At 38.8% G+C, this 288358-nt stretch overlaps 2 protein-coding genes across 2 annotated transcripts; one reads left to right on the forward strand and one right to left on the reverse strand.

The window, feature by feature from the left end:
• The first annotated feature begins 546 nt into the window (after positions 1–546).
• On the forward strand, positions 547–199589 carry SYN2 (synapsin II). The gene is made up of 13 exons (XM_042911021.1): positions 547–1100; positions 148698–148755; positions 150056–150147; positions 152574–152730; positions 156804–156893; positions 167435–167497; positions 167877–168019; positions 175073–175147; positions 175612–175714; positions 177027–177176; positions 191828–191888; positions 195959–196178; positions 198687–199589. Exons 1-13 carry the CDS (start codon positions 715–717, stop codon positions 198820–198822), a joined length of 1734 nt encoding a protein of 577 aa, XP_042766955.1. The 5' UTR covers positions 547–714; the 3' UTR covers positions 198823–199589.
• Positions 158799–164647, reverse strand: TIMP4 (TIMP metallopeptidase inhibitor 4). The gene is made up of 5 exons (XM_042911034.1): positions 164509–164647; positions 163227–163324; positions 162710–162824; positions 159968–160092; positions 158799–159328 (listed from the first exon to the last, which is right to left on the reverse strand). Exons 1-5 carry the CDS (start codon positions 164645–164647, stop codon positions 159131–159133), a joined length of 675 nt encoding a protein of 224 aa, XP_042766968.1. The 3' UTR covers positions 158799–159130.
• Positions 199590–288358: the final 88769 nt, after the last annotated feature.

The raw sequence follows: 288358 nt of genomic DNA on the forward strand, positions 1-288358 counted from the left end.
ATTCCTTCCTCCCTCACCCGGAGGTTGAGTAGATGGCACCTTTCTCCTAGCTTTGGGAAAGGAGGTGGTTCTTTTCTTTCTCACTACAGGGAGTGTGTGTGTGTGTGTGTGTGTGTGTGTGTGTGTACGCGTGCCAGCGTCACGGGACTGGCTTTTTTCCTCAACTAATGGTGGGGAGGCTGACACCTCTCTTCCCTCCAAAGAGCGTGGGGACAGTCTCCTTCGTCTCCATATCAGATGGGACCTGTCTCTTTCATCCCCAGCCAAATAGGTGGTAGGGGTCTCGGTCCCCTTTTCCCTGTTTTCGGGGAGCATGACTGGTTCCCACGCTCTCCCCACAGAGCTCCGCTCAGGTTGCGGGAGACCTGGCGGTCCCTGCGGGTTAGGACCCCAGACCTAGCGGCTTAGGCGCCCGGCGCGCAGGCGGCGAGTCGGGGGCGGTGCCCGCTCTGCGGCGCGGGGCGGGGCGAGCAGTGGCCCCGCCCCAGGCCCCGCCCCAGGCCCCGCCCGCTCCCTGGCGCGGAGCCTCCAGCCGCCCGGCCCGCCCGGCCCAGTGCACCGCGGCTGTCTGCTGGGCTAGCGCGCCGCGGACCCGGCCGCAGCCTCCTCAACCGCCTCAGCCGCCTCAGCGCTCCAGCCGCCGTCGCCGCCTCAGTCTCGCCCTCCGCGCCGCCCGGCCTCGCCGCCTCGCGCGCCCCCAGCCCCTCAAGCCAGATGATGAACTTCCTGAGGCGCCGGCTGTCGGACAGCAGCTTCATCGCCAACCTGCCCAATGGCTACATGACCGACCTGCAGCGGCCCGAGCCCCAGCAGCCGCCGCCGCCGCCCCCCGGTCCGGGCGCGGCCTCGGCCTCGTCGGCGCCCCCGGCCGCCTCGCCGGGCCCCGAGCGGAGGCCGCCGCCGGCCTCGGCTCCCGCGCCGCAACCCGCGCCACAGGCGGCCCCGGCGCCGTCGGTGGGCAGCAGCTTCTTCAGCTCGCTGTCCCAAGCCGTGAAGCAGACGGCCGCCTCGGCCGGCCTGGTGGACGCGCCCGCGCCCGCGCCCGCCGCCGCCAGGAAGGCCAAGGTGCTGCTGGTCGTCGACGAGCCTCACACCGACTGGTAGGTGCCCGGCCGCCGCCGCCGCCGCTCGGGGCTCCCGGGGCCTGCCGGGCAGCTGTGGAGGCCGCGGGGAAGGCGGTCCCGGGGCGCCAAGGAAACGTTTCGGACCCGGGAGAAGGGGGGGGGGGGGGTCTGCATGGTCCCGCAGTGGGGAGATGGCGGGTGAGCGTGCGTATGGGGGGGGGGGCGGTGGAAAGGTGAATCCTGAGGTGAAATATTTCCTCGATTCTCTCAAATCCCTCACGACACATAAAAAGAGCTACTTTCTGCAACAGGGAAGAATCTTAAAAAATAGAGTTTTGTTTGTTTGTTTTCGAAGGGGAGGTGGTGCAGAGGAAGCCGACTTTCAGCCTAGACACATCAAAGCTCAGGTGAAACATTCAAAGCCAACAACAATTCTATATCGTGAGTCACGGAGTGAATTTGCAGTGGAGATCGGTGTTGTGCGGGGAGAGGGTGGTGGGGATAGATTTCACCTGGCTGGATGAGGGCTTGTATCCGTAGTGACATCAACGTTGGTCAAGGCACACATGTGAAAGCCCAGGTGTACAGAGACTTGTTCCCATGGAGCGTGGCTTAAGTCTGTTTAAGAATATCAAAATTCTTGTATTTTGTGCAGCAGGGAGGGGATTTGTGGATTTTTTCATTTGTTTTTGTTTTAGGAAAAAATATGTGTGTGGGAGGGGGTTGTGGAAGTGATGGCCTTTTCCAGCTGGAAAGATGACTGAGGTAAAATATTCTGGATCGTTAAAGGGGCACAAACAAATAGAGATCTACCTTAATGCAGTAGACGGCAACTTCAAGAATTCTCTTTCTTTCTTTCTTTCTTTTTTTTTTTTTTTTAAGGGATATTCAACTTAGAATGGTGAAGGCTGGGGGGAAATGTTACCTCTAGTTGGTAAAAGCTGAATGAGGTTCATTTAAGACACATCAGTTTAAAGAGGTTCTATTTTATGTAGCAGGAAGTTGGCCCAGGGGATGAATGGGGTGGGTGGTGATGGTGGAATTGATTGGTGAAGGGCTTGAAGAAATCAAGAGGCAAGAGCCTGGTTGCCCCCGCCCCAGGAATACGGGGAGGGTTTTATTTTTTTCGTTCTCACAGGGGTTGAGGTTACAGACTGGACCCAAGTGCTTCCTCTCGAGAGTGAGGCACAGAGGGACCACAGAGCTGTTTATCTCCATTTCCTCTTTTGGCTTGCTTCACTGCTTTTCTCTATCATTTTCTCACTGGGAGACTTGGAGGGAGGGAGTACTGGCGTGGGTGTGATGGAAGTGAGATGTAGATGTGGAGATGCACTCCGTCTGGCCCCTAATATGACTACTTTGAATAGTCATTTGGGTGACTTGCGTAGTTGCCTTTTCTCAGAACAGTGGAGTAAAAAATCTTAAGGGACCTTTGTTAGGAAATGACAAAGGTACTTGCAGGAGTGTTTGCAGAAAGTTAAGAGTATATGATGGTACCATAGGGAGCCCCCTGTAATTACTCTTAGTTCAAATCAGCAAGTGCTTATTAAGTGAGAAACGTAGGTAACTAAGCTTTACTGAACATATGTTATATGTCAAACCCTGTACTAGGTGCTCTAATATATAGCTCATTAAATTCTTACCACAAAACTGAGGCTTACAAAAAATGGATAATGTGTTCCAAGTCATAGAGCCAGCAGATAGTAGACCCACGATTTGAACTTAGGCCCGTTTGACTCCAGTAGTGCCACTCCACTATGCTATGTTCCCTTACTATTTTGTTATTATATTATTGGCAATATTAATAATTAGCTCCCTCTATAGGGTAGGCACTATAGGGGCCTTACAGAGAGCTCACATTTGGGGAGACAAAATGGAAACATGAAATGGTTAACAAAAAAGAATCTAGAATTATTTCAGACTAGTGTTTCAGGCATTCAATAAATGAAGTGAATGGGAGAGCCAGAGTTATAGGAGAAAGCTTCACAAAAGATGAGTCTTGAAGAAAGGCCAGGAAAAGGAGGGGAAAAATGGGAATGATATTGGTGCTTCGTTTTTTTACGCAAGAATCTGACACTCCTGTACCTTGTCCTGATCTCCTATCCTGTTGAAGTCATTTGTTTTGGGTTTAATTACCAGTTAGGTACCTGCAGGTAGGAAGACACTCATTTGTACGTGTATGATGTGGCTGCTGTAGATTTGTGTTTATCACTAACTGCTTCAGTGGCTTGAGATTTGAAACTCTTCTTGGGTATTTTATTCTCTAGGAAGACTGCCTGCCCGGCATGAACCAGAGAATTTGCTTTGCCCTGGAGACTAGACTTCTGATGGAAGTAATAGAAGCCATTTTCCTTTGGGCTGACTCCCAGCTGTTTTCGAATTTTCTCTGAAGTAATAACATTGATTTATTAAAACTCATAAACCCAGTTTGAGTTTAGTGCTTGACAGCATTTGATGCTTCTCTGTTTCTGTGCTTAATAGCAATTCTCAGGATTGCAGATTTTGTCTGATATCATGCCTAAATGTGTTAAAAACATCTCAGTTAAATATTGTTGAATGGTTTTATTGGAAGTTCTCTGTAAGTTAAGGAGCAGGTGCCTGCCTATGACAAGCAGAGTGCCTTAACAAGGTGCTTTTTGCTCTAAAGGCAAATTTTAGTAAGTTTGTTTTATTGTTTAAACTGTCTAGATACCAGTGAGCAGGTGTCATATGTGCCTACTATTATTTTCCTGATGCTTGACTAGGAAGTCAGAGTGTAACTTCCCAGTAGAATTTAAGAATGTCAGTCTCATCTGAATTATAGAATGCTAAAATAAAGAGGGTTTTAACAAGCATTTAAATAATTGGAGATTTAAAAGAAGGGCTTTAAATAGGCAGCCTTCAGAGCAACCTTAATATAGATTAAGATTCCTTCTAATGTTTACCAGTGTAATTGTGAACAATGGAATTTGGGGACTTTGCCACTGACTAGGTTGATGGGAAAATTGGAGGATATTTCTGTCTCTTTTGATTGAACTGTGTTTTCATTGGTTGTTAAAGATCTTTAGGTTAATTGTGCAGTGAAGAATTATTGAAAAAATGTATCTGCTTCACTAAAAAATGAAATCAAGATCATTATATCCCTTATTAGTGATTATTGTTAATATTTTAAAAATATATACATATTGCCTGACAATGCATGTTTTCTTTTAAGGTTCATGTCTAAGGTTGAAGTGCAGTTAAGATTGAACTCTAGGAGCACATGGGTGACTCAGTCAGTTGGGCATCTAACTCTTGATTTCAGCACAGGTTATGATCCCAGGGTTGTGGGGTTGAGCCCTGAGTCAGGTTCCACGCTGAGCATGGAGCCTGCTTAAGATATTTTTTCTCTCTCTCTCTCTCTCCCTCCCCCTCCCTCTCCCTGGCCCCTCCCCTGCTCTTGCTCTCTCTCTCTAAAAAAATAAATAAATAAAATAAAATCACTGAACTCTAATGATCTCTGTGTTTAAACAAGGAACAAGCGTCCATTTGGATATGTTGTTTTTTCTGCATATTACACTCTCACTGGTGAAAAGGTAAGTTTTCTCTCAGATTTTCCTGACTCCATTTTCAGTGATTTCAATAACAGTGATGAAGTGAAATTTTTCATCTTAGCATCTCTCAATGTTTGGTTTGAAAATCAGTGTAGCACAGGCATTCTAGAGACTATCTAGATGTTCTAGAAACTGCAGATATGGTAAATCCACAGGTGTTTATGGAGCATCTTCTCTGTATAAGGTATATATTCTAAGAAAAAGGAGACATAGTATCTCTCTTTTAAGATCTTTCTGTCAAGATGGATAGATAAGCATACATTTTTTTTTTTAAATTTACTAAAAACTACCCCTTGTATTCAAAGAATAATAGTCCTTGGATTAACAGCATTGACATCAACCAGGAGCTTATTAAACTACAGATTATCAGGTCCTCATGCCTACTGAATCGTAATTTGCATTTGAATAAAATCTCTAAGTGATTCACCTGCACATTAAATTTAAGATACACTGAACTAAACGGTATGTAATTAGTGCTAAAGGTGTGGCAACAACACCAACTACTGTCATTTATTGGGTAACTGCTATGTGTGAAATGTTGTATTAATAAGCTTTTTACAAATATTATTGAATCTCTACCATAGCAGTGTAGTACTATAGAAGTTTAAAAGAATGAAAAATGGGTGCGGGCTAGAAGTGGGAAGGGAATGCTTCATGGAAATATTGAGATTTGAATTGAACCTTGAAGAATTCGAATAAAAAAAGATAGGTTTGGCTCAGTCCGGAGAATGGATAGTATAAGGAAAGTACAGTGGTAGAAAAGACAAAGGCCGTGAAAAGACTGGATTGATGAATTACTAGGCAGCACCTACTTTCGTTCTTTTATGGTCCAACCTTGGCCATATTATTAAGAATAGGGGAATTCAAAGTATGGTAGTCTGAACCAGTGCTTGTGAGAGGCTCTAGAAAAATATTTGAATTGGAACTTGGGAGGAAGCTCAAATGAGGTTTGAGGTTTCTGTCTGCTAAATATTTTGTCTGTGTGTCCTGTTTCTGACTGGTGAACATAAACACACTGATTCCATAAAATGTCATTGTTCGTAAGAGCAGTAGGCTATAGCTTAGAATTCTAGATGGTTAGAGCTGGAAGATCATCTGGGTACTTTATAAATGGGAGAAATCTTGATCTGAAGAGGGGACAGTGAGTTGTTCAAGGTTATTTAACTAGTTAATGGCAAAACCAGAACTAGAATCTAGAACTTCAGTCTCTCTACTAAGCTATCTCTCCCCACTATACCACAGTACCACTCTATCCCTCTGTTTTGCTATCTTTCTACCTTTCTAACTTTTATCTTTTTCCATCCCTGATTCTTTCAAGGACTGATAGAGACTTTTCCTTTTATAATTATAGCATTTGAACTCGAAAGAACCTGAATGATCATCTAGCTGTGGAGAAATGGAATGATTTGCCCACCAATAAGAAGTTAGAGAATGGAGACTAGAACTTACATCATCTGACTCCAACTCAAATTTCTTTCTACTCTTTTTGTTTTTTTAATAACTGATATAATTTACTGAAAAGATTGATTTAAGCATCTGCAATGGTGACTTCAACCTTCACTCCTGGCTCAATCCTGATGGAGGTAATTTGTTTAACAATCCCAGAAGGACTGAAAATCAGTAAGTCGCTTGTGGATCCTCATCTGAAAATGATTCCAAGTCTTAGAACCTTCACCACAAGGAGATTTTCCTTTAGTGATTCTCAGAGTCTTGGCAACTGAACTGGTCCTTTCACTTTGAGATTCTTTTCCTTTGTACCTCTGGTCAAGTCAGCACATACGTTCTCCAAAGATATCGGGTTGTGGCTGGTTAGAGTTATTCTGAATTGTTGAATTCCTGCCTCTGGTTCCTGAGTGTTTTCCCAGTGCTTTTAAAAGCCATGACTGTGGAGTGGCTTCCTGATCATCTTGTTCCTGGGCAAGAGTGAACACTGGTGAGTCAGGAGCAGGAGCAAGGCATCCAGGGCTCCACTATAGCTGCGACCGCATCTTCCTTAAAGAGGTCTTTCTACTCTTAAGTCACTCTTTAAGCAGATCCCTCAAATTAATCCTTTTTCTCCTTAAAAATACTATTTTTGTCTGTTTTAAAGATTCTTTGTAGAATTCTTTAATGCATACTTTAAAAAGAGCCACACGAGTATCATGCTATATTCACACCAATTTCACTGTCTTATTTGTGTTATTGTTGTTTCAGGAAAGGTTATTGTAAAGTGGTTGAAGGAGATTCTTAGAGGCCTAGTAATCAAAATCCAAAAATATAATAAGGTTAGTTGGACTGTGGTACAATGATGACCTTCCTTTCAGGGACCCATTTTTACCAGTGTCCCTCTCTACTTGAGATTGCTTCCTGTCTTTCTGTACCAAGTTCAGATCTTTAATAACATTAGCCTTTTCAGTATCTTGCTAAGCAAGAAGTAGTGGAGACCCAAACAGTAAGTTTTCCAGAGTTGTATACCTTCCTCTAAAATTGGTAAAACAGTTAACTGGGATATGTTCAGTGCAGCTGAACATCTAACATAAGCCAGATGCTGGAGATATAAGGATAAGTTGGGCATAGGCCTTGTTTATGAGGATCCTCCAGTCCAAGAGGAAAGAAGACAGACATTTAAAAAAAATTTTTTTAACATTTATTTATTTTTGAGAGATACAGAGACAGAGTGTGAGCGGGGGGAAGGGCAGAGAGAGAGACACAGAATCTGAAGCAGCCTCCAGGCTCTGAGCTGTCAACACAGAGCCTGACGCGGGGCTCGAACTCCCTAACCATAAAATGATGACCTGAGCCAAAGTCAGATGCTTAACTGACTGAGCCACCCAGGTGCCCCAAAGAGGACAGATATTTAAATAGGATTTATTATAGTATGGTAATTAGCATGTGTACGATACTATGAGAACACAGAGGTGGGTTGTCCTGGGAAATGAAGATGTGGGTAGAAATGATCAGGCCGTTAAAAATGTGCCATTGTGTATCCTTAGGTAAACTATTTTGCCTCCTTGGTTGATTTTGTAAAATCTGTCAAATGAGAGGATTGAAACAGACATTCTCTAAGATCCTTTACAGCACTATATTATTTCCATGTTACAGTTTTGTGCTATTTTCTTTAAAAAAAAACTTTATAATTTATTCTATGGCATAATGCTTGTAAATCTTTGGAAGAAGAGGCATAGGTCAATAAATGACTAAACATGTCTTTGGATGAAAGGCTCATCTTTGAGTACTCTCCATTCAGTAGCTCTTTCTTACCTCCTCAAAGATGGGAATTGGGGACATGTGGTTGAATTTCTTTCTTCCTGATAGACCTAAGAACTTTTGTATACGTATGTTGAAGTATTGGCTGAAAGCCTTTATTTCTTTATCCCTGCCATATACACTGTGCTGAGCAGTTTATATAACATATGCATACACATTGTCTTACTTTATTCTCACAGTGATCCTGAACAGTAGAAAGAATATTTCATAGATGAGTAAACAAACTCATAAAAGTAATCACTTGTTAATCATAAAGTAATTAACATAAAAGTAATTAAATAGTTAAGCTGTTAAGCTGAAATTTCAGGATCTGAACCCAGATTGCCAGATTCCTACACACACACAAAAGACAAACTTGCCAGCAGAAAAAATTAGATTATTTTTTATTATAAAAATGTTGTTTCTTTTGCAAAATGATTTACCATATGATTCATTAATTTAAAAAATATATATATATATTTAAATTTATACCTGAGTGAGTTAGCATATAGTGCGATAATGATTTCAGGAGTAGAATCCAGTGATTTACTTAAATAGTAAGCACCCCACTGCTTTTGGAGTTACTCAATTTACAAAAATTTTATATATACACAGCTTTTTCAGGATCATATCCTTTTTTTTTTTTTTAATTTTTTTGTAACATTTATTTATTTTTGAGACAGAGACAGAGCATGAACGGGGGAGGGTCAGAGAGAGGGAGACACAGAATCTGAAACAGGCTCCAGGCTCTGAGCTGTCAGCACAGAGCCTGACGTGGGGCTCAAACTCACGGACCGTGAGATCGTGACCTGAGCCGAAGTTGGCCGCTTAACCGACTGAGCCACCCAGGTGCCCCAGGATCATATCCTTAAAGAGAGTGAGGGCATGGTTAAATGTAGTGGCCTCAGGATGTAGAGTTGCATACTGTTTTTAGTGTTTAATGGCACTCATGCTATATGTGCCCCTCTAAATCTTGTAGGACCTTCTGCATACTCATTGGATGGCATTGTCATTCTTTGTTTTAGCTTTCCACATAGATGCAATTGAATACCACAAGGCTACATATAGTTTTCCAGAGAGAGGAGAGGATGATAAAAAAAGTTTCTCTATTCTGCAGACATTACTTCAATGCAGCAGAAGGAAGTAACCTAGAATAGGGCAGGAGACCTATAGAAAGAATAAAGTGAGCAAATACCATAAATCTCTGAACTCTAAAGATGCCCATTCAGCGTGCCTATGAATGGGAGGAAGTATACTGGCCTTGTTTGTTGCTTGACAGCAGGCATTTCTGAAATTGTAATCAGTTCATGTAAAATTACAAAGCAGATTATGATTATATTCAGTCACTCTACACTTCTCTTTTCAGCAACATGAAACAATATGAACATATAGGACTAAGGGTCAGAAGACCTAGGGTTGAGACCTGGCTCCACCATCAACCATGTGACCCTATCAGAGTTACATAACCTCACTGAGCCCCCTTTCCCTCTATTTGACACATTTTTCATTAGACACTTACTATATGCCAGACAGTATTTTGGGTTCTGGAATAATACAGACAAAAATTCCCTTATGTGTAAAATGGAATAATAGCATATATATCTCATAGCGATGTCATGAGAATTGAATAAAACAAGGTTTTGGAAAAGCATTTTGTAAAGGGTAAAGAGCCATACTAGTGATTGTTGCATCCTTCCTTGTTTCCACATGCAGGTACCCAACCTATCTTGGTCCTTTTGTTGAGTTCCCCAGATCTTATTGTGCAGTTTTATGATCTATTTTGCACATTTCAGGGGTGAGAAATATCTTAATTTTTTTAGATTGAAGTCTGTTCATACCCAGAATTTTTGAATGTTTTCTTCGGTATTTTTTGAAAGGAAACATAATTTAGTCTGTTTTTTTGTTTTTTTAAATAAGAAACATTACCCATTTGACTCAGCTATATTAACAATTAGGGACAGGACCACATAAATCCTTATTTTATTTAATAAATGAATTCTAAAATAGCTCTGCTGCAGTTTCACTTGTGACTAATTAAGGAAGGGTGGTTACAGAGGGAGAAATGAAGGAAGAGAGAAACATAGAATGGCTTTAAAAGGTGTTCCTGTATTATTTTCTCCTATTCAATCTATCTTTCATATTGCATTCAGAATATTCTTTAAAAAAATTTTTTTTTTACGTTTACTTATTTTTGAGAGAGCACGAGCAAGGGAGGGGCAGAGAGAGAGGGAGACTCAGAAACTGAAGCAGGCTCTAGGCTCTGAGCTGTCAGCACAGAGCCAGATGCTGGGCTTGAACACATGAATCATGAGATCATGACTTGACCCAAAGCTTAACCAATTTCAGAGTATTCTTAAAACAAAAGCATTCACTGATTTTCTAGAGTTAATTTCCTTTTAAACATTCTTCTCTAACTCATTGTTGCTTGTGAGGATTATTTACAACCTCCAGTTTATCTTTTCAGATTCATTTGTCACTACTCTCTCAATCCTAAACTTTGGCTATATTCTGGATTACACTCTTTCTGAACACGTAACTTGGGTTTCAGTATTCTCTGCTATTATTACACAGTTCCTTTAAAATGCTCTTCTTCTGCTTCTCTCTCTTACCTCAGTGCTCATTTTCTTTATCCCATTTTCAGAGCATGAGGATACTGTCTATTGTTTAAAAAAGCCCCATCTCCTCCAGCCTTCTCCATGTCTTTGCTCTAAATTTCACCCCTTCTATTTCCTTCTTTTCATACTCTCATTTTCTACTGGTTGGTCCATCCTTGTAAAGAAAGGAACAAGCAAAATCTGCTCTTTGCCTTCTTAATCACTCTTCCAGATATGAAAGAGAAATCTCACTCTTGTCCCCACTTCCTTATCCTATATTTGCCCCCTTGCACTGAGAGCTTTTACCTTTTCCATAATACTGAAATTGTTCTTGCTAGGTTACCTCATTGCTAAATCCAAAGGAAGGTGTCAGTCTATACTTTAACTGATTGGCTTGATACTGTTTATCTTCTATTTGGAAGTCCCTTGGTTTCTGAATATGGCAATCTTTTTTTCATACTGTCTTTTTAAAGTTCCTTCTCTTCTTGGTCTTTTCCTTTGCTTACCTCATTAAATGTAGGTGTTCCTCAGGGCCCCATCTTCTGCCCATTTCCTTTTTCACTCTACATATTTTCCCTGGTCCATCCACTCTCAAGATTTCAGTTACTTCCTAAATGCAATCAGTTCTCAAATCTCAACCGTTAGACCAGAACGTTGTCCTGATCTTTACATGTATGTTTAGTTGCCTGCTGGACATCTCCATTTGGGTGGTTAAAGGTGACTCAAGGTCATTTGTTTCAGTATTGAATTCCTTATCTTCCCTTCCTATTCCAGCTCTTCTTATATTCTCTGTCTCAACTGAGGACACCATTAGTTGTCTGTTTCAATTTCTCATTAATTTCACCTAGAACTTTTGCATGCCTCATCATGATTTCCACTTAATAGCTTGAATGAACTATTTAAAATACAAATGTGACTCTTTGACTCCTTTGCTTAATGCGTTTCGTGTCCTATCCCATGTCTGATATGTAAAGTTCATGGCCTCCTGTGATTTGACCCCTGCTTACTTCTTCAATCTCCTAACCATTTCCATCCCTAAACTTCAGTTTACAGGATTATTGAACTATTTGAAGTTCCATATACACATTATGGCATTCCTTCCCTTTGTTTATGCTGTCCACTCCTCCTGCAATTGCTTTTCTTCTACTTTCCTTCCTTTTCTTGACTAAACGCATATTCACCTTTTGAGACTGAGATGAATATTTCCTTTATCAGAAATCCTTCTCTTAGCTCCTGGAATATATCGGGCATCTCTGTCCGCTCCATGCCCTCTTTCAGTCATGTGGATATCTTTATCACTGGACTCAACACAATGATTGGTTTATGTGATAGAGAGTTCTTTGCAGCAGGCTTAGGGTTTTACTCATTTTTATATCCTTAGCATCCAGCAGAGTGTCTGACACATAGTTTGAGTTCAGTAAATCTTTGCCAAATTGAACCTAGGAGAGTGAGATCTAGAGAATGAAAAAAAGGATAGAAGGGAACAATGGTGAGGAAGAAGTATTCTAGGATTAGAGTATATGTTATTATGTTGGAAATCATCTTTACTTACTGCAAATATAACTCTTTTTTTTAAATATATTTTTTAACGTTTTATTTATTTTTGAGACAGGGAGAGACAGAGCATGAACAGGGGAGGGTCAGAGAGAGGGTTGAGGTTCTCCTCCATAGATTATATTGACACTTAGCTCTCAAGAAGCTCATTTTTCTGAAGTTCTTCTCTTCCCTCAGCATGAAATACTCATCTTGGGCCACCCAACATGCTTGTTTCTTTTTCCTTAGTGAAAAAATTCTTTTGGTTTACCCAAAGGATAATTCTGGAGAACTAAACAACATTGTGACTGAAAAATGTTGAAATACACAGTAAGCTTTTCATGATCTGACTTTGCTTACCTCTTCAGTTCTGTCTTTGACCCCCACCCACTTTGATAGCCATGACAAACTACTCAGGTTTAATGGAATGTGCCATGCCCCTATGTTTTACTACTCCTACTACCTGAAAGGCTTCTTCTGTGTTTTTGCCTGAATAATTTTCAAGACTCAGTTCAGTTGTTGACTGTTAATAGAGTCAAGACTAGATTTACTCCTTCCTTAGTTCTTTCAATTTGTGTTAGAAACCATAATATACTTGATTGTCTCATAGCAATTAACTTGTATTATAATCAGGTTTTACTTGTCTCTCTTCTCATCTTCTCACCTTCAACACTGAGATCTCCTTGAAGACAATGACTATAACTTTAATTTTGGTATCCCCAGCATTTGGTATGACAAAGAAGGTTTTCAATAATTATGTGTTGGATCAGTCAATGACTTATGAAAAAATTTCTGAGAGACAGAGAGAGTGTGAGTATATGAGCGGGGGCAGAGCAGAGAGAGGGAGACACAGAATCCAAAGCAGGCTCCAGGCTCTGAGCTGTCAGCACAGAACCCGATGCAGGGCTCGAACTTCACAAACTGCAAGATCATGACCTGAGCCGAAGTTGGACACTTAACCGACTGAACCACCCAGGGGCCCCAAAAATATTTTTATAAATTGTAAAATGGTATAAAAGCATTAATTATTGTTACTAGCCTCCCTTGATGATAAACCTGCTCTTCCACTCTCTAACATACCCTTTTCTGATGGGCATAAACATTCCATGCTTGTTCTTGGGAGAATAGCCATGTACTCTCGATTTCTTCCCCTCTTTCAGCCTAGCCACTAACGTGTCTTTGCTTACTTGAGCCTTTCTCAAATTTTGGAGTCAGTTCTTTCTTTTTTCCTTCTGTCTAGGACCATTCATCCATTCCAGTCCTCCTAATTACAGCTATAATAACTTTCCAGGATATATACCTCTTATTTAGTTCTCTGTTCAAGAGACCTAGCAACTTTATGCAGTAACTTTAGCTTGAGGTAATCCTGCAAAAAGAGGCTTGGACTTTGTAGGAGGCAACTGAAGTCCCTTTTGTTCTGTTGTGGACTCTAATCCTTGAAAGGCCCTAATATTCATAATAAAAACTCAATTGAATACTGTTTCTTTTATACTTCCAGGTTCCAGTAATAATCCAGAGAGGGAGCTGTATGTGGGGGGGACATGCTGGAGTGTCCTATGCCCCAAGTCTCATGGTGCAGGGCTCCAAATTTGAGGGTATGTAGTGGGATGTGGTAGACCCTGTGACACAACTCTAGGGTTACATATGGATATGTTTCCCTCTTCAGCCCCTATTATTCCCTGATGGTGAGAATTTAAATTCTGTTGAGTGCTAATTAATGCTTTACCTATTAGACAAAAGGGCACCAATGAAAGATTGATCTGCTAATCAATCAGCAAACATCTAACTCCAGTGTGTTAGTTGCCATTAAGACCACAAAACCAGCTAAATACTTAGATAATTATAGAATATATGCTTTCAGCCTTGAGAAGTTGTGCAGAATCTCAAGGAAGACAAAAATTAGGAGAGTATGGTAGAAAGAACATTGAACACATTTTAAAATATCCAGATTCAAGTGTCTACTCTGCCAGTTAACTTTTTGTGTCACCAAAGGCAATTTAAGTCTTTAAGCTTCAATTTCTATTTCAAAAATTAGGGATTTGTGTTAAATCATTTATCTTCAGAAATCAAGTGATTTTTAGAAATCAAGTGAGTTCTACAGTTTAGATTGTTTGACAGTATAAAGGGTTTTTCAGATGAAGGAAGAGATTGCTGTGGGCTGAGGAAGTCAGAAAATGTTTCACATAAGGGGTAGATCTGAGCTAGCCTTTCAAGGCTGAGGGAGATTTAGATTAATGAGGAAGGAGAGATGCATTTCACTTAAAAGGAAAAGAAAGCAAAAGCATAACAGTAATGGGTAATGTGTGTGTAGAGAAGATTTAAGCTAGTTAGTGTACAGGTTTCAGGGCAGGGAAAAGAGAAAGTTTGGGTAAGCAGAGTGGGAGAAATGATGATCATAATACATAATCTATTGGGTATATGACAGGCATTGTTCTATGCAGATTTATTAACTTATTTACTAGGTTATTAAATAGGTTATTATTATTAACTTAATTTTACAAGTGAGGAAACTAAAGCTCATAGTGAATCCAGGGTTTGAACCCAGGTAATCTAGTTCTGAGTCCATGCTTTTAATCAATTTGTTGTGTAATCACTAGAGAACAGTGTTCCAAATTGCTTGCCCCTGAACACCTTGATGTTTCTTATCTTCAATGACAGAGACACACATTTGACCTTGGGCAATTTCTTATTCTGTCTGAACTTCAGTTTCTTTATCTGTAAAGAGGAAATAAAATATATCTCAAAGGGTTCTTATGAGAACCTATTGAAATAAACTGAAAACATCTAATCATAGTCTGGGACATAGAGATGTTCAATAAGTGTTCCACCATGATGAGCAGATTTTGACAACAGCATACCATATGAGTATTTGTAGGAGACTTCAAGTCAAGTAAAATTATTTGTAGACAGATTTCCATGACACTAAAAATAATTTAGAAAAAATAGGACAAACCTAGATGAATATTCTTTCATTTTGATTGTAGTAGTTGGTTACATATAGTTTAGAGAACATTGATTACTAGTGTTTTGAAAGTCTTGGGGGAAGATATTTTTGAGATAGCTTTGTTCTTTGAGTGCTATCACATTCATTGTCTCATTTAATCCTCTACATGATAGTATTTGTGGGGCATAATTAATGTTATCCTCATTTTATGCATGAAGGAATTAAGATGGGGAGATGACCCAAGCTCACATAGCCAGGAAGTGATAGAGTCAGGACTAGAACCCAGGACTAAACTTCTTTGACTTTGGATTTTGTATATTTTTCTACTAGCTTCCTAGACAGAGTTGCTGGTGTCATAGAACTAGGTGGATAGCTAATCTAGTTGGAAGCTTATATTAAGTGGACAAGAATATCAGTTCTTTCAGCCATTTAACAGACATCTTTGTTTTCCAAGGATATTAAGCTTAATGATTTCTCTTTAATGCTACCTCGAAATTCTCTTGCAGAAACTTCTGGGTTCTGACACAAAAAGCCAATGAACAGTGCCATGGAAGGTGGTGACAGGAAGGTTGAGACTGATACTTTTTGGAAAGAAGGGAACCAAAAAACCTCAAGAAGCATCATAATGTTCTGGAAAGCATAGGAGATTTGGAGTCAGATGGTCTGGGTGAATTCAGGTATAGCAAGTTGCTATCCTTTTCTGAATCTCAGTTTCTTCATCCTTAAAATTGTAGTAATAATGCCTGCCCCTCTTTCTTCATGGATTGTTGTGAGGTCAAATAGCAAACTGTAACACACAGATTTAAATATATATGGACTGAAGCTATTGCAACAGGTAGGATTGAGAGTTGATATGAAGAAGAATTCTCAATTTCCTCTTAAGTATTGTCATGGGCAGTTTTTCTAGTTATTAGGAGTAGGAATTTAGGGGAGCAAATATATTTTTCCTAGTATCAGGGCTGTTGATTATAGTAAGAACTGTGGAGGTGGTGAATTTTGTTGTGGTTGTTGTTGCTGTTTTACTTTTCTGTGCCTTCTCTCCCTGTTGACACCTTTCATTCTGAGTCCATGGACATATGTCCTGTGACTTGGGTGGCACTCATTCCAGAGGTAAACATATTTTTCTGAAACAATTTGGGATAGGAGGTCTTATTTTTCAGTGCAAGAATTAGTCTGGTGATTTTTAGGAGCTGAAATGAGGAATTTGGAGGAAATTTTAGTGGCTGGACACAGTGGTGGTTGGAACCTCCTCGAAGTCAGGAGGTTCGTGGAAATTGTAGGCCAGATTATTGTCGGTGTCCCTATCTCCTAGCCTTTAATTTTCAGTAGGCTAAATTAATCTTTGCTCAGCTAGAAGTTGTTAATGGTTATTGGCAATTTCTTTTCACAGGTTTTTGCTTTTTCATAGAAGGAGTTGGAAAATAGAACAATTTCTCTAATCCTAAATAACGAATAGTGGAATTCCAGCCCTAAGATTGGGAGCAGAGGAGAGTCCTTCCTTATTGCTACTTGCCCACATGAAAAGTCTTCTCTTTGAAAGAATAAATTGTCAGTTGACTTGGTAAAGTAGGATTAGGCTGATTTTCCTTTAGCTCCTAGATGACTTATGCAGTCATTTTGGTTGAAAAAAATATACTCAACTTAACTTTGACCCTGGAAGGAAATTTAGGATTCTGTAATAAAGTCATACATATAAGTAAAACTTGATAATTTCTTATGTACTTTGACTTGCAGGTGTCATCTCACTCAATTGTCACCTTAACCTTGTGATGTAATTTGGTATAACTTCCTGTTTTGATTATGAAACCAAAGCTCAGGTAGATTGTGATTTGTGTATATAGTTACAACATGAAATAGGTAGAGTGACATCTAAAATCTAGATTCTTCTTTCTCTGTGCTTTTTTCTCCTTACTTCAGTGCCTCTTTTCTCTATGTAGCTAAACTACTTTCTGAGCCATTAGTCAATTAGGACACTTTTGCCTAAAAGCACTAAGGATGGATAAAAAAATTGCTTAAGCTGGAAAGAGCCTGTATGGCCTGTGACAGGTGCTGCGTAGGTTGGTTGAAAAACAACTTAAAGATAATCTCCTTTCCCTATGTGTTTTTGTTAATACTTAGAATATTTTTATGATTTATAATCCTTCTGGTGTTTCTGGTATATTTCAGACTGATTTTAAGTTGTCAGGAAAGGGGATTTTTGACTCCAGAGCTCAATTCCTTTAAAGCTTCTTATTTTCCTTTGTACCTGGAAATTTATTTCTTAGCCAGATTTTAGGATGGTGTCAAATTTAAGTTCCTACTAAAAAGACTGTTCTCTGTGATCTATTTTTTTCTGCCTTCTTTTTTTCAGGTAGCCAGTCCCTCTTGCTACATCCTACCCCTTAATTCCAGCAATAATTATATGCAAAGTTCTGAGAGTCAAAGGGCAGTGGGTTTGGGGGTAGGGCAAGGATATGAAGCTCCTGTCCCTTCTGATTCCATGTGTTCCTCCCAAATCCTGGGAATACCTAGCACCCTCTGTCTTTTTCCACACCTTTTAGGAGCATCTCAGCAGTGGTCTTGAGGAAATAAAGACTTCCCAGAGATTTTTCAATGGTTGGTTTGGTTTTTCCCATCAATAGAGCTTTAAAAAAAAAAAAAAAAGGCACGTACAGATCAGCCTTTTGCTTACTTTTAGTGGTCTCCTTTCCCTCTCCATCTTGAGGGTATTTATTATGAAGTTTCCCATGTTATTTCATTCATTTTTTCATGAATTATTCTGTAGGAACTGGCACTATAATGCTGAGCACAAGAGACATTGTCCCATCTTCACAAAACTTATAGTTTATTTGGAAAGATAGTCAAACAAGCAATGTAATAAAGTAGGATTTATAGGTATATCAGCATGATTAAAGAAAGTTTTAAACAGAACATATTTCTCTCATAATTTTGCCATAGCAATAGAGAAGCTGCTTCTACATTTTTCCACATTCTCTTCCAATATTTGACTATATGCAAACTTATTTTTTACATAATTGTGATTGTTATGTAGCCATAATTTCATATTGTTTTTTCAGTTATAATTTTTACATGTTGTTACTTATATATTTTTTTCATAGCACTTGTACCATGATTTATCCAATTATATTTCTATTAGAGAACTGTATTGACTTCAAATTTTTCATGATTATTGCATAGTAAGACTATAGGCATTCTCAATTTTCAGGTAAGACTATAGGCATTCTCAATTTTCAGGAAAGGAACTACTTGATAAAAAAATTATGAAATATGTAGCTTTTGATATTACTATACTGTTTCCTATAAAAAGTTTTTCCTGTTTGTAGTCCATCAACCATTTCTACCTCACTTTTCAGCACATTATTATTTTTTTTAATATTAATAGGAGTAAAAGCAATATTTGAGTGTTTTTAAAAAATATGTGTATTTATTTGTTTTGAGAGTGGGGGAGGAGCAGAAGAGAGAGGGAGAGTGAGAATCCATGAGGGGCTTGAACTCAGAAACTGTGAGATCATGACCTGAAATCAAGAGTCAGATGCTTAACTGACTGAGCCAGCCAGCCACCCCAAAGCAATATTTGAGTGTTTTAACATGCATTTCTATGAATACAGGTAAAGTTGAATGTTTTCCCTAATGTTTGTTTATAAATATGTGAAACAATTTCTCTGGACTTGGGAAGTTTACTTGTTGATTTGCTTGGGACATTTTGATTTTGAATGGGACATTTATTGTTGATGAGGAGGAATGGATGACAGTGGGTAGAATGTCTTCCTGGGGATTACATCTAACTTGGCAAAAACTTTTGTAATGGTGGAGTCAAGAGTTGGATTCTTTGAGCTAAAATCAGTACTGCACGTGGGGTCTATACTAGGCTGTGAGTTCTTTTAGGGCAAAGGCTATGTTTTATTATTTGCCTCAGCTTTTTAGCATGCTGGCTGATAGTAGGCCTCAAAAAATTATTGAAGGAATATGAATTTCTTGGGAGCACTGGATAAGTTCCTTCTCTAAATATTATTCTCATCTCTTCTTAAATTGCCTAAAATGTCACCATTTAAGATTTGTTCTTTGGATCTTAAAGATTTTCTAGTCTTGGAGTCCTCTAGGAATTTATTAATACCTATAGGAGGATGACTATGGTGGTCTCAGGAATCATATTGGAGATTACAACCACACTGAGAGCAACACTCCGTATGGATGGAATATAGAATAGACACCTGGTGGTGGAGGAGTGGAGATGGGGTGAGAGATGCTCAGAAGAGTAGTAGGAAGTTGTCGAAATAAACCTTATCTATCTCAGAGAATCCCAGGAATATAAGAATTGGAAAGTAATCTTAGTGGTCACCTGAGCCTTGGTGTCATTATGTATAAATGTCAATGAGAATGTCTACTTTCTAGGGTTATCATGAGATTTTATTGAAATTAAGTAGTTTATGACAGTGCTTTGTAAACTCTGAAGTGCTATGTGGAAAAAAAAATCATTGTTATCATCACCATCTCATGTAGGAAACCAAAAATAGGGAGATAAAGTTACTTTTATTTTTTCCCAGGAGCTAGATTTATTTTTTATATTTTGCTGCCAATCTTTATCATATGAAGATGAAATAGAACTTTCTAAAGTATTATTTTCCCCCAAGGGAATAGGGAGGATGGAGGATGGGGGGTAATTTTGAGGGGTGAATAGACTTTCTTAAGCTTTTTACTACTTTTGCAAATGATTAGTTTTTTTCTCAGTCCTTTTCCTAGGGTTGAATGAAAATAACAAGAAGAAGATAAAACAACACAAGTATGGCAGAGTGGGCCATATTCAGATGCAGTCAGTGATTTGATAAGAAGGAATCATGAGCTGATCCTGGAATAGTAGATTGGGATCTGATAAGAAGAACCTTGAATGCAAAGCTCAGAGATGTAGTCAGTGGGGAATAGTGAAGGTTTTGGAGCAAGAGAGTGATTCAATCAGTGCCTTCCTTGGGAAGGTTTATCTGGAGACAGTGTAGAAATGGAGGAGGAAGAACTTGTGTTGGCCTGGAGACTTTAGGAGCATATTTTGGTTGTCCATCTATGAGATACTGGAGGCTTATAGTAGTGGGACCATGACAGTGAAGAAGGGGTTGATACAAGGATGTCAGAGAGTGTAGTCCTTGGCTAAAGGAGCTCTGGGGCCTTATGACCTTCAGTCTATTATCTCTTCCAGAGGCCTGTTTTCCTGGTAAACTTTTTAAACATTGAAGTATTAAAGTGCCAAATAATAAATATATAGTTCATTGGGTTTTTGCAAAGTATAAAGTACAACACAAGTCAAGATACACAACATAACCAATACCTGCTAAGCTTCTATAATGCCCCCTTCTTGATGACCCTGAAAGCCCATACTATACATGGGCCCCCTTCTGAGACTTAGTAATTATTTGTCCCTGCAAACAGCAGCCTCCTAACTAGGTAACCCTCCCTATGCCCTCCCCCGCCCCAGTCCCTCAGTCTCTTCTGCCTCCCCACGGAATCTCTTAGCAGCCAGTCATTAAGACTGTCTCAAGGTAGGTATTATACTGGCATATCTTTTGCTCCAGCTGGCAGGCTGACGGAAGAAGCTCCCATAGCATTTTTAAGGCTAGTTAAACCTCTTATTTCTCTCTCTCATCAGTTTTCTTCGTGTAGCTTTTTACCCCCAAGAGTAGGAAGACAAGAATGACAAGTAATAGGGCTAGCTGACAGGAGACATGGCCCTAGTACTAAATTATTGTATGCCCTTAAATATCACATATCCCTTCTCCTGATTGAAGTTTTATAATTTATAAAAAGAAGGTGTTGGATTGGGGTAACTGGTTCCACAGACCATTCTCGGGGCTTACTGTGGGAAGACTCAAGTGGAGATACTTTGGATCCTCTCTGTATTATTACAACCAGAGCAACTCTGGTTTTATTTGTTGCGTATGTATTGACCTTTCTCCTGAGATTTTAGTTAAAGCAAAGGATTATATAACAAATATATTCTTGAAATCCACTAGACTTAGAAGATCTCTTACAAGTGAAAGTATTGTGAAAACTTTGTGAAAGATTATGAATGGCACAACAAGGATGAGCAAAATTTTTACCTTTAACATTTTCTTTGTATGCACAAGGCCTTCATGCTATCCTCTGACCCTGAGGGAATGGAGGAGGTATACTTAATTTTGTCTAGATTGGGAAGGATTAACCAAAGAGGAGGCATCGGAGCTGAATTTAAAGGAAGAATAGAAATTCACAGGGTGAATTAGGAGATTGAGGGGAATAAGGCATTTCAGGAAGAGGAATGAGGCAGGAAGGCATGAAAAGATACTTATTTTGGAAATATTGTATTCTTGGTGTAGATATGTGTATGATGAAAAGGGGAACAAAGGAATGCTAGATGATATGGGTTGAGAGGTCAATGGGCTCTTTTTTAAAGGGTCTTGAACATTATAGTTATAGTGATGAGGACTAATGAAAAATTGTAAACATCATTTGAATTAGCACTGCTAGATGAATTTGGGGCTCCTTTAGATTCAGGACCCTTGATCCGCACAGCAGTGTTTATAGCTATGGCAATTGTGAAGCTCACACACTAAGAAGTGATTTTGATTAGAGAGAGCCTTGGATCTATCCTAATTTCTTCTTCTTAATTGGCTTAGAGTATCAGATATATGTGTAATGCTTGTATAAAACAAAAGGCTAGGGGAGTAAAAGAGGCTCTGTTGATGGGCAGCCAGTCTCCACACTGTAATGAACTCAGTGGTGTCCTTCCCATTTAAACTCATCATCAGAGGTGGAAGTGGCAAGATTGTAGTTTTACCTCCTGTGTGAAAAATTAGAGTCAGTCTTGTGGCTCAGGCTTTTCAGATCTCCTCATTCTGCCCCTGGAAACATGTGTTTATTTGTAATGCATTGCATTTGTGGTAATTGGAGCAGCGTGCCTTTTGTTTCTTCTGTCAAACACCTGTCTCCCTGCCTAGAGAGCCTCAGAACCTGATGTAATGAGCCTGTGAATTGTATTAGGTTGGGAATCAGGTTCCAAATTAAACACATATGAAGGTGTCCCACCCATTTGCTCCATTTTTTTCATTTGTGCCCTTGAGACGTCCCTAGATATCATGAGTCCCTAGATCCACCGGTTGGGGACACATTTCATGTTGGGGCACAGTATCTGCCCATTTGGGGCCAATGTCAGCTTCATCCATTTTACAAAACTGAGAAGGACTGAACTGACATTGAAAAGTTACTATGACTAGGCACTTAACATATATTATCTCTTTGAATCTTTACACTTTCAGAGAGGTGCTGTTGCCATTTTACATATAAGCAGATGGTTAAGTAACTTCCCCAAAGTTGCATACAGCTAGAAAGTGGTGAGGATTTGAATTTTTGTCTGAGTTGAAAATCCGTGTTTTTTTCTACTTCTTGACTCTGAAGGCAGAATAATTATGCTATTAGAGTCATAGAAATTTCACAGCTGAGTGGGAAAAAGCTTAGGGGAAGGACTTAAGGCATCAAGGTCAGAAAAGAGGTTTTGGAAAATTGACATTTAATCAGAAGTAGAAGGTATACAAAGTAATAAGTTATAAGCAATTCTAGTATTTACCCCACTTTGGGAATGAAGCAGATTATGCTGTGGCTAGTGATGAGTTTAGATAATTTCCAGGTATGAGTCAGAGCAGGAGATTGATATGCTATGTAGCTAGGGCTTTCTTTTAAAAAAATGAGATATAATTTTAATACCATGAAATTCACCTTTGGGACACCTGGGTGGCTCAGTCAGTTGAGTGTTTGACTCTTGATTTCAGCTCAGGTCATGATCCCAGGGTTATAGGATTGATCCCCACTTTAGGCTCCCTGCTGAGCATGGAACCTGCTTGAGATTCTCTCTCCCTTGGTCCTCCCTCCCCCACTCATACTCTCTCGCTCCCTCTCTCTCTCTCTCTCAAAAAATCACCTTTTTAAAGTATACAATTCACTGATTTTAGTATATTCACAAGGTTGTGTAACCATCAGCACTACTTCCAGAACATCTTCATCATTCCAGAAAGAAGCCCTATACCCTTTGGCAGTCGTTCCCCATATCCCCTTTCCCTAGCCCCAGGCTAATCTACTTTTTGTTTATGTGGATTTGCCTATTCTAGACATTTTATGTGTGTGGAATTATATAATATGTGACCCTTTCTTCTATGTTCAGCTTCTTTCACTTAACATAGTGTTTTCAAGGTTTATCCACATTGCAGCTTCTATTAGTGCTTAGTTCCTTTTTTAAAAAAAGTTGATTTATTTATTTTGAGAGAGAGAGAGTAAGCAGGTGAGGTGTGGGGCAGGGGTGCGGGGGGAGAGAAAAAGAATCCCAAGCAGGCTCCAAACTGGCAGTGTGACATGGCTTGAGCTGAAATCAAGAGTTGGACGCTTAACTGACTAAGCCTCCCAGGCAGCCTAGTACTTGGTTCCTTGTTATAGATTTTATTCCTTTTTTCCTTTCTATACAATATTCTATTGTATGGATAACCATATTTTATCCATTTATCAGTTGATGGACATTTGAGTTTTTAACACTTCTGTGCTATTATGAATAAGACTGTTATGAGTGTTTATGTACAAATTGTTACATTAACATATGTTTTCAGTTCTTTTAGGTATTTTTCCAGAGTGGAATTGCTGGGTCATGTAGTAACTCTTTTCAACTTTTTGAGGACCTCCAAACAGTTTTCCAAAGTGGCTGGTACCATTTTACATTCCTACCAGGAATGTCTGATGGTTTCACTTTCTTTACATCCTTGATGATACCTACTGTCCTTTTTTTTTTATGGCTATCTTAGTGTGTGTGATTTTGACTTACGTATCCCTACTGATTAATGATGCTGATCATCTTTTTCATGGGCTTATTGACTATTTGTATGCTTTTTGGAGAAATGTCTATTCAAATCCTTTCCCATTTTTTAATTGGGTTAATTGGGTTGATTTAATTGGGTTTTTGGTTATTAGAGTTCCTCACATGTTATAGATATAAAGGACCTTACCAGAGATATGATTTGCTAATATTTTCTCCCATTCGCTGGGTTGTCTTTTCACTTTTTTTGTCTTCCTTATTTGACGTTGTTGTTTGATATTGTTTTTTAAAGCATGAAGTTTTTAATTTTGATGAAGTCCAATTTATTTTTTATTTCTTGTGTTTTTGACATATATCTAGGAAACCATTTCTTATTTCAAGGTCACAAATATTTACATGATCTATGTTTTCTTCTAGTTTTTAGTTGTATCTCTCACATTTGGGGTTTTGAATCATTTTGCATTAATTTTTACGTGTTGGGTTCTTATACATGTGGATATTTGTTTTTCCCAGCATCATTTGTTGGAAATGCTTGTTTCCCCCATTGAATTGTCTTGACACACTTGTTGAAAATCAATTAATGGTAGAGTTATGGGTTCATTTTTGGATTCTCAGCTCTATTCTATTGATCCAGCAGATTCCAACGGTTCATTCTCTACGTCAATACCAACACCATGCTGTCTTCATTGTGTAATTTTGTAAGTTTTGAAACTGGAAAGTGTAAGTCCTCCAACTTTCTTTTCCAAGATTTTTGTCTATTCTGGGTTCCTTGAATTTCCTGATGGATCTTAGCATCAGTTTGTCAATTTCTGCAAAAAGAGCTGGAATTTTGATACAGATTGCGTTGATCTATAGATTACTTTGAAGATTATTGACATCTAGTAAATCTTACAATTCATGGACATAGTTGTCTTTCCATTTATTTTGATTTTTTAAAATTTCTTTCAAAACTGTTTTGTAGTTTTCATTGTATAAGTCTTCTACTTCCTTTTCAACATTTATTCACAATAATTTTAGTATTTTTGGTGCTATTATAAATGGAGTTCTTTTCTAAATCTTATTTTATTTATTTCATTTTTGAATTATTACTATATATAGAAATACAACTGACTTTTGCATATTGATTACCTCTTGCAACCTTGCTGAACTCACTTATTAATTTAATTATCTAATTGTGTGTGTATATTTCTTAGAATTTTGTATATATTAGATCCTATCATCTGTAAGTAGAAATAGTTTTTCTTCTTTCTTTCCAATTTGGATGCCTTTTATATCTTTTTCTTGCCTAATTGTCTTGGCTGGAATCTCTAGTACAATGCTAAGTAAAAGTAGAGAGAGCAAACATCTTTGTCTTATTGCTGATCTTTGGGGGAAAGCCTTTAGTCTTTCACCATTAGCGTAATGTTAACTGTGTTTTGGGTTTTTTGTTTTTGTTTTTTTAATAGATCCCCTTTATGAGGTTGAGGAAGTTCCCTTTGATTCCTAGATTGCTGACTGTTTTTACGATGAAAGAGTGTTAGATTTTGTCAAATGCTTTTTCTATGCCTATTGAAGTGACCATGTGGTTTTTATCCTTTATTCATATGGTGTATTGCATTAACTGATACTCATATGTTGAACCAACCTTGCATTCCTGGGATAAATTTCATTTAGTCATGGTATATAATCCCTTTTATATATTATTAGGTTTGGTTTGCTAACATTTTGTTTGTAGCTGGGAGATATTTAGTAGATCTTCTGATATTATGCAAGGAGAAATGGAAGGTGCCTCATATTATTCCACTAACTGCTATGTGCCACCACCTTGCTAAAGGCCTTACATATGTTACCTTATTTAAGCTTCTATCTTGCAGATGAGAAAACAAAGGGGCAAAGGTTTTTTTTTGTTGTTGTTGTTTGTTTGTTTGTTTGTTTTGGTTGTTCGGCACTTACCCTGTCTTAAATGATGTTTGATGCTGCAAGGAAAAGAATTGAGATGGAACCAAATAAAACAATGGATTTTTTGAAGGTGTGTTCTGAGTTGTAAAATTAGTTTTATGTATGGAGTAACAGAACTGAACCTGTCATGAGTGTCATCATAGACTAGATATGTTATATCAGGTGAGGCATTGAAGATAGAGAGAAACTAACGTTTTTCTTAATTGTATGGCCACTCTTTTTTTGATATCAGGTAGCGCCTAAATCAAAGCCATCTTTAAGCCTCAGGCTTAAAGAAGACACGTTTCCTGCCCTTGAGTAATTAATAGTCTAGTTGTGGATGACATGCAAGCTGTACAGTGAGATTCTAGGCCTCTAGCAAAGGTGGGCACTGGTGTTGGGAGAGTCTGGAATATTCATTGTATACTTAGATGATGGTGATGATGATGACAACGATAATAATAATAATAATAATAATAATAAAGTATGGAGTGATTAGGTATGAAGTATACTGGTTAGTGATTTGGGAGATTTGTGGTCATGTTTGAGGAGGAGAGGCTCTCTGAGTGCTCAACAGTTTGATCATCATGAATTAGGATTGTATGGGCATTCAGCTTCCCAAAGGTGATTGGAATTTGATGAGAGATGGCAAGTGTGTAGCTGCAGATAGAAATGGCAGTGAAAGTAGACTTTAGAATGGAAAAATAGGAGGTAGGAAGTCTTTGGATTGGCAAATGAATCTAGTTTTGATGAATAGGAGATAAGAATGGTGATTGGTTACTTCTGATGGAAGCCAGGGTAAGGCAGAGGGTGTGGTAGAGAGCTTTAGTGGTGTTGGCAAATTCTATTCCTTAAAGTGAATGGTAGGTCCATGAGAGTTCTTTTTATTAGTAGGCTTTATAACTTATTTATGTTACATTTTAAAATATATCTAATGTTTCAAAAAAGGAGGAGAAGAAAGAAAGAAAAGAAAAGAAAGGAATAGAATTAAGTCCCAGCAAGGAACTAATGTGTTAATAATGGAAATGTCAGGTAGCCTTTGCTTAATGTATGTTTTATTATAGCCATCTTGCCTATTTGGAGTCATTAGAGGAATATGTGCTTCTGTATTCTCTTCCATAATCTATAACTGAAAAGGTAATTTCTTAGGGCTGGGTTTTGGGAAGAGGAAAAAAGATGAAGATTTGAAACAGATTTTGTTTCTCCTTTCCAGAGGAGAAAGTGGTAGGTGTGGGAGTGGGAGCTCATGTGTTCAGGCATCAAACTTGGCAGACAACTCCTTCAGAGCAGATGGAGTGAGGATTTCATCGCCTGACAGACTGACTCAGACCTGCCTCCCTGCAGCCAGCCACTACTGGGCATGGTTTGAATCTCTGTCAAAAGCTGCAGGATCTTGTTATTCCTCCTTCTACTCTAGCAGTGGCTAACTCTAACCTTCCCAGGTGAAGAACTGTCCAGGACTCAAGGGAGCCAAGTGTTTCTTCAAGGATCTGATGATATATTTGACCTTGGTCATTTGCAGAGATAGTGGCTTTGATGAAATGGGCATTTCTTAGGTGGTGTTTAAGCAGAGGCTGTAACTTCCAACAGATGACTCCTCCCATCAGTGTTGCTTTAGGGAGGGTTTTTGCATTGGATTGGATTGGATTGCCTATGTGTCCTCCATGCTTCTTTTCTGCCCTGAGGAGATGAGATGTGAAGTGGAAGCTTCTCTACAATCCAGTGATTGGCTTAGTGAGGTCAGCAGAGGAAAAATCCCTGGGAAAGGCTTGGAGTTACTGCCTGAGAAGTAAGCGGCTTTCCAGAAATTACAGATCTTGCTGCCAGTCACGATTTTAGCAACCAGTGAAGATGAACATGTTCTGGATTAGGGCCACAGCCTTTTAGTTGATATCCTTGCCTTTAGTCTCTCTCCTGCCAATCTAGACTGTAAATGCTGCCAGGCTTTTTTCCCCTAAAACCCTGCTTTCATCATGGCACTCTTCATTCAGGTATCTGTCATAGCTGCTGCTCTGCTTCAAGTCTAAGCATAGTGTCTAGCCTTGAAATTTTTTACATCTGGCCTTCATGTTTTATTTTCTTGCCCAGCATTCATTCTGTTCTTCTTTAGCTAAAACCTACCTGCCCTCTAAGACTTAGCTCAATTTCTTCCTCCTTCATGGTAGCGTTTGTCACTGTCATCTGAATTCTGTGAAACATAGATGGTAACTTCCAGATAATTCAGTGGTAAATTATTTCATAATCTCTATTTATATATGGACCATCGTGTGTAAGATGATGCTTGGTACTTACCAGTATATTTTGTTAAATAATTAAACATTGAAAGTTTTGTAAATAATAACTAGTATTTGTATATTATATTTGTATCTTAATTCTTCCCCCCTTTTTTTTTACATTCCTATTTAAAGATAAAGAAATTGAATCTTTTTTTTTTTAATTTTTTTAATCTTTATTGATTTTTGAGACAGAGAGCATGAACGGGGGAGGTTCAGAGAGAGAGGGAGACACAGAATCTGAAACAGGCTCCAGGCTCTGAGCTGTCAGCACAGAGCCTGATGTGGGGCTCGAACTCACAGACTGTGAGATCATGACCTGAGCCGAAGTCGGATGCTCAACCAACTGAGCCACCCAGGCACCCCAAGAAATTGAATCTTGAAGAGTTGATGTAATTTGCCCAAGGTCTCACAGTTGCTACGGTAGAGAGAGAACGGGAGCCCAGATTTTTGGGTCTGTTGAAAATGTTGACTTGCCTCAGGCCTTCTTAAAATCCCAGTTTTTCTTAAGGTATTTGTTGATAGTGTTATTTAATTCCATGGAAATATTTTGGGAGTGCACTGAAAAGGTAAGGTCTTCCTGTGAACTGGACAGTTACAAAACATGTTGGGAATCTTTCATCTTCAAATGAATCTGAAGAAGGGAAGTTGGGTAGGTTGATTAGGCCACTCAGATTCATGTCCACCCAGCACCTTAGAATGTGACCTTTTTTTGGAAATAGTTTTTGCAGATGTAATTAGTTAGGGATCTTGAGATGAAATCACCCTAGATTTAGGGTGGGCTCTAAATCCAAAGACTGGTGGTACTTATAAGGATAAGAGGGGATACAGAGAGAAACAGAAAGAAGAAGGCCATGTGAAGATGGAGACAGAGATTGCTGATAGCCCCTAGAAGCTGGAAGAAGCAAGGAACCCAGGCTTCCTTATAGCCTTCAGAAGGAACATAACCCTGCCAACACCTTGATTTCAGACTTCTAGCCTCCAAAACTGTGAGAGATGTTTAGATGTTTTAAGCCACTACATTTATGGTGATATGTAATGGCAGCCTTAGGAAATTAAAACAGAAGGTAAGAAGAATTAGTATTTACTAAAAGGTCTGTTATATACCAGACATGTTCTAGGCACTCTAGTATGTTATTTTATGTTGTCTTCCAACAACTTTATGTAGGTAAGGGTTATTTATCCATAATTTACAGGTCAGAAAAACAAGGCTCAGAAAAATAAAATTAAAAATTGTGTTTTAAGACCCTTCAATCATGTTGTTGTCAGCTATGTACTTTTTTTTTCTTCTGTAGATTGCCTGAGGAACTTAATTTTGCAGCCCCCAGAGTGACTGGGCACTGAATTGTGATGGTCCATCCCCACTAGATTAGTTAAAGATGTGAAACATGGATTAGTCAAAAGAGGGCCAGAAGTCTCATATGACCTTTCTTTTGGGATTAACGTCCAACATCTGTCTCCTCCAGCATCCTTACCTATTCCTTACCTCCTACATATTCACACCTTCTTCATGACACTTTCCCAGATTCTCCTCTCCCTGATATTCTTCTTTCTCTTTATCTCTTTCTCATATGAAATTTTATAGCAGTTTATCTGTTTGAACTTTATTGCACTTAAAACAGTCTTTTTTATTATGCAATTTCTGTTTCTTATTTGCCCACGTATATTGTAGGTTTCTTGAAGATGGGAATCTTGTCATTTTTTAATTTTCCATATTACCTGCTAGGAATCCTTACATGTAACATCTGCTAATTAATTATTAGGTGAATTTCTGTTTTCCTCTTCTCACACTTTACCACTTTCCTTTGGAAGGTAAAGTTTGTCTTTGGTCTCTTCTGTCTGTCTTCTCAGTGACATCGTTATGTCTTGTGATGCACCCCACACCATCTCTGAGCCATCTTGTCTGCTGATTCTCACTCAATTCTCTTCTCAAGTGATTGCTGTGCTGTGGAAAAAATCATTTTATATGAGATTTATCATAATTCTTTCACAATGTGTTATAATTATGTTAGATGTCTTCTTCCCAAACTGCAAACTCCTCAAAAGGAAAGGTTTTTCTTGCTTATTCTTATACCCAAAATACCTCCTAGCTTTTTGCTTTACATTCATTAAATGTTGGCTGAGTGGGTAATTTAAAGGTGTTTTTCTTCCTAGAATGTCTGTATTTTTCTAAGAAGACTGGTAGCTCAACAGAACTTCCAAAGCCTGTTGAATTTGGTGGTGGAATTCAAAAAAATATTAATAAGTGAGGTAGAGGTTTGAATTGCGAGCTTTTTGATCCCCCTAATATTCAACATTATAGGTTACCCACTATTTTATATGGCTGATCCTGCCAAGTGTAGATGGGAAGTAGATCATAAGGCCAAGATCATCTTGAAAAGTGATTCTGAAACTCTCCATATGGAACAGAATTATTTCCTGGAGAGTTTTGTGAAGCTGTCTTTTTATGAAAATAGCTTTTAAGAAACAAAGCAAAACATTTTAAGCTTTAGATAATTCAAGACAGAGCTGATTGAGATCCTGTTTTACAGTTTCTTCCTCCTGGAAGAATAGTATAGTATGATAGCATAGTATAATAGAAAGAACACTGAATTAGGAGTCACAGTGCAAGTTCTGGTCCCAGATATGACACTATTTAGTTATATGATTATATTAGACTATTGTTTTTGTTTTTGCTTCCCAGTGTCTATTTCCCCTTCTTTTAGCATCAGTACTCAGATTTTACTCTGAGGAGCCATCTCCTCCCCAGAATTCAGGCTTTGAGATTTGGACAGAGCCCACTTTACCCCTGGCTCCAGGGATGGACGTGTGGTTCATGTTTTGCTAATTAGAGTATTACATTCTTTTGATCATGGATACTGACTTAAGGATGGACACCAATCTCAGTTTAGATCTATGGCTCTGATTTTAGATTAGTTTTTTTGAGAAGATATGTATTCTTTTTATACTGGATGTGAACCTGGGAGTATCTAAGTTTGGGGTCCTCAGGAGAAGTTCTGCCTGGGAGTGAAGCCACAGCAGATGGAGAGCAACCAGGTGTTTTGACGTCCTAAAATCTGTTGAACTCAAAACCTGGACTTTTCAAATATGTGAATTAGTAAATTATATATTTTCCTAGTTTACAGTTGCAAATGTAAGAGTTCTAATTTAAAAAGTGACATTAAGCTTTTCTGAGTACCTTTAAAATAAGTACACTGGGCTCATTAAGAGGTAGATTTACTACTGTCTTGATACATGTTTGAGATAAACTGGATTTTTTTCACCAGAATAATCCAGATATGTGGTATAGATATTCTTGGTACTACTAGATTGTCACTGCATTTCCATATAGTTAAGTCTGATGTTTCAACGGATTTATAAAATCGTAGTATAGTATTTGTAACCTTGGCCAAATCTCAACCTCTGAATTTTAGTTTCTTTTCTTAGGATGCTGATACTGATAACTCTTTTGTTCAACTCACAAAGTCAAATGGTGGAATGAAATCAGAGGGTCAGATAAAAAGTATAATTTCGACCTTAAAGGATGGGTAGGATTCAGATGAGGGGAGGAGAGGTAGGGCATGAACATGAACAGTATGAGCAAAGGCAAAAAAGAATGGGAATTCTTCTGTAAGTCAAACTTTTTTATACTTCTGGTGGAATATTAGGTTTCATTTTGTCTTTTTCACTATCTAAGTAATTAGGATATTGAAAGATTTGAAATAGGATCCTTGTGGAAAAGTAAAGCGTTCCAGAAACGATTTAGTAACTCTCTAAAATTATTTTGCCCTGTGGTCAAAATAATTCTAAGCAACTATTTTCCATACTTTCATAGGAAAGAACTAGGGGAATACATAGGAGATATTTAGAATCTTATAAAGACATTTATTTAAACATTAGAATCCCTCAAAATAGGAGTCTTTTTATCTTGGGTGATGGTTACCTAGTGTGGAGACCCTGAGATCTCGAGACCAGCCATTGGCATCCCTTTTCACTTAACTCTACCTGGTCATGATTTCTTATTGTGAACTACAGCACATTCCTTCTAGTGGGGAATAAGAACAATACCTATAATGTAGGTTTTCTATATTTTATTGTGCTCTTTGGTATAGGGTTTATAGAATTCATAGAACTTCAGCGCTGAAAGAGTAATAATAATAATAATAATAATATAATAATAATATAGTAACTATTGAGTACTAGATGTGTGCTATCTACTGTGCTAATCTCTTTACATATTTAATTCTTACAATTATTCTATCAGATATTGTAGTTATTTCTATTTTATGCATGAAGAGATTGAAGTTTACAAAAGTTAAATGTACTCCAGGTCATTCAGCTAAGAAGTTGCAGAGCTGGAATTATTATAAGTCTGTATGCCTTAAGGATTGTATGATCCAGAGGTTCCCAGCCTGGGCTTTCCAGGTGGTTATTTTGAGTCTTAGTCCCTGAACTTTCAATCCAGTCATTCCACTATGCCACCACCAGGGGGCTGTACCTGTGGTGTAACAAAATCTGTGCTAAAAATGAACTTAAAAGGTGTTTACTGCATTTAGTATTTTAGGGTGTGTTTTTTTAACCTCAGCGACTGCTTAAGATTGAGATATTATTATAAGTTAGAACTATCAGAATTTAATATTTTTCTGATACAATAAAAGAGTGAATAAAAAATACATAAATTAATTTGTCATTTGCTGTAAATAAGGGTTTTGTTAAAATGTAAAATAAGTTAAAACGAGATAACTAACAATGAAGAGAAATGTATTTCAGGTTTTCTTTTCTGGGTTAAATAAATAAATGGCCATACTGTTTTTCTATTTGAATAGATATTTTTATTGTGTTTTTTGTTTTGTCCTTGAAAGATTCTATTGCTTAGACCACTACCGGTATTGCCACCACTAATAACAATCATTTGACTAACCTTTTGTATTTTACATAGTACTTTCTCATATGTTACTGCCCCAGACAAAATTAATTTTTCCATCTTTTCTGTTTCCATAGGCCTCTGCACATAGCCATGCATTGTGTTTTAACTATTTTTTATGTCATTTACCCCCCACAGTTCCCCACACCCCATTCCCAGAACAGTATTCATAGTCAGCTGATTTGTGGTCTTTGTGGGGTTGGAATACTGCCATGTTGAGTGGTGGGGAGCTTAGGACTGCCTCCCAGAAGCACAAGAGAGAATTATGCAGAATTTGAATCTGCTGGAGTCATGAAGAAAAAAGTTAAAGTCAGTTATGGTTAGAAATAAAGTGAAGGTTGAATTTATAGCATAGTGTAGTGGGAAAATAAGATTAGACTTTGGAGTCCAAGGAATTCTTTCCTTTCCCCATTTACCAGACATTTATTCATTGTCAACGCACCCTGTACTTCTTGACAATGGTATTTATTATAACTGAAATTTAATAATTATTTGTGTAATGATTATATTTTCCTCTAGCAAACATATTTAATCAGGAAAGAGACTGTTAGTATTGTTCAGTTGCATTCTCTGCACCTAGCACAGCAACTGATATAGTTTAGGTACTCAGTAAATATTTGTTGAATGAATACATGGATGAATGTCTGGTAAATTGGGGGGAGGGTTAAAATTGGCTTGACCAAATCTGAAGGTTTGGAAAAGGTTTCACTGAGGATATTACATTCCAACTGAGATCTGAAGGATGAATAGGAGTTTGCTAGGCAAATGAGGAGAACCACATTCCGGGAGAAAGAACATTTGTGAAGCTTCTAAAAAGGAAAGAGCATAGTTTGAAGAAATGCATTTCCATGTTACTGGAATGTAGAGAAGGGAGAGAGGTATAAAATGAGAATTAACAAAGTTTAGGTCATGCAGAGGCTTAAAGCTTTGTTAAGTATTTTGTACTTTATTCTAATAGAAATGAGAAACTATAACAGTTTTGATAGATGAGAGCCATGATTAAATATTTTTTTGAAATGACTGCTCTGGCTGCAATCTAGTGGAGACTGAATTGGAGGAGGGGAAATGTGGATGCTGGGAAATGATTAAAAGGCCATTTCAGGAGCCCAGGTGAGAGATGACATTGGCTTGGACCAAAATAGTGGCAGTGGAGATGGAGAGAGGTGGAATAACATAAGAAATATTTAATAGATACAATTATCAGGACGTGATGATTGATAGGAGATGAAGGAGAGGGATGTAGCAAAATATGTCTACTAGATTTCTGGGTGGGCACTTGGGTGGATGCGGGTGATGTTTATCAGATGAGGAGTACTAGAAAGCCTAAAGGAAGAGATTTTAGGGGGAGATAAGGAGAGTTATTTTAGACATGTTACATTGAAGTGCCTATGACACATCCATCTAAAGGATCATTATGAGCAGTTGGGTATATCGGTTTGAACTTCAGGAAGGTGTATTTTTTTCCATATGAGGACAGAAAGAACTACTTTATTCATTTTTTTCATGACTGCATGGCGTTTCATTGTATATACTAAAGTACTGATTATATGCCATAAGTAACTGAAGGAAAAGGTAAATAATGAGAGAGAAGAATAATTGATAATATTATTTTAAAAATATTTTTAGTGTTTATTTATTTTTGAGAGAGACAGAGTGTGAGTGGGGGAGACACAGAGAGGGAAGGAGACACACAACCTGAAGCAGGCTCCATGCTCTGAGCTGTAAGCACAGAGCCAGACATGGGGCTCGAACTCCTGAAGTGTGAGATCATGACCTGAGCCAAAGTTGGATGCTTAACTGACTGAGCCACCCAGGTGCCCCAATAATGTTATTTTTAACAGCAAGAGGGAATTAGGTCCAGCTCACAGGTGGTTTTGGTCTTAGATAAGAGGAGAGCCACTTGATTTATTATTTTAACAGAAGGGATGGAGGAGAATATGGACGAAGACACAGAAAGTTGTGTAGATTGGATGGTGGGAAGTTGAGGATATATCCATCTGGTGGATTCTATTTTCTCTGTTAAGTAGGAGGCTAGGTCATCTACTGAGAACGAGGAAGGAAGGGGTGCTATTTGAAGGGAATAAATAGGATTTAAAATTACCACTGTCTTTTGACCAAACACATGATTTATTGACAGTTAAAAGCCTTGTTGAGGTGCCAGTCTGCCCTGCTTTTCTTTTTTTCATTCCTCAGCAACTTGGGGTATACTTGAAGAAGGTGGATAATTGAGCTTATCAAGGGGTTTTGAGGTTTTATCAAGTGGAGAGGGTGAAAGGTAAAGGAAATTTAGGTTCTTGAAATACTAGGTCATGGAATCCAAGTTGAATAGAGAGGCAAAAGAAGATAGGAGGGGAGTAGGGACAGGGGCAGTGGTTCTCAAACTTTAGTGTGTGCATTCAGAATTATCTGGAGGATTTATTAAGGTGAAGATTGCTTTCGTTTGTAAAATAGGAGGTAAAGTTCTGGTGTCTTTCTCACTTGGTGGTTGTAGATGTTAGGGAGGCATCATGTGAATTTTCTCTTTAATTCGAAGAGAGCTATTAACATACTTTTTGCTCAGCTGTTCAGATTTAAGGTGGTTCAATAAATTATAAATTAGCAAATAACTCTGGAGTGAAAATACTTTAGCTCCCCCCACCCCTTTGGTACCTGATTGGGAGATCCTCTACAAGTTACATACTTTGTGTATTCCAACCTTTTGCTCTGACTTATAGGCAAAGTAGCCATTACTTGTCTTTAGTGGATTGAACATTTTGTGTGACCCCAGTTGAAAGAGTTTTTAAAATGAGGGAATCAAGGGGTGCCTGGGTGGCTCAGTCTGTTAAGTGCCTGACATCGGCTCAGGTCATGATCTCATGGTTCCCGAGTTTGAGTCCCACATTGGGGTCTATTGACAGCTCAGAGTCTGGAGCCTGCTTCAGATGCCGTGTCTTCCTCTCTCTCTGCCCCTCCCCTGCTCATGCACGCACAATCTCTCTCTAAAAAATAAAAAACATGTAAAAATTTAAAATGAGGCAATCACCATTTCCTATGTTTTACTTTCCCAAGGGGATGGTATGAGATTTCATTCTTTTTTTTAACAAAAGTTTTTTTAATTCTTTTGAGGTGGTTTTTAACATACAAAGTCTCCGTTTCACTTATAGAGTTCAGTGATTATTATAAAGATGGTGGCAATAGCTAACTTTTATTGAGCACTAATTGTGTGCCAGGCATTGTTCCAGTTACACAGTGCAATGCTTTAATGCAGTATTTAATTTAATCCTCTCAGTAGGCTTATGAGGGCATATACTATTTTTCCCTTTTTTTATAAATAAGTCACGCGTGACTTAAGAAAGGTAAGTAATATGCCCAAGTAATGGGCATAGTAAGTGCCCATAGGTAAGTAATGTTCCCAAGCGTGACTTAAGGAAGGTAAGTAATATGCCCAAGTAATGGGCATAATAAGTGATAGGGTTCAAATCCAAGTTTGTCCAATTTCAAGCCTCGGTTTACAATTGCTATACAGGAATTGTAGCAGTCAACACAGTAGTGCCTACTTTTAGTCATTGTATCAGCTGCTTTATTAATTTTGCAATCCTGCAGACTTACACTCTGGAAGCTTTATGTGTCAGTCTTTTGAGTTCTGTGTAAGGTGGGATTATCAGAATTTCATGAATATGCAGGTGAGACATGGTGAAACTTGATGTTTGGAGATGCTTATGGTCCCATCTTTGTTTGTTTGTTTATTAGAGAGTGAGTGAGTGAGTGTGTGTGTGTGTGTGTGTGTGTGTGTGTGTGTGTGAGAGAGAGAGAGAGAGAGAGAGAGAGAGAGAGAGAGAGAGAGAAGGGAGGCGCAGAGAGAAAGACACAGAATCTGAAGCAGGTCAGCACAGAGCCTGAAAAGTGGCTCGAACTCAAAAACCTGACCTGAGCTGAAGTCGGACACTTAACCGACTGAGCCACCCAGGGGCCCTGCTTATGGTCTCATCTTTATCATTCATTCAACAAGTATCAGTGAACACTTAGGGGGAGGGTATATCAGTCCATTGTGCTAGGTGTATTATAAAACAGTCTAAATTCTTATCAGCTTAGTATAACTTTGGGAAGTTTAACATTGGGGATCAAAGGAGAAGTAGAGAAGAATTGTGGAAAGAACATTACATTGAAGGTTGAGAGACTTAGGTTCTAGTCTGGTACTGGAATGCTATAGATGACCTGAAGTTTGTAAAGGAAATGGTACAGTACTTCCTGTAAAATGACTAGTACGTGTTGAATGAAAACTGTGGTTTGGAATTCATTTTGTTTTGCAGTCCTGTGTTCTCTGTTATGGCATTCTTCTCTTTTGTTTGTTCATATATCCATTGGGCAGTGCATATATTTGTGTCACACCACACAATCTATGTGTGGTTGATAGATTTGGAAACTTAAGTCCAGAGTAGAAGGCAAATACCAGGCAGAGATTAAATCAGCACCCTGGAGAGCTCCAAGTGAGCGCTGGAGCTGCACATCACAAACCACTCTTAGTAGTTCTTAGGCTATCAATGATTGTAATTCTCTGCAAGAAACTTAGAATGCTTGCGGATCCTTAAGTTACTCTCTTCATTTAGTGTAGATTCTTTGACAGTAATGGTTACAGTTTGGAATGATTTCATACATTTGTAGACTTGAAAAGATCTTCATTTTAAAAAGAGGGAGAGAGAACAGAGACCCAGAGGGAGAATAGCAAAAGGATAAGTGCCTTGCCAAGGGATTTTAGCAAGTCGTTAGAAAAGTCTGGACAAGAATCCAAGTCTTCTGACATGCAGGCCAGTGCTTAGTATGTGATGATAGACCTACCTGTCTTTGACTCTTTAAGTGTCCTCTCAGTAAAAGCAGTTCAGATTATGAGGATAAAAGAAGTAATAAATCCTACAGAATATGTTTAAAAAATTATAGCTTTTCTGGATGAACAGGAATTTAAGATGATTGCATAGGACTGTGGCAAGGGGAAATATTCAGGTTCTATTAGTGGCTTTCAGTGGACAATATTTTTTTTATTAGACTATAAGCAGAGGGCACTACGCTGAGAGATGAATTGCTACATTGTTCTACGTCTCTGACAGAGGGACACAGACTGATAATTTCTCCTCCAAAGCTACTGTTGATCTTCTAGTTTTGGGTAGTGGCGGTCTGTTTCTCAAATTCTGCTGCCCCAATAAGTTTTCTTAGTACAGATGAATCTCCAAATTACAGAACTGAAATGTCTTAGAGCTCCTATGGTCTACCTCCTTTATTTTATGGAATACTTTAAAATGTTTGTTTATTTATTTTGAGAGAGAGAGAGCAGAGGAGGGGCAGAGAGAAAGAGAAACCCAAGCAGGCTCGCACTTTCAGTACAGAGCCCGATGTGGGGCTTGAACTCACGAAACATGAGATCATGACCTGAGCTGAAATCAAGAGTCAGATGCTTAACCGACTGAGCCACCCAGGCATCCCTGGACTACCTTAGTTTTGAGCTACTCTTTAACATTAAGTGAGTCCTAGAGCTCTGAAATGGAATACTTAGACTAGTTCTTGCATCACCCCACTTGGAGATGGCTTACCAAAGACCTTCTCTGGACCAGAGGGTATATTTCTTAAATGGGTTAATTGCAAAGACTGTCTCTTGAATCACACTGTACAAAAGCATCTGCTTCAAGACTTGCATGTACCTGAGGTATTAGGATCTCACCTCTTCAGGCAAAAACTCTCAGATATTCATTCAGCTTCTCCAAGAAAGAAGCTTTTCAGAGGCCAGAAATCTTATTAAATCCACCATATATTTCCCATGGGGCCTCTGCTTCTGAGTTGGCTCCCTGCTAGTTTCCTCTACCATTCTGTTTCTTTATGTTGTGCTTTTTAATGATGATAATTCTTTGGCTTTGACTAGTGTTTTGGTTTTAAAGCATGTTAACACATCCTTATTTAATCCTCAAACCAATCATATGAGATGAATATTATCCACATTTTAGTATCTAGATTCAGCAAACATTTATTGAATGCTACCTACACACTAGACATTTTGCTAGACTGTCTCATATATATGATTTAAAATTTTTGTTTAGTGTTTATTTAATTAGCTGTGTGACTTTTTAAATTTTTTTTTACATTTATTTAATTTTGAGAGACAGAACACAAGTGGGGGAGGGGCAGAGATAGGAGGAGACACAGAATCCAAGCAGGCTTCAGGCTCCAAGCTGTCAGCACAGAGCCTAACGTGAGGCTCGAACCCACAAACTGTGAGATCATGACCTGAGCCAAAGGTGGATGCTTAACCGACTGAGCCACCCAGGCACCCCGCTGTGTGGCTTTTTAAAAATATAATTTATTGTCAAATTGGCTTATATACAACACCCAATGCTCATCCCAACAAGTGCTCTCCTCAATGCCCTTCACCCACTTTCCCCTCTCTCCCACCGGCCCCCCGCCATCAATCCTCAGTTCTCTGTATTTAAGAATCTTTTATGGTTTGCCTTCCTCCCTCTCTGTAACTATTTTTTTCCTCTTCCCTTCCCCCATGGTCTTCTATTAAGTTTCTCAAGATCCACATATGAATTAAAACATGATATCTGTCTTTGACTGACTTCACTTAGCATAATACCCTCCAGTTCCATCCACGTGGCTGCAAATGGCATGATTTTATTCTTTCTCATTGCCAAGTAGTATTCCATTGTATATATGAACCACATCTTTATCCATTTATCAGTTGATGGACATTTACGCTCTTTCCATAATTTGGCTATTGTTGAAAGCACTGCTATAAACATAGGGGTACATGTGCCCCTATGCATCAGGACTCCTGTATTCCTTGGATAAATTTCTAGTAGTGCTATTGCTGGGTCATAGGGTAGTTCTATTTTTAATTTTTTGAGGAACCTCCACACTGTTTTCCAGAGTGGCTGCACCAGTTTGCATTCCCACCAACAGTGCAAGAGGGTTCCCGTTTCTCCACATCTTCACCAGCATCTATAGTCTCCTGATTTGTTCATTTTAGCCACTCTGACCTGTGTGAGGCGGTATCTCAGTGTGGCTTTGATTTGTATTTCCCTGATGATGAGTGGCGTTGAGCATCATTTCATGTGTCAGTTGGCCATCTGGATGTCTTCTTTGGAAAAGTGTCTATTCATGTCTTCTGCCCATTCCTTCACTGGATTATTTGTTTTTTGGGTGTGGAGTTTGGTGAGTTCTTTATAGATTTTGGATACTAACCCTTTATCTGATAGGTCATTTGCAAATATCTTGTCCCATTCCATCTGTTGTCTTTTAGTGTTGTTGATGGTTTCCTTTGCTGTGCAGAAGCTTTTTATCGTGATGAGGTCCCAATAGTTCATTTTTGCTGTTAATTCCCTTGCCTTTGGAATTGTGTTGAGTAAGAAATTGCTGTGGCTGAGGTCAAAGAGGTTGTCACCTGCTTTCTCCTGTAGGGTTTTGATGGTTTCCCGTCTCACATTCAGATGTTTCATCCATTTTGAGCTTATGTTTGTGTATGCTGTAAGCAAGTGGTCTAGTTTCATTCTTCTACATGTTGCTGTCCAGTTCTCCCAGCACCACTTGCTAAAGAGACTGTCTTTTTTTCCATTGGATACTATTTCCTGCTTTGTCAAAGATTAGTTGGCCATACATTTGTAGGTCCTATTCTGGGTTCTCTATTCTATTCCCTTTGTCTATATGTCTGTTTTTGTGCCAATACCATACTGTCTTGTTGATTACAGCTTTATAGTAGAGGCTAAAGTCTGGGATTGTGTTGTCTTCTGCTTTGGTTTTCTACTTCAGTATTACTTTGGCTATTTGGGGTCTTTTGTGGTTCCATTCAAATTTTAGAATTGTTTATTCTAGCTTTGAGAAGAATGCCAGTGCAATTTTGATTGGGATTGCATTGAACGTGTAGATTGCTTTGGGTAGTATTGATATTTTAACAATATTTATTTTTCCAATCCATGAGCATGGAATGTTTTTCCATTCTTTGTGTTGTCTTCAATTTCCTTAATAAGCTTTCTATAGTTTTCAGCATACAGGTCTGTTACATCTTTGGTTAGGTTTATTCCTAGGTATTTTATGGTTCTTGGTGCAGTTGTAAGTGGGATCAGTTTCTTTATTTCTCTTTCTGTTGCTTCATTATTGGTGTATAAAAATGCAACCAATTTCTGTACATTAATTTTGTACCCTGCGACTTTTGCTGAATTCATGTATCAGTTCTAGCAGTCTTTTGGGGGAGTATTTCAGATTTTCCATGTAGAGTTTCATGTCACCTGGGAAAAGTGAAAGTTTGACTTCTTTGCCAGTTTTGATGCCTTTTATTTCATTTTGTTGTCTGATTGCTGATTCCAGGACTTCCAAAACTAATGTTAAATAACAGTGGGGTGACAGTGGACATCTGTCGTGTTCCTGATCTCAGGGGAAAAGCTCTCAGTTTTCCCCCACCCATTGAAGATGATATTAGCTGTGGGATTTTCATGTATGGCTTTTATGATGCTTAAGTATGTTCCTTCTATCCCAACTTTCTTGAAGGTTTTTATTAGGAAAGGATGCTGTATTTTGTAAAATGCTTTTTCTGCATCTATTTACAGGATCATATGGTTCTTATCCTTTCTTTTACTAATGTGATGTATCACATTGATTGATTTGCGAATATTCAACCAGCCCTGCACTGGGCCAGATGGACTTGACAGATATATTTAGGACTTTTCATCCTAAAGCAGAATATACATTCTTCTTTAGTGCACATGGAACATTCTCTAAGATAGATCACAAACTGCGTCATAAAACAGCCCTTAATAAATATAAAAGAATTGAGATCATACTATGCACACTTTCAGATCACAATGCTATGAAACTTGAAATCAACCACAGGAAAAAGTTTGGAAAACCTCCAAATGCATTGAGGTTAAAGAACATCTTACTAAAGAATGAATGGGTCAACTAGGCAATTAAAGAAGAAATTAAAAAGTGTATGGAAACAAATGAAAATGAAAACAAAACAATCCAAACCCTTTGGGATGCGGGGAAGGCAGTTGTAAGAGGAAAATACTTTGCATTTCAGGCCTATCTCAAGAAATAAGAAAAGTTCTCATGTGTATGATTTTTAAAAGTCTCATAGTATCTCAGTAAGGTATTGTTCACATGTACAGAAGAAAAACTAGAAGCTTAAAGAGGTTAAGTAAGGAACTTCTGTTCTACTCATTTCTGGCTTTTTTGTTTGTTTGGTTTGTTTGTTTCTAAATACCTGACACCTGATTAGAACTGTGGTTAGCACTTAGGGAGAAGCAATAGACATGTTTGATATTATCAAATTTATGCAGTGTCTGAGGGAGTCAAGATTTGTAAAGACAAGGTAGAATTTAATCTAATATTAAAAGTTGACTATTGGTTATACTTCCAAGAAAAAAAAATTAAGTTGACTCTTAGAAGGGGAAAAAACCAAATCTGAGTGGACCAGAGAAATTAATACACGCTTATGGAGAGAAGATAGAACCTTAATTGAGGGATCTGGAACCTTTTTGGGTCCCTGATCTGTGGATAACAAGATAAAGAGTTAGGTTAGGAATGGTAAACTAGATAGAGATATTGGTGGGAAGAGAGATTAGAGCCAGGAAAACAAGTTAGGTTATTTTAATCAAAATTACCTGTAGAAGCCAGGTATGATCATATCTTCCTTCTTACTAGGGAAAAGAGTTTTTGGTTGTTTTTTTTTTATTAAAAAAATTTTTTTTAACGTTTATTTATTTTTGAGACAGAGAGAGAGCATGAACGGGGGAGGGTCAGAGAGAGAGGGAGACACAGACTCTGAAACAGGCTCCAGGCTCTGAGCAGTCAGCACAGAGCCCGACGCGGGGCTCGAACTCACGGACCGTGAGATCATGACCTGAGCCGAAGTCGGCCACCTAACCGACTGAGCCACCCAGGTGCCCTGGTTGTTGTTGTTGTTGTTGTTTTTAAATACCAAAGGGTCATAATATTCTTAAAATTCTTAGCTTTGCCCCATTCAGTTTAGCTTTCAAAGAAATGGTAGGTAGGGGATTTGGTTTCATAGCCCACTTTTCTTCCTTTGATCCCAAAATGCTGCTCTGAACTTGCTGCTGTTTTTCATGCCTCTTTCTGTTTTTTCAGTATACTTCCACACGTTTCATTTTGCCTTTACAACAACCCTGCTGCAAAAGGCATGACAGGTATTATTTCCATTTGGCAAGTGAAGAGACTGAGACAAAGGTAAACTAGGCAACTTGTGCAAGATCACACATTGAATTACTTGAGGGCTAAGAATAGGATTCTGATTGTGTAGTCCTTCTTTCTCATTACCTGGTAGAGAGAATTTTAGCTCTCACACTCATCCTCTACTCTCCATCTACCAAATTTAATTACTCCACAGTTTGTACTTATATCAGTGATTAGTGTTTACGTTATTATAATTATGTAAATACAGTTTTCTGCAGAGTTAGATGATATATACCATGATTACAATGCTTACCATACACAATTCCCCCAACACGCTGCACCCTGGAGTTAACAATATTCTGATGTTTTTTCTTGAATAATTTTTACAAACAAATTAAAAACTTACATGGTTTCTCAGAATCCATTATATATTTGTGACTTGCTCCATGTTCCTTAGACAACAGCTTGAAGCAAGCATTAAATGCTAATTCTGGGAGGTGCAATGTCAGGGCAGCAAGAATGATGAAGGTAGAGGGAAGTGAGGCAGGACAAATAGGAAGCAAATGCAAGGTGATGCATTACTTCACTGGCTACTGCTTTGCAACAAGCTATGAAGAGATAACAGCTGGTCGTTTGGCAGATTTCATTACTCACCCACTCAGGACATTTCCTTATGGGCTGTACTGAAAATTGCTAGAATAATCTACCAGAAAGAGGGAAAGGGATTTTATCTTTTAATTTTCCTATGTTTTCTGCTTCCCACTAGTTAAAATTTTCCCCATGAAGAATAAACTCTCTCCCCACCCTTCTTGTATGTACCATCAGATGTGTCTTTGGCAATTTGGGGGAAGCGACATTTTACTATCCATAGTGTGATACTTTATCTGAATCTGGAAGTTGTGGGAGGAGCCAGAGACACCCCGAGTGGAACTCTTTGAGCCCCCACAGAATCACTATGGTGGCAGCTCAAGACAGAGTAAAACCAAGAGAATCTGATGAGGAGCAAGAGATGTGTCTAATACAATCAAGTACTAACAATATCTGAAAAATCTACCAATTGTCCCTTCTTCCATCCCCTCTCTGGAGATCTCCCTCCCAGAAATCTCCATTCTGTTTCAAGCTGTATATTCGCTTTCTAGGCCTGTTGTATTCAGGGGCTTCTTTTTACTGCTGTCTTAGGGAGTAGCTACTGTTTGACAGATCCCACTTTTTCCTTTTTGCTTTACTTTAATTCTTCAGGAGCACAACTTCTAGGAGTTTTTTTTAAAGAAAGGGTACCTAAGAGATGAATCTTCTGAGAAATTGCATGTTCAAAAATTTTGTTATTCTACTCATACATTTGATTTACAGTGTAGTAGAGTATAGAATTGTAGGTTGAAAATAATTCTTCGCCAAAATTTAGAAAATTACTTCTTTCTTCTAGCATCTTGTATTACTGTTGAGAAGTTTAACATTGATAGGTCAAGAAGGCAGAATTAAAAATTAAAAAAATTTTTTTGAACGTTTATTTATTTTTGAGACAGAGAGAGACAGAGCATGTACGGGGGAGGGTCAGAGAGAGAGGGAGACACAGAATCTGAAACAGGCTCCAGGCTGTGAGCTGTCAGCACAGAGCCCGACGCGGGGCTCGAACTCACAGACCACGAGATCATGAGCTAAAGTCGGATGCTTAACCGACCGAGCCACCCAGGCGCCCCAGAATTAAAAATTTTAAAGCATTATGCCTGACCTTTTGGATATACAGATTTTATATCTAGCAATTTAAGAATATACCTTTTCCTCAAGTGTACATGGAACATTTATACAAAAATAATATGAACAAGTCATAGTATAGCAATGAATTTCAAAAATAGATATTACAAAGAATAATCTTTGACTACAACATAATGAAATTAGAAGTAAATACAAAAAGATAAAATTTTTAAATTTTCATGTATTTTGAAAAATTAAAAACAAACTAAGTAGTTAATGCAATTTATTTAAAAAAAAAATTTTTTTTAACGTTTATTCATTTTTGAGACAGAGAGAGACAGAGCATGAATGGGGGAAGGTCAGAGAGAGAGGGAGACACAGAATCTGAAACAGGCTCCAGGCTCTGAGCTGTCAGCACAGAGCCCGACGCGGGGCTCGAACTCATGGACCGCGAGATCATGACCTGAGCCAAAGTTGGACGCCCAACCGACTGAGCCACCCAGGCGCCCCAATAGTTAATGCAATTTAAAAATATCTAGTATTGAATAATAAAACATTACACAGTATTTGAGGGATAAAACAAAAATGAGTATAGAAGAAAATTTATCTTCTAAAATACATATATTAGATAAGAAAGCCTTAATGATTACAGCTTTGTAATAAAGCTTGAAGTTTGGAATTGTGATTCCTCTTACCATGCTTTTCTTTTTCAACATTACTTTGGCTATTTGAGGTGTTTTCTTGTTCCATATAAATTTTAAATAGTTTGTTCTAGCTCTGTGAAAAATGCTGGCATTATTTTGACAGGGATTGCATTGAATGTGTAGATTGCTTTGGGTAGTATAGACATTTTAGCAATATTTGTCTTTCCAATCCATAAGCATGGAATATTTTTCTATTTCTTTCTTTAATCTTCAATTTCTTTCATAAGTGTTCTATAGTTTTCACTATACAGATCTTTTAACCTCTTTGGTTAGGTTTATTCCTAAGTATCTTATGGTTGTTGATACAAGTGTAAATGGGATCGACTTCTTGCTTTCTCTTTCTGCTGTTTCATTATTGGTGTACAGAAATGCAACAGATTTCTATACACTGGTTTTATATTCTGCAACTTTACAGAATTTATGGATCAGTTTTAGTAATTTTTTGGTGGAGTTTTTCAGGTTTTCCACATGGAGTATCATGTTGTCTGCAAAGAATGAAAGTTTGACCTCTTCCTTGCTGGTTTGGATGTCTTTTATTTCTTTTTGTTGTCTGATTGCTGAGGCTAGGACTTCCAGTACTGTGTTGAACAATGGTGAGAGTGGACATCCCTGTCATGTTCCTTACTGTAGAGGAAAAGCTGTCAGTTTTTCCCCAATGAGGATGATACTAGCTGTGGGTCTTTCATATATGGCCTTTATGATGTTGTGGTATGTTCCTTCTATCCCTACTTTCTTGAGTTTTTTTTTTTTTTGTTTTGTTTTTTTTTAATCAAAAACGGATGCTGTATTTTGTCAAATGCTTTTTTGGCATCTATTGAGAGGATCATATGGTTCTTATCCTTTTGTTGATTAATGTGTATCACATTGATTGATTTGTGGATATTGAACCACCCCACAGCCCAGGAATAAATCCCACTTGATCATGGTGAATAATTCTTTTAATGTACTGTTGGATTTGATTTGCCAGTATCTTGTTGAGAATTTCTGCATCCATGTTCATTAGGGATGTTGGTCTGTAATTCTCTTTTTCAGTGGGGTCTTTGTCTGCTTTTCCAGACTTCAAGCTATCCTACAAATCTGTAATCATCAAGACAGTATTGTGCTGGCATAAAAACAGACACATAGATCAATAGAACAGAATAGAGAACCCAGAAATGGATAGAAAACTATTTGGTCAACTCATTTTTGACAAATCAAGAAAGAATGTCCGATGGAAAAAAGACTTTAAACAAATGGTGCTGGAAAAACTGGACAGTAACATGTAGAAGAATGAAACTGGACCAATTTATAACACCATACAGAAAAACAAATATAAAATGGATGAAACACCTAAATGTGAGACAGGAAACCATCAAAATCCTAGAGGATGACACAGGCAGCATCCTTTTTGACTTTAGCCATAGCAACTTCTTACTAGACAGGTCTCTGGAGGCAAGGGAAACAAAAGCAAAAGTGAACTATTGAGACTTCATCAAGATAAAAAGTCTTCTGCACAGTGAAGGAAACAACAAAACTAAAAGACAACTTACAGAATGGGAGAAGATATTTGTAGATGACATATCAGATAAAGGACTAGCATCCAAAATGTATAAAGAACTTACCAAACTTGACACCTAAAAAATAAATAATCCAGTTAAGAAATGGGCAAAAGACATGAACAGATACTTCTCCAAAGAAGACATACCAGTGGCTAACACACACATGAAAAAATGGTCGACATCAGTCATCATCAGGGAAATACAAATCAAAACCACAATGAGATACCACCTCACATCTGTCAGAAAGGCTAAAATTAACAACTCAGGAAACAACAGATGTTGGCGAGGATGCAGAGTAAGGGGAAGCCTCTTATACTGTTGGTGGGAACACAAACTGGTGCAGCCACTCTGGAAAACAGAATGCAGATTCCTCATAAAATTAAAAATAGAACTACCCTATGACACAGCAATTGCTCTACTAGGTATTTATCCAGAGGATACAAGAGTGCTGATTCGAAGGGGCATGTGCACTCCAAAGTTTATAGAAGCACTATGATCAATAGCCAAATATTGAAAGAGCCCAAATGACCATCGACTGATGAATGGATAAAGAAGATGTGGTGTGTGTGTGTGTGTGTGTGTACACACATCTTTGTAATTGTGAATCTTCTAGTTCATAAACATGATGTATCCCACCATTTATTTGATGCTTCTGTAACCTCTCTCAGTTTCATTTTGTTGTTTTTCAGTGTGGAAGTCTTTCACATATTTTGTTGTCTTCACCCATGGGTGCTTGGTGGCTTTTTTTAAATGTTATTATAAATGGTATTACTTTTTGGATTTTATTTTTATTTATTGGTTGCTGGGATATAGAAATAAAATTTTGCATAAAAATGACAAAAATAGAGTATTTCCATTTTTCAGCTCCTAGTGCAAAATGTATCTAAACATTGAACATCAGCAGCAGTTAATATCACACACAAAAAAGAGACAAGCAGACATTATGCACTCCTGATAAAAGAACATAAAGGCATCTAACATGAGTCTGATCAAGCCTCTGGATCCAGCTGACAATTTGTAGGAAGTACATAGGGCTGAGGAACATGTTGATCTTCCCTGTGGAAAACTCTATGTATGGGTCAGTGGCTCCATGTTCTTCAACAGATCCACCACAAGAGGAAGAAACAGATGAAGGAGGGAATCCTGTGGATTAAAAGGGATTTAGAAGACATATACCGTTTTTTTAAATGGGCATCTCTATAATGTCTAAGACTGTACACTGGGGTGCAAACATCAGAAGGTGATTACTAAAAACTCAGGATAGAGGTTACTTTATGGGGAGGGGAGGAGAGGGGAATAGGTTAAGGTTGTGATAGGGTACCAAGGAAGCTGCTGGTAGGCGAAATTCTATTTCTTAACCTGAACGGTGGATATATGGGTGTTTACCTCCTAACAACTCATCAAACTCATTAAGCAATACATTTTTTGGTGTGGCTTTCTGTATCTTCGTTTTATTTTATGACCTAAAGATTAAAAAAAAATATATTTTGTGGTAATGAACAAGAGGATTAGTGGGCAGAGAGGACGAAAGAAGGGAGTTTTATATATTAATTTTGTTGACCACTCTATGCTGATCTTTGTGCTAGGGCATTTCACAGATATTATCTTCATGTTCAAAACCATCCCTGTTTCGTTGAAAATCAGCCTTTGATACAAGGGTTTTTCTTAAGTTTTTATTTATTTTTGAGACAGACACAGAGTGTGAGCAGGGGAGGGGCAGAGAGAGGGAGAGACACAGAATCTGAAGCAGGCTCCAGGCTCTGAGCTGTCAGCATAGAGCCTGACGCGGGGCTCGAACTCATGGAGTGTGAGATGATGACGTGAGCTGAAGTCGGGCGCTTAACCGACTGAGCCACCCAGGCACCCCCTCTGACACAGGGTTTAATAAAAAAAGCCAAAAACTATCCTTGTTTACCAAGTCTCGTAGAGATTAAATAAATTGCTCATGGTAACAAATAGTAGCGGAAAAATTCAAGCCCAAACCTGATCTGGTTCTAAAGTACAGAGTCCTTTTACTTTCCTCATTAGAGTGATATTGGCAAGTAGAAGTGTGGGTGGTTTATTAATTTCTCTCTAAGTGGCAATAGTATTTACCCTCTGGTAGTCACCCTTAAAGTTTTGTACTTTGTGTATATTAAAAATTGTATGGAAGCGTGTGTATTAAATTCTAACAAAAAAAATGATAGTTTTAAGCAGATAATATCAGATGTGAAAATACAGTGATACTTTTAAATCTTCTGTTTTCTAGTGAAACATGAACAAAGATATTTGAAATAAATGTCAAATACAGTCCAGAAGCTGAGCAGTACCAGAACAATCTTAAAAATATAGAAATATAGGGTTCAGGGAGGGACTTTATTTTCAGTATTTTATGTTGCATTGATTTTAGCCCTGTACAATATAAACTTGGATTAGACATGCCTGTAGGCTGAGTAAGAGTAATCTATTACTTCTTTGGTTACAGCTTGATTTCAGAAAGTTGGTTTTATATTTATAACTTTAATTTTGAGTTAGATTCAGTTCTCTCAGCATCTTATCTGTTAATAACTTAATTTTTACTCTTACTTTACAGGGATTGACCTTTTCTACTCTCTCTGGTGTTTTGCTTTATCCACTTCTTTGGCTTGCTTTTCTTGTTACTATAGGACAAACAGGGAAGATTTTATGAAAAAATATAATGCAAATACTTAAAATAAGTATATAAATTGAGTTGGTTCTATAAAAGTGCTAAAACTAAAAAATAACTACATAAATATACTTCAAACACATTCTGTATTTTGATCATTTTAGAATGTAGCTTCTCAAGTGTGTCCTACTACCTACATCAAAATCACCTAGGAAAGTATTTTAAGAACATACTCCATAGGTCCCATCCTGTTTAACAAGTGACTGTGCCTAGAATTTGATCTTTATCTTTTTGTCAGTTTCCCTATTTATTTCTTAACCTGTTTAAATTTCTTTAGACATGTTTTTTTCTTTTTTTTACCTTTAATTCCAGTATAGTTAACATACAGTGTTATAATAGTTTTAGGTATGCAACATAGCAAGTCGATAATTTTAGACTTTTTACTTAGTGTTCCTCATAAGTGCACTCTTTAACCCTCTTCAACTATTTCACCCATCCCCTCACCCTCCTCTCTTCTGATAGCCATCAATCTGTTCTCTATGTTAAGAGCCTGGTTTTTGGTTTGTCTCTTTTTTCTGTTTGTTTTGTTTCTTAAATTCCACATATGAGTGAAATCATGTGGTCTTTATCTTTCTCTGACTGACATATTTCACTTAGCATTGTGCCCTCTAGATCTATCCATGTTGTTGCAAATGGGAAGATTTCATTATTTATATATCTGCTTTATCCATTCATCTATTGATGGATACTTGGGTTGTTTCCATAATTTGGCTGTTATAAATAATGCTGCACTAAACATAGGGATGCATATATCTTTTCAAATTAGTGTTTTCATTTTCTTTGGGTAAATACCCTGTAGTGGAATTACTGGATCATATCATAATTCTATTTTTAACTTTTTGAGTAACCTCCATACTGTTTTTCACAGCAGCTGCGCCAGTTTGCATTTGACTTATTTAAATTTCTTATCTATAATATCCATAAGAACATGTAGATATCAATAGGCCATCTGAAGGTTATTTGATAGACCATTTGCATGTTTTTGAAATAATAGGTTTGATGTAAGTTGGAGATCTTGACAGCATGAATACATTTTCTTTCCAACAAATTAATGATCCCTTTAATAGTAAATGATTTCTGAATGATTCTCAGCTGCATTATCAAAGACATTAAATTAAGATATGCTGTTATGCTGTGTGTATGTGTGTGTGTATGTATGTATATATATATATATATATATATATATATATGTAAAAAAGGAATCAAGACTTAGAATTTTTTTCCCCAGAATGAGTGTCAGTTATTCCAGCCATTAACCTTTGTATGTTTGTGTGGTGTAAGATAACAGTAATTTACTTTTTTTCCTGACAAGCAATTGTTTCTTCTCTCTTTAAATATGCTAGTGGTAGGAAATTTTCTCCTGATGCAAACTGTTCCTTGAAATGATGGACAGGTTGCCTCTATTATTATCTCTTATTCTAGTATTAGCCCTTCTGGTAACAATTAAGCTCTAGCATTTCGAAGTGGGCCCAGTGAATAAATCAAGATAAAAGCATTGAGGAAGGGAATACAAAGGCAGTGTTGAAACAAGGAGAGAGGCATGGGCAGAGAGAAACCCAGAAAGAAGCATGGGGACTGGAAATCTCTTTGATAATTTTGTTTTCCCTGACCTAGTCCAAAGATTCTGTTGGGAGTGTCATAACAGTGCTGAGAATAGTTTCTAAAAAGAACACTTGTGTTTATCATCCCTCTCCCCCACCACATGCCATTCCCAAGAGTTCCTTCTCATTCCAGTTCCATACTAGTTTAAACTACTTTCTCACCTTATAAAACCATCCCCTAATGATATCACTGTGACCCCACATCACCACCAGTTGGAACGAGGGAACCTTAGTATTTGTCCAAGAGCCGAATCCAACACTGAGGCATATCTAAATCTGCCTGCCAAGTTACCTGAATTTCATATAATATGTTGCTCAAGTGATTGTTCAAGAGAGCAACTGATTAAACCATAAGGATGAAAATGTGAGCAGCAGGTATCAGTTTTCACATATAAAGAACTTAGAAATTACCACTTCCACCCTTACACAAGAAACAACAAAATGAAAATCAGTAACTCTTCTTGGACAATAAGAAATCAGTAATAAGTAAGTTTTCTTATCAGAGAACTTGAGATTGCTACCCTAAAATATGGAGAGTTAGGTGAATTTAGAAAATCATAGTTGAGATCTGCTTATTGGAGCAGAAACTGCTGGAGTCATGAACTGTTAGGAGCACCTAATTGATAATTTTGATGAATTGCTGGAAGCTGAGTGTGGACTAGTTTGAGAATGAAAAACTCCTGGGTTTGTAATCTTAGAGAAGACTAAGATTCTTCTTAGAAAAGAAACCCACACTATCATGGGTTTTACATCCAGGATCTCACTGTGAAGAGCCAAGAAGGATCTTGTTTTGATTCTGGCAGGAAGAGAACAAGAGGAACCATTATAAAATATACCTACAGCTTTCATAATAAAGGTCTCCTCTTTAGGGGAAGAGACTTTACCAGAGCTTATCCTACCTGGGAAAAGGACATTTCTTCAACTCTACCCGTCTCCACTCTTACTGTCTCAACTCAAGTGAGGAGAGAGGATAGAAGCTGAGAAATGCTTGTGAAGGACACATGCCCACCATAAGACTGAGATTTAATCATAAGATTATAGAATGCTTCCCCCCCATCTTACTGTTACACCAGTAGGGCTCTGATAGAATAACTGGATTACAGCCAAAGTAGCTTCAACACACAGACTCTATGGGGGAGAGGGCAGGGGGGGCGTAGTTCTCAGGGAAACCATGACAACAGGGGAGATACAAATGGATGCTAGAGGAATTTGAAGTCTCTGGCACCTACTGATATGCCAAATATTATACAGCCAAACTCTTAGCCAGATAACCTAAAACATCACACTAAAGGAGTATTTACCCTAGCTCTGATTCCTGATAAATCACGTCTGGCTTTCAACAAAAAATTACAAGGCATGCTAAAAGGAATAGGAAAACACAGTTTGAAGAGAGAAAGCAAGCATGAAAACAGACTCAAATGGCACAAATTTTGGAATCATCAGACAGGAAATTTAAAGTAACAGTGATTAACAGGTTAAGGAATATATGAAAAATTAGACAATGTGAAAGATAACATAGGCAGAGAGATGAAAACTAAGAAAGAATGAAAAAGAAATGGAAGTGACATCAGCATCATGGTATGAGTCATTCCCTTTTTCTTTTTTATTTACAACTAATTGGATGTTTATAACCAAAAAAACAAAACAAAAAACAAAACCAAAAACCTGTACAGCATTCCAGGACATCCAAGATATCCACCCATCTGTGTACCTGAAAGTGGGTTGATTGGACCTTGGAGGAGGCTGTGGAGCAAGGGAATTGGCAGTGGAACCTGTGGCAGCAGAGGAATCAGTGGCAGGTTCAGCAGTGGGACAGCAGAATCTTTATGACACAGGAGGAGTAAAGTGAAGGCACTTGAAAAACATGGTGTGCTTTCAATTTTAGTGGCCAATCAGCTCTGGTAAGAGAAACCAAAAACTTGTGCTATAGCACCACCTTCTGGAAAGCAAAAGAAAGACTCCTAATCACCAACCTTTTGAACTGTTAGAATTAAAATAAACAATGTCCTCCCTAAATAAGGAAGGTGTTTGCTACTTCAGATGTGGCGGCAGAGGCCCTTATCAACCCCTTGGAAAGTCATGGTAGTACAGTATCACCAAAAGAAAATGACAGTTTTCCAGCACTGAATACAAAGGTGTGGAATATAGTGGTCTAACTGATAAAGAATTCAAAAGAGCTATTATAAAGAAATTCAACAAGTTACAAGAAAAATTACAAAGGCAATGCAGTGATTTCAGGAATAAAATTAATGAAAAGTAGTACTTTACTAAAGAGAATAAATTCTGAAAAAGAACTAAACAAATTCTGGAGTTGAAGAACTCAAAAAATACCATGAAGAATGCATTCGAATGCATTGGAAATAGAACAGATGAAAGAATTAGCAAGCTAAAAGATAGGAATCTAGAAATGATTCAAGGGAGAGAAGACAGAGAAGTAAGATTTTTAAAAAGTGAAGAAAGCCCATGAGAGTTATTACACTCCATTAGAAAAGCCAGCATAAGTATAAAGATTATTCCAGAAGGAGAAGGGAGGGTGAAGGGACAGAGAGTTTATTTAAAGAAATAATAGCTGAGAACTTCCCAAACCTGGAGAAGAAACTGGTTATTCAAGTCCACAAAGCTGATAGAACACCTTATTATCTCAGTGCAAAATGACTATCTCAAATACATATTATATTAAAACTGTTAAAAGTCTATGATAAAGAATTTTTTTTCAATATATGAAATTTATTTTCAAATTGGTTTCCATACAACACCCAGTGCTCATCCCAAAAGGTGCCCTCCTCAATACCCATCACCCACCCTCCCCTCCCTCCCACCCCCCATCAACCCTCAGTTTGTTCTCAGTTTTCAAGAGTCTCTTATGCTTTGGCCCTCTCCCACTCTAACCTCTTTTTTTTTTTTTTCCTTCCCTTCACCCATGGGTTCCTGTTAAGTTTCTCAGGATCCACATAAGAGTGAAAACATATGGTATCTGTCTTTCTCTGTATGGCTATTTCACTTAGTATCACACTCTCCAGTTCCATCCACGTTGCTACAAAGGGCCATATTTCGTTCTTTCTCATTGCCATGTAGTACTCCATTGTGTATATAAACCACAATTTCTTTATCCATTCATCAGTTGATGGACATTTAGGCTCTTTCCACAATTTGGCTATTGTTGAGAGTGCTGCTATAAACATTGGGGTACAAGTGCCCCTATGCATCAGTACTCCTGTATCCCTTGGGTCAATTCCTAGCAGTGCTATTGCTGGGTCATAGGGTAGGTCTATTTTTAATTTTTTGAGGAACCTCCACACTGTTTTCCAGAGTGGCTGCACCAGTTTGCATTCCCACCAACAGTGCAAGAGGGTTCCCGTTTTTCCACAACCTCTCCAGCATCTATAGTCTCCTGATTTGTTCATTTTGGCCACTCTGACTGGCGTGAGGTGGTATCTGAGTGTGGTTTTGATTTGTATTTCCCTGATAAGGAGCGACGTTGAACATCTTTTCATGTGCCTGTTGGCCATCCGGATGTCTTCTTTAGAGAAGTGTCTATTCATGTTTTCTGCCCATTTCTTCACTGGGTTATTTGTTTTTCGGGTGTGGAGTTTGGTGAGCTCTTTATAGATTTTGGATACTAGCCCTTTGTCCGATATGTCATTTGCAAATATCTTTTCCCATTCCGTTGGTTGCCTTTTAGTTTTGTTGGTTGTTTCCTTTGCTGTGCAGAAGCTTTTTATCTTCATAAAGTCCCAGTAATTCATTTTTGCTTTTAATTCCCTTGCCTTGGGGGATGTGTTGAGTAAGAGATTGCTATGGCTGAGGTCAGAGAGGTCTTTTCCTGCTTTCTCCTCTAGGGTTTTGATGGTTTCCTGTCTCACATTCAGGTTCTTTATCCATTTTGAGTTTATTTTTGTGAATGGTGTGAGAAAGTGGTCTAGTTTCAACCTTCTGCATGTTGCTGTCCAGTTCCCCCAGCACCATTTGTTAAAGAGACTGTCTTTTTTCCATTGGATGTTCTTTCCTGCTTTGTCAAAGATGAGTTGGCCATACGTTTGTGGGTCTAGTTCTGGGGTTTCTATTCTATTCCATTGGTCTATGTGTCTGTTTTTGTGCCATATGATAAAGAATTTTAAAGGCAGCCAAGCAAGGAAAAGACAGTAACCTGCAAAGGAACACCTATTAGGCTATCAGCACATTTCTCAGCAGAAACTCTACAAGCCAGTAGAGAGTGGAATGACATGTTTAAAATACTGAAAGTTAAAACATCCAACCACAAAAGGCTACCTAGTGTATAGAAGATATTTGCTGATCAAATCTGATAAGGGTTACTATCCAAAATATATAAATTATATAATTCAACACTAAAATAAAAAAACAATCCAATTAAAAAGTGGGCAGAGACCTGAATAGACGTTTCCAAAGAAGATATACAGATTGCCAATAGACACATGAAAAGATGCTCAACATCTCTACTCATCAAGGAAATGTAAATCAAAATCACAATGAGATAATATATCACAACAGTCAGAATGGTTAGTATCAAAAAGACAAGAAATAAGTGTTGGAGAGGATGTGGAGAAAAAGAACCCTTGTGCATTGCTAGTGGGAATGTAAATTGGTCTAAACACTAAGGAAAACAATATAGAGGTTCCTCAAAAATTTAGAAATAGATCTCCCTTATGATCCTGCAACTTCACTTCTGGGTATATCTTTAAAGGAAATGAGAACAGGATTTCAGTGAGATATATGCACTCCCTTGCTTATCACAGCATTATTTATAAAAGCCAGGATATGGAAACAACCTAAATGTCAACCAGTGGATGAACAGATAAAAAAAAAGATGTATATATACACGATGGAATATTCAACCATAAGAAAGGGGAGGATATTTCTCTATTTGCAACAACATGGATGGCCCTTGAGCACATTATGCTAAGCAAAATAAGTTAGAGAAAGGTAAGTGCTATGTGATACCACTTATATTAGAATCTAAAAAAGTTAAATCTGTATAAAACAGAGTAAAATAGTGGTTACCTAGGGATGGGGGGCGGAATAAGAGTGGTGGTGCTTAAGGGTATAAACCTGTAACAAGTAGGAAATAAACCATAGAGATTTAATGCACAATATAATGAATATAGACTATAATCTTGTGCTGTTAATTATGTAATGTGATAAATATCACTACATCACAACTAAATTACAATGTATAAATCATGCTGTATACCTTAAACTTACACAATATTACATGTCAAAGTTATTCAATTTAAAAAAATGTTAGAAATAACACAAAAGCAATGAAGAATGCTTTTAACACAAAAGCAATGAAAAATGCTTTTGTGGGCTAATCAATAGACTGGACATAGCCAAGGAAGTTATCAGCATACTTGAAGATATGGCAATAGACACTTCTCTGGCAGAAATGCGAAGAGAAGAGTTAAAAAAACAGAACATCCAAGAATCATGGGGCAGTTTCAACAGATTTAACATATGTGTAGTTAGAATATCAAAAGAAAGAATAAATATTTGAATAATAATGACCAAAATTTAATGCTGAAACAGTCTTTGACAAAATAGAAGTGAATTTTCTCAACCTGATAAAGAACATCTTACCAAAAACCTACAGCTAACATCATACTTAATGATGAAAAACTGTGTGCTTTCTCCCTAAGATTGGGAATAAGACAGACATGTCCTTTCTCACCATTCTTTTTCAACACGGTACTGAATGACCTTAGCTGGTGCAATAAGAGAAGAAAAGGAAATCACATGTGTGTAGATTGAAAAAGAAGAGATAAAACTCTTCGTTCACAGATGACATGACTGTCTATGTAGAATGTTACTAAGAATTGACCAAAAAACTCCTGGAACTGGTAAGTGTATAGAGCAAGGTTGCAGGATACAAAGTTAGTATAAAAAGTCAGTTGTTTTCCTATGTACCAGCAATGAACAATTGGAATTTGAAATTGGCTAAATCTACCATTTATAATACCATTACAAAAAACTAAAAAACTGACATATAAATCTAACAAAATATGTGCAGGACATTTATATAGAAAAAAACCCCACCAAAACTAATGAAGGAAATAAAAGATCTAAATAAATGGCGAGTTGTATTATGGTCATAGGTTGGAAAACAATAAGCCCTTCCCAACTTGATCTATGGATTCAATGAAATCCCAATAAAAATTCCAGCAAACTATTTTGTTAAATACCAACAAACTGATTCTAAAGTTTATGTAGAGAGACAAAAGATTTGGAATAGTTAACATCAACAGGAGGAAGAACAAGGTTGGAAGATTCACATTTCCTGGTTGCAAGACTTACTATCAAGCTGCAGTGATCAGGGCAGTATACTACTGGTGCAAGAATAGACAAATGGATCAATGGAACAGAACAGAGAGTTCGGAAATGGACCCACACAAATATAGTCAAGTGACATTTGACAATTACATAGAAAAAGGATAATCTTTTCAAAAAATAATGCTGGCAAAATTGGACATCCCTGTGCAAAAAAATCCTAGACACAGATTTTACATCATTGACAAAAATTAATTCAAAACGAATCTTTTTGGACCACAATCTAAATGCAAGGCTATAAACCTTCTAGAAGAAAACATAGGAGTAAATCCAGGCGACCTTGGTTTTGGCAGAGTTTTCAGCTATAGCACCAGAAGCACAATCCATAGAAGAAAAAATTGGTAAGTTGGATCTTATTAAACTAAAACCTTGCTCTGTGAAAGACACTGTTAAGAGAATAAAAAAAAACAAACAAACCACAGACTGGGGGAAAATATTTGGAAAACACGTATCTGATAAAGGACTTATATCCAAATATACAAAGAACTCCGAGACTCAACAATAAGAAGTGTACACTTTGGAACACAGTTTGGCAGTTTCTTATGGAGCTAAACATAATCTTATAAGATCTAGCATTCATACTTCTAGGTATTTACCCAACCAATTTGAAAACATATGCCTGCACAAAAACTGATGTGCACATGTTTATAGCAATTTTATTTATAGTGGCCAGAAACTAGAAGGAATCACCATGTCCTCCAACAGATGAAGGAATCCACACAATGAATATTACTTAATGATAAAAAGAAATGAGCTATCAAGCCACATGGATGAATCTTAAAAGCATATTGCTAAGTGAAAGAAGCCAAATTGAAAGGGCTACATGCTGTATGATTCCAAATATATGACATTTTGGAAAAGGCAAAACTAGGTAAAAAGATCAGTGGTTACCCAGGAAAGGGGGAGGAGGGAACCTGAATTGGTGAAACATAGGGGATTTTTTGTTGGGCAGTGATACTGTAATTGTGGATATATGACACTATTCATTTGTCAAAATCTTTGGAACTCAGAAGCACAGAGAGTGAACTGTAATGTTTGGAAATTAAAAAAAAAAAATCATCTGGGAGGTTGAGTGATCCCAATATGAATACAGAATGTAACAGACGTAGAAATGTATGAAACATCCTCACTGAAGTGAATGAATTTCTCCTGCTGCTATATTCCTTGACTTAACACCATCAGTAATTTATTTTTTTTCTCTATTGTATGTATGTTGGGAAGCACTCTTAAATCCTTTGTGAAAGGATTTAAATATTAAAATTACTCATGGGTGAGTGGTTAAAGCTGTTATTGGTAAGAACAATAAGTAGGAAGTCAGACGACTAGGGTTCTCATATGAGCTGGATCACTGATTAGTCATTTACTTTTCCTAGTCTCAACATCCCCACTTGCAAAATGAAAGAATTACATAACTTCTAAGGCCATTTCCTGATATAAAGTCAGTATATATGTCATTCTCATCTCACTAACTATGTGAATGTTCTGTAACAGCAGAAATTGTCTCCTTGCTTGCAGAGCATTGTACACAGGGCTGAATTGAACATTTTTCTAGGCTCTTTTTCCTGTACATGGAGTCATTGTTGCTGGTATTTTCAAGTTGAAATCAGACTGTCATTTTTACTAAAATATGGGAAAATACATTCATTTCACATTACTCTCAGAAATGCCGACTTTGCTGCAGACATTGTTAGCTATTTGCACATATCCTAGGGCTTTTTGTAGGGCTTTGACAAATAAGTGGCTATACTTATGCCAAAAGCATTGGTGTTTTGTTTGGTCCCATTTGTCAACTGAGTTACTACAATCTCTGTAGTGTCCATTGATATAGTAATATAGGATTGTCAGGCATTCAGGGATAAGACAGCAAATGTATATCATTGATGTGTTATTGATGAAAGCCAGGTAGGAGGAAATTTAAGAGAACTGAACTTGGAATGCCAAATTCTGGTTTTGGCTGTGCCTCTGATTTTTATGTTTTACTTTCTTTTAAAAATTTAATTCCAGTATAGTTAACATACAGTGTTACATTAGTTTCAGGTATACAGTATAGTGATTCAGCAATTATATACATTACTCAGTGCTCATCATGATGAATGTTTTCTTGTATTTTCACTTTTGAAACAATAAAGTTGTTTTTTTTTTTTTTTTAAACCTTACCCCAACATTATTGATCTGAAATCACTCTACACATAATTTCTGATCTTTTAACCTTAGGAAAATACCATACCTTTTAGGTTTTTAAATTCTTCATCTTCACACTGAGGAGTTGGGCAAGATCATTGCTTCAGTCTTTTCCAGAGCTAACATTCGAGAATTTGTGTGGCTTAAGTATTAGGTTGAAGATGATAGGCTTTGCTTGGAGTTCCTCATGTGTGATAAAAGTATCAAGAATCACACCCAGATTCATAGCTTGAACCTAGAACACTAAGAAAATCAATATTTTCTCCTAGATAATACCTCTGTAATGATTGTATCTTAGGTCTTTAAGCACTATCAGCAGTATTACCTCCAAGATGGTTTCACTTTATAGTCTTTGCAGTTCTATTATAACAGTAAGGTTTAAGTGAAGTCAGACAAATCCAACCTAAGAATTTGCATTGGTGCATTTGACAGAAAATTGTCAAACCTTTAGTGGGTATCTACCCAGCTCTTTGGAAGATTTATGCTGCTATAAATGAAGCTTCATCAAGCATTCCAAGTAGCATCAGTTTCTCCCTCTGTCCTAAATCATTCCCATCAACATATCACAAGCTCTGGCTCACTTAGCTTAAAAAAAAAAAAAATCTCCTTGACTCCCATACTCCCATTGTCCTTGGTTCCTTTCCTGGAAAAACTTCGCAAACACAATCTGTATCCATGTCTTCACTTCTCAAGTTTTCTTTAAATTTTTAAAATTAAAATGTAGATGAACTCAATTATTATAATGTATTTGGCATGAGCTTGATATCTCTTTTTATGGAAACATTTAAAGTTCCACCTTTCATGTCTGAAAATATACTACTTTTGCACTTAATAGTTTGCTAGCTTTAGAATTTTACGTTGGAAATTATTTTCCCTTAGAATGTTGAAGGCATTGCTCAGTTATCTTCTGGATTGTAGTATTGTTCCCAGGAAGTTCAAAGCCACTTTGGTTTCCTAATCTTTTGTATGTTATCTGATACCAACCCTTTTTTCTGAAAGTTTTAGAATTTTCTCTTTGACTTGCTCTTCTGAAATTTACAATGATGAACCTTGGTGAGTGAGAATCAATTTATGCTAAGCTCTATGGAGCCATTTCTTTAAGTCTAGAAAACAAGCCCAATTCTGGGACACTTTCTTATATTTTTTCATTGTTGATTTTAAACTCATATTTTTCTGGTTTGTCTTTCTAGAACTACTGTTATTTGGATGTTAAAACTTCTGAACTAGTCAGGTAATTTTCTTAATTTTTTTGTCTTCTGTTTTCCATCTCTGAGTGTTTCTGTATTTTTAGGAAAATTTCCTCAACTTTTCTTCCAAAGTTCCTATTGAGTTTTCTTTGAGTGATATTATTTGTTTCTCTTAAAAATTTTTCCCATGTAAAGTGTACACTTTAATGGTTTCTATTATATCTAAGAATTGTGCAAGTATCACCACAGTTGATTTTAGAACATTTTCTTCACTCCAGAAATAAACTGTACCCATTAGCAGTCACACTCCAAGGAAATGCCACATTGTTTTTATAAGTTGATGGACATCTCATCAATTGATGGACATTTGGGTTTTTGGCTATTCTAAACAATGCTGCTATGAACATTCATGTATAAATTTTTGTGTGATATGTTTTTCATTTATCTAGGGAACATACCTAGTAGTGGAATTGCTGGGTCAAATGGTGACTGTATGTTTAACCATTTGAGGAACTGCCAAACTGTTATCCACAGCAACTGCAGCATTTTACACTCCCATTAGCTGTGTATGAGGGCTCCAGTTTCTCCACATCCTCACCAACTTTTGTTCTTTTCTTTTTTATCGTAGTCATCCTATTGGGTTATGAATTGGTACCTCATTGTGGTTTTGATTTATGTTTTCCTGATGGTTAATGATATTGGACATTTTTTCATATGATATTTGCTATTTGTATATGTTCTTAGGAGAAATGTCTATTTGGATCTTTTGATAATTTTTTACTTGGGTTATTTTTTTATTGTGTTGTAAAAGTTCTTTATTTATTATGGATACTAGACCCTTATCAGATATATAATTTAAAAATGCTTCTCCTTTTCTGAAGGTTGTCTTTTCACTTTATTTAATGGTATCTTTCGAAGCACAAAGTTTTTGATTTTCATGAAGTTCAATTTATTTTTTCTGTTGGTTTTGCTTTTGAGATCATATCTAAGAAACTATTGTCTAATCCAAGGTCACAAAAATTTACTGTCCTCTTCTTAAGATTTTGCTCTTACATTTAGGCCTTTTATCTATTTTGAGCTAATTTCTGCATATGGTATTAAATAGAAGTCCAAATTCATCCTTTTACACATGTATATACAGTTGTCCCACCACCATTTGTGGAAAATACTCTTCTTTATTGCCTCATCTTTCTACCCTTATCAAAAATCATTGGATCATAAATGTGAGGGTTTATTTCTGTGCTTCTATATATATTTTTAACTTACAAGAACTCATTGTTTTTCTCTGATTATTCTGTTTTCATCCTATGTTTCTACCATAGGGCCATTATCTTTCTGAGGATATTAATGATAGCCTTTAAAGCTTTTACTTCTCTGCAAAGTCTCTGTTTCTGTAGGTTGCTTTTTGATCTGTTCAGGGGTTTGTTTCATTTTGTAATATCTACAAAAATGTGTGTTATTCTCAGTTACCTGCTCAAGTCTAAAGATGGGTACTAAAGGCTGATTGAAAGCTCTGTGGGTTTGGTCGAGCTTATCTACTATGGGTCTCTGTAGGGTGACCCAGCTAGACCTGATCAATGTTTCAGTATGTTAAAATATTTTTCTTTTACATCTTTGGTTAGGTTTATTCCTAGGTATCTTATGGTTTTTCGTACAATTGTAAATGGAATTGATTCTTTGATTTCTCTTTATGCTGCTTCATTATTGGTGTATAGAAATGCAATAGATTCCTGTATGTTTATTTTTTTTTATCCTGAAACTTTACTAAATTCATGTATGAGTTCTAACAATTTTTTGGTGGAGTATTTTGGGTTTTCCAGATAGAGTATCATGTCATATGCAAAAAATGAAAGTTTGACTTCTTCTGTGCTGATTTGGATGCCTTTTATTTCTTTTTATTATCTGACTGCCAGAGCTAGGACTTCCAGGACTATGTTAAATAACAGTGTTGAGAGTGGACATCTCTGTCTTGTTCCTGGCCATAGAGGAAAAGCTCTCAGTTTTCCCCCATTGAAGATGATATTAGCTGTGGGATTTTAATAAATGGCCTTTATTATGTTGAGGTATGTTTCCTCTAACCCTACTTTATGGAGGATTTTTATTATAAATGGATGTTGTATGTTGTCAAGTGTTTTTTCTGCGTCTATTGAAAAGATCATATAGTTATTATCCTGAAAACTATTAAAACACTGATGAAAGAAATTCATGACACAAAGAAATGGAAAAACATTCCATGCTCATGGATTGGAAGAACAAATATTGTTAAAATGTCTATACTACCCAAAGCAATCTACAGATTTAATGCAATCCCTATCAAAATGCCAGCAGCATTTTTCTTTTCTTTCTTTTCTTTCTTTTTTATAATTTTTATTTAAATGCTAGCTAGTTAACATGTAGTGTAATGTTGGTTTCAGGAGTAGAATTTAGTGATTCATCATTTACATATAACACCCAGGGCTCATCATAACAGGTGCCCTCCACAATATCCATCACCCATTTAGCTCATCCTTCACCCACCTCCCTCCATGAACCCTTGGTTTGTTCTCCATCATTAAGAGTCTGTTATGGTTTGTTAATCTCTTTTTTTTCCCTTCCCATATGTTCATCTGTTTTGTTTCCTAAATTCCACATAGGAGTGAAATCATATAGTATTTGTTTTTCTCTGACTTAGTTCACTTAGTATGATACACTCTAGTTCCATCCATATCACTGCAAATGGCAAGATTTCATTCTTTTTGATGGCTGAGTAATATTCTGTTGTGTGTGTGTATGTGTGTATGTATGTATACGTACATATATACACACACACACACACACAGTATCTTCTTTATCCATTCATTAGTCAATGGAAACTTTGGCTCTTTCCATAATTTGGCTATTGTTGATAATGCTGCTATAAACATCGGGGTGCATATACCCCGTTCAATCTCTATTTTTGTATTCTTTGGGTAGACACCTAGTAGTGGAATTCCTGGATCATAGGGTAGTTCTATATTTTAAGTTTTTCAAGAACCTCCATACTGTTTTCCAGAATGGCTACACCAGTTTACATTCCCACCAACAGTGTAAGAGGGTTCCCCATCCCATATCATTTTCCACAGAGTTATAACAAACAATCCTAAAATTTGTATGGAACCACAAAAGACCCCGAATAGCCAAAGCAACCTTGAAAAAGAAAAGCAAAGCTGGAGGCATCACAATTCCAGACTTCAAGTTATATTACAAAGCTCTTGTGATCAAGACAGTATGGTACTGGCACAAAAATAGATATCTAGGTCAATGGAAGAGAATAGAAAACCCAGAAATGAACTCACAGCTCTGTAGTCAATTAATCTTTGACAAAGGAGGCAAGAATATACAATGGGAAAATGTCTCTTCAACAAATGGCATTGGGACAACTGGACAGCAACATGCAAAAGAATGAAACTGGACCACTTTCTTACACCATACACAAAAATCAAAATGGGTGAAAGACCTCAATGTGGACCAGGAACCATTAAAAGCCTGGAGGAGAACACAGGCAGTAACCTCTTTGACATGGGCGATGGCAACTTCTTACTAAATATTTCTCCTGGGGTAAGAAAAACAAAAGCAAAAATAAACTATTGGGACTTCATCAAAATAAAAATCTTATGCAGAGCAAAGGAAACAATCAACAAAACTAAAAGGCAGCCTACAGAGTGGGAGAAGATATTTACAAATGACATCTTATAAAGAAGATAACATCTAAGATATATAAAGAAGTTAAAAACTTCAACACCCAAAAAACAAATAATCCAATTAATAAATGGACAGAACACATGAATAGGCATTTTTCCCAGAAGACATACAGATGCCTGACAGACACATGAAACGATGCTCAACATCACTCATCATCAGGGAAATACAAACCAAAACTACAATGAGATATGACCTCAAACCACTCAAAATGGCTAAGCTTAACAATATTAGAAACAATAGGTGCTGGCGAGGGTGTGGATAAAGGGGAATCCTCTTATACTGTTGGTGGGAATGCAAACTAATGCAGCTACTCTGGAAAACAGTATGGAGGTTCTTTAAAAAGTTAAAAATAGAACCACCCTATGATCCAGCAATTGCACTATAAGTATTTACCCAGAGGATACAAAAATACTAATTTGAAGGGATATGTGCACCCCGATGTTTATAGAAACATTATTGACAGTAGCCAAATTATGGAAACAGCCCAAATGTCCATCAACTGGTGAATGGATAAAGAGGATGTGTTATGTGTACACACACACACAGGAATATTTGCTTTTAAAAAAGGAATGAAATCTTGCCATTTGCAATGATGTAGATGGAGCTAGAGAGTATTATGCTAAGAGAAATAAGTCAGAGAAAGACAAATACCATATGATTTCACTCATATGTGGAATTTAAGAAATAAAACACATGATCATGGGGGGGAAAGGAGGAAAACCAAGAAAGAGACTCTTAACTAGAGAGATCAAACTGATGGTTACCAGAGAGGAACTTGGTGGGGGATGGTTTAGATAGGTGATGGGTATTAAGGGGTGCACTTGTGTTGAGCACTGGTGTTGTATTTGTGTTGAATCACTAAATTGTACACTTGAATATAATATTACACTGTATGTTAACTAACTGGAATTTAAAAACAAAAAAATCTATTTCTTAAACAGTTCAGAAGGGTCTCTCACTCCTCTTCCTAGGAGAGTATAATCATAAATTCCAGAATTCTGGAATTTCATTATGGCATGGGCTGGGGTCTCTCAACAGTGAGAAAGTAAACTCTTAATCTACTCTGTTTTCAACGAAATATCCCTAAACTTTAAACATGCCCAGTGACCCCTATGCCAAAAAATCCTTTTTTTTAATCTCTCCTGAGAATTAACTCTAGTTTTCTGTCTGAATTAAGAGGGGTCAGGAGAAATTTGTTACTGAGCTAAGTGTAGCCATAGAGGATACAGAGGCCTAACTGCTTCTTAATACTTAATTGGTCTGATTGCTTTTACCTGTAATGCCACTTCCAGGCATCTGGGCCTTTGGGGAATTTCATAATATCAACCATGATGCTTCTCTGCTTTCTTAACTCTGCTATCGGTTACTGCTTCTTCCATTTTCCACTGTCCACAATCTTGTGGCTGTCATTCCTTCTATTCTCTTTATACTTGTATGTTTATACCTTAAAAAGAAAAACAAAAATTAGGCAACCCTTTATATTAATTATAGTTGGATTTCTGGAGATAACAGAATTAAATATTTATGTTCATTTTGTCATCTTTAACCAGCAACAGAATATTAAAAAGTATTTTTGTTATTGATTTCTGATTTAGTGCATTGGAGCCAGGGATTGAAACTTTGATATTTGTTGAGGTTTAGAACCTTGAATAAATCAATTTTTATAACTTTTCCATGTGTGCTTAAGAAGAGTATGTGTTAACTATAGAACTTTGGCTGAGTATCTGTGTCGTGATTTTCTTCGTGCTGGTCATGACCTCAAGGAGTTTATTGGCACGTGCTGTATGTCAGGGGTTTTTAACTTGATTGTGCTTGGCCATGAGGTACAGCTTTCCTTCACATGCTGTATGTATCTGTGACCACTCTTGGGCATACTGCAGTCTTTAATCATGCAGTTTAAAACTGTTGTGGCACAAGTATTCTTGTCTAAATAAAATTTATTAGTATGATCTATATAGAGAGATATTTACACTTTTTAAAAAAATGTTCATTTATTTTTGAAAGAGAGGGAAAATGTGTGTGCATGAGGGAGAGAGGGAGGGGCAGAGAGAGGGGGACAGAGTATCCGAAGTCAGTGCGGGTCTTGAACTCATTAACTGTGAGATCATGACTTGAGCCAAAGTCGAATGTTTAACTGAGTCACCCAGGTGCCCTGAGCTATATACACTTTTGATTGTTTTCTACATGTCTGCAAATAAATGCAATTTGTGACCTGTATTAATGATTTAGTATAAAGTGGGAAAACTAGATTAAAGTATTTGTCTTAAAAAATGAGATGGAGGGGCACCTGGGTGGCTCAGTCAGTTAAGCCTCCGACTTCAGCTCAGGTCATGATCTCATAGTTCATGGGTTCAAGCCCCGATTCAGGCTCTGTGCTGACAGCTCAGAGCCTGGAGCCTGCTTCTAATTCTGTGTCTCCCTCTCTGTCCCACCCCCACTTGTGCTCTGTCTCTCTCTGTCTCTCAAAAATAAGTAAATGTTAAAAAAAGAAATTAAATAAGGATGTTCTTTGGCATATAATTCTTGGTATCTAAGCCATTTCTTGGATTAAGTTTGTTAATTTTTATTCACGTATTCATGGACTTAATAATTTACTTCCTGATTTATCAGTTAAAGAGGTTTGATGAAGTCTACCACTTCAGTTGTGAATTTTCAGTTTTTCTTTACTGTCAAAAGTTCTGTCAACTTTTGCTTCATGTATTTGGAAACTGTCACTTAGGGCCATACATGTTTCCAAGTAGTTATATCTTCTTGGTAGATTGCTGCTATTAATTGTATATAATAAGCTTTTATCCCTCTATCAGTGCTTTTTGACTTTGGTTCTGCTTTATATGATATATAAAACTGTGAGATATGTACTCTGATATATTTTTTCCATCTTTCAACTTTCCACATTTATATATTTTTAATGTTTTCTTTTTGAGAGAGAGAGAAAGCATGAGTGGGGGAGGGGCAGAGAGAGAGGGGGAGGTGGGGACAGAGGATCCAAAGCAGGCTCTGCACTGACAGCAGCAAGCCTGGTGCAGCGCTCAAACTCACAAACCATGACCTAAGCTGAAGCTGGACGCTCAACCCACTGAGCCACCCAGGCACCCCTCCACATTTATATATTTTAGATGCATCTCTTGTAAACAGAATATAAATGGATCAAAAATTAATCTGACAATTTTTTCTTAACTTGGAATTTTTCATTTTTTATATTACTGATATATTGAATTAATTTCTGCTGTTTGCATTTTGTTCATTACCCTGCTTTTACTATTCGTTGTTTTCTCCTTCCTACCTATTATCACATTGCTAATATTTTTTCCTCCCTGCTTTCCCCTCTCCACTAGTGTGGAAGTTATACATTCTATTTGTATTCCTTTAGTGAATACTCTTAAAATTATAAAGTTGTAGTTGACCTAAAATCTAAATTAATCAATTTCTTTATTCTCTGGAACAATTCTACAATCTTAATCTGATTATTCTTTTCATCTTATTTGTTATTATTGTCTACCTTTTAGACTTCACTTGCTTTTATTCAAATTAGTCATTATTATTTTGTTTTGTAGCTTGGCTTTATATAGAAATCTCAGTTCCAGCATCTGCCTTGTGCAGGACTGGCCCTCAGTTGGACATCAACATCCAAGTCCATATTATTTGTAATAATGATAGGTTGGGGGGGAAAACCCAGATGTTTATTTATTAAGATACATCCACCCAATGGTATGCAATAGAACCATAAAAAGGAATGAGAACTTATCTTTCAGATATAAGTGAAAAAAGCAAGGTACAGAACAGTATAGTATAATTTTATTTAAGAAGTAAGTGCATGAGTATATTTTTTCAAAAAGAAACACTGAAGGAAACTAATAAAAATTATTAACTGTGGGAGATACGGTCATTGGAGAACTAGATGGACAGGACAGGATTGAAAATAAGACTTCTCAAAATATACATTCTTATTCAGTACCAGGTTCTGAGGAACTCTAAATTTAGGGGCTGGATAAAAGGAAGGGGAAGAGCAAAAGGGACTGAGAATAGGAAGTGAGATAGGAAGAAAGGTACTCTCCTGACTTGGTTAAACAGCCCTGTCTTATACTCTCTATAAGCAATCTCGCATCATCAATGCTTGGCAAAGCTTATTTCCTTCATAGTGCTTATCAGTATCAGTAATTATTTGTATATTTACTTTTTCTCTTTCTCTACTAGAATGTAAAACCCATGAGAGATTGTGTAGTGCCTAGAATAATGTTTGGGACATAGGTATTCAACTAATATTTGTTGAATGAAAAAGTAGAAGCAGCATGTGCAAATCTGTAGGGGCATGAAAACACACACATATTGGAGAACATAAGCCATTCAACAGAAGGGAATATATTTCGTGTGTGTTGGAAGGAGGACAGGTAGCTAGGTAAGGCAAGGCTGGGAATTGCTCAATACTCAGAGCTCTGAGTTTTAAAACTCAATTCATCTCCTCTGGTTCTCAAGATGCACGAGAGTTACATTAGGCTTAAGTTAATTATGTAAGTACTTTCCTTTTAAACATGCTTACATTTCTTCTGCTCCCTGTTACTTTGGTCATAGCATGTGACCTTGAACTTGGAAGAAAAAGGTATATAGGTTCTTGCCCTCAGGGCTTAATATTAAAAATATTTATGGGGTGCCTGGGTGGCTCAGTCATTTAGCATCCGACTTCAGCTCAGGTCATGATCTTACAGTCTGTGAGTTCCAGCCCCACGTCGGGCTCTGTGCTGACAGCTCATAGCCTGGAGCCTGCTTCAGATTCTGTGTCTCCCTCTCTCTCTGCCCCTCCCCTGCTCATGCTCTGTCTCTCTCATCTCAAAAATAAATAAAAACATTAAACAGTATTTATAATTTTCCCACAGGGGGAAAAAATGAGGTATTTGTCCAGCTCATGACGTTCTCCTTTTCTGAGAACTCTTCCTGTCCCCTCTGCTCAGTTGATTGGACCAACGGTGGACAATGGAACCAAGTCAGGTTAATCCCTGGAAACTGGAAATTAGGCCTGAGAGACATTAGTTTGGAAAAGAAGAAAAGCCAGGCATAAGAAAGAGAAACTTTGGTTTCTGATGACTACAGTTTCTTATTCTAGTTCCTCACGAGGCTCAGTTCGCTGAGATCTCTGCGATATCACTTACAATAAATTCTTCTTTTTTGTTAAGGTAATTTACCGTGAGTTTTTTTCTTGTTATCAAAAGAAATGTTAGATGCCACTTTCCTGGGGTACCTGGGTGGCCCATTCAATTAAGTGTCTGACTTCAGCTCAGGTCATGATCTCATGGTTAATGAATTCAAGCCTCTCATCGGGTTCTGTGTTCACAATGTGGAGACTGCTTGGGATTCTCTCTTTCTGACCCTCCTCAACTTGCGCTTTCTCTCTCTCTCAAAATAAATAAACTTAGAAAAAAAAAACATGCCTCTTTCCTTCCCAGCTTTACTAATTTTAAATTACATTGCACATCTGTTTAATACTTTATAGCTTCCTAATACTATCATTATTTCATTTTCCTCACAACAATATGAAGGTTAGACAATATTTTCTCAATTTGATAAATAAGGAAACTGAGGCAAAGACTGATGAAGTGACTTGACTAGGTCCTTATAGATGTGGTGACTCTCTATGTATCATTCCATCTCTAAATTAGCTTGAGGTCATCACACAGGTTGTTTTCACAACATAGAGCTTCATTTTCTCCATTGAAGAAGAATTGAGATAGCAGGAAAAACTTTAACATTAAATAATATAATGAGACATTTATTCTATTTGGAGAAAAATTAGTTGGAGTACTATGGGTTTTTCTCTGCCTAACATAAGTGTAGGCTCTTAAGGAAGGATGTCCTGTATTATAGTAGAAGAGTGAAATGTCATGCAATTCCCTTTTTTTGTGGCTGATGCTGAGTTTCTTTCTTAGCCTTGCAGGTTTTTTTTTTTTTTTTTAATTAAAAATTAAATCTTCTGGGTCATTGTTGGAAAAGATACTCTATTCTTTCTCTTTCCCTGATAACAAATTCCTATGTAGTAAGAATTACTGAGACAATATTTTCTTCTATATTTGGCCAGTGATTTTTTTTTAATGTTTATTTTTGAGAGAGAGACAGAGAGAATGCAAGCAGGGAATCCCGGGGCAGAGAGAGAGAGGAAAACAAAGAATCTGAAGCAGTCTCCAGGCTTTGAACTGTCAGCACAGAGCCCAGCGCAGGGCTCGAACTCGTGAGCCATGAGATCATGATCTGAGCCAAAGTCTGACACTTAATCAACTGAGCCACCTAGGTGCCTCTTGGCCAGTGATTTAAAGATATGCTTTCCATTTCTGAAATCTCATTAGGAGTACATAAATGCTTTTCTTTTAATTTAAGTTTTTATTTAAATTCCAGGTAGTTAACATACAGTGTAACGTTAGTTTTGGGTGTAGAATTTAGTGATTCAACCCTTATATACAACACTGGGTGATCATCACAACTCCCTCCTTAATCCCCAATACCTATTTAATCCATCCTCGTATCAACCTCCCCTCTGGTCCGTCTGTTTTTTTTTTTTTTATAGGTAAGGGTCTTTCTTGGTTTTCCTACCCCCTCCTCATGTTGGTTTGTTTTGTTTCTTAAATTCCACATATGAGTGAGATCGTATGGTGTTTGTCTTTGTCTGCCTGACTTATTTTGCTTAAAACAGTATGGAGAAAGGGGAACCCTCTTACCCCAGGAATGCAAACTGGTACAGCCACTCTGGAAAAGTCAGAGACTTAAAAATAGAACTACCCTACAATCCAGCAGTTGCACTACTTACTAGGTATTTGCTCTGATGTTTATAGCCGCATTATTAATAATAGCCAAATTATGGAAAGAGCCCAAATGTCCATCAACTGATGAATAAAAATGTGGTGTATATATTTTACATATATATGTACATATGTATATATACATATATATACACACACATATATATATATATACACACATATATAATATATATACAATGGAATAATAGCCATAAAAAAATGTAATCTTGCCCTAAATGCCTTTTGAAATTATTTACTTATTAAGAAAAGCATGTGTAATGCCTGTTACTTGCAACACTGGGTCATGTGTGAAAATTTGAAACACTGAGTTAGTTACTGTCTGTGAAGAGCACACAGGTGGTAATAATAGTCAACACTTCTTGAGTAGTTGCTATTTGTCAGGCACTATTCTAAATACTTCAGAATATATATTAATTTAATCCTCACAACAATCTTGTGAGGTAGGTATTATTATTATTACCATTTTATAAATGAGGATTTTTAGGAACAAGCTCAAGTCACACAGCTAGTTAGTTGTAGAGCCAGGACTAGAATACGTACCTGCTTTACTTCAAAGTTTGTGCTTTTCTTATTGTGCCTTTAGAGGCAGAAAAAAGGAGGCTAACGGAGTAATGCCATTGTGTGGTGATAGGACTCAGTTGGGATGAATTCACTCTAAGGAAAACTCATGTAAAAATAAGCCTGGCCACAGATTTCAATTAAACTTTGTAGAATTTTTCAGGGTATTTGCTGCCTTAATAGTGGTGGAAGGAAATGTTCAACTATAAGAATTTGAAGGCTGATAGTTTAGAGGAAAGATAATTTACTTTTTTTTTTTTTTTAATTTTAGAGAGAGACAAAGTGCAAGTGGGGCAGAGAGGATGAGAGGGAGAGGGGGTGAGAAAGAGACAGAGAGAATCCCAAGCACGTTCCATGCCCAGTGCAGAGCCCAAAGTGGGCTGATCCCATGACCCTAGGATCATGACCTGAACTGAAATCAAGAGTCAGATGCTCAACCGACTGAGCCACCCAGGCACCCCTAGAGGAAAGATAATTTAATTGTTAAGTAGTATGATGAAAGTAAATAGCATCATCTGTTAATGTATTTTTACTGATGAGAGAATTTATCACATCTGGATTTAGAATTAGAGCATTTTTAGAGAGCAAACAATGAAGTTTGGTCAAAGGATAATCTACACTGTTATCCTGGTGGTGCTTAGCATATAAATGCTTTATAAGTGCTCATTGAATAAACAAGTAGAAAGCTGCCTTTACTTATGCACACATCATCGTCTTTTCTAATACAGTGGTGTATGTCCATAATATCAAATCACAAAAAGAGCTACTTGAAAGGAAAATGGAATATGTGATACTACTTTCTGCTAGTTTCTGAGGGAATAAGCTATTGTTCCAGATATTTTGCATTTCTACAGTACAAAGGTAGCTGAGAGATGATTTGCTTTTTTTTTGACATTCCTCAGCTTAGTTCATATTATTAGGTTGTTCATTTTAGATATTTGGGCCTTTAGTTTCTTCCCTTCATTTACTTTTTTGTTATTTTTACCAAAGCAAATTGCAAAAGAAAGAACATTTGAGAAGGCAATTCAGATCATGATCAGCATGTTATAATAGACCTGAAGAATGTGTTCTGTACACTTCTGGGATTAGAAAACATTCTGAAATTGGATTGATGATTTCTAACAGTACTTGAAAAATAGAGAATCAGAATCTCAGAGGTATTTTTCTCAATAACCATCCAATCCATATTTCTGCCACCACACATGCCCCCTCCCAGACCAATCTCTAGCTCTGAGTAAATGGATTGATTTGTAATATCTTTTCCCACCTATCCATATGCCACCCTTTCTTCAAGGCCAAGTCAAGTAGTATTTCCTCCAGGGAGCTTTTCTAAAACATCGTTCTTTCTTTGTATGATTATTGGTTTGTCATTAACTTTAGCCTTTTTTCTAAGGTGAACGGAAGGTCCAATGGGTAGAAACTAAGGAAGACAGAATAAGGCTCAGTATGTGTGTCAAAACAGTGTGTCACTGGTTTCTCTAAGATCATCCCTAGATTTGATGTTTCGTTAATTAGGAGAATTCTCAGAACTGTGTACAGTCATACTCAGAGCTATGATTTATTATAGTGAAGAGATACTAAACAAAATCAGCTTAGGGAAAAGATGCATGTGGTGAAGTCTGAAGGAAACCAGGTGCAAGTTTCCAAGAGTCTTCTTTGGTAGAGTCACACAGGACGTATTTAATTCCTGCAGCAGTATTTTGACAAGTGTAAAATGTTGTCTACCAAGGAAGCTTATCAAACACTCAGAGCCTAAAGTTTTTACTGGGGGCTGGTCATGTAGGCACCCTCTACTTACCACATGCCATAATTCCACACCCCTAGAAAGAAAGTAGGTGTTCATCATAAACCACATTGTCTGTATAAATAGTTTAGGCATAGTGAGCTATTCTTATGAGTTCTGGGAATGGTGGTACCCTCCTGAAATCTAAGTTCCTAGCTACTAGCCAGGGATCAACCTTGCTGGAAGGACTTTCTAATAATAGCATTCTTAAGCCTGGTATGTTAACTTTTTATGGTATTGGGAATCTTTTTAATGTGCTTACAGAAGGTGAAATAGACTAACTTAGGAAGTAAATATTACCGTGTTAGAAGACATTTAAAAATAAGTTGGTTAAAAACTTGTATGAAAACTTTTAGAGAAAAAAAAGTTTTAGAGGAGATACATCCATTGCTATTATCCAAATTCTAGGACTTTTTAAATCCCATAAGATATATTATCTTGTAGTTTCTTTTTTCCTTGTGTTAGTCCTTTAATACACAGGAGAATGGCACTGTATTAGAAGAAACCTGAGTTCTTACTTAGTGCTGCCACTCTTTACTTGTCTCCTTCATTTTTCTTATTTGTTTATAAAGTACTTAAACTTAAAAAAAAGTATTTATTTGTTATTTCAGAGCATGCTCTGCACCGTCAGCATGTGAAGCCCGGCATGGGTTTTGATCCCACAAACTGTGAGATCATGACCTGAGCTGAAATCAAGTTGGACCTTAACTGACTGAACCACCCAGGTGCCCCAAGAACTTAAACTTTTTGATCTCAAAGTTTTGTGTAGCTCTCATATTTCTGGTCCTTGAGGGACTCCACTGGATTACTTTGATTAATAAAAAGCTCTTGATGATACTAAGGTAAAAATCTAATTCTCTTTAATGTCTAACCATTCCTTTTGTTCTTAATTATGTCTTTTGGATAGGTCTGCTCCATTTCTCACCTGAATGCCTGTGATTAAGAGTTCTACCATTCTTGGTGTTGATGCTAATGAATCTTAGAGACTAAAGTTTGAGTTTAGCTTCTTACCCTAGGTTGATGGAAACGGGGCAGTAAGGAATGGGGAAACTTGAGGGAGAGCTCAAGACAAGGGAAATGTTTGTGCCTTCCTACCACAGTTCTCCCTTAGACTTGGTAACCCTTCAGGTTTAGGAAAACACTCAGAAAATATTCAAAGTGCTTGAATGTTCCTAAACTCCTGTGTCCCTATAACTTACATCTCTGTGGACTGTAGTGATTCTTCCTAAGCATAAAGAGACTGCTGTTGGCCCTTCATCACCAGTGATCTATGGTGAGGATGGGGCAGAGCTCAGCCATTTGCTAGTTTTAATCTGTCTGGAAACAGGAGTCCACTGGAATTGAAGAAGCCTCACCTCTCCATCTACCTGGCAGAATTATCATGACATCTAAATTTTACTCTCATAAGGTGTCAGTACTCTACCAAGTAGAAAGTGACCACTTCTAGGGAGCAAGAAATCCTTAGAGGCCACATAATGTTTTTCATGGGTTGGAGTGGGAAGAGGAGAATGCGAAGACAGTCTGTTGTCCAGACATGTTTCTCCCACTCATGTAATTCAGAAATCCTATTTTGGCATCTCTGTTAGGTCATCCAGGTTTAAATTAAAACCATTCATTGAGCAGGAGCTTATTTCTGCACCTTAAGATACTCCATGTGATCACTCTGAATATTTTTTATAATGTTAACGTGAAAGCTGCTTCCCTGTAAGATCTAAACATTTTTAATTTTTCTAATTATACTTGTTAGTGTTTTTCAGACTGCTCTGTTTTTTTCTGAGGAGTCCTTCAAAATATTATTGTATTTTACAATAATACAAATTATTGCACTGCATCTGGAAAATACAATTCATTAAATTGATATGCAAATTAGTTATTCAGATTTAGTCAGGACAGTGGATCAGATGAGAATCTAGAAGGAATAATTAACTTTTGAGCAATCCTTGGTAAATAGTGTTATATTAGCCTCTAGGGAACCTAAGGGCATTAGATGTCTAGGGGGAGTCAGGGGAAGATAGTTGGAGATTGGCAGATGGCTCAGAAAGGTAGACAAAGTATCCCAACAGTTCCCTGTTACCTAAGAGTAAATGGAGTACAGGGGGATATCCTGGACTGGATTTAAGAGTCCTGGGTTTTAGGGGCGCCTGGGTGGCTCAGTCAGTTGAGCGTCCGGCTTCGGCTCAGGTCATGATCTCTCAGTCTGTGAATTTGAGCCCCGTGTCGGGCTCTGTGCTGATAGTTCAGAGCCTGGAGCCTGCTTCAGATTCTGTGTCCCCCTCTCTCTCTGCCCCTCCCCTACTCATGCTCTGTCTCTCTCTGTCTCAGAAATAAACATTAAAAAAAAAAAAGAGTCCTGGGTTTTAGTCTTGCCTTTACTCCCAGTGAGCTCTATAATTTTGGGTAGTCACTTCTAGTGCCTAGTTTTCTTATCTGTAATGTAAGAAAATGTAATAGGCACTAGGTAGCCCTTAAAGCACTCTGGGCTATGATTACCAGGAAATAGACTAACTACATTTTAAGACAGTTTCTACCTAGATGTCTAACTTGCCCTCTAGGGACACACATATCTTCAAGACTAGCAAATTTACTTCTAAGCATTTTTTTTTCTTTTGATGGGTTCCTTGGTCCTTGTGAGTTACAAAATCAGTAGCTTCTTAAGAGATTTACATCCAGAGGTGATGAAGAGAGTAAGTCTCTGGCTGTGGCCTTCAGAAAGATTTAAGCTATTTTCCTACAAATGTGTTGTCATTTAAAACATTTTTTTTTTGCTTATAATATACATTTATTATTTTCTTCTCACCAACAGTTTTTTTTTTTGTTTTTATTTAAATTCCAGTTAATATGCAGTGTAATATTAGTTTCAGGTGTACAGTGTAGTGAGTCAACACTTCCATGAAATGTGTTATTGTTTTATAAAAAAAAATTTAATGCTTATTTATTTTTGAGAGAGAGAGTGATAGAATGTGAGTGGGGATCCCAGGGCAGAGAGAGAGAGAGGGAGACAAAGAATCTGAAGCAGGCTCCAGGCTCTGAGCTGTCAGCACAGAGCCTGATGCAGGACTTAAACTCATGAACAGTGAGATCATAACCGGAGCCAAAGTCAGATGCTTAACTGACTGATCCACCCAGATGCCCCTGTGTTTTTATTTTTAAATGACTATGAGGAAAGGCAGGAATGAGTCCAAGATGGTGGGGTAGGAAGATCCTGAACTCATGGATCATTTCCCTCTGAAAAACATCTGAAAACTAGATGAACTGCTTTTTACAACAAAGGATAAAAAGATCATTTTGAGACAGAGGAGTAGGAGATGCAGAGACAAAGTCTCACACAAAACCCCATCCCCAGTCTGGGGACAAACAATAGGGAGGGTCTCACTGGAAGGGCACTTCTTCTGGAGTAGGAGGGGTCGCCCTCACTTTGGGGACCTCAGCCCCTGAGGTCTATACTGAAAAGATGAGCCTCCAGAACCTCTGACTTGGAAAACCAACAGGGCTGATGTTGGGGTTCCTGAAGTGCTATAGAAAAATGACATTCCCTTCTTGGAGGGCTCACATGTGGGCTTACTTGCCTGGAGACCCAGTGAAAAATGGCAGTTTGAGAAGTCCCTAGACTATGTGCAAGAGAGTTTCACTTGATGATCTGGAGCCATCAACTGGAGAGACACAGGACAGCTGAAACTCCCAGAGATGGAGGGATTGGCAGATGCCATTCTTGCACTCTCCAAAGAGTCTGCTACCACAAGCAGGCAAGCTTGGATGTGGCACCTTGTTGGAATGTGTGGGGGTGACCAGTCACAGCACTTGCTGAAGCTGGAGAGTATGGGCAGTTGCAGAATGCCTCCACTCCCTAGCTGGGTTGGGTGAGTACAAGTGGTTATAGAGTTCTCCCACTCCCTACCAAAAGTGTGTGAGGATAGGCAGTTGTGACACTCTCCTTCCCCCTGGCTGGGGCTGGCAACAGATGCATGCAGTTAAGACATTCTCTTCCTACAAATGCCCCTTCCACCCTGCTCTGTTGTTTTTCTGAAGCTGGCAATTGTGCCCCACTCACTGTAATCTACAGCTGTCTTACTAAAGCCATCCCATGCAACCTACACAGGAGACATCCCTTGATTACCTGGTCCTGGTGGCCCAGAGTGCTGGTGTTCCAGAAATCTATGGGACTATAACAATCAGGAAGACAGTTATTGGCACTACACCACTCCCAGGACACTCCGCAGACAGCAGACTGAAACACAACCCCAATTTTCCTGTCAAAGAGGCCTCTTTACTTAGCCTGGAGCTTCAGACTAAGGAATAGGCTTCAGGTTTCCCATACATCTAGAGGCTAAGTAGGCACTCCCAGGGAGACACCATCCTTTTGCATACCCTTGGCCTCACTACAGTTCTATGAGACTTCCCAGGGAGGAGCTTATATATTTGTCTAGAGCCCCAGTTTTTGTAGCTGTGGCCCAGGGGACACCTTCAGATCTCCTAGCTTACAGTTAGCTTGAAACTAGGTGCTAAATGATATTCCTCTGCTTGGATCACTGACTGGTCTTGGCACACCTTCAACAATGAGGACCTACCAGGCAGTTTAGATAATCAAAAAGTTTTGGGGAACAACCAAGAGAGAGGATAAGGTTGAACAAGAAGGATCATCACCTATATAAGGCCACTCCTTCAAGACATAGAGGTAGCTTTTTCACCTGATATACAGATACAAACACAGAGTCAAGCAAAATGAGGAAACAGAAATTTGTTGCAAATAAAGAAATAAGGCAAAACCTCAAAAAAAGGCCTTAGTGATATGGAGATAATCAATCTACCTGATAAAGAATTTGAAGTAATAATCATAAAGATGCTAACCAAAGTCAGGAGAAGAATGGATGAACACAATGAGAACTTCAACAAAGAGAAACCAAAGAGAAGAAAGTACCAAACGGAAGTCATGGAGCTGAAGAATACAATAACTAAACCAAAAAATATAGTACAGTGATTCCACAATATAATGAAGTATAAGAATGGATCCATGAGCTGGAAGATAAAGAATGAAATGCAACCAGACAGAGCAGCACAAAGAAAAAAGAATTTTAAAACAATGAAGATAACCTAAGGAACTTCTGGGACAATATCAAGTGGAATATCATTTGCATTATAGGGGTCCTAGAAGGAGAAAAGAGAGAAAAGCGGGCACAAAACTTATTTGCAGAAATAATGGCTGAAAACTTTCCTAACCTAAGGAAGAAAACAGATATCCAGGTCCAGGAAACCCAGAGATTTCCAGATATGATGAACCCAAAGAGAGCTACACCAAGACATATTGTAAATAAAATGTCAAAAGTTAAAGAGAGAATCATAAAAGTAGCAAGTTTCATACAAGGGAAACCCCATAAGGCTATCAGATTTCTTAGCAGAAACTTTGCAAAGCAGAAGGGAGTGGTATGGCCTATTCAAAGTCCTGAAAGACAAAAAAAAACCCCAAACTTCCAACTAAGAATACTCTATCTGATAAGATTATCATTCAGATTTTAAAAAGAGATAAAGAGTTTTCCAGACAAGCAAAAGATGAAGAGGTCATCACTACTAAAGTGGCCTTACAAGAAATATTAAAGGGTCTTCTTTAAGCTGAAAGAAATGTTACTCATTTTACAAAAGTAAAAATCTCACTGAAAAAGGTAAATCTACAGTAAAGATAGTGCTACTAAGAAAGCTACTAAGATTAAAAACACAAGTAGTAAAATGAACTAAAACTTCTAATTAGCAAAGTGATACATTAAAAGATGCAGAAGTGACATCAAAAACATAAAATGTTGGAGAGGAGTAAAATTTAGAGTTTTGAAATGTGTAAGTTGGCATCAACTTAAAATAGACTGTTATATACACATGATGATGATATATGTGAACCTCACAATAACTACAAAGCAAAAATTTTTGGTACATATACAAAAGAAAATGAGAAAGGAATCTAAACATAACATTAAGGAGTCATCAAATCACAGAGACAAAGGAACAAAGACTGAAAACAGCGAGAAAACAACAAAATAGCAATATGTAACACCTACCACTAATAAGTTTAAATGTAAACGGACTGAATTCCCCAATCAGAGACATGGAGTGGCTGAATGGTTAAAAACAAAAACCAAAAAACAAGACTGCCTCCAAGAGACTGTCTTCAGAAGTAAAGACACACAGAGACTGAAAGTGAAGGAATAGAAAAACATATTCCACGTAAAGGGAAACAAAAAGCTGGTGTAGCTATACTCATATCAGGTAAGATAGACTCTAAAACAAAGATTATAGTAAAAGACAAAAAGGGGCACTGCATAGTGATAAAGGTGTCAACCCAGCAAGAAGATATAACATTTATAAATATCTGCACACACAACATAGGAACACCAAAATATGAAGCAAATGTTAACCTAAAGGGAGAAATTGACAGCAATACAATAATAATAGGGGATTTTTAAACCCCACTTACATTACTGGATAGATAAGCCAGACAGAATATCAATAAGGAGATATTGGCTTTAAACAACACATTAGACCAGATGGACATAATAGATATATACAGAACATTCCAGCCAAAAGCAGCAAAATACACATTCTTCTCAAGTGCACATGTAACATTCTCTGGGTAGATCACATGTTAGGCCACAAAACAAGTCTCAGTAAATTCAAGAAGACTGAAATCATATCAAGCATTTTTTATTGATCCCAATGGTATGAAACTAGAAATAAATTACAAGAAAATGAAAAATTGTAAGTACATGGAGATTAAACATGTTACTGAACAACTGAGTCATGGGAGAAATCAAAGGAGAAATTAAAAAATACCTAGAGACAAATGAAATAAAACCAAAATTTATGAGCTGCAGTAAAAGCAGTTCTAAGAGGGGAGTTTATAGCAAAATTGTTCTACCTCAAGAAATAAAAGAAATCTCAAATAAACTATTAAGCTTTACATCTAAAAGAACAAGCCCAACATTAGCAGAAGGAAAGAAATAGAGCAGAAATAGGTGAAATAGAGACTAAAAAGACAATAGAAAAAAAAATCAATGAAACTAAGGGCTGGTTCTTTGGAAAAAAAAAAAAAAAAAAGTTGACCTGTAGCTAGACTTGCCACAAAAAAGAGAGACAGGGCTCAAATAAATGAAATCAGAAATGATGCCATGAAAATACAAAAGATAAGAAACTGCTATGAACAGATTATGCACCAAAAAATTGGACAATCTAGAAAAAAAAAATTTCTAAAAACATAGTCTTTTGAGACTGAATGAAAATCTAGATAGATGGATTACTAGCAAGGAAATTGAATCAGTAATCAAAAACCTCCCAACAAACAAAGTTCTACTACCAGACTGCTTCACTGATGAATTCTACCAAACATTCAAAGAAGATTTAATACTATTCTTCTCAAACTTTTCCAAAAAATTGAAGAGGAGAGAATGCTTGCAAACTCGACAATACCCTCATACCAAAATCAGACAAAGATACCACCAAAAAAAAAAAAAAAAAAAAAAAAAAAAAAAAAAAAAAAAAAAAAAAAAAAAAAAGAAAGAAAGAAAGAAAGAAAAAAAAGAAACAGGCTAATATCCCTGGTGAACATAGATGCAAAAATCCTCAAGAAAATATTAGCAAACTTGGGGTGCCTGGGTGGCTCAGTTGGTTAAGCTTCCACCTCTTGGTTTTGACTCAGGTCATGATCTCCTGGATCATCAGATCAAGCCCTGCAGTCAGCTCTGCACTGACAATGCAAAGCCTGCTTGGAATTTTCTCTCTGCTCCTCCCCCACTATTGCTCTCCCTCTCTGTTAAAATAAATAAACATTAAAAAGAAGTATTAGCAAACGCCGTTCAACAATACATTAAAAGGATCATACACCATGATCAAGTGGTATTTATTCCACAGATGCAAGGATGTTTCAACATTTGTAAATCACTCAATGTGATACACAACATTAACAAAATGAAAGATAAAAAACATGATTATCTCAATAGATTCAGAAAAAATTGACAAAATTCAACATCCATTTGTGATAAAAACTCTCAACAAAGTGGGTATAGAGGGAACATACCTCAACATAATAAAGGTCATAATAACAAACCCATAGCTGTTATCATACTCAGTATTGAAACACTGAAAGCTTTTTCTCTAAGATCGGAAATAAGGATACCCAGTATCTCCACTTTTATTCAACATAGTATTGGGAGTCCTAGCCTAGCAATTAGGCAAGATAAAGAGATAAAAGACATACAAATTGAAAAAAGTAAAACTGTCACTAATTGAAGGAAACATGATACTATATAGAGAAAACCATAAAGACTCCACCAAAAACCTGTTAGAACTAATAAATGAATTCAGTAAAATTTCAGGATATAAAATTAACATACAAAAATATGAAATCTGTTGCATTTCTGTACGTTAATAATGAACTATTAGAGAAATCAAGAAAACAAACCTACCTACAATTGTAACATAAAGAATAAAATATGTAGGAATAAATTTAACCAAGGAGGTGAAAGATCTGTACGCTGAAAACTATAAAACATTAAGGAAAGAAATAAGACACCAATAAATGGAAAGATATTCTGTGCTCATGGATTAGAAGAATTGTTATTATTAAAATTCCATACTACCCAAAGCAATCTACAGATTCAGTGCAATCCCTGTCAAAGTTCTAATGATATTTCTTACAGAGCTATAACAAATAATTCTAAAATTTGTATGGAACCCCAAAGACCTCAAATAGCCAAAACAGTTTTGAGAAAGAACAAAGTATCATATTCCCTGATTTCAGAATATATTACGCAGCTATAGTAATCAAAGCAGTATAATATTGGTATAGAAACAGACATATAGATCAATGGAACAAAATACAGAGCCCAGAAATAAACCTATGTATATGTGGTCAATTAACTTCTGACAAAGGAGGCAAGAATATAAAATAGGGTAAGGACTCTGTCTTCAACAAATGGTGTTGAAAAACTGGACAACTAAATGCAAAAGAATGAAAATGGACTACAATCTTACACTATATACAAAAGTCAATTCAAAAATGGATTAAAAACTTGATTGTAAGACCTGAAACCATAAGACTCCCAGAAGAAAATAGGTTGTAAGCTCCTTGACATTGGTCTCATTGTGGTGGTGCTGGTGCTGGTGCTGGTGCTGGTGCTGGTGCTGGTAGTGGTTTAGATCTGACTCCAAAGGCAAGGGAAACAAAAACAAAAAAAAAAATTATTAGGACTATATCAAACTAGAAAACTTCTGCACAGTGAAGGAAATCATCTAAAAAATGAAAAGGCAACCTAAAAAATGGGAGAAAATATTTGCAAGTCATATATCAATAAGGGGTTAATATCCAAAAATATAAAGAACTAAACTCAATAGCAAAACAAAAGCTAAACAATCCAATAAGAAAATGGGTAGAGGATCTGAATATACATCTCTCCAAAGAAGATATACAGATGGCCAATGAGCATGTAAAAAGATACACAACATCACTAATCATCAGGGAAATGCAAATCAAAACTACAGTGAGCTATCACCTTTTACCTGTCAGAATGGCTATTATCAAAGAGATAAGAAATAGAAAATGTTGGCAAGGATGTGAAGAAAAGGGAACCCTCCTTAAACTTAAAAAGAAGGGGGGCATCTGGGTGGTTCAGTCGTTTAAGTGTCCAACTCTTGATTTCGAACTCACAATTCATGGTCATGATCTCACAATTCATGAGTTGGAGCCCCGCCTTGGGCTCCACACTGACAGTGCAGAGCCTGCTTGGGATTCTCTCTCTCCCTCTTTCTCTGCCCCTCACACATGCATGTTCTCTCTCTCTGTCTCTGTCTCTCAAATAAACTGGGGTGTCTCTCAAAATGGGATACTGGGTATCCTTGTATTATTTCTGATCTTAGAGAAAAAGCTTTCAGTGTTTCAATACTGAGTATGATAACAGCTATGGGTTTGTTATTATGACCTTTATTATGTTGAGGTATGTTCCCTCTATACCCACTTTGTTGAGAGTTTTTATCACAAATGGATGTTGAATTTTGTCAATTTTTTCTGAATCTATTGAGATAATCATGTTTTTTATCTTGTGGTCTTTTATCGTGTGGCTCAGTTGGTTAAGCATCCAGCTTCAGCTCAGGTCATGATCTCGGATTGTGTTTCGAGCCCTGTGTTGGGCTCTGTGCTGACAGCCTGGAGCCTGCTTCAGGTTCTGTGTCTCCTTCTCTTTCTGTCTGTCTGTCTCTCAAAAATGAATAAACACTAAAAAAAAAAATAATAATAAACTTTAAAAAAAAAGGAATCCTCCTGCACCACTGGTGGGAATGTAAGTTGGTGCAGCTACTTTGGAAAGCAATATGGATGTTTTTCAAAAATTAAAAATAGAGCTATGATCTAACAGTTTCACTACTGGGTATCTATCTGAAGAAAATGAAAACATGAATTTGAAAGGATGTATGCATCCATATGTTCATTGAAGCATTATTTACAACAGCCAAGATATGGAAACAACCAAGGTATCCATCAATGGATGAATGGATAGAGAAGATGTGGTATGTATATATGATGAAATACTATTCAGCCTTAAAAAAGATGAAATCTTGCCTTTGCAGCACCATGGATGGACCTTGAGGGTATTATGCTAATTGAGTAAGTGAGATGGAGACAAATACCATATGGTTTCACCTATATGTGAAATGTGAAAAACCAAGCAAGCCAAGAAACAAAACAAAACCCTCTCCCCGGGGAGAGGACAAAAATGGGTGAATGGGATTAAGAAGTACAAACTTCCAGTTACAAAATAAGTCATGGGGATATAATGTACATCATAAAAAAATATAGTCATAACATTGTGTTAACTTTTAAGATGGCAGATGTAACTAGACTTATTGTGGTAACCATTTTGCAGTGTATACAAATGTTGAATCACTATGCTTTATACCTGAAACGAAAATATGTCAGTCTTACCATGTCTTCCCCCTACCCACAAAAAGATCATGATGAAACTTAGCTTGTCTCTGAATAGCTAGGCAGGACTCAGCAGGTTTTAGATAATCTCTATGACCACGTAAATGAAACAGGACAAATTCAAGGTCCCATGGAAGCACCAAATGCAAACACTGAGTTCATGTAAGTTACAACAGCCCAAAAAGAGAGTTGACATAATAAAGTAGAAAGAATACTAAATAGAGAGTCTGAAGCTCCAGTTTAGGCCTGGCTCTGCCACTTCCTGGCTAGTGAGACCCTGAGCTAGTGAATTTACTTCTCTGTGCCTTAGAATCTTTAGGTGTAAAATAAGAGTGTTAACTTACAAGTAACTGAGTGAGGCCTGACAACTCTGAAGTAAGAGGAATGGAGCTAGAAGCCCCTGAATGGAGAGTCATCTGGGATGACAGGAGGGTTAGCAGGATGTTCCTGGCCAAGAGCCTAGTAACGAAGCTTTACTTCTTACTGTACCTTGGCTTAAGTGAAATTGTGTTTTGTCCTGATTGTGCCACTGAAAGACTGGCTAGGTAGTGCTTTTCTAACTTTCTTCCCACAGATACCCATAATGACAGAGGAAGGTGAACTCTAAGGTTTTGGTGGGAGAGGGGAACAGTATAGCTTTAAACACTTTACTTCAAGTTGAGCAATAGATACATTTAAAATGTTATATTAAGACAATCTCATGTAAACATAAAAAAATTCTATTCTGTAATATATTTTTGTTTTACTATCAACATAGAGCTTTAAATTATTTTTAGGGAAAAGAAAATTTAAAACTATTTCCTCTGTCTCTTCCCCTCATAATCTCAGTAGACAGAAGGCCTAAGTCTGGAATAATGATAAACACTAAACTGTTTATACGAGTTTATTTTCAGAGGAGAAATAGAAAAGGACTTTCATTTAAGTTTTTATTTTTATATTGAATGTATTGCAAGTATATACTCAGAAAAAGTAGAATTTTAAAAATACCCACCTTTGGAGTGCCCAGGTGGCTCAGTTAGTTGAGCGACCAACTTCGGTTCACATCATGATCTCACAGTTGGTGGGTTTAAGCCCCACATTGGGCTCTGTGCTGACAGCTCAGAGCCTGGAGCCTGCTTTGTATTCTGTGTCTCCCTCTCTCTCTGCCCCTCCCTGGCTCACACTCTCTCTCTCTCTCTCAAAAATAAATAAACATTTTTTAAAATGATAAAATAGCATCCACCTAAAAAACCGTTGCATGAAATTGATACTACAGGAAGGGTCTCTGTGCATATTCCATGGAGATATGTGCTTTTTGATACATTGTTCCCATTTAAGGAGCATGGGGCTATAGGAGAAGATAACAACCTTGCCTTAATCTTTTCTTAGAAATAATTTGACATTGTATAGCCTATGTGATAGCTTTTACTGTTAGTGTTTCCCACACTGTTTTAATCTGTGTAGGCAAACCTGGTTATCCCAACTATGGGGAGGAGAGGTGTGATTGTTACAGTCTTTTTGAGAAGCAGCATGATGTAATAGGAAAACGACTTGGCTTTGGAATAAAAAAAAAAAAAGTCATTTATTCTTCTATCAATCTATGTATTTGTGCAAAAAAACCCAAAATTTGCAAAACAAGTTGAGTTCTATTTATGAATTATGAGAACTTGGCAAGATATCTAACTTCTCTGGACTTCCATGACTTTATTCAGAAATTATCCCTACATCCTCTTAGGGTTGTTATGAAAATTAAGTGAGATAATATATGCATAAGTGCCTAACATACCAGTTGGTACATAATAGATACTTAATGAACTTTATTTTCCTTGCTTCTTTCTGCTTGTTGAGGAAACACTTTATTCCTTTCAAAAAGCTTTCATATTCAAGGTCTGTTTTGATCCTCATAGCTCAGATGATATCATCTTTACTTTAAAATAAGGGAAGGTGACTGGGCGGGGGTAGTGACTTATGTGCTGTTACTATATTTTAGTATAAGCAGAAGAGCCAGGACTTGAAGGCAGGTTTTTTGATTTGCCACAGGGCTTTTTTCCATACTTAATTTGGTGGAATTTCTTTTGTCTTTAAATTGGATTGTGTGTATTATTTATGGTAGGTATTCTGTCAAAACAACAAAATCTCAAGACTTAGTGGGAATTCAACAGTGGTCTAGCCTCTGTATCTTGCCCCTTATTCAACATCTCTGCCAGGTATTTATTGGAAGAGAGGATTTGACCATCAAATAAATATAAGACAGCAGGCTATGTAGAAGTGTTTAAGACATTACTTGGAAGTTGTGAGGCATATGTGGTGTAGCAAAATGAATAGCAAGCCTTCTAATTAAAACTTTTGGAATTGAGGTTCAGAACTACTTTGGCCAACTCACAAAATAATTGTACAGAACAGGTATTAACCATCGATAGAGGGAAATGTCACAGTAAAGGTAATTAAGGCAAATTACTACAGATTGTTCTTTATTTTTTGTCCAGGAAAATTTTTATTTTTTTGTTAAAAACATTTTTTTAATGTGTATTTACTTTTGAGAGAGAGAGAGAGGGTGAGCAGGCAAGGGATAGAGAAAGGGAGACACAGAATCTGGAACAGACTTCAGGCTCTCAGCTGTCAGTACAGAGCCCAATGCGGGGCTTGAACTCATGAACCACGAGATCATGACCTGAGCCAAAGTCAGACACTTACTTGACTGAGCCACTCGGGTGCCTCTGGAATTTTTTTTTTTTTATTCTTTTTTTCTTTTTCTTTTTCTTTTTATTTTTTAATGTTTATTCATTTTTGATAGAGACAGAGAGGGAGGGGCAGCAAGAGAGAGGGAGACACAGAATCCAAAGCAGCTCCAGGCTCTGAGCTGTCAGCACAGAGCCCGATGCGGGGCTCAGACCCATGAAGCGCAAGATCATGACCTGAGCTGAAGTTGGATGTTCAGCCAACTGAGCCACCCAGGTGCCCCTGGAAAATTCTTTTTTTTTTTTTTTTTTAAAGGTGGGTTTTTTTTTTTTCCCCCTATGGTCAGGAAAAAGCAAGGAAGTCCGCTCTCACCATTACTATTTAACATAATGGTGGAAGTCCTAGCCTCAGCAGTCAGACAACAGAAAGAAAGAAAAGGATCCAAATTAGCAAGGAAGAAGTCAAACTTTCACTAGTTGCAGATGACATGATACTCTATATAGAAAACCTGAAAGAACCCACCAAAAACTTACTAGAACTAATACATGAAGTCAGCAGTCATAGGATTTAAAATCAGGAATCTTTTGCATTTCTATATACCAATAATGAAGTAACAAAAAAGAAATCAAGAAATTCATCCCATTTACAATTGCATCAGAAACAGTATGATACCTAGGACTAAATCTAACTAAAGTTATAAAAGATCTATACTCTGAAAACTATAGAACACTTATGAAATAGATCACAAAGGACACAAAGAAATGGAAAAGTATTCTATGCTCATGGATTGGAAGAATTGTTAAAATGTCTATACTACCCAAAGCAATCTACAGATTTAATGCAATCCGTATCAAAATACCACCAACATTTTTCACAGAGCTGCAACAATCTTAAAATTTGTGTAGAACCACAAACACTGAATAGCCAAAGCAATCCTGAAAAAGAAAAGCAAAACTGGAGGCATCAGGATTTGGGATTTCAAACTATATTACAAAGGTGTAGTTATCAAGATAGTATGGTACTGGGACAAACACAGACACATAGATCAATGGAACAGAATTGAAAACCCAGAAAAATGGATCCCCAACCATATGGTCAATTAATCTTTGACAAAGCAGGAAAGAATACCCAATGGAAAAAAGTCTCTCCAACAAATGGTATTGGGAAAACTGGACAGCAACATGCAAAATTATAAAATTGGACCACTTTCTTACACCATGCACAAAATAAATTCAAAATGGATAAAAGACCTAAATGTGAACCTGGAAACCATCAAAAGCCTAGAGGAGAATACAAGCAACAACCTCTTCGACTTTGGCCGGAGCGACTTATCAGGCTGGATCAAGGTTGTGAAGATCCTTAAAAACCAGGCAGAGTTTGACTTGAAAACATTTTTTATTTTATTATTATTTTTAAAGTTTATTTATTTTGAAAGAGAGAAAGCTCAAGCGGGGAAGGGGCAGAGAGAGGGAGACACAGAATCGGAAGCAGTCTCCAGGCTGTGAGCTGTCAGCACAGAGCCCTATATGGGGCTCAAACCCACGAACTCTGAGATCATGACCTGAGCCAAAGCTGGATGTTGAACCTACTGAGCCACCCAGGCTCCCCTTGAAGACATTTTTTAAAAATCCAAAGAGTGACATGATCAAATAGACTTTTCAGAAGATCATGTAGTATGGCTACAGTAGTCACATAGTCCTCAATTTTCTGAATCTTCGAATGCCTGGAAAGATAGTACTTCAGGCCTTTAGAATTCGCTGCTGGCTTGGAATTGGAGATTCTTAGAATTGGAGGGGATCTTAAGTATTATTTAGTCTAGCAGTTATCGGTCTTCTTATGCATCAGAAATTCATGTAGAACTTTAAAAAAAAATTAAGATTCCCAATTTCCTCAGATTTCTTTAATCAGATCTGCTGTGTTGAGATCCTTGATTTTTCTTTTAATAAGCTTTCCAGATGATTTTCATAACCAGTCAGAACTGTGGGTCAGTGTTTAAGAACCACAGGTCTAGACCAATCCTTCTGTTTCTTATCCAATTCCCACCACTTCATGAGTGGAAATTTGCTTTCAGCTCTAACATTTTCTTGACTTGGCATTTCCCTTTACATACCTACTTTCAAACAAAAACCAAAGCAGAATTAACGACAACAAAAATACCCAGCCACTTATTGTTTACCTATTATATCTCTCATGCTGTTCTGGGTGTTTATCCATGTTATCTTATAATTCTTAAAATAACTCTGTGCGGAAGGTATTTTTATTCTCATTTTTAAAGAGGTTACAAAACACTCAAAGCCACATAGCTTTGTAGTTGATTGAACTGAATCTTCAAACTGAGGTTAATTCTGTGCTTTATTTAATGTTTGCTGTTGCTTCCAATGTCACCTTTTGTTGTGACTCTGCTAAGTAGATCTCTTCTTCATCAGTGATGAGGATTACGAATTTAGGTCCTCAGATCCAGTCTGGCCTGAAGGCACTCTACCTTGTTCTCTTCTATCCAGATCCTTGTCCTCATCATAACCTGGTTCATTCATGAAGCCTTCTTACTATATTTCTACCTGTTGAGCTCTTTCTAAGCCCATCTGAATTCAGAACACTTAGTAGATATACCATTTACTTGGAATCCCTTCACCACTCAGGTTATTTCATTTCTCATAGATTATTATGTCCTTAGCCAGACAGTAAGTTTCTTGGGATAAGGGACTGCATTTCTTTTTTTTTTTTTTTTATTCTTTCTGTTTTTAAGTTTATTTATTTATTTTGAGATAGACAGACTGAGAGAGTGGGGGAGGAACAGAAAGAGAGAATCCCAAGCAGGCTCCACGCAGTCAGTGCATAACTCAATGTGGGGCTCGATCTCACAAACCATGAGATCATGACCTGAGCTGAAATCTAGAGTCGGATACTCAATTGCCTGAGCTACCCAGGTGCCCCAATCTTTCTAAATATACGCCAAACAAATTAAACTTTTCTAAGGATCATCAAGAAATAAAATGTACAAATGAAGAGTTTTTAATTCCCAACAATTTAATATTAACAGAAATAATGATTTGTTTTTCACCATTTCTTTTAGGCTGAAAACAAAATCACTGAACAAAAAATAATTTTCCAGTATTCAACAAACAGGCGTGACTTACAAAAGTATTAATTTGGAATCTATATTCTGATAATACCTCCCCAGGTGGTTAGTTAACATATACCCAAAGGAAAAGAAACCCTAGATATAGGGTTCTCTCTAAATAAGGGCATGTTTCTTAAAATATCCCTCATGAACACCAACACCCATGGGGAAACTGATTTATTTTTCATTTTTATTTCAAACTTCCCCACTGAAATTTCTTTTTTTTTTTTTTCTTTTTTTTTTTCTTTTTTAATATATGAAATTTACTGTCAAATTGGTTTCCATACAACACCCAGTGCTCATCCCAAAAGGTGCCCTCCTCAATACCCATCACCCACCCTGCCCTCCCTCCCACCCTGCCCTCCCTCCCACCCCCCATCAACCCTCAGTTTGTTCTCAGTTTTTAACAGTCTCTAATGCTTTGGCTCTCTCCCACTCTAACCTCTTTTTTTTTTTTTTTCCTTCCCCTCCCCCATGGGTTTCTGTTATGTTTCTCAGGATCCACATAAGAGTGAAACCATATGGTATCTGTCTTTCTCTGTATGGCTTATTTCACTTAGCATCACACTCTCCAGTTCCATCCATGTTGCTACAAAAGGCCATATTTCATTTTTTCTCATTGCCACGTAGTATTCCATTGTGTATATAAACCACAATTTCTTTATCCATTCATCAGTTGATGGACATTTAGGCTCTTTCCATAATTTGGCTATTGTTGAGAGTGCCGCTATAAACATTGGGGTACAGGTGCCCCTATGCATCAGTACTCCTGTATCCCTTGGATAAATTCCTAGCAGTGCTATTGCTGGGTCATAGGGTAGGTCTATTTTTAATTTTTTGAGGAACCTCCACACTGCTTTCCAGAGCGGCTGCACCAATTTGCATTCCTACCAACAGTGCAAGAGGGTTCCTGTTTCTCCACATCCTCTCCAGCATCTATAGTCTCCTGATTTCTTCATTTTGGCCACTCTGACTGGCGTGAGGTGGTATCTGAGTGTGGTTTTGATTTGTATTTCCCTGATAAGGAGCGACGTTGAACATCTTTTCATGTGCCTGTTGGCCATCCGGATGTCTTCTTTAGAGAAGTGTCTATTCATGTTTTCTGCCCATTTCTTCACTGGGTTATTTGTTTTTCGGGTGTGGAGTTTGATGAGCTCTTTATAGATTTTGGATACTAGCCCTTTGTCCGATGTGTCATTTGCAAATATCTTTTCCCATTCCGTTGGTTGCCTTTTAGTTTTGTTGGTTGTTTCCTTTGCTGTGCAGAAGCTTTTTATCTTCATAAGGTCCCAGTAATTCACTTTTGCTTTTAATTCCCTTGCCTTTGGGGATGTGCCGAGTAAGAGATTGCTACGGCTGAGGTCAGAGAGGTCTTTTCCTGCTTTCTCCTCTAAGGTTTTGATGGTTTCCTGTCTCACATTCAGGTCCTTTATCCATTTTGAGTTTATTTTTGTGAATGGTGTGAGAAAGTGGTCTAGTTTCAACCTTCTGCATGTTGCTGTCCAGTTCTCCCAGCACCATTTGTTAAAGAGACTGTCTTTTTTCCATTGGATGTTCTTTCCTGCTTTGTCAAAGATGAGTTGGCCATACGTTTGTGGGTCTAGTTCTGGGGTTTCTATTCTATTCCATTGGTCTATGTGTCTGTTTTTATGCCAATACCATGCTGTCTTGATGATGACAGCTTTGTAGTAGAGGCTAAAGTCTGGGATTGTGATGCCTCCTGCTTTGGTCTTCTTCTTCAAAATTACTTTGGCTATTCGGGGCCTTTTGTGGTTCCATATGAATTTTAGGATTGCTTGTTCTAGTTTCGAGAAGAATGCTGGTGCAATTTTGATTGGGATTGCATTGAATGTGTAGATAGCTTTGGGTAGTATTGACATTTTGACAATATTTATTCTTCCAATCCATGAGCAGGGAATGTCTTTCCATTTCTTTATATCTTCTTCAATTACCTGCATAAGCTTTCTATAGTTTTCAGCATACAGATCTTTTACATCTTTGGTTAGATTTATTCCTAGGTATTTTATGCTTCTTGGTGCAATTGTGAATGGGATCAGTTTCTTCATTTGTCTTTCTGTTGCTTCATTGTTAGTGTATAAGAATGCAACTGATTTCTGCACATTGATTTTGTATCCTGCAACTTTGCTGAATTCATGTATCAGTTCTAGCAGACTTTTGGTGGAGTCTATCGGATTTTCCATGTATAATATCATGTCATCTGCAAAAAGCGAAAGCTTGACTTCATCTTTGCCAATTTTGATGCCTTTGATTTCCTTTTGTTGTCTGATTGCTGATGCTAGAACTTCCAGCACTATATTAAACAGCAGCGGTGACAGTGGGCATCCCTGTCGTGTTCCTGATCTCAGGGAAAAAGCTCTCAGTTTTTCCCCGTTGAGGATGATGTTAGCTGTGGGCTTTTCATAAATGGCCTTTATGATCTTTAAGTATGTTCCTTCTATCCCGACTTTCTCAAGGGTTTTTATTAAGAAAGGGTGCTGGATTTTGTCAAAGGCCTTTTCTGCATCGATTGACAGGATCATATGGTTCTTCTCTTTTTTTTTGTTAATGTGATGTATCACGTTGATCGATTTGCGAATGTTGAACCAGCCCTGCATCCCAGGAATGAATCCCACTTGATCATGGTGAATAATTCTTTTTATATGCTGTTGAATTCGATTTGCTAGTATCTTATTAAGAATTTTTGCATCCATATTCATCAGGGATATTGGCCTGTAGTTCTCTTTTTTTACTGGGTCTCTGTCTGGTTTAGGAATCAAAGTAATACTGGCTTCATAGAATGAGTCTGGAAGTTTTCCTTCCCTTTCTATTTCTTGGAATAGCTTGAGAAGGATAGGTATTATCTCTGCTTTAAATGTCTGGTAGAACTCCCCTGGGAAGCCATCTGGTCCTGGACTCTTATTTGTTGGGAGATTTTTGATAACCGATTCAATTTCTTCGCTGGTTATGGGTCTGTTCAAGCTTTCTATTTCCTCCTGATTGAGTTTTGGAAGAGTGTGGGTGTTTAGAAATTTGTCCATTTCTTCCAGGTTGTCCAATTTGCTGGCATATAATTTTTCATAGTATTCCCTGATAATTGTTTGTATCTCTGAGGGATTGGTTGTAATCATTCCATTTTCATTCATGATTTTATCTATTTGGGTCATCTAAGGGACTGCATTTCATATATCATTGTGTTCTAAATCCTCTAGTGTTTCAAAATGTTTTACATAGTTGGAACACAATATTTATTGATTGACCACGTGGAACATTTGGGAGATGAGAGAAGAGACTATTGGGCCAGAGTTTGAGGTGATTTTTGAAATCATCTTTTAGATTTCTTGACCAGTATTAAAGAGCTATTGGCGCTCTGAGAATAGCTCTATAATATTTTTCCATTTCCCACATTTTTATCACTTTTCTCAGCAGGGGACCTAATGACTCTCCTTCTCTAGGTTCTGTTGGCCATCCTAATAACCCTTCCTCTCCTGCAGCGTCCCTTTGACCTTGAACTTACCACTTCCCTGCTTTGAGCCTCTGTGCCATCATTAGTAAAATAAGATCAAGGTAACTGTTAAGTTTCTTTCCAGCTCTCATATTCTATGGTGCCATTGTCTAGAAGCTCTGTTGAATGAGGAAGCAAATTATATATCACATTTCCTTGTCATTGTAGAAACCAAATGGGTCTGCTGAACAGGTTCTGGAGAATAAAAATTTCTTCATCCAAGCACCAGACTTAATGGGCATATTAGTATTGGTGGTCTCTGTAGGCTTTTTATCAAAGGAAACTTCAGACACAGGAATGGTGATATTTGTCAGTGTTAGCTGCAACTGAGAGATATAAGCTAAGAAAATGTGATTGATGTCATTAGACCCATTTTGACAGTGTGATATTATTCTCAAAGCACACCCCAGCATCGAATTATTTTTATCTCATGTGGGTCAGAGTCTGGGTCCTGTTCCCCTTCCCTGGGAAGGTGGGTAGACAGTTTAATGATGGTTTTGCCTACCAGGACATTTGGTCTTAATAATGAGCTCAGATGTTTCTTTGTTCCATTGGGAACTTAAACTGTAACAAGGAAGCTTAGTAGTAAAAATACTTCGATGTGGGAAAAAAATAAGCATCTTTCGCTGAAATCAGGTTGCTCACATCACTGACCCTGGGTATGTTATTCTTTCCATCTTAGTATCCTTTTTTTCTGAGTGTCCTGCCCCTCTTCGCTGATATTATCACTAAATATCCTAACTGTACTAATAGGTCTTTTTCAAAAGCCCACTCCTATCCCCATCTCCCTAGTTGCCCTTTCTCTTTTTCTGTAATTCTATTTCAAGAAGTCTCTGGGGCGCCTGGGTGACTCAGTCGGGTAAATGTCTGACTTCTGCTCAAGTCATGATCTCGCAGTCCATGAGTTCCAGCCTTCCGTCGGGCTCTGTGCTGACAGCTTAGTGCCTGGAGCTGCTTTGGATTTTGTGTCTCCCTATCTCTCTATGCCCCTCCTCTGCTTGTGCTCTGTATCTCTCTCAAAAATAAATATTAAAATTTTTTTTTTTAGGGGCGCCTGGGTGGCGCAGTCGGTTGGGCGTCCAACTTCAGCCAGGTCACGATCTCGCGGTCCGTGAGTTCGAGCCCCGCGTCAGGCTCTGGGCTGATGGCTCAGAGCCTGGAGCCTGTTTCCGATTCTGTGTCTCCCTCTCTCTCTGCCCCTCCCCCGTTCATGCTCTGTCTCTCTCTGTCCCAAAAATAAATAAATGTTGAAAAAAAATTTTTTTTTAAAAAAGTCTCTCTGTATGCAATTTAATGCTTAGTTCTCTATTGTCTCATATTGGTATCTCATTATTTTATGTGTGGTCATTTGTCCCCTTAAATTATTTGCTTCTTGAAGGCAAGGAACAATCTATGTTCATCTCTGTAATCCTATCACTGGGATGGCTCCAGAAACAATATAGAGGAGGGAGCGAAGGAGTGTAGGGGACTTAACATTTATTGAATTTATGTCTTATACTAGGGATATATACGTTATTATTTTTAAAACTTTATAATAGCCTAAAGTTAGGAAATATTAGGTCCATTTTACTCCTAAGGAAACTTCACCTCAGAGAGGTGAAGTCGTGGGGAGGGAGGTCAGAAGCAGTGTTGAATCAGTCATGTTTAGTATTATATTTCTCCTTCTCTGCCATTTTCTTTTTGTCTTAGTACAGTAAGTTATTTAATCTCTCTGAGCTTCAGTTTCAAAATAGAGATAATATCTAACCTACTGGGTACTTGTGAACCTTAATAAGAAAGATAACATAAATAAGGAACCTTTGGATGCTTTGCCCATGGACAGTTAATGAGACATGAAGATAGAATGGACAGGACTTGCTATTGGATTGGTTGTAGTACACAAGAGGAGAAAAAAGTGAAGCAGGACTCCCCGTGTCTATATTGAACAACTGAGAAAATCATGATATAATTTACAGAGTCTGGAACACTAGAAGCAAAACAATTGTGAAAGGGAAATGTTGAATAATTTTGAGATGTTGAATATACAGGTCTACAGCTCAAAGGAGTGATCTGAGACAAAGATACAGGAGTTGTTGGCCTACATGTGGTAATCAAAGCCCTCAGGTAGAAGAGTAAGAGTAGAGTGAGATTATCTAAATTCTGAAGAACTTCAGAATTTAAAAGTGAGTAGAGAATAACCCAACAAAGGCAACTTTATTTTTTTGTTGTTTTAAAAAAAATTTTTTTTTATTTAGCCCTCTGGATTATTTTTTTTTAATTTTTTTTCAATATATGAAGTTTATTGTCATATTGGTTTCCATACAACACCCAGTGCTCATCCCAAAAGGTGCCCTCCTCAATACCCATCACCCACCCTCCCCTCCCTCCCACCCCCCATCAACCCTCAGTTTGTTCTCAGTTTTTAAGAACAAAGGCAACTTTAGATAGGTAGCCAGATAGGTTGGAAACCAGGAAAGTGTAGTGTCACAGAGCCCAAGGGAAGAAAACATTTCAAGCAACAATTGCCACACATAATATCTTTTTCATCTTCCATTTACTCTTCAACCCAGTATAGTCTGGCTTCTGAACCATCCCCTCAACTGCACTGAAATGGCTCTTTTCAAAGAACCATTATCCACAGTTGGACAAATTCAGTGGACATTTCTCCATCCTCATTGAACTTACTATGCTAGCAGCATTTAGCACTGTCTACCATTCCCTCCTTCTTTCCCCTACTTCCATGGCTCCTTTTTTTTAGAACCCTGTCATAGCTATTCTCCCTCTACATGATCCCTAAATGTAGGGATTCCTCAGAGCTCAGAACCAAGTTGTTTTCTCTTTCTGAAAATTCTTTTCTTAGGTGTTCTCAACCATTGCCATTGATTTCTGACCATCTTGGTCTTATAACTTCCAAATGTTTATTTCCAATAAGACCTCTCCTGTGAGTTTTAATTTTCTGCATAATATCTCCATTTACATGTTATGTTATATATATCCCCCAAAGCACTGTCTTTAGACTAGCCTATCTACTTTTTCTGCTTTCAGTCTTGTCTTCCTATAATTCTTTCTCCATACTGCAGGGAAAGAGATTTATTAAAAATATAACTTTGGTAGGGCATGTATGAGTTAAAGGTGAAATTAATCACTTTCACATTAAAACAGATTCTTTTTGGTTCCTTCAGAACCCTACAGTAGGCTAGGGGGTGGCTTGGAAAAGAACCCAGGTGTCTGAAGAACCAGTCCAGAGCTCCAGAAGGACACTTTTACTAATATTCCAAGTGACATTTTCTCCAAGTTGAATAAAAAGAAAGCACATGGATTTTCTATTTATTCTGTTAATTATAAGACTCTTGCTATTAGATATGTATTAAAAAATTAATTTGTGATCATCAGCTTCTGCTTATGCCTGAGGGCTCACTGCCTTTGATGAGGTTGGTTCTTACTATCAGCAGGATGATAACTTCTTTATTGAGAATCAGTTAAAAAAAAACATATCCTCGGTTTCTTCTCTGTGTTAAATTTTAGGTATACAAAAATGAGTAACATCTATACCTTCTATTTTATGTCCTCCAAATCCACAGTGTAATAAAGCAGACAGAGTAGATTAAATATTAGCTATAACAGATGCATGTAAAGAGGGTTTTAGGGGAAGATGCAGGAGTGATTGATTTGGCTGTGGAGTAGATGGAGTAAAGAAGACCTAACAGAGGAGTTAATATTTGAACTAGATCAATCAGAATTTGCCATAACAGGGAGAGCATATTTTGCAATAAAACATCACAGGTGTAAAAATACGTCAGAGAATGATGTGGAAATATTTCATAAAATTGTACAGTGACTTTAAATTCTGAGGAAAGAAACTGTGCACCAGAAGATAGAGACTCTGAGGAAACAGAAATAAGGAAAAGTGAAAAGTGTATCAAGTTAAGAATTGCCTAAGTCAAGAAGGAAACAGAGTTAGGTCAGTGAGAATGATGGAATGAGGACTCCTGACAATTCTCTCCATAAAAGCTATGTAATCACCTCTATGAATCAGTAGCAAAAAAAACTCTCAAAAAAGCAATGAGCTTTTGGGCAAAACGTGTCCCAATGTAGGTTGTCGGAACTGTGGAAATTAAGTAAAGGTCTGAAGCAAACCAAAGAGCATTTTCAAGAAAAATGGCTGAGTCTCAATGAGAATGAAGATGGAGCTCTTTCAAAGCCCCATCCCCAAAGAATTCTTGATTTGTTTGATAGTTCCCTGAAATACTCCATTGGCAAGGCTTATTTTTATTAACCTGACTGGAAGCTTGCCTGGTGAGAAAAGTCTTTTCTATGGGGGCATTTTCTAAAAACAATTGGTGGCACTTGTTTAACATCATGACTTCCTTAGGTGGCAGAGACTTAAAAGGAAAAGTTAAGGAATGAGATGTCTAGAGAGGACTTCATATTATTTGAAATTAGAAAGGCATGCACATGTGCAGGGCTCTGTGCATGTGCAGGATTTGTAGGCTACAGCAGAGTTGTAAGCAGCCTGGCTGAGTGTTGAAGTCCTATCCCAACACACACAGATCCTTTAGGAAAGACTATACTTATTGGTTCCAGGCACTTAAGGAAATCTCTGTTCAATCACTAGCAGACCACTAAGCTAACCAAGCAGAGACCTCACTAGCTACACACAAAGAATACAGACTTTTTCTAGCAAAGTCACTAAACAAACAAACAGCAGCAGTAGCTCTTTGACTTATTCCCATGTGATCTCATTTATATGTGGAATTTAAACAATACAAAAACAAAACAAACCAAAATCTTAGATACCAGAGAACAGATTGGTAGTTGCCAGAGTTGAGGGATGGGTGGGAGAAGTGGTTGATGGGAATCAAAAAGTACACACTTCTTATAAATAACTTATGGGGATATAACGTACAGCGTATTGAGTATAATTAACAATATTGTATATTTGAAAGTTGCTTAGAGAGTAGATCTTAAAAGTTCCCATCACAAGAAAAAATTGTAATTATATAAGGTGGTGAATGTTAACTAGACTTACTGCGATTATTCTTTCACAATATATGCAAATGTTGCATCATTGTATACCTGAAACCAATGTAATGTTATATGTCAATTATACCTCAGTTTTAAAAAAGAATTAAAGGAAAATATGAGAATTATGTATCCCCAAATAGAGAATAGCAATAAACAGATAGAAAGTATGTAAGGATATATAAAATAGAACCATAAAAATGTCACACACACACACACATATGTATGTGTGTGTGTGTGTGTATATATATATATAGAGAGAGAGAGAGAGAGAGAGAAAAGACATTCTGCAGTTAAAAGTACAATAAATGAAATGAAAATTTCACTAGAGATGTTCAACAGCAGATTTTAGCAGGCAGAAAACAAGAATCTATGAACTAGAAGATTGGTCTATTGAGATTATATAATCTGTAGAACAGAAGAAAAAAGAAGAAAAATGAACAGAGCCCGAGAGACCTGTAGATCATTGTCAAGCATACTAACATAAACAATGGGAGTCCCAAAAGGAGAGAGAAAAAGCAGAAAGACTATTTGACAAAATAATGGTAGAAAACTTCTCAAATTTGATGAAATACCCAAGAAGCTCAATAAACTCCAAGTCGTACTAATTCAAAAGAGATCTACACTTAAGTCATCATAACCAAATTGTCAAAGCCACACCTGAAGACAATCTTGACAGCATAAAAGAGAATGACTCATCATGTATAGGGGGATCCTTGAAGAGATTAACAATTTATTTTTCACCAGAAATGATGGAGGCCAGAAGGCAGTGAGATGACCTATTCAAAATGCCAAAAAAAAAACAACCCAAAAAAACTTTCAATGAAGAATTCTATATCTAACATTATCATTCAAAAATGTCGGAGAAATTAAGACATTCCCAGATTGAGAGAGAGTGGGAGAGGTAGAGAGAAGGAATTCATTGCTGGCAATGAATAGATTTAAAATAGACTTAAAGTCACAGGTTAAAAGCAAAAGTATGAAAAATATATATCATGCAGATAATCAAAAGAGAGTGGGAGTGGCTACACTAATATTGGGCAAAACAGACTAGACAAAAATTATTACTAGAACAAATGACAGTATATATTGATAAAAGGTCAATCTATCCATTGGCAAGGCTTATCAGGAAGATATAACAGTTACAAACATCTAAATATACAAAGTCACAAAAACGTGCAAAAACTGACATAATTGAAGGAAGAAAGTGACAGTTCAATAATAATAGCTGAAAACTTGAGTACTTCACTTTGAATAATGGAAATATTATGTAAACAGATGATCAGTAAGGAAATAGAAGAATGACATTAGAAGCCTGCTAGACCCAAGAGGCATTTATAGAGCACTTCACCCAACAATGGAGGAATGCTCATTCTTCTCAAATGCACATGGAGCATTCTTCAAAATAGGCCATATATTAATCTATAAAGCAAGTCTTAATAAATTTTAAGGAATTTATCATACAAAGTATATACTCCAAATACAATGAAATGCAATTATAAATCAATAACAAAAGGAAATTTAAGAAATTCACAAATATGTGGAAATTAAACAACACATTCTTAACCAATGAGTTAAAGCAGAAATCACAGGGAAAATTAGAACATACTTTGAGATTAATGAAAACAAAACCACAGCATACCAAAATTTATGGGATGTGATTAAAGCAATGCTTAGATGGAAATTTATACCTATACTATATTAAGAAAAAAGAATGATTTTAAATAGATAACCCTTGACCTTAAAAAAAAAAAAAACTAGAAAAAAGCAAACTAAATCCAAAGAAAGCAGGGGGCGCCTGTGTGGCTCAGTGGGTTAAGCATCCAACTTCAGCTCAGGTCATTATCTCATGGCTCATGAGTTTGAGTCCCACAGTTGGCTCTGTACTGACAGCTCACAGCCTGGAGCATACTTCAGATTCTGTGTCTCTGTCCCTCTCTCTCTGTCCCTCTCCTGCTTGTGATCTGTCTCTCTGTCTCTCAAAAATAAATAAACATTAAAAAAATAATAACTCCAAAGCAAGAAAGAAGACAGTAAAGATTAGAGTGGAAAGAAATAAAATAGAGAATAGAAAAACAATAGAGAAAAATCAATGAAACCAAAAGTTGGTTCTTTGAAAAGCTCAACAAAATTGACAAATCTTTTGCTAGACTGATCAAGAAAAAGATATAAGATTCATATTACTAAAACCAAGAATGAAAGAAAGGAAGTTACTATTGGTCTTAGAGAATTAAAAAGGATTTTAGGGGAACACTATGATTTCTTACTCCAGTAAATTAGATAATCTAGTTAAAATGTCAAATTTCTAGAAAGACACAAAATGCTGAAACTAACTCAAGAAAAAATAGAAAACCTGAAGAGACCCATAAAAGAAATTGAATTAATAATTTTTGAAATAATCCCATACAGAAAAGCTCATGACCAGATGGCTTCACTGGTGATTTCGAGCAGATATTTCAAGAAGAATTAACATTGATCCTTCACAGACTCTTCCAAAAGATGAAAGAGAAGGGAACATTTTTTTTTTCAATATATGAAGTTTATTGTCAAATTGGTTTCCATACAACACCCAATGCTCATCCCAAAAGGTGCCTCCTCAATACCCATCACCCACCCTCCCCTCCTCCCACCCCCCATCAACCCTCAGTTCTCAGTTTTTAAGAGTCTCTTATGCTTTGGCTCTCTCCCACTCTAACCTCCTTTTTTTTTTTTTTTCCCCTTCCCCTCCACCATGGGTTTCTGTTAAGTTTCTCAGGATCCACATAAGAGTGAAAACATATGGTATCTGTCTTTCTCTGTATGGCTTATTTCACTTAGCATAACACTCTCCAGTTCCATCCATGTTGCTACAAAGGGCCATATTTCATTCTTGCTCATTGCCACGTAGTACTCCATTGTGTACATAAACCACAATTTCTTTATCCATTCATCAGTTGATGGACATTTAGGCTCTTTCCACAATTTGGCTATTGTTGAGAGTGCTGCTATAAACATTGGGGTACAAGTGCCCCTATGCATCAGTACTCCTGTATCCCTTGGGTCAATTCCTAGCAGTGCTATTGCTGGGTCATAGGGTAGGTCTATTTTTAATTTTTTGAGGAACCTCCACACTGTTTTCCAGAGTGGCTGCACCAATTTGCATTCCCACCAACAGTGCACGAGGGTTGAGAAGGGAACATTTTCTAACTCATCCTATGAGGCCAGTATTACCCTGATACCAAAACCAGGTAACACATTACAAGAAAAGAAAATTATGGAACAATATTTCTTGAGGCGACTGAGTGGCTCAGTCAGTTAAGCATCTGACTCCCGCTCAGGTCATGATCTCACAGTTTATGAGTTCCAGTCCCACATTGTGTTCTCTGCTGTCAGCACAGAGCCTGCTTTGAATCCTCAGTCTCTCTCTGCCTTTCCCTTTCCCTCCTCTCAAAAATAAATAAACATTAAAAAAAAGAAAATATTCCTTGTGAACATATATGCAAACATTCTCAATAAAATAACAGGGAATTGAATTTGCCCTCATATTAAAAGGATTATGTATCACGACCAAGTGGGATATACCCCAGCAATGTAAAGTTGATTGAACACATGAAAATCAGTATAATACACTATATTAATATAATAAAAACCCATATGATCATCTCAATAAACACAGAGAAAGCATTTGACAAAATCTGGCACCTTTTCATGATAAAAACATTTAATTACCTAGGAATCAAAGGGGACTTCCTCTATCAAAAAAATCCACAACTAATACCATACTAATGGTGAATGAAAACTAAGATTGGAAATGTGATAAGGATGTCCACTGTTACCATTTCTATTCGACTTTCTACTGTAGATTCTAACCAAGGCAATTAGGCAAGATAAAGAAATCAAAGTCTTCTAGGTTGTAAAGGAAAAATTCATTTACATTTCTAGACACTAACAACTAATCATCTGAAAATGAAATTTAGAGAACAATTCCATTTATAATAGTATCAAAAGGAATAAAATACTCAGGAATAAATTTAACAAAAGTGCAAGACTTGTACACTGGGAAGTACAAAATGTTGAAAGAAATTTAAGATCTAAATAGAAATGTGTTCATGGATCAGAAGATGGTATTACTCTCCAAATTGATCTGCAGATTTGAGGCAGTTTATTTCCAAATTCCACCTATTTTTTTTTCTTTGCATGAATTAAGCTGATTTTATTTTATTTTATTTTATTTTATTTTATTTTATTTTATTTTATTTTATTTTATTTTATTTTATTTTATTTTTTAACGTTTATTTTTGAGACAGAGAGAGACACAGCACGAACAGGGGAGGGTCAGAGAGAAAGGGAGACACAGAATCCGAAATAGGCTCTAGGCTCCAAGCTGTCAGCACAGAGCCTGAGGCGGGGCTCGAACTCACGGACCACGAGATCATGACCTGAGCCGAAGTCGGACACGTAACCGACTGAGCCACTCAGGCTCCCCAACAAGCTGATTTTAATATGATGTGGAAATTCGAGGGACCCAGATAGCCAAAACAATCTTTAACTTTTTTTTTTTAATACTTATTTATTTTTGAGACAGAGCTTGAGCAGGGGAGGGGCAGAAAGAGAGACACAGACTCCAAAGCAGGCTCCAGGCTCCAGCCTGTCAGCACAGAGCCTGAAGTGGGGCTCAAACTCACAGACCATGAAATCATGACCTGAGCTGAAGTCAGATCCTTAATTGGCTGAGCTGCCCAGGCGCCCCACCAAAACAATCTTTAAAAGGACAATTGGAGGACTCAAAATTCCTAATTTGAAAAGTTACTACAGAGTATGATTTCAAAGCTATATGCTTCTTGGTCTTTTGGCTAAGATCAAGTGTGATTACAAAACTATTGTAATCAAAACGGTGTGGTACTGGCATATGGGTCAAACATATATAGGTGAATTAAATAGAATTGATTGTCCAGAAATAAACCCATATTTATCTATGGTCAATGATTTTCTTCTTCTTTTTTTAAAATGTATTTATTTTTGAGAGACAGAGAGAGAGAGAGAGAGAATCCCAAGCAGGCTTTGTACTGTCAGAGCAGAGTCTGATGTGGTGCTCAAACTCAATAACTGTGATATCATTACCTGAGCTGAAATCAGGAGTCTGGTGTTTAACCAACTCAGCCACCCAGATGCACCTTTGGTCAATCATTTCCAACAAGGGTGCCAAGACAATTCAATGGGGGCAAAAAGTCTTTTCAATAAATGGTGCTGGAGCAACTGAATATCTACATGCAAAAGAATTAAATTGGATTCCTACCTCACACTATATAAAAAAAAACCTAAGTATAGATCATAGGCTTACATATAAGAGCTGAAACTATAAGATGCTTAGAAGGAACTATGGATGTTAGTCTTTCTGACCTTGGATTAGACAGTGGTTTCTTAGATATGACACCAAAAGCATAAGCAATAAAAATAAAAATGATAAATGTCTTCAAGATTAAAAATGTTTATGCTTCAGATACTGTTTATTAGAAAATAGAAGAGAGGGGCGCCTGGGTGGCTTGGTCGGTTAAGCGTCCGACTTCGGCTCAGGTCATTATCTCACGGTCCGTGAGTTCGAGTCCCGCGTCGGGCTCTGTGCTGACAGCTCAGAGCCTGGAGCCTGTTTCAGATTCCGTGTCTCCCTCTCTCTCTGCCCCTCCCCTGTTCATGCTCTGTCTCTCTCTGTCTCAAAAATAAAAATAACGTTAAAAAAAATTAAAAAAAAAAAAGAAAATAGAAGAGAAAATAATGGCAATAAAGTTCATTCTTGCCCCAAATTCAAACCAATATTTGTTTCTGTCATTTATTACTAATTTTTAGCTCCCAACCTCTATTCCTTTTCCAGATTAGGCCCTGAACCATTGCTTTACCATATCTTAATGCAAAGTCTTGGAAATAATGGGGTATAATTAACTATCATTCCTTAGATGTATTGCCTCTTCTTCCTTGAGTAGATGGCCGAGAATTGTTGTCTTTGAGATTTTTTTTTTTTAATGAGAAAGTCATGGAACTCAGATGGATTTATACTTAATGTGATATTTTCAGAAGTTGAAGTAGAGGCTAGAACATAATGTTTGTCAAGTTTAAACTCAGGATATGGAGTGAGAGCATTGTTAGAAGCTAGTCAGAAACAGAGGCTATACTGAACTACAACAGCTAGAATAGGGGGAAGAAGTGTAATAAAGACATAGTCCTATAGGAATAAAGAGCATTGAGGGATCAGGTAAGATTTCAAATGGCTTATAAAATGGAATAAAATGAAGCCATAAGGAATATGATGAAGCTATTTATATACTGATACAGAACAATTTCTAAGATATCTTTTTAAAAAGATAAAGCACAAAGAGTGTATACAATATGTTACCCTTTGCTTTAAAAGAGGAAAAATTATACATTTTATTACTAACATAAGCATAGAGTATCTCTGGAAAGAGACAAAGAAGTTGAAGACATTTGCTGCCTTTGGGGATGGAAACTGGATGGATTTTACTGTAATAAACTGTCAGCATGGTGGGATAGATATTTTGAAGATTCTTCCCATGATAAATAGATTGTTGATGACCTACAGTAAAAATTTTATCTTTGACCATTTTAGGCTCTCAAAAAGAAGGAAAATCTCCAAATTGCCCTACCCCCCATCCCTCTATGAATATTAAAAAAAGGATAAGGAAAAAAAGTGAGTGCAAACTGAAATGAGAACTGTAAGCAATAAACAAATCCAAAAGCTGAATTATCTTTGGGAAGAAAGCTGACTGATATCAACACTGGGATCCACAGGCCAAGCGTTGTGTCTTCTGAAATGTGGTTCTGACCCTGAAACTTTGCTGCTGACCGCATTAAGATTGTTTCTCAAAGTGGTCTAAAACGGCAAATTTGATAATGTGATACTCCACCCAACCCTCAACTGAAAGCATTTATATGCAAAGATTTTCTGGAGGATAACATCCTTAACTTAGGTATTGAGGATGCCCAAAGATTAAGTTCAACCAAATAGGAGTTGACAAGCAAAGATTACCAAAATTATGAGGAAACAAGACACCCGTGAGTGAGCTACATCAGAAATAACAAACAGCAGATTCAGACTCCCAAGGACTTCAGATATTAGAGGTTTCAAGAAAAGAAAGTAAAATCTTTATGAAAGACATGTTTAAGGAATTATGAAATTATTAGCAAGACTTGAAAAGAACAAATTAGAACTTTTAGAAATAAAAATTATTGAAAAACTCAATAGATTGGATTGAATAGCAGATTCAATTATAGCTGCAGAGAAAATGAACAAATTTGAATATTGACCTAAAGAAATTGCCTAGAATACAGTACAGAGAGACAAGTAGATGGAAAATATGAAAGTGAAGTTGTGATATGGAAAATAGAATTAAAAGGTCTGAAATACATCTACACTGTTGTCCTAGAGATGAAGAAATAAAAGAGAGTCATTATCCAAAAAGATAATGGTAAGAATGTGAGCTGATAAACCTGAATCTCCAGAGGAAGCATACAAGATTTTTTTAAATACAGGGGGCAAAAAAAATCCCACCTTATACTAAATACATTGTAGTGAAACTAGAATACTAAAAAGAGAACATCTTAAAAATAATCAGAATAAAAAGATCACCTTACAGTAGTCAGCAATGCTATTACAAATATTTCATTTTCTTTTTGCCTGTAGTAGGATTGTATTCCTTATTCAGTGAAGTGTGGAATGTGACTTTCTTTGGCCAATGAAATGTGAACAAAATGAATGTCCTTTCCTGGAAGACCTGTATGTGGTTTTATCATTTCCCTTTTTCTTGTCTAAACTGTTATGGAAGCATGTGTCAAGATAGAACCTTTGAAAACCTGAGTCCCTGAGTGCCTGAAGGACAGAAACTTGTGCAACTTGTGTAGAAAATGTAGTGTGAGCAAGAAGTAAACTTCTGTTGGGTTAAACCACAGAGATTTAGGGAATTATTTATTACTGAAGCATAACATAGCTTATTTGATTGATACAGATAACGGATCCTCAGTAATGATAATAGGAGCCAGAGGAACTAAAATTATATTTCCAAAGTGATGAGAGAAAATAAGTGACAACTTACAATTATGTGACTGTAATTACTAATACTTATTTAGAATTTGCAATGTGCCAGATACAGTTATAAGAGCTTTATATTAATCCAGTGAATCCTCACAACAGCTCTCTGAGGTAGGTATTGTTATTATCAGATGAGGAAACTGAGGACCGGAGAAATGATGTGAATTTCATATAGTCTACAGTTAGTAATGGATGGAACAGGGATTCAAAATCAGGCATCTGCTCTACTCCACTAATCTAATACTGTCTTTCAAGAATGAAGGTGAACCATTTAGCAGAGCTTTGTTTAAGGAATATTAGTAATAAGGAAAATAATCCCAGAGGTAAAGTATCAGATGTAAGAAGGAAAGGTGAGGAAAGAAATTAAGAAACTTTTCTCTGTAGGTCTAAATGAACACTGTGTATATAAAATAATGATAATATATAATTATGGAATTTAAAATGACAGAATTAAATTCCCAGACAACAATAGTGTGTCAGTCTAAAGGGAGATGGTTGAAGTATTCTAAGGCCTTGCTTCTCAGGAGCATTGCATCAGTTGGGAGTTTAGAAATGCAAAATACCACACTCAACTCACAATTACTGAATTGGAATTGCTGTTTTAAGCACTCGGCAGGTGATTCATATGAACATTAAAACTGAGAAGCACTCTTCTAAGGTCCTTGAATTGTTTGGGAAGGGGATTATGATACCAATTAACTTCAAATATAATTAAGAGAAACAATATAATTTGAAGAATAACCAATGAAAGAAAAGAAATAACATGTATATAATTTCTAAATTAGCACAGGACTGGGAAAATTAACAAAAGAGAAGGGGGCAGGAAAAGAGAAAAAATACAGGGCAAATGGAAAGCACAGTTGAGTTGAAGCGTAACAGACATTCCAGTAAATGTGAGTGGCCAAAATTTACCAGTTAAAAGAGAGGGGGGAACAAAGTAAAAGTGATTATCAAATAGCATTTTAAAATGCTATTTTTAAAATGCTAAAATTTAAACTTTAGAAACACACCCAAAACATAAGGTCATAAGAGTAAAAATATCAAAAAGGTATACCAGGCAAACACTAAACCTGAGAATGCTGAGGTATCAGTAATACCTCTACAAAACTAGAAAGAAAAACAAAAAAGGTTGGGTGACCAGGTTAATATCAGACAAAATGCATTTTAAGAGGAAAGGTTTAACTCAATTAGAAGATTAAAAAAAAAAGTTGAAATATATAGGGCAAAATTGATAGAACCACAGAGAGAAATTTACAAATGCAGTATGTCACTAGGAGATTTCAATACGTCTTTCTTATTTTAAGGCCAAGCATCAAAAAAAAGCAGTAAAGATGTGCAACATTTGAACAATATAATTAATATGCATGATCTAATAGGCATATGTACAAATCATCCTTCCAAAATTAGAGAATACACATACAATTCCAAGGTAATGTTTTGTTGTATCAGTTCACTGTTGCTACTTAACAACACCCATTTGTTAGCTCACAGTTCTGTAGGTCAGTAGTCTGACATAGTGTGGCTGTGTTCTCTGCTTCAGGTATCATAAGTGTCAGCTGTGCTGCTGGGGATGCAGGAGAAAAATCTGCTTGAAATCTCATTCTTGATGCTGGCAGAATTCAGTTCCTTGTGATTATAGGACTGAGATCCTATTTTTTTGCTAGCTGTCAGCCAGGGGAGAGGTTGCCTGAATTCCTTAATATGTGGCCTTTTCAATCTTTAACCCACCAATGGCACCTCTTTCTTGTGCTTCAAATCTCTAACTTGCCCTTCAACCACCAGCTGGAGAAAAGTCTCAGCTTTAAAAAGGCATCTGTGATTGGGTTAGGGCCCCCTAAATAGTTTCCCTGTATGAAAGTCCAGCTGTGCCTTATAATGGCCTATTCATGTGAGTAAAATCCACCATACTTAACAATCCTGCGGTTAGACTGGGAAATCTGGGTTCACCTTAGAGTTATGCCTACTACATTTGTGTAAATGTTTTATCTGATTTACTGGATCGGACGAGTCTTTAGGGCAGGTTAATGTCTGGCACGTACTAACACTTAGTAAATACTGATGTTATCATTGACTAATAGTGTATTAGAAGTATGAGATTATAATCTTATTCATGTTTATTCCCTAGTATCTAGTATAGTGTATGATTTATACTATAGTTTTAGCAATATTTAGATGAATACATAAAAGAATGAGTAATTATGTAATTCAGGGCAATGGCCACTATTCTATTATATAGCATGATATATTTTTCTAAAATGTGTAATTCAGTTTGAAATTTCTTTGTAGTTTTAATAAAATGACAGTACAGAATGAATCTTCTAGTTTTTTAATTAATGGTTTAAAAGCAAAATTATGAAAATTATTCACATAAATATCTTTTCTATTTTTTACTGGTATAAAGTAATGAGCACTGGAATAGGAAATGAAAGATTCAGATTTTGATTCTGCCATTAACTAAATAGAGGGGTGTGTGTGTGTGTGTGTGTGTGTGTGTGTGTGTTTTCAGGGTGAAGACAATTTGGATTAGATAATCTTTTAATTCCAATGTCCAATGCTACTGTTTCATATACTACTCAAGAGTTCAAACATAATATTTAACATAACAATGTGCCTTATACATTCAGGTACCCAGCAGAAGTATTCCAACTAAAGGAAAAAATACTTGAAGTTAGGCTTCAGAGAGATTAATGGATTCCACCAATAGCTTCCAAGACAAATTTATCTTTGGAATTGCAAGTTTATTACCCTGGGACTATCTAATGCTAATGTTTTCCTTCCTGCTTGAGTAGCTTTTTAACCTGAAGTTTTGAGTGATGGTTATTGTTGCAATTTAATGACATTTGCTCAGCCCTTATTGACTATCTGCTCAAATAATAGATTAGCAGATACTAATCCCATCAGAGGGCTTGTCTGTGTAATGATGTCACTGTAATCATTCTGGGTAATTTAATTCTCTGCTTAGCTCAGTTGCTAATGGTCATCCAGAGAGGTCATTCCCTTTTAAGATGACTCAAGTGGAGGCTTCTGGCATATGGTACTGTATTTTAAAGAATCCTACATAAGGAGGAGCAATATGACTTACCATATCTCATCTTTCAGTGCAGGATGCATTTTCTTTTTATTAAAATACATTTAAAATTATTTATTTATTTTAATTTAAATCCAAGTTAGTTAACATGGAATGTAATAATAATTTCAGGAATAGAATTTAGTGATTCATCACTTACATATAACATCCAGTGCTCATCCCAACAAGTGCTGTCCTCAGTGCCCATCACCCGTTTAGCCCATCCCCCTATCCAACACCCCACAAGCAACCCTCAATTTGTTCTCTTTTTTTGAGTGTCTTATGATTTGTCTCCCTCTCTGTTTTTATATTATTTTTGATTCCCTTCCTTTATATTCATCTGTTTTGTATCTTAAATTCCACATATGAGTGAAATCAGGTTATTTGTCTTTCTCTGACTGACTTATTTCTCTGAGCATAATATACTCTAGTTCCATCCACATTGTTGCAAATGGCAAGATTTCATTCTTTTTGATTGCCGAGTAATACTCATTGTATATGTATGCCACATCTTCTTTATCCATTTATCCATCGATGGACATTTGGGCTCTTTCCATACTTTGGCTGTTGTCGATAGTGCTGCTATAAACATGGGGGTGCATGTGTCCCTTCGAACAGCACACCTGTATCCCGTGGATAAATGCCTAGTAGTGCAATTGCTGGGTCATAGGGTAGTTCTATTTTTAGTTTTTTGAGTAACCTCCATACTATTTTCCAGAGTGGCTGCACCAGCTTGCATTCCCATAGGCCACATACTCTTTATCCATTCATCCGTCGATGGACATTTGGGCTGTTTGCATATTTTAGCTCTTGTCAATAGCACTGCTGTAAACATTGGGGTGCATGTTCCTCTTTGAATCAGCACTGCTGTATCCTTTGGATAAATGCCTAGTGCAATTGCTGGGTCGTAGGGCAGTTCTACTTTTAATTTTTTCAGGAACCTGCATACCATTTTCCAGAGCAGCTGCACCAGTTTGCATTCCCATAAGCAGTGTGAAAGGGTTCAGTGTGGGATGAGTTTTAACCCAACATTTCCTAAAATTATTTGCCTACAGAAGACCTGCCACAGAACCCAATGAATGTCACAGAACACAGTTTTGGAAAGGCTGATTTTTTTTCTAATCTAAGAAACTAAGACTAACTCTTTAGGAACATTATAGAGAACTTTTATTGGAAGTAGCTTTAGACATTATCTGGTTGAACTCTTGAAGAGAGTTGCCCAAATAATGAGTTGGTGACACTGCTTCAGTGAAAGTAATCCAGATGTCTTGTGTCTCACTTCTGTGTTTTTCTTACTATATCGCAGTTCTTAATAAAATGATAAAATCACCTCAGTTCTATGAACCATTAGCCCTTTTTTCTGAAAATGACCAGACATTTAAGATCAACTGGGCTTCAGTTTGAAGATAGGAGTGAAAAGAGGGCTTTGATTTAAAGCATATACTGGTTTTTGTTTAAGGAATGTCACAAGACAGCCATTTTCAACTCCAGTTCAATTTTTTTTGTATACGGAGTCCCTCTTTCTTATCTGCCTTTCCCCCTTCAGAAGTAAAATCTATTATTTTAAGTTATCAGACTCCACTGTAAACTAAATGAGTCACCTTCTTTTCTAACATCTATATTATTAGAATGTGTGTTCCAAGTAGGGACTTGCATCCTTCATAAATTATTTAATATGTTTTTCTTGGTTTGTTTTTTATTTCTTTTTGTTTGGTTAGTGTTTAAGATATAATTGTTCTGTCAGCCAGTTTTTCCAGAGCTTTTCTTGACCCTTCACTTAAGGGTGAGAGGAAAAAAATAGATGGAGAGTTTCAGGAAGGGAAGCTGTATAGAAAAAACTCAAATACCTGTTCCTAATATTGAGCTATCTGATTTTTAAAAAATGTGGTCATAAAGATACAATGAGCTCTTTCCATACTTAAATAAACAGTTTGCAGTTTATTCTTGCTTACAGCTTGTAATTCCATCCCTAAATATCTATTTCTTTACGTGTTGAAGATTTTTTCAAGTTTTGTTTTTTTTTTGTTTTTTTTTAGTAATCCTACACCCATTGTGGAGCTTGAATTTACAATCCCGAAATCAAGAGGATGCTCTTGCAACTGAGCCAACCAAGTGCCCCCATGTTGAAGATGTTTCATTCTTGCTTTCTCTTGCCAGAAAGTGCCATTGTCAGAAATCATTTTTGGGAGAATATTTTCTAGGAAATTGAAATAAGTTGGATTCAGGATAGGAACACAATTGGAGGTCAGGGGACATGGAGAAGTGTAAAGCAAGAAACAGAAAGAAGGCACGGGAGACACAGCTACCAAAGGCACAGTAGTGGAAAGTACTTGGACTCTGAAGTCACGTCTTTCTGATTTTGAGCTCTGTCATTTTGGATTTGGTATTTAATCTTTCTGAGTTCATTATCTGATCTCTAAAATGAGGATACTAATCTTCAGAATTATGAAGAATTACATAAATTAAAAATATGAGTATTTATTATCATATTCATCAACCAATTAGGGCTTGCCTGTGGGAAGATTGAGAAACATTTTTAATTTCTCCTTTTTTTTGAAATATTTATGTAGTATTGAAAAACCAGTAAAGGTATTTTTGCTTTAATATAAAAAAGAAATTTGTGAAGTGCCTGACATTTATTAAGTGCTCTTTCCTTTCCTTCTTTCCCCAGCACACTCTCCATCACCAAAGTTCCTTGATTTTTTTCTTACCTACCACCTGTTTCCTCCATAAGGAAGAAAATAAGACCCAACTAGACAGACATCTCCTCTCCTGGGTTTGGGGTACAGGGGTGAAAGGAGGAAACTCTGCATATCTAGGCTCTCTTACAGAGGCAATAAAGTATATAGATTCAGGACTTAAACTTGGGAGAAATTCAGATATGAATATATCCTGTCTCCTATCATTTACCAGCTGAATAACCAAGACAAGTTATTTCAATACAACTTTTTAAAATGTTGAAAGTAACTAAATTTCAATACAACTTTTTAAAATCCCTTTTAAAATGTCGGTAATTATAGTACTTATCTAGAAGAGTTGTGGTTTATATATATACTTAGCATAGTATCTGGCACACTGTACTGCTCAATGAATGTTAGTTGCCATTGTTGTTGTTATTATCATCATAATCAGTATTATCATCATCTCATCACACCGAGATCCCCTTCAGATCCTTAGACAACCCTAAATAAACTTTCACAGAATTGGCAATTCCTAAACAGTTTGATAGGATGGCTCAGAGAAAGTAGTCTTCATTTTTTAGCAGGTCGTTCTTTATAGATCTTTCTCTTCTTTTGAGACTTCTGACTCAAAAGCTTTGAATTGCCTTTTGGTGTCAGTATATTGCCCACTCTTCCTGCCTACCAGATAGTTCTAGTTAATTGAATTTTATTTAAAGAAGAGAAATCTGGAACTCCTTAGCCATCAGTTCACTGCATTAGGCCATTTATCTCCGGGGATATTGACTACTGTTCCACGTTGAAGAATAAGAGGATCTTTGGTCAGTGTACTATGGTGAATCATTTTGGGATCCCTAGGCAATTAAATGATTTGGAAAAGGACTCTCAGTGCCTGATAAAGTGATATGGAATCTGTGGCATGGCATCATTGTTGTGTCAGCTAGTCTTCTGGAAATGAAAATTTTTAGAAAATACTTAGGACATTGGGAGAAACTCCTAGGTAAGACCCCTGGGTGATTGTTGGTATGGTTTATCTCCATAGAATCTCTGAGAGGAGGACTGTGTTCAATGCTGAAAAACATGAGAGTGGTGTTAACTTAAGGGGAGGTTTGACAGAGGTGCTTTGAGTCTAGATGAGAAGAGACATCAGCATTCTCCTTGGAATCTGAAAGCACAGTACCTGTGTGCAAGCTGCAGGTTGACTATCTGCTATCTCCCTACCCATTGTTCTATTTCTTGGATCAAAGCCACTGTCTTTGAGGGCATTCCTGGCAGCTTCACAGTCAGATTCAATTAATTCATTTTATTCCTATATTCAGATTTGTTTAACTACCTCTGTCAACTGAATTGTGACATGGTTTTAATTCATTTCTCTATTTGGGGATCTCTCTCCTGTGCTCAGACACAGCTTGCACCTATGGAGGATATAGACATATAGGCCATACTTTCAAATTTTTTACAATGAAGTTAGAAGGCTGTTAACCCATTGAATCTCTCACATTTGCATAATATTTAGAAGTTTGCAAAATGTTGAACATAATTCTCTTCAGTTATCACAGTGAGCTGTATAATCCTTGTTAACTATTAGGTAGATTTTGTAGATGAAGACTCTAAAGTGGAGAAGAAGAAATGTGTCCACCAGGGTCATAGCACACCTCTAGTGAATGGTGGACTAAAACATGAACCCATTTCACCTGCCTCCAAGTGAAAGCTCATTGACTATGCCTCCAGTGCCTCCATGGATATCTCGCAATGCACTTAAAAAATTTTATATATAATACTTTAAGAAGTAAGTCATATCAAGTTAGCATTTGGTATGTGCCTGTGGTGGTATAAACAGTAAGTTCTACGGTAGTCTGGAGAGGAATGATCATGGATTGTAATGATTCAGGAAGGCTTTGTAGAGTAGGTAAGATTTGAGTTGGGCCTTAAATGAATGGAGGAACTGTCAAGGGGTTATTTGGTGTCTGTTCTTCTGAGTGACCAAGCTTTCTTGTGCAGAGGACTTTGTGCAAGTTCTAAACTCAGTGCTGGTGATCTTTGTCTATCATCCTAAAAATGCATTTCATCCTCCTGTCTATTCCACTCTCTAGGAATGATTGTGACCCAGATCAGCATCCTAGTTCTGTGTGTTGATATTTTCATGCAGTGTTGTTTTTTTTTTTTTCCACCAAGGCATTCCTGTGGAGAAGAGAGTACGTATTATAACCCAAACAGCTGCTGGCATTAACTTGAAATATATTAAGTCTTGTTTTGATTTTTAAATATATGTAAAATTTTCTTTATACTGCATAATATTTATAATCGTTTAAGGTAAAAACTTTAAAAAAAAAGAGAAAAAATAATTAAGTAAAAATGATGCTTCAAGAAGACAGGCCATATTTACCTTCCCTCTTTTTTAAAAATTGTGGTATAGTGAACATAATATAAATTTCACCATTTTAACTGTTCTGAAGTATGCAATTCTATTCTTAGTATACTAAGTGGCATTTAGTACATTCACAATGTTTTGCAACCGTCACCACTGTCTAATTCCAAAACATTTTCATCACCCAGAAGGAAACCCTGTACTCATTAAGCATTCATGCCCCATTTCCCCATCCCACAGCCCTGACAACTACTATTCTGCTTTCTGTTTCTATGGATTTGCTTTTTCTGGGTATTTACTATAAATGAAATCAAAGAATGTGGTCTTTTGTGTCTGACTTCTTTCACTGAGCATGTTTTTAAGGTTCATTCTTGTTGTATGTGTCAGTACTTTGTTCCTTTTATGGTTAAATTTTGTTTATTCATCAGTTGATAGACATTTAGCACATGAATGTTTCTATCTTTTCCCTATTAGAAATCATGCTGCTATGAACATTCATGTAAAAGATTTGTTTGAACATTTGTTTTCAATTTGGGAGTACATACCAAGGAGTGGAGTTGTTGAGTCATGTTAATTCTATGTTTAACTTTCTGAGGAACCACCAAATTGTTTTCTGCAGTGCTGCACCAATTTACATGACCACAAGCAATGTATGAGAGTTTCCATTTCTCCACAAGCTCACCAACACTTGTTATTATCCATTTTTTAATTACAGCCATCCTAGTGGGTGTGAAGTGGTATCTTATTGTCGTTTTGATATGGTCATTCCCCTAATGACTAATGATGTTGAGCATCTTTTCATGTGCTTGTTGGCTGTTTTTATGTATTCTTAGAAAAATGTCTATTCAGGTCCCTTGCCCATTTTAAAATTGGGTTGTTTGTCTTTTTGTTAAACTGTAAGAGTTCTTTATATATTCTGGATACTATACCTTTATCAGATATATGATTTGCAAATATTTTCTCCCATTCTTTGAGTTGTATTTTCATTTCCTAATGGTGTCCTATGATGCACAAAAGTTCTTTATGAAGTCTAATTTATATTTTCTTTGGATACTTGTGTTTTTGGTGTATATCTTAAAAACATTGCCTAATCCAAAGTCATTAAGATTTATTCCTATGTTTTCTTTTAACAGTTTTATAGTTTTATATCTTATACTTAAGGCTATGATCCATTTTGAGTTAATATTTATATCTAATGTGAGGTAAGTGTCCATCCAAATTCCCACTTTTGCATGTGGATATCCAGTTGTCCCAGCACCATTTATTGAAAAGACTATTCTTTCCCCATTGACTAGTCTTGGCACCATTATTGAAAATCAGTTAGCCATAGATATATGGGTTTATTTCTGGACTCTCCATTCTATCCCATTGATCTGTATGTCTATTCTTAAGCCAGACCACACTATCTTGATTTCTGTGACTTTGTAGTAGTTGGAGTGTGAGTGAGTCCTCCAATCGTGTTCATTTTCAAAATTGTTTTACCTGTTTTCAGTCCCTTGACATTGCATATAAATACTTGTATCAGTGTTTTCATTCCTGCAAAAAGTCTATTAAGCTTTTGGTATGGATTGCATTGAATCTATAAAGCACTTAGGGGAATATGGCCACCTTAACAATATTATTTCTTTCCATTTGTTTAGATCATCTTTAATTACTTTTAGCAATGTTTTGTAGTTTTTATTATACATATCTTTCATTCCCCTGGTTAAATTTATTCCTAAGTATTTTGTTATCTATGTTGCTATTATAAATGGAATTGTTTTCTTAATTTTCTTTTCAGATTGTTAATTGCTAGAATACAATTGATTGTTGCTCGTTGATTTCCTATCATTCAAGTTTGCTGAATTCATTTATTCTAGTGTGTGTGTGTGTGTGTGTGTGTGTGTGTGTGTGTGTGTGTATTCTTTACTTTTATGCATAAGGTGTAAATTCTTCCTTCCCCACTTTTAAAGAAATATTACCCGTTGCATAATACTACTTCACTTTACTGGGAGTACACATATCCCAATGTGAGAAACCATTCTGACTTATTTCTTTTCACTTTACAATTTGCAAAGTGCTTTTACATCTAATTTTATTCTTTTAATAACAAAATGGCCAATAATATCTCATTTTACAGATAAGGACACTGAGGCTGTCAGAGTTTAATGATTTATTGTAGGCTCACACAGCTTCAGTTAGAGCTGAAGTCTTCTCACTAGAAGTCTAGCATTCTTTTGCTTGAACTCTAATTCCTTCATGTATTTGCTGTAGTGAGTAGAACTTGGGCCACAGTAGTTTTTGTGTAAACTTGAGAGGCCAATCCTGTGGCTAGGGTCAGCATGCAGTAAAATAAAAAAATGAAACCAACATATGTTCTCAAAAAGACGCACACGAGAATGTTCATAGCTCTTTATTTGTAATAGCTCCAAACCAGAAATACCCCAGGAATCCATCATGGAGACTAAATAAACAAATTCTTACATTCTATACTGGAATACTACTCAGTAATAAAAGGAACAAATTACTGAGCATAGAGCACATGAATAATCTTTAAAAGATTATGCTGAGTGAAAAAGCCTTACTGTATGATTTCATTTATATGAGCAACTAGAAGAGACAAAACTATTACAGAAAAAGTCATATCAGTGATGGCTTCTGGAGGTGTGGTGGGGATTGATAGGAAAGGGGTATGAGGAAGTAGTCTGGGGTGATAGTAATGTTCTATATACTTACAGAGGGTGATTACATAGGGGTGTGCTCTTGTCAAAACTCAGCAAATGAACTTAATATTTGAGCATTTCATTGTATGTAAATGTTATCTCAAAAGAAGAAAAAAATCAAGTATTAAACTTAATGATATGCATTCTGAAGTATTTAGGGGGAAGTGTATTGATGCTTGCAATTTACTTTGACATTGATCAAAAATAAGATGGATCAATGGATGGATAGAGGTATAGAAAGTTGGACAGATATGTCATAAATCAAGTATGGTACAGTAGTTTTCCCATATTCACAGCTTCAGTTACCTGTGGTCAGCCATGGTCTGAAAGTAGATGATCCTCCTGATGTATGGTCCTTAGGTCAATAGTAGCCTCACACTTGATCACTGTGCCTACATCATTCACCTCACTTCATCTCATCACATAGGCATTTTGTCATCCCTTATCATCACAAGAAGAAGAAGGGTGAGTACAGCACAATAAGACATTTTGAGAGAGAGATCATATTCACATAACTTCTATTATAGTATATTATTATAATTGTTCTGTTTTATTATTTGTTGATCTCTTATTGTACCTAACTTATAAATTAAACTTTATCATAGTTACGTATGTATAGGAAAAAACAGTACATATAGGATTCAGTACTATCTATGGTTTCAGGTGTCCACTGAGGGTTTTGGAATGTGTATCTGCCTCAAATAAGGGGGGACCTACTGTAAAATGTTTTTTTTTTTTTTTTGAGAGATAAGTGAGCAGGGAGCAAAGAGAGAGAATCCCATGAGGGGCAGATAGGGAGAGAAAAAGAGAGAAGCAAGATTGGTGTTTTTACCCAAAGTGGGGCTCGTGTTGACTCGAAGTGGGGGTTGAGCTCACCTGAAGCTGGACTCCTGCTCACCCACTATGGGACTTGAACTCACAAACCGTGAGATAATGACCTGAGCTGAAGTCAGATGCTTAACAACTGAGCCACCCAGGTGCCCGCTACTGTATAATTATAATGCTAATGATAGAATTTGGTGGTGAGTTCTCTGTAAAATTCTTTCAAATCTCACCTTTGCTCTATGTTTGAAATTCCCCATAATAAAATGTTGAGGGAGGAAAGGAAACCAAGTTTGGAAACGTAGTTCCTCTTCAAGCACGCTCTCCTACCCACCTTCTCCTCAGCTTAATAAGATGGGTATAATGTTACATAAAGGCAAATGCCAAGCAAGATGAGGGTAGCAAGAGTTCACTCACCAGGCTCCAAGCTGGCATGACAACTTTCTATTATTCTTGACTCCTTTATTAGTCTGGAACTCTTTCTTTGTTGTTACCCAGAGTCTGTCCACTTATGTTCCTGAGAAACTTGCCTATCAGTCTTCAATTTTCTTAATTATGAAATTTATTTTATTAATTTACTAATTACAAAACCTGTTTCTGTTGGAGAAATGTCTTATTGCCTTGAAAAGATTTCACTGTTGTTATTCCAAAGAATCATCTAATTTTCATCTGAACAAAGGCATTTTGGGGGAGAAAGAATAGTCCATTGGGAAACAGGAGATTTGTATTCTGGAGTAGACTCAGGTAAATGACTTGTGCAAGGTCAAACAATTGATAAATGGTAGAGCCAGAATTTGGACCCAGGAGTGCCTAATTCCAATATAGGAATATAGTTGTTCCAATAAAGAGCAACCCTGTTGCTCTTTAGGACCTAAAGGAATGTGTGATGGCGTTTCAGAGAGCAAGGACAGTTTTCACCCTTTAAATTCTGCTGTATGGACAGTTACTACTTTAGAACCTAGCCCTGGAAGTATATCAACTTTTGGAGGACTAAAGCTTACAGCCAGCTCTTAGTAGCAGCATAAAAAGTTTCAATCTTCATATCCTTAGGTTATTTTCCTACTTTACTTACAAAAAGCTCTCCTAGAAAACTGGTGTGAAAAACATGAGTGAATTTTTGTGCCGTATATCAGATGAAACCGTCCAGGGTTCAGGAATTCCTAGTGTTTAAGACCTCTTTAATCCTTTATTCATTCTACATTTGTAATAGCCTGTTCATGGTCCTTCTTAAAAAACTTAAATCCCAAGGACTTCTGACTAAGGGTCTTTGATGTTTGTGTCCCTAATTTTACATTATGGCAAGAGATTATGTTGTGGAAGTACTATTTTGCTCCCCCAGAATACCACTCACAAACATTCTGTGAACTTGTGATGAATTGGGGTTACTACTGGCTTCCTCAGAGCAAGATCTGGACTTGTACATCTCCTAGTACAGTTCTTCCTAGCATAGAATAGATATTAAAGAATTTTAAAAGATTAATTGAATTAAAGATTTTACTTCACTTTGGGAGGAGTGCCTATTATTTTAACTAGACATTTCTCAGCCAAGATTGTCAGGCCCCTGAATAAGTCATTATGTTAGGATCAGAGGGTTAACAACAGCCTAGAAAAGATGGACTGATTTGTGGATCTGTATGCCAGCTCTTTTTGGAGAGCTGGCTTTTTGGAGTGGCCTAGATAAATCACAGGCCAGCAATACTGAACCCATAGGCCTCAGCAGAAAAAAAATTGTAGATTTTCCTTAGTTCCTGGGAAAAGGAAATGACAAACTCCTCCCTAATCAGATGTCTAGGCTTGAAGCTAGGGATTTTTTTGAGGATGGAAAGGGAGAGCAGTATGGAAAGGGAGAGCAGTATGGAAAGGGAGAGCAGAGAAAGGGTGGGAGAAGTGGGGAAGAGATTGGGGACACAGTTGGGAGAAGGAACAGGCAGCTAGGAATGCAGAGGGGAAAAATAGAGGACCTGAGAGAATAGTGGCTATTAGCTCACCCTTGTTTTGTGACAGGTGGGTGATTGGCTGCAAATGAGTTTTTGCTGGAGAACTGTTTCCTCAGAGTGGCCAGAATAGCCACTGAACTGGGTTTGACCTTAGTAGTCACCATCCTCACAACCCTATTCTAGTCTTGTGGGACCTTGGGATGCCAAGCAAGCTTTACAAGTTTTGTGGAAAAAGAGGGAAGGAGGCTTTAAATAACAGCTCTCTCCTTCACAATCAAGTCTCAGACATTCTAGAGAGGTTCCCTCTTGTGACTACAGATGTTGCTGTAAGCTTTAGAGTCTAGGGCACTCTTGATTATAGTTTAACCTCAGAGGGAAGCAAAAAACATTACAATTTCAGTGTCACCCAAGAGTTTTCTATAGATTACATTGGTTAGAAGTTACATAAAATCAGTGTAGTTAGTTACAACCACATGTCCCTTTCCCACCTTCATGGATATGTAGAAAGACTCGCTTAAGATGTACTATCACCCTGGTTTTGCCTTGCTCACAAAAGCTTCCAAATACAGAATCAATGGATCCAGTCTTTATTCCTAGAGAAAACTACAAAGCAATTTATTCCATTCATTCAGCATATATTTATTGAGTGACAGCTTTGCTAGGTGCTTTAGACTCAATGTTGAGATAGATGAATTTAGTCTTTAAATTGTGCCTTACCAAGGTACAATCTTTAGAAAAAAGGAATATTCTATTTTGTTGAAATCTGATCTCAAATTCTACAAAGAAATGCTAGAAATTACTTATACATACTGCTCTGGATTTTGTACTGATCAGTGCTGGCTCATATATCTCATCATTCATTGTTTATAAAGGCCCTGGGAGACAGAGAACTAACTATATCCCAGCCCACCCTACCAAATAATATTGGAACTAACAACACTTTGGATGATATGAGTGGGTAGTGCCAGAAACTGTTATATAACCTTCCAAAAATTCTGCCTTAAGGTTGCAGTTAGAGTTGTCAAGTTTTAAATCCTCTCCCTTGTGTCTGTATATTTTCTACCTTTTGCCCTTTTGGGAAGGGATAGAGCATCCTACCCAGAAGTTAGTGACATCTTCCCTAGAGGCAAGAGTCAGTCTTCCTGGAGCGAGTTGGAAAGTGGGGATTCCCAGGTCTTCCTATCTTGGCCCTCCGTGCCACATTCTACTCAGCCTTAATTCTGAGCTCCTACTACATGGAAGATATTAGAAGATACGGTGGCTGTGGAGATGAATATGGCATGGCTATTGCTTTAAAAAATGTAGTCTGATACAGGAGATAGGATGTATATAGGAAGAGCTAAATGAGAAGCAAGAATAGGAAATTTCAGATGAGTGATGTTTGTGCAGGAAGAGGTAGCATGGAGAAATGGAAAGAGCAGTGACCTTATAGTTAGAAGTCCCAGGTTCAAAGCCTTGGTCTTATGTTCATGAGCAAATAAACCTTTTTTTTCCCTTGGCTGACTCATCTATAAAATGGGGATAATGATCCTCACCCTGCCTAATTCTCAAGGTTGTAGTAAGGGTCAAGTGAGATATTATAGTATGAGAAACTTTGGAAAACACAATTTAAAATACAAACACAGGCAGACAAGTGAAGAGTGGTCTTATCCAATTTTACAGATGAGGAAACATGCATAGAAAGATGAAAAAACTTACTGAAAGTCCTGTGTGCTTGTGATGAAAAGAGCCACCTGTAGTTTAGACACAGAACAGAATGCCTATTTCCATTTCTCGTCTCCTTTATAGACCTCATCTGCTCCAAGACTGTAAAGTAGCCATTATGCTGTTGCCACCATATAAAGTATGTTTAGGTTTAGAATATGAGGAAGTTTAGGGGTCCATATTTTATCCTAAGGATATTGGTTATAGGGATATACTGTCACCTTATTCATTTACCTCGGCAAAGGTTTAACATAGCACTGTCTAATAGAAATAAAATATGAATTGCAAATGTAAGCCTTGTATGAAATTTTAAATTTTCTAGTAGCCACAGTAAGAAAAAAGGAAACAGATGAAATTAATAATATATTTTGTTTAACACAATATTTATGAAATATTCTCATTCCATCATGTGATCAGTCTAAAAAAAATCATTAAAGAGATATTTACATTCTTTTTTTCACACTAAATCTTTGAAGCTGATGAGTACTTTTCCTCCCAGCACATCTCAGCTTGTATTAGCCACATTTCAGGTGCTCAGTAGTCATATGTGGCTCGTGGCTACTCTATTGGACAATGTAGCTTTCCACAATCTTCTTTTTTCCCACCTTTCAGTGGCACCTTCATTCCTATTCTTACCTTCATTCTAACCTTCATTCCTATCTTCACTATTTTCTTTTAATAGATCTGTTTATTTTCCCTTTCTTTGGTCCTTAGAGAACCTAGGCTTCTTTTCTGTTTAAGTGCCAGATATCCTTCTTTGGTTAGATAAGAAAATTCTCTTCTAGCTACTATTTTAAATCAGCTTGTGTTCCTTATACTATGCCTTTCCTTCTCTGCAAATATTCAGCTCTTTTGAATGAGTTTTCCATCTCATGTTGCTTCTGTGTCTATCTCTTTTACTAAATTTTGTACTCCTTAAGGACAAAGATAGTGCTTTGTTCATTTCTCTGATCTCAGCCCCGTAGTACAGTTTCTGGTCCATAGCAGAAATTTGGTAAGTTTTTAATAATTGAACAAATAAACAAGCTTTTCCTGGATACCTCTCCAGCTCCTTTTTCCTCTTCTACAGCGATTTTTCTCTGTAGCGATACTTTTTATTACAGAGCTATGCTGTGGCACATAAAGGCCACCCTTGTTTTTTGTGGTTTTAATTATTTGCAGGAAAACACATAGCCAGAATTTTAGACCGTATTCCACAGTTCTTTCCAGAAACCTTTTCTTTAGTCTCTTTTTAGGTTATATGATTTTACCTGTGTTGGGAAAACCTATGGAGTCTATTAGGCTTGGCTCTTTAATTGCCTGCTTGATTCTTGACGTTTCTCCCAGGTTCATTTGCCTGTCTTTCTTGCCTTCATACTTTCTAATCTTCATACCTGCCTTTGTGCTCTGTCCAGACTTTCCTGTCACTGTGAGTATCTTACACAGTCTCAGCCCCAGTTGACCTGAAGGTGGGTACTCCCTAACAGCAACTTAATGTGAAACCACACAGTCATAGAACCCTGAAGTTAGAAACAAGGTTAGAGGTTCACGTCCAGAGGTCTTCCTACCTTAAAGTAGTTGAATTTTTTTTTAAGCAAAGCTTTAGGCACAACCCTATATATAAAACTGGTGAAAATAGAGCTGCTTCAATGAAATAGGGTTAGAGGTTCCTAGAGCTAGTCGGGGACTCCACAGGACATGGTTTGAGAACCACTAATCTAGTTCTATTCCACAGTACAAATGGGTAAACAGAGACCTAGAGAAGCGAAACAACTTGCTTAATCTGCACAGAAAGCTAGTGACAGGATCTGGACTAGAACCCAGGTTTCTTTTCCAGGTCAGTGTGCTTTTAACCACAATTGAATGTTTGGAGTCTCATTTCCCAAGGGGAGAAAACAGTAACAATAAGTCTTTTATTTTACTCTGCTTGATGAGATCTGACAGGGTCCACCTCTTCTTCCCTTCTACTAAGTCAGGTTGGCCCCTCTTGTTATTGTTTTTCTCTAGAACCCAGGCTGGGGCTTGCCTTAGCCTTTGTTCTGTTCCCAGTTTTTGTAGTGCCAAGAAGGATAGGGAGAGAGCGGATTCAGGCAGGTCATGGTGGAACAGATGTTTCCTGTCCCTTGGCTAGTCTGGCTGTGTCTTTCAGAGGCAGCCGAATGCCATGGCCAGGTGTGTCTTTCAGGGCCTTCCAAGCCCTTGGAGGTGGTAGGTGTTTGTAACCGCAATTTCCTCACTAGCTTCTGTTTTTCAAAGGCCTCTAGCCACTACCCGAGGGAATACATCTAAACCTCTACTTTGGGAGTCATCAATCATTCAGAGCTCTCTGGGTCTGGCCATAATCTACCTCTGTATTCTTATTTTCCAGTGTCCCCTTCATGCATCCTATGTTTTCTCCCAGACCACTGTGTTTTCATCCCTTCCACCTCATCTTCACCTGTTAAAATATTATTCATCCCTCCAGATCAAGCTTAAATGCCACCTTCTTTAAGAAGCCTTTCTCAGTGTCCAACCTTATACAACCTCCCTCTGTTGTAGTTTTCTTTTTATAGCCTCATCTCCCATTATTCCCTGCCTCATATTTTATGTACAACAACTTTGTACATACCATGTTATTTCTCACTTCCATGTCTTTGCTTATGCTGTGCATTTGCCTATAATTCCATGTCCTAATTTTTACTTCACTTTTGCCTGGCTAACTCCTATTTAAATTTCAGATGGGCACAGGCATCACTTTTTTCAGGATGGCTTCCCTGACCCTTTCACTCTGAGTTAGGCTATTCCCATAATAGAATATACCTACCTCTGTCTCTATACACTGTATTTTATCTATTTGTATCTAACTCCCACACTGGACAATGTTCCAAGAGAGATATCTGTGCCTTATATTTTCTATTGCTAGCATCTAGCAATATCTCACTAATAGTAAATGCCAAACAAATATTCATGGGATAGGTGAATAAATAATTTTATACTATTTTAATACTTTTATACTAGTATAATATCTACATTGAAAAAAGCCTATCTACCACGAGACTACAAGTTCTGTAACAGCAGGGACAGGGTTTGAGTCTTACTCACCTTTTTGTCCCTCAGAGGGCCTTATTCATAATAGGTGTAACAGCTGGGGTTTTCCAGAGAAACAGAAGCAATAGGAGATATGTAGATACATAGATTTATTCTAAGGAATTGGCTCAAATGTAATTTAAGGAATTTTAAGGAACTCAGGCAAGAATCGATACTGCAGACTTAAGTCTGAAATCTGTTAAGAGAGGCCATTAGGCCATCAGGCAGGATTTCTACGTTAGTCTTGGGACAGAATTCCTTCTCTGAGAAATCTCAGTTTTTGCTTTTAAGACCTTCAACTGATTGGATGAGGCCCACACACAATTATCAAGGATAATCTCCTTTACCTAAAGTCAACCGATTGTGAATATTAATCGTATCTACAAAATACCTTCACAACAACATCTAGACTAGCATTCAACCAAATAATGGGGCACCTAGCCAAGGTGGAACATAAAACTTAATAATCACAATGAGTGACCAATAAATGTTTGCTGAATTGAAGCATGCTTTTGAGCTTCCTATCTGACGCTCAGAAAAAGAGAACAATCTTACTTCTGTGTCCAGCAATAATTTGAGCTCAATAACCTGAAAATCCTCTACCCACTAAACTGCTAAAAGTTCTGAATGAAAAATAATAAATTCTTTAAAATACGTAACTGAGTTTGCAAGAAAGTAAGGGACTCTTTGGAGGCCAAAAAGGAGACAGAATGTGTAGTAAGTCTATAGGATGATGCATCAGGCCTCTTGGAATATCTGTCTTGGTAATCTTGGGACTTGGATTTTAATATGTATACAAGAACAGGAGATGAATCTTTATGAGACAGGCATTAAAGCTGAGACCTGCAAGTGAGTCTTACACCTTCAGTAAAATGGTGGATAGAAAACAAAATCTCATTGGGGTGCCTGGGTGGCTCAGTTGGTTAAGCGTCTAACTTTTGGTTTTAGCTCAAGTCATGATCTCATGGTTCGCGAGTTTGAGCCCCATGTCAGGGTCAGTGCTGACAGCACCAAGCCTGCTTGTGGTTCTCACTATGGCCCTCTCCAGCTGACTCTCTCTCTCTCTCTCAAAATAAAGAAACTTAAAAGAAAAAAGAAAAAAACCTCAGCAATATGTGGACACAAGAAAGTTGTCATTCTCAGCCTATACTCTGGATAAAAAAAAAAAAGTTTCTTTCTGAGAATTCAAAACCATAGGTCTATCTTAAATTGGGTGTGGAATTTGGATTTATACTACCTGTGTAGTCTGAGGTCCTACAAGTTGATTAATTAACAAAAAATATGCCCAACCAACAATACCCCAAGGTGCCTAGCAAAAGAAAACATGAACTTTTCTTAAGATGAAAAAGATCTAAAACTATAAGATGATAAAAAGATCTATAAAATTAATATATTTAAAATTATTAAGGATAAAAAAGAATTTAAAATATAAGGCATATATGACAAATAGAATTTTTAGAAATCAAAAAATATAGTAATCTAAATTAAAAATATGTACTATTTAAACAGGAGATTAGATGCTGCTGAAGAAAAAATTGGTGAATTGGAAATTAAGGCAGAAATTACCCATGATACCCCTTAAAGAGTCAAAGAGAAGAAAGAAATATGAAAACAAAGAGACAAGGAGGATAGAATGAGAAGATCCAATATATGTTTAATAGTTCTAGAAGGCAAGAATGGAGAAAATGGAAAGGGGCGATATGCAGAAGTAATGGTTGATATTTTTCCAAAATTGATGAAAAACCTCAATTAGGTCTTTGAATTCCAAAGGATAAATTAAAATAAAGTCACTTCTAGACATATTTTAGTGAAACTGTACAACTACAAAGACAAAAATTAAATCTTAAGAGCAGCTAAAGACAAGAGATAACCTACTAGAAATCACAAATTGAAAACAGTGACAAAATAAACAAAGGAATAATCTCAAAAGCTGAGAGACACAAAACCCACTCAGTCTAGAATTTTCCACGTAGTTAAAACTTCATTCAAGAATAAGGGTAGGGGCAGCTGGGTGGCTCAGTTGGTTAAGTGTGTGACTTTGGCTCACATCATGATCTCGCAGTCTGTGAGTTAGAGCCCCATGTTAGGCTCTGTGCTGACAGCTCAGAGCCTGGAGCCTGCTTCAGATTCTGTGTGTGTGTCTCTCTCTCTACTCCTTCTTGTTCATTCTCTCTCTCTCTCTCTCTCTCTCTCTCTATTCCTCCCTCCCTCCCCCTCTCCCTCTCCCTCTCCCTCTCCCTCTCCCTCTCCCTCTCCCTCTCCCTCTCCCTCTCCCTCTCCCTCTCTCTCTCTCAAAAATAAATAAACATTAAAAAAAAGAATAAGGGTCAAGTGGAAATAATTTTAGACAGATAAAGACATCAAGTTTACATCTCAGAGATCATTTCTGAAAAGACTACTGAAAATGGATATTCTTCAGGAAGCAGAAAATTGAATCCAAAAGGAAGTAGTAACATGAAAATAGCAATAGGGAGCAGAGAAGTTGGTAAACATGTGAGTAAATCTAAAACAAAACAAAACAACAGAAAAAGCTTGACTGTATGGAATAACAACAAAAGCGATGACTAATTTAGGGAGTATAAAAAAAGGGATATTAAAATATTGCGCAATAGTAGTAAGTGACATGGCAGGGGAATAAAGAGAAAAGTGGAGTGATCAGTCTTAAAGCACACTACAATTTGGGAGGACAATAGAGCTACTGATTAATTTTATACCTGAAAAGTAAAGTATGCATGTTAAAAGAAGAATTAAGGGTAACCACACAAATGAATACAAATAAAATGTATAATTGCCAGACTATTAAAGGGGAAAGATTTGCACCAGGGACCCCATACAAGAAAGATTAACTCTGCATACTTTGTAATAGCAAACATTCAGAATAACTTAAGTGTGCATCAGTGGGAGGAAAGTTAAATTTGATATATTCAAACAATGAAAATAAATGAATCAGTGTTTTATGCATTGCCACAAATACACATAAAAATTATAACATTGAGAGGAAAAAGGCAGCTTACAGGCAGATAAATATAGAATAACACCACTTATATAAAGCCCCAAAACAAGCAAAAGAGTACTACATATAGTTTATCAATACACACAGTAGTAAAATTGTATAAATATGTATATGGAAATAATAAACATTAATTCAGAATAGTTATCCCTGGGAAGAAGAGGTAGGGGAATGAAATTGAAGAGGAATGTGCAAGAAGTTTCAACAGTGAAACTTCTATTTCTTTTTTTTTTTTTCATCTGAAGAAAATGTAGAAAAATATTAAGATTTGACAAAGCTTAGTATTGGGGGATAAACAGGTATTTGTTATGTCATTCTTTAAATATTTCTATATACTAGGGCACCTGGGTGGCTCAGTTGGTTAAGCATCGCAGTCTTGATTTTGGCTCAGGTCATAATCTCACAGTCATTAAATCATGAGATCGAACCATATGTCGGTCTCTGCACTGGGCATGGAGCATGCTTAAGATTTTCTCTGTCAAACGGGAACCCTCTTGCACTGTTGGTAGGAATGCAACCTGGCGCAGCCGCTCTGGAAAACAGTGTGGAGGTTCCTCAAAAAATTAAAAATAGACCTACCCTATGACCCAGCAATAGCACTGCTAGGAATTGACCCAAGGGATAGAGGAGTGCTGATGCATAGGGGCACTTGTACCCCAATGTTTATAGCAGCACTCTCAACAATAGCCAAAATGTGGAAAGAGCCTAAATGTCCATCAACTGATGAATGGATAAAGAAATTGTGGTTTATATACACAATGGAATACTATGTGGCAATGAGAAAGAATGAAATATGGCGTTTTGTAGCAACGTGGATGGAACTGGAGAGTGTTATGCTAAGTGAAATAAGTCATACAGAGAAAGACAGATACCATATGTTTTCACTCTTATGGAGATCCTGAGAAACTTAACAAGACCATGGTGGAGGGGAAGGAAAAAAAAAAAAAGAGAGGGAGGGAGCCAAAGCATAAGAGACTCTTAAAAACTGAGAACAAACTGAGGGTTGATGGGGGGTGGGAGAGAGGGGAGGGTGGGTGAGGGGTATTGAGGAGGGCACCTGTTGGGATGAGCACTGGGTGTTGTATGGAAACCAATTTGACACTAAATTTCATATTAAAAAAAAAAAAGATTCTCTCTCTCCCTCTGCCCCTCCCCCACTTGTATGTGCACATGCATGTGATCTCTCAAATAAATTAAATAAACAAATAAATAAACACATATTTCTGTATTCTTGAAATCTTTATTTAGACAATTAGTGAACTTACATTTGGAGAAATGTGTATAGGTGTTTGAGGATTATAATTAGTTAAGTTTATTTTTTTCACAGTAAGGTCTGATATAAAGTGGTGGCAGAAATTTAAACAGACATCACTTCCAAAATCATGTTTTCTCTAAGTGGTAGTTTGCCATGAGAGAACAACACTGAATAAAATCTCAGATTTGTCCAACTTCCAATATTTGCTTCTTAACTCAGGTTTGATCTGACCAATCCAGAAGAATTTCGTTACGTTCTATTCATCATGCCCTAATAACATAAATTGGAGGAGGCTTTAGGCTGAGGCTATTTGAGAGAATAGCGGTGGTGTAGCTTGAAGAAGTGAAGTCTTAAGGAGGCCCGTTCACTGTCCTGAAAGGCAGACACGTACAAGAAAGGAACAGACTGGTTTTATGTGGGCAAAGCCAAAACCAAATAGCAAACTTAAAGATGGCAGATTTTGGCTCAGTGTAAAAATCAACTGTCTGAAAATGAAAACAAAAAGTAATAGTAATTTTTATTACTGAAAATATAACAGTAATTTTACTGAAAAATAATAATTTTTTGATGATCCCTTGTTATGAACATTGTAGACCAGATTTTACATTGGTGTAAAAGTTGGATTTGATGACCTAGTTTTAAGCTTCCTACATATGAATGATAATTAAGTCTTTAATCTTTTTTTTTTTTTTTTTTTTGAGAGAGAGAGAGAGAGAGCATGGATAAGCAGGGGAGGAGCAGAGGGAGAGAATCTTAAGCAGGCTCCACGCCCAGCGTAGGGCTTGATCTCACAACTGTGAGATCATGGCCTGAGCTGAAATCAAAAGTTGGGTGCTTAACTGAGACTGAGCCATCCAGGTGCCCCAGATTATTAAGTCTTTAAGCCGTTCGAGTGAACATAGTCACATAGCAGAAATTTTGACACGGAGAAAGACTACTCTTGGCCTCAGGATTTCAGCTCTATCTTAGGAAAATCCCCAATGTACAGAATCTGGAACCTGGGAAATAAACAACACTTACGTAGAAATCTCCCTTCAAGAGAGTACTGTGAAGGTGACTGTTTCTTTATTCCCCAAATTCCAAATTATTGGATTCACAGGTCCTCAGAGGCCCCTCTCTTGGTCATTGGCAAACCAGGAAGCGAGGAACTGGCTCCATCCTACCTTTCAGCCTATTCCTACTGCCCTATCACTTCCTCTCTGAAATATGTGTATTCTATATTATACTGTAACTGTACCACCACTTAGCAGGGTTTTGTGAATTACACTTTCATGCTGCAATACTTTTGTTTAAGCCACGTCTCTGCTTGAAATGGCCTTTCTGCATCACACATTGAAAATCCTACTACTTAACTCCTATACTGTAAGAACCTGAAAATGCCTTTAGAAACCATGTGATTAAATCTCCATATTTACATATAAAGAAAATGTAATTCAGGTGAATTTCTAAACTATGCAAAATTTCTTCCTTTCACCCTGTGATCAGAATTTATCACTCCTTTTTCTGTACTGTAGCACAAACAGAAAACCATGTAGAATGTTTGAGACCTTATCTGTTCTAAATTGACAATATCTGTGAAGGTTAAGTATCTTGACTTTAAAAGAGCACAAGGAATTTTTATTTTTAATTGTGATAAAATACACATAACATAAAATTTACTATCTTAACCATTTTTAAGTGTACATTTAGTTCAGTAGCATTAAGTATATTCACAGTGTTGTACAACCAATCTCCTTTCATCTTATAAAATTGAATCTCTATGTCCATCAAACAACAAATCCCCACAGAGCACAAATGTTTTATCATGTAAAGTGTGATAAAAGAAATAAAGGAATTTTTAAAGTTTATCTGTCTTAACTAAAAAGAAACTGAAATCTTTAAGAGCTGGAAAATTATGTAGAAGCCTGATGAACAAAAGATACTTCTCTTAAAATCCGCTCTGGGAAAAATGAAGAGAATTAATGGTTATAATGGTTGATTATTACAGAAAAGTTACCAAATTGTATCTAAAGGTGTTGGTTGTCTTTACTGTCTTGTATAAGTATCTATTTTTAAAGCTATACTTTTATTACAGAAATCATACTTGAGGGGCGCTGGGTGGCTCAGTCAGTTAAGTGTCTAACCCTTGATTTTAGGTCATGATCTCACCATTTATGAGATTGAGCTCCACATCAGGTTCTGCACTGACAGCGCATGACTTGGGATTCTCTTTCCCCCTCTCTCTCTGCCTCTATCACACTCCCTCTTCCTCTTTCTCAAAATAAGTAAATAAACATTTTTAAAAAACACAAAAATCATACTTGCTAGGAAATCATTTTTAAAAAAGATTTTTTATTATGTTTATTTATTTTGAGAGAGAGAGAGAGAGAGAGAGAGAGAGAGAAAGAGACAGAGCATTAGCAGAGGAGGAACAGAGAGAGGGAGACACAGAATCTGAAGCAGGCTCCAGGCTCTGAACTGTCAGCCCAGAGGCTGACGTGGGGCTCAAACCCACGAATCATGAGATCATGACCTGAGCCAAAGTCAAATGCTCAACCAAATGAGCCAGCCAGACACCCCTCTAGGAAACCATTTTTAAATAAGAATATAAATTATTACACTCAATTGTTATTATTACAAAATTTTATTTAATCAAAAGTAAAAAATTTTAAAGCATGCATAAAAGTGAATATCTTAGAAAAATGTTAGTAAATTGTGAGATTTTCAAAAATGAATACTCTTTAAAAATTATTTTTGAATAATTTCACATTTCAGAAATAGTGTGAAGTGGTTAATAAGATCTGCTCTGGAATCATGACCACAAACCCTGAATCCATCACTCAATAGTTACATGACTTGAACAAATTAATTAATCTCTCTGTGTCTTAGTTATCTGTTGGATTAGGAGATGATCTTGTCTACCTTATATGACATAAGGATTAATTGAATAAGGTGTGTAAATTCAGCATAGTAACTAGTGCTTACTGTAGTTAATAAATATTAGCTATTATTAATTTTACTGTAGTTAATATAATTCTGGTACTTGGACTCTCTGATAAATAATCTGCTCTACTGCTGTTAACACTAATTTATTCTTTGTGCTGGAACTGTGTGAGGTCTATAGTCTTTCCTTAACCTACCCCCTACCCAGTGCTTTGCATATTGTTGGACAAATAGTAGGTACCTAATCTAAAAAATCTTTGTTGAATGAATGATGAAAATGTTTTTAAAGGTTTATGGAACATATTTCCTTATAATAGCACTGAATAACAAACTCCTTTTCAAAGGAATATATCTAACACTAAAAAATGAACTGGGTTTTCAATCAGTTTGGGTTGATTTTTAAAACTAGTCTTTTGGGCTTGTTATATGTGAAGAGCATTTCAATGGATCATGAGAGATGGCTGAAATGATGGACAAATTCACTGAGGAGAAGAGAGCCAGAACACCACCATATATCTTTGCACTTCTATACTAAGGCATGAACTTCTTTCCAGATTCATTGCATACTAAACTTGGTGTAATGAGAAGAGCATTGGATTGAGAAAAGATGGGCTTTCCCACAGGGTTCTTGTGAGCACTGGTGGTATAGTAGTGAGCAAAGCTGCCTTCCACAGGATTCCCACTCCATGACCTTGGAAGACCATTTTTCCTCTTTAAGTGTCCGTTTCTTTGCCTGTGAAAATGAGAGAAAACCAGGGCTCCTGGTGGCCCAGTCGGTTAAGCATCCAACTGGATTTTGGCTCAGGTCATGATCTCATGGTTCATGAGTTCAAGCCTCACGTGGGGCTCCATGCTGACAGTGTGGAGCCTGCTTGAGATTCTCTCTCTTTCCCCTTCTTTCTCTGCCCCTACCCCCACTCACACATGCACACATGCACTCTCTCTCTCTCTCTCTGTCTCTCAAATAAATAAAAAACCTAAAAAAATGAGAGTATACCATCTAAGGTCCATTTTTCCATTCAGAATATGTGTGGTTCCATTTTGCTAAACTTGGGTGCATCTAGGAACATGTGGCATGTCTCTTCCAGGACAGTGCCAGTTATTCTCCCACCCTGCCAAAATTCAGTTGTTAGTGCCTATTCTGTGAGTAATATCTCCCCCTGAATTGGTGCCAGTTGGAAAATTGTAGAATGGAATGTGCCACCTGGGTTTGGATTTGGAAATACAAAGTATTGTTGCCTTGAGGTACAAGGATGTTTCTACTGAGCCATGGTGGTGAGTAGGCTGGTAACGACCGTTTTCTCTTGGACCAGGAAATGAGGGTCAAATCTCCTTTACTAATGATAGCAGAATGAAGAGAGCACTCTTATTTCCTTCCAACAATTTGCTATGTGAACTGTGATGCAATTATCACAAACAGAATCAAAGTATCAGTAAAGTGATAAAAATAAATAAAACTTATCTAATGCTTTTGTAATGCAGAGCTGTTTATATTCTTTATCATACTTGATCTCACAAGCACCTTGAATGGAATTCAAGCCCTCCGTTTCCACATCCTATAATGTCACTTACAGATCTCTGTTCAATTACAGCGTTCCTTGATTTGGGGAGAGTTGCCTTTCTTGCTCTAGAGGGGCAACATGGTGGAATGGAAAGGGAATATGGTCTACCTCTAACTAAGTGTTAGACCTTGAATTAGTCAAGTATTACCCCTTTCTGGGACTCTGTTTCTTCATAAATAAAAAGCCTCTAAGCGAAAATTTCCCTCTCAGAAGGCTGAGGAAGTATGTTATTAAAGTCTCACATGACAGTAAAGTCTTATAACACTTTAATAACTAGTATGCTGACATGTACCTAGAATAGAACAATAAGACAGAGGATGGTCTCATCAAATATTAGAGTAAATGACCATATTTCTGTCTTTAATTGTAAATACCTGATCAACATTCAAACAAAGAATCCATTTGGTTGAAATGCTCTGCATTTCAAAGGACTCACACAAGCACATTGTTTAATCCAGTGATTTTTACGTAGACAGGGGAAGAGAGGTACCTAAAATGTGTGGCTGAGTGCTGTGCTGGATACTGTACATACTTATATTTGTTCAGCAAATATTATTGGGCACCTAATATGTACCAGACATTATAATAGAGCTGACATGGGATTGATATATAGCAGTTACTATGACAGCTAGGTCCCTGTTATCGTGGAACTTACATTTTGATTGGGGAGATAGATAATAGTCAAAGAAAATTTTTAAATGAATATAATGTCTTTGAAGATAATAGAATGACTGGGAGGGGAGGGGACTACCTTAGCTCAGGTAGTCTGGAAAAACATAACAAGGTAATGTATAAACTGAGACTCAAATAGTAAGAAGCAGCAGAACGTGCAAAGATCTAGGGGAAGGATATATCCTGCAGCAAGTGCAAAGCCCAAGAGAGGTGAGGTGGTAAGTTTAGCTCATTTGAGGAATACATTAAAATAATTTAAATCTCACAAATTTTAGAAATAGGTATTATCTTTATCCTATAAAGATACAGAGAAATAAAGGTAGTAAATTTCAGGTAGTAAATTGAGGATCTGAGACTTAAACCCAAGTTAATCTGGTTCCACTCAGCAATTGATTGAAATGCAAAATTTCTGAGTTGGCTTGAATAATTTGTTTCTTTGTGACCCAGTGGGAAAGGTACTCTTTCTTCATTTTGATTCAGGGTGTATATACCTCAACTAAAAGATGTAAATGGCTATTTGCTTTTGGCATTGGATGAACATATAGCACTGTGTATTCTTGTATGATACTACTTTATGTATTGTGGTTCCTCATTCCTCGAGTCTCAGATGGGTGGGTGTCCTCTGTCAGGAATCAAGCAACAGGTCTTTATTAAGGATTTTGTTATGGGGCTGAATGTTCGTGTGTCCTGTTCCCCCCCACCTCCACCCACCAATCCACCCGCTGCCAAATTCATGTGTTGAAGTTCTAACTCCCAATGTGATGGTATTTGGAGGTGGGGCCTTTGGGAGGTAGTTAGGTCTGGATGAGGTCATGAGGGTGGAGCCCCCATGATAGAATTAGTGGTTTTTTTTTCAATATATGAAATTTATTGTCAAATTGGTTTCCATACAACACCCAGTGCTCATCCCAAAAGGTGCCCTCCTCAATACCCATCACCCACCCTCCCCTCCCTCCCACCCCCCATCAACCCTCAGTTTGTTCTCAGTTTTTAACAGTCTCCTATGCTTTGGCTCTCTCCCACTCTAACCTTTTTTTTTTTTTTTTCTTCTTTCCTTCCCCTCCCCCCTGGGTTTCTGTTAAGTTTCTCAGGATCCACATAAGAGTGAAACCATATGGTATCTGTCTTTCTCTGTATGGCTTATTTCACTTAGCATCACACTCTCCAGTTCCATCCACGTTGCTACAAAAGGCCATATTTCATTCAGAATTAGTGTTTTTATAAAAAGAAAACAGAGAGCTCTTTCTCTCTCTCTCTACCATGTGAGAACACAGCAAGAAGGTGGGTCTTTCCAAGCCAGGAAGAGGATCTTACTGAGTAGACTGGCACCTTGATCTAGACTTCCCAGCCTCTAGAACTGTGAGAAATAAATGTCTATTGTTTAAGCACCCAGTCTATGGTATTTTACTATAGCAGTCCGAGGAGATAGATATCTGTATCTATACATCTTTATCTATGTTATACATAGATAACATAAGTAAATAATACATAGATAATAGATAATATATATTATTTCTCTATATATTTATCTGTAGGTCAATAGAGAGAGGTAGATAGGTAGGTAGGTAGATAGACATAGACATAGATTAGATGGATGATAGATAGATAGATAGATAGATAGATAGATAGATAGATAGGGAAAGAGAAGGAGATTTATTGTAAAGAATTGGCTCACACAGTTATAGAGACTGAGAAGTTCCAAGATCTGTGGGCAAACTGGAGACCCAGGAGAGCCGATGGAATATTTCCAAGTCTGAAGACCTAAGCACCGGGAAAGTTGTAAGTTTCAGTCTGAGTCCAAAGGCAGGCGAAGACTGAGACCTAGCTCAAAGACAGTCAGAGAGAGAGTGAATTCTTCCTTACTCCATCTTTTTGTTCTCTTCAGGCCTTCAATAAGTTGGATTAGGTGCACTTACATTGGGGAGGGCAATCTGCTTTACTCAGTTCTAACTCAAATGTTAATGTCATCCAGAAACACCCTCACCAGAATAATGATTAGGCAAATATCTGGACCCCTGTGGCCTTGTCAAGTTGAAACATAAAATTAACTCTCCCCGTTTTGCTTTATTTAAGGCAGTGGTGAGTGTGAGGGTGTGTGTGTGTGAGGCAGTAGGAAGGAAATATAAGACAGTCTGCACCCTCAGAAGGCTCTGATACAGTAGGAAGAGGCACACATAAATGAAAAATCAGTGGGTTATACTAAACTGTGTCTCTCTAAAGTGACAAGGGAATGGGTTTCAGACTAAGCTTTCAAAGGAAAGGAAAACCACTATCAGAGGGAAGGACAGGAAAGGTTTCATAAAGGAGGAGGAACTTGTTTTGGACCTTGAAGAATGAGAAGAGGTGATTTCCTTCCTTTTTTTTAACATTAATTTTCAAATGGTCTTTAATAAGTTTTAGGATACATGCAAAGATAATTCATAAAATTTGTACCAGAAAAGAAAATATAAGACTCTCCATCCAATTTTGTTGAGGCTACAATAGCCTTAACAATAATTTGGATAAGAGCAAAGAGAAAAGGATTTATATCCCATTCCACCTACAAATTTAGATGCAGTCATTCTTTGTAACATGTTATTAATAGAGTCTGATTAGGTATCAAAAAGAACATTGTATAATAAAGTAAGACTTGTTCCTGGATCCAAAAGCTGGAAGAAAAGTACAAAGTCTATGATTGCTTCACAGGTGAATTCTCTTAAACATTTATGGTAGAGAATACAAGTTCCACAAACATTCTTACTCCCAGCTCATTCTGTGAAGCCAGCATTATTACTCTGACATCAAACAAGACAAAAACACCACAAAAAAAGAAAACTCACAAACCAAAATCCCCAATAAACATAGATTCAACAATTCCTAAATAACATTTTAGTGATAGCACTTTAGCATTTTAGATGATCCCATGATATATAAAAAGGATCATGCTTTGGGGCACCTGGATGGCTCAATTAACCTGGATGGTTAACGTCCAGCTTCGGCTCAGGTCATGATCTTAAGGTTTGAGAGTTCGAGCCCCACATCGGGCTCTCTGCTGTCAGCGCAGAGCCGGCTTCAGATCTTTGGCTCCCTCTCTCTCTGCCCCTCCCCTACTTGTACTTGTGCTCTCTCTCTCAAAAATAAACATTTTTTAAAAAGAAAGCAAAGGATTATGCATGATGACCCAATGGGGTTCATCCCAGGGACTCAAAATTCATATAACATTTCAATATCAATCAATGTAATTCACCACAGCAGCAAATATAATAAGAAAAACAATAAGATCTCAATAGATGCATAAAAATCCTTTGAGATTACCTTTTGTGGTGTGTGTATGTGTTAAGAACACAGTAAATTTTGTGGTGAGAACTCTCAGAAAATTTCAAGAATACAATACAGAATTGTTACCTGATGTACTTTAGATCCTCAAAACTCATTCATCTTGCCTAACTGAAACTTTGGAATCTTTGACCAACATCTAATTGCTGCCTCCCCAGCCCCTGACAACCACCATTCTACTCTCTGCTTCTAAGTTTGACTATTTTATGTTCTACATGTAAGTGGCATTATGCAGTATTTATCTGTACCTGGCTTATTTTACTTAGCATAATGTCCTCCAGGTTCATCCATGTCATTGCAAATGACAGAACTACCTTTTTAAAGGCTGAATAATATTCCATTATACATATACATCACACTTTCTTTATCCATTTGCCCATCACTAGACATTTAGGTTGTTTCCACATCTTGGCTATTGTGAGAAAGAGGTGATTTCTAAGCAGACCAAAGCACAGAGGCAGTAGTTTGATGAGAGGTAGCTGGGAAACAGCGTCTGCATGGTAGATTGATGTAGTAGTACCATTCAGTGTCTGAATGGTGGTAGGACAGGGCTCCTACATATGCTGGTGCAGGTTTTTCACCATACAAGTGCATTTGAGTGCGGAGACTAGTGAGGGATGAAACTCAGCCCCACCTTCTTTTTGCCAGTCCAGGGTACCTGGGTACAGGAATGTGTCCACCTGGAGTAAAGGGTGCTTTTTTTCTAATTCACACAACAACTCTGTAGCTGTCTTGCAGGAGGGAAATGGTAGGAGATAAATTTGAAATAGAAGGATGGGGCCAGATTATACAGAATGTTCCTTTATATCTTGACTGCTATAAATGGATGGAAACGTGCAGCTTTGATGGTAATGGTGGGTATGATTTGTGACCCTCCACTGGAGTTAAACCTAGGGCTTTGCCAGGGCTAGGAACCATGTTTATCTAGCATAAAATAAATCTGTATCTTTTGAAAATTATATTTGCTTGATGTTTCTCTAAAGCAAACTTCATAACTGACCCATTTTGCTCCAAAATCAAATCAGCCTGATTTAATTTTACAAGCCAGTCATGGAAAGAGAATTTGTCCCATGACTCCAAAGCATTCTGTTCTGTAGCTCCACTATAATTATAGACAAATGCATCTAATCTTCCCATCATGTGTTCTGAATTACAGGATTCTTTTTTTTTCTTCTGTATTCGATAATCTTATCTTGTTATACTGCATCATTTAATTATTCCCCAAAATAGAGATCTTCAGAAAATCTGCTCAGAAAAAGTGATTTAGTGTTCCTAACTGAAGTCAAACTGGGGTGTTTACTTAGAAATTAGTCATTTTCAGAGCTTTGAGTTTTTGCTGTTTTTCTTAAGGGGTCTCATCTGCTATCTAAGGCTATTGAAGTTGTCCCACAGATAACTTAAGGGAATATATAAATTCTAGAGACATGGACTCTGTAGGTATCCTCAGAGACCTACAAGCCCAGGACTCTTTCACAATGAGCAAATGTGCCAAATAGTAGGACAGGAATTGGGAATACAAAAATGAATAGAGCACAGTCCCCATCTGAGAAAGTAAACAGTCTCTAAATTTGATCATCAGAGGTCCTGAAATTTAATTTTACCAGCTCTGCCACCTACTAACTACTACCTTTAAGCAAGTCACTTAATTTTTCTGAGCCTCATTTTCCTATAAAACCTGTAACATTGCGATGACATTCCTGTAAGGCATGAAGTATCATGAGATTAATTGGTTATCTGGGATGAATGACGTATGTAGTCATTCAGTGTTCTTTCCCTCCTTCATATTACTTCTGTCCTCTTTGGATCTTTACCTTTACAGTCTGAAGATTTTATTGAAGTCTTTCCTAACATCAGAGCCTTTACATTTTGTTCTTTTTTCCCTGAGCCATTTCTACTTTCATTATGTTATTTGTTTTTAGACAAGTGGACCTAATATGCTGAGTCAAAAATATGGACATCCTATAGTTTGTACAAGGTGAGGTCAGAGTGTAAGAAACTCTTTATTACTTTAAAAAATTTTTTTAAATGTTTATTCATTTTTGAAAGAGAGAGAGACAGAAACAGACAGAGCATGAGCGGGGGAGGGGCAGAGAGAGAGACACGGAATCCGAAGCAGGCTCCAGGGTCCGAGCTATCAGCACAGAGCCTGACATGGGGCTCAAACTCACGGACTGTGAGATCATAACCTGAGCCGAAGTCCGATGCTCAACTGACTGAGCCACCCAGGAGCCCCTGTAAGAAACTCTTTGTATTGGGTTTCCAGCAAACTTTCTGATGATACCCAACATTTTAAAATCTTTCACTCTTGATCTTTTTGTGTTTTGTCTGTGACATTGTACAGGACTGATGTCTTTTTTTTTTCCTCCCCTGTCATTTCAGGTTCCTTTACTGGATTGTAGTTGAACACTCATGATCCTGTGATAAGATCATTTCCCCTGAATGTGTTTTCTTACACTTAGTCACATTAAAACTCCTCTGCCACTTTTCTGCCCACGTCCACATCTTCTTTCAGTTTATCCCTAATCAGCTTGGCATTTTAATCCCTGGAAGAGCTGAATGCCATCTGCAACTTGGCAATTTCCCCTTGTACTCTCTTCCAGATCATTTATATGAATGTTAACTAAGACACCATGCAACTTGCTTTCTATGTAAGAAGTGCCTTGTTGCAGAGCATTTGATAGAACAATTTAATCACTGAATTAATAACATCAAGGACTAGCCACAGAACTTTTTATCCGGAAAAGTGTTCACTCATTCCTGTTGTTTGCTTCTCATTCCTAAACCAATTATCTGTAACAGACATTTCTCCACATACTGGGTTTTATGGTTTGTGAATTAGAAAACAAGTCCAAATTTGAGTTAAGAACCCTTTACCAATATTAAGACCCTGACTATTTTAGGTCTGATTTATGTCTCTGTTCCAGAACATCTTTAGTAGGAATCATATACCACTTTCTATCATTTCATTAAATCCTCTTAGCTAATATCTTCTTAAATATCTTCTTAAATAACTGTCATTTTCCAGGCAGGTGCTAGGTTTCTAGGCCTAATCAATTAAGTTATCAATTGAGTTGCCAGATGAATGCTGTGCAGTAGCTATCGGTTTGGTTGTGTACTGGTAAGATAGCAAGTCCTGAAATCTACTTACTGCACCAGCTTCCCAGATGATCTCAAGCCCTGGTTTGTTCCCTCCAGTCTCTCCCACATTCCAGATAAGTGGTTTCTCAGATCTTAGGCACAACTGATCACGTCACCTCCCTGCTTAACATCTTTGACAGTATTTTTAAATTTTTCTAATGTTTATTTATTTTTGAGGGAGAGAAAGAAACAGAGCACAAGCAGGAGAGGGGCAGAGAGAGGGAGACACAGAATCCGAAGTAGGCTCCTGGCTCTGAGCTGTCAGCACAGAGCGCAATGCGGGGCTTGAACTCACGAACTACAAGATCATGACCTGAGTTGAAGTTGAATGCTTAACTGACTGGGCCACCCAGGCACCCCTCTTTGACAGTATTTTTGGAGACAATTGGGAAAATTTTAAAGATGTTAAAATTTATTTTAACAGTAAAGATGTTAAAAATTATTAATTATTAATACTAAATTAAGTGTTAAAAAGTCATTACCCAGGATAGCCAAACTCATAGACAGAAAGTAGATTATCAGGGATGAGATGGGGATGGGATATGGGCAGTTATTGTTTCATGGCTCCAGTTTCTATTTGGAGTGGCGAAAAATTTTGGAAATAGTGATGATGACTGCACGTTGTGAATGTATTTAACACCACTGAATTTTAGACTTAAAAATGTTTAAATGGCAAATTTTGTTATGTATATTTTGCTACAATAAAAAATGCATCATTGCCAGAGACAGTATTTAAAGTGTTATAGAAGAAATGGTATGAAATTTTGGATTTGTTTTAAAACACTCAAACAATAGTCTCAACAGTGAGGGTGATAGTTGAAAATGATGGGCAAAATATTGATAACTGATGAGGGTAGTTTTTTCACAATAAAAAGTTTTAAAAACTTGTAAACTAGCCATTAAGTCCCAACTATTCAGCCTGACATCTGAACCCTTTGCCGGTTAGATGCTTCCCTTTCTCTGTACCTGCAGCTCTCACTGCTCAGCTTACAGTGTCCTTCCCTGCAGTCAGGGGGTCCACCGCAGTGTTCTGTGCTTACGTAGCTTCTGTGCCTTTATACTCAGCCATTCAATTCTGCTTCCTTCTTCTTATGTGGCAAATTCCTACTCATTCTTTAAGACTTTAAGATTCCTTTTCTAGAGACCTCCTAGACTTCTCCAGGCAAAGAGAATTCCCTCCTTTGAGTTCCTAACATGCCTTGTTTGTACTTCTGCTATAGCTTATATCCTAAATTTATATTTATACCTTTTATTTATGCTTCTGTTCTCCACTAATCTGTAAGCTTCGTAAAGGTAGAGGGAACTTTTTTTTCACTGTACATGTTTCTGAGTTATATGAAACTTCTGTTGTTTTAGTTGTGCACTTCAAGTATTTTTTAAAGAAAGATTGAAAGGTGGGAATGTGAATACTGGTTATAAATCTTAAGAGTTGAAAAAGAACTTAGCAATTGCCTGTATTGGTAATGGACATCATTCTCCTTTTCTAGACTGTGCTTTCTCTACTTGGCAACTGCTGATGCATTTTTACAGTTCCAGCACCTACTATTGGGTACTCAATAAATTGTTGTTGAATTTATTGACAAATTGTAGCCTTTCCTTCTAGAGATTGCAAAAAGCCAGATATGTAGCTTGGGGTATATGGACACACACTTTCCAGAAGAAAGTGAATTTTCAGGCATGGTTTGTCAAGGCAGCAAATGAGCACCTGGAGGGATATTCCTGGGCTAGTGGGGTTGGTGGCAGTACACATCTTGCCAGTGGGTGGCGGCAGGACCTCATAAACCCTCTGCAAGACTAGCAGGCCTAATTCTACCCTTTGAGTGTAGGGTGGGAAATAGGAATCCTCTAATATTTCCAGTTTACTTTCTAACTTCTTCATGCCTAGAGATGCTTGGCTGAAAGAACAAGGCCAGTGAGACAGTGAGTGCCAGAAACTAAGCACCTTGTTAAAGATAAGTGTCCACACCAGTGCCAGGTATTTACTAAGTGCTAGACTGGTTCCAGAGCTCTAAGAATGCTTGTTAGTGCTTTCATATTCTAGATTGGGGTTTTGATCCCTATATAAACCTCAGGCACCTAGGGAAGATTTACACTTAAGGCTGTTTTTAGGCCCTTTAGTTCCAGTGTGGTTGGAGATTTAGAACAGATTTTCATGTGGGGAAGAAAGAATAGATGCGCACGTGCCCTCAGATGCACAATGCAGGAAGAAAGGAGGAACTTGGGCCTGCAGTGACAGGCTCTGTTCAGTCAATCCTGAAGGTGGCCCCTTCTGGTTTTCTCCATTTGTCTGGCCAAAACCATCACTCCTAACATTAACATACCATTAACTCCAGTTAATAAGCAAGCCCTGATTATGAACCTAGGTAAGTACATAGCTCAGTGAAGGAGTTAGAAATTTATGGACACAATGATTATGTTTGTACAGGCCTTAGCTCAGAGCATATAAGCAGACAACAGCACATAATCATTATTAAAAATCCAAAATGTTCTGGAAAATCCAGGGCTCACTTGTGGGTGGTCCTTGCACCAAGCATTATTACATAATCCAGTTGTCTGAGGCTCAGGGTGGGAGAGGGGTATTCCAGATTATTAGACAACTGAGTTTGAAAGGTGGTATCAGATGATGATGCTGTGAGCCAAATATCATAAGCAGACAATAAATGGGATGAAAGTTCAGAGGAGGAAGAGGCCATGTTGGCTGTGGTAATAATAAAACAGCAGTAATACCTGGTACATAAATATTTGTTGCATTTTGCTAATAGTAGTTTGTATTTACATAGCATTTCAGAGTTTCCAAAACACTTTCATGTCCATTATTCTCATCTGGCTTTATTAAGTCTTCACAATGACCTGTGAGTAAGGTATTAATAAATGAGGTAAAATATATAAAATAAAATACTTAGAATAGTGGCTAGCACACAGTGTATGCTTGCTATGAGTATTACAGTTATTATCAGCCCTGTTTTATACATGAGGAAACTAAGGCTCAGAGAGGCAACTATTGTCAAGTCAGACTCCTGAAAAGGGGTAGAACTAGGCCTGAACCCAACAAAACTGGCTTCTATTTCTAGACCTTTCTCCATTCTATTTAGAGACCTTTCTCCATTATCCCATGCATAAAACAGGGAGAATTTAAGTTGGGCTTGCCTAGGTTGGGCCAACAAGTTTTGAGGCGGCCTTAGCAGAGAAGTGTTTTGAAATTGTGTTCCTCAGCCTCATAAGCCCTAGTTGAATAGGAATTGGTGAGATTGGTGAATGTGTTCATTGCCTTGAGTAAGAAGAGTTAAATCTAGAAGGCTCTACTCATTTTAGCAATAAGGGAAGATGGTTCATTGCCTGGCCCATCAAGGAAGCTGCAAGCCATTAAACTCACATAGATCCTCAGCTGCTAGGCTTGTTAAGAAAATGTACAATAGGGGGAAATTGACAACACAGGCACCATAGATATTTTTAGTCTGTGCTTCAAGGATGTACATCTTGGGTTCTGTTTAGGGTTGAGAACAAGGAGGTGAATTTGGGTTGATTTGACAAGATTGCCAGTCAGAAAGTCCTTCTCTGTGCCCTGTTTATGCAAGAGACTATGGGGTTAGGGAGGGAGGAAGGGAACTAAGGGAGGTGAAGTAACTTTCCCAAACTTTCAAACACTGAGGAGAGTGGTGTATTTTTCTTGGGGGTATCAGGGGAGGGTGGGGAGGGCAGTGTGACAATGTCAGTAAAAACTGTAACTCTGTATGTTCCTTGCACCAGCAGTTCTGCAATAAATTGTTTATCCTTCTAATGTACAACATGGTGACTATAGTTAATAAAATTGTACAGTGTACTTGAAGTTTTCTAAGAGATTAAATCTTAAGTGTCCTCACCACACACACAAAATGGTAACTGTGTGAGGTGATAGACATGTAATGTGGTAATCCCAATTCACAAAGTATGGGTATATTAAATCATGATATACACTAAATGTATACAATTTTATTTGTCAATTCTACCTCAGTACAGCTAGGAAAAATAAGTTCTTTATCCTATGGATAGATTCTCTCTCTTTTTTTTTTTTAATGTTTATTTATTTATTTTGAGACAGAGCAAGGGAAGGGGAGAGAAAGAATTCCAAGCAGGCTCTGCACTGTCAGCACAGAGCCTGAGGCAGAGCTCAATCTCAGGAACCCATGAGATCATGACCTGAGCCAAAATCAAGAGGCAAATGCTTAACCAGCTGAGCCACCCAGGTGCCCCTCTATGGATATATTCTTAAATGTTAGCCATTATAGCACTGTTTATAATGTCAAAAATAACCCCCAAACTGGAAATCTAAACACTCACCAATATATATTGGTGAAATTACTGTATGACTTTCAAATAGAATTTCTTGCAACTATTAGAAAGAGGTCCATCAGTATGTGCTGAAAGCATATCACTAAGATGTTTTATCAAGTGCAATAAAAATCAAGATTCAAAAAAGAAGAGTTTATGTAGCATGATACTATATGTATATATGAAGCATATATGTATGCAGATAACATACACACATTTTCCCCACACTGGAAGGATATGCTTGCAACTGGTAATGAGGATTATGTGTGATGAAAACGGAATGGGAAAGGAGAAACTTATTTTTTATCTTATTCTTTTATGTGCTTTTGAAGGTAGATTTTGGTTGATTTCACCACATGACATACCTTTTTTGTTGTTGTTTAATTTAAGCCACTTGCCTAAGGTCACAGAGCCAGGAAAGGTTAAGGCTAGGATTTCAGAGCATTGTGATTCACAGCTTCTCTGGATTCTAACACACTGCCTCCTAACAGTGCTCTCTTAATATCAGCAGGTACTTCTGTCACTTCTGTCACTTGCTTGTAAGTTACAAGCAAGATTCTTCATAAAAATATCTAGAACCAAAGTTTCCAAGGGCCAGAGCTGGGAGAATGTGCTCATTCTCCAGAAAACGTCTCTGCCCCATCCACTTGCTATCTCAGCTTCTTTTTTATAAGATTGGCTCAGCCAAGAGAGGTCAGTGACCCAGAGCCAGGAAACACAGACCAAGATTTTCAACAGGACAAATTACCTTAAGGAAAAAGCATTAAGATCATTGGAGAGGTGGGGCTGGGGAGAAGGCATGAAAACAGTATCGTTAGCTGACTTGGTCACTGGGCAGGTGCAGGAAGTGGCAGCTAAACCCAGCCAGAATCTATAAATATACTTCAGTATCAGTGTTTAAAACTTACAAAATAAGCAAGTGCAAGTGAATTAAAATACTTGGTGACACGTAAGCACCTAGATGTAAACTCTTAGTTCTAGGCTTAACCCCTATGAACTTTTCTGTGGTTTGGGCATATTATTTAACTGCTCTGGGTTTCAATTTCCCCATCAGTCAGATGGACAGCACTATCTGCCCTGGCTGCCTCACCAAGTTGTAAGGGACAAATAAGGCAAGGAATGTGCTTTGAAAATGCAAGGTATCATACTGAATGAGAGGTTATTGTTAATGGCTCTGAGACTTACCTCACAGAACAAGAGCTATTTTGAGACAGGAAGATAGAAGGAAGCATCAGAAAAGCATTGCTGATAACAAGGTAGACATACCTCATCAACACAAGAAAGGAACCTCTAGGGTCATTTACTCCATTTCTCCTTTTTATAGTCATGGAAAAGATCTCCAGAGTCCAAAATCTACAGAGCAGTGATAGTGCCACTATAGACTATCATTTAAATTCATAAATAAGATGGAACTGTAGCCAAGGAGACAGGATAGGGTACAGGCCCCTTGCTGGAGGGGCTTACAGACCTATGGATGTTGAACAGGGTTCTGTAAGCAAGCTGATGAAGCTCACTAAGGTATTGGAACAAAGGTTGGGGGGATAGGCTTCAGTGATCCAGCTCCAGGATGGCTGAGTACCTCTGGGGAGCAATTTAAGGGTGGCCAGGGACTTAGGACAAATGATAACTTCCTAGAACGGACTGTTCCAGAATCCAGAGAGGAAAGGAAATATCTTGGCCTTGTCCTGGGTAGTTCACAGGAACCAGGGTAGGAAGTATTTGTAGTGGAAATAGTGCTCACAACATCAAGTCCTTTTGAGCAGAAGAAGGAAAATAGGGAAAAAACATGCAATGTAGCACAAATGACGAGTCAGTTTTTGTAATGGTGGGAGTGAAGATGGAGAGAATGAATCAGCAGAGGGAGACAGTACTATATAGTCCCAAGGGCACTGAACCCACACGTGGGTGTGAATACTGACTGGCTCTGTCACTAACTTGCCATGTGACCTTGAATATGCCATTTTCCTCCTCTGAGTCTTGGTTTCCTCCTCTCAGAAATGAATACCTTTCTGTCTCATAAGTTGTTATGAGGATTAAGAGAGATCTTCTTGAAAGCAACGTACATACAATTCCTGGAACATGATGTCCAATTCCTGGAACATGATGTCTCCCTTTATTTTGGAGAGGGACTCCTAGAAACCCACCAGTGAAATATGCTAATTTGAAATTTCAAGCACTGGGAAAGTGGGACCAACCCAGCTAACAGGTATAGTGTGGAAAGGCCCTTTTCCCATATGGAGAAGTAGCCTAAATGGACAGATAAGAAAATCTTATGGGGGTGAGGATGGGGAGTTAAGAGCAAGGTAGGAATGGATAGAAATATAAACATAAACACAGTCCACTTATGAGGGGCTCTGAAGACACTGATGCATTAATATGACGTTCCTCTAGATCCATGACAAGATAGGAAGATAATAATTACTATATAACTCAGCCTGACTAATTTTCTTGACTGAAATTCAGAAATACAAGATAGGTTTTGTGTTCAATTATAGCAGCATTCCTCGGCCTCTTCCCTTTTAAAATTTATTTTCTGGTATAATTAACTCTGTCATTCATTGATTGTCCTTTAATCCTTATTTTGTTGGTTATATTTGCCTTTTAAATTATTAATTGCCTCAAATCCTTTTTTGGAAGTATGGGTATGAAGGGGTAAAATGATAACAGTTTCTTTAAAAACTCCAAGGGCAGAGCCCAAGTAGAAAATCAGAGTGACTTGTGGGATAGAGGAAGATAAGCAAAGTATATGTGTAAGACTGACCTGCTCTTTACAAGGAATAACATTAGGGGAATCCCTACTTCTAGACTTCTTTTGTAGCCCAAAGACCAAGGATGTTATCATAAAAATTGCAAAATCTAGGAGTGAAAAAGTGCTTTGGATTATTTTATGTGTAGGCAAGCTGAGCATAAAGGAGAGGAAGTTGTTTGTTTGCTTGAGGCTGTCTCATGATGATCCAGTAGCTGAGTTATAGGGTCCAACCCTCTCATTCTGGGGTTCTCTCTACTATGGTCCTCTTCTTTATGATCGTGAATTCCTGATCTCAAACACTTCTATGATACTAATTTGTGTGGGGTTTTTTTTTCCCTTTTTCCAGGGCCAAGTGCTTCCGGGGCAAAAAAGTCCTTGGAGATTATGATATCAAAGTGGAACAGGTAATCACCCTGAAGCCCAGAGTTACATCTGCATCATCATTATTCTTTCTTGACATCCCACAGTGAACCATCTAGTTCTTCAGAGTAGAGTTCAGTGTCTGTCACTGGATTCTAGGCTCTCCATCTCCTTCCCTCACCCCTCTCCCTGGGGATTTTCTGCCTATGAGATATGGTTATGAAGGCTGCATTTCAACTTCCTGACTTTTTTTCATGGTGCTGGTGTCTGTAAAGAAGCGAGGAGTGTGGCTCTTAGGGACTTCTTGCAGTACACAGTTCTCAGGCTGAGGAAAACCTTAGGGGAATGTTTTCCTGGGACACTGGCCATACCTCCGTATTGTTGGTTGCATGATTTTCCTGGGTTGGCACATATCTGGCATTCAGTTGTGCAGCCTCCAGTGGTGCCTATTCTGGGTGTGAGACTACACTGCAGAGAGAATTTCAAAAGAACACCTTGTTTGTAATGTAGTAAAGTCCTGAAATCACCCCCCCCCCTTTTTTTTAATCTTCCTCTACCCTTTGCATTGTAATAGATAGAGATAATTAAGTCCATTTGGGTGGAGAAGCAGTGTCCAGTTGAAACAATGCATGTATTTTCTATGTAATAATAGAAGTTACTTGTCATTCCTTACACAGAGTGCTGTGATTTACAGAGTACTCTCCTATGCATTGTTGCATTCAGTTCTTAAAACAACTTGTTAGATAGGCAGGGTTGATTAAAAATTATTCCCATTTTATAGATGAAAGAAACCCTCCCCGCCTCCCACCCCGAGAAGTGAAGTGACTTGCTTAAAGTCTTATGGAGCTAAATGGGGGCAGAGCAGAAGTAAAACCCTGTTGTCTAAACTAAAACCTGGTGTTTTTATGTTGAAACTGACAGAGGGCACGTTGCCTCAGTTTGTGTTCCTGCTCTGTAGAAAGTCAGCACAGGGGAGTCAGAACACCTGAACTTTGCTTCAGTCTCTGCCAACACTAAGTTTTATTTTCCAGAAAAGTCACTTAACTGCTTCTTTGGTAAATAGGGAGAATTCTCTCTGTCCTTCTTACCTCACAGAGTTGCTATGAGAGCTGGATGAGATCAGTTTGTGAAAATATTTGAAAACTGAATAAATGTTTAGGGGGAAAGCTGCTGCTGCTCTGGGGAGAACTTGGCAAAGGATTGTGATCTTATGTCCCTACCGTTATTTTTATTTATTTATTTATTTTTATTTTTATTTTTTTTTACAATTTTAACTATAGTTAAAAAAACCCAAAACATGTAACATGTAATGTACCCTCTTAATCCCCTACTGTTATTTTCCAGGCGGAATTTTCAGAGCTCAACCTGGTGGCCCATGCAGATGGGACGTATGCTGTGGATATGCAGGTGCTCCGGAATGGCACAAAGGTTGTCCGGTAAGCTCCTTTCTGTCCCCAGGGTCACTGTCACTGTCTTCGGAGTTATTGTCTCTGGTTTGCAGAGGTGGTTTCAAAGTCAAGTGTTGGATTGAGAAGGCAGTGCTGTGTATATTGTGCAGAAGTTAATGATGTGTGCTATGTACAAGTAGTAGAGGAAGGCGGAGAAAACTAAGGCAGAGCTCTTAGTCCATTGGTAGAGAAAGGACTCAGGACTCATTTAGACATAACTAGAGTCCTATTAGGGGAGTTCTAGACCCCAGCACCCCTTCCACCAGTGTGATTTTGTGCTTTTATATTTTCCCTGGAAAATAGGATTCCTTCGCTTAAAAAAAAGGTTTGAAAACCTCTGATCTAGTTCAGCCTTCTATTTTGCATTGATTTTCTTCAATTTACTCAGTGAGTTGCTGGCAGAACCTTGTGTTTCTCTATTCTCTTTTTTTTTTTTTATTTTTTTTTTTTAATGTTTTTTTTTGAGACAGAGAGAGACAGAGCATGAATGGGGGAGGGGCAGAGAGAGAGGGAGACACAGAATCGGAAGCAGGCTCCAGGCTCTGAGCCATCAGCCCAGAGCCTGACGCGGGGCTTGAACTCACGAACCGCGAGATCGTGACCTGAGCCGAAGTCGGACGCTCAACCGACTGACCCACCCAGGCGCCCCTATTCTCTTAACCCCTAGCCCTGTATTCTTTCAACCCCCATCCCTGTATTCTTTCTATATTCCTTAGTCCTGGGAATTCATAAGTCTGATAGGAAGGTCTAGGTTGGAAGGGACATTGTGGATGGAAGAAAATTTGCAGTTAACAGGACACTCACATGCCAGGTGGTGTGTTGGATCATATCACTTATAGATGTGATCAAATCTATTACAACAATTCTGTTAGGGGAGGTAATAAGAATTCCAGATTGGGAAAAATGGTTCCCACAGTGTCATTCTTCCGAGGGGTCCAGCATGGCATCAGGTTTTTAGACTTCAGAATCTTGCTCCAGGAAGAATCTTCACTTTATCCTCTTCCCTACCTCCGTCTGCAGCATCCTGACACTGAGGTCTCCAGTGTCCAACAGGAACTGGCTCAGTGACAAGGAAGGCAAAACTCAGGTGTCAGGAACTTAACAACAGGGAAATGTAAACTCCTCCATCCTGGAGACTGAGGAGGACAGTAAAAGAGATGTCCGTTCAGGTAGGGAGTGAGCTCAAGAAAACGATGGGCTCCTCCAGCTGCAGGTAGAATGAGTCATAGGGATGCATGCACAGAAGCAGGTGGTGACAGAAAAGTCCATAGTGGGTGTCAGGAGGAATCTGGCAAGAATAAGGCAGGCCCTTCCAGGTACGAGTGTAGGAACTTGAGAGCTGGCCTGTGTAGGAAGTCTGCAGCTCAGTTCCTATAACTGATATGTAAGTTTTGATCTCAGGCGTATAGACTGGAGCCAGTTTCCCAGAACTTGGGCACAAGGAAGTCAGAACAGCTCTAGCACATGCCATACTGACTTGATGCTAAGTCCCTTGCGTGACTGAGGAGGGCTTCTTCCAACCCCACATTAAAAAGACTGGTCTTTGAGGCCAGGTGGTACTGGAGCTGCAGATCGGGGTTGGATGGGTGGCCTGGGCAGAGAACCAGGTAGGTCACTGCATACGGTATGAAACTGGCAAGCTCTAGAGCCTTGAGGGTGGATGCTGCCACAGAACTGACTCTCTGGAAAGATGGGGTTCCTCTGGAGTCAGGGCATGAAGATGGAGCAGCTGAGGCAAGGAGCTTTGCTGGCTAGAGGGGAAACACAGGAAGCCTTCCCATGCATGGGAACATTCTGTACTCCCAGTGCTTCCTGTAGCCATTGCTCAACCTCAGTTCTTCGAGAAATGTTTGCACCCCTCTCTAGCATACGCTTTGGAAGGATAACATCGGGAAGCTTGGCATCTGTTCTCAGTCAGCCTGAACCCTTACTCTCCTGGGGGCCTGATCAGCTTTAAGCAGTTGGAAGAGGGCACTGAGATCAGGGATCTCCGTGGCAGGGTTGTGAAGTCAGCCACATATGTTGTCCTTAGAGTCTTCTGGGATCCTCTTGGAGCACGAACTCTGAAGCCACAAGGAACTTCTGCTCTCGCATTTCCCCATATTCTTGTTCATTTAAGGTGTATGGGTCTGAAAGTACTTCTTCCCTCCTGAGGAATTTGTACCTTAGAAAAAGACAATGCTTAATCCAGAGGAATAAGGGAACTTCATACATCTGTTCCTTAAATTTCCTCTGAGAAGTACCATAATACCTCACTTCCTAGTACATGAAAGAATAATAATAATAAAATGAGGGGCTTACAGCAGGTGGCCCTGAATATCCCTTTTCTATCTAGGGCTTTGGAAATAGGAGACGAGATGATGTGTGACCTGAGATGCTGGTTGATGGGAAACTTGCCTCTACATTTTTACCAGGTCCTTCCGGCCAGACTTTGTGCTTATCCGGCAGCATGCATTTGGCATGGCAGAGAATGAGGACTTCCGCCACCTGATTATTGGCATGCAGTATGCAGGCCTCCCCAGCATCAACTCACTGGAATCCATTTACAACTTCTGTGACAAGCCATGGGTGGTGAGTGAGATCCCCTTCTCCCCAGATCCTGTAGCTCCCAGTCCCCCAGGGGGGACCACTGATAATCAAGGAGCATTAGGCAAAGCTGTGAGGATATGGGAGGAGCTTCAAATGGGACAAGGGGTAGGGTAGGCTCTCACAATAAAACATTATCATCATGGGCTGGGCTGCCTTTGCTGCAGAGTGGACCTTTGGTCTCACAACAAAGCCACACAAAGCTTCTATAAAGAAATCTTTACGAGTCGGTAGGCTGTGCCCTCAGCCATAAGATGCAACAATAAAAATACCTGTTTCTTGGCTCTGAAGGGCTATTAGAAAGGCCTGAGGCTGTGGGGACCCAGCTCCTATAACTGCTGCTCCAGCCTGCCCTCTTAGAAGGAAACACCTGCCCCTAATCACATCCTCTTCCTCTTGTTTTTCAAAAATCATTTCAGCTATCACACACTGACTTTCCAAGGGTGCAAGCTGCACACACTGTGAAGTTCTCCGACCCCAAGCCTCTCCACCACCCAGGGAGCTGGAGGGGGTGTTTTTTAACCAGGTGGAGCCATCACCTCTGCTCTTGATCTCTTCCTCACACCTGAATTCACAATATTTCCTGTTCTCTTACAAACCCAGGAGACCTGACAATGTAAGAGAAAGACCAATGAATGAGGAGTCAGAAGATCCGGGAGTTGCTGTGGTTGAGGAGGGCAGGTTGGGTTCCTGGTCACCAGTCATTCAGCCTTTCTCTTTGGACTGAGATACCTAAGAATCCCAGAGTTTTGCAGAAGCAGGCTAAAAGAATTATATGATTTGAATATGTTGCTAATCACAGAAGATCATATTTGAGGCCTTCAAGTTTCTTCTCTGGGGACCTCCCTTTTCTCCTCAGTCACACAACCTTCCCTACTGCAAATAAGCCCTAATCCTTTCCTTCCCTACCTTTCCAATACCTGTTAGAATTTGGCTCCCTCCTGGCCACACAGGGTGATTTTGCTATTATTAGTTTTTTTCTTCTAACTAAACCTCTCTGTGCCTGGTTTCTTTGTCTGTAAAGTAGGAATAATAGCAGTGACTGTCACCAGTTTGTCAGCCTGGTTGTTACTGTCCCCTAGTATTTGGGATCCCTTTAAGAAACTAGTCCTCTGCTTTATGTTCCAAAACTATGCCAGAGGGCAGGGTGGGAGGATCAGGGAGCCTGTGCCTAGGGCTTTGCCCCTCCTGGGATCTGGGATCTGGTGAGGGTTCACATTCTCACCCATTCATAATCCCAGCACATTGCCTTTGGCATCACATGAGAACTGCAAGGCTCCCTGGCCAGACACCAAGTTCTCCCTTCATTTTCATTAGGCAGCTGCCACACTAATGGCATTTTATATATTGTTCTCTGCCTGTTAATGGGAGTGAACAAATTTGGTGACTGTGAAGGGAAGGTCCCTCTGAAATGATGACTTTGGTTCATATTTTCTGTATTTCTTTATTGCGTTGGGAACTCAGGCTGCTTTCAGTGTGAGGCTTCAGTTGGATTGTCAAGGCTCTACCTTGCATCACCATGTCTCTGACCATATCTGCTATGGTCAAGAGACCTGCTTGGTCAAGGCAGGCACACTGGGATTTTGGAAACAGAAGTAGCCCTATCAATGAAGGTAGCATTCCAGAAGAAGCCAGAATGCCACCATCCCATATTGCTGCAATTTTATCTAAAAATCCTATCACTCTAAGTTTTTTAGAGACAGAAGCACGAGAGTTGAATTAAAGCATTTATTTCCAGAAGTGCTAAGGATAACTTACTAAATTCAGACTTATCTTGAAATCTCATTTCTTCCAAAAAATCTTTCCCAATTCTCTGAAGAAGTGGTAAAATGAACATTATCTTCCTATTCATTGCCAACATCACCCCCAGCACCTAAATCCATTGTCTATGCATAGAGGAAATAACCCTTATCAGATATTACATTTGTTTAATTCGTAACTGTGTGCTTGTGACTTCATCTAAGTTTCCAAGGAGGCAGGGGTTAGATGCCAAACCCAGTACCTTGAGCAGACAGGGGCTGCCAGAGATAAAGTGGAGGAGGGTGGAGTGAGCTCCCAGGGATCTAACTAGTGCCTGGGAACTGGCTGCCATTTTAGTCTTGCTGTTCCAGGACTCTGGGATTCCGCCGTGGGCCTTCCTGGCATCGCTGTGGTGTCTGTGTAACTCTCCCACATGCTGGAAAGATAAAACCCCACATGCCTTGGTGCCATGCCAATGCGTGGGCTGCAGCAGGACAGAGGTTGTTAGGCAGAGCTGGCATCAGTTTGCTGGCGATGCTGGAGAGCGTTGGGAGCTCAGGAAGGTATCCAGAGGCAGAACAGGAGTCCAGCCTGGCCAAGGTGGGTAGACAGGACTTAAAGGTCAGATGGGGTGATGGAGAGAATCAGAGAAGGCAGGAAAAGTCTGAGGGGTTGGTCTTGACAGTCAAAGCAAGTCGACAAACCAAAGAATGGCAAGGACAGCAGGGTATACAGTGGAGTATGCAGTGGGCAGGAAGAGACCTACCTGGGTGCTGTCCCAACTCCAGGTATCATCTGGGGGCCTATGCTTTCCTTTGCTTCTCTAGCCTCAGTCTCTTCATGTGTAAAATGAGATGTCTGGTCCAGAGACTCTGTAAAGTGTCTTTCAATAATAAAATCTTGGGGGCCTGAGAGTCCCTGACTCATAGTTTCAGTCCTGGAGGACTTCAAGATCCAGAGTCACTAGCCGTGTCACAAAGGGGAATGACCCAGAAATTCCAACATTTTCCAGCATTTCAAAAATAATAGGAAAATTCTGTCTTTGCCAACAAAAGGACCACAACATATGATCACTTAAACTGCAGTTTGATGATGGAGTTTGGGAGGAAATATAATAAAATGATATTCCTTTATGGTAAAAAGTTTGAAGAACTGATCAAATTCATTCCTTTCATTTTATATATGAAGAAAATGAGGCCTGGAAAGGAGAAATTATTTGTTCAAGGGCACCCAGCAAGTTCAAGGCAGAACAAGAACCAGAAGACTCCAGTTTTCTAAAAACCCTGTTCTGAGCTTTTACTCCTCCCCTCATTCCCTCATTACCCCTACTGCCAGTGCACTGGGGATAGGTGTGTGGGTAGGGTGTATGAATGGATGGAGCAGAAAAGTCCTGTGTGTTTCCTGTGGGAAGAGCATGGTCTTTGCAGAGTCTAAAAGGTAGCTACGTGAAAGAGTAGGAAGAGTTATATATTAGGAATAAAGGAGCCTTGGTTATGAATCCAGCTTAAGTATTATGTGACTTTGGGCAAGTGACCTCACTGGGCTTCAGTTTCTTCCTTATAAACTGTGGGAGCAAGGTGTTCCAGGAGGTGCTAGATGTTTGCCAAAGGCTTTTCAACCCTCACATTGTAAGTATGTGTATCTCACCTCTTCTTCATAGAGTTATTCTGGTTTCTCATAGGTAAAGGGTCCAGTGAGTTGAGTTCTTAGATGAATAGGAAGTCCTGGAGAGACTGGGTCTGTCTATCCTGCATACCATGAGCATCAAAATCTTCCTAAAGAGCAGCTTTATTCATAACCTGCTGCTTAAATTCTTATGACTCCATACTGCCTGCAGAAAAAAGCTACCATTCCTTTCCTAGCATTTGAACTTTCAAGACTTGGCCCCATGTTACCTATCCAGCTTTATCACTTGCCATCTCTGGAGTGTTTAGAGTTAGAGACCCAAATTTCAATCCCAGCTTCATCTCTTTGCAGCTCTGTGACTTTAGGCAACTTTTCTACTTTCTCTGAGCCTCATACGTAAAATGAAGAGGATAAAATACCTAGTTCATCAATTTGGTATGAGGACTGAATATTATTAAAATTGTATAATTATAAAATTCATTCAGTAATGAATGTTACTTCATTCTCTCTCCCTTCCCCAACTAATGCATATGTTCCCTAAAAATAAGAATTGTGCACCTCTTTTATATCCTCAGAGTGTTTTGCACAAAGCCCCCAACAGAGCAAATACTCAATAAATGTTTATTATATAGATTGATGTTTGTCTATTCCAGTTGTCTAGATAATCTGAAACATTTGCTTCTCTTTTGCAGTTTGCCCAGCTGGTCGCCATCTACAAGACATTGGGAGGAGAAAAGTTCCCACTCATTGAGCAGACATACTACCCCAACCATAAAGAGATGGTAGGTGATTGAGTGGGGACTCTAGTCCCTCTGCTGTTTACATTCTGAGCTTAGCCTCATGGTGATTATGGGGCTCAAAAAAGGGCCTCGGCATTTTCGAAAGACACTCTGTTGGGGTTGAACTGTGGACCTGCTTTGTGGGGCTAGAGCAGCTGAATTTTAGCTGATAACCCCTTGTCTCCAAGGGGTTATTGGAGACCGAATAGTGAAGAGCAGAAACAAGGGCATTTTATCAAGCTGAGAAAGTAACAAACCTATGGATCAGCAATCAGAAGATCCCACTGTTTTGGGTTCTAGCTCTGGCCCTGCCACAGGTCACTGGATTAGTTAGATTCCCTGTATGTCAGTTTCCCACTCGGAATGTTAAATGCACATATTATTCCTGACCAGGATATCTAATATAGTACTTACAAAATGTGAATGAAATTCTTTAAGTAATAGCCTTCTGGAAAAGTGTGAAGCACTCCTCAGATGTAAGGTATTGTTACTATTATTTTTCACCAGGCCCTTCCCTTGGCTTCCTCAAGATTACAGTCAGACTGGATTAACACTATGCCTTCTCTGAGGCCATACTAGGATATCAGAAGGAGCAGAGAGATGGTTTGGTTGGCTGGGACAGAGGCTATTGCTAATGTTTGTCCTTCATGACAACTTCTAGCTCCAGTTTAACTCCCTTCTTTCTCTCTGTCCCCACATCCTCTGCCCCAGGGTTGCATGGTCTGTTGGTGATCCTGCTTAACCTACCAATGAAGACTTACTGCCATAGCATTCCAATATTGTACTCTGGGACAGAGATCATGTTTATTTCCCCTCCCACTCCCTACTCCAAAAGGGATCTCCATTTGAACCATTTCTGTGAATTATCTGGCATATTGTGCATGGGCCAAACCACACATAAAAGATGAATAGCATCCTTGAGCCTTGAAAAGAACTACCGCCTTCATTTTTGCCAGGGCAAGGCTCTGGAACTTTAAGCCCTCATCCTTAATAAATTCTTGAGATGAGCATAAGGGCTTTCCCTTTCAGGGCAAGCCAGGAAGCCTTGCACAGTCTAAGGAACCCTAAGGGGTCTGTGCCTTGGAGTTCTCAGGGACTCTAATACACAGTGGTGAGGGGACTGAGCTGAGGAGCAGATAGGGAACAAAGCTGGCTTTTTCCTGCCATAACGCCTAGCAGGGCTGACCACTGAAAACAGTTGTAAGAGTTGCAAAGTATGTTCCCCATCTACCATCTTTTTCCCCCAAGGGCCCTTGTGTTATTTCTCTCCTGTCCTCTATCCTGAAATTTTCCCTCAAGAGAGGACCTCCTAAGATCTCTCTGAGGTGTTAAGAGCTAAAGGGGAATTTCATCTCTACAAGAGAAAGGCTTTTTTTTTTTTTTTTTGGCTTAAAAAAATTCTGAATTAGGAATGAAAACATTAGTAATTGAGTAGAGAAGGACTTTCTAAAAGAAACAGGAGAAGCTTTATGCACATCAGTTGAAGGCATTAAGGATAATTAACCTGGAGAGGTAATACCTAAGTCTATTCTTGTCCACAGAGGTATGCTAACTGGGCCAGATCCTCTGCCAGGAATGACGTAGAGGGGAATTACAGCATGTGGGGGAAGGTTAGGCCACTGCAGGTCTCCCCCTGAATGACTCTGTACCCCTCAAGTCTCTCCCCCAAACAGATGAAAGTATATGAGAGGATTAGGATGAGTGGGACATGAGTAGAGGACATACAGCCATAGTGTATTGTTCTTTTCACTCCTCCAAATCAGCTTGTTTCTGATTCTGTCAGCCCACCTTCTGGTATTGTACATCACAAGGCCACATCATCTCATATGTATAATAATCACCATTTCTCCCTTATCAGATCAGTTACAGTAAGAGAAAACACATTCTCCCAGGGAGAAAAGTGAATAGTTCTGGCTATAGAAAATAAACTAAGCCAGAATCAAAACTTCAGTAGCAGGGCTTAGCTAGACTGAAAGGGTTTGGGAAGCAGGGGAGATGGGCTAAAGGCAGGCTAGAAAAGTCAAGTGACTTTTCCTGGCCTTTGACAGGTTCTGGGATGGTATTTGGATACAAGTTGTAACAAGCCCCATCCCTGCCCTAACACTAGCCAGATCATCTACTTGGTACTTCCCATTGGCTGGCAGTGATGAAACAGGTGGTGACGGCCAGAGCTCCACAGGGAAGGAGAACTGGCTTAGGCTTCAGGACTCTTGAAGGAAAGTGGTGGTCATTGGCCCATACTAGGGCTGGATGATGTCAACAAACTCCTTCCTGAGGGGCAGGCGGCCCTGGTACCAGCTGCAGGTGCCATCGACATGCTTCATGCAGATATAATGCTGGGCCTGGTACCCATAGAGCTTCCGTTCCAACAGCCAGTCTGTCCAGAGGCACTCATTGGGGGCGGAGATGGTACAGGGCACTGTATAGCAGGTGGTAATCTAGGGTCATACCACATAACATCAATGTGAGTAGAGCGTCCTTTTTCCATTATTGCCTTTCAGACTCCTACATTATCTGTACAACCCAGCTTAAATGCCCCTGACTTACAAAGCTTTTCCTAGTCCCCAGACTTCCTCCTGAGCTCCCCATCCCTTATGCTCCTAATATATAGCATTGCCTGTCTAATGATGTTTCTGGAGTCAGACAGGCCTAACAGTCTTTACCACTGACCTTGAGCAAATCACTTCACTTCTTAAAGCATTAATTTCTTCACCTTAAAATGGAAATCTTAATTCTTCATAAATTTGTTATAAAGACTAAATTGAACATTTTAAATAAATAGACTATTATAAGGCCTGGCCAAAGTAGACTTTCATTAAATGATAGCTATATTATCTCAAACTTTATATGATGGCTACCTTCCTAGCCAAAATGTAAGTACTTTGAGATCATGGACTATGGACCATCTTGCTTTCCCATCCCCAACTTCATACAGTGACTGATCCATGGCAGATTTCAAATATAGTATGGTAAGTGAATAAATGCATACACAAAGGAAGGAATACATGAAGAGTGAGACTGCAAGGCTCAGACCACTCCCCGTCCCCGAAAGACCTTGGAAATGGACATTCCCTTACTTGGCAGCCACAGTTCAGATGGTAGTGGTGATTCAGACTTTCTCTCTGCAAAAAGGACAGGTTCTCCCAAGGTTCGATGTAGTTACACAGATGGATGAAGACTTTTCCATCACTGAGGATCTGACCTTCAAGGGGAATGGAGGAAAACCTAGCATGAGGAATCTATTCATGGAGACCAGGAGCCCAGGTCCTCAAAGATACTGTCATTGCAGACTCTTCAATGGCTTTTTGATGGCAGTGTTGACTTGGGACTCAATGAAAGAACCAAAAAAAACTCTATAATTTTTACATCGAAGATATTAGCAGACTATGTTTGTATGAGAGAGAGTTGTGGGATGAAGACTTTTTCCTTAGCATGGTACAGAGAGAAAAACATGGGCTTTAAGTTCAGACTCTTGATGTAACCCCCTTCTTTTCTCTCATTTAGAGCTATGACCTTAAGAAAGTCATATAACTTCTCAGCTGGAACATGAAAGTAATAATTTGTTGTCAAGATTAAATGAGAGAATATCTGTAAAGTTCCCAGCACAGCTTGGGTCCACAGAAGGTTCCATAAATAATAGGTCCCTTCCTCTTTCCAACCCTTCCTATAACTACACAACCTAATCTCCTGCCCTGTTGAAACTTTTCTTGGTGAGTCTTTCTCCTTCCCCATAGGAAAATTCCCCCTCTTTACTTATCAAACTTTTTCCTATCTTCCAAAGACTGTTTTCAGTACCACCTCATCCTCCCAGCCATCTCTGGCCACGCTCGCTCACACCTCTCTTAGAACTTCAGTCATTCATTTACTCACTGAGCAACTACTATGACGTGGTACTAGAAATACAGAAATAAATATGACAGAATCTCTGCCCCCAAGGAGCTTAATAAGCAGTAGGGCAGACAGATAAGTAGGTAAAAATTACACTGCTGTGTGATTATATACAAGATACAGTACAAGAATGAAACAAAGCATAATTATCTCTGTCTGTGGAAGGAGATGGGGACAAGGAAGGTGTCTCAGAGGAGATGATGCTTCTGTGGGGCCTTGAAGGGATGGATAGAAGTTCACTTGCAAGACACATAAGGGAAAGGACTTCTGGACATTGGGACTACACTGTGCAGGGTGGCAGGGTGCAGCCCAGAAGAACACCTTCTGCAACTGCAAGTAGTTTAGTTCAGCTCTGGGGGGAAATGAGGGTCTGGGAACTGTCACTCACACACGGCAGGTGACAAAGCTGGAGAGGTGGGCGTGTTCTGATCATAAGGGCTTTCAACATTAGGCAAAAGAGCTTGTGCTTTCTCCTGAAGAGCTTAGGTACCACTGATGATTCTTCAGCAGACTTGTGGGTTTTTTTATCCCCACTCTCAGTTAGACCTGACATTTTTGAGAGAAGAGGGCACGTCTCCTCCCCTTGATGCACCACAGTGCCTGGCAGAGGCAGGGCACATGGAAGAAATGAGGTGGCCTCATCTGCTAGTCCTGGGACCTAAAGGGCTCAGTGGCATGCCTTGCCTCTGTCTCTCCCATCCAGAGGCCCCCAGATTAACACAATTCCACATCCTTAGATCTGGGGAGCCCCTACCAGTGTGGCCTCCAGAGGCTATGACTTCTCAAGAGCCAAGCCTGGACTGTGAACTCTTTGGGGACTGTGACCTATCACTGAGTCTTGACCCTCCTGCCCAAGGCCTGGCAGCGAGTAGGTGGTCATTATTGCTGAATGGATGGACAGATAATGTAAAGTCCTCCTGTTCTCCCCAACTGCTGTGTTTTTCTTTTCCTTGCCTTCTTTTCAAATATTTTTCATCCTTTAGGGGAAAGTTAGGTCCCACCAACAATTAGCTTCCCTAATTGTTTGCAACCACACAAATACCTATTTTCCTTGAACTCACAGCATAATTTAATATTGCATTCATTCACTTATGGAGTCATATTCTTGAGTGGTACCTTGACTGTTATGTCCCAACCAATTGGATATGGAGACCTGCCTGGGCCCGAGTTCATAGAGTTCATAACCATGTTAGATTCAAGGCTCCTGTTAAGACCTGTGATTTACTGTACCCCTAGAATATGGCCTGTGATGTGAGTTAGCCACAGAGGCACATTTTGAGCCAAGAGCATGACCCAATGTGGCTATATAAAGTTACTGTAATAACTGTCATATGTGTGTTGGGGGGTGAGGTTGCACAGGCACAATCCTCGTTTACTCTGTGAAACCAAGACATCACCTGTAGTGCAGTGTCCAGTTTACGGTCCTGTGCTAGGGGAGGGACAGGCTATATCCCATTTGAGAAGGTGTCCAGCATAGGAAGGGGTCTTGGAACCACAGCCAGGAAGCCTGGAGCTAGAGTATTTGTATCCATGGTCCTCCGGCCTCTAAAGGATCATCATAGAGCAGAGGGCATAGCTGAACCCACAAAGGGCAGTTTCAAAGAGGCAGATTTTTGGCTCAAGGTGTCAAAAACCTTATACCAATTAAAACTGCTTAAAAATAGAACCAGCTGCCCTAGGCTGGGAGAGCAGTCTGTCCTTAAAATAGTGAAGCAGTAGCCAAGATCAGTGTAGTGAAGACTCTTGCATTGAAAGGAAGGTTAACACGGCTCCTCCCAACTCCGAGGCTGCCTCTTAGTAACACAACTCTGTTTTATGCCCAAGAAAAGGCCACCTGGCTCAGCTTGCTGCCCAAGGACAGCCCTGACTCTTCCTTGGCTGTCTTCCTTAGGACAGAGACTGTTAGGGTTGCTTGTTGGTCTTTAACTTACCAGTCAAGAGATATTGCTTCTGGCTGTTAGCTTCTAGTTTTACACCACAGAGAGAGGAATCAAAAGGTGTATAGATATACTGAACATCCTTGACTTTCTCAAACCCTTTAAACATCTGAAAGGCAATTACCAAAAAAAAAAAAAAAAAAAAAAAAAAAAGCAGTATTGGGTCAGGGAGTATACTTTATATCTTAACAGGAAAAACCTCTCATTTCTCAATCTAAAAACATTAGGCAAAAGTCTAGTTCAGAATTTGGTAGCCCAGCTTCTCTCTTAAGAAAAATCTAAACCTTGGTTTATTCCAGTGAGAATACCTCCAGGATAGACAGCTGTAGGACTAGATGGACACTGAGGGTCTGTGGGACCTGCTCCCAACACATCAACCACTTCCACTCCAGCATCAATACCCCAGGATCAATGAGCCAGTCGCCTGACCTACCAGCCCAACTCCCAGTAGACAGACCCCACTCCTCCCAGCAGCCCAAGGAGGTTAATGCCCTGTCCTGTCCCCATGTACCTTTATCTGTTTGATTTCATACCGGATCATTTTTTGAGTGTCAGTGGGGTCTGCACTGGCAGGAACTACCTTCTCACTGGAGATTTTGGCCCGTATGGCTGCATAAAAAGAGAAGAGAGGGGACCTTCAGCAACCTGTGGGAGCAGTCCACCTGGTATCTGAATGACCTGAGGCCCCTGGAGAATTTTATAAGGGAATTCTGGGTTTAGGTCTCATTGGGTTGTGAGGGGGACCATTTTGTGTAAGAGTGGGGGCCCAAAAACAATTCCTCTGCAGTTACTGAAAGTTCCAAACCCTCAGGCCTGCTGGGTCCTACAATCTTTAGAGTTTACCTGCTAGTTTTGAGAGTCTAGTTTTCCATAGCCCAGATTGCAGTGGGTTGGAGGTAGGCGCCAGGGTAGAGGAGGGAGGAGATGCCCCTTGAGTTTGCAGTCTTCTACCTATGTAGCCTGAGGCCTCAACAGAGCCCACCCAGAGCTGACATTAGTAAATGTTTATTGAATTAATAAATATGTTCTGACCCTGCACAGTTTGTCTCTTGCCATGTGGGCATTAATCAAAAACTGGCTGTAAAGTTCTTCCTCTGTGCCTGGCCCAACGCTAGGTACTAGGTCTGTAAACATGATTAAGCATCACCTATCCTGCAGGACTCTTGGTCTAGTATAGAACACTTACAAAGAACAACAGCACAGCATGGTGGGAACACAAAAATGTAAGAGATACTGTGGTAGCACCAAGGAGTCCAAAAGTCTTCAGAGGAGAGATACCTGAGTAAGAACTTGAAGGATAAATGGGAGTTTGCCGGGAATTTAAGGGTGTGGGGGAAGGGCATTCCAGGCAGAGGAAAGAGAAAAAGGGCAAAAGGTGTGTCTTGGGGTTTGGGGGGCGGCATGGAGACAACATCAGTTATAGGCTTGGAAACAGTGGATGTTTATAATGAAAGCCCAATCCCCTGGCTCCTGGCTCCCCTTACCCGCATCCAGTAGTTCAGAATAATCACTGAATATCTCTTGTCATTGTTCTTCAACGACACTCCATAATTTCAGTAGGCAGGGGTGAGGGGGTCGCTATAGGGGTCCCTTAGACTGTCTTTCATTTCCTTGCAACTTGCAAGGTTGCTATGGCACCGGCCCTGCCCCACCCATCAGCCCCAATGGGAGGCAACTGGTGCAGTATTTGATCTCCTCCCTCTCCCTGCAGACTACAGGTTTGCAGCTTGGCCCCATACCAACCCCACACAACCACCCCCCGCTGTGGACCTCACAGGCCTCCGGGGACTCACCGAGCGCTGAGTGGCAGACGTGCTGCTGGGGGTGCGCAGGGGCGCAGCTGCACGCCTCGCTCATCCCTGGCGGCCGCAGCAGTGCCAGCAGCCGCAGCAACAGCGCCCAGCTCGGCGCGGTCCGGGGGCTCCGGGGCATGACACCGCAAATCCCTGCTGAGCCTGTGGGGTCTGTCGGACCAAACAGGCCCTCCAGGGTTCATCCAGAACGCGTCGCGCCCCTTGCCCCAGGCTTTTTGAGGTGGACCTAGGGCCAATCCCGCCCGGATGGGCTCCTCCCTCCTTTGGCTGTAGGCCACCCACGGCTGCAGGACCCGCAGCCCTCCTGACTGGCAGGCTCAGTAAGATGAAGAGGGAAGCCAGGAGAGAGGCCCTTAGCCTCTATTTCCCTGCCTAAGCAATTAAGCCTTATAGAAGTAGAGGGAAGGCACTGGGAAAGGGGATGGTGTCAAGGCAGAAAGACAGAAAGCTCAACAAAGACAAATGCATGAGGGCAGAAAGACAGAGGGGCTGTGATTCAAGCTGAAGGAATAAGGGTGAGGAGAGCACAAACAGAAAGTGAGACAGGCAGAGTCAGAGAGAGGCAGACGGAATTACAACAGGCAAAAGAGACAGTGACAGAGAGGACGGACCCCTTGCTGAGCTGCACACTGGGAATGAGACAAGCTACTCAGGGCTTCTTTCAGCTGCAGGAAGTGTTTTCAATGCCCTATTTATGAGGCTCCAAAGCAACAGCAAACAGTAATGGAATAGGACAGAGAAAGTTGGGGTGTGTGTGTGTGTCTTGGCTCTGTCGGCTGGGGGGTGGGGCGAGATGTCAGAGAAAGCAGCCAGTGCTTTTAGAAACCTTTTCCCATGTCCAGAGCCTCAGACTCTGCAGATGGCTGAGGACAGTGCTCTTGGTGGGGGCTCAAAGCGCAGGGTATCCCAACACTCAGGGCAAACCTGGGACCTCAAAGTCCTCTCCAGACCGTAGGCCACGCTGATTGCTATATTCTGTCATTACTCGCTGGAGAGACTGTGTCTTGTCATAGAAGGTGGAGCAGCTTAGAAAACAAAGAAGCAAGGTACATGGGGTCACTTCAACCAGAACCATGCCCTCTATGTTTGACAGAGCACAATGCTCCAAGTCTCCAAATAGAAAGAGATACATGAGATTATTGCAGGATGTTTCCACACAGCGCTGGACTAGAAGGTAGGAGGCTGGGTTCCGATTGTGTCACAAGGTAGCTTTGCAGCCTTTGCCTCTCTGCGCCTCACTTTCTTCTCCATAAAATTGGCTTGAACTACATCTTTCCAAGGCCCTTTTGCCCCAGCTTCAACCGGCCTCATCCAGGAACCCTGAAATCCTCAGATCCGGTACTCCCAGTATCTGGTCACACTTAGGATTCCCATGGGAATCTGACTTTTCATCAGAGTCAACTTTAATTTTTTCTGAAGACTTCTCATTTTGATGTGGAAATGATGTTTGAAAAGAAGTAAATTGAAGGAGAGCTGAGTCTGACTGAGAAAGATGAGATCTGGTGACCAGGTTGGTTCTTCATATAACACCCAGACCAAGATAGAGCCTGACGTATTTATTATTGGACGGACCCCAAAAAGCATCCACTCCAGTCTCTTCATTTGGCAGATGTGAAGACAGAGTCTCAGTGAGGTAAAGTGACTTTCAGAAAGCTAGTAGCAAAGAGGACTAGAATGCAAGTCTCCTGATATATGCAGGGAGCCCTCCAACATGGTACTTCCTCCGTCCTCACTTTGTAACCACTTGAAATCCTGCCTTTGGAGGGTAGTTCTCCTTTTAAGTTTCTATTGTCCCTCTGTTAAAATATGGCTACTTCAAGATAGAGTTTAAGGATGTCTTTCAAAAGATAAACATGTTGAATTCTTATGTCAGCTCTCTTCCGAACTCCAAACTGGGCAGAAAGAGACCTTAGCATACTAAGCTGTGTTTGGTAGTGAGTTTGGGGTGTTGGTGAGCAGCGCAGACAGTGTGAAAGAGAGGGAGAAAAGCCAGGTTCAGTATAGGAAAGCTGGAGGTTTGAAGGGGGAGGGAAGGGTACTAAAAGGTACATGACAAAAAGGGCATTAAGATTCCAAAGATACTGTTCTTGGGGTACCTGGGTGGCTCAGAGGGTTAAGCCGTCAGCTCAGGTCATGATCTCCCAGTTAGTGAGTCAGAGCCCCACGTTGGGCTCTGTGCTGATAGCTTGGAGCCTGGAGCCTGCTTCAGATTCTGTGTCTCCCTTTCTTTGTGCCTCTCTCCTGCTAGTGCTCTCTCTCTCTCTCTCAAGAATAAATAGACATTAAAAAATTTTTTAAAAAAACCACAAAGATACATTTCTTTCTTTTTTTTTTAATGTTTACTTTTTTAGTTTTGAGAGAGAGAGTGAGCAATTGGGGAAGGGGCAGAGAGAGAGGGGGACAGATGATCCGAAGTGGGCTCTGTCCTGACAGCAGAGAGACTGATGAGGGGTTGAACTCACGAACCATGAGACCATGGCCTGAGCTGGAGTTGGACGCTTAACTAACTGAGCCACCCAGTAGCCCTGGTACATTTCTTTTCAAATTCAGGTTTATTAAAATACAACTTACATACAGCAAAATTCACCCTTTCAAAGATTATTTATTTATTTATTTATTTATTTATTTTTACTTCTCTTTGGCTAAGGACAGGTCCTGCCCAGAGTTTGTCTAATGCAGAGAAGGCTGAAGCAATGAATTTTAAAGATGTAAAGAGTACTTAGTGGCAGAGAGGGGCAAGTCACTGTCACTCTATGGGCCTCAGTTTTTTAATTTGTCAACCAAGTAGGTTGGGCTGGTACTTTAAAGGGCCCTTCCAAGGGTATTACCAAGAAAAATACTTGTAAGATTCCACAGAAAGTGAGGCACACTCTGACCAGTTCATTCCTTTCTCCTCTGCTTTCAGCTGACACTGCCTACATTCCCTGTGGTGGTGAAGATTGGCCATGCTCACTCAGGCATGGGCAAGGTAAGGCCAGGGTTTGCTGCACTTTGGGGTTGAGGCCAAGAAGGGTAATTTTCAGAGAGCCTGGTTATGGACTGGCTCCTTTCTCTATGAATTCTTTCCAAGGAGGTGATTTGGCCCCTCTGAAGGCATGAGTGTTACCCAAACAGACCTTTTCCAACAAACAGAGTACAGGCTTGGGCCTTGGGCCCTTTGTAGCAAGTGTGGGTCCTGAGTTCTAGGAGGGGAAGCTAGAGAGGAAGGGCTTCCTCTGGAGATGTGGCATCCAGGTTTGCATCTGGATGAGCAACATCTTGATGGGTTTAGCTCAGGGTTCTTGTGATTCTCAGTATCTGCATTTGTGTGTCTCCTTTTCTCCCTCTCTGCCTTGCTTCAACATTAGGTCAAAGTGGAAAACCACTACGACTTCCAGGACATTGCTAGTGTGGTGGCTCTCACCCAGACCTATGCCACAGCAGAGCCTTTCATTGATGCCAAGTATGACATCCGGGTCCAGAAGATAGGCAACAACTACAAGGCTTATATGTGAGTGGGGTTGGGGTCTCAGCACATACTCTTCAATTTCTCCTCAGCCCAGTGGAAAATCTGAGGCTCCAGGTAGCAGTCAACTCTCAGTTTAACCTCATCTGGCCCAAAAGGCAGAGAACAGAAAGAGAGTGCCATACAAGCCAGGGACTCCTAGCCTGAGTTCCTTTCATGTCAGAGGAGGGCCCATGAACTAAGATGAGAAATAAAATTAATATTTATTTTCACTAGCCTCTAAGTGAAATTTGGCATCTCCTCAGTTATAAACCAAGACAACAGGCTACAGTAGTAGTAACAGCACATGTGACCTTGTCACTAAAGGTAATCACAGAGATTTTGGGGTTTTTTCCCCTAGATTTTTGTTTGCATTCTAGTTCATTAACATATAGTATAATGTTGGTTTCAGGAGCAGAATTTAGTGATTCATCACTTACATATAATACCCAGTACTCATCATAACAAGTGCCCTCCTTAATACCCATCACCCACATAGCCCATCTCCCACTACTCAACTCCCTCCATCAACCCTCAATTTGTTCTTTTTTGTTAAGAGTGTCTTATGGTTTGCCTCCCTCTCTCTTTTTTTTTCCCTTCCCATATATTCATCTATGTTGTTTCCTAAATTTCACACAGGAGTGAAATTATATGGTATTTGTCTTTCTCTAATTGACTTATTTCTTAGTATAATACACTCTAGCTCCATCCATGTCATTGCAAATGGCAAGATTTCATTCTTTTCTTTTTTTATTTTAATTTTGAGAGAGAGACAGAGTGTGAATGGGGTAGGAGCAGAGAGAGAGGGAGACACAGAATCTGAAGCAGGCTCCAGACTCTGAGCTATTGGCACAGAGCCTGATGTGGGGCTCGAACTCATGGACCGTGAGATCATGACCTGAGCCAAAGTCAGACACTTACCCTTAACCAACTGAGCTACCCAGGCACCCTGAGATTTCATTATTTTTGATGGCTGAGTAATATTCCAGTGTGTGTGTGTGTGTGTGTGTGTGTGTGTGTGTGTGTGTGTGTACATACCACATCTTCTTTATCTATTCATCAGTCGATGGACATTTGAGCTCTTATGTTGCTATAAACATTGGGGTACATGTATCCCTTCAAATCTGTATTTTTGTATCCTTTGGGCAAACACCTAGAAGTTCAGTTGCTGGATCATAGGTTAGTTCTATCTTTAACTTTTTGAAGAACTTCCATACTCTTTTCCAGAATGGCCTCATCAGTTTTCATTCCCACCAACAATGTAAGAGGCTTCCCCTTTCTCTGCATCTTTACCAACATTTGTTGTTCCTTGTGTTGTTCATTTTAGCCATTCTGACAGGTGTGAGGTGGTATCTCATCGTGGTTTTGATTTGTATTTCCCTGATGGTGAGTGATGTTGAGCATCTTTTCATGTGTCTATTAGCTATCTGGATGTCTTCTTTAGAAAAGTATCTATTAATGCCTTCTGCCCATTTCTTCATTGGATTATTTGCTTTTTGAATGTTGAATTTGTTAAGTTCTTTATATATTTTGGATACTAACCCTTTATTAGATATGTCATTTGCAAATTTCTTCTCTCATTCCACAGCCTGCCTTTTAATGTTGTTGATTCTTTCCTTTGCCATGCAGAAGCTTTTTATTTTGATGCGGTCCCAAAAGTTCATTTTTGCTTTTGTTTCCCTTGCCTCTGGTGACATGTCTAGTAAGAAGTTGCCCTGGCCAAGGTCAAAGAGGTTGCTCCCTGTGTTCTCCTCTGGGATTTTGATGGTTTCCTGTCTCAGATTTAGATCTTTTATCCATTTTGAATTTATTTTTGTGTGTGATGTAAGAAAGTGGTCCAGTTTCATTCTTTTACATGTCGCCATCCATTTTTCCCAACACCCTTTGTTGAAGACACTGTCTTTTTTCTATTGGATATTTTTTCCTGCTTTGTTGAAGATTAGTTAACCATATAACTGTGGGTCCATTTCTGGGTTTTCTATTCTGTTCCATTGATCTATGTGTCTGTTTTTGTGCCAGTAACTTACTGTCTTGATGACTACAGCTTTGTAATATAGCTTAAAGTCCACAATCATGATGCCTTCAACTTTGCTTTTCTTTTTCAGGATTGCTTTGGCTATTTGAGGTCTTTTGTTGTTCCATACAAATTTTAGGACTGTTCGTTCTAATTCTGTGAAAAACGCTGGTGGTATTTTGATAGGGATTACATTAAATGTGTAGACTGCTTTGGGCAGTATAGACATTTTAACAATGTTTGTTCTTCCAATCCATAAGCATGGAATTTTTTCCCATTTCTTTTTGTCACCTTCAATTTCTTTCGTAAGTGTTCTATAGTTTTCAGAGTACAGATCTTTTACCTCTTTGGTTAGGTTTATTACTAGGTGTATAATTGTTTTTGATGCAATGATCAATTCCTTGATTTCTTTTTCTGCTACTTCATTATTGGTGTTTAGAAATGCAACAGGTTTCTGTACATTGACTTTATATTCTGCAACTTTGCTGAATTCATGTATTAGTTCTAGCAAGTTTTTCATGGACTGTGTCAGGTTTTCTACCTAGAGTACCATGTCATCTACAAATAGTGAAAGTTTGACTTCTTTCTTGCCAATTTGGAGGCCTATTATTTCTTTCTGTTATCTGATTGCTGAGGCTAAGACTTCCAGTATTATGTTAAATAATAATGGTGAGAGTGGACATCCCTGTCTTGTTCCTGACCATAGAGGAAAAGCTCTCAGTTTTTCCCTATTGAGATGATATTAGCTGCAGGTCTTTCTTATATGGCTTTTATGATGTTGAGGTACTTTGTTGAGGGTTTTTTTTTTTAATCAAGAATGGATGCTGTATTTTCTCAAGTGCTTTTTCTGCATTTATTGAGAGATCACATGGTTCTTATCCTTTCTTTTATTGATGTGGCATATCATATTGATTGATTTGTGAATATTGAACCAGCCCTACAGCCCAGGGATAAATCCTACTTGGTTGTGTGAATAATTCTTTTAAGATACTGTTGGATTTGATTTGCTAGTATCTTCTTGAGAATTGTTGCATCCATATTCATCAGGGATATTGGCTTGTAGTTCTCCTTTTCAGTGGGATCTTTGTCTGGTTTTGAAATCAAGGTAATGCTGGCCTCATAGAATGAATTTGGAAGTTTTCCTTCCATTTCTATTTTTTGGAATAGTTTGAGAAGATTAGGTATTAACTCTTCTTTAAATGTCTGGTAGAATGCCTCTGGGAAGCCATCTGGCCCTGGACTTTTGTTTCTTAGGAGATTTTTGATTATTGATTAACTTTATTATGAATCTGTTAAAGTTTTCTATTTCTTCCTGTTTCAGTTTTGATAGTTTGTATGTTTCTAGGAATTTTTCCATTTCTTCCAGATTGCCCAGTTTGTTGGGATATAATTTTTCATAATATTCTACTTTTTTTTCCTGAAGTTTATTTATTTTGAGCGAGAGAGAGCATGAGCAGGGGAGGGGCAGAAAGAGAGGGAGAGAGAGGATCCAAAGTAGGCTCTGTGCTCTCAGCGCAGAGTCTGATGCGGGGCTTGAACCCTGAACCAAAATCAAGAGTTGGACACTTAACCGATTGAGCCACCCAGGCGCCTCTCATAATATTCTCTTATAATTGTATTTTTGTGGTGTTGGTTGTGATCTCTCCCTCCTTCATTCATGATTTTATTTATTTGGGTGCTTTCTCTTTTCTTTTTAAGTCTGGGTAGGGGTTTATCAATTATATTAATTCTTTCAAAGAACCAACTCTTAATTTCATTGATTTGATCTGTTTTTTGTTTGTTTTTGTATCATTTATTTCTGCCCTAATCTCTATTATTTCCCTTCTTCTGCTCTCTCTGTCTCTTTTTTTAGGCTTTATTTGCTATTCCTTTTCTAGCTCCTTTAGACATAAAGGATTCCTTTTTATACATTGAAAGGAATCCATAGATTTCACCAGGCTGCCAGAACTCAGAAAAGGTTAAGACACTCCTAATAAAAATATATAGCCCTGAAAAGACTACAGAGCATTAAAAGCTTATTGGTTATGAGAAGAGATGACTTCTCCACATGACTGTGTCCATTTGCCAGAATGGAAAGTTAAAAGTTTCCTCCATTTGAATTTAGAGAAAGAAAAGATTTCAGGATGACCTGATCTTCTATAATATACATAAGAATGCAAATAGCTTATTATAATTCCAATTTTGGAAATATTAGCCTCTCACTTTTTAATAAATATAGCATAGTATTTCCTTTACAAACAAGAACATTATAACCAGGATTTGACTTTGCCGCTCAGCACTTGAGCAGACTTTAAGGTTGAGCAGCTTCCCTTTCCCTCGCCCAGCCATTTCCACTGTTCTTCCATCATTATCTCCCTTCAGTGTTTGTACTCCCCACCCCTGGAATTAGGAGCCCTTCCCTACACCCCCTTCTTCTCATAATTCTGCACACACCTCTAGCTTAGCCCTCTTCACACACAGGAATTCCTGTCACCCTCCTCTGAACTCCCTGGGGAGGGACAGTGGAACCATCTCTGCAACCCCATCAGCTTGTGTAGCAGCAGGCACAGAGTAGGCAGCCAGTAAGTACTCAGGGAAGAGCCCTTGTACAGGACTGAAGCACAGAATCATTTTTACTTGTTTGGACTAGATTACTGCTTTTTAAAAGTTTATAATTTTTTATTTAAAATCTTACTGCTTCAGAAAGGAATTTAGGGTTGTTTTAAAATTGTACACAATGTAAGACAAGATCGTTTAAAAGATCATTATAAAAAGTAGCTAAAAGAAGCAGAAAAATCAATATGTGTAGGCACCTAGGAAAGCAGATTTCCTATCCTTTACTTTTAAAAGTAAATACATAAATACAAAATGTTTATGACAGTGGAGCAAGAGTACCTTGATCTTTAAAAGGAGTTGCCACTTTTTTAAGGTTCAGGTTTCCAAAAGCATTTTCATTGAAGCATAAGAAAAGAGAATCCTCTAATATTTATGAAGGATGGGCAACCAAAGAAACTTTAGAAAACATTTACTTACTTTTTGATTTGCAAGGGGCAGTGATTTAGGTGAATATTCAGGTTCTCGCAGCTCCTCTTCCCCAAGCTTTTAGCTATCCCCTTGCTTTCAGAAGGAATTGACCTGGTAATAGCCACAATAAGGTTTAAGAGTCTTCCCTTCTCCCTTAGCTCTCACCCTAGAGATCCAGAGACAGCCATATTTGGTGAAAAGAGGGTGCTGTTCCCTCTCTATTCTCAGTAGGTGATAATGTGCATCTGTCTGTGGAGGTCAGATGACCTTCAAGTCCTGAGAGGTAGTTGAGCTGTCACTGAGTGGCTTCTGGGTGCTCCTTACACTCCCCTAGGTCCCAGGTAGCCTGTATGGATCTATGCCCTGTATTCTCATTGTTAGAGAAAGGTGTGAAGTGTAAGGGACATTATTACTTACTCAGTTTCCAGGACAGTATTTGTACCGTGGCCCTGTGCTGGGGACCTGGAAGCGAGTGATTCTTTGCCCCTGCCCTTGAGGAGCTCAGCCTGGTCACAGGGACACACCCGTAAACCACCAGTGTTAGGAAGACAGTGCTATTTTTATTATGATCTTATTTTATTATGATTTTATTATGTGTGTCTCTACTCAGATTTTGCAAGTCAGTCAGCTGTTAGTTGTTTGTTTTTTTCTGAACTAGGCCGTGGGGTATGGGGGGAGCACAACACAATGAGGGAATCAAGAGTCTTAGATTTTTTATCTGATGTCTAATTTCACTAGATACATAACCTTCGGCAAGTCATTTAACCTTTCTGAGTCTTAATCTCCTTGTCTGTAAAGTTGGTTTGAGGATGTCAGCCTACTCACAACAGGGGTTTGCACTGAGGCTCTGGTGAGGGGGTTGTGGAGGAAGAGCCTTGGAAAGTAGTCAGTACCGTACAAATGTGAGGGGTTCGTATTACCATATCAGTCAACTAACTAGGCTGCCTCAGGGCTCTGAAAAGTAGCCATATGTCTAGATTTCTCAGTGTCTGAGACCAGACCTCTGGAGAAGGTACTCCTGGGAACTGCTGAGTGGAGACTGCCACGTGCATCCAGTCTCCAAATGGTATCACGTGACAAGGGCAGCACATGAATGGCTCTGTCAGTAGTGTGAGCAGGGCTTTTCTGTCCCCTAGGCAATCCCCTTCCTCTTGACTCTGTATGAGTGAGGACTAATAATTAAGAAGGCCTATTTTTGGTGTTTTACAATTCATTTAAAACTGTATCAATTGATCCTCATGACAAACCTGTGTTTACACAGGAATAAGAGGCTCAGAGAAGTGAAGTGACTTGCCCATGGTCACCCAGCCAGTTAAGAGCAAATCCAGAACAGAAACCAGGTCATCTACCTCCAATTTAGTCCAAGACTAGTTGACTCTAATACCTGCTCATGGATGGAGAGGGTGCAGAGGGCACAGCAGAGAAGTCACAGGTCGGTGACTTGATTCTATCAGTTGCATTTGATGGATGAGGCAACTTAAGCCTGAAGAAGTTAACTGACTTGCCCAGAGTCACATTGTTAATACTGCAGACTGTCAGAAATTAACTGTTGAATGAATAAATAAGTGAGCTAGTAAGGAAGCCACGGAACCCTGAGAGTGTTCCCAAGATCAATAGAATTCAGTCTGTATATACCAACTCAGCCCAGATACTAAGTGGGTAGGCTGCAAGTGGTTTATAGACTTGTACACATAAGACTTAGCTCAAATAGCTAATGTAAAAAGTAGATCTAGGATTATAAGTGAGGTATAGGCAACGTCCTTTAGGGGTTCGGGAAAATAAGTGTTCATCTGATGGAAAAGATCTGGGAAACCTCCCTGGAGCCACAGCAGTCTGGGCTGGACTATAGAGAGGAGGAGGACACTGAGGGCAGGGTTTGGCAGAGGTAGCCAGCTTCTAGGCTCAGCAGAAAGGTGCCTTGGCTACTGAGGCAAGAAGCAAGTGGGGGAAGCAGCAGTGAACTAAAATTCTGGAAAGTTTCATGTCCCCATCTTGCTAGTATGGCTCACTGCCTGTCCTATCCTGGTGGGACCTTGTTACAGGAGGACGTCGATCTCAGGGAACTGGAAGACAAACACTGGCTCTGCAATGCTGGAGCAGATTGCCATGTCAGAAAGGTGAGTGAGAGAAGTTGTCCACCCCCCAGCCCAACTGCCCTAGATGAAGAGGTGAAAGAAGTGACTCCTGCCCAAAGGGAGCCTCTAATCAGGACAGAACACAAAGGCCCAAGTAGCCAGGTAATGAGATCAGGCAGGACTGGGTTATATGCTAAATTATGAAGATAAAGACTGAACACTATGTAGAAGCTCCAAGAAAGGAGCAGTTACTATGTACTGGAATAGCCAAGGAAGGCCACCTAGAGTATATGAGACCTGCTTTGAGCCTGGAAACATGGGTGGGATCTGGAGAGCAAAGTGAGAGGGCATTCTACAGAAGGCAATGTGCTTGATGGGGGTAGAGGGAGGGAAGGAGGAGAAGGGTGGAATGGGAGAGCTGGAGACAGGAAGGAGAGCATGCAGTAGCAAGCAGGTTTGATATGAGCTAACATCCCAGACTCAGAACACCTTCCCATCACCTCCAGGTACAAGCTGTGGGTGGATACCTGCTCTGAGATGTTTGGTGGCCTGGATATCTGTGCTGTCAAAGCTGTACATGGTAAAGATGGGAAAGACTACATTTTTGAGGTAAGTCTGGCCCAAGGAATATCTCAGTAAGAGACACCCCCCAAAGCTGGAGGCCACGCTCTTGGCTTGAGAACTATGTGGGCTGCCCAAACCGCATTTAGTCTCTGAGGCCAGGGGATGGTTCCCACTCAATACGTCCAATGGCTGTGCATAGCAAAACATCTTCACCAGTAGGAAGCTATTGTTTGCAACTAGCTCGGCTGACCCACATCAAGGGTAAGAGATGCCAGGTCTGGGTTCCTGGAGTTCTAGTCTAATGCTGTTCCTCTGGGAACACTGTAGTGATTTACCATTCTTGGTCTTAGAAAGCTGGACTTGGGAATCATTCGGTTCAGTCTCATTTTGTAGATGAGAAAACTAAAGCCCAATGCCATGAGCGTGTGCTCAAGGCCATGGAGTGAATTGGTGTCTCAATCTGGGCTAGAGCTTAGGTCTCCTGGATGCAGGAGATTCTTCTTAGCATCTCTCTGAGGCTTAGAGATACTTTATTCAGTCTGGTCCTCTAACACAACTTTGCTGACTCCCTTTTCCCATATTAAAGGGAAAGTGAGTAGCAGTACGAATCATTCATACACTTTCTTGCCCAATCTTTCTGGGAACAGGAAAGGCTCCTTGCCAGGAGTTGGTGGTGTTTGCAGAGGATTTGTGTCAGGAGCCCAAAGTGAGCTTCAGAATCTACTCCATGATCTGCTTGGCATGTAGTGTCCTGGATAATCATACGTCCCCTCTCTCAGTGGGCCTGTTTTCTCATCATAAATGAGAGCTGGACTACAGGGTCTATGGTCCTGGTTAGGCAGTCTCTTCCTAAAGGAGGAAAACATTTACCCAGACATTGAGGTACAGGAAGAATCAGGATGGTGGTGAAAGGGAAGGAATCCCAGGTCATGAGCAAAAGCAGAAATCTAGTTGTTTAATGGGCAGAATATGTGTGGAGACAGAAACTGCATGGGTGAAAAATCTCAGAGACGAAAACTGCCTACTCTTAACTAGAAGTTAGGGAGTGACCTTCATGTGTCCTGCCTGCAAACCTCTGAGCCCTAGAGCCATACTCTCTTCTTCAGCTACCAATCTTTCAACCTCACTGAGCCCTTGCCTGGGTAAAGTTTGGTGGGGAGGACCTTAGGCAAAGGTTTGCCAGAGAAGGGGACACAGGTCTATTTCTGCAAAAGAACTTGCTTCCAGCTCAAGATAAGAATGCCAGTTTCATCCCCAACCTATCTCTGATGCCTTACGTCCTACTCATTCTAAAAGTCTATTCCAGGCCTTTGATGTTTCCAGACTCTTTCCTAACCTGAGCTACATCTTCCACCAGGTCATGGACTGTAGTATGCCACTGATTGGTGAACACCAGGTGGAAGACAGACAACTCATCACCGAACTGGTCATCAGCAAGATGAACCAGCTGCTGTCCAGGACCCCTGTCCTGTCCCCTCAGAGACCCTTAACCACCCAGCAGCCACAGGTAAGCAGCAGGAAGAGACATGGGAGAACCAAGAACCATTCCCAAGCCCACTGCTCTAGACTTTGGTGGCTCCAAGATGGAGGAGGCTTCTCATTAGGAGTCTGCAATAGCAGCTATAGAACTGTCCAGAAATGGAGTATTGGCTCTCTTCTCTCTGAACTTGAAGTCTCTGGGGGAACCATAGCCCATTTTCCCTTGGGATACTCCCACTTTTAAATGGGAGGGGTCTCTGAGGGGGTGCTGGGTCTGACCTCTCAACAAGTGTTTACTGTCTATGAGGGCTCTGCTGCATTTGTAGAGAAAGAAGGGTGTTTATCAGAAATCTGCTGGTCTAGCAGTGCCTGGGTGACTCAGTCCATTAAGCATCCAACTCATGATCTCTTGATTCATGAGATTGAGCCACATGTTGGGCTGTGCGCTGACAGCATGGAGACTGCTTGGGATTCTCTCTCTCCCTTTCTTGCTCTCTACTCCTCCCCTGTACTCTCTTTCTCTCTCTCAAAATAAATAAATAAATTTTAAAAAGAAAGAAATATGTTGGTCCAGAGAGAAGAGGGGGTCATTCTCTTCCCTCATTCTGGAAGAGAGTAACAAGGTAAAGCTCAAACTAGAAATCTGCTTTCCTTTCTAAGGGAGAGAGACAGCTTTCTTCAGTTGACTATGGTATGTGACTCATGACCAGTCACATTCACAGCGACAGAATCCAAACCTCAGGTGGGAAATCCACACTGAAGCTTTTGTGGCTCAGGTCCTGTGGCTCTAGAATGGGCCAAAGAAAGGCAAGACTGAGGGTGTTAAATCCCATCTAGGAGATATCTCACTTTGCAAAAATATCCCCTAACTTTCTTCCCACTGAATTTTTGCATAATGAAGTGGTAAGAGCTTGAGATAATGAATCTAAGAACTGAATCCTAGTCTAGCTGTTCCCCTAAACAGCTGTGTGATTTGGGGCAGTGGGGGGTGGGTGGTGGGTGGGAATTACTACCCTTTCTAGGGTTCAAGTTTTATTACTTGTACGTGAAAATCACTCAGAAATTTTCTTTCAAAATCATACTTAAGACAATTAGAGAGGTAGAATAGAATAGTGATTTCAGAGTATAGGCTTTAAAGAGAGAACTACCCAAGTTTGAATCCTGGACCCTCTATTTACTGGCTTTGTGACCTTAGACACTTATATGTGGCTCAGCAGAGATGACAATGGCACCCCTCTCCTAGGGTTATTATGAGAATTAAATGAAGTAAAGAACCTAAAATATAGCATACATAGTGTATCATAAGTGTTCAATAAAAGTTACTTGCTATTATTAAGTAAGTAAGCAGCCTCTGGGCTTGGGTTCCCTGCGACCTTAGGCTTCGATATTATCACCCCCTTTCCTAAAGATCAGTGCCTCACTGGGATTATACTGCAAACAGAAGCCAAGTAATTGGATTCTCAAAATACTTCAGTAAGAAAGAAGAGGAGTGGGGGAGGGAAAAACAGGATAAACCAGCCTGGATTATTTGGTATAGAAGCAAATTACCCCACATTTTCTTCTTATCATTTGAATATCACAGAATCATAGCATAGGAGCATGATTGATATTCAAAATAATGGACCTGAACCATCAAGAATCAGTTACTTGTAAGTCAGTATTCCACATGCTGTTTAAGAAAGCTAGAAACTTAATGTATGAGAAATATTTCTGTAGAAATGACTAAATTAAAACAGTGTGACCATTCGTAAGTCAATTCTTTCTCTGGATGTCAGTTTCTCCACCTATAATATTAGATAGATCTAAATACCTTTCGAGCTCTGAAAATTTGAGTAAAATACTTCTATTCTGGCTGATGTTGGATAAATGGGAGTTTCTGGGCTAATAGATTTACTTCTGGTGTCCAAGTTGAGAGTAGCCACCTGCAGTGGGATGCTATCATATATCAGCTCTTACGGGTGTCTCATACCTTCTGTAGCAGGCTCATGCTGTGTCAAACCTCTGGGCAGGTGCAAGCATCTGTTTCTGTACATCAGGAATGTTAGTCACTAGAGAATTACAATAGGGTAATTAACAGAACAAAGATTAATTGCTTGTTAGAGATATAATCCCATTATTTAAAATTTATACTTAATTTGGTGTGATAAAAAAACTTTCGGGGCACCTAAGTGGTTTAGTCGGTTAAGCATATGACTTCAGCCCAGGTCATGATCTCACAGTTTGTGAGTTCGAGCCCTGCGTCAGGCTCTGTGCTGACAGCTTAGAGCCTGGAGCCTGCTTCGGATTCTGTGTCTCTCTCCCTCTCTCTGCCTCTCCCCAGCTCATGCTCCTACTCTGTCTCTGTCAAAAATAAATAAACTTAAAAAAATTTTAATAAACAAACAAACAAACAAACTTTCCTGGTTTAAAAATATCAGATCTGTGGTTAGATTTTATGATTTTGTAAAGCTAATGGATCAGCAGATTGTTGCTTGTCCCTGCCTGGGAGGAACAGTAACAGGTAGCCTCCTTCCTGAGAAATACAGAGAACATCTGGTTGCAGCTTAAAGAATTTATACAGAGTAGGACAGGCTCATGCTGCCCAGGCAAGATAAACAAAAATGGGCTGTTCTGGGATTCTTTGAGGATCCCTGAAGTCCTTTTATAAACAGGAGTGTGCACAACTCTCTTGGCCTTCTACAGGAAAGTCATTTTGGACTAGAATGAAGAGGAGACCTAAGTTCAGCCTTGTCCTTGCCACTGACTCACCAAGTGACCTGGGATAGATATCGTCCTGTTTCTGTTTCTGTGTCTCAGCATCTTCATGTGTAAAATGAAGGACTGAACAAAAAAAAACGCTAACATGTCTTCTAGCAATGAAATTTAGATTATACAGAAATGATATCTGAAGCATAAAAGTTCAGTAACAAAGAAATCACCAAAAAATATTGTCCACCCCACAAAAAGCATTAGTTCTATTTTGGTACAAGCCCCTTACTCTGCAAACATTACATATTGCAACTTAAATATTCTAAAGAAAAATGGGAGGTAAGAAACATAGTAAGGAATAAGCTTTCCTAAATATAGGAGCTCCTACAAAAATCCCCTTGTAGCAAAGCCAGACTGGCTCAAGGATAAGCTTTTCTCTGCTCAGGCTCACATTCAAAGCTACACTAAGATATTGTGGGAAGCACATTATGCTGGGAGTTAGGACACTCAGGGGTTCGTCCTACTCTATCCTGATATTATGTGACCTTGGGTAAGTCTTTCCCCACCTCTAAGTCTCTAATTCCTCACTTACGGAATGAAGTTGGATCAGATGATATCTAGATCCCTTTGAATTCTAAAGTCACATGAAACCTGGAGTCAGCCCAACTGCAAAGTCTGAGAGTACAGTCTTCCACAAGACTGCCTTCACTCCTGATACCAACAGAAAGTTCAGAGTTCCCAAGAGTTCTCTGGAAGGACTCACATAACTTACTGAAAGCTGTTATACTCACAGGTGTATTATAGGAAAGGATACAGCTCAAAAATGAACCAAAGGAAGAATGCACAGGGCAGAGTCTGGGAGATTCCAAACATGAAGCTTTCATTGTCCTAAGGACCCATTAACCTCTCAGCATCCTTATGTGACAGTACACATGGTGCTAATCAGGGAAGCTCATCTGAGATTTGGTGTTCATAGTTTTTATTGGTTTTCATGTAACAGTTATGCTCGACTGATTGATCACCTGTTTGAACTTGGTCTCCAGTATCACCATACCTCAAAGTCAAATTAATACCATGTGGCCCCACGGGCTACTGTGAGTCACCTCATCAGCATATATTATCAAATGTGATCTGAGGGCTCTCACCACAAATAACAGGGACACTCCTATTGCTCAGGAAATCCCAAGAATTTTCCTTCCAAAAGTAGGGGGACAAAGGCCAGATTTCTTACCTCCCAGGAGTTGGGGGACAAAGGCCAGATTTCTCTTTGGGCAAGGCCAAATTCTTTACTCCATATATGATTAAATTAGCTTAGCCAATGTTTCTTGAATATTTCAGACCCTGTGGGCAAGGGACATGCCTTTTTCATCTGTCTTTCCACTGACTAGCACAGGCCTAGCCCAACATATGTGCTTAAAATTAGTCATTAGACTTAGGGCTACAGTGATGAATGAGATATAGTTCCTGTCCAAAAGATGTTCATATTCTAAATTCATATCATGACTGAATTCACAGAGGTCATCACCATTGGTCAGATGGTACCTTCTTATATTCTCTGTTAGTTTCTTCCTGAACCTTGTGCCTTGACCCCAGCCCCCCTAAAGACAGAAATACCAGTCTGTCACACTTGGCAAAATGCTGCTACTTGGGCTGGAAGTCATGACTGAACTGGTCATATTTCCACCTCCTATTTCTCCCTGATGATAGCATATTTCCACTGGTTATGATTGAGGAGACATTTCAGTCATCCTGGCTCCAGGCCCATGGAGTGTCAGACCAGATTGCTTCCATATTCCCACTATTACATCTGCCAGTTAATCTGCATCTTTAGCCACATGATCTGCTTCTAAGACCCACCCTTCACTGGTGATCTGGATGCCACATCCTTTTGGCTTTCAAGTTATCCCTATTTTCTCCATCATCAATTTATTCTCTCTAGAAGATTTTCACATCTACCCACAAACATCTGCCATTTAGAAAAATGAAATAATAACCAATCCCACCATCCCACTGAAATTGCTCTTGTCACAGTGACTCCAAGTCACTGAGTTCTGATCTTCCCATCTTCTTATCTTGCATGACTTCTCAGTAGCCTTGATGCAGTTGCCCACACTCCCTCCTTCTTAAAACACTTTCCTTTCCAGGCCTCAGTGACCCTGTTCTTGCCTGGTCTTCATTCTACCTCATTGATTTCTCCTTCTCACCTCCTTTGCTGGCTTCTCCACTTGTGTTAAACCTCCAAATGTTGGTGCCCTAGAATGTGGTCTGTGTACATTCCTTGGCGATCTCAGCCAGCCCATATCTATCTCCTGCTCTGACCGCTCCTTGAACTCCAGATTCACATTTTTAACTCTTGCTTGACATCTTTATTTGCATGTCTGAAGGCATCATAAATATAACAAGGCCAAAACAGAACTCTTTTTTTCCCCTTAAATTTGTCTTCCTTCCAATTTTTCCCAAGCAACTCACGTAGACCCCTGCCTGCCTCTTTGCCCTCATACCATCCTAGCTCTTCTTCACTGTGCCCCAGCCACACTGGTAGGGGCCATCGCATCAGCTGTGTCCTCTCTCTGAAATGTTCTTCCCCTTTTTTTGCATGGCTGGCTCCTTCATGACAGTACAACTGAAATTGCCTCAACCATCCAATCCGAAGGTACCACCGGCTACAACCCCCGCTTCTTGAATTTGCTGCATAGCTCTTGCTATCAGCTAAAATCATTCTCATCTGTTTATGCCTTTGACTCTTCCAGTAGCATGTAAGGATCTGGAGAGTAGGGGTCTGTTCACTGCTGTGTCTCTAGGGCCTGCAGAGTAGCTGGTAATTTGTAGCCACTGAATACATCATGAGTATACTGAGGAGTGGGCGAGAGTGATGTGGCCAGATACAGACAGTCCTCAGTAGAAAAGTTAACAATAACAAAACTAAGTCTGTCTGCTTTTTATTATCGTTATGTGATAGCAATTCTATGCAAATGACAGTGACTAAAATACTCCTCCTACCCAGGCAAACCACTCCTCCTTCTCCTCCCCTTGATATGGTATTGCAGTACATATTTGTTGAATGAGTTCCCAGATGGAATAAGTGTCTTTAACAGCCCTTAAAGCATATTAGAGTTGGTGTCAGGATCCTGTGAGTGATTTTGGTAGTGTGAAAATAGAAGGGCTATAAGCCAAGGGACATTACCTGGGTCCCAGCCAGAACTCTGTACAGTACACTGAGACCTTAGGTGCTGTCATTAAGTCACATTCCATTCCTCACAATCAGACCCCTCTTGCTGGCCGCTTTCTTCCATGGCTCTGGCAGCTCAGGCTGAAAGAACTTCTGGCCTGAGTCACAAGCCCTAAGAGCTGCTTCTTGCCCAGTATTCTAGGTCAAGACCAGGACAATTTATCTACCTTTCTCTTTCTCCCTCTCTATCCTTGTCTGCAGCTCTACTGTTACAGCTCTCATTTCTTTGACTCTAGAAGAGCACCTAAAGGAGGCTGAGGGGGAGGTGAGTAGAGGGCACACCTTACCTTGTTGTCAGCCAGCCTCCTAGCCTGAGACAGACTAATTATAGAAGACAAAGAGCAAAGTCGTTTGAGCAGACTCAAGCTAGCTGCTGTGCCCAGTTCGAAGGAATAGGGGCAGGGTTGTAAAAGGCACTGCTATGTTGCTGAGGGCAGGGAGGCAAGTGGCAAAGCCTTATCTGGCTAATGACAACCTGGCCTCAGATTGGCTGTACTGCCAGCTTTGGAGCTGCCCTAAGAGTTGGCCAGGGCAAGTGACTCTGAAGTGCTTTTGGGAGACTGTTCTCAAGGTGGCAGTGACACCTGGTGGCCAGTGATGGCCAAAGCCTCCAGGCTATATACTTTTGAAACCTTCCTATAGGCCATGCCCTTGCATCCCCTCCACACATTCACCAACCCTTGGGGTCTGTCTTCTGGGATCTGAGTTGAGCCTGGGGCTCTGGAGAGGTGTATGCTGCTCCTGAGACTACTGTAGACAAAGCTTCAGGTCACGCCAGCAGAGGTGGGATCCTGGTGCTCTCCTTCAGGTGGTGAATCTTTGTTCATACCCCACCACACTGCTTCCACTTTTTAAAGTTTCCTGTAATGTCTTCCGGAGTCAAAGGGCTGAATTGCTAATGCAGGGATTTCAGACACCAGTGAGCTTTCTGTTTGGCTTGCAGGTTATACCCAGGAGAAGTGATTCTAAGACTCAGCCTTTGGAAGTATTTAGTACACATATGGTGTCCGGGAGGAAAATGAGCCTCTTCCCCTACCTTGAGCTGATCAGACCACAACTGCAATGTGGTTTCCAGTCTGAGAATCACAGTATAAACAAGGACAACCTCTAACTCTAAGAATGTGCTCAGAGGAAAGAATATGGGGGTTGGGGCATTTGGCAAATCAACGACTTAATGTTAAAGGAGATCCAGTTGAATAGCAATACTCTCAAGGAGCCCATGACTGAGTACCTTCAGGTCTCTGGTGCCTGGTGCCCAAAGGCAAACCTGCTGGAAGACAGGAGTAAACTAACACTAGGAGAGGAAATGGCTGCCCTGGGAACTGGTGTGTGTGGCTGCCACGTCACTGCTGATGTTCTTGCAGGGGCAAGATGAGTACATGTCAGGGCTATGGTGAAAGTGTGGGCTGGGGGCTAGGGCTGTTGGTGCAGGTAGCTTAAAATCCCTTTCCAGATCTGAGATGCTGTGTACTAGCCACAGACCTGGAAAGGGCAGTGATGAGACTTCAGAACCGAAAGACTGAGGCCCACAGACCTGCAGCCTGTGGCCTCTGGTGGGACATTCTACCAGTCCTTTTTACTGGTTCTCTGGACTAAAGAGATACTGAAAACATTTCCAGCCAGGTCTTTCTAGCCACAGAGGCTCAAAAAGATGAAGTCTCTTGAATACAAGGACACAAAGACTGAGAAGGGGTTTCAGTGGGGTCTAAAGTGCCATGCAGTTAGTGAAGGGATGCAACTCAGATCCCAAACATGAGACTAAGAGGGACTCACATAGCTTAGAAGAAGTAAATTTAGGACAAATGAAAGGTCTTCCTGCTTCCCACAGCAGGACTGGCTTTAGGGAATTAGTTCCCCAGTGAGTATAAGCTGAAAATGTGAGATTTGAAGCAGGTTCAGATAAAGTCACTAGTGACCAGATCCTTTAGCAGACTATTAAGGGAAACTGACTATTTTCAGGCTGTCTTAACTTTTAAGGGACATCTTTAATCACTTGAAGCTGACATTCTGACCTCGGGTGACCTGGCCCTCAGTGCCTCCATAGGTCTCATGGATTGCCCCCGTGGGACACTTCTTATGTCCTTAGGAAATCACTGATCATGGGAGGGCCCCAATCCAGGAGATGAGCTCTGCCCTCAGAGTAGCAATTTCCCTCGTGAAAGGAGGAGGAAGAAGAGCTCATCCTTGGGAACCTTTTATAACCTTTCCGAGGAAGGAAGGTGGGCACTGGTGACTGCTGGGGTGATCTCAGAAAGATCCCAAGGTGCCTGAAAACATGCTGTCCCCTTTGCTCTAACTGAACCTACAACCTCCCAACCACATTCCTTCCTGCTGCCTCATTCCCCCTGGGGTCTTAGACCGGGGGAGCAGAGCCTGGGGGAGCTGATCAGAATAGCTCTGTGGCGTGTCCGGCAAGGAGCTTGGCCTGGCCTCTTTCCTGGGGCCAGACCCTGAGACCCTTTCCCAATTTCCTGTCTCAGATATGCTGAGCAAGCACAGGCCTTCCTCCTTGGTGGGGGCAGCTGGACTCGGGCCAACAACTCTGAAAAGTTGAGTCACTCAGTGTCTTTCCTTCCTCAGCTTTCCGTCCTGCTGGGACCTCAGATAGGAGCTCCTGTCTCCCAGCTTGTCTGCTGAAAGCCACAGGGTAGCAAGTTAAAGGTGCCTTTGACAAAACCCCACAAACCCTCATCCATGGGCTTGCTTTTTCTCCTAGACTGTGATTGCCTGTCCATTTACCTCAACAGCTAATATTTACTGTTTCTGAAATGACTTTTCTGCATCTTCAGGGGCCTCACTGGAACAAGTTAGTGATAATACAGAGGGCATGGTATAGCCTAACCCAGAATCCCCTACATACTGAGCCACTGTGCACCAGGTGAAAGGAAGCCACCCAACAATACTTTCTCCATTGACACATGAAATTCTAGAGCTTCATTAAAGCTGCATTCCTTTGGATTGATATTTATTATTATTTAAATAATAGTAATGATGGTCACATATACCAATGCCTTGCCTAGCACTGTACAGTTTACAAAGCACAGTCACTATTTTGAGCCTCACCACCCTATGTGAAATGGTTTGGGCTGGTATTTCTATCTCTGTTTCATACATCAGCAAAGAGAATGCAAATGACTTCTCCAGAGTCACACAGTCACACAGGAGTGCTGGATCTTCTGATCCACAGTTCAGGTAGTGGTCTACAATAATAGGCACTATGCCTTTTTCATGTCCCCACCAGAGCACAGGGGAAGGTAAGAATGGAGAGAGCTGGGCCTTTGTGACCTTGTGTAAGGGAAACCCTTGCTTTCCTGAAAACCAAGTGCTAAACTTAGCCAACCTAGAGGAGCCTCTGAGCTATACCTGCCTCTCTCCTGTCTCCCTGATTTCTCAGATTACTAAAGCCCAATGGGTTCATCAGAGTGGGATACCAGCCCAACCAGCTTTGATGGAGAGCAGCAGCCCTCTACTTGCCAAGGCCCTCAAAGCCTGTGCCTCTGCTCAGGCCCAGTAGCCCTGGCATCTTGCTGGGCTCAAGACTCTGCAGCTAAGAAAGGCTTGTCTCCTATCTCAGACACCTAGAGAAATGAAAAATGCATGAAAGAATTAATGGAATCCCAGAGACAGAACAGCTTGTAGAAGACCTCTGGCTTCAACTTGATGACATCCTCCACAGTATCTCTGATCAGAGTTTGTCCTGGCCCTGTTTAAACACCTCTAAGGCCAGGAAGATCATTACAACCCCAGCTAGCCCTTGACCTTGATCAGATTTACATTTGACTAACTTTGATTTTCTACTCAGTCCTAGGTGTTTCCACGGTTACCTCACTTAGTCCTTCTAATCTGCCTATTTAAAAAACTGAGACTCAGAGATTAAGTAACTTTCTCAAAGTCACATGAGGAAAGATGTCATTTCCACACTTTTCACCATCCTGTGTGTTCCATGTACCCATTTTAATTCCACTGGTGTCACCCTTAAAGAAGCACCAGAATTGGTTGCAGTGCTCTCTTGTGGGGCTTATCAGCCCAAAGAGCAGTGAACCTGTGACTTCCCTTTCTGAAGCCTCTCTAGCGTAAAATTTTTTGGCAACGGCATTGTAAATGGACAACCTCTGAGCTTTTTGTCATTCTATAAGCCCAGGGTTGTTTGTTTGTTTGTTTTTTCCCCTTAAGGGGCTGTAAGGCCATTTATTCCCCCTTCTTTTTTGAGTGCAGCTGGGCACAAGCACTGGACTACACGTTCTTACCTGTTTGAGTCAACTCAACTTCCTGAGGGAAACCGTAGCTCAGTCTGGCCATGAGCTCCTGCTGTGGGCTGGCTATAGGCCAGACTTTGGCAGTGACGCCAGAGTGGCCAGACTTCTGTGGAATTAAGCATCCCAGGCAGTTCTTGGTGACTGGAGACAGATCCCATGGTAGCCAAACCCCACGGGAATACCCCTCAGCCCCAACAGATGGAAGGCTTGTGGGCGGAGCCAGAGAGTCTCAGCCTGGTAAGGGACAGTCCTAGGGGACTCTCGTCCTGCCCCACATAGTCCCTGGGAAGTCTTCAGTCCACAACCTCAGTGGAGCCAGGGAAGGGAGAAGCTCCCTAGGCGCCAGACAAGGGTGGCCAAAGCATATTCCCAGGCTCCAGCTCAAAGGACCGCCTCTGGGAGCTCTTTCTCTGAAGCTTTTAGAAGTGAAACTTTTGGGCTCAGTTTATCCTTGGGTGTCTTATTTTTATATTTCTTAGGCTGAGAAGAGCCAGGGCCAGCTTTCATTGGTATGATTACCCGTGTGAAGTCATCCAGTCAGTGTCTGGTGTTCTACCATTAGAGTTTAATCTATGGGATTTTAAAGTCCCTCCCCCCCAACACACCCTGCCACCAGAATCATAAACTGTCAGGATACAAGGAACCATGGTGTTCACCTAATCTATCTCATGTTTAGTGAAAGAATATCTCTACAATATCTTTGTCAGGTAATTCTCTAGCCTCTGCTGAACACACCCACCTCCCAAGATAGCCTCTTCTACTGTTTTCGCTATGTAAAGTTCTTCCTGTAACTGAAAGTCTACTTTTCCAGAGCTTTTGCCCATTGGCCCTGGCTCTGCTCTCTTGTTATATGGTCTTCCATAGCCCTATCTGAAAATAACAATTCTCTGAGAGGAGAACATCTTAAGCTATTCTTGATCAATGTCTGAGGTGATTGGCAGCAGTCAGTGGTATGAGGTGAGGCCTTGGGGAAAGGGAACTGGCAAGAGACAGTCTAGTGGCTCCACAAACTGTATGAATTTGGTGTCTTTCATCTGAGTATCCTTTTCAGTCAATTAGAGGGCATAACACTGATGGCTTGTCAGGGAGCCCAGAGGAGGCTTTGTTATCACAATTAAATAAAGTTCTCCAAAGCCTAGGAATAGAGCACTGCAGGGGGTATTCCATCATGGGAGTAAGACAGAGTTTCAGAAGAAATTCCTTATCAGCATCACCATGACCATCATCTGCTGCATTTACTTAGCACCTACCAGGGTCAAATGCTTATAGGTAGGTAGGTAGATAGATAGATAGATAGATAGATAGATAGATAGATAGATAATCTCACTTCTTTTGAAGAAAGATGGGTGCAGAGGAGTGAAATAACTTGCCCAAGGTCACAAAGCTAGTTAGTGGCAGATTTGAATCGAACCCAAGGTCTTCCCAACCCAAAAAACCTAAATTCCTCAATCACTCTGCTGCCCAATCTTAAAGACTTGCTGCTGGAGACCTAGGCAGCAGTGTGTGTGTGTGTGTGTGTGTGTGTGTGTGTGTGTGTGTGTGTGTGTTGGGACGTGGGGCTGATGCCCAACCTAGTCAAAGCATGTGAGAAGCCCAGGTAGAAAGGCTATCCTGCTATCCTGGTGCACCCATTACCAGACACTGTATCCTGGCCCCAGACTTCTCCAGTTGGCAGCCAGGTTGAGAGAGAAGAGATCACAGTGAGAAAGAACCCTTGGGCCTAAGGTTTCCCTGACTTCAGCTGGGTTAGGTGGTCTTGGTGGAAGCAATTTCTGATTCTTTGAGGCTTGTTTTAATTTTATCTTCTGTACCTGATATACAGGCAGATACCTCTGCTGGCCTCAATTTTAATTCCCTAACTTGAACATTTCCAGAGCTGCTCACTGGATTTGATACCAAATTCAATACAATTTAACTTCTATGATTTAACAACATTTGTCTTCTAAAGACTTATACTCTAGTCCTTTTTGGATTTTCACTGTTACTGTGTTTGCATGTTCATTTATTTAACAAGCATTTATTAAGGATATCTTATTATACTCAGCCCTGTGCTTGACGCTGTTGGTAAAATTTTGATAGTCTTGAATTTTCCAAAATATTCCTGATTCCAACTGTTTGAATTTTTTAAATAAATAGTTCCTGTACCAGGCCTTATATCCCACTTTTTCTTTGAAAACAATGGGCATTGTATTTGTTGGAAATTCAAGAGAAGATGAAGACACATAGTTCTCTGAAGCATCTGTCTTCTTGGGGGCATCATCCCCAGTCTTCAGGATAAAAACAAAGGCTCTCTTCAGTAGTATGAGTCTCCAAAGTGCTGTTTCAGGATTTCAGAGAAGACATCACAGTCGAAAGGTTTCAAGGATGAGGTAGAAAGTGACTTAAACCTCTAGGATGTGTTGGATGGGATTGGTAGAACAGGAGAAAAGGCATTCCTGGAAGATAATCAGCACAAACAATGGAGTGGCCTACCCTAGAGAATAAACAGTGAGGGGTCAGGCCTAGAGGGAACAGGTGTGTTTAGGGCATGAGGCAAAGGGAAGGCTAGGAAGGTCAATTCCAACCATGCTGAAGCAAGTTTTGGATGTCAGCCTGAAGGATGTGGTTGTCATCTTGCTGGTAATGGGAAGAAAATATGAGCATCAGACTGCCTGGCCTCACAGCCCAGCTGCATCAGCCTCTACTGTGTGACTCTGTGAAAATTACATGACTTAGCTAGGCCTCAATTTCCTTATCTAAAAATTAGAGATGTTGATAATAATAGCATCTACCTCATAGAGGTCTTATGAGGTTTTTGGCAGTACTGCATGAAAGTTCCCAGTATGTTACCTGGCACATATGCAGCATTAGCTATAAATTACTTAGAGCAGTAAAGTGACACAATTAGGAAAGGAGTATAGGAGAACAGCAGGTAGGCATGGAGAGAATAGATTGGAGAGAGAGGAGACTATTTTGGTAGTGGTAAAGTAGTAGGAGTACTAGTACTAGGAGTCTAGTAGTCTAAGCAAGAAATGGTACAGGCCTGACCAGCATTGGTTAGAAGAAGGTGGTGAATCTTAGATGTTGAGAGAGAAAAGCTGATGGGTCTTGCTGCTGACTGGATGGTGTGGTCTCTAGCTGGTGTGTTGGGTGTGGGTATTTTGGTGCCAGAGCTCAGAACAAGCATGGACCCCATGACAAGGCTTGGAAGAAGGGGAGGGAAAGTATTGGTGCGATTGCTTGCTGTGATCTGTGAGGGGGTGGGGAATGTAGATAGAACACACACCCTCTGATGTGGTGGCGCTAAGGACATTTCAAAGGCCCCCTGCCTCCCACTGCCCCAAATCCTCTTAGTAGAACAGTTTTAAGCAAGGTTGTTAAAGACCATGACACTGGAGAGGGTAACACTTTGGCTCTCCTTGAGTGGAGCTGAAAACAGGCCTTAATAGGCAGGAGAAGAGACTGATGGTAAGAATCAGAGGCCCATAGGAAATAAGGAACAGGAGGAGAGATGGTTTTCATGTGGGAGTAGGGCCGAGGGGCACTGAAAGAGGAAGTGGGAGAATGCTAATGACATTCTCAGCCCATTTCACAGCCTTGCCCTTGCAGCTCCCTCTGTGACATCACCATCAGCACACTTGGCAGCCCTTAGGTTTTACAGACCATTTCCCTTTTACTGAATTTAAGCTCCAAGTCCTCACTGCCTTAATTCAAATGTAAGACAAACTGAAGTCACGTGCATATTTGATCCTGTCTGGGCATAATCAGAATCCTAGCTGGGAGGAGAGGGAGCTTGGGAGTGGAGCCATGTTATTGGGTAAAATGTGATTATGCTATCTGAGAAGGAAAAACAGCCTGGCCTTGAGCACTTTTACTAGCATTAACATCTTACTGCTTCCCTCTGGGTAAGAAGGGTTTCTGGGGTGGGGGGAAACAGACTACTGCCCCCTCCTTTAAGTCCTTCCCTGTGGGGGTTCCAGTGCAGCCCGAAGAGTGGATCTGACCCCAGAGCCAGCCCAGAGCTGATCCCACCCCAGAATTAACTCCACAGAAGAAGTGAAGCAAGTCTAGGCTAGTCATCTAGTCCAGCCCCTGCTCTCAGGACCCTTGGAATCGCCTAAGGCAACCCACTCTCTGGAGTTTGGTGTTGATCTTTCCTTCAGGAAGCCGGGCCATGAGTATGAGGGGAAACTGGACAGGAGGCAGCCACCAGAGAAGAAACCAGATGCTGTTAGAAGATTCAAAGCTTCTGAACAGAATACGTCTAAAAGGGAGGGAAATGAGAAGCGGGGAGGGGGGCACTGCCTACCAGTATGGGACTAAGGCCCAGACCCCCTAGACCTGTGCCCCAGCAACACTCCAGATGTTGAGATCTCCCTTGAGGCATTTCTGGAACAACAGAAGCCTCTAGGCCAGATCCCATGGATCCCATCAGATCCCACTACACTCATGCCATGGAGCCACAGGGTTTCTCTTTGGAATCTGCTCAGAGTTTTGTTTTTATCTCTTTTGCATTTTGTCTTCCAGAGTGGAACACTTAAGGATCCGGACTCAAGCAAGACCCCACCTCAGCGGCCAGCCCCTCAAGGTTGTTTACAGTATATTCTCGACTGTAATGGCATTGCAGTAGGGCCCAAACAAGTCCAAGCTTCTTAAAGTGATTGGTAGTTCATTTTTCAAAGCAGAAATTTTAAGCCAAAAACAAACAAGGAAAGAAAGGAAAGCGGGGAGGGGAGCAACACTCCCCCCACCCCCCAGTGGTGCCGTTTCTGCGTTCTTTCAATGCTGACTGGACTGTGTTTTCCTATGCAGTGTCAGCTCCTCTGTCTGGTTGTTTACCTGTTCCTGTTCGTGCTTGTAATGCTCACTTATGTTTCTCTGTATAACTTGTGATTCCAGGGCTGTTTGTCAACAGTGTACAAAAGAATTGTGCCTCTCCCAAGTCCAGTGTGACTATCTTCTGGGTGGTTTGATAGTATTTTTTAAAGTATTACATAATGTGGGGTGAAATAGAACTGAGGGGGGTGGACAGGGGAGAAACAAAGACCACAAAAATAAAACCCAACTCCTCTCCTTCTCCCCCCCAGACTCAGATTAAAGCACCCCCCCACCCCCTGCTTACCTCCATGAGTGTGCTTGGGATCTTCAATGAATTGTGCTTTTTGCTTCCTTTCTGCATGACTAGGGTAAATAGAAGTTTAAGAGATTTTCAAGGTCTAATTTCCATAGCTTCATCCGTTGAATCTGAAGGCATCCACCTTTTTCTCCATTTGCTAAAAATTTGGTGCAGTTTGAGTTTATGTGAATAGGCTGGCTGTGCCTGTAGAGCTCTTGTGTTTTTAGTGATGACATGAAATATAAAGAACAAGCTATTTCCAGGAATGTGTTCTGTATTTTACATCAAAGTGTACCTTCTTTTTTATTATTAACTAATTAGCTATGAGATTAGACAAAAAAAAAAAAAAATGGGGCCGCTGATGTGCAATATCAAAGTGAACTTGTGAGTATTTTCTGTGTGTTGATCTCAGTCCCCCTAAGTTGTTTCTTCTTTGTTGCTGTTTCTGAATTGGCCATATTATGCGCTTCTGTGAAACTGAGGCTGCTTTTTATTCCCCAAAGCTTGACCTATGTACAGAGATGATTCTGTAGTGATTTTGGACATAGGATGCAGGAAGCTACTGAAAGTCTGAGAAGGATTCAGCCACTGTGCTCTTGGCCTCTCCCTAGGCATCATGAGACCAAATAAAAAATGTCCCATTTCACAGAGCGGGTACACTGCTACAGAAGTCTGAGGTGGACTCCTGCTTTCATTTCCAGCTCTGACAAGAGCCCTCCAGAAGTCAGAGAATGAGGGTTTTTCTTTTTCCTGGGAAGAACTGTCTCCAATTTTAGCTTGTGTGTGTTTGGGGCAGAAGCTCCACAGCCATGGCTCTTGAAGAAACCTTACCAGTTTGCCCTCTTTCCTCTGACACACAGTTCCTGGGCAGTGATGAGGCAGGTATTTAAAGCAGGCCTCGGCTTCAGTGCCTCCTCCTGCCATCTCCTAGCCAGGTTGGGATGGGCACTGAGTGGTCTCCTCTGGCATGATGGTCCGTGGGAGATCATGCTAGCAGTTTGCATTTTAGAGAAATGCTTCTAGCTCTACTTTCACATTCCTCTCACTTCTATACTGACATGTTACTGTTCTGGATTCCAGGTCGGAGGAATAAATAGTGCCGATAGTATGATTTATGTGTCCAGGGGCACGTGCCCCAGTTTCTCCTTGGGTTGCTGGCAAATTCTGAGGCTACAGGGAAATGCACTGAGTGTGAGTGTTCTCATCTGTGACCCCTCCCTTAGATGATGGTGGTGATGGTCGATCTGTTGTAAATATATACACATATGCATTTACGCACTTCCAGGTGGGTTGCATAAGAATCAGGTCCTTAAATACCTCCCAATCTGATGAAATGGTAGAAAGGAATAAAGCAACATTTCCCAGAATGGAGGAATACCTTTTATTTATTTTTTACTTATTATTTATTATTATTTTTTGTCCAAGCAGTGAGCTGATAGTGGTGTTGCTTCTCTGCATGTTATCAGTGTGAACATCTAGGTGCTTTTCATGTGACATTTGTGAGCCACAAATACAAAGTTGCCATTTGAATTCAGTCAGGCTCCAGGGTGGCTTTAGCCAAGGTCTCTCAGGTCGGGGAGAAACTGATTAGGGCTCCTACTGCCAAATGCAAGCAGGCAGCGTATCCTGACTATTATGTGCCCTCAGGCAGCATGCTAAGGAACAACTCTGTGGCCTGGGGGACATCCGTGTCACAGTATAGGATTGCTGTTCAGGTGTTTTGTACCCATTTCTTTTCTGATGTTGTCCCCTTTTTTTGTACCGATCCAGCTGGGAGAACCTCAGCCAATGCTGGAAGAGTGATTTAAGTACCTCTCTTTTGTGACTCTCTTGTACAGCTTAATGTGCAATAAAGGAAAAGTTATATCTGTCTTCAGTGTTAAGTTGTAAAGTTTCTGGCTATTCAAGCATCTCTGTACAAGTGGGAAAGAATTCAGGTTCCTGGTACAAGAGGCTGAGCTATCAACCTGCTGTACTTTACAAGAAAAGGCTATAATACAAACGATGCCAAACTTTGGAAGAGGCAGAACTGGTTAACGTGGAATATGCTGATCTTTCGTCTTCATCTTCACTGGTTATCTGATTTGAACTTGGAACTTCAAGTTTTCAATGCAAAACTCCATTTCTTTATTCCTTTATGTATTTATTTATGTATAACTAACCCTGGTATTTACTGGTAATTGATAAAGTGGAGCCCATGCCATGTGGTAGGGAGATGGGCTGATGATCATGGGTGCACAGTGTTGTAGATGTATAAATCTGCCTCTCTAGAGGGTATGGGTATTCTGGTGTTTCTAGGAAACTAAGTTACAACACAACTCTTAGCTTCTCCTGAGTTTCTAGAAGCCCACTCCTTACAGCGGGCCCATGAATGTGGACTCTGGGAATGAGACTGAGAAATTGGATCTCTCCGACCAATTATGCATCATTTCCACTAGTCAGTATGCACTGATGGGGACATCTTTTGACTTTTGAGTACAGGAACGCCCTTAGCAAAATCTGAGCAATCAGGTATCACACTTACTGCCTGACAAGCCCCAGAGGAAGGATGGCCTTTTTTTCTCTCCAGGCCACCAGATGGTTTTCTGTCTCATGCTGGGAGAACAGTATCCCTACCCTTTGGGGGGCAGGTGGGGCTCTTTGCCAGATGGTGCCCACAACATCCCCAGGGGAGCATAGGACTTGGGTTTCTGGAAAATTTCCACCACATACATCTGGGAGGGAATGGAGCCCCCTGAGGATGGTACTAAGGGGCAAAAGAGCACATGGAAACAAAGGATTGACCCTAGTCATGTGCATGGGCTAATGTTAAAATGAAGCTCTGGTGGGGCGGGGCGTGACAATCAGACATGTGCAGGTCAGGAGCCGGACAAAGACCAGCTGGGTAAAACCATCACAAGTCTGTGATCATCAATGGTCATAAAGCACACAATGCTTTTTGAAGAACTTTCTGGTCCATTAACATCTTTGAAACACTACCTGAACACTGTCTGAAAGACAACTAAGACTAGGGGTTACTTTTTAATAGTTTTATGGTTGTAAACACCAAGGTGCAGAGTAGTTTGCTGACTTGCTCAGGGAGTCACTAGTAGACTCTGTCTTGGTTTTTCTGACGCCCAGCCCTGTGCTCTTTCCACTGCCCTGTACTATGTCTGCTGCGTGGAACTCGAGGCCTTCTAGGCCTGCATGGGGTGGGTTGCCCTATACCTAAGGAACCTCTGGAGAGGAGGGTTGGGCTCCCTGTGGTCTGGGAGGATTTCTGTAAAAGAGCTTGCCTCTGAAGGGCTGCTCCTGTCATGGTTTCTTCCCTGTCCTGACTTCTGTGCCTGAGGGGCTGTGTCTCTGAGGTGGAGCTAGTGGTGGTTGGATGAATGGGGGAAGCCAGGGACTGGCTCTGGAGCCCTTCAGAGCCTCTGGGTGGCTTCTCATAATAGAGCTTATCCTTTTGGTAATTAACTAACCCCACCCCATAAGACGTAGATTCTAATAAGGAAACCCTTTGATATGGTTAAATTATGAAGTTTTTCTTGTACTGAACCTAGGGGGCCCTGGGCAACCCCAAGGAATGCAACCCCCAGGCAAGGTGCTGCCTCCACGCCGGCCTCCCCCTGGACCATCACTGCCACCTTCCTCCTCTTCCTCCTCCTCCTCTTCTTCCTCCACCACCCACGGAGATGCACCCTCCAGCAGCAGCTCCCTGGCAGAGGTCCAGCCACCCCCGGCTGCTCCACCACAGAAGCCCCAGCCTCACCCACAGCTCAAGTAAGAGACGACTCAGCAGCTCCTTCCCCTCTCCCCTTCCTGCCCCTCCTCACAGGACTTAGGCTTCAGAGCTGCTAGAAAGCACCTTCAATCAGGCTTCCTTCTACAGATATTTTTGTGGGGCTTTTTTGGGGTTTTGGTTCTGGGTTATTTTTTTGGTTGGGGGCATGGTTGGGGTTGATCAGGGAGGGTAGGAAAGAGGGAAGTGAAAGTCTAAGGTCTAGCCAGAAGTACAAACCCTCCCCTTTCTTCCTGGGGAATACCAACAAGGCAGAGTTACTGCCCCCTTTCCTATTCTTATATTAGCTTAGGGTTGTTGTTTCTTTCTCTTTTTTTTAAATCCTGTCTCCCACTCTTTTTTTCCATTCCTTTTCTGTGTGTGTGTCTCTCTCTCTTTCAAAATTAAAAAGAAAAAAAAATCCTCTTTCCTGCCTCTGACTCACAGTTTAGGGTGTGCAATCAGCAAGCCTGCCCAGAAGGAAAAGGGGGAAGTAGTTAAATCCATTTCAACTTTTTACCTTCAGCTTTGTCAGAAGGAGCTTGGTTTCTGGTTATGGTCAGAGGAGGGCCCAGATAGATACCCCGAGGAACTCCATCTTCTTGGGCTTCCTCACTCCGTAGAAGCCCTCACCACACTGCCCTGCAAGCCCTCACCACACTGCCCTGCTTCAGAGGAAGAACTGAGGGCCCCTAGAAAACAGTAATGCTGTACTTGGGATAGACAGCATCTAGGTGAGGATGGTGGTCAGTTCTACCCTCTTCCCCAGAACCAGAGACACCTCTCCGTACTGTCCCCAAATAGACCCCTGTCATCACTGCAGCAGAGACAGCTGTAGCCTTGTGGGGATGGGAGTGACCCACCAGTGCTTCTCAGAGTGAGGTGATTGGAATCTTCAGGGAGGGAGGAAAGGGAGGCACTTAGAGATAGTCTAGGCATTGTAGAGATGAGTAAACTGCTCAGAGAGATTTGGTTAATTTTCTTTTTCAAAACCACTTTGTCAGTTAGTAGCAGAGCCAGGATTAGGGTTCAGGTCATCCAGATAACTGCTCTCTCTAGGTCTTTCAGCCCTCATGACTGGAGGGGCATCACCCACTCCTGCTCCCCAGCTCTAGCTGGTGGCACATTTCACATCTCACCTGCCCCATAACCTCCCCTCAATACGATTGTTTTCTGCGTGCTGACTTTTAAAATCTCTCCTGCCTTCTCATTAGCCAACGCTGGCCCCAGTCTGAGGGCAGATCTTTGGGTTGCCACTGCCTTTGGGCTGAAATATCGAATAGAGCCAGCCTCTGACAACAGGCAGGAGGCTTATACGTGGTGCCCCTGGCTGTACATGCAGAAGAGGGCCCCCTCCCAGAGGCAAGCATGTTGGGGCTCACCCCCAACCCTAATGAAAGACAGGCCATTTATTTACAGTCACTGCAGGAGAAAAACTGCTCACACTCTGTAGAAGGGAATTTCTGGGTCTGCACCCCAAATTTCAGGGAAGACTGAGAGTTCTAAGACACCAGGAGAAGAGTTCTGCAGCCAAAAACCATCAGGATAGAGACACAGTGAAAGTCAAGGAGATATGATAGACCACTAGAGTTATCAGATCTCATATCTTCTCAAATGCTGGGCTTGGTCTCCCCTTGACCTTCTTGCCTTCACAGTTTTTCTCTCTGAATCTCTAGTCTCTCAAGGGAAAAATTCCTCCCTAAAATGTGTGATTTGGGTTTGTAATTAGAAAACCCAATATGTATCCACATATACACATATGTGTCCACCTGGTATGTTTCTCTTTTGCCCCTGGATTCCCTGAACCCCACAGACCTCATATCAGGGCTCCTCCAAGGAAGGCCATAAGGGCGGTCATGTCCATTTTAAGAACAGATAAATTGAAACATTTGTTTATTCCAAGTTTACTTGGAATGAGAGAAAAAAGCAGAGTATAAAGACCTCACAAATGAGAAACCGAGTCCCAGAGAAGCACAAGAGTGCGAGAAGGGCAGATCCAAGACTTTGACTCAGGTCTTCTGATGACTTCACCACTTGACAGTTGGTGGGAAAGAGAGTGCAGAGTCTAGGGTCCCCTAGTTGCTATATTTCATTAGAAGGGAAGGGTGTGAGATTCCTAGATTAGTCCTTACCAAGTAGGGACTCTGAAATGTAACCTGTGGGCCCTTTAGTTCAGCATTAAATAAAAGGAACAGATGAGTCACACTCCTTCTCCTTCTTTCCCTTCTCTCTCTTTTCCCCTTCTCCCTCTCTCCCTTCTCTTTTTCCCCCTTCTTCCTCTCTCCCATGCTGCCCCCATCCTTTCCTGTCTTAGCAGCACTGAAGGTGAGGGTAATAGCACAGGGGCCTCCCTGGGTCTTGGTAACACTCCACTGCTGGCTTTCTCCTCCATCACCCTGGTCTCCTTTCGGGGGGGAGTGGGGGTTCGGTTGTGTATCCTCATGTCACCCTCCTTCCCTGCCTCACTGGGAACACCCCCTCTCATGTTCTCTCTGGTTTTTATCTTCAAGCAAGTCGCAGTCCCTGACAAATGCCTTCAGCTTCTCTGAGTCCTCCTTCTTCCGGTCTTCAGCCAATGAGGATGAAGCCAAAGCGGAGACCATCCGGAGCTTGAGGAAGTCCTTTGCCAGCCTCTTTTCAGATTAGCTCTCCAGATACACTGGGGCACCTAGCCCACCGGGAAAGGCATCTGAGACATTTGACAATAGTCAGCCATGCTTGGTGGTGATGTCCCATGACCTTGATGTGTGTGCCCCTTCCTCTGCTCTGTTGTGCTAAGTGATATTGTGTAGCTTAGAAAAGACGATGTGAAACTCTCAGGGCAGGTGCCTAACCAGGAAAGGGTACCTGACTTCAGGTAGAATAGAGCTGTTTTCCTGTAGTCCTGACAGCTTCCTCTCAGGTCATCATTCGCTGTGAGTTTAGTGGCCTTATTGTGATAGTGCCATCATGTCTTACTCTTCTTCATGAAACCAGAATTCCCTTCACTGAGAACTCTTGGTAGCTTAACCCAGCTCAGATGCAGTGCTAAGCATGCCCCCCGCTTTAGTCAGTGCTGCCTGTTTAGGGAGCATACACCTACCCAAAAATGCTCTTGGCTCTAAGTGTTAGGAACTTACCCACACTTGGATCCTTTGTCATACCTGTTCACTGTTTGAAACACACCTGCCCAGCACAAGACATTCCTCCACCACTATCATGGTAAAGTACCTTTAGTCTGTTGATTCTGGAGAGAACAGATCTACAGCACTCCCCGCCCCTTTTCTCTCCTCTGGAGAGCAGTTCTTATGTGCGTGCTGCAGTGATCTTGAGCTCTGAAGCTGCACTGTAGAGAATGCATGCCACTGTAACAGCAGTATGCCAAGTTTTGTGTTCATCTCCAAATAAATGTTAAGACCTTTGGTGTAATAAAAGCAGCAGCATTAACCAGCATTTGATTCAGCCATGAGGTCTCCCCTAGGCCACCCTTTTGGTTGAGAGAGTGTATGTGAGGCATATGTGTGTGCTTGCAAGTGTAGGGAAGGGAAAAGTCCAGGAGAGTGAAGCTGTTTGTGCCAGTATGTTTGTGAATGTGCTTATGTGTGAGTGACTGTTTGCAAGTGGTTGAGAGTATGGCTATCCTTTAGATGCCACTTACGCTGGGCCTCCTGACACCTCCCGGTGAATGTTTCCTGCAGGACAACTGAACATTCTTCAGTAACTCAGCATTTCCACCAGTTTTACTGAATTTTTAGCCTTTCTAATGTGCATAGGACCCTGCTCCTGGGGCAGTCAAGTTAGACCTACTTGTCTGGTCCATCAAGCTCCTCAGCTAAAACCCACATGGTGGTACCAACAAGGCTGGACCCATCTGCTCTGATGAGTGGAGTCCCACAGGCCTGGCCCCAGGCATCCGAAAGAGGCCTGTGATTGAGGGTGGGCTCTGAGGGACTTCACTCTGGCTTCTTCAACAAGAGTAGGTTCCCGAAGACCACAAGTACTGTGAAGATAAACTCAACATGTGCACTAATAAATGGAAATCAGTATATTAACATGATATCTATATAATTTCCTACACATACCCATCCTAACTCAGCAAAATAGCTTTCAGCCAAATGCCACTATCTTGCTAACCCTCCTCACAAGCAGTAGATGCTGAGAAGGCAGAAGGTGAAGTTGTCTGACACTAGTGTCGCCTTTCTAATTCAGCCCATGATTTCAGGGTTCAAGGATCCAGAACGCTACCTTCTTCTTACACTTAAAAAACAAGAAGTAGAACTTCCCACTGAGTGACCCCTGGGAGTGTGGGGGCATGGCAGCCCTCCTCCCTCAACAACACACATAACTAGGGAACAAACTATTAACAAACTAAATAAAAAGGTGGGGGCAGGGAACTCCCTATACTCCAGGGAATTGACCTTCAGGGTTACTTCTATATCCAGCAAAGAGTCTGCCACTTGTAGTCACTTATGTCCCTCCTGATTCTAAAAATATTTAATAGGATGTGTTAATTAATCAAAAAGCATTTATTGAGCACTTGCTATGAGCGTAAACATTGTGATGGAGTCAAAGAAATATGTACCAGCACTTTCATAGTGCTTACTAAGTTTCAGGCACAATTCTAAGTACTTAGCATATATCAATTCATTTATTCCCTCCAACAATCCTATATTATGGGTATTGTTACTATTTTACAAATGAAGAAATGGAGGCACATCCAGATTCAATAACCTGCTCAAGTTCACCCAGCTGATAAGCAGTGGAGCTGGGATTTGAACCCACACAGTGTAGCAGTATAACTCATGGCCTGGACAGCTTTGCTGTATTATTTTTATTTTACCTGGCAAAGGAAACAAGATGTAGTTTTACTGAATGGTACATAATGTGAAAGCAAAATAAGAAATACACACAAAAATTCTTTGCACCCATACCTTCCTCCTTCCTTTACCTTCTATCAGTTGGCCCCAGGGAGCAGAGGGGTGGGAGAAGGTTGGAGAACTTATCAGTGTTGACCCCCCATCCTAGAACCATGAGTAACACACACAATATATCTTATTCTGATTGAATATAGTTATGGTTCTTAAAAAATTACTCATTCTTTCACATGTGATGTCAGACCAAAAACCACAAGTGGCTTATTTAGAAAATGAGTCAGCCAGGAACTGCTAGGGTGACAAAAAGGGGAGGCATTTACTATAGGTCATGTAGCACCCTGGTCCAAAGGACACATGGATTCTATTCAACTCTTAGTAATGGAGTGGGGCCAGAGGTGGGGGAGTTCCATTTTGAAACACCCCTCTTGGTACGTAATAAAGCTGGCCCCAGAGACTAAGAAATTTGCCACTTGCAACAATCAGTAAATATTTGATGAATACCATGGTTAAAAAATGACCTAAGGGTTGGTGATAGTCCACTATAGATCTTGAAGCCTTCAGTCTGCAGGCCAATTGTGACCACTCTACAGCCATCTCTGCAGCTGACGGGGATTCCCTACCCACATCTTTACCCCAAAGTAATAGAGATAGAACACTTCATCCCTACCACATGGAACTCCCCATATCCTTGGGTCAAGATGAATTAATTCTGTTTATGTATTTGTTCAAAACTCTTTATTGTATACTTACCAAGCTCAATACATTTTGTAGGAAGAATATAAAAATGAGTTAAGCAAAGATTCTGCTCTCATAAAGTTTACCATCCAGTAGGGGAGGTAGCATATATACAAATATAAAGAAGAAAGTGGCCAATGTCATAAGACAAATGCAGTCAAAATGTTAGTTTGGAAAAAAATTAAGCTTGATAGGTATTGGTGAGGATATGGGAGACAAAACTCTCACACACTGCAAGTGGGAACATATGTTGGTACTGCCACTTTGAGGAACAATTTGGCAATATCTAATGCACAAACCCTATAATTCAATAATTTCTAGACATTCATTCTAGAGAATCTCTTGCACATGTACTCAAGGAGGCAAGTAAAAGCATATTAGCTGCAGCACCATTTGTGCAAAATAGAAACAACCAACTTTCTGTCATGGGGGAATTAGAACATAAATTGTGATTTACTCATAAATTGGAATACCGTATAGAAGTTAAATAAAAATATTTGAGGAATCCAGTTAAGTTCAGATAAGATACGGAAGGAGTATGAAAAATATGAGTGAAATAACAGTAAAATGGACAAGTAGTAGGTGTTATGGGAGTGGAGCATACCTGTAGCTTGGGTGTTCAGAGAACGGGGCACCTTACTAGTGAGCTGTGAGCAGCCCACAGGATGAGGAGACGTGGCCACTGGGAAAATGGGGTGAGCACACAGAATGCAGTCACTGAATTGTACAACTGGAAATTTCATCTAGTTCTGTCCTCTCATTTTACAGATGAGAAAACTGAAGCCCAGGCAACTTAAGGAACTGGCCAAGGTCATGAAGAAAGTTAGTAATAGCAGTAATGACTTTTAGTCCTAGGTGCCTGATGGGCCATTAGAGACACTGTCCATCATGAGATAAATGAATGGGTTTCATTTCCAGGAGCCCTCCTGGGAGGAAGAGGCTTACAAAGCATTTCAGAGGCCAGGAAAGAAATGGGATGAGACAATGCTGGGCCACAGGAAGAGCCTGGAATCAAATATGGGTTTAAATCCTGTGTTTGCTAATTGTTAGCTAGTTGACTTTGATTATAGCTTTTCTATAATCTGAGGAGATTATTTTAATAATTCAATAAGCTAAGTCTCTTCAGGAAATGGTGCTGGGAAAACTGGACAGCTGCCTGCAAAAGAATGAGCCTGCACCACTTTCTTACACTGTACACAAAATAAACTCAAAATAGATTAAAGGCCTAAATGTGAGAGCTGATACCATAAAATTCCTAGAAGAAAGCAGGCAGTAATTTCTCTAACATTGGCTACTGAAACATTTTTCTAGATATGCCTCCTCTGGCAAAGGAAATGAGACAAAAGCCAAATTAAACAAGTGAGACCCACCAAAATAAAAAGCTTCTGCACAGCAAAGGGAACCATCAACAAAACAGAAAGGTAATCTACTGAATGGGAGAAGATACTTGCAAGTGATATATCCTATAAAGGGTTAATATTCAAAGTATATAAAGAACTTACACAACTCAACACACACACACACACACACACACACACACACACACACACAGAATCCAATTTTTAAAAAATGGGCAGAGGATCTGAATAGGCATTTTTCATATACAAATGGCCAAAACTCATGAAAAGATGCTCAACACTGCTAATAATTAGGGGATTGCAAATTAAAACCACAGTGAAATACCACTTCACACCTGTTACAATGGCTAAAATCAAAAACAAGAAATAAGTGTCGGCGAGGATGAGGAGAAAAGGGAAACCTCGTGCACTGTTGATGGGAATGCAAACTGGTATAGCCACAGTGGAAAACAGTATAGAGTTTCCTCAAAAAATTAAAGATAGAATTACCATATGATCCAGCAAGTCCACTACTGAGTATTTACCCAAATAAAATGAAAGCACTAATTCAAAAAGATATATGCACCCCTACGTTTATTACAGCATTATTTACAATAGCCAAGATAGGGAAGCAACCCAAGCATCCATCAGTAGATGAATGGATAAAGAAGATGTGGTCTATATATACTATGGAATATCACTCAGCCATAAAAAAGATTGAAATCTTGCCATTTGCAACAACATGAATGGACCTAGAGGGTATAATGCTAAGTGAAATAAGGGTCATAAAGGGGTGCCTGGGTGTTTCAGTCAGTTAAGCATCCAACTCTTGATATTGGCTCAGGTCATGATCTCACAATTTGTGGGTTCAAGCTGTGCATGAGACTCTGTGCTGATAGTGTGGAGCCTGCTCAGGATTCTCTCCTCTCTCTTTGCCCTTCCCCCATTCATTCTCTCTCTCTCTCCCTCTCTCTCTCAAAAGAAAACTTAAAAGTCAGAGAAAGACAAATACCATATGATTTCACTCATGTGGAATTTAAGAAATAAGACAAATGAACAAATGAAGGGAAAAAAGGAACAAACAAAAACCAGACTCTTTAAACAATTTTTTTTTAGTGTTTATTTATTTTTAAGAGAGAGACAGAGCACAAGTGGGGGGAGGAGCAGAGAGAGAGGGAGACCCAGAATCTGAAGTAGGCTCCAGGCTCTGAGCTGTCAGCACAGAGCCCAGCGTGGGGCTGGAACTCACAAACTGTGAGATCATGATCTGAGCCGAAGTCGGACGATCAACCTAGTGAGCCACCCAGGTGCCTCAGAACAGACTCTTAAGTACAGAGAACAAACTGGTGGTTGCCAGAGGGGATGTGGCTGAGAGGATGGGTGAAATAGATAAAGGAAATTAAGAGTACACTTATCTTGATGAGCACTGAAAAATATATACAATTGTTGGATTATTATATTGCATATCTGAAACTAATATAACACTGTATGTTAGTTATACTTGAATAAAAAAATAATTAAATGAATTAATTAATCTAAAGTCTGTTCTAACAGTGGTTGGCGTATGAGAGGATCACAAGAAATCCTCTGCCTCATGAAGAGAACACCAGTGGAATCCCCCCTTGGCCAGGACTCCTCCAGAAGCAGCTAAAAAAATGTCAGTCGTGCTTTTCTTCATCTCCTGTAACCAGGTGGGCCTCTAGGGCAATTTCAGCCCATTAGATGCCTTTTCCTAGGGCTATGTCTTTTTAAGATTAAGTTGGTTATATTGAGTTGAGGGAAGACACCTGAAGGGCAAATACTGCTGCCCTAGGCATCCATCCCACTAGCAATGAGCGTGCACACGCACACACGCACATGCACACACACAGCCAAAACCACTGCAGCTATGGAAATGACCACACAAACCCCAGATGACTTCTAATGGGCTAAATTTTAGACACTCATACTATGTGATCATTCCTATAGTGGTGTGGTTTCCTTCAAACAATTCCTTTGGGAGCCTAAACATTTATTCCAACAAGCCTGTTGCTTATGCTCAGAAAATGGTTCCCCTCAGATCTGTAACCCTCAAATTTGAATTTCTGTGATTATTGGAAGATCAGGAGTTCATTACCTGGGAAAATACAGATTCCCATGCAAACTGTCCTGCATATTGCACATTTTGGCAGGTCCTCAACACACACAAAAAAAATAGTTAAGAATCATTGTTTTAGGGAGTGAATTTTGATTTAAATAAAACACTTAAGGGGTGCCTGGGTGACTCAGTCAGTTGAGCTCCTGACTTTGGCTCAGGTCATGATCTCGAGATTCATGAGTATGAGCCCCATGTTGGGCTCTCTGCTGACAGCTCAGAGCCTGGAGCCTCCTTTGAATTCTCTCACTCTGCCCCTTCCCTGCACGTGCTCTGTCTCTCAAAAAAATGAAATAAAACGTTAAAAATTTTTTAAACATTTAAAATTCTTTTGGGGTCAACTCTCATGATTAAGGTAGATCACATATAAGGTTCAAAAGAAAATGTAACTATAAATTAATGAGATAAATTTGTGTAGTTTATAAACTGGTTCTGAAGGAAACTAATCCCATTAAAGGAGTCTCATATGTTTGGAATTATTTCTCTTTGAAATAAATGTCAAGCCTCATCAAGATTCCTGATTTTGTCAGAGAGACGATGCATTTCAACAGGCAAATTCTATTGTTTGTTAAAAATAACCTTATTACTATCTAATTCTCAAGCCAAGCACAGACTACTTTCAGAATAATGTTTTTCTCCTCAAATACTCATAATCACCATCCCTTACATTTGTATAGTATTTTACAATTTATATAGCACCTTGCAATTTAAAGGCACTTTACAGTTTATAAAGCACTGAGTCTTCTATCTTTTTGTTAGATTCTCACAACAGCCCCATGAAGCTATCTCATTACATGTGATTTCTGAGTGAGCTTTGGACTCCCACTTGAAAGGTACTCTTCCTTCTACAAATCTCCTTGGACTTCAAAGCCTGTTGATTGTAAACATGTAGGGAAAATAATGCAATTATTGATTCTGTCTGATGTTACTTCCCTATTCAACACCATATCACTTTTTGAGAACTTGCTTTCTTTCTTGGATACTGATGTAGTCACACACACACACACAAACACACACACATTTGTGCTCGTCCATTGGTCATATTTTCAGGTATCTTTTTTTTTCTCTTGTTTCATGGTCCATACTCCCCAGCCTGGCACCTTTATCAAGCAAATAACCTGAGAGAGAAAGGGGAGGAGGGAACACCAAAGAGCTGTTCCAGGGAACCCATGCCATGTGTAAATAAATGTTCCCCAGGGAATGCCACCCCTCTCATTTTCATCCACTTCCATATCCATATATATCTCTTTTGATAAGAGTATCCACCCTTCAGTTAAGTCCTTCACAACAGAAAGCCACAGCCATCCCAGTGAATCAGGTTAAGTTCAGTGACCACCTAACAAACCCTGGTTGTTCTAGATCCAATTCTTGAGTAAGGGGCATTATTAGCTCTGTTGGATTACTGATGAGATGAAACAGGTTTGGATTCTTGGATCCACTCTAGAGCTAATGGTAATGGTAATGATAGAGAGTTGAAAGACTGTGTCCAAAGGAGCCCTATAGATGGCTCAACCAAACCTGACTTATCCATACTCTGAAGACCTTCAAACCAACCCTGAGATCTGAGTGGCTTGATGAGTAGACTGGAATGACATTTGGGCTGCTCATTTGCCTTTGGAGTTTCACTGAGCTAACACGCTATAACTCCTGGGATCTAAAGACACTTTGGGTTTGAATATTTAACACTAAAGCAGTGAGCGGTCAATAGATTATTTCTTCTTAAAGACTTTTCCTCTATTCTGTCTCCATAGCTATTATTCTGGGGTAAGACCTTTATTCATACCTCTTATTGTTTCAGTCTCCTAATTGGTCTTCCTGGTTTCAACCTCTTGCCTATTTCTGCAAGGTACACTTCTTTTAAGATCTGTGATTATCAAAATCTTTCAGTGGATTTCCAGTTAGAGAGTGGAACCCTAATTCTTTATCTTGGTAGTTAAGCCCACCTAGAGTCTGGCCTCAATTTAGCAGGGAGGCATTACGTCTATGGTTAAGTATTTGGGCTTGGGGGTTAGACAAATCTGGCTTCAGTGGGGGTTCTACCACTTGTTAACTGTGTGACCTTGGGCAAAATGACTAAACCTCTCTAAATCCTAGTTTCATTACTTGAAATGATTGTAGTTGTAATAGTACATATGTATGAGATAATGCATGTAAAGTGCTATGTGCAGGTATTGCACACATATAAAGAAAATTCTAACACATTTTATTTATCATTATTATTGTTTTTCCACCATATCTTCCCCATATTTAGTTGTAGCTAAGCTGATGTAGCTGTCCTTGTTTTTGCATTCTTCCTCTATATGCTCGCTTTATTGTTTTTTTGGTGATCTTCAGCTCCTTAAAAATTATTTTTTTTCTCTTCATTACTTGTCCAAATCATGCATATCCTTCAATACCCAGCTGAAATATCACCTACTCCATGAAGCATTTTTTTCCACCTGAGTAGTCTGTGGTTGTTGTCTCTCCTTTAAACTCTTAGAATACACTTATTGTTTCTACTACTTACATAGATGTTTTGCAAGTTCACACAATTTTATTAAAATGTGTATATTTATTTCATCTCTTTGTTCTATTCATATCTTGAACTCTTGTTGATTTTTTTTATGTTGAATTATTTTCTTCCACTTTTCATCTATCAAAGTCTATGTTTTAGGCTATTCTGAACCAGATATTTTTCCCAACATTGTATTTTGAAAATTTTAAGATACACAGCTAGTTGAAGTAATTATACAGGAAATACCCTTATACTCACTACCTATATTCCACAATTCACATTGTATTATGCTTGCTTTATCCCACATCTATCCACCCCTCTATGCATCCAACAATCAATCTTACATTTTTAATGCATTTCATAGTAAGTTGCAGACATCAGAACAGTCACAAATCATGACACAAATTAGCTCCATCTGGTGAAGATTTTGAGGATCTACTTTATCTCCTGGTTTTGTAGATGAAAAAACTAAAGACCTAAGATATTAAGCAATTAATTCAACATTGGTTGGTTAATCATCAAGTATATACTGATCACCTGCTATGTCCCTGGTATTCTGCCAGGTCCTACAAATATAGTAATGAACAAAACAGTTCTGCCATCATGAAGCTTACAGACTAACGGAGAAGATAGGTAATTGAACAGATCATTACAAATAGTTAAATAATAAAGTACTTGGGGATCCAAATAAGTCTGGTGATTTAGAAAAAGGATCCTAAAAGGAGTCACTATTTACTGCTCTGATCTCCAGACCCTTACTCCTGGTGATATCCAAAGACTTTCATGTATAATGATGATCTATTTTTTTCTGTATGAATAAATGACTGTAGTATAGAATTATTCTTGTTGTAAATATAAGAGAAACTTCACAAATTCTTCCAGAGGAGACCAAATACTGCAGGACAGAGTTGAAGGTGTAGTTTCTATGGAAGAAAAGATTCTCAGGAACATGGAGAAGTTAGCCTGAGCCCAGGAGTTAAAGCTGTGAACTTTTTATAAATAGCAGTCTCTCAGGAGCTAGGGCAAAGATGTTCAGGTCAGACTATAGGAAGCATATGAATTCAGGCAAAAGGAACTCTAGACTTGCAGGAAGCTCAATTTAGGGTGGGACCAAAGAATTACAAATACAAGGATTTCATTAAGAGTGACCTCCTCTCGGGCTCTGTGCTGACAGCTCAGAGCCTGGAGCCTGTTTCAGATTCTGTTTCTCCCTCTCTCTGACCCTCTCCCATTCACGCTCTGTCTCTCCCTGTCTCAAAAATAAATAAACGTTAAAAAAAAATTTTTTTAAAAAAAAGAGTGGCCTCCTCAGCTGGACTTTGTACCTATTTTTAGACTTGTAATTTCCTAGTAGACTGAGTATATGTGAGTGAAATATAACTTTATGTTAGGAAATTTCTATAGTTTCTCTCCTATTAAGTGATTTAAGGATTCTACAGTATCTCTTCCAAGTTTGTACTGTTTGGATCTATTTTTATGTTCTAAGGTAAAGAAATGGGTCCATCACTAGTCTCAAGACAAGAGACTAGGCAAAAGATTTATCAAGGCTTTAGATCTGATCTTTGGAATTCTGAAGCCAGAATTTTGCCACTAAGTTAAGTCCATGGATTGAGCATATTTCCCTAAGACTGCCCTTTCAAAGAACATTGTTACAACTGGAGAGAGTAGCTTTCTTCTTTCTTTCTTTCTTTCTTTCTTTCTTTCTTTCTTTCTTTCTTTCACAATCTTTTAAATACTTTTTTGCTGAGGTATAATTGACATATAACATTATATTAGTTTCAGGTGGACAACATAATGATTTGATATTTATATATATTGCAAAATTATCACCACCTGAAGTCTAGTTAACATCCATCACCACACAATTACAAAATTCTTTTCTTGTGATGAGAACTTTTAGGATCTAATTTCTCAGCAACTTTCAAATATGCAATATGGTATTATTTACTACAGTCAGCAAGCTGTTCATTACATTCTCATGACTTAACTTATTTTATAACTGGAGGTTTGTACCTTTTTACCCTATCAACTATTTTGCCCAACCCCCACCACCCCACCTCTGGCAACCACCAGTCTGTTCTCTGTATCTATGAGGCCAGTTTTTTGTTTTTGTTTTTTAGATTCCACATATAAGTGAGATCATAAGGTATTTTTTTTCCTCCGTCTTATTTCACTCAGCATAATGCCCTCATGGTCCCTCTGTGTTGTCACAAATGGCAAGATTTTGTTATTTTTATGGCTGAATAATATTCTGTCATGTATATATATGACATTTTTTAATCCATTCATCCATCAGTGGATACTTATGTTGCTTCTATATCTTGTCTACTAGAAATAATGCTGCAATGAACATAGGGGTGCGTATACCTGTCAAGTTAGTGTTTTCATTTTCTTCAGATAAATACCCAGAAGTGCAATTGATAGATCATATGGTAGTTCTATTTTTAGTTTTTCAAAGTACCTCCATACTATTTGCCACAGTGGCTGCGCCAATTTGCATTCCCACCAACAGTACATGAGGGTTTCCTTTTCTCCACATCCTCATCAATATGTAACTATCTGTTGTCCTTCTGATAATAGTCATCCTAACAGGTATGAGGTGATATCTCCTTGTGGTTTTGATTTGCATTTCCCTGATGCAAAAGTGATGTTGGGTACATTTTCATGTATCTGTTGACTATCTGTATGCCTGTTTTGAAAAAAAAAAATGTCTATTCAGATCTTCTGCCCATTTTTTAATCAGACTGTTTTTGCTATTGAGTTGTACGCATTCTTTATATATTTTGGCTTTTAAGCCCTTATCAGATATAAGATATACAAATATTTTCTCCCATTCAGTAGGTTGCCTCTCATTTTGTCAATGGTTTCCTTTGCTGTGCAGAAGCTTTTCAGTTTGATGTGATCCCAATTGCTTATTTTTGCTTTTGTTGCTTTTGCTTTTGGTGTCAAATCCAAAACAATATCACCAAGATCAATGTTAAGGAGTTTACTGCCTGTCTTCTAGGAGTTTTATGGTTTCAGGTCTTATATTCAAGTCTTTAATCCATTTTGAGTTAGGTTTTGTGTATGGTGTAAGAAAGTAGTCCAGTCTCTCTGTCTCTCTCTCTTTCTTCTTTCTTTTCTTTTCTTTTTCATTTCTGTTTTTTTTTTTTTTTTTGCATGTGGCTATCCAGTTTTTTTAACACTATTTATTGAAGAGACTGTCCTTTCCTCATTGTATATTCTTGGCTCATTTGTTGTAAAGTAATTGACCATATATATGTCAGTTTATTTCTGGACTCTCCATTCTGTTCCATTTGTCTATGTGTTTTTATCCCAATAACCATATTCTTTTGCTTACTATAGCTTTGGCATATAGTTTGAAATCAGAGAGTGTGATGCTTCCAGTGTTGTTCTTCTTTCTCAAGATTGCCTTGGCTATTCGGGGTCTTTTGTGGTTCCATACAAATTTTAGAATTTTTCTTTTTTATTTATTTACATTTGGTAAGTAGACCATTTGTAGATAACCCTAAAAACTAATGGAATGAATGCATGTCATCAACATGGAGGACCCTGAGTATTTTGGATTATTGTTCCCAATTATTCATTCTCCTCCTTTCTTTAACTGAGGACATGTCCCCATCCATTGCCAAGTGATTTATCTCCCTTGTCCCACTGACATGGGGCTTGGTTATGGGATTTATTTTGGCCAGTGGTATGGAAACCAACAGAATTTACTCCATGAATGCCAATTCATTTGGTTCTCCCACTTCCACAGAAATCGTCAGATTAAGTCCTAGAATGGAAAGAAAAGTGGAAAAGAACTACCACCAATTTGAGACTGCCAACACATAATGTAAGTGATAAAAGCATGTTTATGTTATAAGCAATTGGTGTTATAGAGTTGTTTATTTCTACAGCAAAGCTGACTGATATATGTCAACAAAAGTGTATTGAGACTAACCCTTCCCCAAAGTTTGCCTAGAGTAGGTGAGATACTTTAAAAAGTTATTTTTTTCAGCTATCTAATTAAAGGAGACTAATTCAAGTAAATAAGTATAGTATAGAAAGATATCAAACCTGCATTGGGAAGAGGAAATGGTATTTCCTTGATTTAAAAATCTGTACATTAGTTTGTTATATTCTCCGTAGGCTCCCTAGACAATCCTTCTTAAACTTTCAAGTTTGATTTCTCTCAGAAAAGTCATGGCCTATAAAATGACTAATAGTATTATTGAAAAGTGAGGTTGATTTGAATATTTAATAAAATACTTTCAAGCACTCTACTTGAAAATAAATCTTTTTTTTTTTCAAGCAACTATCTATGACATAGAAATCAGCAGGCTCTGTAGATTTTTATCTGAAAGTATGGTTAGATTCTCTTCTTATGGATAGAAGTACAGCCCAGCAATGCCTTTTATAAGATCTACTAAACTTTGCGAGGACCATCTAAAATCTAATAGGAGTAGGGGTGCCTGGGTGGCTCAGTTGGTTAAACACCTGACCGGCTTAGATCATGATCTTGCAGTTCATGAGTTCTAGCCCCATACTGGGCTCTCTGCTGTCAGCATGAAGCCTGCTTCGGATCCTCTGTCTCCCTCTCTCTGCACCTCCCCTGCTCATGCACATGCACATTCTCTCTCAAAAATAAATAAACGTTAAAAAATAAATAAATGAAATCTAATAGGAGGGGTGCCTGGATGGCTCAGTCGGTTAAGCATCCAACTCTTGATTTCAGCTCAGGTCATGATCTCACGGTTGGTGAGATTGAGCCCCACGTCTGGTGCTGCACTGACAGTGTGGAGCCAGTTTGGGATTTTTCTCTCTTCTTGTTCTCTGTCCCTACCCTGCTCATGCTTTCTCTCTCTCAAAATAAAAAACATTAAAAAAATCTAATATAGGAATGAAAAATCAGAGCATTCTAAAAAGTCCTGAATTTCTAACTTATTAACTGGGCCACGATTTTGGAGTCTTTGATGCTGTTTTCAAAAGCAAACATTACTCTTATTTAAGTCCCCTAACTTTGTATCCTTGTACTGTTCTGGCTGCTCTCAGATCCCCTTCCCCATCCACTCTGAAAAAGTAAGACAGATAAAGCCCAAAGTCACTTTCATCAAAGCACATACCTGACTCATACTCCACTACCTAGAGCATGAAGGCCAAACTACAACTTGCCATCAAAGCCCTCTGCAAATAAACCCACTATTAGGTGTTAGCTTCCTACAACACAAATCCTCCACTCAAGACTAATGATCTACTCGTTATTCTTCAAATATAACTTGTACTTTTCTGCCTATTCACCTCTGCTCATGAGGTTAGAGATATGTTCTCTCTCTCTCTCTCTCACTCTCTTCTGCATGTCCAAATACTCCTTACCCATCAAGCCCCCACTCACATTTCACTAATGAAGCCATCCATGACAACATAATTACAAGGGACTTGGGTCTTATTACTATCACAAGGAACATGGGATGATACAGGCTTTTGGGAACCCAATATTGCCTGACCTAGTGAAGTCAAAGGACAATAATTTATTACCATAATTTCTTAGGGGCTAAATAGCATGCCCATAAGGCAAAAAGGTAAACATCACATAGAAGCCTATTCTATAAGGCCAGATTCTGCTGTGGGCAATTTAGTTGGAATTTAGGACAAATGCATACACCAAAATCACCTTTTTAAAGTAATGGTTACTGCTGAAGCAATCTTTTAATAACCTGAAAACCCCTTAAAGATTGTGGGTTCTTAGGGTACAAGAAGAGTAAGTCTTGAAGGTGGGGGGATCTGTGCATTCTTTAGAAAACTTATACATTATAAATATTATTTGTAGTCTGTTAGTTTTCATGCTTAATTTTTTTTGTAATAATTATTATTTTCAAAAGGTTTTACGTTGGGGCACCTGGGTGGCTTAGTTGGTTAAGCATCTGACTTTGGCTCAGGTCATGATCTCACAGTCTGTGAGTTCCATGCCCTGCGTCAGGCTCTGTACTGACAGCTCAGAGTCTGGAGACTGCTTCCGATTCTGTCTTTCTCTCTCGCTCGCTCTGCCCCTCACCTGCTCATGCTCTGTCTGTCTCTCTCTCAACAGTAAATAAACATTAAAACTTTTTTTAAAAAGGTTTTTTACATTAAATCTTAATGTATAAAACAGATCAAACTTATTTTGATTAAAGCAGGACAAGTAGGTCAGGCACACCACTAAGTTGACCTATTGTACCTTTATCCCAAGGTGATCTCTGCTTCCCTTCCATGAGTGCCAAGTGTCTAAAAAACAGTTTATCACTTGTCTAGTCCAACTCTGCTATCCAGTCTAAAGCATCTCTGATGATTTTTCATCCAGCCTGTCTTCAAATCTAAGATTTTAGACTTCCTGTTTGGCTGAATCTGAGCTATAAGCTAATATTATAACTATTCTCAAAAAGGAGAAGTAGCAGCTGCTCAAATCAAAATCCACTTGGAATGAACACATCAGTAACCTTCAACAGATAGGAATATGTGCCGTTCATGCCAAAGTACTCAGACAGCAATGAGGAAAGGGACTTCATGTCAACCTCTGGGTAAGAGCCGACTGCCTCCAGCCCAGTGAAGACAGGCAGGAGGAGTTCTACGGAGTGTGCCTTGGGAAGTGGGACAAGGCTCTTCGGCACTGTCTCTCTTCCTCACAATTACTTCAAGCCTCAGGGCTGCTGGCTGTTTGAAATGTCATTGCTATTAAAAACATTTACCCTAAGTGACAGGATCAATCTGATGAAAAGTTACAAAGACGAAGGGTAGAGAACGTTAAAAATGTGTATCACATTGCCATGTTTTCACTCACACTCCTCCCAGGTCTCTCTCTCTTTCATGATGAAGTCCAAGACCATGGATGGGATCTTTCAGGATCACAAAATACATGTATATTTCCTTTCATGGAAAAAGGAACTTCTTAAAAACCAATAATCTTTTTTTTTCTTATTTTTAAATTTTTTTTTAATTTTTTTTTAACGTTTATTTATTTTTGAGACAGAGAGAGACAGAGCATGAACGGGGGAGGGTCAGAGAGAGGGAGACACAGAATCTGAAACAGGCTTCAGGCTCTGAGCTGTCAGCACAGAGCCCGACACGGGGCTTGAACTCACGGACCGCGAGATCATGACCTGAGCCGAAGTCGGCCGCTTAACCGACTGAGCCACCCAGGTGCCCCAACCAATAATCTTTTAAATGGCATTGTGGGAAGAAGGATTCTTCATGCCAGGTTCTACATCCAAATGAACTGAGGAAAGGTACCATGTGACAGATAATCATGGATAAATACAATAGGAAGCTTAACTTCCTCCTGGAGATTGTCCAGAGCCTCTTGGAGCTAAGCCAGTGTTCCCACTCCTGCTCCTGAGGTAGGTGTTCTTGCTTTCCAACAAACCCTCACAGGCGCCAGTGTTATAAGATAGAAGGTAGAGAGGAAGGCACAACTCTGTATGAAAGGAAGTGATTCATTTTAAAATATACTGCATTTAAATATAATATTAAAGTGAGTATTAGATTCTACACTCTACTGTGAGTAAGGGTATGGCTGCTAGAAGCTGAAATGGGAAAAAACCCAAAACAACCAAAGTTGGATTTTGGTAGATGTGCACCAGCCCATGGGTAAAATGCTAGCCAGGTGCCTACTGGAAGCATGTATATCGGGGAGCACAAAAGAGAAGGGTGTTTCTGAGAAAATACCTGGCAAACCCTCAGAACATAGAACTCAGGCAAACAGAACCATGAAACAAATACAACATAAACCTACCAATTAACCACTTTGCTTCTTCTGAATTATGCTGTGAGTGGTAGCATTCTTCCAAATATAGATGGTGTGTTATTTAAAGAGTAGTAACAAGGTGCTGGCATAGGGGTTTCATGTTGTTAATATATGAATAGGAATCATTTAGGCTTCTTGCTGGAGGAGCCCTTGCTGGAGATATAGTATGTGCAATTTCTGCTGTCAACAGAACCCAGTGTGGTATGTCTTTAGTGGGATGAAATGACACTGAGCAGTGGCCCTGAGAGCAAGGGGCTCTGGTTGGTAATAGCCAGAATTATATTTAGTCTCCTGAACTTTTACCACCTTTGCTTTATTCTAAACTCACCTCCTGTAAGTTTTCTACTTAGCTGCAGTCAGTCTAGGTGTGAGGCACATAATGAAGGCATTTGCTTTTTCTTTGAGAGCCATAAAATCTTTCTGAGGGGAGGAACAACTGCTTTTTTAAAAACAGAAATTTAAAATCCAATTTGTAAATGTACATTTAAAATAATTGAATCCTGTGGGGCACTTGGGTGGCTCAGTTGGCTAAGTCTGATTTCGGCTTAGGTCATGATCTTGCAGTTCACAAGTTCGAGCCCCGCTTCTGTCTCTGTGCTGACAGCTCAGAGCCTGGAGCCTGCTTCGGATTCTGTGTCTCCCATCTATCTCTGCCCCTCCCCCACTTGTGCACACACAAGCTCTCTTTCTTGCTCTCAAAAATAAACATTTAAAAAAAATTTTTAAAGCTGGTTCACTGAAAAAATTAACAAATATAAATGATCCAAAGCCAACCTGATTTTGAAAAAGGAGAGGAAGCCTAAAGACACAGCATAAGAAATGGCAAGAGGAGAGTAACCATCAAAAGAGAAGCAATTTTAAAAACTACAATTCTAAGCAAGTACATTAGAAATTGTATACTAAATAGATAACTTGCTAGGATAGCAGTTCTCAAATTTGGGGGGCTCCTGAAAATTACTGAAAATACAGAAGAACTTTCATTTATGTGAGTTGTATCTATTACTGTTTACCATGTTTGATATTAAATTTGACAGTATTTGTGTAGTAATTAAAATTTTAATTTTAACTTAAACAGTTATTTGTGTAGTAATTAAAATTTTAAATAATTATAAACCCATTGCATGTTAACATAAATAACAATTTTAGGAAAAATAAAAATTCTGTTCTCCTTGAAAAATTACTGAGAAGAGTGGCTTCTTTACATTTTTGCAGATCTCTTTAACATCTGGCTTAATAGAAGACAGCTGGGGGTTCCTGGGTGACTCAGGTGGTTTAGTGTCTGACTCTTGATTTCAGTTCAGCTCATGATCTCAGTGTCATGGGACCAAGCCCCACGTTGGAGCTTGCTTAAACTCCAACTCCGTGTGGAGCCTGCTTAAAATTCTCTGTGTCTCCCTCTGCCCCTCTGCCCTGCTCACACACAGTCTAAAATTTAAAAAAAAAAAAAAAAGACAACTGGATTCTCACCTGTTTCTGTACTGAGTTTATTGTCACATGCTGTAGCTTCTGAATACCTCTACTATGTATTAGTGAGAGAATGAGAGGGAAAGACTTGGATACTTGATGTTCTAGGAAAATATACTTTAGAAAAAATAAATGTATATAATTTACTCATTCCAGAATGCAAGAATGCTTCAATATTAGGAAATCATCAGTCATCATAAGTCAAACAAATAAGTCATCATATTAGTAGATGGAAGCATTTGACAAAATTAAAAACCCAGTCCTGATAGAAGTACTCAATAAAATAGGAACCAACGGATACTTTCTTAAAATCATAAAATACAAAAATTATGTTATTTCATTAGCATGAATTTATGTATACCCTGATTTTATGCTTTGCTTTTAATTTTATATATGATATAGATGTAGATATGGAGATGGAGATAGAGACAGAGACAGAGACAGAGAGAGATAGAGACAACATAGAGTTAGAGAAAGAGGTATCTTAGCCCCCCAGACCAGCATCTTATTTAATGGGATACCCCAAAGGCATTCCCACTAAAGTCAGGTTTAAGACAAGGGTGACCACAGTCACCATTATTATTAACCTGATATTGGAGGTACAAGTCAATGCTGTTTTATAAGTGAAAGCAATTAGAGGCATAGGAATTGGAAAAGAGGGATAAAATTATCTTTTGGGGGAAAACCAAGAGAATTGATGGAAAACCACAAATTAGAGACTTTAGTTAAGAAGCAGGAAATTAGGTCTCCTCCCACACACTTATTTAACATGCCATATTCCTGTGTATTCTCTGTTTTGTTCCATTAGTCTGTTTTTTTTCTATTTGTAGACCAGTATCACACAGTTTTAATTACTATAACTTTATGATATGTTTTTATTGTTAGGAAAATCCTAGCCTTTTCTCCTTTTTCAGAGTTGTCTTGATGATTTTCTCTTGTACTTTTTATATTCTATATGAAACTTAGGTTAAGTTCCATTAAAAAGCCTTTTGATACACCTCTCTGTTTATTGCAGTACTATTTGCGATAGCTAAATTATGGAAGCAGCCCAAGTGGTCATGGATTGATGAATGGGTAAAGGAGATGTGGTATGTATATACAATGGAATACTACCCAGAAATAAAAAGGATGAAATAAAAGGATGAAATAAAAGGCTGAAATCTTGCCATTTACAACAACATGGTTGAATCTAGAGGGTATAATGCTAAGTGAAATAAATCAGTCAGAGAAAGACAAATACCATATGATTTCACTCATATGTAGAATTTAAGAAATAAAACACATGAGCAAGAGAAAAAAAAGAGAGAAACCAAGAAACAGACACCTAAAGTATATATAGAACAAACTGATGGTTACCAGAGGGGATTGTGGGGATGGATGAAATAGGTAATGGGGATTAAGGCATACGCTTATCATGATGAGCACTGAATAATGCATAGAATTGTTGAATCACTATATTGTACACCTGAAACTAGTGTAACACTGTATCTTAACTATACTGGAATTTTTTTAAAGCCTTTTGAGGGGCTTCAGGGTGACTCAGTTGCTTAAGCATCCGACTTTTGATTTCAGCTCAGGTCATGATCTCACGGTTCATGAGTGTCACTGTCAGTGACCCGTGTCACTGTCAGTGGGGAGCCTGCTTGGGATTCTCTCTCTTTCTCTCTCTGCCCCTCCCCCCATCAAGATAAATAAATAAACTTTAAAAATAAATAAATCAGTAAATAAATAGCCTTTGACATTATGATTGGGAAGGCACTACATTTACATATTTATTTCCCAGGAGAATTGACATCTCTAAAATATATGACTTCCCATGTCATAGTGTATGCTGTTCTTCTAAGCATGGCCTTCCCTGACCACCCTCTTGTAAATCGCATCCCCCCAACACTCCCTACCTTCCTCCCCTGCTTTATTTTTCTCCATTGCACTTGTCTCCATCTAACATACTTTATATGTTACTTTTTATTTTGTTTATCATCTGTCTCCCCTTTACTAGAATAGAAGTTTCATGAGGACAAGTACCTTTGTTTTCTCTGTGGCTATAAATAGCCCCAATGCCTAAGATGGCACCTGACACTTAACAAGTGCTCAACAAATACTTGCTGATAAATTAATTAATACAACTGGGTCTTTTATTCCTTAAATAACACTTTACAGTTTTCTTCATATATAACTTGCTAATTTCTTGAAGATTTGTTCCAGTTATGTTGTTGCTATTGTGAATTTTATTCCACTTAACTTTCTAATTGATTAGAAATTAGAAAATTTTAATAGTTTCTTACTTGATTCTCTTGGACCTTCTAGATTAACGATCATATAATTTGCAAATATTGTCTCTTCCTTTCTGATATTTATACCTGAAATCTTCCCCTGTTTTATATTTTCATTGGTGGGGACCTCCAACAAAATGTTAAAAATTATGAGTAAGGAGCATCCTTGTCTTGTTTCTAACTTTTAGGAGATGTTCATCATAGTAATTAGTACATATGATTAAATATGGTAAATGGACTTTATCAGGTTAAGGAAGTTTCCTTTTGTTCCTAGGAAATAGGAAGCACAAAAGTTTTAAATTTTAACGTACTCAAATTATTAATATTTTTCTCTATGGTTTGTATTTTCTGTGTCTTATTTGAGAAAGCTTTCTTTACCTCAAGGTCATACAGACACTTTCCTACATTTCTTTCTATAAATCTGCCACTACCATTTGGGCCTTTGGTGTACCTGAAATTAATATTTATGGTATTGCGATGTAGGGATATTTTCATTTCTCTCCTACGTGGACAACCATGATCCCAGCGTCACTTCTTGAACAATCCTCATCCACTTGCAATGATATTTCTATCATACATCAATGCTTGGGTCTATTTGTGACTTCTCAGATGTGTTCCATTAATTCATTCATCTATCCTTGCACAAATACTGCACTATCTTCCTATAATGAACAAATCTTACTACATGATAGGAAAAGTCCCTTATCACATTCTCCTCGAATTGTCTTTGTGATTCTTGGCTCTCTGTCCTTCCATAGAATTTTAGGATCAGTTTGTCAGGTTGACAAATTAACCCTGTTGAATTTTTATTGAAATTATATTAAATGTATAGATGAATTTCATGGAGAAGTGCCATTTTCACAAACTGGGTCTCTTAGTCCATAAATGGGATCTATATCTCTCCATTTATTTAGGACTTCTTTTATGTTCTTTAATAGTGTTTTAAATTATCTTTACATAATTATCTTGCATAATCTTTCTTAAATTTATTCCTGGATAGCCTCTAGTTTTTTGTTATTATGATAAATATCCTTTATTTTGTTATATTTTCTAATTGACTTATTACTGGTGCATAGGAATGCTATCGGCTTTTCTAAATGCTGATTTCTCCAGGAATCTTGCAGCATTCACTCATTAGTTGTATGTTTACAAATTTTTGGATTTTCCATGTAGATATCCATATTGTCTACCAAGAAGGACTATTTTCAATCTTCCTTTACAATCCTTTAGCCTCTCCAATTTACTTACCCTACCTCTTGATGAACAGAGGTTCTTAACTTTAATTAAGTCCTAGTTATCAAGATTTTCCTTCTTGTTATTGCTTTCTGTTCCTGTTTAATAAATTGTTCTGTATTCTTCTATGTTCTGAAATCTTTATTGTTTTTCCTTTTATATTTAGATCTACAAATCATCTGGAATTGATTAGTGTATGTAGTAGGAGATAGGAGTCAAGACTTATTTATTTTTCCATATGGATATCAAATCAGTTCAGTAACATTAAATGAAAAGACAACTGACAGCCTACTAAATTATGGTGACAACTTGTCATAAATCTCTGGAGATCTGTTTTAGAACCCCCTACTATGTTTTAATGGTCTATCATTTTGTAAATAGCATATTGTCTGAATTACTGTATTTTATGGCAAATTGTGTTGTCAAGTAGCTCCAATATCAATGTTCATCAGAATTATCTTAGTATTCTTCAGCTTATCAGTTTCCACAAAAAGCCTTCTGAAATTTTTTTTTTTTAATTTTTTTTTCAACGTTTTTTATTTATTTTTGGGACAGAGAGAGACAGAGCATGAACGGGGGAGGGGCAGAGAGAGAGGGAGACACAGAATCAGAAACAGGCTCCAGGCTCCGAGCCATCAGCCCAGAGCCTGACGCGGGGCTGGAACTCACAGATCGCGAGATCGTGACCTGGCTGAAGTCGGACGCTTAACCGACTGCGCCACCCAGGCGCCCCTGAAATTTTTATTAGTATAATATCAACTGGAAGACTTGACACATTTACAATATTGAGACTACCGACTCATAAATGTGATATATCCTTCTATTTATTTAGGTCTTCTTCAGTTCCTCTAAGTAATGTTTTGTAGTTTTCTGTGTAGAGTCTTCCACATCTTCTGCTAGATTTTTTTCCTAGATAAATGATTTTTTTCTATTATAAATACATATATATGTATAACATATATGTTTAGGGGCGCCTGGGTGGCTCAGTCGGTTGGGCGTCTGACTTCAGCTCAGGTCATGATCTCACGGTCTGTGAGTTCGAGCCCCGCGTCGGGCTCTGTGCTGACAGCTCAGAGCCTGGAGCCTGTTTCAGATTCTGTGTCTCCCTCTCTCTCTGACCTTCCCCCATTCATGCTCTGTCTCTCTCTGTCTCAAAAATGAATAAACGTTTAAAAAAAATTTTTTTTAAAAGAAAAAGAAAATGATCACTTTTTTTATTTGGGAAGTTTTTCTTTAGACTAATGTAATTTTTTTTTACTTAAATATTTGAAAATTCACTGATGAAGCCATCTGAGCCTGGAATTTTCTTCATGAGAAAGTTTTAAACTAAAATTCAGTCTCCTTAGTAGATAGAGGACAGTTCACATTTTCTGTCTTTTTTTGTCTGTATTGGTAGGATGTGTTTTTCCAAGAATTGTCCACTGACTTAAAATTTCAATTTAACTTTGGCGTAAAGTTTTCCATGGTATCTCATCTTCTTAAATTTTTTTTAATTTAAATTTTAGTTAGCATGAAGTGCAATATTGATTTCAAGAGTAAAATTGAGTGATTCATCACTTAAACATACAACACCCAGTGCTCATCACAACAAGTGCCCTCCTTAGTACCCATCACCCATCTAGCCCATCTCCCACACACCTCCCTCCATCACCCCTCAGTCTGTTCTCTATTGTTAAGAGTCTCTTGTGGTTTGTTTCCCTCTCTTCTCTTCCCCCCTGCCACTTCCCATACGTTCATCTGCTTTGTTTCTTAAATTCCACATATAAGTGAAATCATGTGATATTTGTTTTCTCTGATTGACATATCTCATCTTTTTAATATCTGTAGTATCTTATACTTATGTTTTTTTAATACAAATATTGGTAATTCTGCTTTGTCTAGAGTTATTACAACTACAACTGTTTTTGTATCATTGTTTGTGTGTTAGTAAGTCTACCATAACAAAATACCACAGACTGAATGGCTTGAACAACAGAAATGTATTTTTTCACAGCCTGGAGGCCAGAAGTCCAAGATCAAGGTATCAGCAGGTTTGGTGTCTCCTGAGACCACTCTCCTTGGCTTGCAAATGCCAGCCTTCTTGCTATACCCTCGCATAGACTTTTCTCGGTGCATGAACATCCCTAGTGTCTCTTGTAATCCTAACATCCTCTTCTTATAGGGACACCAGTCAGATGGGATTAGGGCCAATCCCAATGCCCTCATTTTTAACTTAATTACCTCTTGTAAGTCTCTATTTTCAAATACAGCCATGTTCTGAGGTAGTAGGGTTAGAACTTTGCCACATGAATTCAAGGGGACACAGTTCCGTTAGCCTGGCCTATCTTTTCCCTTACCAGCAATCTTTCTGTGTCCTATAATGAAGGTGGATATCTTCACTACAGATACATATATTTAGACAGACAACATATATTTGGATTACTTTAATTTATGTAGACAATCTCTGCCCTTTAAATGGAGTTATTAGTCTATATGCAGTTAATGTAATTGTAGGATATTTGGCTCAAATCTACCATCCAATTTTTTTTTTCAATTTGTCCATATATCCTTTGCCTTTTAACCAACTGAGCCACCCAGGCACCCCCTTCCTTTGCCTTTTTAAACTCATTTTATGTTTTCTTTTGGATCAACTAAGAGACTTTTATTATTTCATTTTACCTCTTCTCTTAGCTTGAATTTATTCAATTATTGTCTTTTCTTTTATTGTTCCCCTAGAGATTACAATGTGTATTCACTGAAAGCTTTATTTTAAGAGATTTAATTCACACACCAAGCAATTCATCCACGTGAAAGGTCCATGTCAGTGCTATTTAGTATATTCACAGGTTTGTCCAACCATTCTATACCTGTTTGGAACATTCTTACCACCTCATAAAGAAACAGGTACCATTAATTGTCACTCTCTACCTCTCCTTCAGCCCTAGGCCACCGCTAATCTATTTTCTGTCTTTATAGATTTGTCTATCCTGGACATTCAATATAAATGGATTCATACAAGATGTGGTCTTTTGTGACTGACTTCTTTCTCTAAGCATAATGTTCATACATCTTGTAACATGTATCCATGCTTCATTTCTTAATTGATGAGTAATATTCCATTGTATGAATATATCACATTTTATTTATCCATTCATTAGTGATGGGCATTTGGGTTGTCTCCACATTTGGGCTACTATAAATACCAATATTTGTGTACCAGCTTTTGCATGGACATGTGTTTTAAATTCTTTTGGATATACACCCCAAAGAGGAATTGCTGGTTCTTATGGTAACTGTTTAGTATTTTTGAGAAACTGCCAGACTTTTTCCAAAGAAACTGTACAATTTCATATTCCTATCATCAGTGTATGAAGGTTCCAGTCTCTTCACATCTTTGCCAATGTTGGTAATAATAGGTCTTTTTTATGACAGCCATCCAGTGAATGAGAAGTAGTATTTCACTGTGGTTATAATTTGCATTTTCCTAATGGCTAGTCATCTTCAACATCTTTTCATGTGCTTTTTGGCCATTTATGTATCTTTTTTGGATAAATGTCTATTCAGATTCTTTGTTTATTTTTAAAATGGGCAATTTAACTTTTTGTTGTTGAATTATAAGAGTTCTTTATATATTCTGGATACTAGGCCATTAAAATGTGGAAAAATTCTCTCCCATTCTGTTGATTGTCTTTTGAAGCACAAAAGTTTTTAATTTTGTTGATTTCCAATCTATTTTTCTATGCTTGCATGTGCTTTAGTTGTCATGTAGGTTTATACCACTATTTTTTTCTAGGTCTTTTATATTTTTAGTTCTTACAATTAGACATTTGATCCATTTTGAATTAGTTTTGTGTATGGTATGAGGTAAGGGTCCAACTTTATTCTTTTGCATGTGTGTATCCAATTAGATCCAACACCATTTCTTGAAAAAACTACTCTTTGTTCCATTGAATTGTTTTGGCACCTTTTTTGAAAATCAATTGACCATAAATGTAAGAACCTTTTAAGGTTTTGCTTTTTTTTTTTTAATGTTTATTTATTTTTGAGAGAGAGACAGAGCATGAACAGGGGAGGGACAGAGAGAGAGGGAGACACAGAATCCAAAGCAGGTTTCAGGCTCTGAACTGTCAGCACAGAGCTGGACGCAGGGCTTGAACCCACAAACCATGAGATCATGACCTGAGCCTAAGTCAGACACTCAACTGACTGAGGCACCGCCCCCTTAAGGTTTTGCTTTTTATATTTTGCAGTCATTTATGCATATTTGAAGCAGATAAGGTATGTGGAAGTATGAACTTACTGCAGCATTATTAATGGAAAGTCACTATATTTATTTCACACTCATCTTTTTTTTAAGTTTATTTGTTTATTTTGAGAGAGAGAGAGCAGGGGAGGGGCAGAGAGAGACTACCAAGCAGGCTCCACACTGTCATCACAGAGCCTGATGTGGGACTTGAAGTCACAAACCATGAGATCATGATCTGAGCAGAAATCAAGAGTCAGAAGCTCAACTGACTGTGCCACCCAGCTATTTCACACTCTTCTGCTATTAGCTCAGGAATTAATGTCTTTATTGAGTTTAATGCTTCTATTATCATGCTATTGATTTCCTTCAAATATTTGGTGATTCTTTTTTATATGCTTATACTGTGTGTGAGATCCTTCTGTGAATGCTTTTTCTGTTTGCCATTATCTAAATCAGATACTAAAATAAGGAGGGCAGACATCTTCCAAATGTGATATTATAGTGGTCTGGGTTTTGGCTGTGGAGATTTCCTGTCTCTCCTGGTTGACTTCTACTGGCACACTGGACTACTTTTATTATTCTAGTGCCCAAATTCAATACATTCAAAGGATTAAAGGCCTAAATGTGAGACATGAAACCATAAAATCCTAGAGGAGAACACAGGCAGTAGCCTCTTTGACATAGGCTATAGCAACTTCCTACTAGATATGTCTCCTGAGGCAAGGGAAAAAAAGCAAAAATAAACTATTGGGGCTTCATCAAAATAAAAAGCTTCTGTACAGTGAAGGAAACAATCAACAAAACTAAAGGGTAACCTACAGAATGGGAGAAGATATTTGCAAATGACATATCTGATAAAGGGTTAGTATCCACAATATATATAGAACTTATAACACTCAACACCCAAATAAATGAATAATCGAATTAAAAAATGGGCAGAAGATATGAATAGACATTTTTTCAAAGAAGGGATGCAGATGGCAAACAGACTCATGAAAATATGCTCAACATCACTGATCGTCAGGGAAATGCAAATCAAAACTACAATAAGATATCACCTCACACCTGTCAGAATGGCTAAAATCAACAACACAAAAAGGAACAGGTGTTGGAGAAGATGTGGAGAAAGGGGGATGCTCTTGCACTGTTGGTGGGAATGCACACTGGTATAGCCACTCTGTAAAATAGTATGGATATTCCACAAAAAGTTAAAAAAAGAATTACTCTATGATCCAGCAACTGCACTACTAGGTATTTACCCAAGGAATACAAAAATACTAATCCAAAGGAATACAAACACCCTGATGTTTATATCAGCATTATCAACAATAGCCAAATTATGGAAACATCCCCAGTGTCCACTGACTGATGAATGGATAAAGAAGATACACACACACACACACACACACACACACACACACACACACACACACAATGGAATATTACTCAGCCATAAAAAGAGTGAAATCTTGCCATCTGCAATGACATGGATGGAGCTAGAGAGTATTATACTAAGCAAAATATGTTAGAGAAAGACGAATGCCATATGATTTCATTCATATGTGGAATTTAACAAACAAAATAAATGGGCAAAGGAGAAAAAAATAGGGAGACAAACCAAGAAACAGAATCTTAACCATGGAGAACAAACTGATGATTACCAGAAGGAAGACGGGGGTGGTGATGGGTTAAATAGGTGATGGGTATTAAGGAGGGCACTTGTGATGAGCATGGGGTGTCGTATGGAAGTGTTGAATATTATATTGCACACCTGAAACTAATATTACACTGTATGTTAATTAACTGGAATTTAAACTTAAAAAAATTTTTTTTTTTAAATGTTCGGTAGTCATCGAAGAAGGTAGTGTTTTCACCTCTTTTTTTTTTTTTTAACTTTTAACTTTTATTTATTTTTGAGACAGAGAGAGACAGAGCATGAACGGGGGAGGGTCAGAGAGAGGGAGACACAGAATCTGAAACAGGCTCCAGGCTCCGAGCTGTCAGCACAGAGCCCGACGCGGGGCTCGAACTCACGGACTGTGAGATCATGACCTGAGCCGAAGTCGGCCGCTCAACCGACTGAGCCACCCAGGCGCCCCTTAAAAATTTTTTTTAACTTAAAAAAAAGAAAGAAGGTGGGGCGCCCGGGTGGCTCAGTTGGGTGAGCGTCCGACTTCAGCTCAGGTCATGGTCTCGCAGTTCATGAGTTTGAGCCCCGCGTCGGGTTCTGTGCTAACAAACAGCTCAGAGCCTGGAGCCTGCTTCAGATTCTGTATCTCTCTCTCTCCCCCTCCCCTGCTCATGCTCTTCCTCTCTCTGTCTCTCAAAAATAAATAAATGTTAAAAAAAAATTTTTTTAAAGAAAGAAGGTAATAACAAAGAACAGAGTGGAAATAAAATAGACAAAAGACAATAAGGCAATAGAAAAGATCAATGAAACTAAGAACTTATCTTTTGAAAAGAAAAACAGAAAATCCTGATTTAACCTGATTTAATGCTTGAAACCACTCTGAACTTCTTATGCTTTTTCAGTAACTGTTTCTCATACATGCTTTGATTATGGTTTCCTCTGCATTTTTTTCTCCATAGATTTGGTCAAACCTTCTATTTTTCACACATTGCTCAAAGTTCTGATCTGCAATAGTTTTTTTCTTGCTTTCTTACTATTTATTCTTTATACACACATATATTTTTGTCATTATATAGAGTTATGCATAGGAAGAATGTATAGATTTGTTTCACATTTATTTCACTATCTTAATTCAATTTATGTATTTCAATAAAAAATGAATTTTCTCAAGAAATATTTTTCTGGATAAAGATATAAAGCAGATCTTAGAACATTTAAGACACTAAAAGAATGCTATCATATACTTCAGAGATATCCAATTATGAATAATTGGAATTACTAACTATAAATCATTAGTCATAGGGCTCACACAGTGCTCTGACATAGTTGAAATGCATTAAGTATTTACTGAATGAACGATAAACATGGCATAGTTTTTATAAAGGCAGCCATCCCCAAAACAGGTGCATTAGAATCATCTGGATTCCAGGGACATAGAGATCTTAAATTAAGTAGCTCTGTGTAGATAGAATGTGATAAAGGAATATGGTTTTTACAGCATTCCCCCAGTGACTCTGCTAGGTAACCAGGTTTGGAAACTATTTTAGGGCAGTCTTAGGAGTTTGAATTTTACATGCTGAATTAAAAAAAAAAAGCTGAGGCGCCTGGGTGGCTCACTAGGTTGATCGTCCGACTTCGGCTCAGATCATGATCTCACAGTTTGTGAGTTCCAGCCCCACGCTGGGCTCTGTGCTGACAGCTCAGAGCCTGGAGCCTGCTTCAGATTCTGTGTCTCCCTCTCCCTCTGCTCCTACCCTGCTTGCACTCTGTCTCTCTCTCTCTCTCAAAAAATAAACATTAAAAAAAATGAAATATAAATAAAAAATAAAAAAGCTAAGTTTCTATTTATGTCTCTGTAGGTTTACAATAATAGAATAAAATAAAATCTATAAAAATTTTAAAAAAATGTTTAAGGTGTGTCTGGTAGCTCAGTTGGTTGAGTATCTAACTCTTGATTTTGGCTCAGGTCATGATCCCAGGGTCATGGGATTGCACCTTGCATTGGGCTCCACACTCAACGTGGAGCCTGCTTAAGATCCTCTCTTTCCCTCTGGCCTTCTCCTCAGTTCATGCTCTCTCTCTCTCTCTCTCTCTCTAAAATAAAGTAAAACATATAAAAATGTTTAAAAATTTTAAAAATATAATAATAGAATTTATATAGTATTTTGCCATTTGCAAAAGACTTTTACATAATTCTCTCATTTGACACTCACATAGTCCTATATGATACATGTTATAAATTAAGTCTAAAGTAAGCAGGAAAGAAAAGCTAGTACTAATTGTATCCTTTCCAAATACTGTGCTAAGTAATTTAACTTAAATCATCTCATTTAATTAAGAGCCTTTCATAAATCATTCTTGCCCAATAGATAAGAAAATTGAGGATCAAAGACCTATGTTACCTGCCAAAGGACACATAGCTAAGTACCAAATTGGAATTTGAGGCAGTAAAATTGTTGGGAAGTTGAGCTCCAGGATCAGTAGACTGGGCTCAGTTCCTAGTTTTGTCTATTATGAGTATATACACTTTAGCAAAGTTATTTAACCTTTCCAATTTTCAGTTTCAGTTTTCATATTCCCCAGTAAATGGGTAGTAATAATAATAATAATAATAATACCTACTTCACAGGTTGATTCACTGGGAAGATTCAGTAAGGGAAGTCATGCAAAGAACTTAGCACACTGCCAGGCACCTGCTAAACCGTCATAGATGTTAGCTATTATTATTATTATTGTTATTATTATTATTAGGTTTCTCTCCAAAGCCTACACTTATTTCATCATGCCAATTTATTTTCATAAAAGAATGTGATAAAGAAAAACGTATGCAATGCTTGTTGATTCTTTATTGTTTATTAATGATACCTTACCTCTAATATTTTTAATTTTATTAATGTTTATTTATTTTTGAGAGAGAGAGAGAGACAGAGTGCAAATCGGGGAGGGTCAGAGAGAGAAGGAGACACAGAATGTGAAGCAGGGTCCAGGCTCCGAGCTGTCAGCACAGAGCCCAATGCAGGGCTTGAACCATGAGATCATGACCTGAGGTGAAGTCAAACACTTAACAGACTGAGCCACCCAAGGTGCCCCACAAGAATTTCTTAAATGTACTTTGCATATTGTTACAAATGTACAATTAATAGGGTTTGAATGAACGTATTTAATGCTTTGTTGTACTTGGTTGTATGTAAGTTTTATGGTGAAAGCCCATCCCCCCCCTTCTTGCTGAATCTACATTATTCTTAGGTGTTAGAAGGCTAGACTAAGCCTTGCCCCTTTATGGTAGTATGAAACTGTAAAAAGATGTGATTATAATTTGTTATGTGTAATAATTATCTACATACTTGTCTGAAGAAAGGCATACAGAGACAAGGCCATGTCTTTTTTTTTTTTAATTTTTTTTTTAACGTTTTATTTATTTTTGAGACAGAGAGAGACAGAGCATGAGCGGGGGAGGGGCAGAGAGAGAGGGAGACACAGAATCGGAAGCAGGCTCCAGGCTCTGAGCCATCAGCCCAGAGCCCAATGCGGGACTCGAACTCACGGACCGCGAGATCGTGACCTGAGCTGAAGTCGGCCGCTTAACCGACTGAGCCACCCAGGCACCCCTAGCCATGTCTTAATTCAACTTTGTATCCCCTCCCTGGCATTTAGTGCAAAGTTGTGTTGCATTAAACCAACCTATTAACTGAATGTTACCATAATCTGTATTTTAAAAACTTTAAAAAATAAACTTCTTTGAGGCATAGTTTATACACAATAACATATCCTCATTTAAAAAAATTTTTTTTAATGTTTATTTCTTTTTGAGACAGAGAGAGACAGAGCATGAATGGGGGAGGGTCAGAGAGAGAGGGAGACACAGAATCCAAAGCAGACTCCAGGCTCTGAGCTGTCAGCACAGAGCCCAATGCGGGGCTCAAACTCACGGACCGTGAGATCTTGACCTGAGCTGAAGTCGGATGCTTAACTTACTGAGCCACCCAGGAGCCCCAACATATACTCATTTTTAAAACATACATAGTTTGATGAGCTTTAAAAAATGATTATACCCATGTAATCACCCACCCATCAGGATATAGACCATTTCTATCACCCCCAAAAGTCCCCTTGTGCCCTTTGTAGTCAATCCCTGTCCTTCTCTACCAGCCAGCCAGCCCTGGGCTGAAGGCAACCATTGATCTGATTTCAAACACTAGTATTACCTGGGCTAGAATTTCACTTAAATCAAATCACAAAGAGGGTACTCTTTTGTATCTGACTTCTTTCGCTCAGCATATTATTTTTGAGAATAATTCTTGTTGCCTATAGCAGTAGTTCATCCCTTCCTATTGCTGACTGGTAGTCCATGTATATCACAATTGGTTTATCTGTTCATCTCTTGATGGACGTTTGAGTTGTTTACAGTTTGGGACTATTATAAATGAAAGTGCCATAAACATCCATTTATAAGTCTTTGTGTGGACATGATTTTATTTTTCTTGAGGAGTATTTAAGAGTGAAATTTCTAGGTCAGATGGTAAGACTGCATTAACTTTATAAGAGACTGCCAAATAGTTTTCCCAAGTGGTTGGACTGCCAGCAATGTGTAGCAGTCCTGAGTGTTCCTACCCTTGCCAAAACTTGATAGTATGTCTTTTTGATGTTAACCATTCCAAAGGGTGCATAGTGGTATCTCATTATGGTTTTAAGTTACATTTTCCTGATGACTAATGATGTTAAGCATCTTTTCATGTGCTTATTGGACATTTGTAAATCCTCTTTTGTGAAGTCACTATTCAAACCTTTTCCCACTTAAAAATTATTGGCCTGTTTGTCTTCTTAATACATATGAGTTCTTTATATTTCCTGGATACAAGTCTCTTGTCAGTTATACGTATTATGAATATTCTAGTCTGTGGCTTATCCTCATTTTCTTAATAGATTCCTCCTAAGAGTAGATTTACAATCTTGATGGTATCAAATTTATCTATTTTTCTCTTATGCTCAGTTCTTTTTGCATCTTATACAAGAAATTTTTGCTTATCCTGAAGTTGTGAAGATTTTTCCCCTTTTTTTCTAGAGCTTGCAATTTTTAAATATTGTATATAGGCCTATGATCCATTTTGAGCTAGTTTAGTGAACTGAAATTTGAGGCTCATTTTTTCCATATAGATATCTAGCATTGTTTCCATGTAGATATTCTAGCATTATTTGTTGAAAATATTTTTCCATCCCCATTGCATTACCTTGGATTTTTTGTGTTGAAAATCAATTCTATATTGTGTGTGTATGTATATATATGTATATGTATATGTGTATGTCTCATGGTTTCATTGATCAATCTATATGCCCATAACACACTGTCTTGGTTATTATAGATTTATACTAAGTCAGGTAATATAATTTTCAAATTTGTCTTGGCTAATCTAGGTATCTCATGTTCCCATATAATTTTTATTGTTTTTAAGTTTATTTATTTATTTTGAGAGAGAAAGAGAATGTGTGCATGAGCAGGGGAGGGGCAGAGAGAGAGGGAGAGAGAAAATCCCAAGTATGTTCCGGGCTGTCAGCCTAGAGCCCAATGCAGGCTTGATCTCACAAATCATGAGATCATGACCTGAGCCAAAATCAAGAGTCAGATACTTAACCAACTGAACTACCCAGGCGCCCTTCCATATAATTTTTAGATTCAGCTTGTACATTTCTTTTCTTTAGAAAGCCTATTGGGACTTTGATTTGGATTATGTTGAATCTATATATCAATTTGAGAAGAACCAAGTCTTTTTATCCATAAACATGATTTACCTCTGTATTTATTTTAGCCATGTTTGTAGTTTTCAGAGTGTAAGTCTTATACATATTTTGTCAAATTCTCCCCTATGTAATTTAGGTTTAGGGATGTTCTTATAAATGCATTTTTAATTTTACTTTCCACTTACTTGCCAGTATGTAGAAATACAAATGAATTTGTATTTTGATCTGTAACTCTGCTAATTTCACTTAGCAGTGTACTGGGGTTTTACTTTTCCCGTATTCTTGTCAACCTTTATTATTTGTCTTTTGGGTTATAGCCACCCTGGTGAGTATGAAGTGGTATCCCATTGTGGTTTTTATTTCCATTTCCATGATGGCTACTGATTCTAAGCACCTTTTTATGTCCTTATTGGTCATTTGTATATCTTCTTTGGAAGAATATCTGTTAAATTCTGCTTTGCCTATTTTTTAAATTTGCCTATTTGTCTTTTTATTGTTGAGTTGCAAGCATCCTTTATATATTTTAGATAATATCCTTTTACTTTTGACTAATGTGTGTCTTTATAGGTAAACTCACTTTTTGCAAAAAGCATACTACTAGGACTTTTTTTAAAACTTCAGGCTGAAATTATTTGCCCTTTAATTGGAGTGCTTTGATCATTTACATTTATATAATTATAGATACAGTTGAATTCAGGTCTGTTGTCTTGCTATTTGTTTCTTATTTGTCACTTCTTTTTTTCTCCTTTTTTAAATATTTTCTTGCATCCTTTGGATTAATTCAATATTCTTTAGAGTACCATTTTATATCTTTGGCATATTAGGTATATATTTTGTGTTGCCTTTTGCATTTGCTCTAGATTTGCAATACGCATCTTTGTATCATTTTTTAACTTTATATGCAGCTAAATAATATACTTTTTCACACACAGTATAAAAATCTTAAAAGAATATACTCCTGGTCATGAAAAATAGAGGAGAAAGCTTCAAGGTCAATGCCTTCACCGAAATAAATACTAACCCAGAAAAAGTCAGAACCAACTATTTCAGAACTCTGGAACCTGGCCAGACATTTACACCATCCACTAGAACACTGGGTGAAAGGAGAGGCTACCAAACCTTGGTAAGAGAGCAGCATGCATGAACCAGCTACCGTGTCCCATTCTTCAGTCCCTCTGTTGCTGTGAGGGTAATGCCTGCACTCCTAAGGTGGCTGGTTGGAGCCAATCTTGTCCCCCCAGCTTTGGCTTGTGCCTTTTGTTCAATCTGGTGGCTCCCTGGGGGACCAGCACAGACACTTACCTCTGTTTCAATCCTCTCAGGTTGTGATGACGTCCCTGACAGCATCTATCAGAAGATTTAAAGAGATAGAACACATTCTTGAGGGGATCAGACTCTTCCAGTCATAGGCTGACTTCAAAAATAACAGAAACTTCAGCGACCACACACAGCAAGGAATACAGGCTCTGCAAAAAATAGTTGGGAAAAGTCACTATTAAAATAGACAACTGCAGGGGTGTGTGGGTGGCTCAGTCAGTTGAGCGTCCAACTGACTTAAGTTCAGCCCAGGTCATGTTCTCACGATTTGTGAGATCAAGCCCACCGTGAGGCTTTGTGCTGACAGCATGGACCCTGCTTGGGATTCTCTCTCTATGCCACTTCCCCATTTGCACATGTTCTCTCTCTTTCTCAAGATAAATAAATAAATAAACATTAGAAAAAATAAAATAGACAACTGCAGCCCTCAATAGCCATCTCTGCGAAGGGTGAGTCTGAGTTCCAGACTTACCACATTATAATATTCACAATGTTCAGGTCTCAGCAACAACAACAGCAACAACAACAAATACAATGCATACAAAGAAACAGGGAATTGTGGCTCATTCACAAGGAAATAAGGACTTGACAGTTTTGACATATGAAAATCTGTGTAATACACCATGTTAATAGAACAAAAGGAAGAAAAACCACATGATCATCTCAACTGACACAGAAAACGCATTTCACAAAACCCAACACCCTTTTGTGATAAAAACACTCAACAAACTAGTAAGATGAAGTATCTTCATAACCATATGTTAGAAGCCATATATGAAAAACCCTAGTGAAATTTAATAGCGAAATACTGAAAACTCTTCTCCTAAGATCAGAAACAAAACAAGGTTACCTGCTTCTGATACTTCCTTTCCTTTTTAATATTTATGTATTTTTGAGAGAGAGAGATACAGAGTGTAAGCAAGAGAGGGGCAGAGAGAGAGGGAGACACAGAATCCCAAACAAAGCAGGCTCCAGGTTCTGAGCTGTCAGCACAGAGCCCAATGTGGGGCTGGAACTCATGAACCGTGAGATCATGACCTGAGCCAAAGTTGGATGCTCAACTGACTGAGCCACCCAGGCGCCCCCGCTTCTGATACATCTATTCAACCTAGTGCTGGGAGTTCTAGAAAGAATAATTAAGCAATAAAAAGAAATTAAAAGCATCCAAATTGGAAAGAAAGAATAAAAATGAACTCTTTTGCAGATAACACAATCTTATATGTAGAAAAGTCTAATGAATCTGCTCCCACAAAACCCTGTTATAACTAATAAACAAATTCAGCCGAATTGTGAGATACAAAATAAACACATGAAAATCAGTTGCCTTTCTATATGCTATCAATGAACAATCCAAAAAGGAAATTAAGAAAGCAATTTCATTTTTAATAACATCAAAAATAATAAAATAGTTACACATAAATTCAACAAAGCAAGCATAAAACTTAAACACTGTGAACTGCAAAGTATTGCTTAAAGAAATTGAAGACCTAAATGAACAGAAAAACATTCCCTATTGGGGCGCCAAGGTGGCTCAGTTGGCTGAGTGTCCTACTTCAGGACATGATCTCATGGTTCATGGGTTCGAGCCCCACGTCCAGCTCTGTGCTGACAGCTCAGGGCCTGGAGCCTGGTTCTGATTCTGTGTCTCCCTCTCTCTCTGCCACTCCCCCACTCACCCTTACTCACTCTCTCTCTCTCTCTCTCTCTCTCTCTCTCAAAAATAAACATTAAAAAAAAGGCTAATCATTCTCCTTGGATGCCACTGCTTCTATCATGGTATTTAATACAGTCTGTTATAATCATGCATGGCTTTATCTTCCCTGCAGAGCAAGAGCTCCCTGAGAGTCAATCTCTTTGCTTATTAACTCTCAAACAGCCCAGGGGCACCTGGGTGGCTCAGTTGGGTAAGTGTCTGACTTCGGCGCAGGTCATGATCTCATAGTTTGTAGGTTCGAGCCCCGTGTCTGGCTCTGTGCCAGCAGCTCAGAGTCTGGAGCCTGCTTCAGATTCTGTGTCTCCCTCTCTCTGCTCTTCCCCCACTCACACTCTGTGTCTCTCTCTCTCTGTCAAAAATAAATAAAAAACATTTTAAAAAATCTTTAAAAAAAAGAAAAACATCCATGTTTATAGATCAGAGACTTATATTGTTAAGGTGATAATACTATGCAAAGTTGTTTACAGATTCAGTGCAAACCCCATCAAAATCCCAACTGTGTTTTCATATAGAATTTCAAGGTACCCCACATGACCAAAATCATCTTGAAAAAGAACTAAGTTGGAGAATTCATACTTCACAATTTCAAAGGTATAGCATTGTGCTGCTGGGCATAAGGAGAGATATGTAGACCAATGGAATAGAATTGAGAGCCCATAAATTGACATCTATGGTCGCTTTTTGACAAGAGTGCCAAGACTATTCAATGGGGAAAAGACAGTCTTCAATAAATGGTGCTGGGAATATTGGATATCCACATATAGAGATGAAGTCAGACCCTTAACTTACCTAAATTTTAGAACTAAAACTCTTAAAACATCTAAGAAAATATAGAGCAAATCTTCACAGCTTTGGATTTGGCAATGGCTTCATAACTGTGACATCAAAAGCACAGGTAACAAGAAGAGAAATAGATAAATTTGAGTCTATTAAAATTAAAAGCTTTTGTGCATCAAAGGAAACTATCAAGAGAATGAAAAACAACATGCAGTATGGGAGAAAATATTTGCAAATCATATAGATGATAAAGATTTAATGTTAAGAATATATAAAGAACTCTACAACGTAACAACAAAAAGACAAACAACATTAAGACAAACAATTATAAAGTGGGCAAAGGACTTGAATAGACATTTTCCAAAGAAGATACACAAATGGCAAACAAATGCCTGAAAAGATGCTAAACGTCATTAGTCATTGTGAAAGTGCAAATCAAAACCACAGTGAAATGCTGTGTCCCACCTAATAGAATGGATATTATCTCCCCCCAAAATAACGAAATAACAAATGTTGGTGAGGATGTAGACATAACTGAACTCTCATATAATGCTGGTGGGAATGTAGAATAGTGTGGCCATTGTGGAAACAGCTTGGTGGTTCCTCAAAAAGTTAAACAAATTCCACTCCTAGATATACCCAAAATAATTGAAAACAGGGACTCAGATCCCTGAATATTAATGTTCATTAGCAGTGTTATTCACAGTCACCAAAAGGTGGGACAGCCCAACTTTCCGTCCACAGGTGAATGGATAAACAAAATGCGGTATTATGTAAAATGAAATGTTATTCAGCCATTGGAAGGAATGGAGTTCTGACACATGCTACCACATGGATGAAACTTGAAAACATTGTGAAATAAGCCAGGTAGCAAAGGACAAATATGGCATGATTTAACTTATATCAAATAACTGGAAGAGGCAAATTCATAACTATATATTAAAAATGGTTATAAAGGAAAATTTTATGTAACATATATTTTACCACAATAAAAAATGCAAAAAAAAGATATTCCATTCCTCTCTCCTGCTTTTGTATACTTTCTGAATTCTATATATGTTATAAATACTCCATACATTGAATTCAATACACTCACTACAATCAAAAAAGAAGAAAATCTTTCATATTTACCCACACATTTATAATGTCTGAGATTCATCATTCCTTTGTGTAAATCCAAGCTTCCCTCTGATATCATTGTCCTTCATCCTGAATAACTTTTGAAACATTTCTTGCATGCTTGTGAGCTGCTGATGAATTCTCCCAGGGGTTGTTTGTCTAATGATGGCATTATTTCACCTTGATTTTTAGAGATATTTTCACTGTATATTTTTTCCTTTCAGCATTTAACAATCATCTGGTTTCTGAGAAAAAGTAAGAAGTTATTCTTATCTTTGTTTCCTCTGTATTATAATGTGTCTTTTTCTCTCTGGCTGCTTTAAAATGTTTCTCTTTATAACTTTTTTTCAACAATTTGGTCATGATGTGTCTTGTTAGTTTCCTTCGTATTAATTTTGCTTGGGATTCACTGAGCCTCTTTGATTTGTGAGCATAGATTGTTTGCTTTTTAATTTGGGGGGAAACTGGTCTTTATTTCTTCATTTTTTTTCTGCTTCTCTTCCTTCTCAGACTTTAATTATATTTGTGTTAGGCCATTGCATATTGCCACACAAGTCACAAGGCTCTATTTTTTTTTCTTGATAGTTTTCTTCCATATTTAGTCTACATAGTTTCTATAGCTATGACTTCAATTTCCCTGACCTTCTTTTATATTTCCTAAAATACTGTTAATCTCATCCAGTCACTTTTTCACTTCAGATATCCTATTTTTCAGCTCTAGAATATCCATCCAGTCCTTTCACATATCTTTAATTTCACTCTTCATTGTGTTCCTGTATTTATTCAAACCCTTGAGTACACTTACAGTAGCTTTTAAAGTTTTATGATAGTGCCATCTTCTCTGTCATTTTTATGACTGTCCTTATTGACTAATTTTTATTATAGCTATAGATCACATTTCCTGCTTCTTCACAAGTCTAACAATTTTTTCTTAGATACTGGGCAGTGTGATATTTTTTGTGTTGATTGTTTGGATTTGTTATCTTCCTTCAAAGAGTATTGTGGGATTTTGGCAGACAGTTAAAATACTTGGAGATAAACTTGGTCCTTTCAAGGCTTGGTTTTTAAGTTTTGTTTTATAGGTGTGGAATACCCTTAATCTATGGTTACTTCAGCCCTACTTCTAAGGCATGGTCTTCCTGAGGGCTTTACTGAATGTGCCAGGTGTTTAAAGAGGTCTATACTTGAATGTCTTCCAGCATTGTGTGAGCTCTATGAATTATACTCTGTGAATTGAACTATAAGCTTATAGCTCCCTGATAGTTATGTTTTCCCCCGTAATTGTTATAATTCTTACTATCCCTGCCTTGTGTAGTCCCATTCTATGCATGCTCTGTTTAGTATTCAGGCACAGACTAAAGGGGAACTCATGCAAACTTCTGGAGCTTTTCTCTGTATACCTCCCTCCTTACCATTACTCTACTGCATAGACTCCAGCCTCCTCAGACTCCCAGAACTCTAATCTCTGTCTCCTCACTTAGGATCACCTGCATGTTCTGCTTGGGTTCCCCACCTCTATACCATAGTCCAGAAAGTGCCTTGGCAGAAAGCTGGGGTGATCATAGGACTTGCTTCTTCTGTTTCTCTTCTCTTAAGGATCACAATCCTGAGACACCTGGATGGCTCAGTCAGTTAGGCTGAGTCAGTTAAGCCAAGTCCAACTCTTGGTTTTGGCTTAGGTCATGATCTCACTGTCATGAGATCGAGCCCTGCATCAGGCTCAGTTTGGAGGCTGCTTAAGATTCTCCTTCACCTCTCCCTCTGCCCTTCCCCCCACTCAGTCTCTCTCTCTCTCTTTTTCTCTCTCTCTCTCTCAAAGAAAATAATCACAGTCCTCTTCTCTCTATTGTCTAATGTCTGAAAACAGTTGTTTCATAAATTTTGTTCAGTTTTCTAGTCATTTACAGTGGGAGGACAATCTGGTTCCAGTTCTTCTGCCGTGGCTGGAAGTAGAACTATAATTTGCTTTTTTCTGTTTAGTATTCAGGCACAGACTAAACAGACGTGGAACAATAATAGCTTACAGCTGTGTTGCCATTTAAGGTAAATGAAGAATGAGTGAATGAATAGAATGATATATTGTAAAATAAATTGCCGATGGTATAATCAGACCCCCTATAGCTTGGAGAAACTTTAAGCTCTTACTTTAAACAAGAATTCCTTAAGTAGTGTTACCAGTTTAATTTAAGTTTCTTTCTTCCTCTGGGTCAGGCATGCTTTAGAAATTACCCCTTCACAATGGGTCTTTAATTGATCATTAACACCAATGGAATGCTACCTCAAGTAACTTAAGCTCTTTTCTGTGATTTCCTCCAACATAAAGTTAGGAACACTGAGTATATTCCCAATTTGCCTTATTTCACTGAGGGACAAATAGCAAGCTCCAGCTTGTTCTTGTGATATTAGAATTAAGTCATCCAATCATGTCTTCAAAGTCAGGTATACTAATATTTTTGTGATTTCATAAGGAAAATAAAGTCTTTCTTTGTAAGATCTGAAAGTGTAAGCATCTGCTTTTGAGACTATAGCCAATTTCCTCACTCAATTTATGTTGAGTGTTTGGATTTTTTTTAACTATGGGGACATGATTAACAGTTTGAACAGGTCTCACAGATTTTTATGTATACTTTCAGATAGATGCCTCCACTTTGAGGCTTACATCAGACTAGATATTTTATCTGAGTAGAAAATTAAGATAAATGTGAAGGTGAATCTCTTAAGTATAAAAATCTATGATTTGAGTTAGCTTGTGTTATGTCTGGTGGAGACTACAGGAGATGTTAAGTAATTTCAAGCAAAAAGGGAAGTAAAAGAGACATGATTATTTTTGCTTGTTAATATTTAGTCAAGTGCCCACAGCACTCCTGGTGTTGTGTTGAAGACACAGTGTAACCAAAACTGTTACCTGTGTAACAGGTGGATTTAGTTAGCAGAGCATGAGACAAATGTGTCATGCTTTTCTGTGAAAACACAGCAATCAAAATGAAAGTCACAAATGCTGTATAAGCTGGGAAGCTTGACTGAGAACAAAGAAAGATGAGGGGAAGAGAAAGGAGAGAATGAATATGATTTGCATAATTTAAGATGAGAAGATTTCCAGAATCTCAAAGAGATATTAGCACTTCCATGCTCCTTGATGCACTATTCACAATAGCCAAGATATGGAACAGCCTATGTGTCCTTTGGCAGATGAATGGATAAAGAAAATGTGGCATATACATATAATGGAATGTTACTGAGCCTCAAAAATGAAGGAAATTCTGCAATTTGTGCCAATGCGGATGGACCTTGAAGACCATTATGCTTGGTTAAAAAAAAAAAAAGCGAGACACAGAAAGACACATACTGCATGATTCCGCTTATTTGACTATCTAAGGTAGTCAAATTTGTAGAATGAAAGAGTAGAATGGTGGTTGCCAGGGGCTGCGGGGAGGAGAAAACGGGGAGTTACTCATAAAGGGGCATAAAGTTTCAGTTAAACAAGATGAATGATCTCTAGAGATCGGCTGCACAACATTGTACCTACAGTCAACAACACTGTATTGTACACTTAAAAATCTGTCAAGAGGGTAGATCTCATGTTAAATGTTCTTATTACAATTTGAAAAAAAAAGATGAGAGGATTCCTACTTTTATTTGTGGTATAGAGATCTTATAGGAGTGTTAAAAAGACTTCAAGGTTAAAAAAAAAAAAAGACATTTTTTTTTGAAGTCCAGGCCTGTAATGACTTTCAGGTTTTCGACACATGCCTCGTTCTTTGACTTTATGAATGGAAAAAGGTGGCATGTATCCACTGGCTTAATCTAAGGTGTCAACAATCCCTCTCCAAAGCTATATTGAAATAAGAGGAGTGCCTACAATTACTAAAGATCTTCCGGTGATAACAGAGAAATTGCATAAATTTCTGGCTAATGCATCAGAATGATTCAGCGTTTCACAAAAAAATTCACTTCCACTGACTTTCCAGTGAGATACATTTTCAGGAATACTTTCTCCTCATACTTAGCTGAGTCAGTGGAAAGGCAACAACTGCGCACTCCCAAAGCAGTCATGGCTTCGGAAGGCTGGTCAGAGCCCTACTTTTGCTATGTCTTCTTTAGAACTTTCCCCTCTGAAAGCAGTAGGAAATAGACTGGGTGACCACGCCAGGGCAGAATCCTGCCTGCTGGCACAGTTTACCTACGCTAGGTGAGCAAGGGTGAGATGGCTGGTGAGGCAGAGAGCATGCTCTGAACTCCTTGTAATTGAATTGTCTAATACACCTGAAAGAATCTGCACCCAGCTTCTTGCTTATCAAGTGTACTCCCTAGGGGACCTGATTAAGGAAGGAAAGAAATAGGATATTGGAGCCCCTGCCACAGATCTGCGGTATGAGCATCTACGTAATAAAGGCCTTGCTGAAGCCATGCCTATTAACCTTTAACTTCCAAGGCTACCCATATAGTAAACACTGGGCTATACAGATTCTTCAGAGAATGTGCGGGAGTCTGTAGCCAAGTTTTCTGGGTAAGTATGAATGAACATCAAGCTTATTAAAAGTTAACTATTCTAAAAGGAAATTTATTTTTCTTTTATAAATAAAATGTTTAGAATACAATTTTCTTTTTTTTAATGTTTATTTATTTTTGAGAGGGAGACAGAGGGCAAGCGGGGGAGGAGCAGAGAGAGGGAGACACAGATCTGAAGCAGACTCCAGGCTCTGAGCTGTCAGCACAAAGCCTGATGTGGGGCTCAGATCATGACTTGAGCCAGAGTCAGACGCTTAACTGCCTGAGCCACTCAGACGCCCCTATAATACAATTTTCTTGAACACCTAATCATTATAAATAGCAGTCATAGTGATGAGCTATAATGTGGTGATGCCCTTAGGTATAATGAGATGCTAGGACACTTTTTCCCTATGATACTAAATGGTTCCAAACTTCTGTCCCTTTTAAGTTGTTGGTTTTCTTTTCTTCTCGTGTCATTTTCTTTGGCACTTCCCTCACAGATATGGTATTAGTGGTCACTACTTCCTGTTATTAAGAAATTTTTTAATACTTCTCTTAATTTGTTATTATTGGATATGGGCATAGATGATATATTGCCAGATTTCCTGTGCAGAGACTCGCCAATGAATCAAGTTCACTAGCTTTGGTGCATAGACTTGGTGGCATCTGTTTTGTCTGTTCAAAGGTATTTTTTATCACGATTTTTTTGGGGGAAAGATAGGTGAGGTTGCTTAGGAGCTGAACTCTTGTTTGTTGATGTTTTGGTACTATTTTATATACTTTTTTTTTTTTTTACACAGTGAAGAGTAGTTTGCATACTATCAAGCAGAGTAGTGGATGCTGTGGTGCAGGACCCCAAATGTTCCTTCAGGACTGGGGTATTCTCTCCCCCAGAAGTTGACAGCATTAGCTAAATCTTAAATCTCTCTGGGCACTGCCCTCAGCCACAGGGAGCTGCTTTGCCCCAGTCTGCTGCCTCCGCAGGTGCAGCTGACATCCAGTGACCAGTTTGTGTGAGTACACATTGGTCCAGACTTCTTACCTTTACTGAAGACAACTTTGAAAGGCCATCTCAGTTCCAGAACTTTCTGTGGGATTGGCTAAAGCCATCATTGTCACCGCACCACTGCTTCTCCTGACCAGTCCTGCTCCCCTTAGTCCCCTTCTAGGTATTGCTCCAGAGAGAATTCCCATTGAACCTCCTCAGGCAAATCTCTATCCCAGACACTAGCCCAGGATTTCCATCTCAAGTGACCCCCCCATAAGAGAGTCAGTAATAAGTTCCTCAGCCAAGGGCAGCTGGGCTAGTGACGTTCTTCACAATTCTGTGACACGAACATTATGCATTTGGGTAGTACCTCTATCTTGCCTCCTCTTCTACTCCAACTTCTTGACGTCCATACTTTCTACAGAATTTCTTCTTTGAGTGGAGATTTTGAAGTTTACTAGCTGAGGTCATAAAAATCAGGATTCAAAAGATAGACTATAAGCTAACATTTATTTGGATAATGACTTTTATTGAAGAGGTTTTATTTAGACCTTTGCTTACAGGTTCTGAAGTATCAAGGGCTTTTTCATGTTACATTATTTTATTTCTTCAATGTCAGAAGTATTCATTTTGATCAGCCTCTGTGTTTCCATTATTCTTTGAAACCAAAATTTATGTTCCAACATAAAAGAATATTTATGAACATGTATTTTCGTACCATGGCCTTCTTCAAATTCCCTAGCTCTCCTGTTCTGGTTTCTAAAACATAGACAAGTATTATATATCTTCATTATTTTCTTTGATTTAAGGTCTCCATGCTACTATTATGATAGCTTACTCTGGTAATCTCCATGCCCCTTTCATTCTTTTGTTGTTGTTGTTATTTTATTGAGGTATAGTTAACAATCCTACCCTATTAATTTCACCTGGCAGTTTCTAGTCTCAAACTATTTATTTTTTTACTTATTTTTTGAAGTTTATATTTATTTATATTGAGAGAGAGTGTGTGTGCACACGCAGGGGAGAGGCAGAGAGAGAGAATCCCAAGCAGGCCCTGCACTGCCAGTGCAGAGCCAGACTTGGGGCTCGATCTCACAGAACATGAGACCATGACCTGAGCTGAAATCAAGAGTCAGACACTTAACTGACTGAGCCACCCAAGCGCCCCTAGTCTTAAACTATTTAAATAGCTGGGTTCACCAACTTGAATGCAGGGATTTAAAAAGAAATGGAAAAAATGCCAAGCATGCTAATGTAGTAACAATTTTAATTTAATTAAATCATGTATAAACAACAAAAAAAGTATCACTGATCAAAACCAGCATACCCTAAACTAAGGTCACCTATTTCACAGAGAAAAAAACTTGGAAGGGACCTCAGCGAGGTCACCCAATCTAAGCACCTTATTCTATGGATGAAACCTGGAGAGGAGAAGCGAATTCCCCAGTATGTGGCAACCAAAGCTGGATCTCTTGACTATTGGTTCAGAAATCTCACTACTTTACCACATAACCACTGAATTCCTTTTACTTTTTCTCCAAATCACTTCATGAAGCCAGAGCATTTTCTTGGTTCAATACTTTGGAGACCACAGTTATTTTAACTTAGTTGTTCTTTGAACCTCAAGTGGGTTTCTGGCATTCCCACTTCCTAATTCCGTTATGCAACCCATCAGCCTAATTTAACCAACATGAGTTCACTTGGGTGAGGAAATATTTAGGCACTTTTATCAATATCAGGTTTTCCTTTTTTTTTTTTTTTTTTAAATGTTTATTTACTTTTGAGACAGAGAGAGACACAGCATGAGCAGGGAAGGGACAGAGAGAGAGGGAGACACAGAATGTGAAGCAGGCTCCAGGTTCCAAGCTGTCAGCACAGAGCCCGACGCGGGGCTTGAACTCATGAACTGTGAGATCATGACCTGAGCTGAAGTCGGACACTTAACCGACTGAGCCACCCAGGCGCCCCAGGTTTTCCTTTTTAAAGAATAACCTGATTTGGGGTGTCTGGGTGGCTCAGTCAGTTAAGCATGTGACTTCAGCTCAGGTTATGATCTCGCGGTTCATGAGTTCCAGCCCCGCTTTGGGCTCTGTGCTGATGGCTCAGAGCCTGGAGCCTGCTTCAGATTCTGTGTCTCCCTCTCTCTCAGCCCCTCCCCCACTCACACTGTCTCTCTTACTCAAAGATAAATAAACATTAAAAAAAACAAGTTTTTAAAAAATAACCTGATAAGACCTTTCAATAAGCTCAGCTTGAACCCAGCATGCTAAAATAATTGTCAGAAAATGTTCATGTTCCTTTTATAAAGTGCCTCACATAATACACTTCTTTGTGTGACATCTAGCTTTACCTGTGGTAGGATGAAACTCTTATTCCAACCAAAAGTATATGCACATTGGTTCCCTTCCATGTACTTAGGATTCATATAAAATAAATTGGTTAACTAAATAAGTAACAAATGAACAACGAGTTATACAAATATTTATCATGGGAAGAGTTTCAATTTGAATAAGAGAATTACTCTAGAAAGATAAGAATGACGCCAACTGGTGGGAGCAGGGACTCTGATTCTATTTTACAAATATTTTCCTTTCATATCTCTGGTCTTTGTCAATCTCTTCAGAGTCACCAAGGCAGACGGGCAATTGGCAGTTTCTTGCAATAAATTATTTTGCTTAGAAAGCCTGCATAGCAGGTATTGCCTGACTTAGCTGGAAACGATAAACTAGCAATGTTGTTATTCGAGTTAGAAGGACCAAAGGAGCCTAAAGTTACCTGCTGTGTTGTCATGATATCTGCTTAAGAGAGTGATAAAGAACTTCAGTCTGGGGGAGTCAGAGACTTCAGCATGACACAAAGAACTGGAATTCTCCAAAGCCTTCCATTTAGGTTAAATTTACCCAGGGAGGAAGCTAGATCCAGTCTTGACCTCACATACAACTCCATTCTCTAGCAACATCTCCAAAGATATCACAGACCTACAAAGGTTTCAGTTATAGAAATGTTTCTCAGTTCCCTGGTTTCTTATGAAGTTTTCTCACATGGCTGGTATGGGTGAATCTGGCCTTGCTTCTTAGTTTTGTGAAGGGACCACACCAGAGTGAACCACGTCCCTACTCTGGGTTTGGTGGGGGCTGATACGGATGGCACTGTGGGCATTTCAACATCCTGCTGCCTCTCTGGAGCCAGGAACTCTCATTTACAAATTCTTGACCCTCCTCCTGCACCAACCCCACCGTCTCCACCCCCAACAACAACCTCCTGGCATTCTTTACCAGGGCACTGAGATTCAGGCTGAGACCTGCTTCCTTACAAAGGACTTGTTTCCTTCCTATCTGGCATATCCCAGGTAGAAATCACGTTTCATAATGTTTTTCTCCTTTTGTTCTCAGATGTTCTAAGTCGGCTCCCTGCAGTGCATGTCAACATTAGAACACCTGGGGCAGAGCTGGCTCTCAGAACAACAGGAGAGACTTGCCAATGAGCTTGCTTAGGATTTCTCTGCAGTGGGGATTTGGGGACTGGGGCCTGTTTGGAATGTCAGAGAGAACTTGAGGAGGGGAGGAGTGTCACTGCTTCCTATTAGAACATGACAGAAAGCCACACAGATCATTTTAAAGAAGCCAAGGTTTTGACTGGATGTGAAGAGGTCACAGATCACTGCTGCCTTCTTGTTCAGCATACTCTGGTTTTGTTTCCTCTGTCACGATTGGAAGAGGATGTGTTGCTAACTAACCTATCAAGCTGCTCTTGTATAATGTGGGGTCCACAATCCACTCTTGAGGGGAGTAAAAAAGCTACTGAATGGATATACCACAAGAAGCCCTCCATTACTTTATCTTTTCCAGCACTAAGTATGTTGGTTCATTAAAGTCCAGACTTTCGCTGGCACCACCTTGGCCTCTCACGGTCACCTCCACAAAATCCCCAAATGAGTCAGCTGAAATGGGAAAGAGTAAAGAGGTGTGTTTCTGGCTCCTCCACTCAAGACTCTGAGCAATGAATGACTGCAAACAAAGTCTTTCAACCTGCAAGTCTCAAGGGCAGGGTGTGAGCAGGTGTGCAGCATGGTGCATGTTCAGCAGGTCGGACATGTGTACTTTCCTTCCATTTAATAACTAACTCTCCCCACTGAGCTGCAGTCCAGCTTCACCAACCTTCAAAACCCTTGTGTTTTAGGGCCAGGGATCAAGTGTTCCCTCTTTCTCTGCAGTGATTTTTCCCCCAGTTGCTCATGTTCTAAACATGTTTATTAATTAAATTTGGCCTCTCTGGACGATTTTCCGGAAAGATTTTTTTTCACACGTTGAAGTCAAGCATCTGCACACTGTTGGATGTGTGTTGTTTGACACTTTATCGATAGCCAAGTATGCAGATGGAAAAGCCCTTTGCCTGCAAGCTGTCTTGTATGACCACTGAACCCTACCTTCCATGCAATTCTTCAAGTTCCGTATAACTAGAAGGAGTTATTTGCTGGCTAACAGAGAAGACAAGATCACTCCTCTCATACCTCTGTGGAATGTTGCTAGGTAAGAAGAAATAAGGATTGTTCATCCACAGCCTGGGGAGTCCAGTAGTCTGGACTCTTGTGAAGGACCAGCACATATTTTGTAAGAATCCTGGATTGTTTTCCTTGATGTGAGGCTTAAAAATCTAGAAAAACATTATGAAATGTGATTTCTACCTATTTAGCAATGTGGTATTAGATTTAAACACACACACACACACACACACACACACGCACGCACACACACATACACACCTCTGTGGGGACAAATTTTAACCTGTATCTTGGAACCCCTGGTTAAATCCCAGGAGACAAAGGAAGACAGACCTTGCAAAGAGGGGTTTCAGCACATGGACTTGAATCAGACTGCCTGTGTTCAGATACTGACTCCTTTACTTACTAAGTTAGGCAAGCTACTTAATGTCTTTGTGCTTCAGTTACCCAATCTGTAAAATGGGGACAATAGTAGTTTCTACTTCATAGAGTTGTTATGACAATTGAATTAAAATTTGTAAAGTGTTGGGGTGCCTGGCTGGCTCAGTCAGTAAATTCTTGATCACAGGGTTGTGAGTTCAAGTCTCACGTTGGGTATAGAGATTACTTAAAAATAAAATCTTGGGATGCTTGGATGGCTTAGTTGGTTGAGCATCCGACTTGATTTCAGCTCAGGTCATGATCTTATGGTCATGAGATGAAGCCCTGCATCAGGCTCCATGCTGAGCATAGAGTCTGCTTAAGATTATTCTCTCCCCCTCCATTTGCCCCTCCCCCACTTACCCTTTCAATCTCTCTCTCTCTCTCAAACAACAACAACAACAACAACAACAACTTAAAGGGCACCTGGATGGCTGAGTTGGTTAAATGTCAGACTCTTGATCTTGGCTCAGGTCTTGATCTCAGGGTCATGAGTTTGAGCCCCATATTGAGCTCAGTGGTGGGCGTGAAGCCTACTTTTAAAAAATCTCTTAAAAAAATAAAATAATACAAAATTTTTAAAGTGCTTAGAGGTATGTCTGGCACATAGTAAGCTCTATACAGGTGTTTGTTAGCCAAATTTTTTTAAAAATGTGTTACAACTGTACTGGCTTGCTAGGGCTGCCATAATAATACTGCAGACTGGGTGGCTTAAACAACAGAAATTTATTGTCTCACAGTTCTGGAGGCTGGAGGTCCAAAACGAAGGTTTCAGCAGGATTGATTCCTCCTGAGGGTAGTGAGGGAAGAATCTCCCCAGGCCTCTCTCCTTGGCTTGTAGATGGCAGCCTTCTCCCTTTGTCTTCACATTACCTTCCTTCCATACGTGCGTGTGTTCAAATTTTCTCCTCTTATAAGGACACCAGTGATACTGCATTAGGGCCACCCTAATGACCTCATTGCAACTTAATCACAACAATAAAGGCTCTATCTCCAAATACAGTCACAATCTGACGTACTGGAAGTTAGGACTTCCATATATGAATGGGGGGGGGGGGAGGAGGCACAGAAGATGACATATAATTCAGCCCCTAACAGAAATTTTACATGAGCTCCTCTGTCTCCAGAGGGGCTATGTACGGTTGAAATAGCCACGTGTAAAAACAGCTTCCAAACCATGTGGAAGGGGGCCCTTTTATCTGCATGTTTCTCCTTTAAACCTGTTATATTCATTTATCAAACTAAAACTATACTTATAGGATACACCTCTCCTGGTTAGAGTGGGAGAGAGCCAAAGCATAAGAGACTCTTAAAAACTGAGAGCAAACTGAGGGTTGATGGGGGGTGGGAGGGAGGGGAGGATGGGTGATGGGCATTGAAGAGGGCATCTTTTGGGATGAGCACTGGGTGTTGTATGGAAACCAATTTGACAATAAATTTCATATATTAAAAAAAAATAAACATCACGTGAGAAAAAAAAAAAAGGATACACCTCTCCTGGGAACTTGATGAGTTCAATAACCCCAGACTATTTCTTTAGAGCAGGGCATTTAAGTGTCAAGTCTGGCTTATTTAACGGGTCCAAAGTTCATTTTTTTAGTTCAGTTGGATTCTCCCTAGTTCTAGTACCCTTTCATTCAAATCTATCAATATTAGTTAGGCTGTGATGTCATCAGTCATAAACCTTCATCTTTAGAGTAGGAGTCCTCGTCCTTTAAGACAGTTCACATACACTCAACATGCTTTTTGAGTAATTAAAACTTTTTGCTTCTGATTCTTCTTCATGACATGCCTTCATGGGTGAGAGACAGAACTCTCTGTACCAGCCAATGTTTGTAAGGACTTTAGCTTGTGAAAGACTGGATACATGTTAGTGTCACCCAGACAAAAAAAATATAATGTTCTAACTGGAGAAAGAAAACCAGAGAAATATCATAGGATTCATCAATTTTAGAAATAGTAAAGAGAATAAAATCCAAGTATAAGTTAGGATAAATTGAAAGGAAATTTTAAAAATCAATAATCCCCCAAACAGTTAGGTTTTGAGCTTCTTTAGAGCAATGCCATTCTTTTATTCTCCTTTCTCTCTTTTTTAATCCTCCATATAATTCTGGAGATATAATTGTGCTCCATGAATATTTCTGTGTTAAAAACAATTTAATTGAGGCTAAGGTTTAAAAGAGGTAATCTTAGAGTTTATCTGAAGGACGCTGATGAAACTCATTACATATCAAAGGCAGCGCAAGTTGCAAATATGAACAGACTCATAAAAGGAGCTTGGAAGTAGAGAATTTTTCTCTTAAAGAATCATTACTAAAAGGGGAAAAAAATCCAAAACAGTGTCACACAAGTGAGGAAAAATCTACTTGATTTGAGATCAGAGTTTAGCCCTCCTGCCTTAAGCATAAGAAGAAAGAACAAGAAACCACAGACCTTAGAAGGACATTCATCTAGACCAAACCACTCATTTTACAGATGTACAAACAGAGGCCCAGCCATACTAACAGTCCAAGATTATGCAGTTAACTGTTAACGGGATTACCAAGCTGTTTTCCTGATTTCCACACTCTGTGCTTCCTCCCTTCTTCCTGATGGATCTATTTAGTGAAGAAATTATTTAAAACATGCTTCAGATTCCTGACGTGTACCACTAAGAAGAGGGAAAGGAACTGCTAGACGTGGAAAGCACACACAGTAGCCAAGAAGTGGAAGCATTGCCAGTGTCCACCGATGGATGGAAGGGTAAACCACGTGTGGTCTGGAACACAGTGGAACTTCATCAGCCTGGAAAAGCAATGAGATTCCAACATGTGCTACAACATGGACATTATGTTGAGTGAAACCATTCAGGAAAGCACAAATGCAGTAAGACTCCACTTATATGAGGTACTTAGAGTGGTCAGAGTGGTCAGATTCATAGAAACACAAAGTAGAATGGTGGCTGCAGGGGGCTGAGAAGGGGGAGGGGAGGAAGGAATTGTTATTGAATGGGTGCGGTTTCAGCTGTGCAAGATGAAAATATTCTGGAGGTTGGTTGTCCATCAGAGTGAATATATTTAACACTACTGAACTGTGCACTTAGAGGGACACCTGGGTGGCTCAGTCAGTTAAGCTTCTGACTTTGGCTCAGGTCATGATCTCACCGCTCGTGAGATGTGCGCTCTACATGGGTCTCTGCACTGATGGCTCAGAGCCTGGAACCCACCTTGGATTCTGTGCCTCCCTCTCTCTCTGCCCCTCCCCCACTCACACTCTGTCTCTCTTTCTCAAAAATAAATAAACACTAAAAACATTTTTTTAATGATAAAAGGGTACATTTTATATTATGTGTGTGGGGTTTTTTTTTTTTACCACAACTAAAACAAACAAAAAGGAAAGAAGAGATGAACACAAAATAATAAAAGAGAAAAAAGCCAAAGAAGGCACAAAGCCAAAGGAAAAGCAAGAGAAAAGAGCAAAGATCAGCAGTTTCTCCCAGCCATGGGGCTCCTCACCACCTGCAACCCCCAAATCCAGCCTTCTGTTTTGATTCTTAGATCCATTTACTGTACTGGTCCATCTGCTTACAAAAACCACTCTGCTGTTCATGTCAGATCTCCCTGCTCTGCTGTCAAATTTCTTTTTTCTTAATGTTTATTTATTTTGAGACACAGAGCATGAGTGGGGGAGGGGCAGAGAAAGAGGGGGACACAGAATCCAAAGCAGGCTCCAGGTTCTGAGCTGTCAGCACTGAGCCTGACACAGGGCTCGAACCCACAAACCGTGAGATTATGACCTGAGCTAAAGTCAACGCTTAACCGACTTAGCCACCCAGATGCCCCTTTGCTGTCATATTTCTGATCCCAATGTCTATGCCCAAACCCATAACAACACACACACACACACACACACACACACACACACACACACACACAGAGCAGCACACACTGTGGTAAGCCAAAAACCCTCCTGGACCATTCTGTAATCCTCTCCTCCCCAGGGTTGACCTGTCCCCAAAGCCAAAATCCTTGTCATCTCTTCTAGTCTGTAGGTAGCCAAGGATCAGAACTAAACCAAACCATGAAGATAAGATCTATTTCAGGAATCTCTTTCTTTATTCCCTTGGCTCTGGCTGCCCAGCGCCCTCATGCAGCTCCTGGGCACACAACAGGCACTTACTGTGCTGAACCCGAGATTGTTTGGGTCAATGCCCTTGCTTTGCACAACTTTCTCTATGTGGTTTCTGCACGTGGTTCTTGCACGTGGGGCTCTCCTTCCCTCCATCTCTATGCCATCCTACCCCTTGCTAGTGTCACTGTCATTCCTACACACAATCTAAGTTTGCTCTCTGGTAACTGTCATACTAAAAATAGAATCAGACTACAGAAATCCTATTGTGACTATATGGAGAGATAGCAGTTTATTTGTAGGTGTTGATCTCTCAAGGAATATTTGCATTATAGCAGGTAACAGTTCAAATGGCCATGTCTCTAGTGGTGAGATTTTAGCTGTCAGAGACAGGCCTTGGGGAACATGATTTTAGAGGTGCAAGGCTTTTGAGGAACGTGTCCAAAGGACATCAAGCTCTGTGTCTTACTTGTTTCCTGCTTTCCCACTCCTGAGACAGCTGCCTTGTCTCTTTAGAGTGTCACCTTAGAGGAAACGCTTGCAGTGTTTTGGTGCTTGGCCTCATAGTCAGAGAGATAACATGATAAAGTCCTGCCTTTGGGTAGTTTATAATCCATATTTACTGACTTGCCCAGCAAAAATTGCTGTTTATTCAGGTGGTCAAGTCTGACAAATTCTCATTGGGAGACTTGAAAAGAATGGCCAGAGGAAACATAATTCTTAAATTCCTGGTAAACAAAGTTTCAGTCTCTCACAAAACCTTTTCCCTGGGGAGGGTGGGTGATGAGCATTGAGGAAGGCACCTGTTAGGATGAGCACTGGGAGCTGTATGGAAACCAATTTGACAATAAATTTAATATTTAAAAAAACAATAGTCAAAGTATGGAGAGAGCCCAAATGTCCATCAATGGATGAATGGATAAAGAAGATGTGGTATATATATACAATAGAGTATTACTTGGCAATCAAAAAGAAGGAAATCTTGTCATTTGCAACTACGTGGATGGAACTAGAGGGTATTATGGTAAGTGAAATTAGTCAGTCAGAGAAAGACAAATATCATATGACTTCACTCATATGAGGACTTTAAGACACAGAACCGATGAGCATAAGGGAAGGGAAGCAAAAAGAATATAAAAACAGGGAGGGGGACAAAATGTAAGAGACTCTTAAAAATGGAGAACAAACAGAGGGTTACTGGAGGGGTTGTGGGAGGGGGGATGAGCTAAATGGGTAAGATGCATTAAGGAATCTACTCCTGAAATCATTGTTGCACTATATGCTAACTAACTTGGATGTAAGTTAAAAACAAACAAACAACAACAACAACAACAACAACAACAAAACTCTTTTCCCAAACCTGCTGCTTTTGCATAGGATGCAAATTCTTGCTTAAGCTCCGTCTTTTAAATTTTCCTCTATGTTTGTTCAAGAAGCTAGTGATATATGGTCAAAAATTGCTAAGGAAGGTGGAAAAGAAATAGAAAGTACAAGTAATACGGAATTATCAGCTCATTATTTTACTGGGGACCAACTTGGCCAACATGATCTTTTTAAAATTATGTTTTTCTAATATGACTGGGTACATGTGGATTGTAGAAGTGAACCCCTACACAATAAATTCTTCACTGAAAAGCACTTCAAGGAATGGCACATATATCCCCAAATCACCAAAAGACGGTCAAGCACTGGGGTATATTCATAGCTCACCTTACAGTTGATGGGGAGATTCGCTAGTCATTCTGAATGCCGTTATGTAAAGATGTGCAGCTTCCTGTACATCTTTTTAATGGTAGCTCATCTTTGGTTCTCTAGTGAGACACCCAAATATCTGAATGTCACTCTTTGTACTAATAAATGGATTTTCTGTTCTCACTCACCTTGAGTTGTGGGAATGAAAAATCAGATCATGTTCACTGTTTTTCATTGAACTTGGCTTAAGAGATCTCTCCCTCCCTCCAGTTTTCCTTGTAGTGCTTTTTCCTCAAAGTGTCACATGAAATAAGGGAAGAATCTTTCCTATAGCAACATTTAAAGCCACCACCAGGTCTCTAGCACAAGTTTAAACCCAGAGAAAGCTCAAAATGAGCATTTGTTTTCCAAGGAAGAACAGTACCAATACACCATCTCTCTAACACAGACTGCCTTCAAACAAGCAAAAAAAAAGATCTATTTGCGAATAAACCAATGAAGCTGCCCAGCCATGCTAGCTGTTACGGTGCTTGATAGCTAGAACATCTTCAAAAGGCAAATCCAATTCTGTTAGAAAAGGAGTTAAGCTAACACTCCTGGGTAATCCAATAAAGCTTCCAGTAATTCTGCTTCTGTTTTCCTACTCTCAGTTATTTTATTTTTGTCTTTTGCTTATCATTTGGAATGGTGACTCATATTTGCTACTGGGCAGTTATCTTTCACTACTCAACTTTCATTTTCGACTGTGGGCACACTGAACCCTTTTCAATAGTATGGAATTCCTTTTCTAGGAAACATGTTTTGGCAAATCCTGGAGAACATAAACTCCATAAGTCTTATTTATAAACAGGTTACCTCCTTTCGTCTCATAAAAAGGTCTTTTTTCTTTTAAATGCACATTAACAGGGGGCACCTGGGTGGCTCAGTCGGTTAAGCGTCCGACTTCAGCTCAGGTCACGATCTCGCGGTCCCGTGGTTCGAGCCCCGCGTGGAGCTCTGGGCTGATGGCTCAGAGCCTGGAGCCTGCTTCCAATTCTGTGTCTCCCTCTCTCTCTGCCCCTCCCCCGTTCATGCTGTGTCTCTCTCTGTCTCAAAAATAAATAAACGTTAAAAAAATTTTTTTAAAAATATAAACTGCTAATAAAAAAAAAAAAAATAAATGCACATTAACAGGGAAGAAATACCAGTCTTTTCAAGAGCTAAAATCTTATTGAACCTGTATTTCAACTATTGTTCTTATCTACTTGGATTCCAATATTTTTTGAATGGACTAAATGAAACCTGGTTATTAGGGACCAGGAAAGAAAGCTGTCTCTCCTAGGATCCCCTCAAACTTAATTAACTAACAGTTTGGCTAGGGATGGACCCTATAGAAATTTAATCAATGTTCTTCTGCCAAAACTAATGTTTTATTCTTGGTCTTTGTTGTTGTCGTCTAATTTTTTTTAGTGTTTATTTTTGAGAGATAGATAGAGTGTGAGTGGGGAGGGGCAGAGAGAAGGAGACAGAATCTGAGGCAGGCTCCAGGCTCCGAGCTGTTAGCACAGAGCCCAACGCAGGGCCCAAACCCATAAACTGCGAGATCATGACATGGGCCAAAGTCGGACACTCAACTAACTGAGCCACCCAAGTACCCCTATTCTTGGTCTTTGAAAGGAAGAGTAAAACAAATAATAAAGATGTTTCTATAAAGATTTGTAAGCATCTGGGATTAAAACGTCTGCATTTGCACCACATTTTATAATTGTTGTCATCATCACATTGAAAAATACTTATTAAGCCCTTGAGACTGTATGGTGCTGTGGTAAGCAATGTGCAAAGAGAACTACATAGATATAATTCCCATTTTGCTGGGTGGAAAGGGGAAGCTAACACTGAGGCACAGCATGAAGAATGTAGATTTATTCCAGTGGGTGATGATTTATGAAGATTTAAAAAATAGGTGTGGGTTTTTTGTTTTGTTTTGTCTTCACAGTTAAATTTGTTCAAAAGCAAAATAATCATGGAACTGTGGAAGTAGAAGAAATCTTCAGGATCATCCAGACCTTTTATTTTTTATTTTATTTTTATAGAACACTTTTACGTTATAGAATCATGAACTGCCTACAAGAAACCCAAAGTGATTTTTCCAAAGTTACAGAAATTAAAGACATACTCGGGATTACAACCTAGGAACCCTAAGTCCAAATTTAATATTCTTTTCAATGCACCATTTTCCCACAACATTTTCAAACACACATGAATAAGTTATTACAGATGCTATCTCAGCAAAGATTTGAGAATTATAAGGTTAGAGTTAGAGGATTAATTTAAGAGAACAAGGAAAAGATGAGAGGCAAGACAAGAGCATGCCTGAGAGAAAGAAAAGTTTAAGAGGCAAGTGGAAATAAGGGGGGAATGCAAGTTAACATGCAGTGCCTCTCACAAATGAGAAGCAGTGTGACGTGAGGAATATAGTAGAGAACATGGCGCCCAGTGACAGGGTACCTGAGCTTGGCTTGTCATTAGCCCCAGAACTGCGGATCAGTTCCTTAATATCTCTGCACCTTTGTTCCTTCATGGATAAGACAGAAGAGTTGAACTGAATTCCCTCAAACGTGTCCTTTCTGGCTGTCACATGGTACAACTCTGTTATTTGATGGGCACCAAAACATAGGTGGTTCTGGAAAGAGAGTCCTATATTGTTATGGAAGAGTGTGTAAACTTCCCACAGGGCCACCAGTGGAAAGGTAGTAGTCCTGAGCCAAGAAGAATGATCTCTTTCACTAAAATCCTCAGAAACTCAGAAAATCAGGAAGTATTTTCTTTTTTTTCCTATCTCATTTACTTCTTTACCACACAGGAGGATTTGGTTTGGGTCGTTATTTGCTTCTATATTAGAGCCATGGGAGCCTGATTTTTTGTTATTGGCTCTAGGTCCATATCTATGCATATAAACATATATATTAATAACTTTAGAAGTTATTGGTAAGGGAAGCATTTCTTTCTTTCTTTTTTTGTTTTTATTTTTTTGGGTTTGTTTGTTTGTTTGTTTGTTTGTTTACTCATTTGGTTAAACTCTCCCCTCTCTCTTAAGTTCCAAATCTGGGGTAGTGTGTTTAGGGTAATGTTCCTCTAGTAGAGTGAATGCTTCTCACTCCTGACTCTCTCCAGGGGGGTGCTATGGTTAGAGAGGATATTCATTCTTGCACTGTCCTCGGTTCAAGAAAAAAAGACAACTAAGTCACACGTGCTTGGTACAGAAATGTTATCTTTAAAAATGCAGCTACCAGGTTGTATGCTGACAACCAAGCAGAGCACTGAAATACATTTAACAAACTCCTGATCCTGGGTTGTACCTCAGGGTACAAATCTTTTTTGAATTTTTTGCTTGATACACTAAATAAAATGATCAAACTTGTGTGTATGATTATTAAAGCAAAGAGTTGCAATCAAACTCATTTCAGCAAAAAATCCAGCTAGCTTAAAGCAGATTTAAACAAAGCTGTGTACTTTGCAGAGCCCATTTCCTGAGGCCTGAGATAAGAGCAATGAGCATCTAGTCATACCATCCCAAATATCTGGACACAACCTGCAAGTTTCTGTGGAATGTCTTTGTGTTTTGGGCTATGTCATTTGTATGTTTTGTCTACATGGCACCAAATATCTAGATGTTTGGGAACATCCAGATGATGGACTTAAAAATTCTTGTTTTGATGGGATTTGGGCATTATAACCAAGAAGCATTTCCAATCAGTAACACTGACATCATCAACCTTTGAAAAAGCATATGCTTCTTTTCATTTTTGATCGACATGAGAGAGTAAAAACTCCATAACTATAACATTATAATTCAGTTTTGCATATTAACTTCCATTTCAAAAATATAGTATGAAATGCCATAAATTATAAAGCAAAGAAAATGCCTCTAAAGTTTTAGAAACTTCTCCCTTGTTGTCTACTTCTCTGTTTTTCCTTTTTTACATTAAAAATTTGATCTTTGCCTTATTGCAACTATGAAGAAATCTAAATCTGAATAGCCCTTTTTATAATAGTCAGTCATTGTTTGTACTTGCAAAACTGGATTAAGAAATCACTGGTATTCTTAACACATGTTTTTTTTTTTTGCCAAAGAAAATTCAGCATATTTCTGCTTAGCCTTGAAATTTCCACCAACCAGACTGAGTGATTGTGTACCACCCACACTGTTCTCCTTGGCTTCCCTACTTCCCCAGGGAAATCTCAGCTTGAAACCCATATAACGTGTATAAACTCCTCTTGTGCCTTGTTGTGTTACACCTGTCCTGCAGGTGAAATGATTCCCCAGCTGTGCCACTTTATGAGATCTAGCACTTAGTCCATAAAAATCAAATAAACATCTTTTCTATGTTTTCCCCTTTCCGTCCTGTTCTGTGTCTAAAATTATAGACTACATCCTTCTATTTGATGTGAACACCTCTCTCTGTTCTTCCTTTTCTTATTTTTAGGCATCAAACTCCTCCTGGATCATAATTACTTTCTTAAGCATGAGCATATTACAGCACATGTAATGAATACAGCTTCCTCCTTTCGTTCGGCAAATACCTGAATTATTCAAAATCCACCCTTCCTTTTCCCCTCCCCTTCCAAACCAACACACATCACACACACACACACACACACACACACACACACACCTTTTAATTTTTTTTAAATTTTGTTTAATGTTTATTTATTTTTGAAGGAGAGAGAGAGACAGAGTGCGAGTGGGGAAGGGCAGAAGAGAGGGAGACACAGAATCCAAAGCAGGCTCCAGGCTCCGAGCTGTCAGCACAGAGCCCGATACAGGGATCAAACTCACAAGCTATGACATCATGACCTGAGCTGAAGTCAGTCGCTTAACCGATTGAGCCACCCAGGCACCCTGCACAAACAGAGCTTTTAAAAATTAACATAAACTAAATTTTGTCTTGAATATAACAATCAAACCTTTCTAATTGGCAGCTCCCCCTTGCTTTACTTCTATCCTAGTACTATCGAAAAAAGAAATATAAAATAAATGCATTATTAATTGTCATAATAAGTAGATATTAGGAATTTTAAAATGTTCTCCTTTATTCAAACAAGACATGCAATAAGTGAACAAATAGTATTATAAACCTTATTACAAACAAAGAATGCCCCTCAAAACTACAATCCATTTCTTCAGACGACTGTTTCTGAGTTCTGCTTCTCAGACACTTTTCAGTGTCTTTTACCACCTTCTTCTGCTCTTTCCGCTTCTTCTGAGAGTTCTCTCCATATTTCTGATTGTTTGCCTATGCTGCTTTTTCTTTATTAGTCACCTTGGGTGTTATCTAGCTTGCAACTATAGAAGCTGTGAATTTAGCACTCTTCCCGTATTAACCCCCTGTCCTTTCTTTCTTTCCTTCTTTCCTTTCTCAACATATTTCTATCACAAGTTTTAGACAAATGAACATTCTGTGTTTACATTATTATTGCCATGTACATATTATTCATGAGTGAGCCAATAGTATATAGTATTTCCTTTTCTGTATGTTTATTTTTCCTGGAGTTAGTCATTGCCCCTCACTTTTTTTTTTTTCCACTATCTATTTTTACCAAACTCTTCAAAGGAGTCATAAAACTCCTTTAAACAAGTCAGCCACCTCAGGTGATCTATTGGTTTCATCCAGGGGGAATTGGGTGACATCTTTCTGGAATTTCTCCATCCCCCTACTCCAAGTTGGGATTAGTTGTTCTTTTTGGCCTCTTACAAAGTTGCTGATGTTGCCATTACCATCATCCTGGGAATTGTCTTTCCTTTCTCCAGAGTTGTTTCCCCAGTCTCCTGGATTTTTGTCTTCTTTGTTATTGGTTTGCTCCACACCTTTGTCAGAGTACATCATCTAGTAGCTTCCCAAGGAATTTGAGAGAAGCAATTTTCAACATCTTTTTATTTGAAATAGCTTCAAGATTACATGGGTGTAATCATATATTATAGTTTTCCCCAGATTTTCCTATTCTTAACATTTTTGCCCCGTTAGTGTGCACATACACACATACACAAAAGTGTGTTAATATGTATACAAAATATTTTTCCTGAACCATTTACAACTAAGTTCTATATATAAAGGCCCTTTATCCCTGAATATTTCAATATATATTTTATAAGAATAAAGATATCTATATCTCTTATATATTTATAGGTCTATCATCAACTTTGATAAATTTGACCTTGACATAATAATCTACCATTCATATTCCAATAGATCAATTTTGTCAGTTGATCCAGAAATGTTTTTTTTTAATTTTTTTTAATGTTTATTTATTTCTGAGACAGAGAGAGACAGAGCATGAGTGGGGGAGGGGCAGAGAGAGAGGGAGACACAGAATCAGAAGCAGGCTCCAGGCTCTGAGCTGTCAGCACAGAGCCTGACGTGGGGCTCTAACTCACAAACCGCGAGATCATGACCTGAGCCGAAGTCGGTCGCTCAACCGACTGAGCCACCCAGGCACCCCAGAAGCGTTGTTTTTTTTTAATATATTTTATGCCCCTCTGCTACAGGATCCAGTCTAAGATCAGGTATTGCATTTAGATGTCATTAATCCCCTTTAATCTGGGATAATTCTATAGTCTATCTTTGTCTTTTATGATGCTTTTTTTATATAAAAAAAAAATACCACCAACCCTCCCCCCCGCTTTTTAAACAGGATGCTCCTCATTTTGGTTTCCTGATGTTTCTTCATGGTTAGATTCAAGTTATAGATTCCTCATCAGAGTTCCTAGTCCTATATGCTTTTTAGGGCATCACATTTGGAGACATCCATGTATCTTTGCCCCTTTGGTGATGTTAATTTTGGTCACCTGGTCAAGGTGATATTTAATTTTTTCCCCGTTAGATAGTTTGTTTTTCCCCTTGCAATAAGTAATTTGTGGGAATACACTTTAAGACCATGCTAATGTTCTCTTCGTTGTAATTTCCCTCAAATTTTGCATCCATTGATGATTCTTGACTAAACCAATCTTTATTTTGATGGCTGCAAATGATGATTCAACTCTTGTACTCCCTTCACATTTACACATTTACAAGTAAATGCTCAGCATTCTACTAAAAGATCCTGCCTTTCCCTTCCCATATATCCATCTGTCCGTCCTCCTGTCTCCTATCTATCTACATCTATCTATCTATCTATCTATCTATCTAGCATCTCTCTATTCTTGAGATGGATTTCTTTTTTCCCAATGGTTTATAATTTGTTACTGTTCCTACTCTCTCTTTCTAGAATTCCTATTTTTCAAATTCTGGCATGATCCTCTAATTTACTTCTCTTTTCTGTTTTTCACCTTTTGGTCTTTTAATTCTACTTTCTGAGACAGTTCCTCAATTATATCTCCTAATCCTTATATTGACTTTTTTTTAATTTTAGCTATCACAATTTTAATTTTCGAGAGATCTTTCTTGTTTCTGATTTTACTTATGTCTTGGATGCAGTATATACTTTTCTTTCAGAATATGACTGAACCTGTTTTCTGCTCTCTGCATTGTTTCTATTTCTTTGCTGTGAGATTTTGTGGGTTTTTTTCAGACTATTGAAACCAAATTATTATTATTTTATTATTACTTGTGTGCCTGTCATGTTGGAGGTGTTCCTCAAATGTCTAGTGATCTTTGACAGATTCTACTTAAGAGTGAGGCATGGCAGGGCTTGCTGACTTGTGGGCTTCAAGCCATGTGATTTGGTAGGGCCTATTTGTTTCACTGAGATGTCTCCAAATGTCAGTGTCTACATTTGTCTCCTCTTGAGGCAGTTTCTCCAGGGAGAATCATCCAATCTTCTGGTTGGGGGAAAGTGTGATGGCTGTGGGGATGGATGGGGAGTTAGAGGGCTGATTGGGGGCAAGAGGAAGCTATAAGCTTGGATGCTGGAGCACAAAGGTGGTGCTTTTGCAATGTGCTCACCCACACCCTCCATTATGCCTACAGTCCCTTCTCCCAGAGCCTCTCACTTTCAATTTCTTCAAGGAATTCATCTCTATTCTTGTATAGGCTAAGAGAGGAGTAGTCACCTAACTAGGTGGAGTAATGAAGTAGATGTGGGGAGCTAAATGCTTGTGGCACAGACTTTCAACCAGTCCTCAATCCTCTCCATCCCAAGGTTCACCTGATGCCTCAATTCCTGAACTTTTTAGAGTTCTGTAGAATGAATTAACTGTCTTCTCATTGCCTTCTGCCATCTGTAGATTTAGGTTTTAGCTTTCTCCATTCCATTAAGTCAGTTATGACAGGTCCTTCTACTTCCCGTGTCTTAGAAATTTGTGGAATCTTGCATCCATTGTCATCTCCTCTCTCACTCTCTCTGTACTAATGAGTGTATGCCATTTGAAATTCTTATTCTGTCTTTGATGATGCTTCATAGAGGAACAGAGGTAAAGATATGGATTTGATCCATCTTATCAATTAGAATATAAACAAAAATTTGAAATAGGAAGCAAAGTCTTAAGATTAGAATTAGCATTCTGGCCACTTGCACTTAATCCTTTCCAATTCAAGTGGAAATGGCTGCTTGATGTGAGTTCTGGACACATAAGTTTGTTTTGTGATTAAGGGAAAAGACAGGGCCCTAAGGGATTAGTTTGTGGGGAGGAGTCTATATTCCACCATTTAAAATGACAATTCAGATATAAGAGGGGAAGCAGTGATGGATTTAATGGGAAATTTAATCATAAAATAGAACTTAAAGAGGTGCAAGCTTCCAGTTATAAAATAAATCACAGAGATGAAAAGAACAGCATAGGGAATATTGTCAATAATACTGTAATAACATTGAATGATGATGGATAGTGACTACACTTATCATGGCAACCACCAAATGATGTATAGAATTGCCAAATCAGTATGTTGTACACCTGAAACTAATACAATATTATATTTTAATTATACCTCAATTTAAAAAGGATAACAGAACTTAATTTTCACGTGTTCAACAACTTCTAATGTCAGACAGCCATTATGTGCCAGCCACCATACTAGGTGCTTACTTCCTAGATGTTCTTGTTAGATCATCATTAATATCCTCAGCAGGAGAAAGTGTGTTCTTGACAGGAATGCAGACAAACTCAAGTTACAAAGATGAAATAAGGAAACTGTGGTTGACTCTATACAGTAATAAAACTGGAGAGTGACTATAAAATATAATCTGTAAAGGGTGCAGTTTGACTTATCTCAGAGGGATTTGCCCAATAAAATATTACTTAGGTATCTAAGGAGCCTGTATTTTATGATTTCATGACTAACTAGAAATTAAGCAATTTGGCTGAATCAATAGTTTATTTATATTCATATTTTGGGGCGCCTGGGTGGCTCGGTCGTTTGAGTGTCCGACTTCAGCTCGGGTCATGATCTCACGGTTCATTGAGTTCGAGCCCCAAATTGGGCTCTGTGCTGACAGCTTAGAGCCTGGAGCCTGCTTCAGATTCTGTGTCTTCCTCTCTCTCTCTGCCTCTCTCTCTCTCTCTCTCTCTCTCTCTCTCTCTCAAAAATAAACATTAAAAGAATTATAAATATTCATATTTTTGTGAAACCACAGCCAGTTTGGGGATAAAGTTTATCTTATCAAATAGTGACATAAGGTAGGAAAAGGAAGATCCATTGGATGGTCTACCACAAAAAGGGGAAGAAAATCCATATGTTGTTCAGGATTTTCAACTTGATACTCCATTAAAACCTTACTGAGTTTTAGTTAAATTATGTGACAAAGGAAGGAAGGAATAGTTTGCCTACACAATTCCTTCACAGACTTTGCTGTTGGTAAGGGGTAAAGGGAAGGGAGATTGTGGAACCCTCTACAATATATTGTTGAATGAAAGGAGAAGGTCATGATGTATCTATAATATGCAGTCTGTATGAGAGCATCTAGAAGTGTTTACAAATGGTTAAAAGAGGTTATGTCAGAAGCACCCGGTTGGCTCAGTTGGTTAAGTGTCTGACTCTTGGTTTCAGCTCAGGTCATGATCTCACCATTCATGGGTTCCAGCCCTGCATCAGGCTCTGTGCTGTCAGCGTGGAGCCTGCTTAGGATTCTCTCTCTCTCTCTCTCTCTCTCTGCCCCTCACCCACTGCCTTTCTCTCTAAAAATAAATAAACTTAGAAAGATTTTTTTATATTAATTTAAAAAAGAGGTTATGTCAAATTTTCAGGCTACATTAGGCCAACTGATGATATCCTCATTCCCCACATGTGGTCAATGAAGTGGAGGGGCGCCTGCGTGGCTCAGTCAGTTAAGCATCTGGCTCTTGATTTCAGCTCAGGTCATGATCTCACAGTTCATGGGTTTGAACCTCGCATCAGAGTCTGTGCTGTCAGCATGGACCCTGCTTGAGATCCTCTCTCCCTCCCTCTCTCTCTGTACCTCCCTGCTTGTGAGCATGCGTGTTCTCTCTCACACAAAACAAATAAATGAAGAAACTTTTAAAACATGATGTGGGGCAGAAAAAATCTAATCTACTGTTAATGGGATTGAAAATTAGTACAGCTACTTTGGAGAGTAATCCAGCTTCACATCAGAAAAATGCAAAATAAAACAGCAATGAGATACCATTTGGTGCACATCAGATTGGAAACAAATTTAAAATCTTACAATACAAAGCGTGGGCAAGCAGGTGGGAAAGTTGATACTGTGTATTCTTGCTGCAGTTTAAATCCAAAGGACCACTTTGGAGACCATTTTGGCATTTGCCAACAAAGTTGAAAATAAGTGTATGCTGTGACTCAGACATTGCAGGTTTTCATTTTATTTCAACTCTCTGTTGATTGAATTATATCATCAAGTAGACTTTTCAGAAATGGTCTATCTCCAGAACCCTTGCTTATCCAACACTATTATCTATATGTTGCCTGTATGTATCTGTTGCCTAAAGGACACTCGGTTTAGAACTTTTCAGTCAAATCCCTTATCTCTCAAAGCATTTAGATGTTGCTTCACTGTTTTCAGATGAATGTTTAAGAGAAGTCTCAAGCTAACTTAATTCCTTTTCCCTGTGTAGGAGGCTTGACCCCTTTTCCGGGAAGTCTATAGGAATTTCAGTAATATTTCCATCACGGAATATATCTTTGACTTGGTTCTCCACATATTCACTCTGTGCCTTTTTATTTCTAACATGTTTCTTTGTTCTGGGACTGTACCATTTTCTCCTCAGTTCCTTCTGTTGACATTTCCAGCTCCTTCTAGAACTTAGGCTGTCATTGTGTTACTTCATGTTCTTCTAAATTTCCTCAAGAGTGTGAAGAATATAGTATCTAAACATTTCTTTTCCTTCCAGGATAACTTTTCTTCCAGTTTGGATTCTCCACTGCATTTCTTTCCTTCGGGGGTGGGGGTGGGGGGCTATGGAGGGAGACTAACAAATTTTTGCACAGGTCCCATTTCACCTAGTTTTGCCTCCTACCTTGGCTTGACAATCCTATCCTGGCCTTTTTGCCCCCAAATAGTGTAGGCAGATTCTCCTTAACTCCAGACCTTGTTCATCTGGTTAATATTTGAATCTCTCCCTCAGAACATGATTTTAAGGGCCATGTTAATGGGTTGTGGTTTTGTTCTATTTTTGACCTGCCTGTGGGAGCAGGAAGGGGCTGGAGAGTTTGCAACTTGGAGAGATGAGACCATGGAACTTCCTCACCTCTTTAATGAGCCCTGCATAACAAGACCATTCTGTTGAGTTGGGGGAGGCAAGGGTCTGGCCTTGCAGGCAAATAGTTGGGGTCACTGAGGTTCTCTTGAGTTTCACTCTGTTCCCCTGCTTCAGGGTCATTAAGCTGGTGTATTGAGTGTGCAAGAATTGGGTGTTTCAATTTTCACTTTGGTGTGACCTAATGTTCTCCCTCCCATCTGCCATCCAGGGATTTTATTGGCACCTTGAACAAAAACAAAAACAAAGACAAACAAATAAACAAAATCCTCTTTTACTTTACACCAAAGGAAAAAAGATGTGAATTCTATGAGTTTTTCTAAATTGGGCTCATACTATTTGTCTGAGGCTGGAGGGTGGGGCTTAGAAGTTAGAAGTTAGAAGTTAGAAGTTCCTACCTTCTAAAAAAAAAAAAAGAGGTTAGAGTGGGAGAGAGACAAAGCATAAGAGACTCTTAAAAACTGAGAACAAACTGAGGGTTGATGGGGGGTGGGAGGGAGGGGAAGGTGGATGATGGGTATTGAGGAGGGCACCTTTTGGGATGAGCACTGGGTGTTGTATGGAAACCAATTTGACAATAAATTTCATATATTAAAAAAATAAAAAATAAAATAAAAAACACATTATGAAAAAAAAAAGAAGTTCCTACCTCTGTCACTTACATTCCCACTCTTGGTGCCACCAAACCTCACTCAGCAAGGTTTTCCAGAATTTTATCTGCCCACACTGATTGCCTCACTGTGTTTCTCTCTTAAAGTCAAGAGTCTATTTCCTGCATCTCCTTCTAATTTGTTAAAATTTGTGTTATATTGGGTGATATTCTTGAAGTTTGTAGAATAAGATAGACACCCTGGCTGGTCTGCAGCATCAATTACATACCTTTGCTCTTTTCACTTCATTTTTTGTGTGTGGCTTAATTTAGGGGAGGAAAGTTCTTTGGTGGCCCTGAACTTTGACTATCATCTAACAGTCTTTCCAAGTTCATATTGTATATATCCTCTCTGTGCATTGGGTTAAGTACAGAAGACTATTTACATTGAAGTGTTTTTCTTTTCTTTTCTTCTCTTTTCTTTTCTTTTCTTTTCTTTTCTTTTTTCTTTTCTTTTCTTTTCTTTTAGCGAGAGAGAGAGCGTTCGTGAACAGGGGAGAGGGGCAAGGGGAGAGAATCCGAAGCAGACTCCACACTGAGTGTGGCTCAATCCCACAATCCTGGGATCACAACCTGTGCCGAAATCAAGACTTGGACACTTAACCACTGAGCCACTCAGGTGTCCCTGACTTGAAGTTTGCTAATGGTAAATTGTGCCCTCAAATTCTTATGTGAATGTTTTCACCTGTTCTTCTTTTAAAAATCTTTTGTGTTCATCGTGGCTCTTTCTATATTCTTATTCCTACAAGCAGCCCACAATCCAGAAGAAGATGGAACATAAGATCTTTTAAACAAAATACATTTGATTACTTTCAACCCTTGGAGGAAAGGAGTAACTACAATAACAACACAATTAGAGCAGACAATTTTATTTAGGTTAGTGAGTCACATTATCCTAAAGGTTATCTGTCCGTTTTTAGCTTACCTTTAATATCAATAAGAAGAGTATGAAGAAATATAATCCCTTCCAAGATATTCTTAAATTAGGTTTATAGAGTTATTTTTGTCAGTTTTTACTTTCTTTTCTTTTTCTTTTTTACAATATCTTCTACTTAAATATACCCAACTTACATTCATACACAAAAAGGCCACTTGAGGAGGATTTATATTAATAGTCTAACACTAAAATGTCAATAGGAAAATCACAAAATGACATCGACAAGCCATTTAATGAAAAAAAAAAAAAACCACAAAAAAAATACATTAAAAATGACACTCACCTCATTAGTTACCAAATGCATTTCAATTAAAAAAAATACCACTATTTGCTTATCAGAGTCACATAGATAAAAAATAATAATTTTGTTCTAAGTGTTGAAAAGAATGTAATGAGATGCTCTGATTTATATATAAATAAAAGAGAATACAACCTTGATGGAATGTAATTTAAAAATTAATAGGAAGAAAAATTTGAGGTTTTTGCCTTGACCTAGACATTCTACTGCAAGGAAACTATCCCAAAGAAATGACCAGGGAAGAGTATCAGTATTTATGTACAAGAATATTTATTGCACTATTACTTATAAGAAGAAAAAAATCGAAAGCAACCTAACGTCAAGTACTAGGGTAATGCCTAAATAAATTGTATGACTGAAAATGAAATATTAAGCAATCATTAAAATTGTGTTTTGGAACAATTTTAGCAGCATGGGAAAAGTACAAACTGTAACGTTAAGGGAAGAAAGCAGGCTATTCTATTTATGCTAAATAACAATGTATCATCCACATAAAATAAATCTGGAAATATATACACCAAAATACCATCAGTGATTCCATCTGGGTAATGAGATAATAGGTAATCTTTATCTTAGTCTTTAAATTTCATTATATTTTCCAAATGTAATTCTTTAGTGAGCATGCATTATTTTATAATAAAGTCGATTTTAAAAATATATTTATATATGCTATACATGATATCTGTATATCCACATTATGTCCTCAGCAGGACAGGGACATATTATACCCTTAAAATGACATATGAGGTCTTTCATGATAAGTTCCCTACTTACCTCATTTTATTTTTTACTCTTCTCAGATCTTTCCACTTCATTTTAGTCATGCTGAACTACTTACAATCTCTCCAAACGTGTTTATCTACAGATGCTGGGTTGTTGTTGTTTTTTTTTTTTTTTCTTTCCTTCCTGGAATGCCGTGGGCTTGATTTCAGGAGCAGAGATATTCATTCCTTTGGAGGAGAGACTTGTAAGAACAAGACAGGACCTAAGGTCTAGGGGGTTCTGGGGTATCAGGCAAAACACCAAGACAGGAATTCGGGCAGAAAAATAGGGTAGAACGCCAGTTATCAGAATCAAGACACCAAGAATCACACTAACAAAGGAGACCATAAATGCACTGGAACTTTCTGTGAGTCCTGGCTAAGAGCCACTTGACCCCGAGTCCATAATGCCCAGCTAAAACACTGTAGTCCTCACTCCCTGAGAAATGGCCATATTTTCACTGAAAAACAAAAATCTAAATCAATAAATAAACAAATTCTAAAGCTAAATAAAAACCAACTTACAATTCTTACATCATTGTTTACCTTCATGAGGATGAAATCATGAAGAACTTGTTACATACTTAATCCTTACTGAATAATCATATAGGTCAACCTCTGGCAAGCTTCGCCTAAATATGAGCCTCTGAACCTCTTTCACACCGTGGAGCCTATAGAAAATGGCATTTATGTGGCACACAGGGGTATATCCAAGAGGACGCTTGTGGACAAAGATCATTCTTGGGTCTCTATGGGCCCCGGGCCCTGCCCAACCTCCCTTACGACTGAAGTGATCAGTATCTCCGCACACCTGAGACACATTCCCTGCACATCGGCTCTGATCTACATCATTCCAAGCAGAGACACATCTAGTCTGTTTGGAAATGTCCCCAGGAAAGGAGTTTCTACCCTTCTTCCTGAGGTAAACCTTTCCCTCAGATTTTGCTACGTGAATACCTGCCAGAGATCCCTTATTTTAAACACATGCTAACCTAGCTCATTTTTTAGGACTTTATTTTAGGTGCACAGCCATGATTGCATACTTTAAAAAAGCAATTTCCTGTCCTTTTCTTTTGTATAGCACCCTCCTCTTACACATACCTGACATACAGTGGCCAGACTATGACTTGCATTTTCATAGATTGCTTCATAAGTATCTTTTCAATCAGGAGTCAGCAAAATTCTACAGGTAGATACAGAAGTAAATCAGTTAGAATCAGCCAGCAGTTATTTTCCTCCAGTTGTGTGGGACCATATCATAGATTCTTGGCGAAGGAACACAGAACAAAAGAAAGAGAAGACATGACAAGTTTGTGTGGACCACTATCTTCTGGAGTTTTATTATTCATTGAAAACAGACTTATCTCCCCCTTTCTTATTCTCTGCTAAAGGACTAGCTCTAAGTGTCCTGCTTAATTTTGGTAATTATATTTCAAAGGAATAATGGACATGGCATTTATCTGGAAGCACTGATGGGCCACTTATTTTTAAATAAATAATATAATGATATCTCTTACAAACTACTTGGGTTTCATTTCTTGCCACCAAGAAGAGAAATATGATCAAGTATCTTTCAACTTTTTAAAATTGCCGTTTACATGACCGGTTCCTACCATGAGTGGTTAATGGGAAGGAGTGGCAGTCTAGACTTTAGATTCTCTGTTTTTTTCTGTTCCTCTTCTCTCTCCCCACCCCCGCTTCTCCAGTGTCTGTGCTTAAAGCTGTATAATCATGTATTTTTTTCCTACGGCCAAATACTTCCTTAAAATGATACATATACCCCGTACACTAGAAAGTAGTGGCTACTTACTGCCCCTTGCTTAGTTCTTGTTTTCTTGATAAATAATACTTAGTCTTAATAGTGACAGTGGCAGCCTTAGAAGAATTTCAAAAAGGGGATTTAAGTAAGTGACCTACTCTATGCATCTCGAAGAATATCTAGATGCAGGACAAGCAAAGCTTTCTCATAACTTTTTAACAGAAACTAGTGATTATATGGGATCAGTATTTTTTTTTTCAGTGCATATAAACTATGTTATTTGCCATAGGTTTATAGAATGGGATGTGTGGGCAGGCTTTTATGAAGCTGTTTTCTTTCATCTTAGTCAACATGCTTACAATTTGGTGACCTGCCAATGGATTAGGGGTGGGGCCTTGTGTTATGACTTTATAGGGCAATTGGCTAGGCTTTTCTAGCCCATGTGGATGACTGAAAGTGGGGCCAGCCCACAGCCTACCCAGCCATGTTTTTCTTATTTTAAAAATAGCTAAATTATACCCAGCAACTTTACTCCTAGGTATTTAGCCAAGAAAAATGGAGACACATATCTACATAAAGACTTGTGCACAAATGTTAATACCAACATTATTCATAGCAGCCAAAAAAGGAAAGCGATCCAAATGTCCATCAGCTGATGAATGTGTAAACAAAATGTGGTCTGTCCATACAATAGAATATTATCCAGCAATAAAGAGCAATGAGGTACATGCTACAACATGGATGTGCCTCAAAAACATGCTAAGCGTTAGGGCACCTGGGTGGCTCAGTTAAGCATCCGACTTCAGCTCAGGTCACGATCTCATGAGTTCGAGCCCACATCAGGCTCTGTGCTGACAGCTCAGAGCCTGGAGCCTGCTTTAGATTCTGTGCCTCCCTCTCACTCTGCCCCTCCCTCCACTCATGCTATGTCTCTCTTTCTCAAAAATAAATAAACATTTAAAAAAATTTTTTTTAAAAAGCATTCTGTGAAATAAGCCAGTCACAAGACACCACAGTTACATGTACATGAAATGTTCAGAATAGGCATATCTATAAAGACAGTAGATTCGGTTGCCATAGCTGGGGGAGGGGGAGGTGAGGAAAAGGGGGGAATGACTATTAATAGGTATGGGGTTTCTTTTGGGGGAGATAAAAATGTTTTAATATTGGTTGTGGTGATGTTTGCACAATTCTGAATACATTGAGAACCACCGAACTGTGCACTTTAAGTAGATTATTGGCAGGTATGTGAATTATATCTCAATAAAACTGTTATGACAGTAATAGCTCAATTATAACTCTCTGCCCAGTAAGGGTGGGTTGGGAATAGTGACTTCCTTCCCAAGAGTACATTACAGAAGGTGTGGGTGGTGGGGAGAAAGAGTCACTTCACAGGGAGGAAACCTGACAAATATGTCAGCCACGCAATCAGGTTGACATGGTATGTTGAGAATGCCACTTTGCCTTTATGGTCTGTCTCCCCCAAACCCCTACCTCTGAATAAAGTATAGACTTTAATAATAATATAGTCTTTAATAGTAATAGATCCATATTGGTCCGTTAATTGTGACAATATGTAAATAACAGAGGAAACTGGGGGGATAATAATAGTGCCTACTTCATTGGTTTTGGGGATTTAAATAATTTAAGCCATTTATATATAATGTTTGAACAGTGCCTGACAAATGGTAAGTGCTTGATAAGTGCTAGCTATTGTTACTACTATAGTTACCCTGCTTTCTTTCTGGTATTTTATTTTAAAATGAGACAGCGATTAAGAAAAAAGTCTACCTAGGAGCGCCTGGGTGGCTCAGTCAGTTAAGCGTCCAACTTCGGCTCAGGTCATGATCTCGTGGTTTGTGGGTTTGAGCCCCACGTGGGACTCTGGGCTGACAGCTCAGAGCCTGGAGCCTGCTTCAGATTCTGTGTCTCCCTCTCTCTCTCTGCCCCTCCCCCACTCATTATCTCTCTCTCTCTCTCTCTCTCTCCCTCTCTCTCAAAAATAAATAAACATTTTAAAAAAGAAAGAAAAAAGAAAAAAGTCTACCTAGTACAACTATTACCTGACTGTTTTTGTAAGAGGTTCAGAAATGCTGCCTTTTTACAATGTTTATTAAGTAAATGAGTGCCTGTTTCAGAGGGAGGTGATAAAGAATTGAATATGTAGGTACTTTTTTCTCTTTAAACGTCTACATTTTATATGGAATGGGAAGGAAGTAAAAGAATATATATACCCAAGGGGGAAAATATAAAGTCAATATATTATTTTGAATTCAGAATTAGTGGGGGACAAATAAATGAGAAAAGTACCATTTCCTTGCATAGAACTCATGCACAGAACAAGTAAATGGCAAAATTAATTTTAATTATAATTTTTTCACTGTTACTCACCTTTATCTGATGACCATCCTCAGGGGCAGTAAAATATCAATGGGAAACTGCATAAGAAACTCTAAATACAACTAGTACCCAAACAAAAACCACCTGGCTACAAATATTACATACATATAAAAGATAGGCATAAAATCCTGAATACCCAGATGAGCAACAGATAAATAATAAATGCTTTTTTAGTATACATATGTCTCAAAAATTGCATGAGAATAGTTATACTAGACAATTATTCATCATTTATCTGAAATTTATATTTAACCAAGTGTCCTACATCTTTATTTGCTAAATCTAGCAACTCTCCCCAAGGGTAAGTATGCTTTTCAAAGTTTATGATGTTTTCTTTCTAAAATTATCATAAGAAACTTTAAAAAATTAACAGTAGCCCCTCTGCATATCTCATACATTTTCTAAGCAGTAATTCTGCAAGCCATAGTTAAGAATGCTTTCTTCCTGTCAAAGGTCACTGACCCATAGAAAAAAAATTAGAAGTTACAGCAATTCTATCTTTAAAGAAATACAAATGTATCAAATCGCCAGCTCTCTCATCTAAATTCAAGAAAGAAAAATGGAGAAAACATGAATAAATGAAAGGGAAACAGAGCCAAGAGCAAACACAGAGACAGAGGGAGGCCTGCAGACAGACCTAGAAAAAGATCAAGGCAAAATGCAGAGGCGGGAAAAGGCGAGGGAGAAGACATCCTAGCTCTGACGTTGTGTCAGGGGAGGTGTAGGCTAAGAGGCTACGGGCTTCAGCGGGTAGTGGTCACCACACCCCGACCAATGTCCCCCCAGGGACCAGAGGCGTGTACTCTGAGGGGTGGATGTGAACGTATCCTACCTATGCAGCTGCCAAGGAATCCTTTGCTTTCAGCTAAGATGAGACCCTTGGATGTGAGGAAAGGAAGGAAGAAAGGCAGTGGGAAAGGAAAGGGGAGAGAAAGGAAGGGAAGGAGGAAGAAGTGGTGCCCAGCTTTCTCTTTACTTGTAAGCAATGTTTTAGCTACCTCAACAAAAGAGAAACTTTTTTCTTTCTAAAAAATGGGTAATCTCAAGTTAGGCTTGGGAATTAAATCTGTCTCTGTCTCTGTCTCTGTCTCTGTCTCTGTCTCTCTCTCTCTCATCCACACACACGCGCGCGCGCACACACACACACACACACACACACACAAACACTCCATGATTACACTCTACATGTTTGACCCTGACTCAGTTCAGCTTCATGTTCAGCATCCTTGAACCTGACAAGTGGCAAAGGTGAGGAAGAACTGAGTCACCAAAGATAAAGTATAATTCAAGTAATCCATCTATAAATCATAAAGATTTAGTTGTACATTAAATTGTTACCAGGCTTAAAGAGCCGGGCTTTGAGAAAAGATTTTGAGCTGTTATATTTTGGATCATTCAAAAAAAAAAAAAAGAAAGAAAAATGATATAATAGCATTTTACTACTGAGAATGGGTAAATTAATTTCTATTGTGTGTACCTTTTTTTTTTAACGTTTATTTATTTTTGAGACAGAGAGAGACAGAGGATGAATGGGGGAGGGTCAGAGAGAGGGAGACACAGAATCTGAAACAGGCTCCAGGCTCTGAGCTGTCAGCACAGAGCCCGACACGGGGCTCGAACCCACAAACCGCGAGATCATGACCCGAGCTGAAGTCCACCGCTTAACCGACTGAGCCACCCAGGCGCCCTGCGTGTACCTTTTTTAAAGCACACAGGTATGCACATTTTAGAGAAAACTCTCCTTATGTATCATCACAATAAAATATAAATGTCATCCTGGTCAAAATGTGGACATATCAAAACTCTTTCTTATATGTGCCCCAGTTGTCTGGAGAGAAAATGCCTAAAATCAAGAAGCAAGGATGGCAAGAGTAATGTTTGGGGTTGTTTAATTTAGAAGGAAGGCTGGATAATAGCCAATAAATTTCTTGGCTTTAAATAAGACCTTGGTGACATGTTTCATTTTGATTTCTGAGATTAATTAATTATGGGAAAAATCTTAGAATTTATTTAAAGGGTCACATGGGAAAAGTCATACACCAGTTAGAGGGGTTTGGTCTGAGACTGAAGAGTTCCAAGATAGGATGACTGGCATGTGGAAAATTACTAAGAAACAAGTAATGGCCACTGTTCTTGTTTTCCAAATTAGAAAAAGGAGAAATAATTTTTGATACCGCTGTAGAGATCATTAGAACCTTTATAAAATTTCTTGGTAAAGAACTTGGGTTACAGCAAGCTTGGGAAACTTTTCTGAATTTTCAGTGTTGTATCTCCAGCTTTGAGTAGAATGCTTGGGGTGTGTGTGTGTGTGTGTGTGTGTGTGTGTGTGTGTGTGTGTGTGTAATATATATAATATATTATATATGTGTGTGTATGTATACAGTAAAACAATAGATTGTATCACCAAACCCTTAAATGGTTTTGCAAATTCAAGAGCAGCTTCAAACTCTGATAAATGGAGAAACTTTTGTTAATGAAGATTAACAAAGAGGTCCAATGAAGAAAGAAAGAAATACAGATCATTTTACTGGTTTGGGACTGCTTTTGTCAATTTAGCTTTCTTAAGCATTTGCTAAGATTACTGAAAAAAAAAAAAAAAACCTCTGAAAATGAGTGCAGCTAAATCATCAGGCTTTAAAGAAACCTGCAATAGCTCTGTTGAAGTTAAAAATGCAAAGGTGAAGACTTAATTTTGATCTGTCTTCTATGTCTGAGAACAGTTTCACATGCTTCATTTGCTTTTTACTTTTTGCTGTAAACTGTAGAACATGCAAGAGAGATTTTTCTACAATGAAATACACCCAAAACCCAAACACACGCACATGCAGTTTTTTAAGGAAAAATATAAGACATAGGCAAAAGATCTAGCCTAGAGTTAAATTTTAGCTCATCTCCTCAGTCTGATCTCCTGGTTAGTCTGAGGTTTTCTGCAAAGATAACAAAAATAATGGCAACGTCTCATGTGTGGTCACAAACTCATTCTTCTTTCTCAAGTTCCCTCTTCATCTCATGTCTCTCCTCTATCAGAATTCTTTTACAACTTCTGATTATTTTTTAAAAATTTTACTAATGGTTTGTTCCAAAAATACATGTTAATAGTTTGTTCCATTTATTAATTACTACTTTTGCTGGAAACAATCTTTAGCCATGATTTAATTCTTTTTTTTTTTTTTTGTACCAGATGTCCCTTGCCTAATCTGCCTGTAACTCCAGATTTTGCAGCTTTCCACATACATTGCTTCATATTTTCCAAGGAAAAAGATCACTTTTTTTAGAAGTGCCATTATGTGAATGTTACTCTTCTTACAGAAAATTCTGAGGAAGCTTAATTCATCCCTACCAAGGGCATCAGTTTAGGTAAACAAATCCTCAAATACATTGTGTCTTCTGATTGGCACAAGTACTAGTTTTCAGGAAAGTAATTAATCAAGTAATTCTCAAAACTTACAAAGTAAATAACTATAGTTTAATTAAAAATCGAATATTCAGTTAAAGCAAAGCACTGAGTTATATTCTACAATAACTACTCTTCCACTTAAAACTTTCGGTGTAATAAAACTCTGAAAAGTACCTTCTTGCTAATAATTACTATCTCATGATTTCTATGAAACTCATGCCAAGAGTAAAACTTTCACTTTTGTGCATGGTACTAAGTGGAAAGTGGACTTGAATTCTTTTTCCTAATTTAGGAAAACTATTTATTCAGTAGCTATATTTTTTTGGCGCTGCATCGGGATACAGGTGCAGTTCCTTTCTAGATTTCACATTGTCTGGAATGTTCCATGTTTTGATCCAAAATATACTTTATGTTCCACAAATGAGAGGAAGAGCTTAGAGGCCTGGATTCTTTTACAAAAGTAACTTTTTTTATTCTTTCAAAAAAAACTGGTGTTTTACATATTTTATTCCCACTCTCATGATCAATGGGAAACTCTTCCCCATATTTTACTATTTTTCTCACTATAAAAAAACACATGAGTTTCTGAAAAATTCAGAAAATTATCAAAAGAAGAAAAGTCACTAGTATTCCATAAGACTTTTCAACAATTTGGACTGTCTGTCTTCAAGTTATTAGCCAATTTTAAATTTTACCAAAGTTTTGCATTATATTGCACGCCTGCCATTTTTGATCCTCAGTTAGAAAGCCAATTTTGTTAACTACTATTTCTCCTCAAAAACAGTCCAAGATTTGATTATATGAAATTGGGTGTGGGAGGGGGAATTCAGAAATAAGAATATCTGCTGGGACATAACAGAGAGAAGAGTATCAAAGGGAGTCAGCATAAAGACAATTTGTGTAAATCGACAATGCTCTAAGTATACCACACAAAGCTTAAATTGCTTTGAATTTCTAAAGCTTATTGAAATTTCTTAAATCAGTGTCACCCAATTAGCCTTTCTAAATCCTTTCCAGTAATTTTTTTTTTTTTTTTTTTGGTTTGAAATGTTAATTATGGGCTTGCAAGCATTCAGAAAGTATTAGGGTATAAGAAATGTTTGTGGGGGGAGCGCCTGGGTGGCTCAGTCAGTTGAGCATCTGACTTCTGTTCAGGTCATGATCTCAGGGTTCCTGAGTTCAAGCCCCACATGGGGCTCTGTGTTGACAGCTAGGAGCCTGGAGCCTGCTTCCGATTCTGTGTGTCCCTCTCTCTCTGCCCCTCCCCCACTCGCACTCTATCGCTCGGTCTTTCTGTCTGTCTCTCTCAAAAATAAATAAACATTAAAAAAGAGTAAAAAAAATGTTTACTGATATCAGTATTCTAGGTTTAACTAGTGAGTAATAACTCTTAAATATTCTCCAAACACCTTTTTGTTTGAATAAAAAAACAGCAAATAAACTCTCTCAAAATACAATAACAAAGTAATAGTAATCAAGGCCTGAGATATTATAAAAGTATTGCCCTTTATCATATGATGCAGTTAGGGTCTCTAAGCCATTGTATTTCAGTATTTAATTAATCATTTCTGAAGACAAACATTTACTTTCTTTTCAAAATTAAACACACATGAAGTCTTAAGATTTAGATTGGGTGACATATTACAGAATGTCAGGTTTGTTCCTTTTTTCTAAGCAGTACTCATTTTGGATGGGTGCTGAGCTAACCTGTGTATGACTCCCACTGCCATGCAAAATCATATGTTTTTGTTTGGTTTTGTTTTTGACAATCAATCCCCTGACTGATGGCCCGCGTGACTTAAACTTAGAAATTTTCTTCACAATTTTCAATTACATTTATCAAAATGACAGCACATGTCACCCTTTGCTCTTTTGTCCACTGAACAGCTAATTCTTTAAACTGGGAATTTTTTGTAAGGATCTAGAAAAAGAGCAAAGGGGCTATCTGCTGCCAAATATAATGGAATACACTGTAATCATATTTTTGTAAGTAACTTGTAGATATGTGCTATAATTTCCTAATAAATATTACTTGATTTCTCAGGCAATTCACTCAGAAATTACATTCTCTCCCACAATACAAAAAAGCAATGTCACAAAGGTGAATTCTAAGATACATATTGACAATAAAGGGCCGTAAGCACACAGTGGGCAAAAGTCCTAGCAAACTTGAAAAATATTTAACTGAACAATAATGGAGCAATGCCAAATGCTAAAAGTCACCAAAGATAATTTTAATTGTTGTAGATATAATGGTGCTCAATGACAGCTGTTTTGGAACAAAAAGGTTATTTCCTGCAAATTTCAGTAAGTTTTCTCCTAAAATAAACTCTCATTGATTGTTAAAATTACCAATTGTCCTTAATGGCAAATGGGCACTAGCGTTGGCTAATAACTTTGAATATGGAGTCATTCCTACATGTTGATTTGTAAACACTATCTGGAGGAAAAATTAAAAAGAAATAGTGTAGCCCAGTGTTATTTCTCCCAATGGAGATATTACAGGGCTCTTATGTAAGAGAAGTAGTTGAAAAAAATATCTCAAGCAAAAAGTACTTACGGACTGAATGTTGCAACTTTCCCAGTAAACACAGCTTCCTCTCTCCTTTCCCCTCTCTTTTTTTGGAAATGACAAGAATAAGCTTTTTCAAAAGCTAAATTTTGTTAAATTATAAACTTAAAAAATCAGTTATTTAACAAAAGAGACATAACTTATTAGCAAATACAAATATATTTTTTGTGTTGGCCTAATAACACTAGAATAAACTATGTTAGACGTTGTGTTTATTTATATATTAAAAGTCTATTTTTAACTTTATTTTGACCCAAGGTTATAATTTTATACATTACGCATAATGGTCCAATGTTATTTCTTGGCTTTATAAATTTTTAAAATTTGACAGCTACTTGAGTAAAAGTAACGTGGAGAAATACAAAGATAAAGAGGGAATGTTTCTTTTTCTAAATCTAGAGACATGATCATTTGGTTCATTTACTATTAATTCATTATATTGTTTCAACTTTTTTCTAATTAAGAAAAGTAACATGTATGTATTCATTAGTTTTAAAATTAAAAAGTTCAGAAAAAGGTAGAGAATAAGAATCACCTTGAATACATCCCACCACCCAGAGATAACCACTGTTAAGACATAAACTTAACTTTTTCCTTGGTATTTCTCTACACATGCGTACAGGCAGATATATTTTAAAACAAGATGTGCATAACATCTTGTTTTTTAAAAAGATTTTAGTTTAACAATAATGAGAAAAGAACTAAAATTTTTAGAAAGAACTCTCATTGTCCTTAAATATTTGAGATTTTTTACTTTATTTTATTCTATTTCCACCTGTGGGATCCACAGCATTCAATTATATATGCTTGTGAGGTAGCATTCCAGTATTTTTTACTTAAGTCTTCCTTTTAAAAACACTTCGTTTTTAGTAAAATATTTGTGTAAGGCATTTCATATATCAAAACAATGCATTAAATCTATGTTGTTAAAAGATTAAAAAGGTAAGAGAAAATTTCTAAGAGGCTTAGTCTTCTCAAACAAGAAATTAAACGTGGAAGTAATTTAATATAATTGCTAGTGTTTGCCAATCAAAAGTTTTAGAACTGAATTGTTTTGTTTCACTCTCTTTTGTAGGATACATTTAAAAATTTATCCTGTAGTAATACTACACTGACTTTAAAAAGAATAGATCTGTGTGTTCTGACATGAAAAGACCTTATTAAGTGAAAAATTCACAGAACGATGCATTTTAAATAATTTATGTCAAACAGCTGTGAAAGCGCATGTGTTAAACTACATACATCCTTCCATATGTATGAAAATGCATAGAGAAGAAATTAGCGAGAAACGCCTCAATCCGGGAAGGGAAGTGGAAGTGAGGAGGTAGTAAGAGGGAACTTTTATAATGTATTCTAGATATTTCTTTATTTCTTTCAACAAAAATAAATTCTTGCATTACTGGTATAATTATTTTTAAAGGGAAGAAATTAAAGTGATACAACACCATATTACCATTTATATTGGCCCCTTACTACTCTGAATTCTAGTCATTTCTGTAACCATCTAATCTCTTCCAAGAAAGTTAAAAGCTCCTAAAGAAGCCATATGCATTGTACTTTGCATTTTCTCCACAGCCCTGGCATTAGTTCCATGGCACAGTAGGTCCTAGTAAGTCTGTCTTCAAGGTATGAAATCATGAACTAGAGTATGATTTAGATGTCACTCCACCAAAGCTACAAAACTATTATCTTTTGGAGAGGAATGTACAAAGAGCTCTAGTTATGGATTTCATTATGAGTCCTTTATAACCAAGAAACATTGGATTGTCTTGTCCTTTCTAGTGTAATTACTAGAAGCTCAGTTTAAGTAAAGTTTAACCAGATTTGCATATATTAAAAAAAAATAAGATCTGGGAGAACTGAAAGCAATAATTTCTAGTACCACAGCAGGACCAGCTAAGAGCTTTGGGCACTTTTTTTCCTGCTGCGAAAGAACTCTGGGCACTCCATTGGAGCACAGTAACTGATGGAAAGAAAGAAGGCATTCGATTTTGTAAGGTGAACATACAAAGGAAAAGTAAAAAGGCAGCCTATCCCTAACTGTTAATATTCGCCTTGAACAAGATAGATGTGGCCTAGTTTGATATGGCAAGTACAGTTGTGAATTGTAGTTAAATAAGAAATTCAGTCTGCTTTATCATGAATTATACTAATTATATTAATGCATTCCAAAATGAGAAAAGATGGGATGGACATTTATTATAGGTGTTTTCTTTCATAAGACGTACTTATACAGTACCAAATAGCTTCAGTTATTCAAACTGATGGCTTCTTTCCAGATGTATTTGGATCCAGCCACGGAAATAGAAATACGGCTAAAAATGCATCAACCTCTTCATTCTTGACACTTCTCTTTCTTTCTTTTCACTCACTCTTTCTTTTTAGCTTAAAATCATGTGCAAACTTCTCTCTTCTTAAAAACAAAAATAAAAACCAAAGACCATAAACCCACCTTAGACTCAGTGTCCCGTTTGTAAAATCTACCCTCCTTATTTCACTGATAAATGTCTCTAAAAAGGCATCTACACACATTATCTCACCTTGCTCACCACAACTGGTAACCCGAAATGACTAAGAGACTGGACTCAGAAGTAGGTAGAGCCGAGTTATCTTTGATCTGTTGCATACTAGTTGTATGACTCTGGTCAAGGCCTCTCTCTGTCTCAGTCTCCTCATCTATCTTATGAGGATGACAACAATAATAATACTGCGTTCCTTCAGAAGGTTGTAGCAAAGAGTAAAAAGCATGACATTTACAATCCTTGAGACACGGTAGGTGCTCAATAAATATTTCTGACTGATACAGCTTCTACCTCTGTCTCATCTTTCACCGGTTACCAGGCCTACCTTAACTGACCTCTCTGTGCCATCTGAGAGTGTTGCTTTCTTCTTCTTTGACCTCCATTATACCAAGCTGTTCTCATTTCCCTTTTTTCTATTTCTCTGGCTCTTCCTTATTAGATTCCATCTACCCCTTCAAAGCTCATCTTCCCCAGAGATTTCTCCCAGGCCTCCTCACCTTCTCCCTGGCGATCTCATTCACATCAGTGGGTTCGGTTGCTAAGTGAACAATGACAACTCCACATTATATTTCCATGCCAGACCCTTTTCCAAAGTCACAGGAGTAGATTCCTGATTGTCTATAGACAACTTCACTAGGACGTCCCTCACAAACACCTGAAACTCAACATGTCTCAACCTGAGCCATTGATTGCTTAAGTCAGAAACCTGAGCATGAGCTTAGACTTATGGTCTCTAGTGCAAATGTTTTTCTTGAGTGTTTTGTTTTTACTTTTTTTTTTTTTTAAGGCCTTGGATCCTACCTCCTAAATATTTTTGTATGGCTGGATTGTACTCATCCTTCAAGATTAAGCTCGGGTAAGCTTAATGGGAAGCCTTCCCATTAACCACCCCCCTCAACCTGAGTTAGGTTTCTCCCCTTGCTAGTACCCCATGACACCATGTAACACCCCTTCCATAGCACTTACCACACTGTATTCTAGATTTTTTTTTTAAACTTGTCTGCCTCTTCTACAGAACTGTGAGCTCCCTAAAAGCAGGGTTTTTGCCTTTCAGCCTAACGCAGTGTGTGGCAAAAATTATGTGCTTCATAAGGATTTGAAAGTCAACTACATAAGCCCACCACTGAGCTTGATTCCACGGGTCTCGCAGCAGCACTACTGATAGCCTCGAATTTAGCAACGTGATGGAGAGAAGCTCACAGGCATTACAAACAATTCACAAAATAGTGAATCTGGTCCCAGATAAGTAAGAGTTAACTATATACTAGAGTTCAAGGGAGCCTTGCCAAGCCAATAAATTACTTGGTGTTTACTGAATACCAACTATTTTCCCCACATACTGAATATGTTTACTATTTCCATGGCTCACATTTCTTACTAAGAGTAATTGGAATTAAACTTTTTTTTTTTCCGTGAGAAGGAAGAGATTCCTTTGGTAGGATATCATCCTAAATAATGGCCCTTAAATACTTGAAAGATTTGCATTTCTTCCCTCTGTCTATTAGGACTTGGACTTTCTAATTCATGTGATAGAGAACAACGTTAAAAATCTGGCCTTATATTTTGAGTTCTAGTAAAACTTTCAGCTGTGCATAAGAAGTGCTTCGGCAAGATTGGGAACCAGGATGAGAATTTGGCATATTTGAAATCTTCTGATTTTTTTATAAGAAAAAAAATGTTTATGTAGAATTTGAGTAGTTACAAATAAAAAACTTGAAATATCACCTAGGATACATCTTAAATCTATATTTACAAGTTCAACCATGTGGTTCTAATTACTCTAGGAATCCTGGATTCCACCTTTCTAGGATTAGAAACAAATAAAATCAAAAACAAAACACTAAGTGTTTGATTTGCAGCCAGATTTGAGAACCACTGATTATTGATTTGTATATGGAAACACTTTTGAGTGATGCTGAAAGTTAGCAGTAAATACTGCCTTCATAAACAAATAAACAAACAGAAAACATAGTCACACACACACACACACACACACACACAATCACTGAAGAAAATTTGCAGCTTAAAACAATGCAAATACTTAACACTAAAACAATGGTTAATTTGCCAGAATTCTGGGATTTCTCTTAGAACTAGTCATTAATTATATCACAGTTTTTACATCAGATAGTTTCCCTTCTCTCTCTGAAGATGGAAGTAAGGACCTATTAAATCTATGGCTATTGACTGCTCTTGATCAATTGTGTTTGTTCTTGATTCACTTGCAAATATTTGTTGAGTACCTACCACGCACCAGGCATACAGACACTTTGTATGCGCAGTACCATGATTAAGGATTCTTCCTGTTTGGAATAGAGTGTTATTTTCAACATAATAGTAATTCAATAAATGTGTGTTGACTCACTGATTAAATTTAGTGTCAAGAATACTATTATTTGAGCACTTTTGAAGTGTACAAGAATGCTGTCAGAAAAGTTGCATTGTTAGAACAAGTAAGTTTCAGGAAATCCCCCTTGGTAGTGGTGGTACTTTAGTGATATATAAAAACTATTGGAGGATCATAATGTAAAGTTGAACAATACACTGAATCTTTTTTTTTTTAAGCAAATTTAAAGGAACCGTAATTCCTTCAACACATTCAAACTAGAAATGTGCTTCTTGAGATTAATCAGATAATTTTCAACCCAACTTGTAAAGAGATGGCGAAAGACTGTTCCATTCTGGAAAATAACCCATTATAGTATTATAGGAAAATGAAGTATTTGACTTTTAATCCAAGATAGTACCCTAAGTACACATATTTGCCAACCTTCACTACCCTAAAAGCCCATTAAAATGATTAAAGCCACTGCTAGTTCCTAAAGCACTTCTGGGTGGATTAGAAAAAGTCACCCCTTATTTCAGGTGGAATGAGTACATAGCTAGGGTTTTAGACCCTCTTTGTCCACTTGCCTGTCCTCTTTGAGCTGCAACCCTGGAACAACAGAATGACATAACAAGGTAGACGGGTGAAGCAAGGAAAAGTAAAAACACATGATAGTTCTTATTCAGCAAAGGAGGATATAAATATTTTTTTCTTGATATTTTGAAAATTGAGATAAAATTCACACATCATAAAATTCAGGCTTTTAAACAAATAAGTTAGTGGATATTAGTATGTTTGATAAAGTTGTACAACCATCACCATTGTCTAATTCCAGAACATTTTGTCACCCCCAAAAAGGAAACTATTCCCACTAACAATTATTCTTCATTCTTTCCTCTCCTATCTACTCTACTTTGTGTCACTATGGACTTGCCTATTCTGAACATTTCATATAAATGGAATTATATGATATAATTTTTTTTGAGACTCAGACATGTTGTAACACGTTATCAGTGCTTCATTCATTTTTATTGCTAAATACTATTCCACTGTATATACCACACATTCTGTTTATCCATTCATCAGTTGGTGGACATTTAGATGGTTTAGGTGGTCCATTTAGATGGACATTTTTTTGTCCTCCTTTGAATAACACTATTATGAACATTGGTATTCAAGTGACTTGACTTTTTTTTACAAGAAGCTTATATGGCTTCTGCAATGTTTAAAATAATTAGAAAGAGGGGCACCTGGGTGTCTCAGTCAGTTAAGCATTTAACTTCAGCTCAGGTCATGATCTCATGGTTTGTGAAATTGAGACCTGTGTCTGGCTCTCTGCTGTCAGCGCAGAGCACTTTTGGGGTCTTCTGTCCCCCTTTCTCTTGGCCTCTCCTCCACTTGCTATCTCCCTCTCTCTCTCTCTCTCAAAAATAAATAAACATTTAAAAAAATAAGTAGAAAGAAAAGGAAAAAAGTCATTATTTACATAAAAAGTCAAGGCTGAGATTTATTTTTCTTTTCGATTTTGTTTTTGTTTTTCCATTTAGACATAAATATCTTTTCATCCTGTGGTTGGGTTGACTTTGCCCATATATTATAATTGTTACTGATCTTATGGTTTGTAAATGTTTGTTTTATCTGTTTCATATGACATTACATGCTTTAAGCATGCAATATGATAGATTAAAAATATGTTTTCGAAAGTAGTGGAGGATTAGATTGGATTACTGAAGTTTTGGGGCGCCTGGGTGGCTCAGTCGGTTAAGCGTCCGACTTCAGCTCAGGTCACAATCTCGCGGTCTGTGAGTTCGAGCCCCGCGTCGGGCTCTGGGCTGATGGCTCAGAGCCTGGAGCCTGCTTCCGATTCTGTGTCTCCCTCTCTCTCTGCCCCTCCCCCGCTCATGCTCTGTCTCTCTCTGTCTCAAAAATAAATAAAATTTAAAAAAAAAACGTTAAAAAAAAAAAGAATTACTGAAGTTTTACTGAAAGAATAATTGGATAGTTACAGGAGATTTAAAACAGAAAAATACTTTGATGAGGAAAAAATATCCACATATCCATGTTACAGGGCTAGGAAAAGATGCTGCCAATATAAATGTCAATAAAGTATTACTTTTTAGTAGAGCATACTCATCCCCTTAACTCCCTCCCCAATCTCCTCCCAAGAGTGTACAAAAGTTTCTAAGCATAAACAGTTAACCTTTCTAAACATATACAGTTGACCCTTGAACTGTGCACACAGATTTTTCTTTGATAATACAGTATAGTCACTGTAAATATATGTTCTCTTCCTTATGATTTTCTTTTTTTAAGTTTATTTATTTTGAGAGAGAGAGAGAGCACACACACAAGTGAGTGGGGGAGGGCAGAGAGAGAGAGAGAGAGAGAGAGGGAAACAGAATCCAAAGCAGGCTCCAAGCTCTGCTTTGTCAGCGAGAGCCCAACTCGGGGCTTGATCCCATGAATCAGGAGATGATGACCTGAGTCAAAGTCGGATGCTTAACCGACTGAGACACCCAGGTGCCCTTTCCTTATGATTTTCTTTTCTCTAGATTATTTTATTATAAGAATACAGTGTACAATACATCAAACATACAAAATATGTGTTCATTGACTGTTTATGTTACCAGTAAGGCTTCAGGTCGACAGTAAGCTATTAATGGGGGGTCACTGTTATAAGCAGATTTTCAACTGCACAGGGAGCCCCTAACACTCATATTGTTAAAAGGTCAACTGTAAATGCAATTCATGACCAACCTACCAGTTACTCAAACATTTAAAATGCATTTGTTTGAAATGCAAAACAGAAGGAAAGTCTACCCTGTGCCAGACTGTCACCCCCAGAAAGGTGTCACCCCCAAATGTCGTGTCTTAGATGTATTAAAAATGTTCCTTTAGGTGTCAGGAGCTTAAGAAATAGGCATGTAGGTGCTGGAAAACCTCTTATGTAAAAGGGGATAAGGGAAATAATATTACTGAAAAATCACAGTGGGAAGAGAATATCTGAAATAATAAGGAAGCACAGAGTGGAGTTCCAGGCTCAAACTTCCAGGTCAGTCCTAAAGCTCTGTTCAAAACAAAAGTTGTGTATCAATAGTAGCTGTTCAGTGTATCAAAAGCAAAGTTGCCACATGAGTTCAAAAGTTCAAAACAAAATTATGTTCACAAAACCAGAAAGGCAGGTGGCTGCCTGAGACAAACTCACATCAGTAGCCGGAGCCTGGGGATTTACATATTAACCAATTTTGTGGGCATAAATTACGAAAATACAACTTCTAAAGGTGATTGAATCTATGACATTACTACTGGTACAATAACAAAGATTTTTGTTGGGCACCTACCACTTGTCGAGTTAGGCATAATATGAGCTAGGGCTACAACAGTGAATAAATAATTCCTGCCTCAGGGGAAAATCTGTATCTTACTCTTAGTTTTGCTGTGAATCTAAAGCTGCTCTAAAATAATAAAGTCTTTAAAAAAAATCCCTGTCTTTATGGAGTTTACATTCTAGTACAGGGAGACAAACAATAAACACAAGTTTAAAAACATAATTTCGGTTGGTATGAAGAAAAATAAAACCGTTAAGAGAATAAAGAATCGCAATGATGAAAAGATCCTTGAGGAGGTGACATTTGCATTATTTGCTTACTACTGGGCATGGTTTTGCAAATTAAACAGCCAGCAGCCAATCATTCAACAGACATCTCTAGCCCACTTACTTAATTTCAGGCATTCAGTCCAGTAGGTCCTTGGCATAAAAAAATAAAAAATCAATAAACCATGGCTTCTGTGTCAAGGCAATTAAATCTTAGTAGGAGAAGAGAGACACTTCACCAACCAAAATATAATAAGTATTGGACCAGAAGACTGAACTATGTGCATAGGAACAAGCAGACGCACAGAGGAGCATAATTACTCCCAGTAAGGTCTTCCACAAGGGAAGATTAAGGTCTTTGCAGTGCCTAACCTTTAGCACACAATTCTCATTTGTACACTCACACAAGGGGTAGAGGAACACAAAGAGGGCTACCAGTGGCTCAACATGACCACCCAGGACTCTGCCAACCCAGGCCCCACCCAGCTACCCCAAAGCTTAGGGAACCAACATCTGCTGAAATCTGTTCTTGGCATAGGTACACAAGGGTTGCTTTGCTTTTGTTTTTTCTTTTGATTGTTGCTGTTGTTGTTGTTGTTGTTGTTGTTGTTGTTGTTGTTAGCAACTGAAACTACCATAACTGCCTTTCCCCATGTCCAAGTTACTTGCCCATTTCTCAGCCTGAACATATTTATGTCCTTGGGAACTCTGGAACTTGTAGCGTGCAGACAATGGTCCTCTCAGCAATATACTCATTTTATAACTCACCGGTAATAGAGCTGAAATAATTTCCATAAAGAAACTTTTCTGATAAGTCCTAAATCTCCCAGAGTATAATAATTTGAGCCAGGTTTTTTTTAAGTTTATTTATTTAAAAAAAATTTTAAAGTTTATTTATTTGAGAGAGAGAGAGAGAGAGAGAGAGACTGTGCGTGTGTGTGTGTGTGTGTGAGCGGGGTAGGGGCACAGAGAGAGAGAGAGAGAGAGAGAGAGAGAGAGAATCCCAAGCAGGCTCCATGCTGCCAGTGCAGAGCCTGATGTGGGGCTCAAACTCACAAAACCATGAGATCATGACCTGAGTCAAAACCAAGAGTCAACACTTAACCAACTGAGCCACCCAGGCACCCATATTTATTTATTTATTTTGAGAGAGAGAGAGAGAGAGAGAGAGAGAGAGAGAGAATGTACACAGGAACAAGCAGGGGTGGGGCAGAAAGAGAGAGGGAGAGAGAGAATCCCAAGCAGGCTCCACACCTAACTCAGAGCCTGACTCCGGATCCTTCTCAAGATCATGACTTGAGCTGAAATCAAGTAACCAACTGACCTACCCAGGTGCCCCTGAACCAACTTTTAAGTAGAAGACTTAAGAACATTTTAAAACAGTTTGAAAGTTTTATGATGAAATGTGTTTGGGGGATTTGCTTCAGGATTGTATAAACGAGAGGGAGGTGAGTGAGAGTACAGATGAAACAAGAGTCGCCACAAACTGACACCAGATTATGAGTACAAGGGGGTTCATTTCCTATTCTGTCCACTTCTGTATATGTCTCATGCTTTCCATCATAACAAGTGTTTGCTTTTTTAGCTTTACATGACAAAGCCTACGACCTCTAAAATCACACAGGTGTCATGAGAAACCAATCTCATACAGAAATATGAGGTTCATCGCTATTTCAAAATCTATTCAGGGGCACCTGGGTGGCTCAGTCAGTTAAGTGTCCAACTTCCGCTCAGGTCACGATCTCAATGGTTCGTGAGTTCAAGCCCCGCATTGGGCTCTGTGCTGACAGCTTAGAGCCTGGAGCCTGCTTCAGATTCTGTGTCTCCCTCTCTCTCTCTCTGCTCCTCCCCCACTCACACTCTGTCTCTCAAGAATAAATAAACATTTTTTTAAAAGTCTATTCATTATACTAGTGACTTGTTACATGCAAGAAAGGAAGATACAGTGTTGATGCAGATTGAGGACTAGGATATATATATGTATATATATGAAAAAATACTTCAAAAAGTATTTCACAAAAATGTATTAAAAATACAATTTAGCATCCAAACGGTGCTTTAGTATATTAATGAGTGACTTTCAGAAAGAATATTCTCGGGGGCACCTGGGTGGCTCAGTTATGTGTCCAGCTTCAGATGAGGGCATAATCTCACGGTTTGTGAGTTCAAGCCCAACATTGGGCTCTCTGCTGTCAGCACAGAGCCTGCTTCTGATTCTCTCTGACCCTCTCCCACTCACACTCTCCCTCTCTCTCAAAAGTAAACATTAAAAAAAATTAAACAGTAATAACAAAATTAATCAATCAATTAAAAAAAAGAA

Source organism: Panthera leo, chromosome A2 (assembly GCF_018350215.1).
Source record: "Panthera leo isolate Ple1 chromosome A2, P.leo_Ple1_pat1.1, whole genome shotgun sequence".
Taxonomy (NCBI): Eukaryota; Metazoa; Chordata; class Mammalia; order Carnivora; family Felidae; genus Panthera; species Panthera leo.

Bases quoted from the DNA above. Each gene is read 5' to 3' on its own strand.
- SYN2 (XM_042911021.1), top strand. From the start codon at position 715: ATGATGAACTTCCTGAGGCGCCGGCTGTCGGACAGCAGCTTCATCGCC. The intron at 152,731-156,803 runs GTGAGTGAGATC...TCTCTTTTGCAG, and splicing joins TCTGTGACAAGCCATGGGTG to TTTGCCCAGCTGGTCGCCAT. The intron at 167,498-167,876 runs GTAAGGCCAGGG...CTTCAACATTAG, and splicing joins CTCACTCAGGCATGGGCAAG to GTCAAAGTGGAAAACCACTA.
- TIMP4 (XM_042911034.1), bottom strand. From the start codon at position 164,647: ATGCCCCGGAGCCCCCGGACCGCGCCGAGCTGGGCGCTGTTGCTGCGG. The intron at 163,325-164,508 runs GTGAGTCCCCGG...CTTTTTATGCAG, and splicing joins CGTCTGCCACTCAGCGCTCG to CCATACGGGCCAAAATCTCC. The intron at 162,825-163,226 runs GTACATGGGGAC...ATTGCCTTTCAG, and splicing joins ATGAAATCAAACAGATAAAG to ATGTTTAAAGGGTTTGAGAA.